The sequence below is a fragment of the Rhinolophus ferrumequinum genome, chromosome 7 (genome assembly GCF_004115265.2).
Source record: "Rhinolophus ferrumequinum isolate MPI-CBG mRhiFer1 chromosome 7, mRhiFer1_v1.p, whole genome shotgun sequence".
In the NCBI taxonomy this organism is placed as follows: domain Eukaryota; kingdom Metazoa; phylum Chordata; class Mammalia; order Chiroptera; family Rhinolophidae; genus Rhinolophus; species Rhinolophus ferrumequinum.
This window is the reverse complement of record NC_046290.1, coordinates 11,184,666-11,473,023: the sequence shown is the minus strand read 5'-3', so window position 1 is coordinate 11,473,023 and position 288,358 is coordinate 11,184,666. Positions and strand designations below refer to the sequence as shown.

General features: G+C 43.3%; 2 protein-coding genes across 2 annotated transcripts; both read left to right on the top strand.

Annotated features, from left to right (window-relative positions):
* Nucleotides 1–27,555: 27,555 nt before the first annotated feature.
* Nucleotides 27,556–28,077, top strand: LOC117024981 (60S ribosomal protein L23a-like). The gene has a single exon (XM_033110736.1). The coding sequence runs from the start codon at nucleotides 27,570–27,572 to the stop codon at nucleotides 28,038–28,040; it is 471 nt and encodes a 156-aa protein (XP_032966627.1). The 5' UTR covers nucleotides 27,556–27,569; the 3' UTR covers nucleotides 28,041–28,077.
* Nucleotides 28,078–70,880: 42,803 nt separating this feature from the next.
* On the top strand, nucleotides 70,881–273,754 carry MYO10 (myosin X). Its single transcript, XM_033110207.1, has 41 exons — nucleotides 70,881–71,430; nucleotides 115,103–115,201; nucleotides 160,749–160,907; nucleotides 174,899–175,086; nucleotides 185,498–185,632; nucleotides 187,077–187,201; nucleotides 187,692–187,705; nucleotides 187,825–187,909; nucleotides 188,489–188,592; nucleotides 195,034–195,163; nucleotides 196,258–196,376; nucleotides 197,325–197,471; nucleotides 197,667–197,767; nucleotides 197,889–197,955; nucleotides 198,471–198,563; nucleotides 199,001–199,069; nucleotides 199,257–199,339; nucleotides 201,505–201,613; nucleotides 203,922–204,002; nucleotides 238,216–238,340; nucleotides 238,434–238,548; nucleotides 244,994–245,100; nucleotides 245,970–246,203; nucleotides 246,545–246,590; nucleotides 247,332–248,198; nucleotides 249,067–249,190; nucleotides 251,870–252,113; nucleotides 254,845–254,940; nucleotides 257,306–257,399; nucleotides 258,129–258,184; nucleotides 259,956–260,098; nucleotides 260,366–260,560; nucleotides 261,792–261,949; nucleotides 264,082–264,205; nucleotides 264,753–265,050; nucleotides 266,055–266,262; nucleotides 267,035–267,171; nucleotides 268,064–268,184; nucleotides 268,578–269,030; nucleotides 270,728–270,919; nucleotides 272,314–273,754. Exons 1-41 carry the CDS (start codon nucleotides 71,410–71,412, stop codon nucleotides 272,413–272,415), a joined length of 6,168 nt encoding a protein of 2,055 aa, XP_032966098.1. The 5' UTR covers nucleotides 70,881–71,409; the 3' UTR covers nucleotides 272,416–273,754.
* The last annotated feature ends 14,604 nt before the right edge of the window (nucleotides 273,755–288,358 follow it).

Here is a 288,358-nt window from a genome sequence, read left to right as displayed (position 1 = left end):
GAGCCTCAAGCTTCTTGGGAAATGGGCATAATAATTAAAAGTTTTCTGTTGCAATCAGGAAGTATAGAAAAAAAAACAATCTCGAAAAACTGGGCATTAAAAAAATGTATGCCAAAAGACTGTATCTCACAGGACAATTTGGTCACTTAGCTGAACCCAAAGACAAGCTGAGAGAATTCAAATGAAAGTTGGAGGTGTCCGGGAGCCCAGCTGTCACCCTGCTATCCTTAAAGGGACTCCCATACACTGCACAGCTGGGGCTTTGGCCAGTAAGGAATCCGCTCCAGGAAAGTGTTCCCTGAGCGCCTCCAGCCACACCCACTACTCCACAGTGCTCTCTGTAAACCCCAAATGCCATCTTTTATTTGTGACAGTTTTTGTATATTTGAGAAACGCTTTTGCAATGCGGTTTAGAAAGAGGGAAGAAAACGACTTTGAGGAAGGAGCCCTCCTCTCTTCCTCCAGGATAGCAGATGCCTCTGGGACTTGACTCCTGGGCAAAGGATTCAAGATTTCCCTGTTGCAAAACACAGCAGAGAAGACTTAACTGCTGGCCCTTTGCAAATCGATACCATCTCTCTTCTAAAAGAATACTCGTGCATATCAGTTCTTGGTGTTGCCTTCTCCCAGATTGACGTTTTTCTTCATATAGAAGACATGAGGTTGGAATGCGAGGAGGAGACACACAAGCTCCGATTTTCTTCACAGTTGCTTCTTCCACTCAGAGTGGATGGAGTCTCATTCAAATCAAAGTGGCCCAGGAACCAGTTTAGCAAGTTTGGGGTTCTTCCCCCCCTTTGGGGATTCCCGGCTGCCCTAACTGATCTAAGAGGTCATCCTAGTCAAGGAGGTGAGGTGGGACGTTTACTGGATGAGTGGAGACTCCCAGGAACAGGCAGGGTTGCCTGGAGATTGGCAGAATCCCCTGGATGACCCTGAACGTCTTCAGTACATCTGTTACCCTTCTGCTTTTGTTACAGTAGCTTTCCTCCAGCTCAGTATGAAAACAGTCAGCTTGCAAAGTAAAATGTGACTTCATAACCAATACTCGAGTGAAAATGCACAGTTTTACTCCTTCCCCCACTGGATTTAGCTGGAGTTTTCTATTAAATTTTATTTAACTAAACCAAACTAACTGACTAATATACGAGTACTCAAAACTGCTCAGAAAAAGGGCATCATTTTAATATAGTAAAATGATCAATTTCTCTAGTTTTTTTCTTCTCACCGTTTCACCTAACTACTTTAGAATTGCAGATATAATGAAACTTTCTCTACAGTTGCATTTTTTTTTTTTGATTTCTTGGGACTATTGCTAGGTCACAATTGCTATAGAACTGAATATTTAAATATTTCATTTAAAACTTCATCTTAATAACCTGCTCAAGTGAATGAATTATTTCCTTTTGTCGTGGTATTTAAAGAGACCCACTCCAAAGTATTTAATATTACCAACATTATCAATATGATTCTGCACACTACCAACACTGTTCTGCTATTTAAAACATTCCCAGCATACAGAGAGGCATTTAATTTAAGGAGTTCATGTTCTTGATGGTTATTGACATGAAACTGGAATTCTGGAACCAAGAAGTTAAATTCTAGTCTTTGATGTAAGAGGCAAAGAGGTGGTTACTGAGACGTGCTGGAAAAGATGTCCAGCACTTTCTACATTAAAATCTTCTTTGAATGTTGCCAGAAGTGGTTTAGGTCATTGGTGGAACTGAGGAGATGGAGTTTTTTGCAACAGTGTTCCTCACGTCAGGAAATTCCAGAATGTTCTTTCAGAGCAGGAATCACCACCAATGTGAGAGATAAGCACCCGTTCCTGGTGGAGCTCCACCTGCCCTAAAGTGACCGCTGGCCAAAGAGAATATTCTAAGCAGCAGCTGTTCCCAGGTGTCTACTTGTCTAGTGTCCAAAACAGTAAGTTCTTCCTGCGATTAATGTTGAGGCTGAAGTCACAGGAAGGAAAGAGAGCTGACATCTGTAAACACTCCTTGAAATGTTCAGGTAAAGCTATTCCGAAGCCTTATCCTACATAAGCATAATGCAAACTCAGGTGTAGTTCCAAGGTTTTGCATAGATTTACCCAGATAACATTTTCTCTTTTTGAATGTATAGAAAAATTCCTCAGTAAAACCTGTTGTGTTTTTTTTAAAAAAAAAATCCTATTCTGCTTCTGCCACACAAATAAGAGAAAATATATCTAAGCAGTTCACAAGGAAACAAAGATAGAACCATTGAATTAAAATTCCTCTGAAACAAATATTTAGGTTACTTACACAAAGCTTTCCTATCTTTGTTTGTGTGGTCACAAAACAATGACAGAAGGGGTCCACAGAAGGATTATTGTAGCTGGGTCTCGTGAAGAATACAGCCAAATCACATCACTGCTTTATTTGGAAATCAAGAAGATGTCTGCCCAACAGTGTGTGTCATCTGGTTCTTAAGCTCTCCCTCCATCACTATCTTTATGTTCTTGTTTTGATTTCATCCGTACTCATTTGGTGCCAAGGCAAAACTCCATACTGTTCTGCAAAAGTCTGTGGGTAAGTCCCATTAGAGAGTCAAGCTCTGCCAGACTCTATTCAAAGGGCTTTACCTGTAGTATCAGGGTTAATCCTCCGTACAACCCAAGGAGATAAGCACTGGTAATGCCACCCCATTTTACAGATGAACAAACTGAGACAAATGGAGGTAAAGCACTTGGCACAAACTCTCAGGGGTGAACGTCACAGCCAAGCAAGCCACCCTCTGACCACCCTGTTTCACTGCCTTTCACTTGGGCAACATGACTAGAAAAGCACAACTGGGGAAAAAAAACTCTTCATATTTGATTTTTCAAATCTTTCAGATATTCCATCTTCATATATTCGATCTTAAACTTAGGAAAGTTTACTAAATCTTTATATTCTCTGAGCCATCCCAATGAGTCTCATCCCATCTCACCTATAGACTTGTCCTTTAGAAAAAAAAGTAAAGTTCCTGAGTTTACATTGGTAATCCCTCCCAGCTAAATAGATTTTTCAGCTCTGCACTTTGCCTTTGGTGCTCCACATAGGAGAATAAATCATTTATTTCACCCAAAAGTAGAATTCATTCATTCAGAGTTTACAAAATTCCAGAAATTAAAAGTATGTCAGGATAACTTGCACAACTTCCAATGTGTGTAAGGAAAAATGTAAGTTGTTTCTATTGTTGAGAAATCATCATCTTTCGTTAATAAACACAACCATTATATAGTAAAGGTTAAAAACCACACAGAACCTGGGGAAAAACACAAATAATCTCATTATTATTCACTTTGTCTTCAGATGGACATTGTACGGCAATGGTGTTTACAGGGTAAATTTTGCATCCTGGCAATAATATTAGCAGTGTTAGAGTCAAATATCAAATGGTGACAGGACTTTTCACATCCTAGAGAACAAGATTTCCAGCACTTTCTACATTAAAAGCTTCTTTGAAGGACAAGTGCTATTTCACGCAAATATATGAAGTTTAACATTCGCACCCCTTACGGCCAGTAACCACTAAACATAAAACAGAATTCTCATCTATGGCATTTTAGATCTGATAAATGTTGTTAGGCTTTCCCACACCATCAGAGCTGATTTGGTCCCAATAGTATTGTTGTAGAAGTTGCCACAAGAATGCAAAAGCTTTGAAACAAAACTTGGCACCCATATCAACAGCATGAACCTGCGGTGTGAGGTCACGCTATTGTCCACAGTGTTTACTTCAGCGAATAGGAATTTGTATTCTGCATTGTTCTTCCAGTGTCAACAAAACAGACGTTGGGAATTTTTTATTTATTTATTTTTTAATTGTTCAAAGAAACGAAGTTATTTAAATCCATCCACTAATTGGTAAGCTCCTTGAGGACAAGAACCATTTTTACGTCGCTATCCATCTTCGTATCCTTCACGGACTTAGACAGAAGCGTTAATTAAAAATGAGCAAACACACACTGACACATGTACATGCACACATACACAAACGTTGATAGTGGAAGCGATCACAGTGTACCTTAAATAGATACCTCTAACTACCGGGGAATGGAGCGGGGCTCACCTGAAGGAGAGAGAGAGCTCTCAGAAGACTGTCAGACTACTCCAGGCAAGTCCTACAGGAGCCCCGGGTTAGGAAAGCAGCTCTGGATTTGAAGCAGACACTCCAGCTGCAGAGCCACGTTGTTATCCTGCCTTAGCTTGGGCCACATGCCTAGAAAACCACAGTTAATGACAAAAAAGTCATCATGCTTCATTTTCAGATCTTTCAGAGACTCTATGTATTCAATTCTAAACCTGGATGAAAATTTATTAGACTTCTATTCTCTTCTGTGTCTCAGTGAGTAATTTGTCGTCCCATTTTGCCTGAACGTTTTCAATTTGGAAAAATAAAACAAACGAACATCAGTGATTTCCACATGAGCAGTCTTTTCCAGCTAAACTGCCCTAGGGAAATATTTAGAAGGTAGAATGGATGGGACAATTGGTTGATTGGAGGAAGGGTAGGAGAGAGAGAGCAAGAGAGAGATTTGGGATGATGACACCACCTATTTTGAGAAACTGGGTAGAGGACTGACTGAGACTTGGAATGCTAAAGAAGATTCTTTCCAAACAGCCTATTAGATTTGCCTTGAGTGTTGAGTTCAACTCTTCAATTGATGCCATTGATGTTATATTAAATCATAGTCTAGTTATTTCACTCCACATATTTCTGAAATGCTCCAAACAGCCCTGATCGAGCTAAAAAGCTTAGTGTGTTTACATGGAGAACTGAGACATGTTCTAACAACTCGGACTATCTCTTGCAGAGCTGTTTACTTGATATACCTGCCAACTGATATTGTGGATGGCCCAAATGGTCATCCTGCAGCGCTCAAGTCTGGTGATTTCTACAGAATCGCAAACCTTAATTCTAACAGGGTTGATTTCTAGAGTTTTAATTTCTAGGGTTGAATGTGAGATGAAAAACTATGTCATCGATATTAGCACATCTTTAATTTGAACGTCACAGAGCTTAGCTTTCACATGCAGTTGCAGAATTAGCTAACTAATGAACTACATGTTCAAGATGAAGCAGTAACCTAATCCCCGATAGAACTTACCCACTAGGAATTGAAATATGTCCTAACAACTCAAACTATCCCTTGCACAGCTATTTACTTGATATTACTACCCACTTCGAAATGGCTGCAGATAGGTCTACCTGATAACAAGTTCTGCCGAGAGTTCCTCTGGTTATAGAGATGCCAATACTTACACTTGTAAATGTTTACTAGAGCCAATTTGAGAAGTTCATATTTCAAATTCCACATCTTCACAGAACACAAAAAAAGTCTTCTTTTTCCCGTTTGAGTCATTCGCATTTCTTAGAATGTTACTGCTTCTTTCTACAGGCAAAGCTACCTATAGCTCTTTACCATGTAAAAAGGAAAATTGTACAGAGGGAAAGCATGTTTTCCCCATGAAGCTTGTATGTGTTCCATGCCTGGTAGGCCTGCCTCTGCCTCCTTCTCTAGTTGTCCAGGGGGCCCCCCAGGGCTGGAGATCTGCCCTCTCTGCCCATCACAGTCACCTCAGGATAGTTTCCTGGCTTAGGACTCATTGTGCGTCCTGAAGCTGATGTCTTTCATCAGTTCTGGAAAGTTCCCTGTTGTTGTTTCTTAAATATTGACTCCTCCCTCTCCTCCTTTGCATCTTCTTCTGGAGATTCTGTTACAGATAGCTTAGACTTTCCAACTCTACAGGCCACGTCGCTGTGTCCTTTACTTGTCTTTCTGTACTGCATTCTGGATTAATGCCACAAATGAATTTTTCAGCTCACAGATTCTCTCTTAAGCCCTGCTTAAGTAATGCTTTGATCTGCCGCTGAAGGCTTTTAACGACTTTAGTTTTAATTTCTAGAGTTTTATGTTGTTCTTCTTCAAACATTCCTGATCTTTCTGAGTATGGCTTTCTTTCTCATGTCTCCTGTTTATTTGCTTATTTTGGTCTTTAATCAGTTTAAACATACGCTAACGTCTCTTGCCAACTGTTCTATTGTCTAGAATTCTTGGCCATTTAACTCTGCTGTCGGTTTCATCTGCTGACATTTGTTCACGTGGAGTGCTCCCCTGTGGGATGTGGAATCTGGGATGGTGAGCTCATTTACAGGGAGGTTTGCCTGTGGGAATCCAGCGCTGTGGGTGGAAGGCATAGCCCTCCTCCAGAGTTACAGAAGCATTGGCCTCTCTCAGAGGTTCAAGGGGTATCACCAGCCTGAGACTGATTCTTATGTTAATTTCTTGGCTTTGGGAGCCCCTTGGCCAAACTAGTAGTATAAATTTAATCTCAAATCCATGTGACAGTCGGTCTGTGGTAACAATTCCTCAGGAGCTGCAGGACACTTTTATTGTGGTAAACTTGAGCATTCTAACCATTTTAAAGTGTACAGTTCACTAGCATTTAGTACATTCAAGGTGTTATGCCACTTGCTGGTTCTAGAATATTTTCATCACCCCAAAAGGAAACCCTGCACCCAGTAGGCAGCCACACCCCATTGCCCCCTCCTCCCAGCCCCTGGCAAACAATAACGTGCTTTCTAGGAGACTGAGCCCAGCCCAACACAGACAAAATCCCTTTGGCCATGGGAGGAATTTTCTCCAGGTTCTCGGATTTATATTGGGGTTTTGTTTCCATCTCCCCTCTTTTGCTGGCTCAAGGCCTCATCTGCTGTCCAAGCTGCTAGTATAAACTCTTTGGACCAAAATTCAACTTAGTATAAATACTGAATTCCAGGCTCTGACCGGATATCTGTGAATAACTCAGAGGAAAATCTCTACAGTCATAGAACTTACTTTTTAGAAGGAGGGAGGCAGAAAATAATCAGCCAATTATATCGTAAGTTAAAGGTGAAGCCTGAGGAATGCAGGGAGCAGTAGAAGGTGAGACAGTGAAATTGGGAACGGGAGAGAATGCACAAATCAAGGAGTTGGAAGGCCGCTGTCAGAATAATCTGGGCTTTTATTCTGAGAAAACGAAAAGACTCTGGAAGGTTTTGTGTGAAGAGTCTTTCATGCCATGACTTACATTTTAAGAGGATCGTTATGGCTGATGTGTGGAGATGAGGCTACAATGATGGACAGACAGTCTCAGAACTCTACTGCAACAATCCCGAGTGAAATGATGGTGGGTCGCACCCAGGCAGCAAGAGCAGTAGAGCAGTAGGAAGTGCTCTTTCGATTTATATTGAAAACTGAGCCCACAGGGTTTCCTGACAGATCGGTTTTATTATATGAGAGAGTCATCAGGATGGTGAAATAGGAAGAATGATGACCTTGCCCTCACCCCCACCCCCAAAGATGTCTGCATCCTAATCTCCAGAACCTGTGAATCTGTTGGGTTACATGGCAAGGGGAGATGAATGAAGGTCGTAGGTGGAATTAGGGTTGCTAATCAAATGACCTTAAAATAGGGAGGTTATCCTGGATTATCTGGGGGGGCCCAGTGTAATCATAAGGGTCCTTAAAAGAATAAGAGGGAGCAACAGAGAAAGAACCAAAGCAATGGCAGCTTGAGAAAGACTTAGCCTAAAGTTGCTGACTCTGAAGATAGAGGAAGGGGTCTTGAGCCCAGAATGCAGGCAGCCTCCAGAAGCTGGATAAAGCAAAGAAACAGGTTGTCTGTCTTCTAGACCTTCCAGAAGGAGCACAGCCCTGCTGACACCTGGATTGTAGCCCAATGAGACCCATGTTAGACTTCTAATCTAAAAAATGTAAGATAAGTTTGTGTTTGAAGCCACTCAGTTTTTAAAACAGTCCCCTGTTTCATTGCTAGGTTGCTACACTCTTCTCACCCCACCTTATCACCAAGCACAGCTACGGAATCAGCTCATGCGTTCACCAGGCTGCTTTTCAGTTCCTTCTATGATCTCGGCCCAGACAACTTTTGTCACTGTCTTGAGAGCTCAGTTACACACGTAAAAGGAAGTTGTGATATTTTGCCTGGTTTTCTAGGTATCAAACAGTGGGAAGATGTTCTAATTATCTAGCCCTCTATAGTGCTTATTAAAAATTCCCAGGCCTTATACCTTAATCAATAAATCAGAATTTCTGGATCAGGGCTTAACGCATCTCTATGTTTTTAAAGCTCTATGGGTTGTTACGAAGTAAAATCAGGGTCGTAAGCACTTAATTACTCACTGATTGACTAGTTGGAGGGAGAGAGAAAGCTGTCCTAGCTGGAACCTAAACTATGTGTAATGTTGGGATTGAGACCTACACAAGCACATCTGGTTACCCGGATGGGGCAGAACCACCGGATGTCTGTTTGCACAAGTGGCAAGGCTAAGGGGCCCCAGGGAGATAATACAATCTAAAGGAAGAAAGAACCAGGTACAAGATTAATTCCAAGTGGAGTTTGGTGTCTGTGACTCAGGCCTATGTGGGAGAACGATGGGAGTCAGACACACCAAGTTCAAATCCTCTGTGATCTTGGCTTTTACTTCGCTCTCTAAATCTCAGCTTCCTCACTAGTCGTACCTATCTCTTGGGGCTTCTGTAAATACTAAATGAGGCCAGGTTTCCTGAGTTATTCAAATAGCGCCTGGAGCAGCATATGCACTTAGCAAACATAAACTTTATAAATTAAAATGGAAATTGCCTTTTCATGAAAACCTCTGGCTCTCTGGTTGACTTTGGAGTAGACTACGAAAGTAGACTCAAAGAGGGATAGAGAGAGTCACTCCTGAATGGCCAAGCCCACCAGCTCTGCCTTCTAGGAGACCGGAGACAGGCGTGCCTGGCAGACACCTGGGTGATCCCCAGCAGAAAGGATTTGGGAGTCTAGTAGAGACCTCATTGCAGGAGCTAGGAAAGCAACATTCAAGGTTCACAAAGAACTCTTCCAACAGGTTTGCTTTGAATCCCAGTGTGGGTACCACCCTGACAAGCATAAGGATGAGTTTCAATCCTAAAATAAACAACATTTGAAAAGACTGCTCTTCCGGAGGAGATGAGCTCAGTCATTAGGGCCTACCTTGCTCTAAATTCAGTAGATTCTACAAATCCAGTGGTATGCTGGTAAACCAGCTCTCAAAAAAAAAAAAAAAAAATTAAAAATTAAGTCCTCTCTTGAGTGTTTGCCAAGTTCTACAGTGTAACTTCTTCTCCCACGGCTGATACCAGCACGACGGTAGTGATTGCAGAATTGGGATGAGATGGGTTCATCTGCCTGTCATGCTCCCAGCACACCTCTGCTTCATTCTTCAGACAATAGGACCTGTAAATGCCAGGTGTGGTGACAGATAGTCTGTGGTATTTAAGTGATTATGCTGTCCCTGGGAAAAGAACAACATTTTTATAACTACTTAGCTCATCTTTATCCTGAGACTGCCATGTATAGAATGTACACTCTCAGCCTGACAGAGACGTTTACTGCCCATGAGGGAAATATGGGAAATAATCTGCATATCTGCCTGTCTGCAGACTATTTGATGGTACTTTGTTCTTCTCCTTTATTGTGGCCTTTATGTCTTTGTGGGAAATAGAATATTTTTAAGGTACTGTTGGGAAAACGATTTACAATTCTATCAAGTTAAAGGACTATTGTGATATGGGGTTCCAGTTCTGGGAATTATACCTAAAACTCAAACTACATTAAAAAAAAAAAAAAAAAAAAAAAAAAAAAAAGAGTCGGTCAGGGGGCTCTTTACCAAGTTTTACCCAGAATAATGATTCATTAAAGTGACACTGACTGAAAATGTTGAAATTACGAAAAGCATCCATCAGCATGCATCAGAATCCCCTGTACAGCAGTTAAAACACAGATTTCTGGGCCCAACTCCCAGAGTTTTTGATTCAGTGGGTCTGACACCTACGAGTGTGCATTTCTAACAAGTTCCCAGGTGACACTGCTGTCTCTGATGGTCTGGGGACCATCTCAGAAAGAAGCACTGAAACCTTAGAATTGGTATTTCTCCTGAACTAGTTACTACTGATAGCTAGTATTTTTAGACTCATCGTGGGCCATCCATCAAAACAGAATAGAAGCTCCCTGTTACCCCAGGGAGCGATAATAGTAACACGTCATTGCTGTGCTGCACTTTCTTCAACTATCCCTCTGTGTTCATTAAACAGACTGCAATAAAAACTTTAGAATCTCTGCTTGGACTGAAACGCGACTTTCAGCAGGCTGGGAACACGAACATTCAGTTTTAAGTGAAATTTCTTTTAGGAGTTTCAAGGTTATGTTTGGTTCTTTGGCTCCATACTAGTAGCAATCATTCTATGTTCAGTCTCAGCCAACAGAGGAGGTACGCAACTTGCTTGAGACGGCACAGCAAATAGCAGAGGAACGGAGTTCTGCCTTCGCTCCCGCGCAAAGAACACGGTATGTGTACAAGTATGGAACTGTGATATTTTGCAGGGGAGGAAGGGAGGGGGACCTGGTGGCTGTCAACGGGAGTCTCTGTTGGGCCCCCACACGTCTGTATTATTTACGCACACTCTAAAATTCCCAGCTTCCCTTGTCTTAGGATGGAGTTGTTTCATGTACAAAGCTGGTTGGTGTCACAGCCTATGCCCAGGAGAGACTAAAACAAAAACCCCAAATGCTATTTTTAACAGTTGGCGTAAGCAGGATGTGAAGATCATTGTTCTAAAATCACACCTCCTACCAGAGAAAAATAATTTTAATTAAGGTTTTTCGTTTTTCGTTTTTTTTTCCTGTGTCGCTCACCGTACTCTTACCTCCTTTTCCAAATGGCGTGGAATCTTATTTCATCCTTAGTTTGTTTGTATTTTGTTTGTTTTTGAGTAACTATTTTTTTAAATAACCTTGAATTGAATTAAGATTCACCACTTGCTCTTTAATTCTACACATATTAGGCATAATTGTCAAGCAGGGTTTTCCTGTCAGGTTTCAAGGTCATTTTGCAAATACCAACCAGCTGTCCCCTCACTCCAATTTCCCTGTGTGATCACAACAGGGACAGGTCCGAGGTGGACCCAGGTTGGCGTAAGCAACCCACGGCACTGCCCGTATGTGTTATAAACCAGTCATTCTTGCCTTTAGCCTACAAGCGAGCTGGATGTCACAGGTTTGTTTTATTTGTGTGGTTGCATTGTTTTTATTTTTCTCCTGCTATTTTGATAGCTGTTACAGTGGTGATCAACAGGCATTTTAGAAATCACATGTGTTGGGCCGCATTAGGGGTGACTAACCCATGTGGGGGGACTTAGCCCAGCAGCTCAGTCCTCTGGTTTATGGGCTTCAGGTGGGCGATCCCTGGGGGTTAGGGGGGGTACTTCATGGAGGGGGCGGGACTTCAGGTCCTTATTTTATCCTCTGTTTAATGAGAGGCAGGTCCCCTTTGTAAAACATGGGTTATTTCTAGAACTTAGGATATAATAGCTAATATTGCTGAAAACTACTATTTATTCAGTTTCCCTAATGAGGCAATATGCCAAGCCCTCTGCCAGCAACCTTAGAAGGTACTACTATTTCACGTTAAATATAGTCTTGAGCCGCATAAGGACATTTTGGTCAACCACGGACCACATATACGACGATAGTTCCATAAGACTATAATGGAGCTGAAAAATTCCTATGGCCTAATAAAGTCACAAGTCATTACTTATGTGTTTGTGGTGATGCTGATATAAACAAACTTACTGCACTGCCAGTCATATAAAAGTACGGTGCACACAATTATGTGCAGTACATCATACTTGATAATGATAATGAACAATTATGTTACTGGTTTAATTATTTACTATACTTTTATCATTATTTGAGAGTGTACTCTTTCTACTTATAAATAAAAAATGTTGCTATAAAGCAGTGTGCCGAGTTACTCTGGCAGCAGCCTCATACATCCCGTGTTTGCTGTGTCCCTTCAGCACACCATTTTCTCTTGTCCTTGGTTTAATCTCGTGTCGTTTGTGCAGTAACGTGCTGCACAGGGTTATAGTCTGGAAGCAGGAGGTTATACCCTGTGGCCTAGGTGTGTAGTGGGCTATACCATCTAGGTTTGTGTCAGTGCCCTGAACGATGTCCGTACAATGACACAATCATCTAACGACGCATTTCTCAGAATACATCACTGTCATAAGGGGCTCATGACAGTACAGGAAACAATGGCTTAGAGAAGCTGGGTAACTTGCTATGGAAGCTCAGGGGCAGCAAGTTAGTTCTGTTTGTCTCCAAACAATAATAGCTAATGCTTATTGGCTCAGTCAGCTCGGGCCGCTATGACAAAACACCACAGACTGGGGGCTTAAACAACAGACATTTATTTCTCACTTCTGGAGACTAGGAAGTCCAAAATCAAACTGCCAGCTGGTTTAGTGTCTGATGAGATCCCTCTTCCTGGCTTGCAGCCTGCCACCTCCTCACTGTGTCCTCACGTGGTGAGAGGGAACAAAGCAAAACGAAAACTCTGTTCTCCCCTCCTCTTCTGCTAAGGCTACTAATGCCGTCGTGGGGGCCCCACCCTCATGAGCTCATCTCAAACTCATTGTCTCCCAAAGCCCCCCCCCACCCCCCCCCACCCCCCGCCTAATACCCCCCAGGAGGTCAGGGCTTCAGCACGTGAATTCTAGGGGCACACAAACATTCAAACTGTTTCTCTGAATCCCTCTATGTGTATTAATTCTGATGCTCCTCACAACAGCACCAGGAGCATATGATTGTCATCTCCATTGTACAGGTGAGGAGATAAAAGCCCAGAAATGTTAAGCAAGCCGCTCCAGGTCACACAGCTAGGTGAGTGCATGCAGAGCTGGGACACACGTCCAGGCAGCTGGCTCCAGAGCCCACAGCTAACCACTGAGTGCAGTGCTCTCATATGAAGAACAGGGTCTTCTGTGATACCATTGTGACTCCTCCCCAGGACTCGAGCTTCAGGGAAAAATCTGTGTCACAGACAAGAAAGACACAGTGAACTGGGAGCTGAAGACTTGGGTTCTAGTTCTAGGACTTTCTTTCTCTTCCTCTGTGACTGGGACACACCCCATAGCTCTCTCGGTCCTGCTTTCTTTATGAGATGAGGAAGTTATACATACCGCTAAGCTGGCTCTCAGTTTGAGCAGAGTCCTTCCAGTCAGCAAACCCGCCCTGAGGCACTAATTTCACCCCCCTGTCCCGCTTACTAGGATAATAAGGATCTAGCCGAAACCTCAGGACCTGCCGAGAGCTGAGTTGGCCCTTGATAAGGATTCTCTCAACAGAAACACACAGACACAGTTCCTTCTGTAAATAGGGGAGGCCCCTGAGGCCACCGGCTTCATGGTGACCATGCCATCACACAGGGCCCCACACTCAGAAAGATACCTCCCCGCGTGTAACGCTCCCCAATCATTGTCTTAACTTCTTAGTAAGTTTTGAATAAGGGGCCCTGCATTTTCGTTTTGCCCTGGGCGCTCCAATCCGTGTGGCTGGCCCCACCCCCACTCGCTACCCACTTGTTCTTCCAGTCCACAAATTCTGTTCTTTCTTAATGGTAATCATGCATAAAGCCTTTATTTTATAAAGAAAGTGGGACTCACAAGAGCTATGGGGTGTGTCCAAGTCACATAGGAAGATAGAGAAAGTAGTAGAATAGGGACCCAGGCCTCCAATTCCCTGTGTCTTTCTTGTCTTCACACAAATTTTTCCCCTGAAGCTGGAGTTCTGGATAGCCATCTTGGTGATGTCACCTGAAGCCATCCTTAATATGAAGGCACTGTGGCTCAGTGGTTGCATGTGGGCTCTAGAGAAATAAACAGATTTGTGTCCCAGCTCTGCACTCACCTAGCTGTGTGACCTGTGGCAGGTTACTTAACCTCTCTGTGTTTCCATCTCATTATTTGGACAATGAAGATGATAACAATATCTCCCTCATAGGGCTGTTATGAGGATCCTTCTAGCAAAATGGGAAATTTTAATCAACAATTATTATTTCTTGTGTATATAGAAGACATAGTTGACTCTCCATTTCTTCTGTTATGACCAAAAAAAAAAAAAAAGAGAACAAAAGGATATCAGAGGAGTGAATGTTCTGGTTTTCCTCAGAAAGAAGTTGATGAGATTTCAGGTCATTCGTTAGCTCAGGGAACAGGTAAGACACTAACTAAAGAAATTAGGGTAGAGAGCTATTTAAAGTTTGAAGACGCGAGCGAGGGATCATCAGGTCACATCTAAAAGTTCCAATTTCCAGTATCCCTTCAGGGTTACGAATCTTCTGGAAACACCACCAGAAAACGACAGTCAGGAAGAGTCCTCGCTTTAAGGGAAAAAACACGTCAAGTTTAAACTGAAGAGATTAATCGAAGATGGGATTGATGTGAGCGAAAGTATAATAATGAAGCAATAATGTAAGTGATACTTTAAGATCAAGACTGATGTACACCCGTGCTCCTTTCAAAGTGGCACGACACAGACGCTTAGAAGTAACTTTAACATCAAAGTAGGGGATCGCGGTGATGGTTGCATAACATTGTGAATGTACTTAATGCCACTGAATTGCACCCCGAAAATGGTTTAAATGGCAAAATTAAATAAGTAAGTAAATAAATAAATAAATAAAAATAAAGCCAAGTTTCCCTTGTCCGTTCATGAATCCACCCCCACAGCACATGGTCCCCACACGCAAACATCCGGCAAGCCCCAGGCAAGCTGGCCACACATATTCTAGTCCTGGTATAATGGTCAGTTATGCAATCATGAGTGAATCAAAAACAAATCAAGACGATATTAGAGATTCCACTTTGAAACAAACATTTCCTGCTACTCCTCTTCCAAATTTCTGCATGAAGTTTAACTGGAGGGTATCCAAGATTGCAAGATGAGGTGTTTCTAAAATGTTTATAGTTTACTATTATTTAGCAGTATCAGTCTGGAGTGTTCTCAGTACCGTGCACCCAAAGCAAAATAAAGGAATACGTAAGTAGTCTACTAAGTCCGACCAAACACTGCAGATGTCATCCAGTGTCCCAAATAAATCACCTCATTTTATTTGCTGTTTCATATAAAGTTGTTGTAAGTTTGAAACTTGGACATAACATTTGTGCTAATAAAATGCCATTTTAACAAATTTTTTAAAAGCCAAAGTAGGAGAAATTAGAGAGTAATTACTTGTCCCTACTATCCATTAAATAATGATTTATATAGCTAAAGAGAACTGTGTGTGCTGCAACCATTTTTAACCCCCTCAAGATAATTAATTGTACACCCCCCCAAACTTGAGGTACAACTGTTCCCCAAAGCTGCAGGAAAAGAAGGTGCAGGAGGTTAAGAAAACTGCAGGAGGAAAGAAGATGCCTCCTTGGGGTGGTTGATGCAGAAAAAGCAAGAGGGTGGACAGCAGCGCTGGGGTGCCCTCCAGCCATGGGAGCTTGGTGGAGTCGGGAACTCCATGAACTGATTCAAAAAATTGGGATAATAGTATGGTAAATTTAAAAACAAATGAGGAAGGAAGGGGCTTTTGGGCTTTTGTCTTTAATTTCCATATGGAAAGGAAAAAAGAAACTTCTCTCTCTCTCTCTCTCCCTCTCTCTCTCTCCCCCCTCCCTCTTTCCCTTCCTCCCTTCCTTTTCTTCCTTCCTTCTTCTGACTCCAAATTTCTTTTGGCCAAGAGGATAAAATGCATATACTTTGGATTCTTCCATTTCTCGGGGGGAATAAGAGATTCACTGAATAATGGAAGATAATTCATATGGTTCAATGTTTTTTTCATTGCTAGAGCTGTATGACTTGGAGTTATTCTATAAGCCAATGTTTGTCATTTGATTTTGAGGCTAGGTTGGAAAGAATAAAGAAAGGTTATCTAACATGGGGCACAGTGTTAGGGGAGAAGTCTTAGCCTAGAATCAATTCTTTAGAAAGAAACTCAATGCCTTGTCTTGCTTCTGAGGGAAGTATCAAACAGGGCACTTTCTGAAGGTGGTCGGGTCAGAGGGCGGAATCACCTCATCTCCTTGCTTTCAGGAGGAAACCCTGGGAAAGAGGAAGCGAGGAAGTCCGGGCCATGGGAACCATGGGGCATACCTATCTGATATTTCATAGATCCCACCCCTGCACCCCTCCCCAACTCAGGGAGGTGGTATCACAAGCCTGACTGTCAGGCCTACTCAGTTATCAGGAAAAGGAACGAAAAGCAGCAGGATACTGACCTACAGGGGAACAAATGTCAGCCTTCCTCTGCCCCTCCCCCACCCTGAGTTCTCTCCTCCCTCAGTTGAATTAGAAAGAAGGAAAACCGGTGTGACTCCCAAGTAGGAGTGAAAGTCAAATTCTAGGAAATTCTAGAGTAGCCTGCCTGGCTTTGTGTCCCAGCTCTGCACTCGCCTAGCTGTGTGACCTGGAGCAGGTTGCTTAACCTCTCTGTGCTTTCACCTCATCATCTGGTCAATGAAGATGATAACATCCCTCTCACAGAGCTGTTTAATACTCTTGATAAATAAGGTTAAGAAACCAAGGTGTTCAAGGACAATAGTTACCAAGATGGGTAACCCAAAGTGGGAATGGGAAGTGACTGCTAATGGGTACGAAGTTTCTCATGGGAGGGACGAAAATGTTCTCAAGTTGGATTGTGTTGATGGTTGCACAACCCTATGAATATACTAAAAAACATTAAAGTGTACATTTTAAATGGGAGAATTGTATGGTACGTGACTTATTTTAATATAAAGCCCTTAACAATTTTAATGACAAGAACAGTTCAGTTCTGCTAACTTAAACAAAAATATTAACTTTATACCTACATTAATTTTAGTTTGTTAACAAGTAACGAATCCTGGTGAGTGTCAGAAGATCATATCTAGGTCAATAGTCAGAAGAAACCCCTTCACCGAGCTTGGTATCTAACTTTAGCTAGAGCTAGACAAAATCATAGTTCCTATTATTAGAAACTGACAAAAAAGGAAAGTAAATAGAAACAAAGGAACCTGCTGACTGTCAAAAGCAACGCAAGTCTCTCATTGTCACTGAGGACATAAAAAAATGTACCCTCGGATGTAAAAAAAAAAAAATGTCTCTCTGGGATTACAACAAACCATGTGACTGACTCAAAGGACCTGCTAGTATCTTACTCCCCTCTGTTCCCCAGGCTCGTGCATTAAACAAGTTAATGGAGAGAAAACCCTGGACACAGACCAGACTGTGACTTCTTTAGCAGTGTGTTAGGTGCCTACATGTATTTCTCATGAACTCCACGATTTATTTTAACAGCCTCCTTTGCAGTCTAAAGCCTGCTCAGGGTTGAGGCGTTGTCACATACGAGGTCTGACAATGACGTTCACAAACATGTTGCTAACCTTTTTTGATGCCAGAGGGATTATTCATTATGAATTTGTACCAATTGGACAAAGAGTTAACCAAGTTTACTATTTGGAAGTGCTGAAAAGGCTGCGTGGAAAAGTTAGACGAAAACGACCTAAACTTTTCGCCAACAATTCATGGCTCTTGCCTCACGACAATGCACCAGCTCACAGGGCACTGTCTGTGAGGGAGTTTTTAGCCAGTAAACAAATATGTATTGGAACACCCTCCCTACTCACCTGATCTGGCCCCCGATGACTTCTTTCTTTACCCGAAGATAAGAGAAATATTGACAGGAGGACATTTTGATGACATTCAGGACATCAAGGGTAATTCAATGACAGCTCTGATGGTCATTCCAGATAAAGAGTTCCAAAATTGCTTTGAAGGGTGGACTAGGTGCTGGCATTGGTGCATAGCTTCCCAAGGGGAGTACTTTGAAGGTGACCGTAGTTGTATTCAGCAGTGAGGTATGCAGAACTTTTTCTAGGATGAGTTAGCAAACTTAATTGTCCGACCTCGTATATGCACACAGACACACACAAAGCATATCCCCCCACTGATATTTGAGAGACCACTAAATGTAATATACTGTTTCATTTAATGTTTTCTCAAAAGAAAAACTAAAGTCTACAAGTGCTTAAACACACTATTCCAGACAACTAATTTGGACAAGGCTATGTCTGGGGCATAATGTAATTTTCCTCGATATGTAGTGTTAGATCACTGTGGTTTTACCTTAACATTTTATGAATGTTCTGTAAAGAGTGCTCTCTTCGAATTACTTCCACGGAGACACTCAAGGCTGCCCTAGAGAGGCTTGTGCAGTGTGCCCCGTGATGACTTGGGGCCACAGGCTGCAGCAATTAAGAATTTCAGTTCAAATCCAAAACACTGTCTACAGCTCCTTTTTCAGGCTATTGATGACGTACCCTGCTATTAAGGGGGTCTTCTGGAAAAAGCCAAGGTCAATGTACCAGTCCTTTTCTTTCCCTTTAGTGTCAAGACTTAACAATTGCAGGAATTGGATGAGACTTCTAGACTTCCTATTTCATTTTTAGCTGTTAAATTCCTACAAGTAGCAATTGCAAAATCTGTAAGTGTCTCAGTATTGTTCTCATCAGAAATGAGGTAATTTAAGCACACTGCTGAAGACTGTCAGAGAATCTCTCTCTGCTATTCTACAAAGATATTCCACTACCTTGTTTTAAAAGTAAGCACCGGATTCAAGGCTATGATTTAAACTGCATTACTTTTCCCCCTAGAACATAACTACAGTCTCCAAATTAAGCATACCGGAAAGATCAATTAAGTTTGATTGATCCCTTGAGATTGGCTGATCAATAATTTTCACCCCACCTTGTTCGAGACTGGATTCTCTGATGTTGAAGAATTCTTTGAGAAGCAGTTGTGGATTTATTCTGGCATCCTTATTTTCTGTGACATATCAACCAAGTGCACTCAAACGTCTGAGCCATGGATGGGACAATGTGCCCCAGATTTACGGGCAAAATATTGTGGGGTCCCTCTTTCTGGGAAAGGGGTCTATAGTTTTCATCAGATTCTAAAAAGCATTGGTAAACCAAAACAGTTAGGAACGAGTTTAACTGAGAATATCAATGCTCACGCATAGCCAAGAGCAACATCTCTTCATGGAATTTCCTTTTGGACCGCACGACTCCAGACCAAAAAAAGGGGGGGAAAATGACGGTGGGCCAGACCACCATGTGTCTTGCTGGGCTGGAGCCTCCCTCAGGCCCCTCCAACAGCGGGGCAGAATTTCTCTGTTCAACGAGCTCGCTTGCTCTAAGTAACGAGAAATGCATAGCTCAGAAAAACGAAGGTCCTCGAGAGCGTGGCTTGATGAACAGATTTAGATATTATTTATGAGATATTATTTATGAGATATTATTCATTTTGTGGAGGGTGGATGCCCTTGGTAGAAAGCCACCAAAGAAAAGCCAGGAGTTAGAAGGTCTCTAGTTGTCTAGGACTGAGCTAAGTTTCAATTTCCATCAGTCCCTGCCTCAGATCCATTATCAACATATAGTGGAACTCACGCCCAGGGCTGTCGTTATCATGGACTGTCTCACACTGGCTTCCCACCCATAAGCCTTCAACCTTCATAGACGTCAAAGTCAATCTTGAAAGGGGAAAAATGCACCAAAAGGACTAGCCTAGAGACAGTACATGAAAGGCCGGACTCAGCATTGGAAATCAGGAAGGTAAGAAGGGTGGTAGTGATGGACTGAATGTTTGTGTCCCCCAAAATTCCTATGTTGAAACCCTAATCCCCAATGTGATGGTATTTGGGAGGGGGCCTTGGGCGGTAATTGGGTCATGAGGGTGGAGCTCTCACGATGGGATTAGTGCCCTTATAATAATAAGAGATATGAGAGGGCTTGCTTTTCTTTCCGCACCCCACCATGTGAGGACACTGCAGGAAGGCAGCCATCTGGGAACCAGGAAGAGGGCTCTCACCAGACCCCACATGCTGGCACCCTCACTTTGAAGTTCCCAGTCTGCAGAACTATGAGCAATAAATTTCTGTTGTTTAAGCTACCCAATCTATGGTGTTCTTTTACAGTAGTCTAAACTAAAACAGTGGTTTTAGAGAAGAATGGAAGTTTCCCTTTTAGCATCAGCTTCTAGAGTCCCAGACTCCAACATTAGATGAACTTCACATGTGGCTAGACTGAATCTGGGCATGTATTCCATTTACTGTCATTTAATTTCTCTAGGCCTTTTATTTCTTCAACAGGGAATAATATTTACTTCACAGAGTTGCTATAAAGGATTAAGTGTGACAATGTTCGCAAAGCTCTTAGCATACAACCTGGCACTTAGCAAGAGCTCACAAAGGCAAGCTATTAAAATTGCTTCCAGCCCATTCCATGAAAGTTAGATACCATTCTGTTCCTTGCTCCTGAATGGCTCCACCCATCCCACTTTCTACTGTCCTTTTTCCTATCTAACTTTGACTCACTTTTCAGACCTGGGCTTACATGTAACTTCCTTGGGAAAACTCTTCTAGAAACGCTAGTCCAGATTAGGTTGGTCTGGCACTGATCTCGATGGCCATGTAATACCTTGACATGTCACTTCTGCAGAACTATAAACAAAATTATTTGCTTACTGCAGTCTACCTTTCCTCTCCTCCATGAAAACAGACATTAAACCTTCTGAATTGTCTTCCCAGCAGTGAGCAGAATGTCTGGCATTTATATTCGCACAATAACTACTGGTTGCAGGAGTGACTGAATCAATCAATGAATAAATGCATCAATTCTTAGTGAGGAATTGGCAGTTGTGAAGCCTGTATCTTCCGATTGTTTTTCACGCCCCCTTTATATTCTCCTCCCAGTAGTATTCAGGGAATAACATTTTCCCATTCAGAACTAGAACGTCTATGCTGAACATACACCAAAAAGAATCATCACATTCAAATGAATATTTGTTTTTCTTAAGTTAGTCCAGTGTATTTTATCTTCTTTGTCCTTAAAACGGGTTTTGTGGACTGCTATCGACACAGGTGAGCAAAGGAGACCTTCCTGCCCTCAGCACAGGCTGTATCTCTGGGAGCCCCAGGGGGTCAGAGGTGCCCTGGAGTGTGCCTACAGGATGTTATGACCCCCCCACTCCCAAGCTTCTTCCAAGGTACAGATTACCACCACCACCACCCACCTCTGAGTTTGTCACATCTCAGTATGACCAAGTAATCATCTTAGTTTGTGAGGAGGGATGTTTCCCTGGGTCCAACTCCCAGGGCTGTAACCAGGTTAGGGAAATGGAAATGATCCAAAGCAACAAGTAAAAGCAGACCGAAGCTTCACTATACCATCAACACGAGGCCTGGACAAAACAGTGAGCAGATCCCTGCCGCTTTCCTTATGCTTACCTGTTCTTTTCCTTTCTAAGAATGTACTTACTTTTTTTCCTACATAAAAATGTAGAAATAACATGCTAAATGAATTACCCAGCTCCTTGCCCTTCCAGAAGTTGTCTGTATCTATGATATATGCACAAACCCACACAGAGAAATTATTGAAATCTTGCCAAATGGCAGTTGACAAACTTAGTCTATATAGGTACAATGAATAATGTAGATATAACAAAATCCACCTTGAGCTAGAACTCATTCAGGTGCACCATCAACATGAATAAAAGTAGACACAATTGTCTAGCGTCTTAGCAGCAAGCTAGAAATGTAAGCTTAATAAAGGCTTAAAACCCACTAAGTCTCAGGTTACTCATCTATAAAATGAGGACAATAATTTAATTAACAAAAGGCAAATTAGTCAATAGCTGATATAACAATTGTCTGTTATAATGATTGCCATCATCCTAGTCATCTTTAAAGATCTATAGCTCAAAGGACATGGCCCAAATGAGGAATTTGGCTTTTATTCATTCTACAGTATAGAATAAACTTGCAGCTGCCTTAAGTTTTCAACTAAATAAGCCACTGTCCGTTTTTAAGTTCCAAATGCTCAAGCTGATCACAGTCCCTAGTGAGGAAATATTTTAATTTAGATGATTGTGCAATATTTAGCAAAAAGACATGATATTTGTGGGGAGAGGTGGGTGTAGGATTCCCAGAACAACTCAACACGTCAACACTTCTGATAATGAAAATAGCCTCCCAAATTGTCAATGCCTTGTTCCAGCATAATTTTTGTTCTACAAATTTAGTTCTACAAATTCTACCAGATGGTATAAGTTGACACTAAGCTCCCAAAGACCACGTTTTTAAAGAATATTTTTGAATTCTCAGTGGAAGTCTTGGCCACTTGAGGCCTCTTCATTGACCTACACGGTTTTGGTTGACAGCAGCTAACAGGTGTTTACAGACTTCCGATCCAAACGGGGCTGAGTATTTCCTGGTGGGAGAGTGCTGCCCCATGCTCTAAGTTCTAGCAGGAGAAACAAACAAAGATTTCACTTTGAACTTTATGACCTCTGTGATGGTTAATTTTACGTGTCAACTGAACTGCGCCATGGGGTACCCAGATATTTGGGCAAACATTATTCTGAGTATTTCTATGAGGGTGATTTTTGGATCAGTTTAATACTTAAGTCAGTAGACTGAGTAAAGCAGATTGACCTCCTTAATGTGGGTGGGCCTCGTCCAATCCATGGAAGGCCTGCATGGAATGAATCACTGACACTCTCCCGAAGAAGAGGGAATTCCTCCTGCCTGACAGCCTTCGAACTGGGACATCAGTTTTTTTCCTGCCTTTGGATTAGAACTGAAACATTGGTTCTTCCTGGGCGTTGAGAGTTACTGGCATTTGGACTGGACCTACAGCATCAGTTCTCCTGGTTTGCAGGCCTTCAGACTCAGACTGGAATAACATTAGCTCTCCTCGGTCTCTAGCTTACCCACTAAAGATCTTGAGACTTGTTAGCCTCCATAATTATGTGAGTCAATTCCTTGTAAGATCTCTCTCTCTCTCTCTCTCTCTCTCTCTCTCTCTCCCACCCTCCCTCTCTCTCTCTCTCTCTCACACACACACACACACACACACAAACCCTACTGGTTCTGTTTCTCTGAAGAACCCTGACTAATATGACCTTATACCCTGCTTATCTTATGACCAGACAATTGCTCAAGCATGACATGTCAATTCTCTGAGTAGTCCATGCTACATCTCTCTCTCTATCTGCACGGGGTGCCCTCTCCCATCTTCCTGATCTGACAAACACATATTCACATTGCAAGACCCAGCCCAAGTGTAGACTCCTCCTGGATGCCTTCCACAAGTCCCTCACCCAGAATTCTGCTGCATTCTTATTTCTGTCAGGCATTGGGTAAGTTCCTCCGCTATGAAACTTACAATAGTTACATGTGTGGCTACCCTAAAACTCTGGGCCAGTAGTGTGCTGATAAATATTTATTGCAGAGTTCATCACTCAACACCCCTTTGTATTCCCAGAAGCTAGCACAGTGACGGAAAATGTGGATGCTCAAAACTTCTGGACTCTTCTCATTTATTATTAAAGTGGTCGTATTCGGGTTCAGTTTTTGATAGGTTCATGAGGTAGAAGATAAAATTGTCTTTGGAAAACTCTCTACTATCAGTACTCTTTCTCTTTCTTGAAGCTTTTACTCTTCCCAAGGCTCTTCCTGGCAATGAAACTGATTCAATAAACTAATTTATCAATGATAAAGCCAGGTGTTAACAGTTAAAAATATACATTAGTTTAAAAGAGAATGCCTATAACAGGGCAATGCTTAATCCAAATTCATAAAAACTCAGTAGTGGAACTTCATATTTATATCACTGAGGTAGAAACATGGAGCTCAAATGCATTTTTACCAGAGTACCTCAAGTCATACACACCAGCCATCCTCATGCTGTAATGACAGTCTAGTGCCTCCACTTTTCAAATCTAGAAACACAACCAGAACTATAAACCATATAGCAGCATAGAAGTTCTCCCAATGGACCTCTATCTACTTAACCAACTCGTTGGGTTAACCAACACTCTCAAATCCATCTGTAAAACAAATTGACTGAGACCCGCAACATTCTGAAAGCTTGAAGCTAGTAGGCTTCTCTCTGGTACAGCCACACATTTCAGATGCAACCATCTAGCTGTGTGTTTATCAAACTTAGCTACATTTGTCTTTTTTTAATCTGAATTTGACATGTTATTTTAACTGAAGGGCTTAATCTAATCAGTTAACTATTATGAAAACCAGTGAAACATGAATGTCAAAAGTGAGATTAGTTGTTTCTATGAAAACACAGTTGAATGCTATACAAAGATGGGATAAAAGTGAGAAAATAACAATTGCCATCAAATATGGGTAAAACAACCATAAATGACTACAAGAAGGAGTCACAAAATTATCGAAGGATTATGAACTTTGATTGTCTCAGAGGTATCTTTGAATCCTCCCTCCATTACAAGGAAACTGAAGTTAGAACTCATAGGTAGTAAGTATAGTAGGGAATAGTGTTTACCTCAGAAAGATGAACACTGCAATCAGTAGACTCAAACTCAAAAAACAAAGAAATGAACAAACAAAAATCCTCTGCCCTACATCAAAACATTGGGAAAAGATTGTATATGTATATGTTTTCAGTCAAAGAAATTGCATCACTTTTTAAATTGATTCCCTGCCTTAACCCACTTCTTTAATCAAACGAACAGCCTCTGGTCTCAGGTGACAGTTGTCAGTCACATTGGAAGAGAGGTTCCATAAATTCCTTAAACTTACCATTAACCTAATAGTTTTTATGAAAGTGGTTCTCCCAGTATCTGGATCTAATTTCTGTCCATTTCCTTCTCACCTTTCTTTCTCATATTCCCAACCTCCAAAAGGAAGAAAGGAGAGGGAGGGACTTTTTGATTACTCTATTCCTCTAAGGTGTGGCCAGGGCACACCTTAGACAAAGATGTTTCTAGAACTGAGGACCAAGGAAGAGGAAGTAACAGAACCAAATGGCTGAGAAAGACAAACTGGCTTGGCAGGACATGAGGAAGAGTATCAATGAAGAAGTTAAAAACAAATATACCCGGATACACTGACCAACATTGGATGCCAAGAAAGAAAACCATTTTTAAGTCTCACTTCCAGTTACCCCAGTTACCTCCCAGTCGTGAAGCATCAGATATAAATGGATCCTAAATTGACACCACAGCCTGTGTGCAAGCTCTCAAACTCTTCCTTTTACTCTCTTTCAGTCTGATTGATAAATTACCATAAATGTGGTACACCACAAATGTTCAAAAGTCACACAGCCCATTAATGCAATTAAGCATAAGAAAAGTCCATCAGGAGGGCCCTAAAAATGGAACTAAATGTAGAATGTTCTTGTCTGGGAAAAGGTGGATTTAGCAGCCGTAGCTTGCCCTCTTGGCTGGAGTAGAAGGAAGTAAACCAGTAGTAGCAGCTCTCCAGGGCTCCCCCTTGTTCTTAGCCATCCATCACATAGCTCACATCATCTTAGAGTTTCAGCAACGCTCCCAGGAGTCAGGTAGCATACACGATTAGCCCCACTTGTCCAAACTGAAGTTTTACAATTTTCCCAGCCTCAAATATCCAGGTCCCAAAATTGGAGCCCCGCGGAGCAATAGGAACCAGGACATTAAGCAAGAAGAGCCAGAGACCTGCCTCGGATCAGCAACCCCCAGACTCCAGCCCAGGATCAGGCTGGAAGACTTTCTGTCCCTCGTGTGTCTTCTTGATAAAAACAAAACAAAACAAAACATTTCCCCTGAAAGTAATTATCCTCCCTATTTCTTCATGTTGGTTATAGTCTTACATGATATTTAGTTCTGCAATTATTTATTTTTTATTGCTGAGTGGTAGCCATTGCATGAATATATCACAGTTCACCTATTCTTTTATGGATGAGCACCTAGACGGTCTCAAGTTTTGGGTTATGAATATGCTTATGTGTTTCACAGACACATATTTTCATATCTCCTGGGTAAATATCTAGGCTTGAAATTTTTGGTTGTAAGTAGGTGTATATTTAGTCGTAAAAGAAACTGTCAGATCTTTTCCCCAAGTGCTTGTACCATGCTACATTCCCTCCAACAATGTACAAGAGCTCCAGTTTCTCCATATTCTCACCGCAATACGCGGTATTGTCAGTCTTTTTAATTTTGGCCGTTGTGGTGGATGTGTAGTGGGATATGTGACTTTTAAAAGTATCCATTCAATATTTCACATGTGAACCTTCTTAATTACCTCAATTCATCTTAGTTCCAGGTTTTTGTAAATTTATTTCTGGAAGCACTGAGTATGGGGGAGAATGGTCCCTTTAGAAGATAAGCTCCATGAAGACAGGTATTTATGGACCTAGCACGTAATAGGGGCTTAATAAAGCTTGTTGAATAATATGAATGAGTCAGCCAATGGTTATGCATACCTAAACATACTCTGTGAGCACATCTGTGTAATCCCCTTCTAGACTTTTCCTTGCCAGCCTCCTTTCTTATCCTTTTTGGTCCACTAAACCCTTTGTTGCTCTGATATGTTTTTGTTACATCCAATAGTGTCTAGTATCTAGTGTAAAGACATTTTGTTGTTGTTAATGTCTAAACTGAAGTATCTAGGGAACCCTGGCAGACCCTTCATCTGCCAGGGTCTCGTCAGCTTTATGTGTAACAGGAAGAGGCAAGCGATTTTAAATTTCCCTAGCACTGAGGTATAGTAACTCTGATTCCTTCTTCATCCCATCTAAAGTCATGATTCCCAGAACAGCCTTGCTTGCTTTTTAATTTTTCTGTGAGGATATGCGCTAGGGATTTGCTAAGAGGTTTAACACAATGGGAAATTTATATCAGAAAATAAATACAATCAGGATACACATGGACAAAGGAACATTGGGGACATTTCTATCTAGCAAATAAGCTTAACTCCTTATGTTTTCCTTTTGAACTAAGGCCTTTCCTTCTTTGTCAAATTTCACAGTTGAACGAAGGATGCCATCTACTCAATATAAATGAAAATGACTTCATATCTTCTATTGAAATAATTAGACATTGTTATTCTGGTGAGAATTAATGGAATACTAATAAACTTGACTTTTAAATGTTCACAATGCTCCTACTTAGCCCCACAATTTGCTGCTTAATTCTAATGAGGACAAAGTTTACAAAGCCAATGGCCTTATAAGCAACATTCAATGTTTAGTCATCAGAAACCATCACAAGGGTTAAGTATAAAACACTTTAGGCTTCTAAGTTCAAAAAGTAACATGAAGAGAAGGGGTGGGTGATGGTTACAAACTGTGAGGAAAATGTAGGTTAATAAATGCCATACTCAAGTTATTTTACAAATATGTAAAACTGCTGCTTTTAAAGGCATTTTCTTTGCAAAGATGGCAACCTGTGTCCCTGGCAGTTGGTAACTGGATTACTGGAGCTGTGGTTTTCAATGAGAACTCTCCTGTCTGGACAAGCAGAGCAGAACCTATGGGGTAATAATGCTTATCTTTATCATCAGAGACTGTGGACTGTATGATAACAATGCCATGAAATGTATTAAAACTTGCTTTCTGGCCTAGAAAATGATCACTTTTGTAATTTTTATGAGTGATTAAGAAACATGGGGGTTCCTAATTCTTTATGTACCAATAGGTTTTGTTTATATCCATTAAACCAAGCTTATTAATTGGGTTCTCAAATCTTTTATAGCTTCACTAATTATTTTTGGTTGCTAGGTCAATAGTTGTTGAAAGTTTTAATTATTTTACTTGACTATACTTTACTTAAGCTTTAATTTAAAAAGTATTGAAAGCGAAAACCCTTTTCACGAAGATGGCACCGAAAGCGAAGAAGAAAGCCCCTGCCCCTCCCAAAGCCGAAGCCAAAGCGAAGGCTTTGAAGGCAAAGAAAGCAGTCCTAAAAGGCGTCCACAGCCACACAAAAAAGAAGATCCGGACGTCACCCACCTTCCGAAGGCCCAAGACACTGCGGCTCCGAAGGCAGCCTAAATATCCTCGGAAGAGCGCTCCCAGGAGAAACAAGCTTGACCACTCTGCCATCATCAAATTCCCCCTAACTACCGAGTCGGCCATGAAGAAGATAGAAGACAACAATACACTTGTGTTCATTGTGGACGTCAAGGCCAACAAGCACCAGATCAAACAGGCTGTGAAGAAGCTCTATGACATTGACGTCGCCAAGGTCAACACCCTGATCAGGCCTGATGGAGAGAAGAAGGCATATGTTCGACTGGCTCCTGACTACGATGCTTTGGATGTTGCCAACAAAATTGGGATCATCTAAACTGAGTCCAGCTGGCTAATTCTAAATACAAACTTTTTCACTGTAAAAAAAAATAAAATAAAATAAAAAAAAATAAAAAGTATTGAAAGCTTTTTTCGACAAATTATAGATACATTCATACAATCCCTAAATATCTATCTTTGGAAAGACAGCTAATTCTGTGCCCAAATTGGGCTTCCTCTCATTGGCTGAGAAGTAGTTGGCAGTCGTGGACTAGAGTCCCAGCCTGCCTTGAATCTAGGTGAAGCCATATAATTAGTGCTCACCAATGGGTTGTGAGCAGAAATGATATAAGCCTCTTCCTGCCCAAATTGGTAACAAGCGGTATGCCTTCTCCTCCTGCTCCTTCCCAACTTGCCAGCTTGATGGAGGTAGCACAGGGATCCTAGAAGCCCCATGAGAAAGATAGCAGAGCCACGAGATATAAGGAGTGCAGACCCCTGCATCATCTTTGAAAGAGAACTACCCACCAGGAACACCCATTTTGAACTTTATATGCATAAGAAATAAACTTCTATCATGATTGAGCCATTGTGCATTTTGGGGTTTGTTTGTTATGGCAGCTAACATAATGTTTTCTAAACATTACTCTTATTTTAAGCCAATATACATACTGTCCTTAATGGTATAAACTTAGTTTCTGATCCTAAAAGCAAACATTTCAGAACAACAACAAAAAGATGCCATCTGTTGATTACAAAAAGAAATTTTATATATATATATATAATTATGTATAATTATATATATAATTTATACACACACACACACACACACACAAGGTCTGATAATTAAGTTTGCAAACTTGTTTGCAACAATGTTGCTAACCTTTTTTGATATCAAAAGGATTATTTATTAGGAATTTGTACCAACTGGACAAACAGTTAACCAAGTTTACTATTTGGAAGTGCTGAAAAGGCTGCGTGAAAAAGTTAGACGACCTGAACTTTTCGCCAACAATTCATGGCTCTTGCATCACGACAATGCACTAGCTCACATGGCACTGTCTGTGAGGGAGTTTTTAGCCAGTAAACAAATAACTGTATTGGAACACCCTCCCTACCCACCTGATCCGGTTCCAATGACTTCTTTCTTTACCCGAAGATAAAGGAAATATTGAAAGGAAGACATTTTGATGACATTCAGGACATCGAGGGTAATGCAATGACAGCTCTGATGGCTATTTCAGAAAAAGAGTTCCAAAATTGCTTTGAAGGGTGGACTAAGTGCTGGCTTTGGTGTATAGCTTCCCAATGGGAGTACTTCGAAGGTGACCGTAGTGATATTCAGCAATGAGGTAGGTAGTACTTTTTCTGAGATGAGTTCGCAAACTTAATTGTCTGATCTTGAATCTTGTAAACTGCAATTAATATCTTTAGAAAGAGGGGGAAAGTTATCAATCCATAAAAAAGAAACCATTAGAAAATAAAAAAGAGATCTTAGACATTAAAAAATAAAGATTGGGGGAAAAATTCAGGGAATGCGTTGGAAGATAAAGTTGAAAAAATATTTCCAAATCAGATTAACAATTCTGAAACCACTATACATGTATAGCTGGAATTGAGCAATTAAATAAATGGATGGCAGATGGCAGATGGTGGGAGCCAGGTTTCTGTCTGTTGTAGTGGGAAGTTACAGACAAACAAAGGGAGAAGGCTAGAATAATCTATGTGCTACTGGATTAGAGTTGGAGACATCAGTATTAACTCATATTTAGCTTGATAGAAAGATGGATACACATAACAGTATTTATAAATGTGTGTATATACAAGAGTTAGTATACACACACATAGTTTCTTGTTCTGTTGGCTAAGGGCCACCTAGAAGCAATGACAATGCGGTAGCAACAGGCACACCTCACACCCAAGAATGATTTCTAGTACCATCCTTCAGTAGAAGATATCAGGGCCCTTAGAGAAATGGCTGATTCTGGGGCTGGTACAGGGATGAAACTGGAGCATCTTAGAATGCTAGAAAGTAGGAAGTGATTAAAAAAGGAACGCTATATGGGTATGTCAAAAGGACACTGTAGTCAACTGAAAGAGGTCCCAATGGCCAAAGATGAAACTTTAAGCAACAAAACAAAGTAGTATCGGATTATAATCCAAAGTATAAAATAAATATCCGTGAGTTTATACTGTTATAAGTAGATGATCGATAGATAGATAGACAGACAATAGTAGGCAAATCTCCCAGGTAGGATTCAAAATAATTTGTGTACATATTCAGCCCTTAAAAAGATGGAGGAGCATAACTACCCCTTAAGTTTAATGGCACATAATGACTTTCTTCCAGACTGTAGTATGCAAGAGAGTAACTTTTCTGTGTAGAAGTCATACATAAAAACCCCTCTGTCCTCCCTGTCTTGTCATTTATAGCTTTCTTGGACATGCTGCGGACAAACACTACTACAGCCAGGCCATGAAGGTTAATAGCAACGGTGATCAATCATATTGATTGTATGTACCCTTGATGCGATGTGATGAGAATGACACATTGACTCGGTGGTCTCCCCCACAAGAAACCAAAGCTCCAGCCTAATCATAAAAAAAAAAAAAGAAAGAAAAAAAAAATCAGCAAGATCCCAGTTGAGGGACATTCTACAAACTACTTAACCAGTACTCCTTGAAACTGTCAAGGACATCAAAACAAAAGAAGGAAAGTTTGAGAAGCCAAGAGACGCTTGAGGAGACATGACTGAATGTAATGTGATGTGTTCTGCATGGAATCCTGGTATAGAAAAGGACCAGTTGATAAAAGCTAAAGAAATGTGAATAAAGTATGTACTTTGCCTGACAATACTGTATCAATATTGGTTAATTAATTTTGACAAATGCCCCATACTAATATAAGATGTTATTGATAGAACAAACTGAGTATAGAATATATGTAAACTCACAGTACTATCTTCAAAACTACTTTGTAAATCTAAAATCATTTTAAAATTAAAAGTTTATTTATTAAAAAAATCCTAAAAGGTAGCACAAAAAGGGAGAAAAATTTTTTTAATTATTTGATGTTATTTAAAAATGAATATACTAAATTAAACAGAAGGAAAGTTCTCCTATTAGGTGTCTTACCCATGCTAAGATAAAATTTAACATTTCCAGTGTAATAAAACATACCGTCGCTATTTTAGAAATCTATAAAATTCTACAATATATTTAGACTTACAAGATTATGGAGAAATGACATACAAAATTTATGTTTTGTTTTTTTAAACTGGATCTATTTCACAGAGAAAGTATTGTAATAAGAGCCTAGGAAAATATAAGACAACACCGGACCCTCTGAGATAAGCTAGGTGAGCTGCATTAGACAAACTCAGGGCTTGCATTCCAGTTGGTGAGATCTTGGCTAAAACACTAGACCCCTCTGGGCCTTAAGGTTCTCCACCTAAATAATGAGTAAGATAATTCTGAACAATTCCTAAGGTCCCTTCACCTTCTGATTGCCCATCATTCCATCAAGTGTAATGTGGAGAACCAAGAAATACCTCGACCTACTGGGCAAACGATTTAGGTTAGAAAGTAGAAAGTAATCTACCAACAATAAGAGTTCACTAGCTTGAACGGGGCAGTTTTTAAGTGTCTTCAGTAACAATCTAGACATTTTACGACTTTTTATCTGAATGTTTTATCAGAAACAGAGAGTGTTGGCTGACTGCATACACTGTTGCGCCCTTTCTAAAAAATCAAAAAGGAAATAGCAGAATTTTAGAAGCTTTCCAAACAATACCAAAAAGCTTTCATTACTGAGCAGCATTTGGTATTAGTCTAAAAATATTTACCATTTTTCAGAATGCCTTAGGTCGTCAATAAAAAGAGAGGTGTCATATAGAGTCTGATCCCATTTTGATGTTTGACTGCTGACTGCTTTCATGCCACCGCACTGCCCCTTTTCTTTCTGTCCCACGGCTAGGCCAGCTGATAAGAAACCCCAGGTGTCCCCCTCCGACACCAGTGGGAAGTTCAAAGCACACAACAAGCTCAGTGACGCGTGTGGAAATCCTCACCTCTGGCTACCTCCTAATCATAGTCAAAGCCAAGCTGGTCTCATTTCCTTGCTCTCTCAAGTCAATTTTGGAGCTGCTGGGAGCTTGCCCTGCTCTCCCCAGAAAGCCTCACTATATGAGTCATGAAACTTGTCATATCCGCTTCGTGCTTGTGTGGTATCCTCAGTCTTAAAATCCAAACCAAATTTTGGGTCGCATTCATCATGCCTCCACAGCATGACCACAGGCGATGGAGGCTTTGCTCTCCCTTGTTTTCATGAAATGAACAGGAAAAACACATTTGCCAAGTGATTCCCAGTTAAAATACTGTGCCATCTGAGAAACCCTCTTGACGGGTCTGTGCCTAGAGGTAAAGCAGGATAGTAAGTCATGTCCTTTAGACAGATGAGACCCATCTACTTTGAACACCCATTTGGGGCTGGCATGGGTTTATTTACTTAGAACAAGAGTAAGATTGTAAGTCCATTTCTATCTGTTAATAAGCAAACGCTGGAAGGTCCTTAGAGGCGAATGGACAGCCTGTTAATCATGAAAGCTAGATTCAAGACAACCCGTCAGTCCTGAATGAAAACTTTGCAAGGGTCTGATCATTTGACAGAAATTCTGACAAAGAAAGGATTAGGCTAGGCTTTAACCCTCGCGATTTTTAAAATAGAAAAGAGCACAGCTGCGTGTTAAACCATCAGAGAGTGTACATTATTTAGCAACCCTTTTAGAACTGTTTGCAGTACAGGTGCAATAAATAAATGTTAATTTTATCTACCAGGACATTCCCATTTTGTGTACGTGTGTGTCATCTGACTCTTCCTTAAAAAGCGTAGCTTGAAAGCCTCAGTTAAGATGTCTCTGTCGAGGTAAAACTGGGGCAAAATACTTTTATTCTTGTCCATCCTGAGTAGGGTACTCTGTGAAGCAAAAGAGAGAATTTTCTCATTACTATTTCTAAGCTCCATAATGCTTCCATTTTCAGCTGGATTAAAAATAAAAGACATCATAATAGCCCCAACCAAGTATTTTTATCAGGGTAAGAGTAGTGAGTGACTGGGTTGGCTCCATGGGGATTATCGTATTATATTCATGGAAAACCACCAACGTAACCCAGGGGACAGTCAAGTTTGCCATTAAAAGTAATATATAGTTGTCTTGGGCTGAGGTCAGACTAAACTGGATAAGAAAGAAAAATGCTCTAAAAAAATAAAATAAAGAATGAAACGGAATACAATATTCCCCTTGTTGGCTTGTTCCTCAAACTGGGGCTGGTCCAATATGCACATCCTGCCGCTTCCTGCTGGCATATTCCGGGGTTGGAAATCAATTCGCTCTTTGTAGATATTAAGAAATTGTGGAGGCATTAAAAAGAGAAACACTGAATAGATCTAATGTAGTTGGAGACAAAGGTTTTAAGTGATTTGAAGGGAGAGGGCAAGAGGAAAACTGGTCAGGATCTAGGGAGACCCGTCTCCGATTGGAGGGAGGCGGGAACTTAAGGTCACTTGAGTTGGGAACTTGAGGTCACACAGTTCACCCAACAGCTCAGAGGTTACTCATGTTTCTACTACTGTTAATGTCTTACGGCACCAACCAAAATGCCAAGAGCAGATTTCACTTGGGACTTAATTTAAAAGCGACTTTCACAAAATACCTACAGGTGATGCAATGCTTCTTAAATGGTCCATTTTTAATTAGCCTTTGCGTGTATGTATGTGTAGTTTACTCATCCTGCCTACAGTGGTGGGAATAGACTTTTCCTTCACCTTTGAGGAAACACATGCTCCTTACACATCAATGCGAAGGTGCACATGTATTTTATGTCTAAGGTTCAAAATTGTTTTAATGATGACTTAACCTCGAGCCAGCTTTCACTGTTAAAGTTTTCATTCCATACTAGAGAATAAAACCGATAGGATGTTTTTCAAGCAAACGACCAAAGCATTATTTTGCTAATACAATAAACCTCAACTGTAAATCATGCCACACAGTAAGTAGGTCACTGAAAACTAAAATGATATCAGATGTAGTCTAGGATTTCAGTTCAGCAAGATTATCTTTTTGTAACTGCTGTAAAGAAAACAACAACGCTGTTTTTACTAAAAGCTTGGGGGAAAGTTAGAGTGTTTTTAAAGCTATATTACAAGGAGAAAATTCCTCTTCTCATGCCAGGTATTTTTACCTTCTTGCTTTAGTAAAATGATGTGCTGAATAGAATTTTATTGACTTTAAATGTGGTGGGTCCTGTGGTGCCACGGGGCCACAGTTAATGTGGATTTTCAATCAGGCCCTCATCTTGCCTTTCCTGGGCCGACTATACTACTGGGTAAGCAAATAATAAACGAGGGGAAATTACTCTTTATAGAATTCCAGCTAAAAAAGGAATGCTAGAATTAGAATAGGACCACTTTACAAGCCCAATGAGTGAACGGACTAGCCATGAATGGGCTGTGAACATCTCAAAAAGAGAGACGACCAGACAGTATGTGCCTCCTGATGGAAACGCACCACACTGCGGAGTGTTGGCCCACCCCACCCGCCCAAAAACAAAAACTGGACCTGAATCTGAATAAGCCTTTACATCTAAGTAGATATTTATAGGAAATATAAGGAATAGAGAAAAATGTCATAGGACACCATGGAGACACAAATCAGCAAAATCCATCTATGGAAAACTCTACGGGATAAACAACCCAGTTTCTTCAGCAAATTGATTACAAGGAATAAAAATAGAGAAAGAGCCATGGAGGGGGAACCTAACATAGATTAAGAGGCAGTTAAGAGACATGTACCCATTACAGCGTATGCTTTCGTTTGCACCCTCATTCATAGAAACCAACTATCAAAAAAGAAATGACATACATGAGACTATTGCTAATCAAGCAGCTACTTTATTACAGTTAAGCAACCATTGTTATTTCTTTTAGGGGTAATCATAATATTTTGGTTATAAAAAGAAAAAAAAAAGAAACTTTCAGAGACGCAGACTGAAACATTTACAGATTTTTTAAAAATCCATTTCAATTTGACAAATCAGGTCTTTTCTGGAATTATTTCCTCCAGGAATTTTCTCTGACTGCTCCTTCCCCCCTCTGCCTTCCCTTGAAATCCTCCTCCATTGTATCTCCGTGATACTTTGTACATCTCTCTAGCTTTGCACCTACATGCTGCATAATGATCTCTTTACGTGAGTGTCTCTACTGCTACACTGGCCCCATAATAAATCCTGCCCTAACTGACACGGTACCCCCAATGCCTGGCACGGCGTGAATCAATAAATGAGTGAATGCTGGACTGATTCATTAAAAGCAGTATTTTATTGTTCAGTTATACATGAGTTATAGCAGCCATGGAGGCTTTTTTTCCTTGTTTCATCTTTCTCGAGGTGTAATTGACAAATAAATTTGTAATGTACTTTACGTGTGCAACATGGGGATTTGATATAGCCGTTGTGTTTGAACCTCTCTGATCGATGCACACGCTCAAGGGTCTCTGATCTACAGGCTGCAGAACTACCCCACCAGCTTTCACCCTCACTGTTTCACACACGTCTTCCTCCAAAAAGGCAATGATTCATGATTATAATAGCTAACTTTCACAGCCCCGTTTCTACCCACCAGGCGTTGTTCTGAGCCCTTAACCTGTTTTAAATCATATTTTCACAACAACCTACAATGTAAGACCTATTTCGATCCTTCTCCTTATAGAGGTGAGAAACCCAGGGCAAAGTGACTTGGGCCAACGTCCAGGATTCATCCTCAGGAAGTCTGACTCCAGAACATCCTCGCTTGACCACACTCAACGGCATCCCTGAGGTGACTGGCTTCCTGCTGACCTCGTGCCCTGGGCGACATAGGAAACAGCACCTCTGGACCACGCAGCTCCAAGCACCTGACTCATAAGTTACCACTTTATCCCAGCCAGAAAATACTCAGACATAAATGCAGCCTTAGGAAGGGAAAGGCATCGCTATAGTATATCAGAATAACTTCAGACTTTCTTCAGGTGTTCAGTGAAAGCAATCAAGTTGCTTCCCACTTGAGTCCAGATATTTCGCACAGCTGGTGAAAGAGCGTCTTTGCTCAGGGGGAGATCAGAAGCGGTACTGACCCCAATCGTCAGACATCCGTCATCTGGGAACAAAAACAGCTTCCCGATCTAGCTCTCTCCTTTCCACCTCTTGCCCCCACACGGGTACGCCTCCTTGCTTGAAATAATATCACAGTTAATCAAAGTTACAAAAACACTGGACATGCCTCCCTTGCTTAAGGAATTTGGGGTTGGTCAAAACTATTGTTGAACAAAATATCCAAGATAGAGTGGAATAGAATTTACTTGACCCTTCCTTTTTTTTTTCTTTTCTCTTTTTTCCCCATGGAAGAAAGAGTCTAACTGACTCCAGGATTTTTGGCTCTGCCATTACTCAAGCCACAAATACTTCAGTTATCCAATGAGTCAGCGGCCTGCAACCGCACTTTAAATAAAGACCTTCTATCATTTCTATCATGATATTTTTCACATGTGTTTTACTCCCAGTTGTGTACCCTATAAATACTAAGCTGTTCAGATTTCTTTCCTCACTTCTTTCTGCAGAAATATGCCCAACAGTAATTTCAGGAGGACTGTTGCCTGTTCTCTACTAAGACCGAAACAACAAATGGCCTACTTAATTCCATTGGTAATTTCTTGCAGCCAATCCTAAAATCACTCTTTTTCTTTTACTGTCCTTTTTTTGCATTTTTTTATTGTGATGATACTATATACGTAAAATGTGCCGCTTTAGGCATTTTTAAGTATGTAGTTCAGTGATGTTAAATACATCCACACCGGGGTGCAACCATCACCACCATCCACCTTGAGAAGTTTTGTCATCTTCCCAAACTCAAACTCCTCATCCATCAAACACTAACTGCCCGTCCCTCTACCTGGCCCCAGCAATCACCTTTCTGTCCCTGTGAGTTTGTTCTTTGCTTTTTGGGTGGTTTCAATAAACATGACTATCATTATAAGGGCAATGAGTTACTACAGCAAGAAAGACTATATCTTTTTATATTTATTTTTCATTTTTCAACATTTAATTATTAAATTTGTAAATGACTGTTGGTTCTGCTTCTATTTCAGTCCACTTGCCTGCCAGACTGTTTTAGGTGCATTTTTGTGGTTCTTAATATAATCAAAGATTGGACAGGGAAAGGAAAGCGGCTCTACTTAAAAAAAAAAAAAAAGTGTGCTAGAGAAATAAGTTACACCACCGGCTTGCCAAAGGTTTGTAATTATGTGTATTTCAATGGCAGCTCTCTCCATGGACCCTGTTAGCCACGGATAATTAAGAATTTTCTAAATTTGCGGCAGTTGATTGATTTCCCATAAACAAGCTTTTACTCACTTATTCATCAAGTTTTTAAATAAATAACTGTTTCTCTTTCTCAGATGTCTCTCAGCTGACACCTCAGAAAACAGGCAACATGGTGAACTTCAGAAGGGAACAATCAGGATGAATTAAGTGAAGTCGAGAGCAGCGAGCAACCAGTAAAGCAACTTCTCAGCGCCGGAGGGCACATGGTGAGGCAGAAAAAGACTATTGTTCTGCGGTGAGAGCCAAGTGGGCAGGATGTGAAGTGGGCAGGATGAGCACAGAACTAGTTACAGAGGCAGGAGGCCTGGGTGCAGGTCCCGGAGCTCCAGCAGGAGGGTGAAGAAAGGGCTGAGTTTAACACGCGTGACTTTGGGCCTGACCATCCAATTCCTTAGGACTCATTTTTTGTTTGTTTGTTTTTGTTCTCATACAAATAGGGGAAAATAGAGACCGGAGAGTAAAACCTATCCCCATCCCAAACCCCTCAGCTCTGTAATAAAGTAGAAACAAACAAGGGCGACAGAGCCAGTGAAGAATGAAGACACAGCTCTTCAGGGAGTTTTCAAGAGTCTAATGAATGAAATACTTTTCATTATTGGTAGTGTCATGTTTTAGAAAACTCGCCTCACCCCCGGATCTGGTTGGAGTGATACTGCACAATTATATCGGCATATATGCAGTCCGTAGTAGAGTTGCTGTATTTGTTAATACCCCAGTGATACATCCTTGCAAATCTGACCAGTTGTACTAATAAATAAAAATTAAACCACATAGTTTAAATTTCTACTTTACACAGTTGACAATTTTTTTTAATTTAAGTATAGTTCACATACAATATTGCATTAGTTCCATGTGCACAATGTAGTGATTCATTTATATACCTTACAATATGATCACCACCTGTAACCATCTGTCACCAGACCACTGCTTTGGGGATATTACTCTCTGGATAGGCAGAAATAAAGAAAGGGGACTTTTGCCTCTGTGAAAGTCTCCTTGAGATAAAAAGTCAACCATTGATCATTCAATGGTCCCACAACCACTTTAATGACGTCCTGAGAACATTCCTGGTGGGGTAATTACAAAGGATTTTCTACCAGAACGTCTGCACTCCCCTTTCTACACACTAATTATCCTTCTAAAGAGTAGGGTTTGCCTGGAGGTCCCTCCATCTAGACCCCCAATCGCTTCCCTCTGAGGAAAGCATTCATCTTTTCCTTTCAGCCCAGGCCTCAATTATTTTGAATTGTATTGCCAGAGGCTCTTGACACGTCTAGAAACAACCAGATGTGACTTTATCCCTTGAAGGCCGAGAGTGGAGAGGTTTTACCCAGCTTGCAAAATCCGTTCCAGTGATAACCCAAAAAAGCCACTGGTCTTGAAAACTGATCAGACTCCAAAACGGTGTTATAGTAAACCTATCATCCAGGACCACCAAACATTTGCTGAAAGAACACAGAACCTTGAGGAAACAACTCACCAACCAAACCAACAGTCTAAAACAATGTGATGAGGAAGTGGACAAAGCCTAGAGCCCTGAATCTTTTTAGACAAAACAACCTTAAAGCTCAATTCAAATATTTTCATTTTCCTTACATGGACTGGACACAGCTAAGCTGTTTCTGTCTTCTAGAGGTGCTTTTCCCCCTCCCTTATCCTAACATCTAACTGTAACCTCAAAGAGAACACAACATCTTAAATCTCAAATGTTGTTTGTTCACTCCAGTTCTCTCTCCAGCTGAGAAGTTCATCATATGCCAGTTTAGTAGCTCTTCTTACAAGTCTCGTAGTACACATCATAATAGACACAAATGCACAGTACAGGTAGTGAGAACAGCACCCCAACGGCACAACTTCCTTTCTGCGACCTCCCTCAGTTCTTCAAGGACAGGGTGCACATTTGCCTTCCACGCGACAAAGCACACAGCAGCCTCGTATGGGTACTGTCCCTCAGGCTTTCCTGCTGGAGGCTGCGAGCCAGTGACCTGGGCTGACACCAAGCCCTTGTGGCACAGGGGTCACTGTCCATTATGAGAATAGAAGAGGTCGTGGCACAGGGGTGATAGTCCATTACGAGGAGAGAAGAGGTCATTTGTAAAGGAATTCAGCTCGGTTCAATGTCTTGCCCAGCCAGACATAATGAGTATCCCACTCGCCACACTGCCAATAATTGTTAAAATAGTTTAGTGACCAACAGGGCATTAACAGCTTTGGAAGCAAGGAGAAATATGTCCTTCTACCCTCCCAACTACCTGAAAGCACAGTTTTGTGACTTCTGGTTGGATAAGATGAGGCAAAGCCCGGTGGTTGTCTCCCACAGGCTGGATGCCCCCAAAGCCCCCAACCTGGGCTCAAGGCAGGGGACGTACTAAGAAGCACAAAGTTTAAACCTCTTAGATCTTAAGTTATTCCACTCACTTAAAGCTCTTTAATAGAGAAATAAAATACGTTAACTACCTTTAAAAGCTCTCTTCATACATATCCCAGGAAACACGATAGCCAACAACAAATATGCCTTCCCATATTTTTACATCGGATTTCTGCTCTTCGTTGTAAAATCTTGGAGGACAGAGACTAAGACTGATTAATCTACGTGGTCCCCAGCGTCCTGACAGAATCCTTTGCACACAGTTTGTTCTGAATTAAACTTCTTTAGTATTAAAAATACACACACACACACACACACACACACACACACACACGCCTTTTCCTTTTCTTTTTTATTTTGTTCTCATTTCCTCTTCCTTCAATTTCATAATTCTTTCCTATCTTTTTTCTTTCTTTCTTCCTCTTTGCTCACATCAATGCATCTCTTCCCTTTTCCTTCCAATTTTTATTTTACCAGGTGCCTGTCTCCCCACATTAACTCAGGCTTTCAGAATGAGTCTTACTAGTTGTGACAGAATTGGCAGGTGGTTATTGAAGAAATTATGAATGAATGAAATTGCCATTTGTTCGGAGAGTCTGGGTCTGTTCCTAAGACTCAACCCAGAAGAGCGAGAAGGGAAAGTAGTAAGTAGTAAAATGAGAGAAAACTGGAATTCTGTTGGGAGAGAAGACTGTACTTGCCCTCTATCCCATTCTTCTTGACTGACGGGAAAGAGAGGGGATTGGATGGTTGAAATAATTCACAAGTCATATCCAGCTGCAGGAAATGAGCAAACGCATCAGAAACATCCCTGAAAGAATAACGACAGAAAGAAAACACTCAAATGCCAAACAAAAGTTACCCGCTCTCCAGGAAAAACTCATTCATAAATCAGAACAAATTGGTGCTCGTCCACTTAACGGAACAGAAACAGCCTTCTGTGTGCAGTCTGGGCTGCAGAGGCCACAGGCACGTCTGTCCAACAAAAGCCAAGGGAGAGACTTCTGGGAAATGCCACAGATGAGAATAAAATCACTTCACATAGCCAAGAGGCCACTGTCCACCAGGTACCGCCTGTATAAACTCAACTGTCGGAACAGATGTCATAATTATAATAAGAAACACGAAGGCTTCACCGAGGCCGTGCGATTATATGCTGTCCAAGGAAGAACATCTATTTCCCTTCCTTTTAGATACCTCGTTTTAACTCAACTAACTGTAATTTCATCATCGCATCCAGTGCAGTTTCACATGTTGATGTCATCAAAGTGTCAGGGTATCAAGGGTGATTTCTGTCAGTCCCCTCTGTGTTTCAGCACCACACCCCAGATTAGTCATAAAGCTCCACCGAACACAAGTCTATGCAGAAGCTGACAGGCAAAATTCATTCCAGGAGGCTTGATTTCCTTCCCACCAACTGTTAGAGTCATTGTGGTTCAGCTGGCAGTAACATCGTTCCCTTCGTTCACATTTAAAGTGAGGCCCACGTTGTATGCTGTGAGCTTGAGGGGAAGGCAAGAGAGGGAAAAAGGAAGCCGGAAAGGAAAAAAGATCACATGTCACCGTGGCCTCTCTTTTGAATGAAGAAACAAATGAGAGAATAAATACCCAACATAAGGTCTTTTTTTGAAATTTATTAATATAAATATTATTCTTGGTAAAATAAAAAAATCAGTAACCGTGTTCGTTATCCCCCACCTTCCTTTCTCTCACACTCTCCTTCTCCTTCCCTCTCTCTCTTCCTTCCTTCCTTCCTTCCTTCCTTCCTTCCTTCCTTCCTTCCTTCCTTCCTTTCACATTTTACTCTTCTGTCATATCCAAAAGACTTTGGATCACGAGCTCCATGCAAGTCCTCAATGTTTTTCTTCCAGACAGAACATGAAATGAATTGCTGCTTTGAAAAAATAAAGTGAAAAATGTTTACACCAAACTCAAATCATGTCAGCTTCACAGGTTTTCAAATTATGACAATAACTTCCAAAAAACAAATTTTCATGGAAGTAAAACACTTTCATCCACCACATTTGTACTTCGGTTTACAATCTTTATTGCCCTTGTGTCCTAGAGTTTACTTTAGAGTAAATATTAAGAGAAAGTTAAATACTCTCCAGAATGAATCCCACTCTGTAGTTGGTGATTAATTCATACTTTCTAAAAACCAGGTCTCCAAAGAGAAACCAAAGGCATTAATCCCAAACTACTGTGGCTTTATTTTAAATAAAATTCCATTTTAGGCCAGATTAAGAACACTCATGGATCATTTTCCCTTCTCAAAATGTCAAATCACTTTATAGAGATGTATTAATTAAGCCTCATAAGTCCTCTTTTTGAAGACAAAAAAAAAAATCACACATGTTTACAGAAAGACAAAATTTTAGTTTTCTCTTGCTTTCCATTTTTGCTTCTAGTGGTAAAAGCGGAGGTGACAGGTAGCCCTGGAACTATGCAATGTGTGAGAAAGAGGTGGTAGATAAGACCACTGTTTTCTCTTACTGGGAAATAAGCCAGGCTGGCCCTTACCTTCTTGGTGCATGGAGAAGAATGATCCAGAAAGTTTCCCATGAAAACCACTCTGGCAGTGGGAGTCCCAGAGACACTGGACTCCCAGGCTGTGGCTCATCCCGTTGGGTTCCCTCCAGACTCTCTTCTTTCTTTAATTGCCCCAATCTCAGTCTGCATTTGGTAATTCAGGGCCTTTCTTGCCATGGTGATTCTGGCAGATTCTATATTTTCTTGTAACTGTTAAGTGCAAAGGCTTCCCACGTCCCCCAATTAAATGCAGTCGTATCCATGGCAGGGAGAGAGTAAATCTTTTAGAAAATACATCAGTTCTCTTATACTTTCTTTACCCTCTGTCCTACAGTAATCCCATGTATTCTCTCAATATTTTAAAGTCATTTGAAAAAATGCTCTAAAGGAGGGAGGGACGAATGGTGAATTGTTCAACAGGCACAAAGTTTCAGTTACACAGGATGAATATGTTCTAGAGAATACAACATAAAGCCTACAGTTAACAATACTGTACTATACACTTAAATGTGTTAAGAGGGCAGATTTCATGTTATCTGTTCTTACCTCAATTAAAAAAAAAAGAAATTTACATGAAATGACAAAAAAAAGTTTCCAACAACAACAAAAAATCTTCTAAAGAAGAGTTAATATGTTTAAATGCTTGGGAACCTTGGATAAAGGATCTAATAGAAACAAAGAGAAAGGCAAGCACATCCCACAAATTGTTTCAACGTCCATGCTGAGAGATTATGAGCAGGCAGAAAACAAAAGGCCCCTAGGAAGGGTTTAAGAGATAATTGTATCCCCATCTACAACTGCATCGTTGTTACAAAGGGTTCTTTAAATATTTTTGATGGGAATGAAATGAATTATGTCTGAGGAGAGCGGGGAGAAGGGCAGGATGTCAGGCCAATGAAAATGGTGACTTTCCTCGTCAGCTACGCATACCTGCCTCACCCCTTAAGGAGCTCTTTTTCTTTTTTTAAGATTTGGAGGTTAATTGTCCTTTGCATAATTTGTTTCCTACCTCAATATAATCTAGTTGAGAATTACTTGTGTTTTGATCACCCCCAAAATCCATGCATTATATTTTTAAAGGTATGAAAGTGGGATTTTCACATAATTTATGAAAAGACATTTCTATCTTCTGAAGTTTATAAATAGCTCTCCCCACTCATCAATCTTTGATCCAATCATTTAGACAAGCTTTTCTTCAGGACCAAATATGTGCCAGGCACTGTACTAAGGGCTGGATTTCCTCAGCACCACTGAATTACGTCGTGAACAGAATCCTTTCATGGAGACCTGGGCCGTGTGAAACCTACACTAGGAGTAAAATGCATTGGACACCAGCATGCGCTCGTGACTTCTCTGTGACATCAGCCCTGTGAGCAACATTTCGTGAGCTCTATCTTCTGCATTATATCATTGAATCCTCACAACATCCTACTCTGGGGAAAATGAGCATCTGTTACTCCGTGCTGCAAAAGAGGAAACACACTGAGCGGCTAAAGAATCCAGCTAAGGTCTGGGGCGAGGCTTTCCCGCTGCACTTCTGTGCGCAGCCACCCACCTCTTAGTGGGGAATAGTGGAGGAAGGCTGCATCCTAAACGTTTAGTCTTCCAATCCAACTCGAAGCACTTCCTTTAAAATGCTCAGATAATTTTAAATTTCTGGTTTTTAGCATTTTAAATCACACCACCATTGTGCACTAGGTTTTCCTGAGTTTTGTTGACATGTTTTGGTTTTTCATTTATTTCTTTAACCTGGAAAGGGAAACACAATTTAAAATGTATGCTCCTTTTTCCTTTTCTTCCTTTTCTTTTTTTCCTAAGATGCCAACAGCAGAACATATGTGCAGAAAACCCACGGGGCCGGAACATTGGAGGAGCCACCTTCCTGGTGATGCTCCCTCCCTCGCGTTAATCCAGGGTCAGCAAGCCTCTTCTCTAAAGAGCCAGTTCAGACCATTTTGGGTTTCTAGCTATCAGGTCTCTGCTACAACTATTCAGCTGTGGCCTTCTGGCTCAGACAAGCAGCCACAGACAATTCAAAAATGAGTGGCGTGGATATGTTCCAATAAGGGTATTTTTAAAACAGCCCCCAGGGCTGCTTTAATCCATCCTTCTGCCAACAGTTACTCCCTACAGGCTCTTCTTTAATGTCAAATTCTTAACCTGGGGTCCTTAGGCTTCAGGTTTCTCTAAATTCCCTGAAATCCTTTGCAAAATGTTGTTTATATGTCTTTTTGTTTGTATGGGCATTTTTCAGGGGGCAGGATCTATAGCTCTCTCTCATCAGATTCTCAAAGGTTCTATGACTCAAAAAAAAATTAAAGCTGAGGTGGCAAGGTGCCAATACTTGCGGCCGCCTGCAGAGCCACCTCTGTGGTGGACAAGGTCCCTCACCCCTGCTGTATCGTTACTTTTTCCTGTGAATTAGGAGCACCACTCACTCTCAACTATTACCCAGTCCTGAAAATATCTTGCAGAACTTTCCAGTCTCTGAGCTTTCTCAAATGCTTTCCGAGCTGTTGGATATGGACCTTCAACTTAGTTCAGTGCAATTCATGAACATCTATTTCTGAAACAGCTCCTTCCAGACGGGCTGCATGTCCTGGGGATGGAGGCTCAGATCGTACGTTGTGAGACAGACTAGTAAACATGCGATTACCAAGTCAGTGTGGCAGGGAGAGCAAAAGGTACCATCAGAACAGGAGGGTGCCTAACCCAGATCTGGGGGCATCAGGTGATGTTTCCAGAAGGGAGCCTAAAGAATGCATAGAAACCAAAATCTTTGAACTGGAAGTTGGTTGAACAAAGAGACAGAAGGTGGGTAGAAGAGAAGATGCCTGCAAATGTCTGTAGACAAAACACAGTTGAGTTTGTCAGAAAAATACAAAATGGGATGGGCAAAAGATTAGACCAGAGAAGTAAAAGGTTGGAGCACGAAGGATCTTGTCTACAGGTTAAGTAACTGTACTTTATTATAAAGACAACGAAAAGTCTGTGTGATCCTGTGTGATCAGTTCACCAGCAGCTTTCGCATAACTGGGAGCTGGTTAGACATGGGCAAAATCTGCGTTTTAACACAAACCTGGGCAAATCATATGCATACAGAAGGTGGAGAAGCTCTTGTTTATCCTGGGTAAACCCTTTTCCCCATTTCACCTGACCATCTCCTACTCACCCAGGTGTCCACATAGCCCTGGGGTAACAATCCCTCAGGGTGCTCGGTCAGCATCAGCATCCAGATTCCCAGCCTCTCCCCTGGACCTTGTCATTCAGTGGGTCTGAGTTGGAGTCCAGGAATCTTTATCCAGCAAATGTTCAAGGATGATTCTTACTATAAGAAAGTTTAGGGAAACATATTTCCTGATCCCCAACACAGCAAAGTTGATCACCTCTAGGTTCCCATGATACTTTATCCACTTGTATCACGTTAATGAGTTGTTCGGTAATTATTTGTTTACGTATCTGTTTTCCTTGGTAGACTCTTCCCTTCTGATCTGCTTTGGTGTTGCCAGTGATGGCACGGTGCTTTAAACTCTGTCAATGCTCAAGTGCATCCATGAACAACAATGACTGCCATGTGGCCCATTAATGTGAGTCCACTGGGCAGACCAAAGGTCACAGGACCGTAAAACGGAAAGCAGCTTCAGTTTCAAGGAGCGATTTATCAGTAGGATCTTGTTCTGGATTTTCAAATCAAGGTCAGGAGAATGGTCCTGTTACCAGTTCCAGCTGAAATTCTTCTTCATCCTACAACTGGACATCTCGTTTCCTCTTAACAGCTGATGGTTAGGCCAGCCACTGCACCCCGAAAACGTCTTCATTTCACTGGTCTTTCAAGTCATCCAACGACTGCATTTGACCATTTGTCCTTCTGTGACAGCAAATTCCTCTAGCTGCCCACAAGCTGCATGAAGTTATTTCCTTATATTTGTTCTAAATGTCCTTCTTAACCAGTTGGCCGCATTTAAGGGAATAATTTTAAAAGGAGAAATTAATTCAATTGTTATTTTGTTGTGGTGGAGGGAGGGGAGGAGAGGCCAGGGAATATAAATATTTTTAAAATCCCCTTCAGAATCTCTTATTTTGTTTCAAATTATATACGTATGAGTATATATTTTCTGGATATATAAATAATATGCATCTATTTTGCAAATTTTGGGGAGGGGGGAAATGTAAAGAATACAAATTCTACCAGCTAGAATGTTATGGTTATATTATCATCTACTAACAGGACTGGGTTTCAAATAGTCACATTAGCATTTTCTCTGATGTAAACGATTTTGTCATCTAAGCCCCCTGTAGCTGGAATCAAGCACAAGTCTGCAATGCTTTTCATGCCTGAAGGATTACTGCCTCCCAGGTGGAAAGTGATGTGAGGGACATGTGGAGCCAAAATTATCCGAGGCTCCAAGAGAAGGGGAAAGATGGGGACTCAACTCCATGAGGAATTCTGACTTTGGAAATGAGGCAGCTAGGAAGACTTGTCACTCGGACTCTGTCTGGGATTAAGGAGGAACCTGAAACAGCACTAGAACAGCATGAAAAATCCAGCTCTCCTCCCAAATGTCCTTGAGAACATTCTGTGTCAGTATTTCTTTGGAGCCTTTCCAACCATCTCCCTCATGAACAATTCTAACTCCCAACTCCTCAGGTCTCTGAAAGATATTGGGTTAGACAAGGGATAGTGTACTCTCTGTTTACTCTTTGCCAGGGAAGAAAGCTCACAAGGTGATGAGTCACGTGAATCAGTGCTTGAAGGAGCTGGTTTTGATTAGTAAGGTGAGATCCATTCCCTAAGGGACCCTAGGGAAAAAGGGCTTTCTCAGGACTGGGTGTGTTATGGGCTTCTTTCTTTTTCCTAAATGAGTGTGACTTTGTTCTTTTATTTTTTAAAGGCATACAGACATTACAAAACATTTCAGTGATGAAGAATAACACAATGATTAAAGTATAAAATCATCTAATACCCAACGCCTGGACGCTGTCTCCTGACTGAGTTTATGTTGAATATTTTGGACCAAGGTTCACTCCCCCCAGTTGGGGATGTGGCTCATGTTTGTGGAGCTTTCTGCAGGACGTGGCTTGACTCCGTAGTTTATCGGTGAGCCCTGGAAAAGGAGAAAGCCTGACAGATCCTTTGCTCCCTGCTGAACTCTGGAGTAGTAAGATACAGCACTCTCTCTTGTAACTTTCCCCTTATCTCTTCCCTGGACTTACCCCTGCAGACTCCTTCTCTTCTAGGTGGGGCGGCTTAATGAGCATCCTTAGAGGCTGAGCAAAACCACACCAGAATCTTCTGTTCCTCTTCTTGGCATCCAACCCCATTTTGAAGGTAATGGCATGAGGCCATCCTTCTTCCATTGTTTGGCTGTTGATGGTAATTTGGTGGGGTGGGGCTGGTATTTTATCCATTGGATAAATAAAATATCCATGGATATTTTATCCATTCCTTGAGGAAATAGCCAAGAGAGAGATTCTATGCTCTGAATTCGCTATGCCATCTTTTCTGAGACCAGGTGTTTAAGTCACCACTAGACTGGTGACTGTACTCTGCAATTCCAAGCAGAAGATTCTCTTTCTTTGATTCCTGTCATCAACAGCCACGGTCTCCCATGGGCACGGAGATAGTCATGAAGGAATGAAGTGTAAACTCCAGGAAGCGTCTTTCAGAATAAGGAGAAAGTTTAGGCAGTTGTATTCCCCCATGGAAAACGGGAGTCTTAATTCATACTGCATCCAGTCATATTTAATTGTTGTCTGTACTGAATAAGCACTTTCATCATCCATTGTAATTACTCATGGATTGGCCTATGTTGCTGTACTAAATTCTCTCTAAAGATAAGACTTTTAAAAAAATTCTCTCTCATCAAATATAGAAAGTTCTGGGAAAGGTTAAGTCTTCCAATAAGATTTAAAAAAAAAAAAGTACGACCCAATAATTTCCATCTATCCCAAGTATGGAAGAAGAAATGGAATAAACTTATGATTCCAGAAACTTAGTGTGAATATTCAAAGGCAACATGACTTGACACTGGTTCTAGGTAGTCTCCATAGTACCTTCCAAAATAGAACCATTCTAAGCGTTTCCTTAAAATCAGCTTCACTACTGATTAATTCTGCAAACAAACATTTATTTAGCAGCTACTATATAATAGGTTCTATGCCAGGCACTGGAAATGAAAAGATCAAAAAGACATGGCCTCTTAGAAAATCATAGTCTTTCCACAGAGGAAGCAGATATATAGCTAATTTCTAATCAGTGCAATACTGTAATATAATAGAGACATGCACAGATGCTGGAAGATACAAGAGGTTCTGGTTAAGTATGCACATCCTCACTTAAAAACTTATTTAGGGGATGTTGCTTGAACTGGTCTCAAAGTGTCAGGCAGAGAAGGAAGAAAGTAATCAAGGCAAAGGACCCAGCACGTTAAGGGCATGTAGGTGTCAAAGGGCCAGCCACTCAGTCCAGCACCATGAGATGCTCAATGTTACTGGGCTGTCAGGTCAACGTGTGATTGGAGGAGGAGGAGAGACAGAATTAGAATAGCCTGAAAGCAGTCTGTGAAGGTTTCGCTCACCAACCTAGAGGATCTGGAAGTCATCCTATCAAAAAGGAGAGGGAGCTGATGAGATCAAAGGTGCTTTTAAGACATTAATCCTTGTGGCAGCGATGAAAAGGGTTGAGGTGCAAAGATTTGTAGCTGAAGGATTGATCGTGAGGCTCTCACAGTTTTCCTGGCAACAGAAGATATAAATCTGAGCTAAGGTCATTGCAGTGGGGAATGAAGGATGAGACAGACTCAGGAGACATTTTGAGAATAGGATTTGGGGCTAATGGACACCTCAATGGAAACAAGGTTGAGTAAAGGAAGATTTCAAATTGTTTTCCTTGAAACACAGGTTAGAGGACCATGCCAACTAAGGAAAAGTTGAAGAAGGAATGTATTTGCAAGGGGTAGGGAATTATAGAGAAGAGATAATGAGCTCAGTTCTACAAAATACTGAGTTTGGGGTACTTGCTGTACAATTAGCTTTGGGAGCTTGATCTCGGGCTCAGGAGAGATGTGGCCTAGAGATTTGATTTAAGGAGTCCTCGTCAACACAAGTCAATAGTTGAAGCTATAGCTTTGGATGACATTATTGATTCATTTCAAAAACATTTTATCTATCGATTACATGCCAGCTGATCAGTTAGCAAGAGCATAAAAGAAGAAGGAAGAAATTATAAGGATAGAATTTCAGAATTTAAAGCATTGTATGTTAAACCTTAAGGAGCAATGAAATCAACTAAGCAGCTGGCTAAGAATTGCAACGCTCAAGGCCCAACCTCTGACCTCAGTGAGTCTGCCACTATTCACCAGCACCCCAGGTGATTGTGATGCAGGTGGTGCTCAAAGAAACATGATCTCAGAGACTGGCTGGAGGAGATAGAGCCAGTAAAAGAGACGGAGAAGGGATAAAGAGAAGAGGAAAACCGGATTGTGAGGTTCCTTCAAAATCTGGCCCTGACCCTTGAGCTATACAGTTGACCACGGGGTTTAAAACTACTGTGTATGGGAGTATACATGGGGCTCATTTTAGAACTCATGGTCCTCCCGTTTTGGCCCATTTGAGCCTCAGTTTACCTGTGGGCAAAGCCTTACTCATGCTCACCATTCTCGATGGCTTCTGCCTAGCCTCTTCTCCTACATGTTCTGACTGGTCACCTTCCTGTCTCCACCATTTGGATTCACTTCTAGTCTGAACTGTACATGTTCCCTTTACCCAACAGCTTTACCAACCAGTGGGCCAATAAAGAGCCCCCTTTTAGCCTCAGGACTTCCCACACCTGTGAACACAGGACTTCCCAACCCTCTAGGCTGCTTTTCCAGGCAACTATCAGAACTAGATATAGGAGAAAAACACAATCATGGAAGGGACTTGAGAAGCTATTTATCCAAATTTCCTACCCAGTGCAGGATTCCCTCTGGCAATATCCTTGACCAGTGATCATCCAGCCTCTTTGTGCCTACATCCAGTGGCACCGAGACAGCCTGTTCTAACGTTGAACAAGCTTTATTCTTGTCATGAGCCAAACCCTGTAACAATACCACTCACTGATCAAGTTCTGGCTGCAGTGTCCACACAGAGTGGGCCTCACCCAAATCTAGAAGCCAACCCTTATAGATGAAAGCCTCCATTGTGTTTTCTTTTTCAAGTTAAACATCCCTAACAGCTTTAACAACTCTGTATATGATACACTGTTGAGCCTCTTTGTTATTCTGATTGTTTCATCTGGAAACAAAAGAACCTTGCTTTATTTTCCTGTTGCAGCTTTAACAAATTACCACAAATTGAGTGGCTTAAAACAACGCAAATTTACCATCTTACACTTCTGGAGGTTAGAAGTGCAAAACGAATCTGGCAGGACTAAAGTCAAGGTGTGGACAGGGCTGGTTCCTTCCTTCCTCTTCAAAGTTCATCACTCATCTCCCTACATCTCTCTCTTATATAAGGACACTTGTGATTACATGTAAGGCCCCCCCAGATAATCCAGAATGATCTTCCCTTCTGGAAATCCTTAATGTAATCACAGATGCAAAGTTTCTTTTGCCATAAAATGTAACATTCACACATTCGGGGGATGTCTTTGGGGGCTGTTATTCAGCCTACCAGAGAAACGTCAATCAATGCATTCTAAGACTACATTAATTTTTTCCCATAAACCAAGCTTTGCCATCAACTAAAAGCCCCATGCAATTTTTCACATCAACAGCTATTGTGCCACGTCTAACCTGTGGCAGTAAGACTTGCTCTCTCATGCTGGGTCCAGGGGAGGAGTGTACTTACCTCCTCCTCTAGAGTGAGATGTAGTCATGAGACTTTCTTGGCCAATGTGACATGAGATGACCCATGTTACTTCTCTGGGAACTTTAAGAATGAATGAGAGATTTTTCTCTGACACCGTGATCAGCAGTGTTCAGATGATAACTTCTCCGTTAGCCTGGACCCCAGAGTGAGGAAACTGTAGTGCATAGCTCCCAGGTGACCCAGTGTGGATGTGTAAGGTAAAGGAGAAGTAAAACCTGTTGCTAAGTCACTGGAATTTGGAGGGATCATTGTTTCTACCCCCATGATCCCTGTAGGGGATAGGCTGTAATCTAGCCTATCCTGACTGATACAACTCTTTCTATAGATGAGTCTATTTTTAAAATCTAAACAGAGAATGTCTCATTTATTCCCCTTAAATTTCATCTTTTCGGTAGTGACCAAGTCTTTAAGGCTTTCACAATGTCTAACAATCTCGACCCAATATGGTATACAATGAACACTTGATCACTTTTAAGCCTACATGCATTTTGATTACTTTCTTTAATGTCACTTGGCTATCTTAGTTGATAGGAGCTTAAAAGCAGCATATCGTCAGAGCAACCTGGGAAATCACTATTTCTTTTAGTTTTCTCTCTCTCTCCCTCTCTCTCTCTCTCTCTCTCTCTCTCTCTCTCTCTCAAATAAGTTTTCCGTGGGAGGACAGAATCAGGATTTCCAAAAGGAATAAAACAAAACAAAACAAAACAAACCTTCAATGTCACTATTCCAAAATATTTAATGTTTTTTAGAGTACTTTTCAAAGAAAACAAACCTTTAAAATATGCTAAAGGAGAACATAACTATTATTTATGATTCTGATATTATTTCTGATATTTACTGGCTCATTTTATTTTTTATAAAATATTTATGTTAAAAAATCGAAAAGGATGAGGCGTGATAATTGAGTTTATTTTTATTTTATTGACCAGTTAATCAAAATAAAGTCTTCTTAAATATCCATAAGACCATCCAGCTGATATTTGGATGAGAAAAGTATATACATTTTATCTCTCATATCAATACCAATAATGTGGAGCCTATCATTATTTTCACTTATAATTCTTTAAATTTGTTTGCGTGACATGTTATAGTTACTGAAAAAGGAAGCGTGGCCCTCCCATTCATGGGTCTGTCTGTCTCTCTCTTCCTTTAAAACAGGATCTCTGTCACTCACTTGGATATGAGACTGCTAAGACACTATGTCGTGAAAGCCTGAGTCTGCAGTCTCTTTCATCTGTGTACTTATTTTCTGAAGTGCATTCCTTCACGAAATCATGGTCAGCTCCACCCCTCCTAAAATAACACCACGGCATTTCAAGGTGTACTTCATCCCTCCCCCACGACCCTAACTGCACATAAAACCACTGGTGTAGTGTCTGAGAATAGGGGGTTGTCAGGATTGGCTACATAATTTATGGGGCCCAGTGCAAAATGAAAATGCTTGACCCTTTGTTCAAAAAACAAGGAAAAAAGTGCCATTTAAAGCACGAAAATAAAAAGCTTTTTTCTTTCTTCTGTGTTCCCTCTCTTGACTTGTCATGGTGGGTATTTTTTTTTTAGTTGCTATTTACTGTCATTCTTAATAAAGGAAAAATTTAAAACTTTATAATTATTAGCAGGAATTTTACTATCCAACTTTATATTGTGCAACACCAGTTCTAAATGAAAATATTTATTTCAATTGTGTTTGACTCATGTGTGGAATCCCCGAAATTACACAATTCATATTTCATTGTTTATACATGTGTCATATATATGTATTTTATTCTTACAAGAACAGTGGGAATGCAGCACAAAACTCACTGAACCATTTTAATTTCCCTTTTTGCTGCACACACATTTCACCACCAGTCACCTTTGAATTAATAATGAGTCAGGGAGGATCGAAAGGAAAAGTAACTGACTGTGCATTGCACTATCTTTCCAGTTCCTTGTATATCATCACTTTCAGCATAAGTAGCTGATGAATACAGAGACGGAACATGAGTAAGAAAGGACGTGATGGGGTTCCTTGGTGGTTTGTGTTTCTTAAAACACCACTGCTTTCTTTCTGCTTTCAAAGCCAGTTTTGATTTGAACATAAGTGAGGCCACTTAGGGCAGTCAGCACTCGCCTCTCCCGTTTCACTCCATCACAGACCGACATGACCATCTTGTACTCACTCTGGGTCTCACTGAACTGCCTTGCATCCTGGGCCTGCCAGAATTCTGTGCTCACGGGGCATTTATGAACACTACATGCACATGGGGAGCAAGGAAGGGCTGAGGACACACATACTGTGCATCTCTCCTCTGCTCACATGCTCCATTGTCCCGTCGGACTTCACTTACAAAACACAAGTTCAACGATAAGATTCTTACGAATTTCAAGACTGTGGCAGCAGAGAATTAAACCAAGCGTGGGGGCTCTTCTGAGAGTGGGGCTCTGTGTGGTGGCACATGCCCAAGAAGCTGGCCTTGGTGCTATTATGTTGGAGCTCAGTGTATAACAGGTAGAATGTACACAGTGACTAGGGAGTTTGGCAGATCCTCTAAAAGCTAAACACAGAACTACCATATGATCCAGTAATTCCACTTCTGGGTTTATATCCAAAATAATTGAAATCAGGGACTCAAATCAATAACCTGTACACCAATATCCATTGCAACATGATTTACATTAGTCAAAAAGTAGAAACACTGATGAACGGATAAATAGGTGTGGCATATCCATACAATGAAATACTATTGAGCCATGAAAGGGAATGAAGTTCTAGCATACACTACAACATAGATGAAACATTGAAACCATTATCCTAAGTGAAATAAGCAAGTTACAAAAGGACAAATAATGTTAGATTCTATTGAAATGAAATATCCAAAATAGTCAAATTCATACAGACAGAAAGTAGAATAGAGGTTTCCAGGGATTGGGGGAGGAAGACACGGACTTAACACTCAACGGGTACCAAGTTACCGAGTTTCTGTTTGAGGGAAATAAACCACTCCTTCAAACAGATAATAGTGATGGCTGTACAGCATTGTGAATGCACTTAATGCCACTGAATTATACACTTAAAAATGGTTGCTATGGCAACTGTTATGTTATCTATATTTTAGCACAGTAAAAAAATCACTTTTTTTTAAAATGATAAGGAGCAAACAAAACAAACAATCCATTAAAAAATGGGCAGAGGAACTGAACATCTTTCCAAACAAGACATACAAGTCGCCAAAGGTACATGAAAACCTGCTAATATCACTAACGGTTAGGAAAATGCAAACTGAAACCACAGTGAAATATCACCTCATGCCTATCATCAAAAAGACAAGAGACAGCAAGTGTTGGCAAGAACGTGGAGAAAATGGAACGCTGGCACACTGCTGGTGGGATTGTAAACTGGTGCAGCCACCATGGAAAACAGTAGTGAGGGTCCTCCAAAAATTAAAAATACAACCACCATATGATCCAGAAATTCCACCTCTGGGTATTTAACTGAGGGAAATGAAAACACTATGGTGAAGAGATATCTGCACCCATGTGTTCACTGTAGTATTATTTATAATAGCTGGGACATGGAAACAAGTGGCCATCAACAGATGACTAGATAAAGCAGATATGGATTATGTACATAAATGGAATATTATTGGACCATGAGAAAAAAGAAAATCTTCCAGATGCTCAAGTCCCCTGTATAAAATGGCAAAGATTAATGCATACAGTTAGCCCTCCACATCCGTGAACTTCCAATTGGGGATCAAAAACAGTACAGGTAAGAGATCCGAGGAGGCAAGTAGATAAACACTGTGCTTACTTCCTTTGGTGAACACATTAAAATTACAACTAAATTATAGAAGAATCAACCTGGAGAACCAGCTGAAGTCTAGCTAAACAGAAGTCCTATAACTAAGGATATAAAAAAGAAGCCACTTCAAGACTGGTAGGAGGGGCAGAGACACGAAACAGGCGGGCCCTACACCTGTATGTGGCAGTTAAGAATTAGGAGGGATATCTCAGCCGCAGACATTCCCGCCGGAGGAACAAGAGACCCCAAACTCACACCAGGCTCCGCAGCACAAAGTACTGGTGCCGGGAATAGGAGCCCCCACAACATTCAGTAGTGAAAAACAGTGGGGATTCCGACCATCAAGTGGTTTGGAAAGCTGTGGGAAACCCAGCCATCCGTTTAAAGGGCCCGTGCACATAGTCACTCACTCTCAGGCACTCACCCTGAGCAGATGAATGGTGACTTGGGGGACGCTGGTGGCATACAGGGGCCGACTGAGGTGTGTGACTTCAGAGCAATGGCTGGAGGACAGTTGCCATTTTTCCTGTGTGGAGTCCTCCTCCAGTGCAGCCGGCAGGTGGCTGCCATCTTTCCTGTGTTGAGCCCGCCCACACACAGCCAAATCTGAACCTGATTGATCTGGTGAGCTCCACTGTTCCATCCTGCTGATTCACTGGGAACCATCCCTACCCAACTCCCCCAGTGCAGGAGGCCCTTTCTCTGCAAGAAGCCAGCCCCACCCATGTTGCACCCTTCTTTGAAAAACTACCAGAGTCCGTGGTCCCCAGGAGGGTGATAACTGGCCTCAGTGTGCTCTGAGACTTTTGCTCAGTAGCTCCAGGCTTAGCACTGGCACCAAACCAGAATCTACATTAACCTGGTGACCACAGCTATTCCCACTCTAGTGACTCCTTGAGATCTCGCCTCACCCAACTTGCTTATTACATGAGACTTTATCAATGGCTGAAGTTTAAGGGAGCTGGCAGATGGCAGCAGGCCTTGGGGTATCCTGGCTTTTTATGGCGTTACCCCAGGCCTGGTACTGGTGGCAGCTGTACTCAGTTAGCAGTGTGGCCTCTCCCACGCATGTCTAGGTTTAGCACAGGCAGGGAACAACCACAGATCACTTTATAGTTCCTACCAGGTAGCCCCCAGCTGGTCACAGGCAGTGGGCTACCTGGGCCTGCACCAGAGCCCTTCCCAAGAGGACCCAGAACCAACATACTGGGAATTTGGCTTCAGACCACAGCAGAGAACCATCCAATTAGCCCCACAAGTGGAACACACAAAGGGCACTCTCAATAGGCACCAGAGCCCCCTGGGGCAATTCCCACTCAGTGTGGTAAACCCCCGGCACAGCAGTCTATAAGCTATGGACATACCTAAAACCCAGAGCCCGTCAGCCTGAGGGTCAATCCCACCCACTGACATGCCAACAGCAGTCAAGGCTCAATTATAACAGAAAAGCACACACAACACACACAAGGACACTCCTGGAGCACCTAGTGCAGGTGACCAGGGAGACTGCACCAGGGCCACACAGGGCACCTAATACATAAGGCCACCTGGCCAAGACTGGGAGACATAGCAGATCTACCTAATACACAGAAACAAACACAGAGGCAGCCAAAATGAGGAAACAAAGAAATACGTCCCAAATGAAAGAACAGGAGAAAACTCCAGAAAAAGAACTAAATGAAATGGAGACAGCAACCTACCAGATACAGTTCAAAACAATGGTTATAAGGATGCTCAAGGAACTTAGTGAGAACTTCAACAAAGAAATAGCAAACATAAAGAAGGACACAGACACCATAAAAATGAACCAACAGCAATGAAGAATACAATAACTGAAATGAAGACTGCACTAGAAGGAATCACCAGCAGACTTGATGAAGTAGAGGATGGAATCAGCATCTTGGAAGACAAGGTAGCAGAAAACACCCATTCAGAACACCAAGCGGAAAAAAGAATCCAAAAAAAAAATGAGGAGAGTTTAAGAGACCTCTGGGACAACATCAACTGTAACAACATTTGCATCATAGGGGTACCAGAAGGAGAAGTGAGAAAGCAAGGAATTGAGAACCTATCTGAAGAAATAATGACTGAAAACTTTCCTAACCTGGCGAAGGAAATAGACATACAAGTGAGGAAGTGCAGAGAGTCCCAAACAAGATGAACCCAAACAGGCCCACACCAAGACACATCATAATTAAATTGTCAATGGTTAAAGACAAAGAGAGAATCCTAAAAGCAGCAAGGAAAGGCAACTAGTAACTTACAAGGGAGCCCCCATAAGATTGTCAGCTGATTTCTCAACAGAAACTTTGCAGGCCAGAGCGATTGGCACAAAATACTCAGCGATGAAAAACAAGGACCTACAACCAAAATGATTCTACCCAGGAAAGCTATCATTTAAAATCAAAGGACAGATAAGGAGCTTCCCAGACAAGGAGAAGCTAAAGGAGTTCATCACCACCAAACCAGTGTTACAAGGAATCGTAGAGGGACTTCTTTAAGACAGGAAAAAAAAAAAAAATCAAAATTATGAATAATAAAATAACAATAGCTACGCATCTATCAACAATTACTTTCAATGTAAGTGGAAAGTATGCTCCAATCAAAAGATATGAGGGCTGAATGAATAAGAAAACAAGTTGCTTACTTATGCTGCCTCACAGAGACTCACTTCAGATAGAAAGACACACACAGGCAGAAAGCAAAAAGATGGAAAAAGATTTTTCATGAAAATGGAAATTAAAAAAACTGGGGTAGCAATACTTATACCGGACAAAATAGACTTTAAAAGAAAGGCAATAACAAGAGATAAAGAAGGACCCAGTAATCCCACTTAGGGGATTCATCTGAAGATACCCAAAACGGTACTCAAGGGGATGTGTGCATCCATATGTTTATTGCAGCATTGTTTACAATGGCCAACATGTGGAGGCAGACTGGGTATTCATTGATGGATGCATGGATAAAGAGCAGGAATATTGCTCAGCCATGGAAGGGAATGGGTTCTCGTCATTTGCAGCGGCATGGATGGACCTGGAGGGTATTATGTTGAGTGGAGTGTCAGACAGAAAAAGGCAGATGCAATGTGATTTCACTTATATGTGGAATCTGGAAAACAAAACAGAAACAAGCTCATAGATATAGAGAACATTTTGATGGTTGCCAGATGGGAGGGCAGTTGTGGGTGAATGAAAAATGGGAAGAGATTAGGAAATATAAATTGGTTGTTACAAAGTAGTCATGAGGATGTAGGATACAGCATAAGGAATATAGTCAATAACATTGTAATAACTATGTATGGTGTCAGATGGGTACTAGATTTATTGGGGTGATAGATGGGCGGGAGGTTGGGGGTAGGATGAAAAAAGGTGAAGGGATTAAGAAGTGCAAATTGGTAATTACAAAATAGTCATGGGGACATAAAGCAAAGCCTAGGGAATATAGTCGATGATATGGTAATAAATACGTATAGTGCCAGGGGAGTATTAGACTAGTTAGGGGGATCACTTCGTAAATTATATAAATGTCTAACCACTATGCTGTACACCTGAAATTAATATAAAATAATATTTAATGTCAACTGTAATTGAAAAATTTAAAAAAGGGGAAAAAGGTGAAGGGGACTAAGAGGTCCAAATTTCCAGGTATAAAACAAGTAAGTCATGGGGATGTAACGTACAGCATGGGGAATATAGTCAATAATATTGTGATAGCATGGTACAGTGTCAGATGGTTGCTGGACTTATCATGGTGATCACTTCTATAAGTATATAAATGCTGAATAACTATGTTATACCCCTGAAACTAATATAATACTGTATGTCAGCTATATTTTTAATAAAAATCTAAAGAAGAAACAGTACAGGTATTTATTGAAAAAACTCTACGTGTAAGTGAACTACCCGCGCAGTTCAAATCTGTCTTGTTCAAGGGTCAGCTGTGTATATGTATATACAAAGGATTATAGAAAGTACCCGTTCTTTACCCTCCTGTCGTGTGGCTCACTGAGAGCTGTGGCTCCTGCCGCTGTCCAGCATCACGAGAGAGAGCCTTGTCCCACAAATGGCTAGCTTGGGAAAAGATCAAAAATCAAAATATGATCTACGCTTTCTACTGAATGCGTATAGCTTTCATGGCGTCATAAAGTCAAGAAATTGTAAGTCAAACCATCGTAAGCCTGGGACAGTCAGTACATAAGAATCACCTGGGAAACCTCCTTAAATGTATTTGTAAGAAGCTCCCCAGGTGTTGTTGCCAGATAAGAGACCAATATTGCACAGGACATACTCACGCTAAAATCTTATTCATTGTACAGCTGAGATTCAAATTTACTGGGTGTCTGATACCCTAATTTGCTGCATCTGACAACCGTACCCCTTGGTGATTCGAATACAGATGGACACTTATAACCTCCCAAGTTTTCCTATGATGCAGTGGTTCATAACGCCCTGAATGCCTTTTGACGAGTCGGTGTGAGATTGTTGACCGTGATGTTCCTAAAGGTCCAGAACATTCGAGGCACACTCCCTTGAAATAGTCCCCTCTCTGGCTTCCATAAGTTCTCGCAGGGCCTCTCCCTCCTCAGTGGCTTCTCTTCAGCTTTCTCAGGCCTGGATTCTGGTTTTGTGAGCTCAGAGCTTATGCAATTTGGAGGACTCTGTAAAAATAATACACAATTATAAGCACATTAGGTCAAAAGTAAGCATTATGTAGGATAAATAAAGAAATCACCACAGATTGCACGTTTTAAAAAGCTTGTTATTAATGAACCCTCATCTCTAATAGTACTTTTCTACATTTTGTTGGCTGCATCCTCCTTAATCACTTCTTCACATGACAAATCTTGTTTTGTAATAACATTTTCTGTAGAGAGAATAAGAATGATAACCCCATATTTCTCTAGCATGATGAATAGAAATTTGCTTTTTATTACTGAAGACTTTATACTTCACGAGGAATATATGGCAATGTCATGTACCTTGTTAGAATTGTTGGCAAGTTGGGCAGACTTCAGCCACATTTCTTTTACATGTGACCTGTCAGACTTCGAAGAACTTTCTGCAGACTTGCTTTGTTTATTTCAAACCCAGTTTTTCCTCTGCTTCTGGTGCTGGGCAGCAGAGGTCACGGTCATGTTTTCATAAGACCTCTGGTTTCACATCCCCAGCTTTCCTTCCCAGCAGAGTCAGCAATGTATAAGGCAGGAATATTCACTGAAGCAATTCCTGCACTTGGGCAGCTAGCATTCACTTGAAGACAAACAGAAAACATTCCCAAACACACACAATAGATATCCCAGTTGTAATAGCTAATTTTATGTCAACTTGGCTGCATCATGGTGCCCAAATTTTTGGTTAAACTTCATTCTCAATGTTTCTGTGAAAGTGGATCAGTTTAACATTAAAACTGGTAGACTTTGAGTAAAGTAGATTACCCTCCATAATGTGGGTGGGCCGCATCCAATCAGTTGAAGGTGTCAATAGAACAAAAAGACTGACCTTCCCTGAGCTGGAAGGAATTCTGCCAGCAGACTCCCTTTGGACTCAGACTGCAACTCTTCCCTGGGTGTCCAGTGTACCAGCACACCCTGCACATCTTGAACTGCCAAGCCTCTGCATCATGTGAGCCAATTCCTTAAAATCAATCTCTCTTAGTAGATACATAGATAATCTCCTGTTTGGTTCTGTTTCACGGATACAACAGTAAACTCCCCCTTATGCAGGCTTACACAAAGGCTCCCACTCACCCCAATGCTCCAGAATGGACATAAATGTGACAGAGTAGACTTGGAGTGGAAAGATACAGCAGTCCTAAGGTGAATTGATTACGATGAAAACATCTCATAAAAGATTTACAAAACCATAGGACCATAAGAATGCACCACTAAGGACCCTCCCAGGCTCTGGAAGTCACTGTACCAGGGACAGCCTTCCAGCTTAAGTTAGGTGAGCTCCGTGTTGAATTCACACCTTCTCCCACCTCCAAAGCTGAGGCTCTTTTCTTCGCCGAGGCTCTCCTTCCTCGTCAGCTCTCTCCTTCCTCGTCAGCTCACGCAGTATGCACTTAGCATATTTCATTGCCTCCCTTCTCAACAACCCAAAGCCGTCTCTCCAGCAGTGCCCCCCTCCCCTCTATCTATCCCCTTGTCCCTTCAACTGGGCCATTTCCAGTTGATTCCCACCAGCATCCAAACAGGGATGGTGTCTCCATCTCAAAATAAAACCTCTCTTCTGTCTTTACTTTCCTCTCCAGCTACCGCTCGGTTTTCTGTTTCCACGTATAACAAAATTCCCAGCAAGATGCCATCCCATCTTCTTTTTCCGCTGTCTCTTAAACCCATTCCAGTCAGCTTGGTAGAAAATAAGGACCTGGAGGGCCCAAGTGCCTTGGAGGCCCTGCAACAGCCCCAGACAGCTCACTTCTTTATTTTAATGAGAGAAAAAAGAGGCGTCTGTCTCACTGAAGCCCCGATTATTTGCGTCTTTGTTTCATTGTGTTCCTGTGTGGCTGGCCTTCATCAGCGGGAATCCTGTGGCTGCTGGGTTGAGAGTGAATTGTTACCCAGAAGGTTTGCCCTAAAAAGGCTCTACATACTGTATATGCATAAAACTATACTTTTCCTTGAGCTTTCCTGGGCCAATTGCTAGACTGCCATAACAAAACACCATAGATTGGATGACTTAACATAATTGTTATTTTCCCTCTCCATCCTGAGGCTTAAAGTCCAAGATCAAGGTTTCAGCAGCGTTGGTTTCTCCTGAGGCCTGTTTCCTGGCCTTGCGGATGGCGGCCGTCTAGCTGTGTCATCACGTGGCCTTTCCCCTGCGTGCACGCAATTCCTGCAGAACTCTTCAGACTTTGCCATTTGCATCACTCCCGGCACTGACTGAGATGCCAGTGCCAAGACCACAGGTAAGTTTGTTCCTTGCTGAGTACTGCATTCTGTTTTAATGTCTCTGTTTGTTCTGGGTCAGTGGTCAGAACAAGGGGGCTTGGAATGAGAAGATGGAGGCAGAAGGAGTCTAAAGAGAACTCTACGTCCTCAAGGAAAAGCAGCTGAAGAGGTGGTGAGATTGTTTCCCATCACGATAAGTGGCCAGGTCAGAAAGGAGAAAGCTGAGGGGGTAAAAGGGCTATCAAGTGTTCCAGCCCAGGTGAGTGCTGTCCCAGCCGTCAAAACCTAGGCACAACTGCCTTGCCAGGCAGGGGAGCTGGCTCAGCACGCTCCACCCCACCTCTAGGTGCAAGAAGCACGGACGGAATAAAACTTGTCCTATTTACTGTTTTTTTAAAAAAAGATGAGAACTAAAATTTTTGAGCACCCCCTACGTCTCAGGTGCCGCACTAAGTGCTTCGCCTGTCTTATTCAGTTCTTACAGTGCTGAGAAGTAGGTGGTAATTTCCCAGCTCCACACTAGACAAATTGCCAAGGATGAAGTTGTAGAGCTGTGAAGGCCAATGTTGAACCCACTTCTGTCTTACTCTGAAGTTCACCACCTGTCTAGGGGAGGACAGAAGAAAGAGCATAGGCTTGAAAGACATCATGGAGCTGTGTGCCCTGATCAACAGTGGGCAGACGGGCAACTGCTTGAATTCTGTGAATCTTGGTTTCCTCCTGCGTGAAACGCGGAGGCTGAAACCTCCCTTGCTGAGTCCACGTAAGCATTAAGTAACAGAATGCAAAGAAAGCCTTGAAAGCAGTGCCCAGCAGGACACTAGCTCTTGTTAACAGACCGTAGTCCTAGGGCTAGCAGCACAGCTGTTATCGTTAGGTTGGCCAGTGTTAACACGCAAGTATTTCAGTTAACAGTACTCTCCTTCCTTATCACCCTTCATTATCACTCTTTCATTTGTGCAACAGTGACAGACGTTCTTCTGGGTACTTGAGATAGAGCAAGAAATGGAACAGACAAACCCCCTGGTCTCAAGGAGCTGACATTCTAGTCGGGGAAGGCAGACAATGAGCACAGAAACACAGTGAACAATTCCATCAGGGATCATTTCTATGAACTATCCAGGAGAGGCAAATCCAGAGACAGAAAGCAGGTTAGTGGGTGCCAGAGGCTGGAGGTACGCAGGAATCTGAGTGACGGCTTCCTGGGTATGAGATTTCCTTTAGGGGTGATGAAAATTCTGGGGACAGAGCCCCACAGAGCAGATTCCAGGCTCTCGGCCTCACGTGGAAAGGTGCTGGCTCAGGTAGTAAATGGCCATCAGCTGTAACCAGTGAGCCATTGGCCACTAATATAACTGCCATGGTTATGCTAGCAGAGAATGGGGGCTAGCAAGAGGGTTGCAAACAGTGTGGCTGCTGCTTCCTGTGTCTCCAACCCAGCCTCCAGTGAGACTATAGTGGTGTGACTCCCCTACCTATGGCTCTGTGTGTGTTCCTTTTCGGCCTCACCATGTCCTGCGTTCTTATGTGGGGAGCAGGAGCAGAGACCCCGCAGGCCGCCCTGCACAACAAATGGCGCAGCGAGCAGGGTATGGTGCTGGCCAAAGCCCTCCGAAAAGTAATGGAGCAGTTTGTGGGTATGAACACTCAGTCCCAGGAAGACCAGGAGGAGCAGATGCTGGAGAGCTGGACCCCCGTGGAGGGGTGGAAAGACGTGGACGGTTCCCCAACCAGCATAGGCTGGAGAAAGCGAAGGTTGTTGCAGCCCTGTGGGCTGGGAAGTGCTTGCTGAGGCAGCCCGGATGCAGGACATATAGTCCCAGGAGGAAACGCTTGCTGAGTCCTCCGTGGGAGCTGAGGGTGAGGTCAAGGTTGTCCCTCACCCCCAGGACAGCCCTGGCAATGACTATGGACTATGGGGAATTGCCTTCCATCCCTAATTTAATAGAGCTCTTGACTGTTTACTTGGGAACATACTGCCATGTAGTGGAACTGGCGGATGTTTGCTTTTGTGTCTCCACCAGCCGCCATGGAGAATATGTGAGAAAGACTGGCTGAGGTAGCAAGCGCGGACTGCAGTTAGCATGGCTGAGTGCGGGATGCAGATTGTAGAGAAGCGGATGGCAGATTGTAGATCATGTGTCTCCTGTTTCCTGTGTCTCCAACCCAGCCGCCAGCGAGACTATAGTGGCATGACTCCCCTATCTGTGGCTTTGTTGGGGCTCCTTTTTGGCCTCACCATAACTTGCATTCTTGTGAGGGGAGCGGGACCAGAGACCCCGCAGGCTGCCCTGCAGGGCACCACTCTACCAAGACCAGGAGACATACTGGATCTACCTAGTATTGTGAGTTGCTGTTGTTCCAGCACGGTACCCTGAAAGGCCTGGAGAGAGTGGAAGTGCCCTGAGAGCCCTGGCTGAGTCCAGGAAGTCTGGCTGTGCCCAGAGAGAGTGGCAGTGCTCTGAGAGGTCCTGGCTGTGCCCAGAGAGAGTGGCAGTGCCCTGAGAGCCCTGGCTGTGCCCAGAGAGAGTGGCGGTGCCCTGAGAGCCCTGGCTGAGTCCAGGAAGTCGGGCTGTGCCCAGAGAGTGGCGGTGCCCTGAGAGGCCCTGGCTGTGCCCGGGGAGACTGGTGGTACCCTAAGAAGCCCAGGAAGTCTGGCTGTGTCCAGAAGGACTGGTGGTGCCCTGAGAAACCCGAGCTGTGCGCAGAGAGGCTGGCTATGTCTAGGATATTGCATTCACCTCCACGCTCCTTGCACAGGGCCCCTCACAGAAGACGCTTGTCGTGTAGATTGTGAGGCGAGACCCTGTAGGGGTAGAGTGTGGGGACAGAGTCCCAGAGAGCAGATTCCAGGTTCTCCGGCCTCACATGGAAAAGTGCTGGCTCAGGTAGTAAATGGCCGTCAGCTGTAACCAGTGAGCCATTGGCCACTAATATAACTGCCGTGGCTATGCTAGCAGAAAATGGGGGCTAGCAAGAGGGTTGCGAACAGTGTGGCTCCTGCTTCCTGTGTCTCCAACCCAGCATCCAGTGAGACTACAGTGGTGTAACTCCCCTACCTATGGCTCCGTAGGTGTTCCTTTTCAGCCTCACCATGTCCTGCGTTCTTATGTGGGGAGCGGGACCAGAGACCCCACAGGCCGCCCTGCACGACAAAAATATTCTGGAATTCGATAGATGGTTGCACAACTTTGTGAATGTGCTAAATGCCGCTGGACATACTGTGAATGGAACCCTGAGACATCCACCGTGTGAAGAAAGACACGTGGAGAGAGCGGCCCAGCTGCCCGGCTGCCCCTGCCGTGTGAGGACGACCCTGCCCGCTCACCAGCCACAGCTGAGCGCCCGTCGCCGGCAGCTGCCCAGGAGAGCCCAGTTGACATCAGCAACCATCAAGCTTGTGAGAAATGATAAGTCATTGTTGTCTGAAGCCACTTCATTTTCGGTGGCTTGTGCCACAGAAACAGATGACTAACACAAAGAGTGCGCTGCCACGCAGTGACCATAATTCCCTCAACCAGTCTCCTGCTGAGAGGCACAGATGCTCTGTCCAGCTTCCTAACTATTCTAAACAACTCTGTGCTGGATGTTCTTATATAAACAACTCTCCGCACTTATCTGATTTTTTTCCTAATACTCTCAGCAGCAGCACACTTGCATTTGATGGAAACGTTAGGGAAAAAAACATTCCAAACATATTCCTGACTCATTAAAGAAGCAAAAGCAACAGTGGTGATTTCAGGCCATTTCAGCTGGGGAAACAAGGCCTTGCCAGGTTGCTAAAGAGAATTTGCATTGAATCGATCCAGTGATGTATCTCAGGAATCCTAGGCCCCAAGTTTGTCACTTATCTGCCAGCCTTAGGCTGTCTTCTGTACTGTTCCTCAGGCTGTGCCATAGGGGGTGTGGGACCCTGGTATGTATAAATAATTTGATCAAAACATATTTCAAAATTCATGGGCCCATGTGAGGTGATTTCTCCATGAAGATTTAGAATAATGAGTCCTTCAGTATTTGTTTATTCCAATGAGTGTACATGGTTCTTAGGGCCCAGGCTTAAGACTTTCCATTCCTGTCCTGGCCACTCTCAGCATGTGGCTTGGAAGATATGGGGCAGCCATGAACGACAGATATCCATTCATCAAGATGACTGAATTATGATTATTCCATTAATAAATACAGAAAAGTTGGTAGAAGTTGATGAGAAGAGTAAAGAAGGTTTAGTTTAGGAGTATGAAGGATGAGAAGAACCTCACTAGGGAAACTCTAACAGATGGTTGAAAATATGGGGTGGGGACTTCTTAGAGCTTGAGTTATAAATTTAGGAATCATTTATGAGGAGATGGCAGCAGACGTGCTGAGAATTAATGGCAAGAATATGAGTGAAGAAGAGAACGCATGCTTTGGATTCACCATATTTTGGAGGAGGGATGGAGAGGAAGAGCCTATAGAAGTGACAGAGAAAGAGGTCAAATAGATGTGGACCCAACAAATGTAGTGTTATAAAAGCTAGGTAAGACTGGCTACATAACTTTGGGGGCCCAGTGCATAATGGAAAAGCAGGGGCCCTTGTTCAAAAATCAGTAAGAATTTTAAGACAATATAACAGTGTATGAAACCAAGCCTAGAGCCCCTTCTGAGCTTAGGGGCCAGTGTAGCTAACTCTACAGGTTGCAGTCTGTGAAGCTGGCCCCCGAAGCTAAGAAATTAGTTTCACAAGACGGACAATGTCAAGGAGGATGAAGTTTGAGAACAGGTTGTTGAATTTGATCACTTCAACGTCATAGCCATCTTTAAGAGAGTAGGGTGAAGGGCAAAAATCTCATCATAAGGTATTGAAACACTGATTGCTTGGGGATGAAGTGTAGACAGTGATAAGTTGGGGGTTTGAAGAGAGATGTCCCAATAGGTTAGGGAGCAAGTGGGTTAAGAAGCTGCCATTTGCAAGTAGAATAGACACATTTATTGGCTTGGATAACATGAGCAGAAAAGACTGAAGATGCTGGAAGGGGGAGGAATAAGAGAGGGCACAAGGTTTGGAACTGGTAAACATTATCAGCATTAACGACAGAGGTGAAGAGCTGGAAAGTCACCCTCGGAGTCACTGTCAGAGAAGAGTGGGAGCATGAAGACACAACAGAGAGAGAAGGGAGCTGTTGAACATAGTCCAATGGGGGCAGAATATATCATCACCAAGTATTTCCAGGATGTATACCATTTATTTATCACACTCAACAGGACTGGGACCAAGCACTTCACATAGAAATGGATTAGCTTCTGAAAACAACTCTCTGTGTTGGTGCAGGATCTCAATTTAGAAAGCATTTTCAGTTGTAGTTTGAAGCGATGGGGATTTAGTCAGATTCAACTGTCCACTGAGTGCTCTCTGAGGAGGTAAATTTCATCTAGCCCTAGCCCATCTTGTTTAGAAAAATGACTGCTAGCAAATCAGTTTTTTGAATGTCTTATCCCTGATTTATCTTTGTGTTTATTCTTTTGTACTCGTTTAATTCTACTACAATGTGTAGGATTTCAAGTCCTCTCCCCACCCCCAAATTTTATTTTTTCTATAGAAGTCTTTCACAATTATTTTCAGTTTCACATGAAAAAAATTCCTTTCAGGACTTTTGAATTTCCAGTTGTGAAAAGTAAAAGAAACATTTGTCTAAAAATTTACAGAACATTTAAATTTTCCCTTAATTTTCTTTTTGTTCAAAAAGGCCAACACAAGTGAATTTTTAAACATTCAAGACTATAAGTAACCGGAAAGGATGAAATGCTGTCTAATTAAGCATGAAAAACAGTGTTTTAGAGTTGTGTCAGTTATTAACTTCTAATTTGTGTGAAAGAACTTCCAGAACTTTCCCTTTCTGTAACTAGTAATTAAACCATTACTCTCATTGGAGCAATTAGAGGTGAGTATTTTATAAAAACAAAGGTAATGGAAAAGATTCTACACACTAAAATACATCCAGATTAGGAGCTGCTAAAAAGCAACAGAATAACAACAAAGGAATTCAATTTGAAATTACAAAAGGAAGTTAGGACAAGCCATTTCAACTAAAAACAAACACATGGTGGAAAACAAAAACAGAGGAAGATTGTATTACTTCACTCACATATATGCATACATAATTATTCCTTAAAGTGGCAAAATGGTCCCATCTATATTAAAATGTTTTGGTCGAGTGTGGATTAATTTATACAGCTACATAAGAGAACGTAACTTGAGCTTTTTTGGATGTTTTAATTCGAAAATACAACACTCCATTAATATGGTGTCTTTGAGAACTAAGTAGGATAATTGAGAAGGAATTTTGCCTCAGAGAATGTGCCCATTTTGGCATTACATTCTTGAGCCTCTAACTCACTTCATAGAGGGCAGGTTGTAACTGTTTTAGCCCAAACAGCTTTGACCAATGGGTAGCACAGATCCTTGAAAGGAAGCATTTAATTTTTAAAAAATGGTAATAACAGTGGAAATTCTTAGAAATCTATTGATTTAAAATACTTCCCTTCTCTGTCCAATTTTGTCAAAGCCCTTGTAAATTTAATACAGCCCTTTTAAACAACTGATTCAACCCCAAATACTTGAAAGTTAGATATCCTATTTAGAATGCTTAAAATAACATTGCTTTTTGCTATTTGCTATTTTGCTATTTGCACTTTGCTATTTGTTCGGCAAAGAGTCTTGTTGCTCAGTTTATCTTCACACCTTTTTGAGAATGTGCATTTACAAGGGAAATCTGATGAATTCTGACAACCTGAAGTGGTGATTCTCACAGTCAGAATCGCCTACTTGGGTGCTTACTAAAATGCAGATTCTTAGGCACCCAGCCCATTCCTGAGATTAGGAATCAGGTTTGGTTTTGTTTTTCTTTTTTAACAACCTAACAGAAGGTGAATCCCAGAGGATTTTGGTAAGGTGGTGTAAACTTTTTAAAGACTTATAACAATGCAGTAAAATTCAAACCTTTATGTATTGGATGTGGCTCACAATTCTTTATGTGAGTCATGTTGGGGGGGAAACTATTTACCCCATATTCTTACTCACCAAGGAAATGACTTTTTTGAGGCGTTTTAGGTTTACAGAAAAATTGAGGGGAAGGTGCCCATATATCCTCACTGCCACGTCTCCCCAATTTCCTTTATTATTAACATGTTGGATTAGTGTGATACATTTGTTACAATTGATGAGCCAGTATTGGAAGGTGTCTTGGCCAAGGCCACCCAACACAGTGGTGGCTGGGCTGATGCTGGGAACCAAGCCACACCCACACACTCATTAGAACACGCTGCCTGATAATTTCTCTTGAAAGATGTTCTGTGCAGATTAATACCATAATGACTATAATTGTTCTGTGCCCATATCTGAACACAGGTGGCAGCAGGACTCATTTGACTAAGCACTTTGGATGGTGCCTGAGTTGTTGGTATTTATCCTCGCTCCAGCTTTACTTTCCTTGCAGCCTGGTACACAATCTTTAATGGCTTATGTGTGTAAACCTGTGAAACAGGGCAATAGCATAGCACAATATTACTAATTTATACCTTGACTCTTTCCAAAGGGACGTGGGGTGAATACAGTGATATTAATACTGGAGAACTGTTCTGAGATGGCTTACAAATAAGCTTGGAATTCCACACAAGGATTACAGAAGGATGTTTCATTCATTCATTCATTCTCTGAGACAGACTGGAGATACAAATTTTAAAGCACAGTTTCCTTTTAAGAAACTCCCATTTTCCCAAGCAAAGATGAGTAGAACATGATATAGTTTCTTCAACAGTTTTAGGAATAAGCCACACCCAGTCGTTAGGTGGAGCTGGAATCAAGAGAGTGGCTTGGCTTCTCTGGGTAGGCTTCCCTTGGAAGATGTGACATTCCGACTTGAGTTTTAAAGGATGAGTAGCAGTTGGCAAATCCCCCAGAGAGAGCGTCTCAAACAATTTGTGGCGAAGAACCAGTCATTTCTGTTTCCAATCTGCCAGGTACCAATATGAGATCCCTCCTGTGCCAGGTATGACTCACCACGGAGTCTGACAACACCCAAACTGGTTTATATTCGGTTCAAAGAGTCCACCGGTCATGCGCTCGAATGTCGTGGCATTTTTTAAAAGTTTCTCTTTTAAAAAACCATTGCTCTCCATGTCTCTGTTACGGACAGGCTCCAGTTTGCAGACCACACAGGGCCAGGTGCCACCCTTTGAAGGCACCTGGGATCTTGTTAGAAACGCAGAGTGTCAGCTCTCGCCCCACAGAATTCCAATCTGCATTTTAACAAGATTCCCGAGTAATTCCAGTGCACGCTAAAGTTTGAGGAGCTGCCCTAGAGGAAACCAGGACTCAGTACCATGTGGGTTTGATCCCTCATGCATCTCACTTCCATTTGTCTGTTTCCTTTACGTCCCAGAAAAAGGTTACGTTTTTAAAAGGTGCAATTCGCCACGTCCTCTTCCAGTTTACAAAACTATTTTCCCCCGCTGCTATGAAAACGTCTGTTAACCTGACTGCAGGAAAGAAACTCAACACGGCAAGACAGCTTCCAGAAATTCTGATTAGCCTCCGTTCTCCGCTTTGATCTGGCCCAACAAGCCGGGGCAGCTCCGCGGACCCCGCTTCCTTCCCCGGGGTCGCTCATCTGCCGAGCTGCATTAATGAGATCCGTGTTGAGCGGGTTCCAGGGTCTGCTAAAGATCAAAGACACAAAAGAAACCCCCACCCTCTCTTCCCGGGTTACTATTTGGTCTCTATCACCAAAGGGAAGAGTCAACTCCCCCGCCCGCCCCTAGGTGGGGAGGCGGGGACAGGAGTGGGAGCCGCACCGGCCCCGCCTTCCCTGACCGCCGCGGAGCCTGCGGAAGCCTGGGGGGCAGAGCGGGCGGGGCCTGGGTGGTAGGTGGGGCGGGGCGCGCTGGCCGGGCGGGGCCGACCCTGCGGAAGCGCGGGATGGGGTTGGCGGAGGGCTGGGGAGAGGAGGTTGAGTAGGGTCCTGCTGAGTGGGCGGGGCTCAGCTCCTGGAGGGGCGGGGCGAGGCGAGGCGGGCTAGTGGGCGTGGCCGGGCGAGCGAGCGGGGCGGAGCCTGTGCTCCTGTCTGCAAGTCTCTAAGCCGCGGTGAGGCGCCTGAGACGCGGCGCCCAGATACTCACCGCGGCGGCGCTCGCGTGGGGAGAGCGACTCGGGGCTCGCTTTGTGGCCGCTGTTCCCCTGCCCGCGCCGAGCGCCTCTGGCCGGAGCGCAGAGAGAGGGGACGCACTCCCAAGCCCCCCGCCGCCCTCCCCCAGCCGGAGGGAAGAATGTGCCACCAGCTGTTCTCCGCTCGCTAGCGCTGCGCCCAGAAGTGAGGAACTTGGAGAAAGAGGAGACAAAGGCTGCGTTTGGGACGGATGAGTTAGAGACTTGGGTTTGGGCAAACAAAAGGTGCGAAAGACGAGAAGGGGATCAGGCGATGGCAGCGGAGGAGCCCCGAGGGCTCGAGTTCCTGGGAGTCGCGCCGTGACACGCATGGTTTCCCGGGACCTTCTGCTGGGTTGACTTCCGCGAGCTGGACGCCGGACTCGGGCAAGTTGGGGAGCGCACTGGAACAATGGACAACTTCTTCCCCGAGGTGAGTGCGCTCGCGGCCCCGTTGGGACTGCTTTGCGGGAACCCGGCGCGGGCTCCCTTCCTGGCGGGACCTGGCCTCGATGCCCGCAGGGCAAAGATCTGCCCACCGCGCTGCGCGCCCGCCTGGGACCTTCCCTAAGCCCCAGAGAACGAGACTTTCCGGGAGTCGCCAGAAATCACCCCCCCCAACACACACACACACACACACCTGGGGGAGCCTCCGGATGAGTAAGCCGAGGCACGTTTTGTTATGTCCCGCGCTTCCACTTTGCCCCGGGAGGTAGCAAAGTGAGCTTCCTTTTGCGTGGGTGGCTGGATCGCGGGTGTCCCTGCGGCGCTCCGGGCGAGGTGAGGCAGCGGGCGCCGGGGCCCGGCCAGGACATCTGCTTGCTCGACTGCCTGGGTGCAGGAAGCCCAATAAAATGTTCGACCGGGACGTGCCTTTCTCCAAGAAAGGTCTGGTATTTCCTTTACAAAACGTGCGGGCTTCCTGTGAGAGGGCTGCAAACACTTCCAGGGGAGACGGCTTAATGAAGTGTGAGCAGGGGGAGACGAGGGTTTAATCATTCCCGGTGTTCTCCGCTGGCCGGACCTTTGCAGTCTGCGTAGCTTCTGGTTCTCACCTAGAAGTGCTCTTTTAGGGTTTGAGATCATTCCAGAGGGTGAGATCAGAAGATCAAGTATTTGTGCTGTCTTTGGCAGATTTTAAATTTGAATGTAAAGAAAATCATTTAGAGCACACAGTGACTATTTAAAAAGATTAAACTGATGCCCCTTTTATGGTCATTGAGGGCAGGACACCGCAGTTACTTGAAACCCTTGACTTGAGAATCCTTTTTTTTTCTTTCTTTCTTTCTTTTCTTTTTTTTTTTAAATCTGGGATCGAGAGTTACTGTGGTTTCTTGGCTCCCTTTCCGTTCTTGGTTGTGTTTATTTAATAAATTCTGTTTAAGTTTGAGGTTTGAAGTGGCTCAGAGTAAACGTCGTTGACTTAAGGGAGGCTGATGTGCTTTTCATTGAAAGCCAGGGGGTGTTTTGGGAATCTAGGACAGTTTTGGAATCTTCCAGCAAATTACATTGGTGAGGGTTTGTATGCTAACTTGCTGTATCAGACTTAGTTGGGTATAATATTTCCAGTCGTTCTGGTTTCTGGATGCCCACTTAGACAACTATTTATAATGGCCACAGTTATAAATATATTTTTGTGTAACAGTAATATCCAGTTTTTTCAAAGTGGCGTCTCACATGTGGTGCCCACATTCACTGTGAGAGGTGGGCTGGAAAGAAATTAGTCATCCATTAATACATATTTTTACTTTTTATTTCTTAAAGAATGAGCTCTATAATAGTGAGACTGTAACATTTACTAATCCGTAGATATTTTTTCTCATTCCTGTAAGAAGGCACCAGAACTTTTTGAGGAATTGCAGCTTAACCAATGATGAAAGACCAGTGGGCTGGGTTTAATTGCCTTCATCTGTAAGAAAACCTAGGTTGGCTCTGCCTGCAGGACACTAAGTCTTAACTTTTTTTGGCTTTATTTTGTTTTTGTATTCTGGGCCCGGAAAGAAATATAATGAGACAGACTTTGTATTCGGGTTGTTAGGGTCCCAGTCCGCCTGAAGCCTGTCTGTAGACCACAGGAGGTCCGTGCCCTCCCCTTGGGGAGAACTCTGTCCCCTAGTGCAAGTGGGGGGAACTGCAGGATAACGTGGGACAGTCGCAACCTGCCCTCACTTCTCTGGTTGAAAAACTTTTTCCTTACATTATGCCTTGGTTCAGTATAAAGAGACCTTGGTGTTGGATTTTATTTCAGTGATTAGTAGAATATTGAAGTTAGCCGTTAGCGATCATCTGCTTCATCCCCTTCATTTCCTAGATGAAGTATCTTAACCCAAAGATGTTAAGTCGCTTGCCCAAGGTTGAAGAGCTTGTTAAGAGAATCCAGAATCTTTTTCCTCTGTTGCTGGTGATTTGAGTATTTGGGGGGCATTGTCATTTATTTAAAGGCATACTTTTTATCTTGGGATGTCTTTGTATTACAACATTAATTTCTCATCAGCCTTTAAAGTTCCGCTCCTAAGGTGGAGCCTGCAGGGCCAGTCAGGCTGCACAGTGCTGTATTATTCATTGGAGACAAACTCAACATAGATCCTGCCTCTATCTGTTGAGTGTCTTATAACAGAACATCCTTTTGTTGAACTGTCCACTGAAGGAAATCGTGTAATGTCATGTTAGAGTAGAAACTGTATGTGTGGAAGCAATGTGTTTCCCAGGACAGCCAAATCGTAGGGCTCCCTCGCTAAGTGGTGTCTTGTGCTTTGGTGACTTTTCCCGTTGTGAATTAGGCATAATGACTTGGTGCTTGTTGGACAACAATTTGAAGGTAATGCTAACGACAAAAAAATTTTGAACGAGATGTTGCATGTCTTCGCTTCGTGTATGAATGGCCAAATAATAGGGAAATGGGGGCCACCTGGGACTGGCAGCTAATGTTTAGAGTGTGACTAGGGTCTCTCGAACTGGATACCGTTGTCATTTGGGGCCGGTTTGTGTTTTGTTGCTGGGGGGCTGTCCTGTGCCTTATAGGATATTGAGCAGCATCCCTGGCCTCTACCGTGTTTCCCCGAAAATATGACCGGGCCGGACAATCAGCTCTAATGCGTCTTTTAGGGGAAAAGTTAATATAAGACCTGGTCTGATTTTACTGTAATATAAGACCGGGTATAATATAATACTGAGTCTCATATTAATTTTTGCTCCAAAAGATGTATTAGAGCTGATTGTCCGGCTAGGTCTTATTTTCGGGGAAAACAGGATACCCACTAGATGCTAGTAGCGCCCCCAGATTATGACAACTAAAATATCTGCAAACATTGCCAAATGAACCACGGGGAGCAAAATCACTCCCAGTTGAGCTAGATCCACGAAACAGTTGCCTTGTGGAATGAATTCCTGTGTGTGTTGTGGGCACAGCTTTCTTGCCTGCGACTGCCTGCTTTAAGTAGCATCAGATAGCTTCCTGCTGTCCAGGCCGGTGGGAAGCTTATGAGGCTTACTCTGTCAGCTGGTGGCTACTGACTTCAAAATGTACCCCGCCATTGGAGGAATTGAGCCCCCCACGCTCCCCAATGGAGTTTGTTTCTTCATGGCCTGCCTTAAATCTTTATGGCTTCTCTAGAAATCACGTGCACTTCCCTGAAAACTTGTTGTTTCAGCCTTTGGAGGAAATTTGTTATAAAGGTTGCTGCAGGCAAAAACTTAAGTTTTGCTGTATTTGTAACCAGAAACAATTAAAAACAAAAAAAAAGCAAACTGAAAAGGCTCAACCAGCAAAGTGTCAAGACCGCTGTGCAAATGTGTTGTTGAGATTTTGAAGTAGACACTATTTCTGTGTCTCAAGGCCAAGGACAGTGTGTAGAACACTGGAGGGGCAAGTCAGTACCTACTAGTTGAACATATGAATAAGCCCTACTTTTCGGTTTTCTCTATTAGGAATAGGTGTGGCATAATGGCTGTTCAAGCAAAAGATCTTTTGAGGATTATTAATGGGGCATATACAAATGCTTTGATTTTTCATCATAAATATGTAAAATGTACATAAATATGCTAGTCATAAATACAGATATAGAAAGCAGGTATTAATGTTTTAAGGGATAAATTGTTAAGTATAGCTGGAATGTTTTCCAATACTTCTTACAACCTGGTTCATTCTGGTTTGGAACAAACCGAACTTGAACGAGGTTAAGTGGAAACACCTTCCTCCTTTCCACTCATTTTGGGAAGGTATCTTGGTTTTGGTTGTTACCTGGAGTTGTTCAAATAGCTTTTTGAGCTGTAAAGAGTTATTGAGTCTATTTTCTCCCCTTTTCATAGTGTTCTGTTTTGTTTTAGAGCTTATTGATATTTCTTGGTAAAGAAAAACAAAAATAGGACCGTTATTTTCGGCAGCTCCTTCCCTCCTCCCAAATCATCTCTCTAGGGCAGAAGGGAAGCACTGAGGACTTGCTTGTCCCACGAAGTCCCGAAGCCCACCTGTTTGACAACTATAAAATAGAATCAGAACATCCGCTGGTGTCCCCTTTTCTCACAATGGCGTTTTAGTGCCTTGCCTTTTCTGCACACTCTGTACTGATTTCTATTGTCAAGTACTCCTTCTTTGGCCCCTGTCACATTGGGGACAGCAAAGCTCTGGGAGCAGCTGCGAGCAAGACAGTTGTTTTGAGCAGGGAGCCCTGATCTCCCTGGCCAGGCGGGGCCGCCTTCCCCCCAACCCCCCTTATCATGTGGCCTGCTGTTCTGCTCTGACCGCTCACAAAATCAGGCCCAAACCGGCGTGGGCAGGGCTGTCACTGTTAAGCAGAGTGGTGGAGGGAGTCAGCTGAGTGTTTGCTTGCCCAGTTCCCCTGGCTTTAAGTGGGGTCACCTGTAAAGACACGAGCCTTGAATGAGCTCTTCTGTTGAGATTAGTAGGAAATAGAGTACCTTCTTATTAATGAGCTTCAGGGTTTTGCATTCAGAGTAACTGCTGCGTAACTTCTTCATGTCATTCATTTGCAGGGAATATTCAAGAATGAGCAAACAGCGTTCTCCTTTAAGCTTGGCAATACTTCCCCCATGTCTAAAGGCCTCTAGGCAGAGTGAAAAGCATCTCATCCTTAAAGGTAGAGAAGATGTGGCCTCTGGGAGCCTGGCTGCACCCCTCCCACCTGTGGGATCTCGGCCAGGTTACCCGTCCTTCCTGGCCTTTATTTCTCTGTTCTGTAAGTGGCCATAATAGTGTTGACCTTGTGTAGTAATTAGGAGAATTCGAGATAAGATTTACAAAGCATTTGGCCCGCAGTGGGTGAGTAATAATAAGAAGTTATTTATAGTAACTTAGAAATTAAGAAAGAGTGGCCCTGGATGGTGACTGAAATCCCAGCACTCAGAGGTGCAGGAACATTGGGCCTCAGAGCTGTTCCCCGGTATCATTTCTCAGACTGAATTGCCTTGATTAATTTGCTCCCGTTCACCTGTACACTCCTCACAGATTTTGTATTTCCAGAATTCTATCTAAAGCATGTCCATATTGCTTATAAAATCAAGTTCACAATCCTTAGTCTGGCTTTCAAGGCCTTCTGATCTTGCAACCTTCTCTTTTTCATTTATTTTTTTAAGTGTGTTTTTCCAGGACCCATCAGCTCCAAGTCAAGTAGTTGTTTCAGTCTCATTGTGGAGGGCGCAGCTCACAGTGGCCCATGCGGGGATCGAACTGGCGACCTTATCGTGAAGAGCACCGTGCTCACCGGTTCCAAGGGAGCGAACCGGCCTCCCGTGACTTTCTTTATGCTTTGCCCCCACACGGATTCAACTCCAGAGGATCTGTTACTAGTCCTGCTGTGTACCTTTTTTGCCACCCTCCGTGCTGACGGGATAGCCTGCCTATCCAGCTCCTTTTTGAAACCACCCTTGGCAGGTCTAGTTCATAATGACCCCTCTATCCTCTGAACGTGGCTCTGTCTCTTTCCATCCTGGTCTTCTTAGGAATTTACCCCTGTTCGCTAGAGGCTTTACGTATCTTTTTATTTTCCCCCTTCTTAAATGAGTAAACAGACCCGTGAGAGGTTAAATATCCCATGTATAGGTTTTTATCACCTCGTTTGCACTGAGAGGTCCTTAAGGATGGGATTCTATCCTTGTATAGTTGTTATTTTCCCCCTCAAGTACAGATGTTTTGTTATGGCAGGAGGGGAGAAGCTCATAACTTTTTTCCATTGATTATGAAGCGTTTTACAGTTCTTTGAGGACAATAATACATGTGGCTAATGTTTGTTGAGTGCTTGCTATGTGCCATTCACGTTCTGAGCCCTTTACATTCCGTAACTCATTTAATCCGTTTAACAACCCTGTGAGTAAGGCTCCACAGAGAGGTTAAGTAAGTATCCCAGCATCACACAGCTAGAAAGTGACAGCCAGGATTTGAACCCGGATAGGCTGTCTCAGAACCTCTGTTCTTTTCACGGCCATGCTTTTCTTTCCTGTTGGTGTCATTAGTCTTACGCTTGCGTCATCATTTCCAGGCTCTTTGATAAAGTGCCGTGTACAATAGGCAGTTGGTATATGATTTTTGAGTTGAAAACTGTATGGGAGTTTGGAAAAACAAGTGGTCCACACCCCAGAAACATTGCAAACCCAGCAGGAAAACGTGAATCAGCTTTTGAACATGCACTAATTTTTATTTGGTTTGTTTTTTACTTAGGAAAGACAAACACCTTCTGTCTCCTTGTAAGATGTGGTTTCTCGTCCCAAACTCATGAGGACGGTAGAAAGATTTGTATAATAAGGCACTTAGAGAATTCAATTTTTGAGAAGAGTTTATTTTATTATAAGAAAGGGTTAGACTCTTTGCCCAATTCCAACGATTACTTATTGGAGTATTGCTCTTTGAGGTTTTCTGATGGAATCTTCTCTTTCGAGTAAAGATTTCTGGCTACTTTTCCCAGTTTCTCCGTATCAGTTGTGTTTTACTTGTTAGCTTATTAATGCTCGTGGAGCAATCACTGACAGCAGAGAGGAATATTTCTCAAAGAGAATTCCTTGAAGAAAACATTTTTTGGAAGATGTATCTGCCAGGTCGAACATAAGAAATTTGAGTCCCCAATTTCAAATCTAGCGTCTGTGTCACATAGCATCATATCATCTGACTCTGCCAGTTACAGGAAAAGGTGTTGGAGTTCTCGTGGCAAAGCCATGACACGTCTGTTGAAATACAGCCAGAGTGTGAGGGAATAGCATATGGGAGCTGTACATTTAATACCCCTGCCTTCACCCAAGCCTCAGTAGCTGCTTTCAGGATTAAAATTGCCTCCATATAAAAGCATTTGACATTGTGGTAATTTACAAAATGAGATATTTATATTAGGAAGGGTAGGCAAGGTTGAATTTTTGCACTTTGGGGTAGGCACGCTTATCTTTACTACCTGTCAGTGATTTAAGAGCTAAGATAAAATGAGATACAGGGGTGCTGGACTAGAAGGTAGCTTTTTCACGTATTCTCTTACCTAACATTGGGTCCCAACAGAATCCCATAATTCTTTTAAATGTCATTTTTTGAGGTCAGTTAATATCATGTGAGTAGTATTCATTGACCATGGAATATATTGTGGAGAGGTGCACTTATCTTGGGATAGTCTGTTCGTGAGAGCTACTTTGTGTGTTAAAACTCTGCTTAAAAGAAGTTTATCTAGTAGATTGCATGCTTGTGTGTAGCCTACTGTTAATATATTTTGGGGTTTTATTAGCTTCATAGATGTTACCGTGTATCCCCGAAAGTAAGACCTAGCCGGACAATCAGCTCTAATGCGTCTTTTGGAGCAAATATTAATGTAAGACCCGGTCTTATATTGTACTAAAATAAGACCGGGTCTTATATTAATTTTTGCTCCATAAGACGCATTAGAGCTGATTGTCCGGCTAGGTCTTATTTTCGGGGAAACACGATAAGTTATTAGGAATATGTTTAGAATTAGGAGTATTCTTGCTAAAAAAAAAAAAAAAGAGCTTTTGATAAGTATAGATTTGCTATATTTTCTGAGTCTTAAATCATTTTTTCTTAATCCCACAAAGAATATGCACTAAATTTAGAAATTTTAGAAAATGCTATAAGAAGACAAAAACTCCTTGAGTCCTATTCTTAATGTCATATGGTATATACTTTCTATACCTCTGTATGTATGTTGGTATCAGAGTACACTTGTGAAATATGTCATTTAAGAGTTGATTGAGAAAAGCTTTGAATGTCAAGAAACTTGCATGTGTACAGGCAGCCCCTGTCATTGTCAGGGCCAGGGATAAGAGTACAAATGCAGGCCCCATATCACTTATCTATATATTTAAAAGTTATAAATCAAGCTTACAAACTGGTAAATAAAGTGTCTTCTCCTAGACAGATATACCTTCATTAGGACACAATCGAAAAATGTTTAAAGCTATGGTTTTTATTTCTGCAAGTCAGACTGTCAATGATGAATGAAAATAATTATAGTTGCAGGTGCTGGACGTTCTGTTGATGGGCCAGTGGTGTTTGCATGAGTAAAAAACATGTTCTGTAATATTTTTCCATAAATGTATTTTTCTTGCCCATGTTTCAGCAGAATCACTAAGTATGGTTATAGTCAAGAGTTTCACAATAATTTGTTTTATTGACAGTAACGCCAAAGTAGAAAATCTTTCTTGAGTCGTGGTTCTTGGATTGCTTTTTTATTAGTTTCAGTTTGGAGAAGACCTGCTTCGTTAAGGCAGGACAGTAGTTATTGGCATTGTCAATTTTGTGAAGCAATATTTAGATTTAAAAAGGAATAGGATTGCATATGACAGATTATTGATGTTGCAGGATGTACCACATTTTGTAATTTCATTATCTAAGTCACTATTTTGTGTATTCTCATCATTTCCTAAGGCAGTCTCTGGCCCATCAAATATTTGTTAAATTGTTCTTCCAACTTTTCAGTGTTGTGTGTATTATAAAGAAACCTGAACACAGAAGATAATTCATGAAAAGTCTGTTATCAGATGAGTCTATACCTTAATGTATCTTGGTCCGAAAATAGTCTTTCTAAAAATACGTTTGGGGTTTATGTATGTGTATGAATCTTCCTTCCTAGTCACGTGTTTTTATTTCCTTAATCTGATTTTTAAATATTTTCTTGAAATACTGATTTTGCTTCACATTCGTTCCTTTTTGATTGATGAAATTTTGCTCTAATATTTTTTTAAAGTGAACTGGGCAAAATTGTTCTGCTTGGGGTTTGGGAAGCTTTTGCTAATATTATTAATAGTAAGCAATAGTTCATATCAAATAACTGATACTGCAGTTACAAAATTAGTAATATTTTTTACCCAAGACCATGATTCGCTCTTTATTTGAGGAACTTCTGTTTATTTGCTTTTTTTTTTTTCTTTGTCTTTGTCTTTGTGACGTACAAGGCACTCTGAAGCCTACCCAGCCCAAGGCAGGGATCCTAGGTGTCTGGATTTAAGAGTGGCCCTGCCTGCTCTTGGGCACATACCATCATTTATATGACCATTTTAGATTGTTTCTAGTTGTTTGCTTTTTAAAAAGACAGCACATGAACATTCTTGTACCTAGATCATCGCACACTTGTCTGATTATTTCTTGAGGATAACATATCCCGGGCATGGAGATGTTTGATCAAAGGGTTTTGCACATTTTTACTTAGATTATTTGGCAGCCAAAGTTTTATGAGAGGTGTCAGTGCAGCTTACAGCAGGCACAGCTGAGACACACTGTGGTGATGTACTTAGAGTAAGAGGGATTTCGCAAGTAACTTCTTGTTAGGCTCTTAATGACATGCATTGTTTCACGGAGGAGGCTAACACATAAAACTAGATTTCTGCATCCCCTGTTCGCTTCTTCTCTGAGCCAGAGTGGAGGAGAGAGGCATTCTGCTCAGTTAATTACAAGCACCGCTGTTGATTCACACCAGCCCCGAGAAAATCCCAGTGCAGTTGCTGATGTTCATTTAAGGCCAAAGCTCACACAGGGGACCTGGCTTGATGCTGCCTGGGGAGCCATTGGCCATTTGTTCAGGCTATTGTTTGTATGGATTTTTCTTTTAATTCTCATTCATTTGCACTGTAAGTATCCTTGGGAGTTAACCCTGGGCCACAACAGTTATGTGGTTCTGGTTCTAACTGTAGGGATTTCTGTGATCGTACAACACTGTTTTGTGTCTGTGTGTGTGTGTGTGTGTGTGTGTGAGAGAGAGAGAGAGAGAGAGAGAGAGAGAGAGAGAGAGAGAGAGAGAGACACTTTAAGGTGTATTATTTTTATTAATTGCTCCCAAAGAAAGCTTTCCATAAACTTTGAAATAGAAGTGTTGAGTGCTAGGTGCAAATGACACTACACCTTTTATAATGCATACTGTTATCGTTTAATACAGGTTTGCTTCTGTCTATTTCCGCCTACATTTCATTCTTTTAAGATGTGAGCTCAGGGCCAGGTGTATAGTCCCTCTGGTTGTGTCCCACCTCAGATTTTCAGATGTGGACAAGTGGCCCTCTTTCTAGGCCTTCTCATCCTCCTCACCGTTGACGTTTTCAGCCGTTGACATTTTCAATGTTTGTAATGAGGGCCTGTCCTGCGCATTGTAAGAGGTTTAGCAGTATCCTCGACCTCCAATCACTCGATGCCAGTAGCACTCACATCCCTCAGTTGTGATAACCAAAAATGTCTCCAGATGTCCCCAGGAAGGGGGCACACGCAAAGTGGCTCCAGCTGAGAATCCCTGTGCTGTGTCTGCACTTTTATAGCCACAGCTTAAATTTGGATCTCGCTAGTGCTTTTTTCCCCCTTCCTCATTTACACTGATTCCTAATTGCTTTTCATCTCTTTGGGTGATGGAGAGCACCCAGATATTAGTGTTGAAGTTTTAGTCTGTTGTTTATCATCCAAGTCATGTGTTAAGGTGTTCTGTCTGGTTAGAATATTCCCATCCAGCTGTACCCTCTGCCCTCTGGCTTTTGTTGGTGTTTTAACCTTCTGGTGTTTTACCTCTCATTTCCTAAGTTCCCTTTCAGATCCTCTCCCTGGAGCATTAGAGAAATACGAGCTGCCCTGTACGGAGTAATGAAGCTGACAGTTGTTCTCTGCTAGCAAAAAGAAGTCATGTTCTATCAAAGTTTTGAGAACACGTTGAGCTAAGTTGTATCTATTGCCCTCTCCCCATATATGGTGTACAGTTTTATTCTGGGATTTTTTTTTTTTTTCTTAAATGATAGACTCAGAAGTTGCCAAAATAGTACAGCGAGCTGCTGTGTACCTGTCACCCAACTTCCCCTGTGGTGACATCTTACATAACAGTAGTACACTATCAAAGCTAGGAAATTGACGTTGGTACAGTCTTACGTACCTCGTTTAGAGTTCACCAGTTTTTACATACACTTATTTGTATGCACATGTTGCAGTTCTAAGCAGTGTTATCACATGTATAGATTTGTGTAACCACCAGCGCGATCCAAACACAGAACTCTCCGTGCTTCGTCCAATCCCATGAGAAATACTTCCCCCCAGCCCCGAGTAACTACTAATCTGTTCTGTATAATTTTGTCATTTGTGAGTCGTATATAAATGAATCAGACAGTATGTAAACGTTCTGAGGTGGGCTTTTCCCCCTCAGTGCCCTTGAGACCTGCCCATGTTGTGTGGTGCATGGGTAGCTCCGTTTTACTCATTTACAACCTGTTGGCTGAGCTCCATTATCATTCTGAGACCAGCAAGTGTTTGCATAATAAATTACCCTGTTTTTGTCCCCGTGGCTGTTATGAGCTCCGATTCTCCTGGCCCTGCTTGTTTACTCCTTGCAGTAAGTTCAAGTGCTGTTATCAAGGAATGTTTCGATTTGTGACTCTGTCTCAAGTAATTGGAGGTAATTTTGGTCGGACCTGGTGTATTCGAACCCTTTCTCATCATCATAACAATGAGCAGATCCCTATCCCTGGTCTCTTTCCCGAGACAGAAACTTCGTGAAATAAAATTAGTTTTGCAGGGGTACTGCTGTCGGTGTCACAGCCCTAACATGTGACAGCCCCTGTGGACTAGCCCGGTGAGCAAATGGACGTTGGAACCCAGACTTTTTGGGACGCGAAACAAAAATGCAACAAGATAATCCTGTCATCCTTCAGTATCTCAGTAAAACTGAAAGGAGAGGGAATTTCTTTGGTGGAAGCCAAGACTTGGAAGGCCCTCGGAAGTGTCCTTACTCAGGTCCTGACTTGAGTTAGTCATGTGGTGGTGGCATTGGTGAGCGGGTCATCAAGTGAAGAGCATGACGAGAGAGGCCAGAGTGGGGAGCAGACAGCCCCCACCCGCTTGATCAGCTGGCGACTGGGCCGTCCATGTCCAGCTACCCCAGACCTGGGACAGTGCGTCTGAACCACACTCACACATTCTGTCCATTTCCGTGCTAGCCTACTGGGCTCTGTCTCCACCCAGAACCCCTGATCTTGCCCCCTTTTTCTTTTTATAATTAAAACCTGGGTGGAGAGTACGTCCCGTGTCCTAGGGAGACCCCTGTATCTACTGCTCACCACCGAGGTTGAATATCAAAGAATTTCTCCATGTACAAATTTCCTTTCTTTGTAAATTTCCTTTCCTTCCTGTTTTATATGAAAAATGTCTACTTGCTCCTTTTTTTTTCCGGCAGGCATGTGTATAGAGAATGACTGGTGTTTTAGCAGCAAGTAGGTGAGCTGTTCCTTTCTTTGTTGAAACTAGTTTATATATGAGGAAATCTAATATGTCATATATGTATGTACATAATGTGTGTGACATGCCTTTGAGTTGGTTCCGACTCCCGGCGACCCTGTGGATGAGTGACGTCCACCACGTCCCGTCCTCACAGCCCTGCTCAGCTCCTGCAGACTCCTGCCTGCCCGTGGCTTCTCTTATGGCGTCCTTCCACCTCATGTCTGGTCTTCCTCTTTTCCTGCTGCATGCTGTTTTCCCAGCATTACTGTCTTTTCCAAGGAATCCCGCCTTCTCACGATGTGCCCGAAGTAGGACCACTGCCGTTTTGTGTTTTTCCCTCTGGCGATGTTTCAGGCTTAATTGGCTCTAGGACCCACTTGTTCATCTTTCTGGGGGTCCCCAGGGTGTCTGTAGAATCTCCTCCAACACTGTATCTCAAATGAATCCCTTTTTTCCCCCCTACCAGCCTTCTTCACTGTTCTACTTCCGCGTCTGTACTTAGTAATTGGCAATACGAGGCAGTGGATGATCTTGGCCTTGGTGTCTAATGACACATCTCTGTACCCGATGACCTTTCCTAATTCTTCCATTGCTGCCCTTCTTACAGCTGTTGGTTTGGGAAATAAAGTATGTGTATTACCAAGGCCATGTTGCCGGAGGGTTTTTGTCCACATCTGGTAGAGGTATTGTTGGTTAGAAGGAGGAGAGTCTTCAGTAGGCAGTACTTCTGAACTGCTTACAGATTTCTCATGAAACAGCTACGTTACCAAGAGAAACATCCAAGAATCGCAGTGGTTCGTAAGGTCTGCAAAAAATTAATGCCAGAATTTATAGTCTGCACCTGACTTCATATCCTTAAAGTTGAGCTTGGCACCTGCTTTTGCAAGAATCCCTAGAGAATGAAACTCGTGAAATGCAGTACCTATGATTAACAAGGCGGTATCCTGATAACCCCATCACAAAGCAAAAATGTCTAAAAAGGGTGAGGGCGGGAGGGTGCTTCTACATTTTTCAGCTGTAACAATTTCTTTCTTGCCTTTGGGCAGATCTGGTAGGTTAGCTTTACTGTATTTTAGGTCCTAAAACTGTGTTTCACTTAAGGTCGCTTTGAAAAGGCCAGTGTGTCTTTTTCTATAAATATTTCGAAGATGGAATCTCCTGTTTTTCAAAGTAAGCATCAGAAGACAAAAACATCTGATAAAAGGAGCTTTTGGTTGTGAAATTAGGAGGAGTGCATTCTGCTGTGCATATTTTGGATAGTAAGCAAGTCAGGGACTGTTCGAATTTGTTGTGGAGGGTAATTTGTACATCTGTCTTTTCACTGTAGTTCTTTTCCAGTATTTTATCAACAAAAATTAAAACGTGTCATCAGTTCTGAGAGTAAAAGTGGAGAGCAAAACTCATTCTAGTTTGGCTGCCTTAGGCCCTGCTCTTCTGCGGATTGTATGCAGTGTTAAGAAAAACGTGCTTCTGGAGTGGAAAAATCTCAGGGAGTTCCCAGGGCTCTTAATGGGGATGTAACTTTATCTTTATTCGCCTGTTATCTTTGCAATATCAAGTAGATTCCTTTTACCCTGAGGCACAGAGAACTAGGTTACTTTACCAAAGATCTATCACTAAATGATGGGGCCAGAAATATAACTTCCGGTTGTATCCTTTGAGTCTCTTAAAATGCCCCTGGGCTGTTAAACCTCCACCAGATCCCTAAATGGGAATCTTTAGAGTTGACGTGTGCATGTGAAACAAGGAAATAGGATATCCTCAGAAGAATAAAAGGCCCTTGGAAGGGTTGTCTTCTGGGTTACTATAAAATGTTTGATGAAGTTGAATAGCTATTCCCTCAAGGAAAGCAGAATTTTTGGAAGCTTATTGGGAAAAAAAAAAAAAAAAGGTATATCCTGTTTTTATCACACCAAGCTTAGGACAAAATTACCTTTTAAAGAAAAAAATTATATTCTAGGAAGCGTTCTCTAACTCAAGTCAGTGGTTTATTTGTCCAAGGAGGAAATACGGTGTATACTTAGGATTTGACATAGTGGAGGATTTTGGTAACCCTCTGAATAAATGGAACTCTGAGGGTGGCTTAGCCAGTGTGGTATCTTTTCAGCCTCCATGCCGTCTGCACTTTCTTTTATCTGGTTTAACTTGTAAAAATTTATTGATCGTTTACCATGGGCTGGCACTGTGCTAAATTCTATACGTGGATTAATTTATTTCATCTCCCCAACAGTCTTAGGCAGTTGGTACCATTCTCATCTCCATTTTAACATATGATAATACAGAGTCTTAGAAATTAAGTAATTGGCCCAAGTGTGCACAGCTGGGAAGTGGTAGAAACAGGACTTGGACTCAAATATGTCCAGCTCTGTGGAACTCGAATTCAGTTGGAGGTGGTGGCAGTAGGTTGTGTAGAAAGATGTGTGCAGAGATCTTTGGGAATGTGTATTTGCTTCTCCTTAGAGAGCAGACCAAAGTCATGTGATAGAAGATCCCGGGAAGAATTACCCATTTTTGCCGGCGGCTGGAACAAGGAACTTCCCTATAAATAGACAAAACAAAAACAACAGTCCTAATTGTTTTTGTGATGGCAGCAACAGAACATTCATCCTGAGTGAGAGGCAAAGTAGGAGTTCTGTTTGGGGAGAAGATTCAAAGAACAGTTTCAGTGAAATATTTTATAGGCTTCTGGGGAGCATCTCTACTGAAGGCAAAGGTCACACCGAATTTCCTCAGTCATTTTTCTTGGCTTTTGTCTGTGTTCTGATAAAGCCCAGATGCCCATGAGGCGATGTTGTAAGAGGCTTGTTTGCACTGGAATCTCTGTGCAGTTTTGTGCATCTTGCCTGTCATCTGAAGAGCGGACAGCTTCAGTGTGCCTTGTGGTTATAAGTGGCCCCTGAGCTGTCGAGTCACAGATTTGGGCGTTTGGACTGTTCACATGTGCTTCAGCAGCGATGGATAATAGTGCTGTTTCATTCAACTTAAGGGATACATTTTTTGTAAATGAAGAATAATTTTTTTTTAGAGCAATTTTAGGTTTTCACAGCCAGGAGTGAAATTGTAAGAAACTACGTGGGAGATTGATCCTCCTTCAAGCGATGTGCGATTTTAAAAAGACAGTGGTTTACATTTAAATTAACTTTTCAAAGCTGTAGTTCAGTTAAGATGGTGATAATGGTAGTTGCTCATGTTTTTCATTCCTAATGAATACAGATTTTGTGGTTTGAAAAGAAAAGAACTAGTAGCATGGTTCTATCAGCAGACACATTCTCTGTCATAAAGTGTGCAGTCTGGATGTTGGTAAGGGCTGAGCGGATCTTTAGGGATGGGATTAAAATTGTTTTATGTCAAATAGTGGTTCTCCACTGGGGGCAGTTGCACCTCCCTGGGGATATTTAGCAATGTCCGGAGACGTTTTTGGTTGTTACCACCAATGTGGGGAGGGTACTACTGGCCTCTAGAGGGTGGAAGCCAGGGATGCTACGAAGCATCCAAAACTGCGCAGGAGAGCGCCCCACGACACAGATTGACTCAGCCCAAGTGCCAGTAGTGCCAAGACTGTTTCCTGTAGTTTGTTTGTTTATTTATTTGATTGGGGAACAGTGTGTTTCTCCAGGGCCCATCAGCTCCAAGTCGTGGTCCTTCAATCTAGTTGTGGAGGGCGCAACTCACTGGCCCTTATGGGAATTGAACCTGCAACCCTGTTGTTCAGAGCTCGCGCTCTAACCAACTGAGCCATCCGGCCGCCCCTGTGTATTTTTTAGAGGTATGTATGTGTGCATTTATGTATGATGCATTCATGTGATTTTTAAATTAATGTTAATATCCGAACTATATTTTATTGCTTAATTATATATTTAGAGCTATATTTGTATCTTAGTTATATTCCAAAATTGATTTCTGTAGCATTAGTAAAAAATAACATGCATTTATTATATATAAATGTGCGTAGTTCTATAGTGGGATATACTCGTGAAGTTATTTTTTCCAGGCCTGCTTCACAGGGAGCTTCCACTTATTCTAAAACAGCAAGGGGATGGACAACAGGACAAGTTCGGTCACAGAACACCAGGAAACTGACGTGTGTTTATGAGCCGGAAGAAAGTTGGGAGGGGCCAGCATTGCAGATCCGCGCTGTGCTCAGTGGACCTTTCCTGTCATTTGATTATTTGGTTAATTGCCAAGCACTCAGGTTACAGGTCCTGATAATGCAAGAGGCGAATTCTTAGACCAAGATAACTGAACCTTGATCAACAAAACCCCACACCTTTTCTTTTCCACTTCTCTCAATTTTGATGAGTGTGTGATTTTTTTTTCCTTCTTCTTCTTTCTGCTTAATTTTCACCTAGCATGTTGTTTTCTTGCAATCCACAGTAATGAATCACTGAAAGCTTGGTAAGGGCTGCTGAACCAGCAGGCAGAATTCTTATTTGCTGAAAATAAATGGAAGAATATTCTCATACCCTTACTATTCTCTCCAAATCTTCAGGCAGGAGGGAAATTAAGTTCGGTTCGTTTTAAAGTTCCTGGATTTAATCTGTGGCTTAGGGGTGAGTTTTCTTTTTTTTAAATTTCCGCTTTATTGAGGTGTAATTGACATATAAAATTGTAAGATCTTTAAAGTGTTTATGTTGTGATAGAGTGCATTCTTTCTGTGGTTCTTCTTGTCTTTTTCATTCCGTCTTCTAGCAGGAGGACAAAAAAAAACTTTTAATCTGATGTTCATTTGACTTTGTTGCTTTTTAACGTGGCAGATGCTAAAAATGAGACATCTTCCTAGTTGAACTTGAATGTCATGCATGCATGGTTTATTGATTGGGACTCATTTAAATAGACTCCTCAGGACTCCAAATGGGATATTTAGTTCGTTAGAATAAGAGTCTGTGCCACTATCTGTTGACACAAAATTAATTTAAGTGGATAATTGGTTGGGCATTAGCTGACCCTGATGTGGAATTGCGGTCTCTAGAGATGGTTCCTGATGGAAGTCTAGGCTTGATAAGTTGATAATGAGGCTGCAGTGATGACATTAAGTCCATTAAGTCCAAGCCTTGGACTTAATACTCGAGGCCGAGCCATTCAGCTTGTATGGGACACGCGCCAAGTACTTATTCACCAGCCTGGTTAATTCAGATTAATAAGAAACGCGAGTATGATGAACGATTTCTTTGCTTCAGAGATCACTGCTTGTTCAAGACCAATGCTGATGGAATTCAGCGTGATTCAGTTGTGCCCAGGGACCTGTGAGGGACCTGGCATGTGTGAGACTAAGGCTGTGCTCCAGTTGACGTACGGCTTCGAGTGGGATCCCTGCCCTGCCTTACTGAGACCATGATGTTATGGAGGGGACACCAGAGGACACTGAGGGGGTCCAGTTGATTAACCAATGAACCTTGAAAGGTCCCGTAGATTTATCCAGGCGCTATAAACCTCTAAAACGAACAACGATGATAGAGGACATCTGGGAGACACTTGGTGTCCTTTGCTGTGCTAAGCCCATTATCGACATCCTGTCACTGAATTCTCTGCATGTGAGGAACGATTGTGAACCCTGTACAGAGTGGATCAGCCTGTGGCTTGGAGAGTTCAGTCAAGTCACAGAGCTGGTAGATGGAATTCCAAGTCTCTCGTCTGACTTGAGTCTGTGTGTTCACTTCTCTTCTGAGTTGACAGCTCAAGAGCTTACCACAGCTCTCCCAGCCAGGTGGCTTGCCGGTCTGCAAGACTTTGGATTTATCAAATGTTTGGACCCGTCCAAGTTCTGTATGATCCCACACTAAACGATGATCATATCTCAAGGTCATTTTCATGGCTTGTGCACCCAGTTGAGGCTGTGTTTTGTCTAGGACACCCTCAAATATAGGACAGGTCTGGGACTAGAGATTCAGTATTTGCAAATAGGCGAAACAAAAATAGTGGATTCAGTGAAAAGAACACGTCTGCAGAATTAACAGTGACGTAGACAGGCCACATAGGCTTTCTCAGACATCACTGATCCCAGCAAGGTGATGGTCACGGGACATTTAGATTTCCTCTTCTGCCGGCCACTCTCTGATACCACAGGCTTACTGAGGATGGATATGAGGTTCTCTTATGAATGGACCCCGTGGGCTTCAAAGGGTATTCCAGCAGGAACTCGTGAAGGTCCTCGGGGAGGTGGTCCAAGGTTGGAACCACATAGCGTGTCTGCGTCGCCAGCAGGTGGGATCAGCGGAGTGCACTCTCTGGCGGTGAGCTCTCTCTGCCTGCCCGCGAGCGCTGGGATGTTAAGGTCTTCATCATTTGTTGGGATCAGACAGGTCTCGCTCATGTGCCTCTGCCTTTCCCGCCCTCCTTACTGCCTGCTTCCAGTGGGCAGCCTAGGCCAGCTGGTAGGGGTGTGTTGTTTCTTGCCTTGACTGAAATGCTATATAGGTTTTCAACACTGTGGTGCAGAGGGTACCTTGCACTATGGGGGTTATTTCTTCTGGTTATTTCTTCAGCAGCTGTGTCCTCATGCCCACCTCCACAGAGGACTAAGCTTAGCTTTGCCTGTTGTATTTGGAGCTGTGATTATTACCAGTCAACTTTAATACACACGCAAATATCTTGGTTCTAACCTGTTGTTCATGTTCTCACTCCAGATCTTGTGGTCCCCTGGCCTGCCCAAACCCCACAGCACACACCTGCCCCTGCTTTGGCCCCTGGCCACGCCCAAACTCCAATCACACACCTGCCCCTGCCTTGGCCCCTGGCCACGCCCAAACCCTACAACACACACCTGTCTCTACTTTGGCCCCTGGCCACGCCCAAACCACTCATCACACACACCCCCTGCTTTGGCCCCTGGCCACGCCCAAACCACTCATCACACACACCCCCTGCTTTGGCCCCTGGCCACGCCCAAAGCCTACATCACACACCTGTCTGTGCTTTGGCCCCTGGCCACGCCCAAACCACTCATCACACACCTGCCCCTGGTTTGGCCCCTTGCTTCTCTGAGATCTGCTCTTCCTGGCTTCCTCCGCAGTCTCTGACTTATTTCTGTCCCAGGACCTCGGTGATGACAGGTCTCATCGTCCTTTTTCAGCTGGCGTCTCCACTCTGCAGATGCAATTTTGCCAAAGACAGATCTGTAAAGAAGGAGCTTCTCCAATATCAGGGGTGGAACTTGAAATCAGTTATTCCGTCTTGAGTTTCAGACGGCCACGTGAGGCAATGCAGAAAGGCGCAGTTTGAAATGTTCACAGGCAGTTCATGGCACAAAGTTTTTAGTGCCTTTGAATTCTGATTATGTTTGTTTTATAACTGGGGAGAAAGCAGCAGTGTTTGATATTTGTGGTAGGATATCAATCACAAAAGATTGGAAGCACTGCGAGAAATGTAGTCTCCTTTTTGGTGAACCTTATGAAAAGCAAAGGGAAGACAGAATCAGTTCTTATTTTTTTGAGGAATAAACAGAATTTTCTTGTGTTCTAGTGTTCGGTTGGCAGCTGGCCAGGAAGCGTGCGTATAGCTCAGGAATCATCCCAAACCAAACTAATGGAAAAAGTCTGACTTGCTCGAGGCTGAAATTCAATATTAAGGTGGGACGTGTGTGTGTATGTGTGTGTGTGTGTGGTGGGGCAGGGTGGCGGGCGAAAGATGTTGGAAGCTTTAACCCCTGGCACCTATAAATAGAATACTTACTTAGGTGGCTACAATTCATGCTTTTAAAAAGGGTTTTCTTTATATTCTGCCATTTAGTCAGAATTAAGATTTGATTCAATATATTATGTCCGAGACTGGCCTAAAAACACGCACATTTCCCTTTTGATTTGAGCCAGGATTAATTAGGAGCACTGCTTGACAAGCCCATTGAATAATTGAAACACTTCCCTTCCAAAGCTTCCTCTGAATGGGGGCTTTATGTACAAAATAACACTTTTTAAAAAAACCTATATTGAGAACCAGACTCTGTGAGGCACTGGGTGAAAGGGTTGCAAATCCTGGGCACAGGGGCCAGCAGGTAAGGAAGATGAGTGCATGACCCAGGTCCTGGGCCATAGGGCCTGGTGGGGATGGTGGTTCACGGGAGCTCCCAGACCTGAGAGAAATAAGGCTCCGTGTTGCCAGGTCTTCTTGTTTTTAAAGAGAGGCCAGATACGTAGCTGTCTGTGACTTGTTCCAGTTTGTAAAGTGTTGATAAGTAATGCAGAATGCTTTGGTTGTTGCTGAGCTAGCCAAACAAAACTGGACGGGGGCTTGTACTCTCTAAATAGTGAAGAAGTAATGTCTCTTAATTTGGGAGCAAAGGACGGGAATGGAATGGCTTATATTTTCCTTTGGGTTAGTTTTAGTTTCCAAAAGATATTTACTGTATTGTGAAAGCGTTTTGAGAGGGTGGTATGTCGGTTAAATTCCTGCATTTTCGGGATGGATCCCCTTGTTATTCTGTCTTTTTGGGCCATTCCTTGTGTTTTACTTGGCTAATCCAAGGACAGAAGCTGGATACTCTTGTCTTTTGAAAGGGGAAAAAGTTTATTTTTCAATTTTCAAAGTTTTCTCTTTTTTTTTTTTGGCAGAGATGTGAGGTTTGGAGGGTGAGGTGCCATACTAAGATCTTACCGCATCCCTCGTTGTCACTTAGCATTCATTCAGCAGTGACTGAGGACCTCCGCCGTAGAGTGTGGTTTAGAGGGAACAGTTGTGGAAGCACACTGTCTGGGTTTGAATGCTGTCCTGGGGCTGCCGAGTGTGTGGTTTTGGACAAACTAGTCACCATTCAGTGCCTCACTCTCTTGCGTGTAAAATGGGTTTGGTTATAGCTGTTTTGTCTTAGCCTGCTTGCGCCACCATAACTAAATACCACAGACTGGCGGCTTAAATAACAAACATTTACTCTCTCACAGTTCAGGAGGCTGGAAGTCCAAGACCAAGGTGCTGGCTGATTGAGCGTCTGGTGAGGGTTCTCTTCCTGGCTTGCAGAGGGCTGCCGTGTGTTTGGGACCTCAGCATGGAGGGGAGAGTGTGCATGTGTGTGTGAGATCTCTGGTGTCTCTTCTTAGAAGGAACCTAAGGAGCCCTGTTGGGTCAGGGCTCCACCATCATGACCTAATTTAACCCCCAAATAAAACCCTGAGCTCATTGAACAGTTGTTCACCCTTCACACAGCCTGTGGCCACCACCAATTTGCTTTCTGTCTCTGGATTTACCTATTCTGGGTATCATTTAGAGTAAAATTTAAATGGCATCCTATAGTATGTGACCTTTTGTCTCGCTTTGTTCACGTAGCATGTTTTCAACTTCCATCCACTTGGTAGCATGTGTCAGCGCTTCATTCCTTTTTGTGACTGAATCATATTCCATTGCTGGCTATGATTTTATATAAATGTGTGTAAAACACGTTGTATAAAAATGTCTCTTTATTTACATATTTTGTATACATAATGCGTATATTTATTTATGCTGATTTCTGTCTGGCGAGCGCCCACATTTAGAGAGACTGGAATGGATGTATTTTTATTTGTGTTCTTGGAGTACAGTGTCATGGTAGCTTTCACACAGGTCCCACTTTCTACCTCCCTTTTCAGTTGGTGAAACTAATAAACTTATTTGAAATAAGGGTTTGAAATAAGGATAAACTGATTTGAAATAAGTTTATCCAAACCTTACACACCCCCACCTAAATATACCAGAGGTAAAAGCATCCTCAGGAAACCTAATTGTAATTTTATTCACAGGAGCTCAAGGCTGATCTTTTCATGGTCAGTTTAATTTGCTCACAGGTACAATTTAACACACATGATTACATGGTCTCATGTTGATTTCATCATTTGCCTTAAGTATGTGCCAGCTGATATAAATAATACAGACTTTCTAAGAGAACCTTCAGAGATGAATTTTTGCTTTAGTTTCGTTGAACTAAACTTCGGTTTGTTGCTCTTTTCGTAATAGAGGAGTAAAGATAAGATTTTTTTACATTACATGTTAAAGTAAAATTTAAAGCTCAGAAAAAGGAAGTCACATGGATACATGCTGTACGCATCTTCTTTTCCTTCTTAGTAGCGAAGATTAGGAAATGCCAAGGCATGAATTTGCCATTTTTCCCCCCTATAATAGTTACATTCAAAAACTCAGCTGTCAATATACTTTACTTGCCTTTTTCCACACTGAAGTTGTCTATTCTGTGGGTGGTTTTTTTTAAAGAGGGTGTAAATGCCTCCTTATGTAAATGTTGTAACACAAAAGGTCTTTTAATATTGTCCGCATAATCCTTTGGGATGTGGGACAGCACTGAGCCTTATTTAGAAATGGATGAAATTGTCCTGTGTTTTTACTTTTTCCAATAAATAGCTAAATGAAAATGCGGTCACTAATGATCAGTCATCCACAGACTGAGTGATCAGTGGCTGTTTCTTTGGTCCTCTCTGTAGCGTCTGATACTTTGTCCTTGGGTTCTCCCAGCCTGCGTTGTCCTTCCGGTGGCCACACCATTCTTTTTCTGTTACCTCTCTTGGCTCGTTCTCTGTCTCCCCTTTGTGAGCGTCCAGAGCAGGTGCCTTGAGATGACTTCTGTGTTGAATGCTGGCTCCACCATTTAATAAGTCAAGTTGCAACAAGGCAAGCAGACTGTTAGAAATCCTGATGATCTTCGGGACCCTTGAATGCACCTCCTTTCTTCTTTTCCACATTAGCAAAGGGGATTGAGAGGAGAAGGGGTAGACAGGAGATACCGCTGTGGGCAGCATCCTGGAGCCTCGTGGTTGTGGGAGGTGTCAGAAGCCGCCATGGCCAGAACCACCTGGGGAGTAAATGCTTTAAAACTGCCACTGCTCTGAAGGGAAGGGGCTCTCAGTGGGGACTATTTTGCCCCCTGGGGGCCATTTGGCACTGTTTGTAGATATCTTTGCTTGTTACAACTAAGGGAAGAGGTTCTTCAGTGAGTAGAGGCCAGGGAGGCTGCTAAAACTTCCCACAATGCCCAGGACGGCCCCCACAACAGGGAGTTGTCTGACCCCAAATGTCAGTGGTGCTGATGTTGAGAAAGCTGCTTTAGACCCTTCCTGAAGTAAAGGGTTCACATTCTTTTAGTCGTAGGAGCGACCTGCTGGCTCTTCATTCCAGTCTGTGCTGGTTGAGGTGTTGCAGGAGCACCATTCTGGATCCTACCCCTAGAAAGCACAGGGACCCTTGAAGCCTGCTGGTGGCCCCGGGGAGGGGGCAGCAGCTGTCCTGTCAGGCCGCGGGCTTTTTGGTGCCTGTTAACGGATACGGGCTGTGTGTGAGAGACACTTACCACTTTTGTGAAAATGACAAGTGTAAGAAATCTCTGTTGCTTCTCCCAGGGACTGCAGCTGAGCATGTGTCCGTCCTAATCTAGGGGTGTTTTTCTTCCTTTTTTTTTTTTTTTTTAATTTGCCCTGGAAGGTATGGAAAAGGAAATGGGACTCAACAATTGCTGGATTGTTCTGCGTCCTCAGATGTCACTTTGTTAACAAGCTACTCTTCAGTGCCCCCGGCTCTCACCCTGGACCCATGCATTGTCCCCGTGTGGGTCAGTGCACAGGACGATGTGTGTGTGAAGGCTCTGCTTGGGCAGTCAGTATCTGTGACATCGGGAGTTACATTTCTTAGTTCCTCCCCCCTTGCAGGGAGTTTATTCTTTAAAGCAAACGGGATCAGTTGGTGTCATTGGGTTCCTGAGAGCTGTAAAATGCATTTGAAAATGGGTGATGTCGAAGGTAAGACTGCCTTTTGCTTTGGCAACTCCTAAAGCAGAACTTCTCATTCTTGGGCACGTGTCAGTCGGTGGATCTGAAAGGGGTCCATTGCCCAGGCAGGCTGGGGGCTGTTCCTGAAGCCAGGGGAACGTTGGGTGTCTCAGAGGTGGCGCTGGTCGTGCGAGAGCTGCTGGCCTGCCAGTGGGAGGAGGTTCTTTTGTGCCCCTCTCCCTGTGCCCTCTTGCCCTCTCTCCTTTCAGAGCAGTGGCACTCTGGCTGCAAGCGTAGTAACAGTTTGGGAGAAAAGGGTTTCAGGTAAGGAAGGGAGAAGTCTGTCCTGAGCAGACAGCAGTAAGCTTTGCAGAATGGGACCAGACAAGTGTCTGAGGTGGAGTACACTAAATTCATTCTTGGAAGTGTTTCCTCGGAGAGTTTGGAAGCCTAGTAAGTGTGCTTTGGTTTGCTTAGAGACAGTCATACCCATCTCTAGAAAAAGGGGTTTAGACCCCTCTCCACAGCAGGCATGATTCATTACCTCATGTTATAGGGTCAGATGTGCGAGACTTGTCTCTTAGGTTGGTGCAAAAGAAATTGTGGTCTTGGCAAGTATTTTTGACCTTTCAAGTCGCAATTACTTTTGCACCAACCTAGAGGTTCTGGGCTAATAATACGACAGGCTCTAGGCTGTTCTCTCAGAGCTTGTATGTTCAGTGGTTGCGCCTGATAGTCGACTCAGCGTTCTCAGCCCAGCCTCTCTGTTGCAAATACTTCAGCTCAAGAAACAGATCCTCACTTCCATTTAAACACACAATTCCCCTTTGTATTTTTATCTGCACTTTTTGTGTCATTTATCTTTCTCTGCATTTTATTATGGCTATTTTCTGTATTTACTAGTTTTGTCTCTGATTAGATTAAACTCTTTGAGAGCAGACTGTCTTTTGTCCACTCTGAGGCTGTTGAGCAATGCTCTCTGCCAGGCGACTGGACTAATATTCCCTTATTTAACCCCTTAACTGCTCTGCTGATTAGAGCTCATTTGCGTTTTGTAAAAGAGGAAACTGTCTCAGGGGAAGCTAAGGGGAGAGGCAGAATTACATGGAATTATGAGGCTGGACTTGCCTGGGTGTAAATAATTTTATGGTCTATGACCTACACATTAATAAAACTGTTTTTTAAAAAGAAAGGAAAGAACAAAACCGGTTCCACAACCTGTTAGCTCTGGGATTTGGGGCAAGTTCTTACACTCTCTGTGCCTCACTTGTCACATCTGTGAAGTGGGGGCATAATTAGTTGCTCACTGACTAGGGTGGCATTAGAATTAAACAGGTTAGTGCATGTGAGATCTTGAGAACAGCGTTGGCACGCGGTTCATGTGTCTGCTGCTGTGGTTATTCTCTAGGGTTCTGCGGCTGTCGGGGGATGGGAGTCTGGGCTGCTGGATTCTGAAGCCCATGTCGTTGCCTTTGAATTCTGTGTCCTTCTTGGCCCTGAAACAGAGTCTTGTCAGCCAACAAGGGCTAAGTCAATATTTGTAGAGTGAATGAATGCATTTGGAATTTTGAGGGGTGGTGCTTCTCTAGGTAAAATGAATTTGCTAGAAGGTGGGAGCCTACCTTGGGATTCATGAAGGAAATAGAACACCAGGTCAGAGTTCTGGAAAATCCTCTTGCCTACGTCATCCTAGACTGAAAAAGCAAACAGCTTCTCAAATCAGTTGTTTTAAATGAACTCTCACCCATATGGAAAATACAGCTTCATGTTGGTCTGGCTCTAGAGGCTGCCAGGCAGCCAGGGCACGAGGGGCTGGGGCAGTGGTGGGAATTCCCAGTGCCCCTTCTGCAGTCTAGAAAGTTAGTCTGGCGGGCACCAGAGGTGGCACGGCGGGTCCGGGCAGTTAGGGATCTGTGCCTGGGTTCCAGGGGAAGTAGGGCCTGACTTCTCATTGTAGTGACTCTAGAAGAGGGTGAGTGTGGGTCGGTAATTTGAGGATATGATTCTTTTTTAGGGTGTAGCTATCACCTGTATTATTGGTTTTCACACACATGACCCACCCCACCCAGAATCTGTACTACCAGTTTTCTCACCTGTTTAAATGCTGTAGTGATAAGCTTAGGGAAGTGAGTTGGATACAGAATGTCAAGGTCATTGGCAATGAGGCAGGGCTGGGAAAAGACAAATGCGCTCTCCTGGCCAAGGATCCATCCAGATGGGTCACGTTCATGCTACAGTCCACCATGTTCTTCGGTCTTCGTAAGAAGTCCGTCTGTCCGTCCTTCCCGCACAGGGGGTCCTGGCCCACATCTAGCAGAGCGCTGGCGTCGCAGGCGTCATTTGTGTACTGATTGCTCTGTCAGAGGGCAGAGGTGCAGGAGCAGAGATGACTGAGTTGGGGGTGTGCTGTTGATGCCCAGACTAAAAGGTTGCACGGCTGTTGGTCTCAGAGCAGCAGGAGAGGCTCAGTGCACGTTGGGTGCAAATGAGCTCAGCCTGGCTGAGACCGGAGAAAAGTCCAGTCGAAACTGGACAGGGGAGACAGGTGCCAGAGAGTGCACGGTCCGTAGGCCGAGGGAGGGGTTTTTCCAAGTGGAAAAGGCTTGAAGGCAGGGATGTGGGTCTGCAAGGATCCCGCTGGCTTCTCGGTGGCGCATAGATTGAAGGACTGGGGTGAGGGCATTAGACCTGGGAAGGGGGTGAGAACAGATGGTCTGGCTGGGCCGTTGCCCTCGGAGGGCTCAGCCTCATGTCTTGACAAGTCAGTTTGCTGCTTCCTCTCCCAGTTCTGCACCTCCCTGATGGGTATTGGGGACTTTACAAGTCTTTCTGCAGTCAGTCTTTTCTTCAGATCCGGATGCTATATGCTCATGGATATGTCTTACTGCTGCTTAAGTCCATTTCACTTTCCAACTTATAGCTCATGGAAATCCCAATTAAAAATACATTTGCCTTAGATAGCTCTTGTTAGGTATGCGGGACTTCCCTCTTTCTCTGTCATCACATTGAAAATATCTGGTCATGGTTGGGAGGAGGAGAGGGCAGTTTTGGGGTGAAAGCACATACTTTGTGCTGCTTGATGTATAATTAATTGTCTGGTTCTGTCTAACTCTAAACGGCTAGTAACTCAGATAATGAGCTGACATGTGCAGTTAACAGTTCAAGAATTTATAAAACATGGCTGTTGAAATTGCTGTGACTTTCGTGTTATAGTAAACAGGTATATTTTTCTTCCTTCCTTTGGTAAAAAGTGTCAGAGGGCAATGTATATACCAGTGCTGATTCAGTCACCTCATACATGGAGCATGTAGAATTTACGTTCTTTGAGCAATTCTAATTTTTCACATTCTTTTATTACTTCCAAGGTAGAGAAAAGATAGTTCCTTTATCTCCCCAGGTGAATGTTGAATTAAGGTAGGTTAAGGTAGGACCGGTGCGATGCTGTGTAATTCATACATACCTTTTCTGGTTATCACTGGGGAAGTTCATATGTTCTGTAAAATGAGAAAAAGTAAACAGAAAGAAGACGTTGCATTCATGTCTTTGTACACACATCACCAGTCGTAGCTCACGAAATTACGTCTCTAGAGTCTAGAATTTCGTGGTCCGGCCAGAGGGCAATTAAAACATGGCTGTTCTGAAGTGAGATGTTCAGTGAATCTAAAATGCCCAGGAGACTGAGAATTAATTAGTATGGAAAAACAAAGGTGAAATTCTCGTTCAGACATTTCTTACATTGATTACCTGTGGAAGCGAGAATATTTTGCAATCTATTGGGTGAAATAACAGTACTCAAATTAATCTTACCTGCTTCTTTTTACTTTTTTTTTTTTAATGGCAGTGATAGCTAGAAAATTTAAAATCCCACGTGTGACTTGCATCAGTTGTGTTGGAAGCACTGGTCCAAAGATGCACTTACTTCCCCAGGAGGCCTCAGAGGGAGCTGGGAACCCCTGGACAGGGAGCACCTGGCGTTTTCCGCCTGGAGTCGTGAGCTGCTCGCGGTTGTTCTTGCTGCTGTTCCCCCAAGAGGAACACACTGCTTCCTTCATGACTTCGCCCACCTGCTCCAGGCCTCCGCTGCCTGCCAGCCGTGCTTCTTAGGAGAATTTTGTTTGTCTGCCAGTCTGTGATTGATGACAGCGAGAGGGCACTCATCCTTGTAGGTCATCTCTTTCTTCGAATAAAAGGAGTTCAAGGAGTTCTTGAGATTAGGAGGGTCTGCAGAGTTTTAGTGACACTCTTCAAGGGCTTAATAGCAATTGGTGGGTTGCCCACCATCGCTCTGAAGTGTGTGTTACCACCCAGGCAGTTTTTGTCCTTGCTGGTTTTCTAAGATCCATTTGCATTTTAAACCTTTCTGGGGGACTTCTGCGCTTTTCTGATAAGTGAGGGGTTTAGACCCATTTGGCTCTGCCCTTTCAAATGATGCTACACCTCGTTGCCCAGGCAGGATGTCGCCAGGGAGAGCCGTCACCATAGCCTGTAAATTGAGGCATTGGAGAGGAAAGGTTTCTCTGGATTTCCAGTGTCTGTTGACAAACCTCTGTGGCCTTTGTTGGGAGAACAAAGGAGTTTAGCTTGTAGGACATAAGAGGCCCTTCCAGTTTGCCTGGTGTTAGCAGGAGCAAGCGGCCCAGAGACATTCTGCGGAAGTCGGTGAGGAAGATTTATTGCCATTTGGAAGACTGAGTCATGGGCTTAAATGTGGATGTACGCAGGTATATCTAGCGATGTTGGTTTCACACACCTGTAGGGGCACTTTGCGTATGTCTTGGAGTAGGATATGATGCTATTTTATTGGAATCTCTCTGGTGATATTCAAGAGTCCCTAAATAATGCTAAGAAAGGACATTTTCTAACAAAGGATACCTTTTTAGGTGATGTTTGGCAACCTAGCTTTGTGAGAGGTACAGTTTTGTGGGAACTTCGAAAATAATTTTTAAATGACGTGTTTTAAAATGACTTTGAGTAAGTTCAAGACAAACACGTAGAGGGCAGTGATCATTAATTATTAGAGTAAATAATAACTGCAGGGGTGTATGCCAGCATTGTGTAGTAAATTACTCAGGAATGATGCGTTCCATTGACAGAATATATATGTTGGTAACTAATTTACTGACTTTGCTCCCTCCTTCTCTTCCTTCCTGGTCATGCTTGGACCTTAATGCCTTCCCCAGTAAAGCAACGGTTCAGATTCATGGTTTTAAAGTCAGTTCCCTTTGTTTAAACTGGTGTTTGCTTTGTACAGGGTTCCACGAAGGGCTCCAAGAGTTTCCTAGGAGTCAGACCAGGGCTGAGAGGCACTGAATTGGTCAGTGTCACCGATGGGGGTGGAGGTGGAGCCCTAGTTCTCCTCCCCAGCTGGGCCCAGATCTGTACCCCAAGTGCGCACATCCCGGGTGGTCCCTGGGCTCTGCCAAGGGTAAAGAGCGGCGGCGCTTTCGGTTCTGCTGTGAAGTCGGATGACAGCCTCCCTTCCAGTCGTTTCTATCCCGGGATAGTTTCCTGGACCTGTGCTCGGCCTGGCATCTGAGTTATGGCTTCTCTCTGTCTGTACTTCCTTTCCTTCCATGAGCCTGTGCAGGAGAGGAGGGCCCCAGTGTTTAGAGAGAAGCGGGTAGGCCAGGAGAATGGCTTAAGAGCAGGGGGCGCTCTTGCCAGGTCCTGCTTCATCCTCTATCCCACCCCATCCTGTAGGAGGAGTCCTTCTGTGGGAAGCATTCATCATTGTGGATTTTTACTGCAGGCATGCCGTTCCATCCAGGCAGGAGTCTGGCTTTTTACTGGGGTGGGGCTTTAATTGTGGCTGGAGTGGTTTAGGAAGCATGCAGTGGGTTGGGGGAGGACTGGACTCCACTCCTAGGAAACTTCCTTTGGTCTCTTGCTGGGAAAGCAGCTCCTTTGCTGGGTTGACCCTCTTGTTCTCACCGCTGACCCTTAGGTAGTGAGAGGCCTTCTGGGAACCAGAAAGGGGAGCAAAGGGCCTTCGTGTGGACCAAGGCCACTTTGGTCTAGACAGGGCTTCGCATCGAGGAGCAGGCGAGAAGCTGACAAGGAGCCAGGAGGCCCGGGAGGAACTTTCTTTCAGCTTCAGGACTCAGCTTCGTGTTACCTGCCCCTATGGGGCCCGGCCAGATTTGTTTGGCAGGGCCCAGACGTCAGCCCAGCAGGCTCAGCTTGTTCTCCTCATACACCCCAGCGGGGTCTTAACTGCAGGCCTGGCCCCTGCTTCTGCCCACCCATTGAGGCTACTCAAGGAGGTCTTGAGGAGTTCCAAGTTTTGAGTGACCGAGGGTCTTTTGAACTCGGATGGAATTAAAAGTTGATACTTCAAAATGCCTTGGCTGCTACTGTTTTGTTTCTTGTTTTTGTGAAAACCTAGTTAGAAAAAAGCATTGTAAAGCCATGTAATTTGACCCACGTTTTATTGGTAAGTGGGGAGACAATTTTAGTCCTTAGTGGTTTCTAGCACTTGGTGGGTTAGAGGCTGAGCCTTTTTTTTTTTTTTCCCTGGGACTGGACAAAGGTGAATGCCTTCATTGTTCAGTTGTTTGGAGCTGTTAATAGTTTATGGATGGTGATTAACTTGAGCCGGTAAGCCAATTTACAGTGTATCTTAGCCTCCACTGGTCCCTGGTTAATTTGCAGAAAATTGGACCTTTCAACTTGAGGTTTCCAGCTGCCCCCTTGGGGTCTGTCCTGTTCGTCCTTCAGAACCTGACCTTGTGAGGCCTGTTTGCTCCCTCAGCAGCCCCCGTGCAGGTATTCTGTGTGTATGCCCACAGTAGTCCTTGGGGACTCAGGTTTAGATGATCTATTTAAACTTCGTTCCGGTTGGACTGCGGGCTTCTGGTTTGTCTGTTATTAATCTTTGGACTGTGTCTGGCGTAGCATCTTTGTTGCTCAATCCGTCAGTGGCTACTTTTGCTCCCCATGGGAATTTCTGCTTATCTATTCACCTTTGTCTCATAGTTAGCGCATTTAATCCCCACAGTGAGCTGGAGGTAGGTAGTGTTTATTTCTCCTCCTCCATAGGTGAAGAAACTGAGGCCCACGCTGGTTAATTTGTCCCAGGCCACATGGTTCAGAGGCAGGAAAGCTAGGGTTCCCGTTCAGGCACTTTGACCCTGGATTGAGCCATCGTTAAAAAACCACTAGACTCCAGTCTGACCCTGAGAAAAACCCCAGACAATCCCCGACAGAGGGACATTCTATAGAATACCCGACCGTACTCCTCAAAACTGCCCCGGCCTTCAAACAAGGAAAGTTCTGACAGACTGTCACAGACTACAGAAGCCCCAAGGAGGCCTGGCAGTGAGCTACCGTGGCCTGGGTGGGAACCTGGGACAGAACAAGGAGATGAGGGGGAAACTGGTGACATCCAAATGAAGTGTGGAGTTCGTAGTAATGTACCCATGTGCCTTGGATGTGACATCTGTGCCTTTAGCGACATACGATGTTAACATTGGGGGAAGCTATGTGAGGGACGCACGGGGACGCTGTATTAGCTTTGCAACTTCTCTGTGAAATCTGAAACGATTATTAAAAATGTTCTTAAAACAACAATGGCAACAGCACCACAAACCTCCCCCGCTACACTCCGTGGCCTCTCTGGCTTGTCACACTCCAGGTGCCCGAGTGTCATCACTGTTGCCTGCCTGGTACTCACCCTCCGCTGTGAGGCCCGTGTCCTTGGAGCAGAGTCTCCTCTGACTACAGCCTGAGTTAGCGATGGACACATAACTAGGCACTGCTGTTGGACACACTGCCTTTTTAAAAGAAGTGCCCTCAGTTCCAAGGTCTCCGTGGAAACCAACAGGAGGTGAGAAATGAAAATTCATTTTGGTGCAGGAGAGATTATTTTTAAGTAAAAATCTTGATAGAGCTACCAAGTTGGATAAACACAGGCACTTGTGTCATTTACCATGTTTCCGTCCTCTGCTTTCAGCCCCTCCCCCATCACCATCCCGATGGGTGCGGTTTGTAAGTTATTTTTAAATACTTTGTAACTGGATGGTGGAGAGTACTTTGTAACTTTGTAACTCCGAAGGTGGGGTTGAGGTGGTTTGGAGAATGGCTGGGTTCAGGTGGTTCACTGAGGCCTGTGTGTCGGTAGTTTCTCTAGCAAGGCTTGCACAGGAAAGTTCAATTAAAGCAGTATGATGGCTGAAAGCCATCCTGGGTGTGACCCCGGGAGGTGCTGGCAGCAAGCCCCCAAATATAGATCCTGCCACATTATTTCAGAGCCCTGTGGCTTTGAAGCACCTTGGTAAGCCATATCACGTGCCCTCCTAGTGCTTGGACAACTGGCAAGCTAGATGACTCCTCGGTTTGCACAGAGGGGTCTCAGGTAGTACTTGTCCTGAACTACAGGATTTGCATCCACACCTTGTTGGGGAGCGTCCCGTGCGGTTTCTATGACCTCATCCTGAAGTCGGCAGTGGCCCGGCCTCTCTGTGAGCAGCACGGTTCTTGCAGATGCCACCCTGAGTTGACTGGGCATTGAGCCGATTGCTGAGGTAGGATTTGGGATTGAGAGTGAAGTAATTAATACTTAGCCCTCATCTCGTAGGTCGGGCCCTGCTCTAGGTGCTGGAGTTTCAATGGCAAGTCGGACTAACCACTTCTGCCTTCTCTAGTACAAGTGATGTAAGTCCCAGTGTAACATCCCTCAGCGTCAAAGCGCTGACGTAACTGTTGTGATGGTGTCCTAAGGAAAGTGCCCAAACACTACGTGGTTGTGGTCGTTTGCACTCCTGATGAGTGAATTGCTTTCTGGATTTCTTCTGAAAATCACGATATTCGGGTGACAAAAATAATAGCTGCTATTCCTTTGCTTGTATATCATAGAAGCTCAGCAGAAACAAGTGTGAACTGGAAAGGGACTTTCTTGGCATAGTTAATATGGGAGGTCAGGGATGAAGAGGGCCTTTGGGGTGACTGGATCCAGGGTGAATGAAGTCGCATATATGTCTGCTCGTTTTTCTGCGTCGTCGTTTATCTCTCCCTGTGATAGAGTTCACACGTAAAATTCACCCTCTTACAGTATACAATTAAGTGGTTTTTTCGTATATTCCCTAAATACTAGTATTCGTGTATCAGTATACCGATAATACTAATGTCTACGACTGGTTGTGCAGCCGTCACCACCATCTAATTCTAGGCCATGGTCATCACCCCGTCCCTGTTTCCTGTCACTCCCCAGTGACTGCCTACACCTCGCCCTGGGCAACCAGCAGTCTGCTTTCTGTCTATGGATTTAGCTTCTTGCTGTTTCCTATCAATGAAATCATACAACGTGTGGTCCTTTGGGACTGACTTCTTCCACTGAGCATAATGTCTTCAAGGCTCATCCGTGTCGTAACAGGGACCAGTTCTCCATGCTTTTTATCACTGAGTAATATTCCATTGTATGAACGTGCCACCTGTAAAAAATCTGTTCTTCAGTTGATGGACACGCGCGTTCTTTTCCCTTTGAGGCTGTTGTGAGTCACGCTGCTCTGAGCATTTGTGTGCAGGTTTTGGTGTGTGGACACATGTTCTCATTTCTCTTGGGCATATACCTAGGAGTGGAATTCCTGGGTCAGATGCTAACTCTATGTTTAACTTTCTGGGGAGCCGCCAGACTTTTCCACAGCAGCTGCACCATTTTCCATTCTCACCAGCAGGGTATGAGGGGTCTAATTTCACCACATTCTCACCAACACGTTGTCTGTCTTTCTGATTGGACTGGATTATCTTTTAAGCACCTTTCAATTCGGGAAGTGTGATTTTTATGAAAAACATTAACTGTTCTTGAAATTTAATAGAGCTCTGCAAAGGAAATAATTAGTATGTCTGCGACAGCTATGAGATGTTGCTGTCTTGTTTCCCACTGTGTTCGGGGGTCATCCATTTTAATGAAGTCAGTGACAAACTCCTGAGTAAATTTGTGTATTTTTTTCTATAAACAGATGGTAGCCAGAACACAGCCAGGGTTTCATTAAGATCCTCTTATCAGTTTTTGTTTATTTGTGAAGTTTTTTTGGGGGGAATATTCTTGTCAAGAATAGGAAAGGACAGTAAACTCTAGGAAATGAGAAGTAAAGGCCGTCTGGTCTTACAGTCCATGCAGAGTGCAAGCATCTTGCGCTGGTTTTTATTGCCCCTTCTGTTCTCTATCTCATACTGTTTCCACTTAAAGGAAGGCTGGAATGCGGACCTAAAACCAGCTCTTTTGTTCTGCGTCTCTTAGAGAGGGTTTCCCACTAGTTTTTGAGACTCCTTAGACTCGGAACAGTTTTAGTCCTTTTGGAAAACCGGCATGTCTTTTCCTCCTTTACCTACTTCTCTTTCTTGTACTACTGCCCCTTATGTGGCACGATTATTCCCTTTGAAAGAAAGAGACATGATATGGGAGGTTTTAGAATAGGCATAGTTTACCCCTAATATATTGTAAGCTCTGAAGAGCAGGAGCAATTTCCTGTACTGTTGAATCCTTTACAGCGCCCAGTACATAATACGGGCCTCAAAAGATATTTGTGGGAAGGGTGCGATTGTGGAGGAGTGGCCCAATGGATGGATGGATTTATGGGTAAAGTGACTTATACGTGATTGAATGAGTTCTAAGGGTGTTAGCTGATTCTTTAGGTCCATTTTTCTGTTTCCCTTTAAACACATGTGTTGGCTCTGTGATGGTTGGTTAACGAATAGACGGAATAATTTGATTATTATTCCTTGTCACATTCCTACCGTGTTTGGGATTGTCTCAGTAACTTGATATCTCATTTCTTTCAATATTAAATTGTTTCTGGGATTGTTTCTAGTCACTAGAGTGTAACTGAAAAGCTGTTTCAAGGAATTGTAAGGAAAGTAGGGACAATTGGAAGATAAAATCAGGACTGAATCAGTTGGCAAGTTGGATCCCTGTCACCACGGGAATAAACTCGTTACAGAATCACAAGTTCATAATTCAGGCGTCTTGCCCTTTAGCAGAGTTTGTGTTGGTTTTGATTTGGATCCGGAGTGGGAGATGCCAGTGAGGCTTTGCAAGATACAGAGTTTATTATCAGTGATACCTTGTTCCATTTTTTCCTCTTTTCCCTCCCTTTCCAACTTCCTGCTCTTCATGTAGTGTTCATGGTGTGCTCTGTGTGGAAGTGCCCTTCCTAGTAGTTGGTGGTGGTGACAGAGTCTGACCTTATGGACAGGACAATGGGAAAGAATGTGGGTGCCATGCGATCCTTCTCACTGGGTGTGCTGGAGTCTGGAACTGCCCGAAGACGGGGCATGGATTGTCTGTGAACTTGACGGTAATGAATGCAGACGTGTCTCAGTTGGCAACATGTTGTGTTTATGAGTTAGTTGTTTGGGACACTGCACGTCTCCCTGTGGCAGTAGTGGTACTAATGATCCCTGGGTCCATAGACAAGCCCAAGAAATGCCCCTGATGCTGGTGAAAGGGGCACGTAGCTAAAAGGCACAGGTATGTTGTGGCTGCAAATTAGCTGAATACATTTCTTATTTAAAAAGCGATACTGTTAAAGACTTGTATAGGGCCAGCCTGGGGAGTTCCCCAACACTCTGCCATAATCTTCTGGGAGTTGGGGCAGGGATGACTGAGTTCTCAAGCAGCAGAATGTCAGCACTGCACTTTCCTTTGGAACTGAATGGTGGCATTGTCTCTGGTGGGCACACCACTTGTTCTGGGGATTGCCTGTATAGAAAACTAGCACCATCGCTGTTCCACAACCAGCCGTAAGATGGCACCCACTTGGCACCCTCACACCACGTATTTCCAACATTATGGGCTGTATGCTCACAGTTTCTCTCTTGAGCCTCCCATTATTACTTTTTCCTCCTCAACAGTTGGTGCCGGCCTCGGCACCCAGTTAAGTTGTGCGTCCTTTGAGACCGAAGCCTGAAACCGCCCATACTCCATTCGGAGCCCAACAGCTGTGGGCGGACTTGAAACATTCCTCTTTGGGATCTGATACAGTTGTTCAGAAATGATTGCCAAGCTCAGGTCTAAAACCCTGCCATCTGGAGGTAAGGAACGAGTCAGGAGACCACTCAGCGTAGTGGGTCCACACTCTTTGCCTGCTGTGCTGCAAGGGAATAAAGGGACCACCCACTGCTGTTGGGATGCACCCCCACCCAGGGGTGGCCGTCTCTGCAGGGACAATCTTAGCTTCCACCTTTCCCTTTCATTTCTCAATCTCCTGGGTCTGTCCCCAGTCTTGTCCACGTTGCTTGTGTCATGCTGCATTTCTCATACTCGTGTTGTACGTGTAGTTCTCTCTTCATTCTTCTCTGCACCGTTTCCGAGCTTTTTGACAAGTTTTGTATGTTTGCAAGCACCTGGGATTGAAATAGCTCCTGAGGTGAAATAGCACAGAGGACAGGTTCTGTCGGTGCTGTCCCAATCATCTGCATAAAAGCATTAAAAGTCAGTTCTGATTAACATTAAAGTGCATTTAAATATTACAGAGCCAGTGGACAGAAAGGAGGAAAAGGAGAGTCCTTCCATCAAACCGTCTGCCTTTGAGACCATTTTCCTTATGTTTGGCAAATATTTTGAATCATATTGCAAAGGTCACTCCTTCCCTTCTGTATGCACTCCCTTCTTAATGTCACCGGAAATTAGATGTGCCCCAAGTATACTGTTTCCGGGCTGATCCCGCTTGGGGAGGTTGTGGAAATTCCTAGAATTTACAACGGAGTCTGCTTTCAATTAATTAGGTCTCAGACAATGAATGGTTTTGAAAACTCCTTTAGAACTTTGTATTACTCTAGATCAGTGCTTGTCAACTGGGACAGTACCCTCACCCACCCTCCCCAAAAATAATTATCTTGACCAAAATGTCAGTAGTGCAGAGTTTGAGAAAACCGGCATTAGAACTTTGAATGCTATAAAAGCCATGTGTCTTTTGAAGTAGATTTCAGTAACAAGGATTAGGAAAAAATAACATCTGTTAAGTTGAAAAGGTATTCCTACTTCAACAGGAACAAAAAAGATAATAAAGCTGGAGAGATTTCACTTATATGTGGAATTAAAAAAAAATAGAAAAACCAATTTATAGAGAATGGATTTGTGATTGCCAGACATAGGAGGTTGGGGAGTGGAAAAAATTGATGAAGGACGTCAAAGGGTACAAACTTCCAGTTATAAAATAAGTCACAGGGATGTGATGCATATGCAGCATAACAATTATGGTTAACAATACTTTTTTCCATACTTGAAAGTTGCTAAGAGAGTAGATCTTAAAAGTTCTTGTCACAAGAAAAATTATAGCTATGTGAGGTGACAGATGTTAACCAAACTTACTGTGGTTGTCATTTTGCAATATATACAAACATTGCATCATTATGTTGGACACCTGAGACTAATGTTATATGTCAAGTATATGTCCAAAAAAAGTAGAAAAAGTGCTATTGAAGTCTTTGGTACTACAATTTATTATCCCCATCCAGTTTCTGGAATTCAGTGTCATTCAGAAGGAAGACACCCCCCCTCCGTTCCCCCACGCTCCAACATTCCACAGGAGACATCTTCTGAGCCAGGTTGCTTCTTAAGTCACTGCAGGCAAAAAGAGGACAACTTTCTTTGGGCTATTGAATTCACTGTGGATTTAAATAGCCATTTTAATTTATCTTACCCATCACAAAATAAATCGATCTCTTTGTCTTTAAAAAAAGAAAACGGGCGGTGGGATGGCTCAGTTGGTTGGAACGCGAGCTCTTGGTGGCAGGGTTGCTGGTTTGATTCCTGCATGGGATGGTGGGCTGCACCCTCCGCGGCTGGATTGGGGACAGCGAGCTGCGGCTGGGCTGCTGGTGGGGCGGCTGGATGGCATGGTTGGTTGGAGCGCTGGCTCTTGGCAGCAGTGTTGCCCGTTCTGTTCCCGTGTGGGGCAGTGGACTGCACCCCCTGCAACTAGGATTGAGGACAGCGACTGGACTTGGTGCTGGGCTGCGCCCTCCATCACTGATTGAAGGACACTGACTTGACTTGGACCTGATGGGCCCTGGGGGGGTGCACTGTTCCCCAATATTCCCCAATAAGGAAAAAAAAATTAAAAAAAGAAAGAAAATGCTCCAAAAAAAAAAAAAAAAGGATCACATTTCAGGAACAAATTATGACTTTGTCATGTAGTTTGTACTGTGGTACTTAACAGAAGCCAAGTGACCAGTTATGGGACACAAGTAGGTGTGGTGCCCGGTTCTCGGCTGAGATTGAGTTCTGTGTTTTGCTGAAGAATGTTCTCTCTTCCATGGATCTGTAATTAGAACACACCACACAGCATGGTATTTAAAGCCCATCCTCATTATCTCTTTTTAGGGTTGTTTCCCTACCTTATTTTTAAACTTAATTTTTTCGGTCAGCGTTCAGGGAAATCATTTTTAAAACCAGAAAAACAGTTTTGCAAAGGGCAACAGGAGGATGAAATCTAGAATGGTGATTTTATCTTCTCTACGTTAAGGTAGGTAATAGTGAACTTCTTTGTATAAAGGGCCAGAAGGTAAATATTTTAGGCTTTGCGTAGCTACTTCTCATAGCCGTGGGTAGGCGGAAGGGGCCAGGTAAAATTCCTTCCCCAGGGAGGCCCTGCAAGTCCCAGGCAGTTGGCCGGGGTTTTATGATGAACAATTGTGTACCATGACACAATGACGCAATCTGCCGCACCTCATCTTTCGATCAGCGTGCGCAGGTCTCATGTATGGTGTTTTAGCCCCCTGGGCAGTGTTAGTGGAGAGCAGGGACTTCATGAATTCAATACTCCACTTGGAGTTTTAACATCGTCCTTACCTTTCATTGTCGTCATGGTTTTTTTATTCCTTTTCCTTTTTTTTTTTTGGTATGTTTCTTGATGCTTCCAGAAAAATGACTGTGTTTTTCCCATTATGGAATGATTAAGAGTGTTCATGTACAGTTGAGATGTGTATAGGCTGGGAAATTAATTTGTTTTTAAATGATTTGGAATTACCGAGGTATAATTATATACAATAAAATATACCCGTTCTAGGTGCTCGGTTGAATGAATTTGATGACATTTATACTTTGTGCAGCCGTCAGCACACCTGCATGAGAACAGTTCCATCATCCCCCAAAGTTCCTTTTTCCACATTCACTGTGTCCCTCTCAATCTTAACACCAGGCAACTGTTCATCTATTTTTCCGTGTCTATGGATTTGCCTCTTCAAAAAAATTCATATCGATGGAATCCTATAATATGTGCTCATGTGTGGCCTCTTGCACTTGGCATAATGCTTTTGGGATTCATCCTTGTTGGGGATTCTATCAGTGACCTGTGAACAATACTGTGGGACCCCTGAAACTAATGTTATATGTCAATTATATGTCCAAAAAAAGTGGGAAACATGCTATTGAAATCTTTGGTCTACACCTGAAACTAATAAAAAAAAGTTAAAAAAAAATCTTTGGTCTATAATTTATTATCTCCATCCAGTTTCAGGAATTCATTGCCATTCAGAAGGAAGACCCCCCCCCACCCCTGCACCCACCTTTCCCCACTCCCCAACAGTCCACGGGAGACATCTCACTGAAGTGTTAGTTCCATTGTATGGATTTATCGCATTGTGTCTCTGTACCATTTGATGGACATTTGAGTGATTTCTAGTACTTGGCTATGATGAGTGATTCTGCTATGAATAGTTGTGTGCAAGGTTTTAATTTTTTTTTTCTTTTGAGGAGGTAGACATCTATCTAGCAGTTGAATTGTTGGGACATATGGCAAGATTATGTTTTGCTTTTTAAGAAACTGCCAAACTGGTTTCCCATCTTTGTTTTACATCCCCACCACTTTCTCCACATTGTCACCAACGCTTGGTGTAGCCAGTCTTTTTTGTTATCGCTGGGAAATCATTGGTCCGCAGTGGGACATGGAACCCCTGTGACCCTCACTTTTAAAGAAGGGGTGGTATTATGTGCCTCCCTCTCTGACAGGATTGCTCTGAAGATCACAGGGGATGGAGCTTTATGTGCAAGTGCTTTTTATTCTAGAACTGTTACTGGTGATTATGCGCAGAATCGTGGGGGTTTTTTTGTTGTTGGTTTTTTTTTAGGATTTAAATTGAACACATATCCGTCTCAGAGACTGAGATGAAAATTCGCCCAAGTTTTAGTAAAACGTGTATGTAATGGTCAAATGTGTTCTACCTGCTTATAAAGACATATTTTACCCAAATGGTGAGCTTTCTCCGTACTGCCTGCATCGTACATTAAATTATCAGCCGTATTTAACAATGATGAATATAATGGATTACATGTGGTGGGCAAATTTTTCTTTCCCAGTCAAACTTGGATGGTCTGGTAAATGTCTGCTTGTGACTTCATTTGCAAATGCCTGTGGGTGGCCTCTTTTCTGCACCTAGGTGTCTGTGTTCTATTCCAGTGGAATGGAAGTAGGGAGTTTGGGGGCTCAGAGAAACAACCAAGAAGCAATCTATATAAAATATCCATTTCAATGATTTTAGTTTACAATTCTGAGTCTATAAAAATCGCCAGGTTAAACTTTTTCAAAGAACTGAGGGAGTTTTGAATGCGTTTCCCTTCCTACCCCTGGAAGCCAGCGCTGTGGGCTGTAGACTTGCTATCTGGGCTGGAATTCGCAAATCTTGCCTTATCAGCAGCTCTTCACACCTGCTGAGAAAGACCTTTGGACTATGGAAGTTGAACTGTGTGTTTGATCAGGTAAGAGTATGTCAACAAAGAGCTTTACATATAGTACTTTCAAATGAAAAGGTAGACAAAAACCACCACAAAACTCAGGTGAAAAAGAAGCTGTCTGCTGTGAAGCCTCTGGGCGTCTGGAGATTTATATTAATCCTGGTGACAATGTATATTAATTCAGTAATGTCCATAATAAAATCTTAGTTTAGACAGTTTTAATAAGTGGGAAGCATGTCCATGAAATCCTTTTTGATAGAAATAATACAGGTGATAGTCAAAGCAAACAGAATGCTTTGAACTCAGGATTCTGATGGAGTTCATGGTGAGCTATTATCTTATGGTTTTACTTCATGAGTAAAAGTTCTCACCTTGTATGACTGAAAATTTCCGTGAGAGAGAGAGAGAGAGAGAGAGAGAGATTGAAAGCTTTCAAATGCTGCAGTGTCTGACCTATGGATGAAAAAAGTAGTTGAGACCCTTAGAATTCTTTTTTTCTGGAGCATTACTGATAATGCGGTTTGGTATGGAATATGTGAGAGAGCCCGTCTTCTAGGAGGCCCGAAGTAAATGTTCGTTTTGGAAGGCTGTTTGCTAGTAAAGAATCACGACTGACAGGCAGTCAGTTCTCACTGTTTCTGGGTGTTACCAGTATCTCAGCCCCAAGGGGGAATCAGAGGGACGTGACCCATTCCTGTGGAGATGGGAGCTCACCCCGTTGGGTTCTGTGTGTTCTTTAAATAAGCAGACTTCAGGATTTATAGAGAAACACATGCTGTTCATTTCTGATGCTCTTTTCCATCTTGATCAAAGGATTTTAACCTTTCTTTGAAGGGATGATGGAAAGAAGGGTGGGGTTAACAACGTAAAAGTTCCCATAATAAGGAGAAATGGGGTGCCCGTGGGCAGAGCCTGGCCCAGGGGTTCCACAGGGGATGTTAAGAGAGTTGCAGAACTTGCGAGGGTAAGTGTGTGAGCCAGTCGCAGGGAACAGAAGCTGGTGCCGTTTCAACCTTAGGCCTCAGCCCCCGGGGTCTCCTTGGAAATGTTCGGAGAATCACATACACATGTGGCTCCCGCCTCTGGGTCCCCGTCCTTCCAGAGACGCCGGGTCTCGTTAGCTCGCCCCAAATGCTTTTCTCCAAGTCGAGGTTGACTGACTGGGGATCCTGAGTAACAGTGGTGACAGCTAACGTTTTAGGTCACGGCCGGTGTATTTTAAACAGGATCATTATTAGCACGGAGGGGAATGACTTTAAAATCAGATTTGTATACCTTCTTAAATTTTCCCTCCTAAAAAGTGAGAAAGGGCTAATGGCTGTGTGTGATCAGTGGCCACTGAAGGGCCACTTGTTGTTATATTTGATTGCCAACTCACCTATTAATGCATTTGACTTGTTTATGCATTACTTTTAAGGAGACACATAGAGGTAGTATGATGTGTGGAAAAAGCACGGGACTAGGAGGCCTGGCTCGGTCACTAACCGTGTGACATCAGGCAAGAATTTATGCTCTGAGCTTCCGTTTCCTCCTGGAGATATAATTCCCATCTTACCCAGGGTTAGTGTGACATGCAGTATCAGTGACCTCTTAGCACGTGACTGTGACACTTCGTGGCATTCTATTACTGGAAGCCACTATTTTTACAATTGATAAACGGAGTTTAAAGTATAGGTTGGTGCAAAAGTAATTGCAGTTTAAACGGTTAAAAATAATTGCAAAAACCGCAGTTACTTTGGCACCAACCTAATAGTATGAGGTGATGAGTTTATTTCCACGTTACTTACCCCTGCCAATTCTCTGTTACGAGAGCCGTAGTAGCCCCTTAAACCAGAAGTTGAACATAACCGATACATTGTCAGTATTTCACCTATCATTTCAAATCGAAACAGAAATGAAACAGACCAATGAAATGAGGTTGAAAGTTCTAGAAAAAGAAGTTCAATCTAAGTGCTGTTTTAAGTGATAGTTTTGGTATAATACTTCCCACTGTGTCATTTTTGTTGGAGTTGATAAAATTGTTGAATAGAGTAGAAATAACTTAATGAAGTACGAATGCGTGGGTATACATCAGATGTCATAAAATTGTACATTAAAGGTAATTCTTTATAATTTGAACGACCAGTGCATACCCAGTAATTTCTTCAAACTTTCATGTCACTCATCCTTGGAAACAAATGGCTTTCATGTTGGGCAATTAAAGGAAGAGGAAATTCAGCATTGAAAAGCTGAATATTGTGGTTATCATTTCATTGGTCCAGTGGGGAAATAAAAAATGGAAATGAGATCAATGCCCCCAAAATACGCCCGGGTGAAAACAATGCAGTCTGGAAGTTGCTATCTTTTAGGCTACAGTCCCAGACTTCGAAGTGCATTTTAGGTGCCTGGTGGAAGATCCTACCACGATTTATTTATACCAGTGGATTGGGTTTTGATATTTACTAAAATGTTAGCCGCTCTCTTGGAGACTCCAGTTGACACATGGATTTGGTACAAGTAGAAAGGCCGTGGAGTGTTCTAATGTTCTCCAGTGGCCAAGTGCAAAGGGCCTGGACCCAGGAATATGGGAGCCCACAGGTCCCAAAGAGTTCTCAACTTGGGGTGAAGCAGTGTAGTGACCTGGTTAGACTTGTGGTTTCTGGAGCCCCACGGCGTGGGGTCAAGTTCTCTCTCAGTCTCGTGATGCGGGGCAAGTTACTTTACCTGTAGGCCTCTACTTCACCATCTGTAAAATGGGAATGATAATAGTGCCTGCCTCAGTGGGTGTTTGTGAGTGAAACGAGATAATCCACAGAAGTCAGTTGCCTTTTAGTAACACAGGCTGCTGCTGTCTTCTTAGTCCCTTCCTTGCTCTGTCTAGTGGGACTCTCCCTCCGTCACATTTTTATACAGTAAAGGCTATGGATGATGCTTTCTGAAGAGTCATTCTTTGCATGTTTGCAAAGAACAATCTTCTTTTCAAAAAAACAGTTTTTTTGGTTTTTAAAGGAATATAGTAGTCATAGTGATTTTGAGGGTGGTGGTTTGCCACAAAATGCAATCCGAACTCATTGTTAAATCCTGTTTATTTTGTTTACAGGGAACACGGGTCTGGCTGAGAGAAAATGGCCAGCATTTTCCAAGTACTGTAAATTCCTGTGCAGGGGGTGTCGTCGTGTTCCGGACAGACTATGGTCAGGTGAGCACAATTCCCTTCGGCTTTGTGACATCCGTGTTCCGCTTCCTTAGGCAGTCTTACACAAGGCCACGTGTGCTCGCGCCTCCTACCCCCCACACCGTCAACATTTTTTCTAAGTGGCAAAACAAACTCCCAAAAGGCATGTGCAGTGCACACCTTGAGTGTGTGAGAGACGCAATGCAATTCTCCCAAAGGGAGCACAGAAGGCATCCCAGCCAATATGGGACAGAAGAACACTCCACTTGTCTGGTTCCCTTCTTGGTGATTTTGTCCAGGAATCAGAAGTATAGGATGCAAGCAATCTGAGAAAATGGTTCAGATATGTCGATAGTTGCCAATTGGTTTCATTACCACTTTCCCCGAAAATTCTTCACCTTTCGTTAAGTGTTGGAAACACCTGCCTGCCAGAGAGAATGTAGTATGGCAGCGTCTTGGTTTCCTGTGAGAACAAGATCCACGAAACCCCCTCACCTGAGTTTCCTTATCCACTTTGTTAACTGGCTGAAGAAGTTCCTTCTACATGTGGGAATTCCGCTGCTCCTGGTTCCCCATTCTTTAGTGTAAAACAGATGAACAGCCGTGTCACTGAAAAACAAATATGTGAATCCAGAAACGGGCTCATTGATTGTACAGTTGACCCTGGATTTGAACTGCGTGGGTCCACTTATACGTGGATTTTTTCCAACAAATATTGTAAATGTATTTTCTCTTCCTTATGATTTTCTTAATGTTTTCTTTTTTCTAGCTCACGTTATTGTAAGAATATAGTACGTAATACTTACAACATATAACATGTGTTAATTGACTGTTTATGTTATCAGTAAAGCTTCCGTTCAACAGTAAGATGTTAGTAGTTAAATTTTGGGGGGGTTTAAAGTTATTTCAGATTTTCAACTGTGTGTGTGTGTGGGAGGGTGTTAGTGCCCTGACCCCTCGTTGTTCAATGGTCAACTGTATTTGCACAATTTGTGAAAGGAGCCTGGTTTTTCCATTTTAGTAAGGAAACAATTTTAATGTTACCACAATCCCTCTTTCAGAGGCACATATCAAAGTTTAAGGCACCAAGAAATAAAATGGTGTCGTATACCAGTATTTAAAACTCATAGTTTCTGAATCCCATTTGCAAGTTGTGTTGAGAACAAAAGCTGAAAGGTCAGTGTTGTGTAGTTTGAGGCAGACAGGACACTTGGTTATCAAAACCTCTTAGCCGGGATGGTCCCCATGGGGTGGTGGTACCTTTGCCATTTCTTGGCTTAATACTCAGTGATGTCATTGGGCTATTTTTCAACTCCTCAGTTTCTTTTTCATCTGTGTCTTGAATGGCTCTTCAGTATTTATCTGGTGGTGAACATACAGATGTGTTTTGTAGACATAGATTTGAGGGGGTTAGGGAGAGGGTGGCAAAGAGATCACATGTGTGACAGCCAGCCACAGTGTGGTCACTACATTGATGCCTAATCTGGCTTCTTTCTCATCAGGTTCTCAGGTTGTGCTGAATGATCTATAAATGAACGACTGACTAAATGATTTGGCTGAACTTTAGGATCAGGCACTGCTTAAATGTTTATGTTCCCATGTAGACTTGGTCAGCATTTTTCTGTCTTGCCTTGATTCTACCAGTCTTCCTTTCTCACTTTCCTCATGAATTCAGTCCCTTTCAGGCCCCGCACATACATCTCAAGATGATACAAAAAAAGGAAAACAATACTTGAACAGTGTACCTGACTTGACATAACTCTGTTGCTAAAAGTATTGTAAAATAGATTTGTAAAGGAATTCTTTTCTTTTTTTGTTGACTTATCTTTTAATCAGTAAGATACTTTTTTAAAAAGTGTGGTAAAAAGCACGTAACATTAAATTTACCATCTTAACCATTTTTAAATGTGCAGTTCAGTAGTGTTAAGTGTATTCACCTTGTTGTGCAAGAGAGCTCTAGAACTTTTTCATCTTGTGGTCCTGAAGTTCTACACCCGCCAAACACTAAGTCCTCATCTCTCCTCCCACCAGCCCTCGTAGCCCTTTTCTACTTTCTGTCTCTGTGATTTTGACTACTCTGGATAGTTCATATGAGTGGAATTATATAGTGATTGCCATTTTTTGTGACTGGCTTATTTCACTTAACATACCGGTTTCCCCGAAAATAAGACCTAGCCGGACAGTCAGCCCTCAGGCATCTTTTGGAGCAAAAATTAATATAAGACCTGGTCTTATTTTACTATAATGTAAGACTGGGTATAAAATAATATAATATAATATAACATAACATAATATAATATAATAAATATAATATAATATAATTAATATAATAGATATTATAAGACCGGGTCTCAAGTTTTGCTCCAAAAGATGCATTAGAGCTGATTGTCTGGCTAGGTCTTATTTTCAGGGAAACACTGTAATGTCCTTGGTTTTCTATTCCAATCTAACTACACTGTACTTGGCAGAGGCTTCTAACATGGCAATTCCAGCCGCCCTTTAGTGCCACTGCTTGTGCCATGAGGACAGCAGCCTGTGTCATGTGAAGCCATTGCCGGCCTCAGTGGTTGGGCAGCTCTCGGTTAGTCGGCGGGGCGGGGGGGAGTGGTCAGTTCGGTAGTTCTGTTCACTCTTGACAGTATTTATGGATTGTGGGTCTCAAAAGAAGTAAGCCAGGGTAACCTGTACTTGGATGTGAAAACAGCTCTCAACGTTGACTTTTCATCTTCATTCAGTCATCAAATACTTGGTCTTATGTTGTCTGCTCTGTCATTCCCAAGTATAACAAGTATAATTAGCTTAGTGATTCGTGCTGGAATTGCAGGGTTTAAAATAGGAGAAAAGTGAGGCAAGATCGAAAGACTTGGGCTCCCGCAAGAACTGGCAGTGGCCAAAAGACTCTAGCTTCTTTCTCTCCTGACCTACTTCTTCCACTCACGTCACAAGTTCCCTGTGGAGCTTAGGGGTGTAGCACTAAGGATTAGGAGAAGTTCATTAACTGGTCCTGGCGCCCAGAACAGGAACACCTGCTTTTTAACTGGGCCAGGATCAACTCTTGACGGAATCAGGGTCAAAGATGGAGAACATGGCCTTGACCTAGTCAAGCCTATCTGTGGTAACTTTTCAAGGCATTGTTTCATTTCAACCCAATCTGGTGCGTTATTAAAGAGTGTTAAGAAATTGGTGTTTCTGGGGGGAGGGGAGAATGGGGAGTCACTGCTTAATGGGTGCAGAGTTTCAGTTTGGGAAGATGAAAAACTTCTGAAGATGGATGGCCATGACGGTCGCACAACAGTGTGAACGTATTTAATGCCACTGAACTGTGTGCTTAAAGATGGTTAAAATGGTAAATTGTATGTTTGTATGTATAGTTTACCCCACAAAAAAAGATGTTAGTGTTTGAGGTCAGATGGTCACTGGTAAAATCTGTCAAATGGGTATTTTTCTGTATCTTTAAAAACAATTTTGGTGAAACTTTTATATAGCCCAAATATGACTTCCTAAGGAACATAAAGAGCTTGAAAACCTATTAGGTTGGTGCAAAAGTAATTATGGTTTTTGCAGTTATTTATAACCTTTTAAATTGCACTTACTTTTGCATCAACCTAATATTTAATTACCCTTTGGTTTAGAGCAGTGCCCTCAGACTTGACTGTACTTGGACCAACCACCTGGGAGTCTTATTCAGATGCCAATTCTGATTGGCAGGTCTGGGGTGGGGCCTGAGGGTCTGCATTTCTCACTAGTTCCCTGGTGATGTTGAGGCTGCTGGTTCTTGGACCCCCATTTGAGTAGGGAGGATTTAGAAGGCATTCCTGAAAGCCCCCTTAGGGTCATGGTTACCTCCGGTGAAGACAGGGGAGTACTCTCAAACCTCGTACCTGTACTACTGTTTGGAAGAAGCGGAGACAAAGGTAAGGAGGAGGAGGGCTTTAGGTAAAGCTGGAAAATATTTCTTTGGCCTTTTGAAATTTCTTTTTTGGTGCCCTCCCTTCAAACAACCATTTTCACCTTGAACATGGCCAGGGGTGGTGCTGACTGCAGTGGAATAATCCTCAAGTGGATTAAAAAGCAGTTGTTAGTTTAGTGTTAGAAATCAAGCTGAGCTCTGAGTAACGAAAATCCTAAAACGGAGCCTCGGGGACCCTGGAAGGTGACAGTATGGTTTTTTGGGGGGGACAGCACGAAAGGGCATGTTTTCTTCATTCAGTCTCTGAGAATTTTGCACGTTCTCTCAGCTGTTCATTTTTTTCTTCTAGGGAGATAGTTTTAAAGTTCATTTAAAATTGCATTCCATGTGAAAATTGAAATTATTGTAGGTTGGTTCTAGGAATACTGAGGACCAACATATTCCCCTCTGACTCATAATTTATGTTACAGTCATCGGGAAGTATTTGCAGATGGAAAAAGACGTGTGCAAGTGACAGGCTAGCATGCTTTACTGAGAAATATGCATAGTTGTGGCCTCTGGAGGACCCAGCACATAGGCAGGTCAGCACCCGTCCTGAAATTTTGAAATTACTTATCGTCTTATTAACAAGTTTTGGACAGAGTTTCAGAAGAGCCAGTTTTAAAAGGTACCATGTTCTTCAAGGTGCAGATATGGCTAAAAGATCAACTCTTATCCAATGCTGTCTTGCAGCTTACGCTTTCTGTCTTTTCTAGAACATTTACAAGGCACATGGACCATCACTGGAGCATTTTTTAGGTGCATTGTAGAATTAGTGATAAATTCTAAAGTTGATTTCTCACTTTGAGAATGAACTATTATCTTCTGAAAAAGAACCTAATTTGATTGCTCTGAAATAGCTTAGAGAGATATCAATTTACCTAATTGTATTTTAAAGTGTGGTTATTTAACTTACCCCAGTAAACTTAATCAAGACTATTGCTGCATGCAGTGATTTTGTTGGGTTTTCTGTGTGCATTGTCTCTACATGGGGTCTTCTGAACTATTTTATGATGGAGGATTTAATTACCCCAGTCTACAAATACATGCCCTCCTCCTTTTATTTGCAGCAAGTATAATTAGACTTTGTTTTAAAAGTTATTTTTCTCATTTTATTAATCCACAAAAAGGCTATTAGATTGCCTGGTACTTTGAAGTCACCCCCAAGAAAGACTTGCTCGGGCCACACGGGAAACACAATCCTAATTATTTAGAATCACATCTCCCATTTAAAGCGCCTCTAACCTTTTTTGGTTTGACCTTCTGCTTTTGACTTGCTGGAATTAATATATGACAGGCCTAATTTTGTGAAACTTGATAATGGTTTAGTGTAGTGATTTTCATTGCTTTTTTTGTCACTTTCTGCCCTGGCCAGCTGCTTTTCTTTTGCTTTTTTTCCCTCTCAGCTTTGCCTGAATTGGTTCCTTTTTGTGCGTCTTGAATGTCATGTGGACGTGGGTAGCCTTCTGACCTCTCCACACCCTCCCTCTCCATACACCATATGTGTCCACTCCTGTGTCCCAGAGAAGCTTCATGCCCCAAGCTGTTGACTGCTGGAAAATTGACAGAGGGACAGTCCAGCATGTCTCTCTTCCGTTTCCGAGCTCTGAAGAACACCGTGACCCACCAATTGTCAGGAATTGAACAATAGAACTCAAAAATTTCAACTTTGAGGGGAACATATCGGATCTGACTGCCGAAGGGAAGTGGGGGATCCTGGGTATTTTGGCCGAGTGAAAAATGTCATCTGAGAGGAAGCTGCCTGCACACGGTGGTCTGAAAGCCCAGGAATTCCCATGATTTTCAGCAGCCACGGGAGCTGCATTCCAAGCTTCACATGCAAAGCCAGCTGTTGGCCGAGGCAGCTGCCCGGGGAGAGGTCTCACCCGCCACCTCCGACAGGAGACGAAGGGGGTGAGTGAGCAGCAGTTGGCGCTGCCCCCAAGTGGGGTTGCCAGCAGGAGGGGACCAGCTGGGGTCCGCAGAGCAGCTCACAAGCCAGGAAAGGGTCCCTGGGCTGTGACTGTTGGGGGCAAGGGGAGACTCCTAAATTGATGACGACAGAGGAAAAGGAGTTTGGAGGATAATAGTAATGTTGCAGAAGTAGTGTCATTAGGGTACTTTGACTCTCAGAGCCAAACTCTGGGACAACAGGACAGATTCTTTCTAGTCAACTCTCCTGGACACTTTTTAAAAGTATATTTAATCTCCATTCTGAACCTTTTATGTCTCCGTTTTTGTGTGTGAAGAAAAACATTTTCATATTAATGTATGTTAATGCATGTATTTGGGGAAGTTTTCCCCATTTTTTCTGAAAAGGAAAGAAACTTAAGAATATTTGTGTTTTGGTCCCCTGTAGCCTCTCAAGTCTCAGATATCCCATATACTGCAATTGCTGCTTCCAACCAAATTAACCTGTGTGGTGTGGTTGAACTATATGAATTGCCCTCTGTATAGGAGGAGTTGGATTCCACCTGAGAGCACGTTAATAGCCCTCTATTCTAATTTTGAATTTTAGCTTTGCCATATGTTTATGATTTAAAGATAGAATTTTACAGTAAAATTTCAAAAAACAATTGGTTTGGGGTCTGGCCTGGTGGCTCAGGTGGTTGGAGCTCAGTGCTCCCAATGCCAAAAGCTGCTGATTCGATTCCCACATGAGCTAGTGCCAGCTGGCTCAATTGGTTGGAGCGTGGGCTCTCAACCACAAGGTTGCCGGTTCGACTCCTTGACTCCCGCAAGGGATGGTGGGCTCTGCCCCCTGCAACTAGGATTGAACACAGCACCTGGAGCTGAGCTGCCGCTGAGCTCCCGGATGGCCCAGTTGGTTGGAGCGCGTCCTCTCAACCACAGGGTTGCCGGTTCCACTCCTGCAAGGGATGGTGGGCTGCGCCCCCTGTAACTAACAACAGCAACTGGACCTGAAGCTGAACATGCGCCCTCCACAACTAAGATTGAAAGGAAAACAACTTTACTTGGAAAAGTCCCGGAAGTACACACTGTTCTCCAGTAAAGTCCTGTTCCTCTTCCCCAATAAAAAAAAAAAAAAAAAAAAGTCTTTAAAAAACAAAAGCAAAAAAACAGACAAACGAAAAACAATTTGTTTGTTTGTTTTTTACAGTCCAGGTGAGAGGCAAAGCATATCCTTAAAACAATATACAGCATTGGCTTTTGACGTACCACTGCCATCTTTCATTCTGTTGTCGTTGTGTGTTTGTTAACAGCTGTGACATTTGTATTTCTTTTGGGGGTTTCAGTTTTTCTGTGGGGTTCTGAAAGATATGCTATGAGTGGTCTCTGCTGCAAATGTCCAAATTGAATTGAAAGAAAAATGAGAGAATATACAGTTTATTTTTTGAACTAGAGCTTGGAGTGAGTGTGTGTGTGTGTGTGTGTGTGTGTGTGTGTATTGTGGTAAATATAAATTACACAAAATTGACCATTTGAACCATTTTTAAGTGTATAATTCGGTGGCATTAATTATATTTGTAATGTTTGCAACCATCACCATTATCCATTTTCAAAACTTTTTCATCACCCCAAAGAGAAACTCTATAATTATTAAGTACTAACTCCCAATACAGTTTATTTTTAAACTGCTTTCCTCTTAGATGCCTTCTCTGTGCTGCTTTTAGAAATAAAAGCCCATCATAAATTCTGGTCTGTATCCTTTCTTAAGGAATAGACAACACCAGGAAAGGATCGCTTTGGAGCTAGCTCCAGATTCCTAGAAAGGAGAATTAGATGGTAACTTGGGTCTGCTGACCAGTGCTGAGCATTTGGCACCGGCTGTGTGATGTTTGTGTGGGGGTAGAAAGTACTGTTTCTGTGGAAGGTGGCTGCACAGCCATCCAAAAATTAAGGGGAAAGAGAAGCATGCTGGTGACAAGTGGCATTTTTTAAAAATCAGATGCACTTGGCTCCTTTTGTTGAAACTTTAGCGTGGGTCCATCTGTTACTCTTGGAATTCACTTCAATCAAAACAATGCAGCTCTATTAACGGGACAGGGTTGAGCTGGGAAACTTTTAAATTCTCTGCTGTTTTCCCACACTTTTCTGTTTCATCCTGGAAATGGCCATCTCTGAGATGGATCTGAAACACCAACCCATGGAGTTTCTTAGAATCAGAAGTCTGTACTCCAGAGACTGGACACCACTGGGGCTCCCAGTCTTACTTTGAAGACCAAGTAAAATGCACTTTGTCCAGCTTACTTGGTTTTGAGTGGGGAAAAAATATACTTTTATGCTCTGAAAACCACATGATGACTCTCTAGACCTCTTCCAAGTATTTGGCTTGGCACCTTATGGCTCAAAAATTGAAAGTCATGTGTTTCCATTAATTTTCACTCTGGGATGATGGGAAAAAAAGTTTGTTTATTAGTGTACTTAGCTCCAGAAAAAAAAGCATGTGTGTATTTGCAAATCATAGCTCTGGGTGGAATACTCACGTACTGTAACCTGGTAAGAGATTGTCGCTCAAGCAGTCTGGGCACTTGTCTTTCCCCCTTTTGGGAGCCTGGTTCCTGCAGAGATGTATGTGGCTCTCTCCCCACCTTCATTCAGGAGAGAATGCCCCGGTGAAGACCTTTCCAGAGAGGCTTTCTCGACCTCTCCATCTGAAAGAGCCACCAGCTTGACATTGTATCAGGTGTGTTTATTTAATTTTTTTCTCTCTCTCCTCACCAAGCTCTCTGAGAATGGGGCTTGTCATTGCTGTGTCCTTAGCATCTACGGTAGGAGCGGAGCCTGGCAGGTGGAGGCATTCCTTCAACACTGAAGGGCTGGATGCCACTTCATTTGTAATCAGCACGAAGCCAGACTAGTCATTAGAAAGCTGTGTGCTCTGTTGAGACTGTTCTATAATGTTTTAATAGAGAATGACAGGTCTTACCGGACCACAGATGACAGTAGGAAAAGCCACGTGTCATAGAGTCGTGGTGGGAGTTTCACTGTATTATTTCAGTCCTATCCGTATATAAACCCCCCATGGACCATAGGATAGAGTGAATAAAGGGCAATGAAGATAATCAGAGCCTTTTTCAAAGGAATTATTTCACTTGCTAAACTCCAACAATACTATATGAATTGCATTTTCATATGAAGGAGTGGGTGGATATTGAATTTGGTTCAGAATATTTTCCCAAAGTTTGACATTTTGAAACCTAAATACTTCAACACGTACACCGAAACAGGAAGCAGTTTTGCAGTGACAAACGCCATATGTTGGTGTTCTAAGGAAAGGGGGCTATATCAAGTGTTACAGACCTTAGCTTGCAAGGGTGCAACCATTTCTGTTCTGTTACCTGCCGTATTCCCAGCTCCTCTGAAAAATCCATTGGCAAGACCTCAAGAGACCCCTGTCCCTGGTTTCTGGGGTCTGTCTCCCAGTTTCCTTAAGTGAATCCAGCTTAGGTGGATTAGGAATCAGCTTAGTTGTGACCCTTTCCTTCCGAATGTAGCTTTTGCCTTCCAGCCCCAGCCCCCTCGGACTGAACAGCCCAGGCAGGTCACCTCCCTGCGTGGCCCTTGCACTGGGTGGGTAGGTGGATGGGGAGAGGAATGGATTACTATTAGTGGTGTTTACTGGCCCCTGCAAGGCTAGAGCTGGACACACACGCTGAACACACCACACACCACACACACACGCACACGCACACACGCAAGAGAGAGCAAATGGCCTGTCCTGGGTCATGATCTTTGACTTCCTGTCCTCCTTTGGGCCAACCTGTTGACTTCCTCCTTCTTCCCAACCCTTAGGCTTGGTCTGTTTATTTGGACTCAAGTCTGGCTCTGGCCTGCGTGTGCCTCCTATCTTTGGTTGACTTCTGGGTTCCAGGCTCCGCGTCTGGGTAGCTCAGCCGACTCGTGCCTGAATATACCATGTTTCCCTGAAAATGAGACCTAGCCGGGCAGTCAACTCTAATGCATCTTTTGGAGCAAAAATTTATATAAGACCCAGCCTTATTTTACTATAATATAAGACTGGGTCTTATATAATATAACACTATATTTTAATATAATATAATATAATAATAATATAATATAATACCAGGTCTTATATTAATTTTTGCTCTGAAAGATGCATTAGAGCTGATTGTCCGGCTAGGTCTTATTTTCAGGGAAACACGGTAATCAGACCCTTCCTGAAACCAGCGAGAATCCTGGTCCTGCAATGCTGGTGTACAGGCACGAAGAAAAGGGCTGACATTTTGCGCCATCAGACCCTATTGTTGTGTTCAGTTTTGTGGTTAGTTTAGCAAATTAAATTGCTCATATTTGAAGGTAAGCAGGATATTATCTTGCAGCCTTGGTACCCATGAATACGGAAAATAGATAATTAATACTGAATGCTAAGCTCAGGTTAAACCAAGACTTGATTTTTTTTTTTTTGAGGCTTTATTTAAGTATCATTTTGTGAAAAATGTATGTGTAGACCTTGTTTGGAAACAAAAACAATTCCAGAAATTATCTACAGGAATCAGATATGGTGTCATTTAAAGCTGAGTGTAATTTCAGTAGAAAAAGGAGAGGCAATTTGTTTAAACAAAGTCAGGCAGTTGTCGGTTTGTGACTGACTGAGTTGCCCTCCAATTCAAAAACACATTTATTGGCCTGTTACTTGCAACCAGTTTTCCCAGTGACTCAGCGACACATGTGGGGATTGGTTATCCAGTGCATCTACAGAGACCTATGCAGGTACCCTCAATGCATGACTGGGGATCTTGCGAAAGTTCTCGATTGCCTGATTCCAACTTTAAATATGTGTTTAGAGTTCCAACCCAGGATGCCATCATGGTGAGATTCGGGAATCACATTCTTCCATAATTGTCCTGTGAGGTGAGCGGTGAGCAGAGGGGTCACCCTGCTTCTAAGCCATGTCTTCCTCATTGGGGCTGGCAGTCAGGATGGGTCAAGGGAAAAGGATGTCATTCGCTGGGTTACCTCTCCCTACCAGGCACCATGCTGGTGTGTTCCATCTGTTTGTCCTGTTTAATCCTCATAGCAACCCTATAAGGAAGGCACGATTAGCCATATTTTAATGATACGGAAATGGAGCACCCATGAAATAGGTCCAAGAGTCCACACTTGGTCAGTGAGCAATGATAGAGCTGGGGTTTGGATCCAGAGTTGATCATCTTTCCACTTTATCACCTCCCTTTTCTTTCTTTTCTTTTCTTTTTTTTTTTTTGTATTGTCAGTCTTTAATTTTAGCCATTATACTGGGTGTGTACTGGTGATACATTGTCATTTTAATTTGCATTTCTTTAATGTCTAATGATGTTGAACATCTTTTCATGTAATTATTTGTATGTCCTTTTTTTTAATTCAAGTTTATTGGGATGACAATGGTTAGTAAAATTACATAGGTTTCAGGTGTACAATTCTGTGATACAACATCCATCTATCACATTGTATGTTCACCACCCAGAGTCGGTTCTCCTTCCATCACCATATATTGGATCCCGTTTATCCCCCTCCCCACTTACTTTCTGGTAACCACCAAACTTGTCTGTGTCTATCAGTTTTTGTTTCTTTGTTTGTCTTGTTCCTTTGTTACTTTCAGTTTTATATGCCACATAGCAGTGAAATCATGTGGTTCTTGACTTTGTCTGACTTATTTCGCTTAGCATAATAATCTCAAGACCCATCCATGTTGACGCAAATGGCACTATTTCGTCTTTTCTTATGGCAGAATAGTATCCCATCGTGTAATCACCTCACTTCTTAAGGAGGATGTGAAGCAGGACGGGGTGGGACTGGTGAAGGGGTTTGTTGACCATTTCACTTCTCAAGTCCCTGTTGCTCCCCATCCTGGCTGTTTCGCTTTCATTTCTTTTCTTTCTCTAGGCCCCAAGGGATTTAGCGTCTCTGTCGTCTTTCCTGTCATGTGCTTTCTCTTTGAAGTCAGTCTTCAAGATTGGTGGCTTCTCATGCCACCTTCCTACCCTCCTCCTCCTCTATGGAGGCTGTTTTCCTTTATTTTGTTTTTTTGCTCCAGGGGAATAAAAGGGTCAGCAAAAATCACATTTTTGTTGGTTTTTAATGTTTCATCATCTTATGTTCACGGTCTTCCTGCTGCTGCTTCTGACAGAGTCGTTCTCACGCTGGCCACATATTACAACTCACTGAACAGTGTTTACCAAGAGCATTGGCCCTGCCCCCAAACAATGAAATCCGAATCTCAGTTGGGACTCGGGCCAGGGTATGTTTTTTTAAAAACGTCTTGGGTGCCCTTTAGTGAGCAGCCAAGTTCAGAACTATTTCATAGACAGAATGAGCCTAATATCAAAATATTACCTTAAAAGTTGTTGAAAAAGCACAGCTTTCGAATACTGGGCTTAGAAACGTTACCTTGTTTTTCCCATCCAGCCCCTTTTCTGGATCTCTTCTCTTAGATGGTTCTGTGAAATGTCTCCTGTGCCCGTATTGTCTCTGTGACTGCAGGTCCCTCTGTCTGTCTGTTTGTCCATCCCTCTTTGTCTTCAGGGAATCGTACCTGCTCCTGAGCGTCCCATCTCTGCCTCTCGACTCCCACCCTCTCACGGTGGCTACTCTGTTGGAGTGGGGCATTCGGGTAAATGCCCGAAGCCCTAGTGCAGGGTTTCTCCATGTGCGATAATCATTGGGGCCCTTGTGGGAAATGCAGACTCAGATGTGGGGTCCACTTCTCTATGAATGTGGTCCTGGGATCGGTATTTTAACAAGGTTCCCAGATGAATCTGTTCACACTACAATTGGAGAACCGTGAACTCGGTGGATGTTTTGATCATTTGCTGTTTACTCCAAACGGGGGCTATTCTCTGTGCTGGGGAGGGGGCAGGGCTTCCTGACAACTCCACTCCTCCAGTCATGCACCTGCCCGACCTGGGCTGGACGAGATTCAGGGTGAAGAAGGGGTAGGTACTCCTAAGGGGCTGCCCACGTTGGAGAGGACGGGGGCCTGTGCCCAGCTGGTGCCAGTTGGTTACTTCCACTTGAGGCGTGTATAGTACTTAGAGTGGCAGTGACAGCATGAACGTCTGGCTTTTATTTCAAACTCTCTGACCGCGCTGCCATTTTAAAGGTGACAAACCTCTAAGAAATCAAACTAAATGGTTACTTCTGAGGAATGTTGATTGGGAAGGGAAGGCCAACAAACTCTAATAAGGCCATGGAAGCTGTAGACAAATTAAACCTCCGTTTTGAAGAAGACCGCTGTTATATTGAAGTTCCATATGTCATGAACACAGCGCTACCGAACCCAATAAAGTGCATGTGCTTATTCTGGGGTTTAACTAAAACAGCCGTAGCAAACCACAGCCCACACCCGCTGCCTGTGCTTGTAGCTCACCTACCAGCTAAGAATGGTTTTCACGTTTTGAAATGTTTGGGGAAATATCAAAAGAAGAGTATTTGATGACACATGAAAATGATAAGAAATTCAGATTTAATGAAGTTGTACTGGAACACAGCCACGTCCATTCATTGACTTGTCACCTAAGACTGCGTTCCAGCCACAGCACCGTGAGGAGATGGAAAGTCGAAAGTATTTACCATCTGGCCCTTTGCAGAAAAAGTTTGCAGACCCTGATCTAAAGGATCATTTTCCCCAATTACTTCTGATGAGATATTTGTGCTGCAGCAGACCTTCTAATGGTTCCCAGTCCTGGCTACCATTGGAATCCCTCGAACGGCTCCTAATGGAGAGTCCTGGGCCCCTACCTGGTACCCAGTAGTCCAGCCTCTCTGGAGGTGGGCCCAGGAATCTGTATTTGCAACCAGCCAGCAGGAGTCTTTGCTGTGATCCTGGCTAATAGAGCAGTTAGTCCAGCCCCATCATTTTGTCTCCCCTGTGAGGAGAAAAGCCTTGCCCAAGAGGATGAAGCTCCTTAGGACACACCCGTGTTTCCTGCTTCTTGTAGGGCAGTGGCTCTCAGAATTGAACAAGCATCAGAACCCTTTAGAAGGCTTGTTAAGCTTCTGAATCCCGGGCCTCAGTCCAGAGTATCTGATTCAGTGGCTCAGGTGGGACCTGAAAATTTGCATTTCTGTTCACAGGAGCTGCTGTAGAAGCCACACTTTGAGAATTAATTTGTGGGGCTTGGCAGGCTGTGTGTGTGTGTGTGTGTGTGTGTGTGTGTGTGTGAGAGAGAGAGAGAGAGAGAGAGAGAGAGAGAGAGAGAGACTCACACCGTCCGAGTACCTTTTGACCACAACAGCCATAGAGGAATTATTTTTTGAACAGTGTCCTGTCAGAAACAGGACATACTCTAGTGAGCTTCGTTTTAAATACTAACACCTGTTGATGGTTTAGTCTGTAACCGGGTTATTTTTTTTCTAGCTTAATGGAGAGCCACTCCCAGGCACAGCAAAAATAAGAAAAACCTGTGTTACGTGTTCATTCCATCTCAACATATTGCCAAGGAAGTAGTTCCCAAAGAGAACTGATTGTGCTTATACACTTTCAGAAGTTGTAAAAATTTTGACACCTCGTGCTTATTTTTAATATTGAAAGGTAGTTACATTGTTAACTTGCCATGTGCGGTGTAGGAAAATATGTAATCCTCTGTGGAGACAGAGCCCCAGAAAGCAGTTTCCAGGCTCTCGGCCTCACGTGGAAAGGTGCTGGCTCAGGTAGTACATGGCCATCAGCTGTAACCAGTTAGCCATTAGCCACTAATCTAACTGCCATGGATACGCTAGCAAGCGTGGATTGCGGCTAGCAAGTGTGGTTAACAAGTGGATGGCGGATTGCGGACAGTGTGGCTCCTGCTTCCTGTGTCTCCAGCCCAGCCGCCAGCGAGAATACAATGGTGTGACTCCCCTACCTATGGCTCCGTGGGTGTTCCTTTTGGCCTCACCATACCCTGCGTTCTTGTGCGGGGAGCGGGAGCTGAGTTCCTGCATTACATCCTCACTTTCTAAGTGAGATGCCAAAGCCAGAGAAAGAAAGGGAATGATTCTGTGCCTTTGGAAGCTGCTGCTCAGACTCCCAAGCTTTTGATAGTTAGCCTTAGATTAATATGTGCTTTTATCCCATTGTCCATGCCACCCTGGCATAGAGAGGATAGCCAGAAAAGGGGCCAGAAGTAGGGTAAGGCTAGTGGAGTGTGCAAGGTACAAAGTGTGAAGAAGCACTTATTCAGGGTCACATAGGTGCCGAAGCACCCCAGAATTGGCTCACCCTTAAACAGTGCCTGGTCATCTGCCTTATCCCTCGTCCTGGTCCTGGTCAGTACCTAGAAGTTTGATCAGCTCTCCCTAGGACAAGAGGTGGAACCATCTGTGGAACCAAACAGCCCGCTCCCCTCACTTTGATCGAATGACTCATTGAGATCTTAAAAATACTCCGAGAAACGACTCATTTTGAACAATCGTTTCTTTGGTAGTTGTTCCCAAATATCTGTCAATACATTTTATTGGGTTGGTGCAAAAGTAATTGCGGTTTAAAAGGTTAAAAGTAGTTGCAAAAACTGCAGTTACTTTTGCACCAACCTAATACTGACAATTGTCGCAGTAGGCCCTGCATGCAGTGTATAATAAAATGGTTTGGATTATTCACATGAGTTTTTGAGGGAAAAGAAAATGCCCCCCAGAGGGTTTCCTAGATGAAGGCTTTTTAGCAGGCTTGCGCAATTGCCCCTAAAACTATAACATTACATCTGTCAATTCAGCACATGGACTATATTAGAAGTTCCAAATGCAGTGATTTCGTTTCAGAGGTTCAAGTTGGCCTTTAGTCTAGCTGCTGTTTGGGTGTTCCAAATGGTTCTTGCAATTATTTTTGAATTAATTATCAATATTTCTAAGTCTTCCAGTGAGGGTAACGGAGTAGCTAACCCTGGAGAATTCAGCAAGTATTTTTGTCTTCTGGAATGATCTTCTGTTCTGAAATGTATCCATCTTCCTGCCGGGTCAGAGTTCACAGTGGCTTGCTCCAAGCATCTGCTTTCGCTCTTGCAAAGGGAGCTAATGACAGATGTTTACTGGGCAATGTGAAGACCTACTCACTTCTGGGACAATGGGCTGGAACATATGCTGTCCCCAGTTTCAGGAAGCTTTTGTAACAAAGGACTCAAAAGAGATCAGGCCTCCAGGGAATGTTGCCAGCAGGCCTTTGTAGGGGGCAAATCCTGTCCGATTAACCTAATTTCCTTCCTGGGGCAGTGATAAACCAGGGAGATTAAAATTGCACATCTTTCAAGTTTAGCATTCTTTTTTCTGATTCAAAAAATGTTCGTAATCAAAATTTGAAGATTGTCCATTGAAGAAGTTTATTGTGCTTTATTTTTTCCCCCTCTTCAACAGGATTTAAGTTGCCCTAGAAAACAGTACATGGGCCTCATAAACTTTCACTGGGAGTGGTATTGGTGACAGTAAATGTCAACCTCCAAGGCCCACACTCATTTTGGATGTTCCCTGTTTGAGACATTCTTTGCAGTGGTGTGATGATGCACATGCCAGGGAGAAAAGAGTGCCTGCCTGTTGAGGAAAATCATACTCGGAAGTATCCATTGTTGGCCTGTTGCTATCTTTGATGGAGATTTTAAAATAGTTTGCAGATGTTACTTTTAGCTAAAAGAGCAAAAGAGGCTGTAGCCACATTTTAGCAGCTAGGATATGATTAGTTAATAACTTTCCTAAGTTTGAGCCATGGTCTGAAATGAAAAGGAATATTTTTTTTTCTTTTAATTTAACAGCTGTATTTTAATACCATCCATGTCCCATACAGGTCACTCATGTTAAGTACACAACTCAGTGGCTTTTGTTAGCTTCACGGAGTTGAGCAATCATCACCACAATCAATTTTGGGACATTTTCATTACCCAAAAAAGAAGCCTTCTACCCCTTAGCTGTCATTCCGAAACCTGCCCCAACCCCCAGCCACAGGCAACTATTTTCTGTCTCTATGGATCTGCCTATTCTGCACATTTCATCTAAATGGAATCGTACACTGTAAAGTTTTGTGTCCGGCTTCTTACACTTAGCATATCGTCTTCAAGGTCCATCCAGGTTGTAGCATACATTAGTACTGCATTCCTTTTTATTGCTGAATAATATTCCCTTGCATAGATAGGCCACATTTTATTTAAAAGGAATAGTCATTTAAAGCTAAGTAGAAAAGAAAAATATAAAAGGTACAAAAACAGTGGTAAGTCATACACAGCCACTTTTTAAAGGTTTATGATGGGTCACAGTTAATATTTCTAAAAACAAGGGTGATGTTTTGATGTGTAGGCTCGAGAGCAGGAGATAAGAGTAGTGAGATAATTATTATATGCATTAAAAAGCAGTTGAGACTTTCTCTGAGGCCCTATTTCTAGTTATGGTCTCACATCTGGAAATGGGCACATTTATTTTGTAGTTCTGAGAAGATGGAAAGATCAAAGGCTTAGAAACTGAGTTCCCCAGAAGAAACCCAGGAAGTGGTCTATTTAGCCAGGAGCAGGCTACTGTGTTTCCCCGAAACTAAGACCTAGCTGGACCATCAGCTCTAATGCGTCTTTTGGAGCAAAAATTAATATGAGACCCTGTCTTATTTTACTATAATATAAGATTGGGTCTAATATAATACAATATGATATAATAATATAATATAACACCAAGTATTTTACTATAAGACCGGGTATAATACAATACCATACCATACCATACCGGTTCTTATTTTACTATTAAACTGGGTCTTATATAAGACCGGGTCCTGTATTAATGTTTGCTCCACAAGATGCATTAGAGCTGATGGTCCGACTAGGTCTTAGTTTCCGGGAAACATGGTCGGAGGTTAATTGAAGCAGATAGGATACTTGCATAGATAGTGCAGACCAGCTCTTCCCTCCCACTGGGAAGAATGGATGTCAGCTGGGGTAGGAGAGCTGGTAGCACAGGGAAGGGCCATCCTGACACGGAAGACCTCAAGGACAAGATGGGACCACAGCAGAGACGCTGGCTTACTTAGCCTTTGAGAATAAAATAGTTGGCCTCTCATCTGCCTGGGAAAACGGTAACGCCATAGATTTTAAAACTGAGGATTGTCAGGGATCATTTTCCTCCTGCCTCTTCTGTCTAAGGAGGTGAGAGAGTGTCATAAACATTTTCTTGTACAGGTGTGACTATATTATCATCCTGACTTCAAAGGGACAGACAGTAATCACTGCAAGTGGCCTGGACATTTGACAATGTTGTTGAAGTCTAGCAATTTTTAGAGAAGCTACAGGAGGTCTGCAATTAAGTTCACAAACTTGTTGCAATGATCTTGCTAATCTTTTTTGATATCAGAGGGATTATTCGTTATGAATTTGTACCAACTGGACAAACAGTTAACCAAGTTTACTATTTGGAAGTGCTGAAAAGGCTGCATGAAAAAGTTGGACGACATGACTTTTCACCAACAATTCATGGCTTTTGCATCAGGACAATGCACCGGCTCACAGGGCACTGTCTGTGAGGGAGTTTTTAGCCAGTTTTGGAACACCCTTCCTACTCACCTGATCTGGCCCCCAATGATTTCTTTCTTTACCTAAAGATAAAAGGAATATTGAAAGGAAGACGTTTTGATGACATTCAGGACATCAAGGGTAATACGACCACAGCTCTGATGGCCATTCTAGAAAAAGAGTTCCAAAATTGCTTTGAAGGTGGACTAGGCGCTGGGGTCAGTGCATAGCTTCCTAGGGGGAGTACTTCAAAGGTGACCATAGTGATATTCAGCAGCGAGGTGGGTAAGTAGCACTTTTTTCTAGGATGAGTTCACGAACTTAGTTGTCAGACCTCATGTGTAACTTTAAGAAATGAGCTATGATAACGAATTTTTCTAATGAAATTTTGAGATTCTCTAAGTGGTATCTCAAGTCATACGATTTCATTTCTAGTTCTATCCTCACTGGTCCACAGGGATCCCCAGGGGAGCAGCTTACTATTGTAACCCCTCAACTCCTCTGTGGCTGCCTGGCAACAGCTTTTGAAGAATTCCTGGAAGAAATTCCCAGGAGATTTACACAGGTCATTTTAGTTCCAGCATTTTGGGGGTATCTGCTAAACATGGGGAATGTTGGGGGGGAAAGGATATAGGGGATCATGTAGTTTTGTCATGTCATTTTACATGTGAGCGCACTTGGCCCCGAGTACTTTGATCAAGGTCACCTGAGAGAGAAAACGAACCTTGGGAGCAGAGGGCTTTTCATCAATGGATCAGGCCCCACTTGGTTCTGAAGGCCAGCGAGGCCAGGCCTGGAGAGTGGCACAGATGAACCGAAAGGCCGGATGGTCACCATTCTGTAATCCACCAGCTGGTGAGGGAATCACTACAGGAAATCACAACCGTTAAGAAATTCAATTAATGTCTCAAAGCCAGAGGCAAAGGAGTGAGTTAATTTTTTTAGTACCTGCCGCCCAACAAACCCTTGTGAATGAATGCATTTGGGATAACACTGAAAATAAGACCCTGACTGATGAATGACTTAATTTACATATGCATGGAGAGGAGAACTGTTTCTACGCTTCCACGATTCAGCCATTGTACAAAATCACTCATGGACGGCAATAAATGTCACGGCTGACTTAGAATCTGGACTTTTTGTTACTGTGTCTTTTTTTTTTTTTTTTAAACCAGTACCCTCACTGTATTGCCTTTTTAATGTGCCAACAGTTACATGCAGACTTGATTTTTATAGGGCTTGGTCACTACATCTGCAGCGGTGGCTGTCGGTAGTTGTCTCTCATTTCTCTTAACCTGTGGTTAGCAAATCGATTCTGATTTCCTCAGTTAAATTAACTAGTAAGATCATATGTGTGTATATGAACTGATACTTCTAGTTTTATTTAAGTTTACATTATTTGGTTAGATCTTCCGGGGGGACCCAGTTTGGCAAATAAAAGGGAAATCACGGTCACAGTTTTGCAAAGCTGAATCTCAAAAGGTCACTATGTGTGGAAGTGCTACAGAAGCCTGACATTGAATTCTCCGCAGTTCGAAAGATACTTTCATTTGATTGGTCTCATTTTGATCCCTGTAACAACCCTATCACCCAATTTGCCAATTTTTTAAATGTCATATATAAAGATCTATAGATTACCACTTCCCTGTGACATAGACAGAAGCAATTTCGGGGTCCATCAGTACTGGGACCTCACTTTCCTGTATTAAACAGATAGCTGGGGTGAGAGTCCTAAGGCCACCTCTCCAGAGAGGACACAAAACAAAAAACAAAAATCACCAGAACATAATGGCCACTTTTTCATTCTTTCCCTGAAAGGCTTGAGGTTCAGAACTGTAAAATTGACCGCAGTGTAGACTTGAAGTTAATTAGGCCGTCTATTGTTTCAGTTAAAAGGCATTTTACGTGGCAGGAAAAACCCAGAGTGAGTTATTGACGCCTCCCCGACCCCTCCATCTCCCGCCAGGGTTTTGGACAGTGAGCTTTCAGGTGTCAGGATGGCCTTGAGCTTGAGCGTACCTGTGTACGTGGCCTTCTCCTCATCTCCATCTCTCTGCCAATGTGCACTCCAGTTCTTAGGCTGCTTAACTGAGAATTCATTTTAGTTTGCTTTCTAAAACTCTTTTTTTAAAAGACGTGTAAGCCGCTGGAGGTTGGAGTATTGGATTTAATATGTCAAGCCAGTATAAGCAAGAAATAACTGAATGAATTGATGGTGCTTTATTGATAAAAAACATCTTTCCTACTATTGCTGGGCTTGGTAGAATGGACGGGTATGCTGAGAGGTATCAGTGGACACCAATTAATTTTTTACTCACCTGAAAGCATTCCTCTTTGTCTCATAGAAATGCCGGGTCTAAAATTGCCATTAGAATCAGATTTGCTGAATACATAGTTCAGATGTCCATCTTCTCAGTTATTTCGTGTGGAGAAAGTCTAAGCCATCTGGACTTTACGTGCTTTTATTATGCTGGCTCGAAAGACAGAGCACGACGCCTTTTGTTTTTAGGTTAAAGCAGATGTATGCAGCCTGCCATCTTAATTTCTTTTGTATGGGTTGGTATGAATGTTAGCTGCTTCGAAATGTTGGAAAGATTTCAAACCAAGTTGGGGAAGAACAAAATAAGTTGGGTTTTTTTTCCATAATCAAGTTTACTGATTCAAATATATTGTGAACAAGTGTTCTTTGAAATAAATACATTTATTTAACACCATTGAATGCTTCTCTAAATTTGTTAATTTTTTTTTTGGCCAGATGTTTAACTTATGTCTGAATCATGCAACTATGATTTGGTTTCAGCATATACAGGAAAAGAATGTCAGGTCCTGAAATATTTTTGTGTTAATGCAGTGTGGATAATGTTTTCTCCTCCCAACCTCAAACTCTGCAACAATCTCTAAGGTCAAATCAGGAGGATAAATTTAGAGATTGTTGCAGAGTTCGACCTTACCTTTTTTCTTTGCAAAATTGCGATTTTATAAGCGGGTACTTTACTTGGATGGCATAGATAAAAGAGTCTGTTGTTAAAAAAAAATTTAGTCATAACTGACTTTTATGTGAATCAGTTACACTTAAGATTATGCCTGGAAGCCACCTTTTGAATTTAGTTACCTGTGGAAAAATCATTATGTATATTTTTTAAAGGTGAGGGAGGGGATTAAATCTCCACTGTTGTCCAGCGGCAGATTAGGTTGGAGCGATCCGGTAAATGCACGTCGTGTGCAGATTCGGGGCCGAAGGTATTTTTCAGTTATCCAAACGGAAGCAGAAAAATGCTTTAAAAAGAATTAATTCAAAAAAAGAATTTAAGGGCTTCTTTTTTCTAATTGCTGTTATTTTAACCTTTCTGAGTAATATCCGTTTTCTAAATGCAGTTGAAAAAACTCGTATGCTCCTGAGGCATGCTGCTGCCCTGGGCAGTACTGACGGAGAGCCGGACTCTCTACCCTCTAGGACTTACACTAAGCAGCGTTATGAGTTATGTCAGCCCGGACCAGTAATACGTTGGTGGTGATGCTAACGTGGACACTGGCCTCTTGAGTCATCTGACAGACTAGACTGGTCCTTCTGTATGTAGCTGGTAGCTGTCAACTTCAGATATTTCACCAATGGCAGTAGTAGCTACCAGTGTTTTCCAAAGGTAACTGATGTTGGGAGAAACACGTGGGTGGGTTAAGTCAAGTTTGGGAAAGACGACGGTATTTTTCAGAAATTAAGAGCACCCCTTTAATCTTAATTTCTGCAGTAGAGAAATGTGTCTCATGCTTTACTTAATAATGCTTCCCAAACAGCAAGAGAAGCTATTCATAAAATGAACGCCCATTAACACACATTTGCCTTGGGAAATGCTGAGCCAAGCGATGCTTCCTTTTTTGTGGTTGCTCTTTCATTCGTGTTCTTATAATCAATGTTACTCAGCTAACACCAACATTGTCTTCTCTAGGATATGAGTCTGATACGAGTACCATTTGGGGTTTTACTGTTTTTAAATAACATAAAAAGTATGTATGATTATTGTGTGTCTCCCTTCCTGGACTTTGAGCTCCTTGAGAGTGGACACTATGTTTGTTTTGTTCCCTAGCACATCCCAGAATATTGCCATGGATGAAGGAACAGAGATGAATTGTGTCCTCTATATCCGTTTCAAATTGTGTCATACTGAAATGGATTTAGTTACAGTTGTGTTGAAGGCACAGGGAAGTGATTTTTCTTAAATGGCGTGAGAGGTGTATTGTAGGGGTTAATAACGACATCGGTAACAGAGAGCAGAGTCACAGCTATGACTCGGCCACCAACCGGGTAACTTTGGACAATTAAGTAGCGTTAATCCTCTGTTTTCTTATCTGTGAAATGGTGATGGTAATACTTTCAGGGTTGGTTTGAGGAATAGGAAGGGAGTGCATGAGAGTTTTAGGGATGTGCTCACATCATGTGTACAGAGCACCTGTCGGGTATTATGAGGCGTTATCCCAAAGGAAGGCCCTGCACAGTGATGATCTTCCCCGCCTTTTAATAACAGCTGGCTAATTAGGGACCTGTTTGTGGCCACCCAGCTTCTCTTCACCCTCTTTTAGCTACAGGCATATCTCTATTGTAGGTTCAGTTCCAGACCTCTATAATAAGGCTAGTATTGCAATAAAGCAAGCAGTTAATCTTTTTGCTGATAGAGAGTCTTGCCTTCAATTTGTGTAAAAAAAAAAAAAAAAAGGAACGTCTGTGAAGTTCAATAAAACAAGGTGTGCCTATACTCTTGACAACAAAAACCGAGATAATGAAGACATTGGGAAAATGATCAGTGAAAATCTGTGCTTTCTGATGACCAAAACCTAGGAGAATTGCTTTTTATGGTAATGGACTCTCTGAAGCCAGGTGTTAGTCTTTACACTTGGGTGTGGGAAGGGAGGAAGAAAAGGGACTTGGCAAGTCCATTCTAGAACATTCTGTCTCACACCCAGAAATGGCTATCACTCTTCAATGACTTCAACTTGTTTTTTCAATGTTGCGAAAAGCTTGGTGTGAAGGAAACAACATCCAAATTTCGTTTAGTTTTATGACACTTAAAGGTAGTAATGTTAGAGTTAGTCTTCCAATAGCTTGTCTTTCTGTTTGGCCTCATTTTAGTTTGAAAACAAAATCAGTAATACAACCCATGAAAACAGCCTGCATTTGATGTTCCTCAGTGCCTGGATGCTGTAGCTCGTTGGTTCCCAGGCCTTTGGATTTCTGCATCCAGAAATTCTAGACCAGCGGAGAATTACCCCATCTTTAATATTGTCAGGTGAAGGCATTTAATAACTATTAAGCCGTCATTTTAATTTTAAAGATAATTTTAACACATTGAAAGTGGGAAGGACATAATCTCAGCATAAAAGACAGCCTTTTTAATTGAAGAAATTAAGCTTTAGGAAAAATGTATTCCACTGTTGTATGTTTCTTGTTTGACTATTGAAAATTAGCAGCCATACTTAAGTATTTGGAAGTCCTTCCTACAGTTAATTGAACAGTAGGGATCTTTTACGTAAGAGCAGAAAATGCCCTCCCAACTCCAGGCTTATAATTCTTGGGCCTTGTCTCAGCAAGCTTTAGTTCTGTAGCAAGCACGTTAAATTATTCTCATTCATTTTGCTTAAAGATAAGATTTTTGATCAGCTAGTTATGGCTGCAGTTATAGGTTTCGGTAGGATAATTAAGATCGTCATAATTCAAAAAAGGAAATGGAATTCTTTTGAAATAAAATCTTACTGGAGGGTTTACAAATTGTAGACTATATAAGGAGGAGTGGGCAGAAACAAGCTCCTCCTTTTTTAACGATGGTTGCTGTGAAACTTTCAGAGTTGTGTACACCTTGGTTTAAACACCATTGACTGAGAATAATTTAGTCAATATAACGTGTGTTCCTAATGCTATAATTTTCACCTAGTTTCACAATTGGGTTGACATACTTTTAAAGACAAAAATGAGTATATAAGGTGAAACTTGGAATTAGTGGGTGAGAATACGTTAGGTTCTAGAATCCTGTTTATGCCGGTTTTATGTGCTGATATGCTGTAAGACCACTCATCCTTCGCTTTTCAAAAAACAACCATTCAGTTCTGGTAGATTAATTTGACTTGCAAAATGATACGTTTTCTTGTTTCATTTTTTAATATTCCTCTCTGCTTACCTTAAATACTTTCATAACTACACATTTTCCCTTTTTGATGGCAACTACAAAAAAAGAGAAGAGCCATTGACACAAATTGTTAGAGAAAGTGTAGTGGATAAATCTTAGAGCCATTGAATATCGTCTTTACTTTCAGGAATCATTGTTCTCTGCTCCACTTACCTCACTGAGGTGCTCTGAGAATGAAAAAAATTAAAGGTCTGTCTTAATATGTGATACGGATCTAATGGTAGCGAAATGTATTTTTCTTCTGTGAATTATGTAAAATACTTAGAGCCCAAATGATCAACCCTGAGTTGAAGGAGGAATTCATTATTCTAAGAAAAATACATGGACAAAGTGAGTTGGGACATATTTGTTTCCAGTAATATGATTTGAAAGAATCATTTTAAGGGTATACAGAAACAACTAACTGATGGAAACATGGAGCAGAGTTCTCCAGGTTTATTGAGGGGAGGCGAGAACAGGAAAAGTAAGTTGATGATTTTTGGACTAGTTCAGCCGCTGATTCGTTTGAGTTAGGACAACCCACTTTTCTTGTTTTGCCCTCTTTTCCCTCTCGGGTGCCAGTGCTCTTGTTTGTTGGATAAATTACAAAGTAATATGGGTTAATTATTTGAAGTTCTTATGTAACTATGTAATTATGATTTATTGCTGTCCTCACGTAACCTCCTAGCCTGACTTGTGCAAACGAGCTTTGATGTTATTAAGGAGCTTCAGAAGACCTAACAGCTTCTTGGTTAAGCATGAACGACCCATTCTCCATGACTGTGTTTCACTCCTTTAAAAAAAAAAAAATCTGTAATTTTACCCATCACTGTATATTTGATGGACTCTACTAGATCCCAAGTACTGAGCACAGATGCAGCTTTAAAACACTCTTCTGTTTTAACTTGAGTTTTAGCAAAGGGCGGGCAAGAGTGACTGTTTTGCTAAGTGAAATAAGTCAGACTGAGAAAGACAAATACCATGGGAGCTCACTTATATATGGAATCTAAAGAACAAAATAAACGAACAAACAAAACAGAAACAGACTCATAGATACAGTGAACACACTGATGGATGCCAGATGGGAGGGGGGTTGGGGAGTTGGGAGAAAAAAGGTGAAGGGATTAAGAATCACAAATTGGTAATTACGAAACAGTCATGGAGATATAGAGAACAGCACAGGGAATATAGTCAATAATGTTGCAACAACTACTATGTAACATATAGCGCCAGGTGGGTACTAGGCTAATTGGGGGATCACTGCATAAGTTACATAAATGTCTAACCACTGTGATGTACACCTGAACCTAATATAAAACAATATTGAATGTCAACTGTAACTGAAAAAAACATTTAAAAAAAAGAAAGATAAGGAAGTTCTAGGACCTTATGGAAACAAATGAAACGACCTATTTCGAAATGAGAAAGTGTCACATACACTGTTGGTGCACAAGCCTGCACTTCGGGCAATAGCCTGGTATATACTCTGACAGATGGACCTTTGGCTGCCAGCCCTGCCTGCCACATACGAACCTTGGGCAAGTTATTTAAGCTCTCTGGGCCTCAGTTTTCTCATTTATAAAATTGGGATTAGAGTAGCACCTTCCCAAAGGGCTGATTGCCAGACAGAACACAGGATTTGCCAGGTTATACAGAGGTCATAACTGTGTGTGCGTGTGTATTTAGGAATATATGTCTATCGTTATGCACACACACATGAGTTACAATAGTAATTGGAAGTAGGTCATTGCCACAGACATGTGAAAGGTGAGGATGGCTTGGAGAGCACATTTGAAGCTGAGCTTGTGGAAGGTTTTATGACGTGTGGGGGCTGGTGCTGAACTGGTCTCGCTGGGTGTGGTTTCGGCTGGCTGCCAGGACGGCTGTGAATGGCCTCGTGAATGTGTGTTCATGGGCCCAGAGTACAAGGGGAGTGAGACGAAACACGGCGCATGGAACCAGAATCCATAGCAGGATTTCCAAGGAAACAAGCCTTGGACAGTTTCACCATTGAGCCGATGGGCCAGCTGCCAGATGGGAGCACCTTATCTTGGCAGTAACAATACCCACACTTCCAGGTTTCTTAAACCTGTGCAGTGTAACCACCTGTCCAATGCTCACAACAGCCTCCTAGCTGGGGAGGGAGGTATTTTTACCGCCTTTGGACAGGTAAGGAATGTTCCGAGAAGTGAATGGACTGACTCACGTCAAGTCACACCACTGCAGCGATGGAACCGCTGTAAGGAGGTGATTTCCCCGGGGGAGCTGGTCTCCCTCTGCCTGCAGCCCCTGCAGCTTTATCATAGCACCTTTTGAGGCACTCTCAGGGTCTGTTTCTCCATCCGCCCTTCTCTTGCCTGGCTCTCGGGACCCTTTCTCATCTGTCTTTATTTCCTCAGCTTCTTGCACACGGTGGTGGGCATGGAGTTAATACATTTTGATCAAAAGAGTTTTGGCAAAAGGCAGGCGTGCAGGCTTAAACCCCCACCTCAGTCAGCACGTGCATCAGAAATTACACACTTATTTAAACTTCGGCAGGTGTGCAGACACGTTTTCGAAGCGTGCATATATACATGCAGAGAGTTTTCTATAAGGTGCTACGTTCTAAGGCCCTGCTTTATCCTGCCGCTTGATTTTCTGTTTATTATGTAATGCTAAGGCCCACTTCTGACAATCCTCCCCAAACATCAGTCTCATGGCTTCTAGGAGTCAGTCCTCTTGGTCTACTTATCAGATATTGTGCTAATCTCAGCTGGAAACGGGGCTGTGCCTGGGCGTGGGTTAATATGTGCCCAGCCGGTTAAACACTCTCCAGGCCTCCGACCCGCCTGACTTTGGAAGAATGAGGCCAGGACAAAAAGACCATGCGCTTGTTATTAGACACACTTACCAAAAAGCTTATTGCTGAAAAGCCGTTTGCAAGAAGAGTTGGCATAGGAGTCAGCTGCCATTGTTGCAAGTTCCAATAGAACTTGGCTTTGGGGAAGGAGAAGCTGAATTAGTTCTTAGTGTCTCAGACCACAATGCTGCTCCGTTTTGATGGTCTGTGGAGCTCATGAAACATAACCAACCTTTCTATCTCAGAGAAATTTGACAACTGAAAAAATTTCAAATGAACGTTCATCTTGAGCTCTGCTGTTTCATGCTTGCTCATGCGTAATTTAAAGACTGTTAAGTTCTCGGAGCCAAGTGTTGGTGTCAGTACAAAATAAAGCCATTTTAAGCCATTTTTCTAAAATCTGACAAATCTGTCAACTATTGAGTTTTAGCCTGATTAATAGAATTGTTTGTGTTGATAATAATTTGTCCTGACTTTTTGTACAGAAATATCGTCTCCATTTTAATAGGCGTAGCTCTGTCTACAAAATAATGACCCATAATATTTCAATTCTTCTAATACACAGCAAAAAGAACCCTTAAAACCGCATTCACTTGAGAAACGTGCAGTTTTTTCCTGAATAAGACTTTTTTCTGGGTCTGTCTTCAGGATTATGTAAGCAGCTTCTAAACATTTTAAATCACCTCTTTTTCAGTTTTGAAACAAAGATGGCTCTCTCTGTGTTGAATCCCTTCACTACTACCACACACACACACACACACACACACACACACACACACACCGCATTGGTTTTAACTTTATTTGTAGCAGCCAGATATTTTAAATAAGGGCTTACAGCTTATTTTTTGTTGTACCATGTTGGCAATTATTATACCTCCTCTGAAGACGTGTAAACACTTTATATATTTGATATGTTTACAATGTGTGAGTAGCAGCCCCTTGTTCCTTCAGTGGTGATTACTAGACCATAGTATTTTTCACAGGGGCTTCTAAGAGCAGAAAGAATCAAATGTGGCTAGTAAAACGTAAAGCACACAGTCTCTTAGGGCAGGTATGCTAAAGCTCTTCAGTGTTAATTTCTTTCTAATTGCTGTGTTAGAGTCTCTTAGTAGAGAACCTGTCCACGGCTTGTCAGAAGCTGCTGGATTGTGTTCATCCCATTTTCTTCTCATCTCCTTTCATACACAGGTCTGCCCGTCTTTCTCTTGGACTTCCTTCCTTTTCCATTGAACTTGGAATTAAAGCCCATAGCCTCTTATAACTAAACAAAGTGGTTTGCCAAAGTATAGGGCATGGGGGAACTGGAACCTGAACCCTGGTCTTATAGGCCGTGTTGAATGTGAGGGGTTTTGTTTGTTCATTTGTTTTGTTTTACTACCTAGGCCCTGAATTGCTACCAAATCTCTGAAATCTTCCTCCTCCTAGTTTTTCCCTGACTTGTACCGCTAAGTCACCCTGGCACATAAATCCTGAAAGCCTTCTTCCCTGCTATTCAGTTGGTTACTATCTTATAGATTCTGTCTTTGGATTCTGACAAGTGCCTGAATTCAGATCCACATCTGTTCGTGTTTTTTATAGACCATTTCCGGGATTCTTTCTCATCTAGTGACACTGGGATACGTAAGTACAACATCAGTAATAGGCCGTGGTCTTAGATGCTGTTCATTGGTTCCCATTTGTCACCGGCATCCTCTTTTTAGCTGATTGCAAAAACCCCAAACTTCTACCCAGTCAGACCCTTTGGGGGAGGGACCTCAGTGGCATCATTGCCCCCCAATTCTGCTGGTCATTCCGAGACACACTAAAGCTGGAGGACGGCCCCCACCATATCTGGTCTCAGCCTGGCCTCTGTTCGGTGTCTTACACTCTGACCCCAGGTCTCTTCCTCTGGTTCTGCACAACTGCTACCCGATTTTATTAGGTGTTCTGTGAAATTTCAGAAATCAATTCAAAAAGCAAGGTAATGATGCTGATTTTGTTTGTACGTCATAACGATGATCCTGCTGAAATGCGTTGTGGGGTGTCTCATGCTCAGATACAATGTGAGCATTGAACAGATGCCGTTTCTCTGAGCTTTCCTGGGGCACACCGCTACCCACCCACCCCGGGGGTTTACTGTACGAGTGGAGAAAAGTTACCGACTCGGTCTGCGTGCTTACCGGTATTTGTCTTCATGTTTTGAAGGAGGATTTTTTTTTTTTTTTAATAAAAACCCGTTCAACACGTCATTGATGCTATTTGGTGCTCTCACAGTTACTCATTTGGAGTAGCATAGCCTTTTTTTTTTTTTTTTTAAGATTTTATTGGGGAAGGGGAACCAAACTTTATTGGGGAACAGTGTGTATTTCCAGGACTTTATTAGGGAACAGTGTGTTTTTCCCAGGACCCGTCAGCTCCAAGTCAAGTTGTTGTCGTTCAGTCTTAGTTGTGAAGGGCGCAGCTCAGCTCCAAACCCATTTGCCATTTTCAGTCTAGTTACAGGGGGCGCAGCCCACCATCCCCTGCGGGAGTCGAACCGGCAGCCTTGTTAAGAGCACGCGCTCCAACCACCTGAGCCATCCAGCCGCCCCTCTGGCAGCTCAGCTCAAGTTGTTATCCTCAATCTAGTTGTGGAGGGCGCAGCTCACTGGCCCATGTGGGAATCGAACCCCCAACCATGTTGCTCAGAGCTCGTGCTCTAACCACCTGAGCCACCCAGCTGCCCGGAATAGGGTTCTTCGCCTGGGAGTTAGTTGGGAATTCTGTAATCCTTTGTGGAGTAACAAAAACAGTGAGAAAGTCTCTGAAAGTTCTGCTTTTGCCTCATTTCTGCCCAAATAAATGCTGTATTTGAGAGATTAGCTGTGTACTGTTCAATTCATGTAACATCTTATTCACAACCATCATAGAGAGAAACTGTCTATCAGGAGATAGTCATGAGGGAAGGACTATTGGCACATATTTCTGAAATAAAACTCAGTTAATCCCATTCAATGACTTTTGAGGGCTTATCTGTTAAGTGTGCATTAGTCATGTCTACACTAATAGATTAAAGAAAGATCTCTTTCCATAATAAAGAAAATACTTCCTGGGTGGATGGTTAGCTCAGTTGGTTAGAGCATGGTACTAATAACACCAAGGTTGCTGGTTCATTCCCCACATGGGCCACTGTGAGCTGCGCCCTCTTTTAAAAAAAAAAAAGAAAAAGGAAAAGGAAATACTTCCCACAGATTAAAGAAAATGTTGATCCCACCGTGTTTCCCTGAAAATAAGACCTAACCGGAAAATAAGCCCTAGCATGATTTTTCAGGATGACATCCCCTGAACATAAGCCCTACTGCATCTTTTGGAGCAAAAATTAATATAAGGCCTGGTCTCATTTTCCGGGAAACACAGTGTTTTCAGGTGCTTTGCAAGCAAAGAAATTGGATTTCTTTGCATGGCGCCTTCTTGCCATCTCCACATGGTAGTAAGAATGGAAAGTAGGAATCCAGACGGTTAGGGAGATTTGAAAGGAGGCCTTGGCCACCTGTCACCTGATGGCTGGGACCTTGCACGTAGAATGGAAAGGGGCGAGGATCGTCGTGGCTTCATGCCTAGGCAACACTGGGACAGCAGGAACCTGCACTAATTCGCACTTGTATGAAATCCCGGCCTGAATTAATAGAGCGGGTTTTCCTTTGCTAAAATGATTATTGCGTTGTTTGGCTATTGTTAATGACAAAAACATGTTGTTTTGAGATATTCCAGTCCCCCGAAATAATGGTTAATAAAGTGATTTCGAGCAGAGGCCTCCTGAGCCAGTGTTTGAATATGTAACAAACTCCCAGCCGAGGGAGCTCCCGCAGACTGCTTTTGCATAGGCCTGATGATCTTGATGTCAAGAAAAGCAGGTGATTCTGAACATTTATTCTGAGGCAAGGATTGTGCTAAGTGCTTTACGTGACTTAGCTCGCTCGCAGCAACCATGTGAGGCAGGCCGTCTTATTTCCCAGTTTCTAATTGTGGAAACTGAGGCATGGTGTGGGGAGGTGTGATTCCCACAGCCGTGCGGCCTTGATCAGAGGTGGCGAGGATGTGAGCTGGGGTTTCACCTGGTGTCGGTGGGATGCCAGACACTGATCCTGCGTCAGACACCACAGTGGCTTGTCACAGTGACTGTGTACATTGGACATGAAGCAAGTGACTCGGTGACTTCTCGTGACGTAGCCTTCTGCTTAACCCCAGGTGTAGCTCTGTGTACCTGTACCCACCTTTTTCAGCCACTCGGATATGCCGTACTTTATGCAACCCTGCTTCACTGAGATATAATTCCCACCCCCTGGAATTCACCCACTGAAAGTGTACAGTTCAGTGGTTTCTAATTTATCCACGGAGTTGTGCAGTCGTCACCACAATCAGTTTTAGAACACTTTTATCACCTCAGAAGGAAACCTCACACCTATTAGCCGTCAGTCCCATTTCCCCCTTCCCACGGCCCCCACCCCTGGCAACCACTGGTCTACTTTCTGTCTCTGGATTTGTTTATTCTGGATGTTTGATAGAAGTAGAATCATATAATGTGTGGCGTCTTTCACTTGGCATAATGCTTTCAGGGCTCCTCCATGTTGTTGCAGGTCCCAGTGTCTCACTCCTTTTTGGTACTGATAGTCCACGGTATAGGTTTATCCATTCATCTGTTTATGGACATTTGAGTGGTTGCCACTTTTTGGCTAATGGCAATAGTGCTACTATGAACTATTATGTCTTCCTTTTTCTTAGGTATATACCTGGGAGTGGAATTGCCGGGGCATATGGTAACTACGTTTACCCTTTGCAGGAAGTCCCAAACTGTTTTTCAAAGCAGCAAGCACCATTTTACGTTCTTTCCAGCAGGGTAGTCACTCACATATTCTTAACAGGAGCACATATAGCTGTCAAGAGATGAAGAGAGTAGAGAATTTAAAAAAAAATGTAAATATAGTGATTTCAAGTAATATGGATGTATTCATTTATTTCTAATGCACATCGTAAGGTCCCTGAGGGAATTGACTGCTCTGTTTTCAGATCTCCACGAGGTGGGAGGCTGTCACTTGGTACGTTCTCACCATCCAGTTCTTTACCAGCTTCCATCTGCCCATCTTGTGCACATGTGGGGTCATTGAGTGTCTGATTTCGGCCTTCTCCATTTTCTCTGCCCCTGGAAAGCAGCTAACGGTGGAGTGGCCTTGCTGGATGAAGAGAGCAGCGGAGGTGGAAGTGTTACAGTGAAAGCAGGAATGGGGAGTAGAGCTCAGTGTTGGGGTTCCATCCATACCCAAAGAGCTGTTCTATGATTGGAACGTTGACCACTTGGTGGGGAGTGAGAGCGTGTGGGGGTCCCTTTGTCTTTACGCCATGTTTCAATTCTATAACATTCTGAAATGGAAATTGGAAGAGAGGCAAGCTTATACGAGTATTGCCAGAAAGGAAGAATCTCCAGACTCCCCTTTTGGGAAAGCTTCGTGGAGTATGGGAAGCTGGGCAAAGAATGATATTGACTAAAACGAGGCCATGTTTATCCCTCACACTCTTTGCTCTGAAGATTAAGATTTCAGCCAGATTCCCACCAGTTTCCTGAACCTCAGGTACTTGGACCAGATTTCTTGCCGCAAGTATACAAGGCTTTTACAGCCTTTGCATTCAGACATTTATAGAGAATGATTCCTTATTAACACTTTCCGGGCAGAGAACAAACAAACAGTATTCTTCTTAGCCCCCTTATTTTACTCGTGTACTAGGAAAAATATCTCAGTACGTAGTAATAATTTTTCTTAGAAAATATGCTTTTGTAAAGAGATCTTTGTCATGTTCATTTAGTGACCTATATATAGATTTTTCAGTCTTGTCTCTTTCTGGCCTTCTGCCTCTTCCTGAGCCTTTCAGTAATTCAGGTAGCGTTTGCCTGACATTTCTAGAGATTTCCTTGGCAGTAGGGGTGGGGTTGGCACACAGGGAAAGTCTGAGAGCTCATCATTGCATGTTCCAAGCTGCTGTGCTTCGTTTCTGCCCCCTTCCTGTTATCTTCTGGATGGTGTGTTTTCTCCTAGTTCTTGTACTGTAAGTGTAAGCCAAGCTGCCCTCCTGCCTCCTTTGTAGATACTTGACCAAACTAGCAGCCAAAAATGACTTTTGGTTTCTGTCTGGAATCTGGAATCACTCCGATTCTATTTTTGTTCACTGGATTAATCATACCTTGCGTGATAACTCTTAATTCTTACTTGACACTTGGAAATTAGTAGCATGCAGAAAACATAGTGCTTGAAGCTAGGGCTCATAAAATTGATTTCGACTCTGTTTTAAACTCCAAGATGTATGCATATTTGGCTCAGATATGCCTTTTTCTTTTTACTTAAGAGCAGCCAAGGAATTACTGTCACATTACTCAGTTTTAGGCAGTTTCAAGGCAGCCAGTAAATGAAAACTGTTGATTGACAGCCCGGCCTTGGGAGTTACGTATTAGATGACAAATTCAAGGTGCTCGTTAGTGCTCTTAGCTCTGCAGATGGACAGCTGGTGCCGATCCCCTGAGCACACAGTTAGCAAGCCGCCACTGGTGCCAGACAGGTGACTCGGCACCTAGACCCAGAGGTTTCCGCGAGACACCGTCCAGGTCCTCCCAGATGGGTCTGGCACATGGCGGCAGCATGCCCCTGACTGCTGCTCTAGTCACAATGTGTGGTCTTTCCCTCCTTCCCACTGGCCCATCTGGAACCTTCGATCCACATCCCGCTGCCCCAGGAAATCAGCCACTTCCAAGCAGGAGGTAAAAGTTTTGCCACCTCCGGTTCCTAGGCAGAGATAATACAGAGATTACGGTTGTCCTGTGTGAAGTGACAGGACAGGTTCTGTCCAAGGTGCTGTGGGAGAGAACGGCACTCAGCTCAGGCTGGGAGCGGTGGCTGAGGCTTGGAAGAAGGGTGACCAGGAGGAGTGAAGGGCGGCCCCCAGGAGAGCTCCCCACAGTGTGGAACATAGGGTGGGGAGAAGAGAAGGCAAGAGACTCTCAGTGCTTCTGACACGGCAGGCACGCAGGCCGGAGTCAGCCTCGTGGGAGAAGCAGCAGGGCCCTCAGGAAAGACTTTGTAAGAAACCACCTTAAGGAGATTATTCTGGGTCCTGGGAGTGATTGGGAACAAACGGAGAGAATTCCAGTCAGGCAGGATCAGAGTACATGACTGATAACTGTAACTCCACGAACAGCAGAAATATTTGAGTTGCTTGTTCAGTACCAAGAACTGGGCTGAATCCTTTACACGAGTTTTCTTACGCCATTCTCCCTAGCACTCTATGAGGTGTTGGTGTTATTCCCGTCCTTATTTTATAGATGATGAAACCGAGGATGAGAGAGCAGAGTATGGAGTGCTCAGCCAAGGGGGGCCGAGTGGGGGTTCACACTTACCCAAGTCCATGCTGCTCAGACTTGAGCTGTGTCCCCTGCAAGATCCTAGTTGATTCCAGTTTGGGAAACACGAGCCAAAAAAACGCAGTTTTATCTCTGGAAAACGTCTTTCAATTCTTAAGTTATCAGTGCCAAGAAAACTTGTCATTAAAACTAGTAAAAAAAAATAAAATTTCTTTTTAATCATTAAAACTCAAAATTAACAAATGTTTCTTGGAGTCCCAGGTTGAGTATCATTGGATTCATGCCACGGACACTGGAGGCAGAGGCATTAATTAGGAAGGGGTTGTGGGGTCTGGATGGAAGATGTGAGGAGTGACCCGTGGCTGAGGCGGGAGGTGGGACGGGAGAGAAGCTGGATTCCAGGCGGTGTCCATCCTCCAGTCACCAGGACTGGGAACGTGGATGTGGTGGCCGGCGAAGGGGGTTCGTTTTAGGCTGATGCTGGTTTCTGACGTGGGCAGCTGGTACTGAAAGTGTCCTTCTCTGAGAAGGCGATAAAGAAGTAGGCACAGAGTGAAGAGATGTGGAAGTCTAGGTTTGGGTTTTTTTGTTTCTCTGTTGAGTGTTTTGTTGTCGTTGTTTTGAGATGCTTGTGAAACAGCAAAGTGGTTCAGAATGGGAGGCATGGAGGTTCTGTACCAGAGTTCAAGTTCATGTTCTAAGGGTCCAGGCTTGTGACTGGGAAGAAAGGCCCCTGAAAAGGGCCCTTAAAATTAGAACAAGGGCCAGGATATTAGGATGGGAGCGAAGAGCCTCAGAAGCAAGAGCTCGTCGACCAGTTGTTGAAGGACGTTTAGGCCAAGAATTGGGGTTCCTGGGCTTTCACCCCATCACTGCTTCTTGCTTTGTAGTTTCTCTGGGCTGCAGCTTAAAACAAGCAGATTAGAACAGAAACTGTTTTTGCTACTAATTCTTCATGACTTTTGGTGGGGAATTCTTATTTCATTTTGTTTTGTTTTTGTTTATTTGTTTTGTTTTTTTTGTGTGTGAAAGCAGTTCTACAATTAAAAAAATTTAATTGAACCAGTTGTATGTATGCAGATACGTTCATTGATAGCCATATTGATTGGACTGATTTCTCTTTGTAAGCCTAGAAATGTTGAACATTTTTAGAAAATGGGGAAAGAGTCCTAGAAAAGTATGAAAAAACAAAATTAAAAATGCCTATAAACATGCAACCCATTATTGGAGCTCTGATATATTCTCTTGCCATCTTTTGGCCTGTACGTCTTAAACTTTTTGTGTGTTGAGATCATTGTAGACCCACAAGCACATGTAAGCAGTGGTACAGAAAGATGCCATGTGCCCTTTACCCAGTTTTCCTCCATGACGGCATCTTACAGCATCACGACAGTGTTTCAGCACTGCTACAGTCGAGACCCAGGAGCGTCCTGCCCCACAAGGATCCCGCAGGTGGCCCTTTTACAGCCCTTCCGCCCCCACCCCACTCCCCCAGCCTCTGGCAAACACCAGTCTGTCTCCCATTCTCTATAACTTTGTTACTTCAGATATATCACATAAAGGGAACTGTACAGCATGGAATCTTCTGGGACTGGCTTTTTCAGCTTAGCTTGTTACAGGTAAAGCTCCTATGAATATTTACCTGCAAGGTTATGTCGAGTGAATGCCCAAGAGGACAGCTGCTGGTGTGTGTGTGTGTGCAGAATAGTTTTATTACAGATTTATTTTAATATTACTCTATAATGAAAAACCATTTATATATTGTGATCTTTTCCCTCACACTGAATTCTTCAACGTAGAAAGGCTGGCTGAAGGGGCATGGGTGTCATCTTTTTCTGGGTAGGCTTGGCCTGCGTGGTGGTATAAGCAACAAGAAAGCATTTTGAGACATATCCTCGCACAGCTAAAACAGCAAGGATGACGTTCCTTGTGCACATATTCCCCCAAAATTACACATACAATTTTCTTTAATGAATAAAAGTAATGTCGATTAGCACTTAAAAGAAATCTGTACATTCTTCAATAAAACCACAATTCCTAATGTTACGTATAATTCAGATTTTAGGTCTTAATTTCCTTTATTTGCAAAAACTCTAATATGTTCCTTAACCTGTGGGTGTGTGTATGTGTGTGTGGTGTGTGTGTGTGTGGTGTGCATGTGTGTGGCGTGTGTGTGGTATGTGTGTGGTGTGTGTGTGGTATGTGGTGTGTGTGTTGTGTATGTGCGGTGTGTGTCGTGTGTGTGGTATGTGTGGGTGGCGTGTGTGGTATGTGTGTGTAGCCTGTGTGTGTGTGGCATGGTGTGTATATGGTATGTGTGGTGGTGGTGGTGGTGTGTGTGTGTGTGGTATGTATGGTGTGTGTGTGGCATGGTGTGTGTATGGTATGCATGTGTGTGGTATGTGTGGGTGGCGTGTGTGGTATGTGTGTGTAGCCTGTGTGTGTGTGGTGTGTGTGTGTGTGTGGCATGGTGTGTATATGGTATGTGTGGTGGTGGTGGTGGTGTGTGTGTGTGTGGTATGTATGGTGTGTGTGTGGCATGGTGTGTGTATGGTATGCATGTGTGTGGTATGTGTGTGTGGCGTGTGTGTGGTGTGTGTGTGTAGCGTGTGTGTGATGTGTGTGTGTGTGTGTGTGTGTGTGTGTGTGTGTGTGAGAGAGCCTTTCCTCCCCACTACGCCGGCTCACTCTAACAGTTAGCTTTCCTCCCTGAAGTCCTGAGGGGGGTCAGGGCCGCTGTGTCATCCAGGCCTGCTGGGGGTGGGCAGGTGCCGGTGCTGGTGACTTAGCTGCCTTCGGTGCTGTTTGCCGTGTGGCACTGCTCAGCATCTCTACCGGAGGATGTGCTGGCCACAGATGAGCTTCTTGGGTGGTTCCGATTTCTCGGACTCTTAATCTCGTTGGTCTGTCTGCAGACTCTGCAGTGTCGTCAGAAAGATTCCTGCTCAGTGGTTAACATTTACTGTTCAGGGACTGAGCTGCCAGAACTTCCGTCCTTTGTGGCTTGTGCATATCATCACTGATGCTTTGGTGGTGCATTATTTGTGCACCTGAAAGCAGGAAGAAAGCCTCCGTTTTGGGAACAGCACTGCTAGGTTCTAGGTAGTGAGCACACCTAGAAGTGATTCAGACATTGCTTACCTGTGGGGTTTCTACAAAGTTGGTCTCCTCTCACTGTATTGCATTTCTGGTGCAATTTCTTCATAGGTAGAGAAGTGTCTGCCCCCACTTAGCTGCTTACATGGCCCTCAGTTCCTTCAGGCCAGGCGCCACTGCAGGGCACAGCGGCCCCCACACCCTGTCGCAGCCACACCACCCAGCAGATGCCTTGCCCTGCCTGGCCTCTGTATCTGCTCTTCCCTGGCTGTCCTCCAGCCCTCATGGTTAGTTCCCATTGTACCTTGGGAGTTTCCTGTGTTACAGCCCCCACCACATGGTTAGGATTGCCTGGGTTTTTTGTTTTGTTTTGTTTTTGTTTTTGTTTTCTGATTCCTCAGTGGATGGTAAGCTCTTTTTTATTCCCAGGGTCCACCTCACAGCGTGGCGCTAACGGCAGGGGGATCCAGAGAGAGTAAATGAAAAATAATGGCATAAATGAGAGATTAAACCCAGCATGCAGGGGAGGCCGTGCACTGTGTGTTCCCCACCCCCACCCCCCGTACCCCAGCTCTGGAGTTCAAAGAGCCAGGGGGCTCTTTCCCATGTACTCCATTAACGTACCCCACAATTCACAGCCAGTCAGTGGCAGAGCTGGAATTCAAAAGGCCGTCTTTGATCTCGTGTCCCCCTACGGTCTGATTCTGACATGCACGCTTTTCCATGATCCCAAGGAATTGAAGGTTAGCTGTGCTGTGTGCTGTCAGGCAGGTTTCCCAACTTCTCTGATCCTTTGTGACGTCACCCTTTAAAAAATGAGCAACAGAATTTCCTCCCCTGCTGAGCAACAAATGAGGTTAAATAATCAGTGTGCCTGGTGCTTGCAGCCAGCTCTCAGTAAGTACAGCTCCCTCTGCCCGGCCCGCTCCCTTATTTCGGTTCTGTACCCAAATGCCATGCATGCGGCTGCACTAGGCGTTGAAAACCTGGTGACAAGTTAAATGACTTAATCTCACTAACTAGCCTGAGTCTTTGAAAAAGAAAATATCAACCTTTGTTTTATCTATACTTCATAGTCGGTTATCTAACACACTCACCCAAGGGAGTTTAAAGGAGCAGAACATTTATTTATATAAAGATAATTTTAACATCCTGTGCCCTGATTATTAGGATGCCGAGTCTCTGACAAACGGGATCTGAAAGCACCAGTTTTTTCCCATGAGACGTGTCTAATTTTGTTTTTGATTAGATTCCAGTGGAACTTTCTAGTGGACTTTACATATTCGTGCCCCAAATATTTCTGTAGTCTCCTGAGGCGGCAGCCAGATAACAGGCCAAGACAGACTTTTCAGTTCAGTGGACGTGTGTAAGAGCGTAGCCTGAGTCGCCGAAGCCCGGCATGAGGAAGCTCAGGTTTCTTTCCATGACTGCTCATTGTAGCCACATGTCAGGAGCAAGCGTCTTAACCTTTAGTCACCGATCATACTTTCATTCATGAATTAATGAGTCCACAAACAAAAGAAAGAAGGAAAATACATTGAGAGCCATCTCCAGACAAAGTAGAATTCCAGGGAAGACCTACACAAGGCAGCGAGATTTGTGCAAAGGGATTGAAATGGAAGAACAAAGGGTTATGTCAAGTAGTTTTTCATCAGCACACAGGTCAGGATCCTCATAAAAAAGGGAGAACCAAATGTGCATCCCTCCCTGTTGCGCCCTCTCTTCTCCCGCACAGCTGGTGTTCTGGCCCTTACCTAAAGAGCCTGAGCTCCCCCATCTGTGCTGACTCTTATTTCCATATAGAATGTTCTGCGTTGTTCCTTGCGTTATGTCCCGCCTCCCAGGACCAGCTCCTTTCCTTGAGCTCTCCTTCGTTCCAATCCATATGACTTTTACCCACATTATTTTCTTTTGTTTTCACAGTAATGCTATGAGTTAGATATTAGTGTCATCATTCTTATTTTACAGATGGGGAAAAATCGTGGGCCAGACAAGTTACCTTGCTGATTGTCCCTGCGCTACTGGTTGCGTAGATCTAGGAGAAACGAGTCACCCAGATCTGACTCGAAGGGCCTGTTTTGGTCGTTAGCCCACTCTGCCTCTCCTTACATGTTATACCCATTGGGAGGCCAGGAGCACGTGTTTGGTCGTTCCTGGGTCTGTATCGTGGGCCAAGGCTGGGGAGCAAGGTCTCCATGCTTCCTGCCCTCACGGTTTTCAAACTGTGGTTTGTGACTTGTAATAGTGAGGTGTGAAATCAGTTTAGAGGGTCAGAGCCAGCATTTAAGAGAAATAGAATGGAAATATTGGGGTGCATCGAATATTATGATAAGTGTTTTATGAAGCTGATGAAATTGTGAGCAGTAGTTTTACAGTATGAAACATTTCTTACTGTAGGCCGTGGTCCAAAGAGTTGAAAGTTATTGACCAGAGGTTCCAGACTGGGGGTGAGATGGTTATAAGTAGAACAGATGAGATAAGTGACTACAAACTGTCATAGGAGCTATGAAGACAGCACATGTGACAGAATAAGGAGGAGGGTGGCACGGTGCCTTCTGAGAGGGTAACGTTTGGGCTGAGACCCCAAGGAAGAGAGTAGTAGGATGTCAGTGACCCAGACACAGGTGTGAGGACCCTGGGCCAGGTGGACAAAAGTAGAAATAGTATGGACCCTGTTGCCTGACCATAATCCAGTACAATTAGAAAATAATAACAAAAATGTAAGCAGACCCCAACGCCTAGTAGTAATCTTTCCCATTGGTGTCACCGTCGCCCTTAAGTTGGGTCAAAGGAGGAGGAATCAAAAACTAAATTCCGTAACGTTGTCATTCTGACCTTTGGTTACCTCTACTCTAGTCATCATTTTTAGCTCTTTGTTTCTAAAAGACTTGTTTCTATGTTTCGTGAAAGGTTTTGCTTGTAGGTGTTGGCTCACGCTCATCACTTTTTCTAGACTCTGTGTTGACACCCAGTTGGTTGGCATGTCAAGGGATTTCTAGACCAGGGTATTGCGTCCTTGGCACTTTTGCCATTCGGGCTGGACAAGTCTTTGACATTTAGCAGCATTCCTGGCCTTCTCCGACTTGATGTCAGTAGCACCCTCCCCGCTTCCCCCAGTTGTGAGAAATCTTCACAGATGTTGCCAAATGTTCCCTGGGGGACAACATTGAGAACCGCTCCAGAGAAAATTCCAGGCTAGCATGAGGTGACGTTACCCAGACTGAGAATATTCTCTATCCCATCCATTCATCAGGGGAGGACAAAGTAAGATTTCCTTTTCTTTCTCTTCAATTGAAAAAGTCAAGTATTATGACTGGGGGTGCCTGACAACGTGTAATAAAGGAAAATCTGTATGTATCACTCTAGGCTCTAGAAATTATTGCATAAGCTTGGTGGCGGTTTCCTTGCACTGTATGTCCTATCCTAAGGTTTGAAATAAAAGGGGATTGATAATGGCTCAGCTGTTTTTATCTAATTAATGGACTACATGTCTTTTCATTCTTCCCACAGAAGTGGACCCAGCCTTGGGCAAGCAAGCCTTCACTGAGTAGTTTTTCCAGTAGTGTTGATTGGTTTCCTGTGTTCTGCTTAATACAGCTCATCTTGTGACCAATGGCTTATATTTCTATAACAGGAGCTATTTGTTCTGAGGGCCCATTTTCTCTGAAATAATTCCCTCTTATGAATTGTGCACGTTTTGCTCCATTTCTTAACTGTACCACCTTTCTCTTAGTATGAGCTCCATTAAAGTTACTCGGTTTATTCTGAGTTGGGCTTTTAGGAATACATTTTGTTACCATATTTTGACTATTGTCTGTTCCTGAAAAGTTCCTATAAAAAGAATTCCATTCCTTCAACGTAGGATTTTCTTTTCCTCTGGTTTGGGAGGAATCTTGCACAACTAATACCTTGTTAGTCGTTAACACACAGGTATGACTTGAGTGTACAAAGGGCTCTTCTTGAAAATTCTTAAATAAGATTGTGGGTCTTACTAATCCTTTGACATCTTTGAAAATTCCATGAGGTGTTTGTCCAAACAGGATGCATTAACACCCTGGATGCAGGGGGCGGGTTCTGTTCCTTACTTAGGGTTTTTCCTTCCCACCAGTGAGGCTGTCCCCAAATACCGAATATAAAGTAACCCCTTTTGGTACTTAGTCCCCTTACCCGTTTCATATGTCTTCATAGCCATTCATCACCATTGGCAATGCTCTATATTTACTTGTATAGTTGGAGTTTTTCCCCTTCCCTTTATTGGAATGTGAACTGTCCCCAACGCTTAGACTACAACCAGTAAATATTTGGTTGAATGAATGGATTTTCTTAATTTATCAGACATTTCTTTCGTATCTTCAATGTACCAAATAGTTAAGATCTTTGTAAATATTAACCCATCTTTGAATGGATGGTGATCCTTACGTTTCCTTCACGAGTATGTGTTCTCTATCATTCCACTTTTCTTGGAAATAGTCGTTGTTTTGAGCAGCTGCAATTCTATATCTTGGCAGAATGTTTCTATCTTTTTTTTTTCCTGTTTGTAGCCTCTTGTTTATTAACTGTTATAGTCCATCATGATTCTGTCTCCTTGAGGTCATGAGAAAGATTGTTCTAGTTCTTTTGATTTCTCCTCTCCTGGCCTGGGTACAGGTCCACATTTCATACACAGTATGGTCCTGAAAATACATGAGCAAGTCCGATGTACGAAGGTGGGGAACTCTATTTACAATTCATAGCCGTTTTTTCCAGTGGCCATATGACCAGCTTTGAGCTGTTTACTTGGGATCACATATTGTCTTGCTGTTCCCAGTGCATTAAAAAAGACAACGAAATGTTTACATATGTAAATAAATACATATATATATGTATATGTACTTATATCACACACATATATATTAGTGTCTAAGTGTTGTACTGTGTGGAAGATTATTTGCAAACAGCAGAATCAACGTAAATACAGGCAACATTTTTAATATTCTAAATTATTTCTGTCCTCAAATTCTGGAAATCTCCGCTTTCTCAGACAATTAGTGCAAAAAGTTGTTTGTTTTCATGTTGGGAAGGATTTGCTGATGGTGAGTTTGCAGGGGTTGAGCAAGAGATAGCTGTGCTGGCTTTGCTGTCATGTCTTCGTTCCTACAGGAAAAATTCCCTGGGGAACTTAAGGAATGTGCCTGCCCCTTGTGTTGGCCGGAGCTTTGAGTGAGCAGCCCGAGGAGTGACCTTCCCCTGTGTGCTGGGAGTGGAGAGGTGACCCAGAGTACTTCTTTGCCCTCAGCTGGCCAGAATTACCCTGGGCCAGTCAAATTCTGCTTCTGCCCCTACTCTCACCGTCGCTTTTGTTGGAAGACCAACTACCCTGCCCAACTGCCGTATTTTTGGGAAACCTCCCTGGGTTGGCATCGTAGATATGTAGCAAGCTGGGGAAGGCAGAGTTCCAGCTGTTCGCTTCTGGGATTTTCCAGGACACCCTAGAACTACTTCTACTCTTAGCTTAAATCTCTCTGTTTGACTTTCTTCCATGGTGTTTGTGAGTTAAAATGAAAGCTTGGGTGTCTTAAGTGTTTGTACACTCTGGAATGTTTCTGTGCGTTATTCTGTACTTTGTTACCCTTGCTGTGGCATACTCCACCCTACATGCCCCAGCCTGTGGGTGCCCACGTGGCGGGGCTGGTCACCTCGCTGTGAGCCAGGGTTGCCGGGCCTGGTGCATCTCCTGGTGGGTGTGTATGCACAGGAAACGGCTGGGGAGAGAGGCTGGTCCTCCAAAGAGATGGCTGGGTGTCTGCCCTGGCCTTAAGCAGTTTCTCAGGACTGGTTTTGACCAACTCTTGTGGTTCATCTGGCAGAAATGCCACTGCTGAGTTTTAATTTTTCTCTAGAAAAATAAAACATGCTATTTTCCATGGCTTATGAAAACCATTGGATTGGTACTTTTGCTTTCCCTGGTGTGTCATTCTCTTTTTGCAATAACATACCATTTGTTGCCATGTAGGCAACTGGTCGATATTTAAAAATAGAATCCTCAGGATGGCCCAGTGGCTCAGGTGGTTGGAGCTCCCTGCTCCTAACTCCAAAGGGTGCTGGTTCGATTCCCACATGGGCCAGTGGGCTCTCAACCACAAGGTTGCCGGTTCAACAAATCGAGTCCCGCAAGGGATGGTGGGCTCCGCTCCCTGCAACTAAGATTGAACACGGAACCTTGACCTGAGCTGCCTTCTGGATGGCTCAGTTAGCTGGAGCGCGGGCTCTCAACCACAAGGTTGCCAGTTCGATTCCTCGAGTCCCGCGAGGGATGGTGGGCAGCGCCCCCTGCAACTTAATATTGAACATGGCACCTTGAGCTGAGCTGCCGCTGAGCTCCCAGATGGCTCAGTTGGTTGGAGCGGGTCCTCTCAACCACAGGGTTGCCAGTTCGATTCCTCAAGTTCCGCAAGGGATGGTGGACTGCGCCCCCTGCAACTAGCAATGACAGCTGGACCTGGAGCTGAGCTGTGCCCTCCACAACTAAGACTGAAAGGACAACAACTTGAAGCTGACTAGCACCCTCCACAACTAAGATTGGAAGGACAACAACTTGACTTGGAAAAAAGTCCTGGAAGTACACACTGTTTCCCAATAAAGTCCTGTTCCTCTTCCCCAATAAAAAACAACAAAACAAAACAAGAAAGTACTGCTTGCATTATTAAAAAAAAAAAAAAAATAGAATCCCCAATGAGAAAGTCCTGCAAATATTCCAGAATGTTGTTTGTTTGTGTACAGGCCCACGTGAGGGTGTGTGGATCTGAAGACTACCTATTTTTCATGTTACATAGGTTCTTGCTTTTTACATTTTAGTGTTTTGTGTTGAGGGCGAATATAATAAAAGTGTAAAATGAATAAATATGGAGGAGACGCTATAATTGAGTGACGTTGTTAGTTAGTACTACACAAGTTTGTACAGAAAGCTGGTCAAACTTTGGTCAACAAATGGAGCTGACTGGACATGGTTAATCCTAAACCAAATCAGTGGTGGTAGATAGAACGCTGAGTAGAGTTGAGAAATAAATGCAAATTCAGTAATCAGTGTCACAATATCAGAGTTGTCTCTTGTGCGTGCTACAGCATGCATGCCGCCTCGTCACGAGCGTTGGAATCTTAACAGGCTGTCAGGCAAAGAGACTAATTTGATTTTAAATTTGAGAGAGGATTTGTTTTGCCCAAAGTTCACATGAATGCTGTATATCCCAATTGTGCGAGGACAGTGTCCAAAGATGTTTTTTCCCAACATTACTGTGCCAATGTGTTCCAATCGTTGAACAAGTGTTTGGACATATGGTGAATTTATGATAACACTTAAATGGAGGAACGTTATTATGAAGCTTTAAAATATATGATCCCGTGTGAAACATTATGTAGTGGCACCGAATTACTTTCTAGAAGCTTGGTTAGCCAGTTTCTTTACTGATTTATATCAGTCGGCGCGATAGGCAGAGACGTGAATGGTAAATTTATAATTTCTGTGGTTCCCAAAGGATGGTGAGCACTTGAACTAATGTCTTTCAGGAATACCAAATAGCAATTGTCAAAATAATCGGTTCCCTTAAACAGAGGTAGGTGGCACCAAGAAAATGGAAAAAGTTCTCTGCCGTGTGTTTTTTATTGGCCAATTCAGGATCTTGCTGCTGAAATTGTACCGAGTTTGTATTGTAAGTCCAGGAAAGTTCTAGAAACTCTTCATTGCTGATAAGTAAACAATTGAATTTATTCCCACCCCATCAGGTATTCACATACAAGCAGAGCACAATTACACACCAGAAGGTGACCGCCATGCACCCCATGAATGAGGAGGACGTGGATGACATGGCCATGCTGACAGAACTGCATGGCGGCTCCATCATGCACAACTTACACCAGCGATACAGGAGAAATCAAATATACGTAAGTGCCACGCTGATGCCCTTCCGGATTCCCTCGTTTGAATTTTTTTTTTTTTTTTTTTGGGTTTTCAAATGATTGTCTTCAAAGAGTATTTCCTGCCTTTTGAGACTCTCTGGTTAATCTAAGTAAAACTATGTTTTCAGGTGTTTTGCCAAATTAGAGATTTGGCTCGATAAATCACGTTCTTCGTGTTTATCGCCTTGATTTTATTAGAGGAATTACTTAAAGTGAAGGGTAATTTGGCCTCTTTCTTGTTGTGAATGCGTTCTGTTTGTAAGTGTTCTGTTGTAATTAATACAGAAGCCGTGAGCAGTGATTTGACTTCCTCAATTAAGGGCTGGGGGAGTGTAGATTTGCAAACCAATGTTTCTGAGCTTAAGCTTTTTTCTCATTTTCTTGTTTTTTCCTCCTTTTATGGATTTTTTCCCTTTATTTCTGGTCCTGGAGCCCACCCAGGGGGCTATTTGGATTCAAGGGAACCCGTCCGTCTTCCTTGTTTGTGGGCTCTGTTTTGCATGGGGACATGGCATAACAAGCAGACGTTTTTCTCTCAACATTTATGAAACGTGACTGTTTCTATATTATAAAGTAATGTTTAAAGTCCACTCCTAAAATAACCAACCACTTTTTGACGTTCAAGTACTTATATTACATGATCTGTCAAGATGGATTGGCCTGCAGATTTAGTTCTTTTCGTCTGCCTGTTTGCAAGTCTTCACAGTAAACTGGGGCGACTGCTTATACGTGTTTATTTTTCATGTCAAGTTCAAATTCGTAGTTTTCAAAAAAACAACAACGTTTACTATTGCAAAACCCTTCATCTTTGAATAATTGTTCTTTCGGAGTTACACGTTGCCAGTACATTGGTGATTATCAGCCTTCATACAGCTCGAGGTGCTAACTGAAACTCAAGACCTGCCTAGTGTTAAGGTTCCTCCAATTTATCTACCTTAGAACGAAAGAAGAGTTGGGAAAGAGGAGGAATGAGAGCTTTGTGGGTTTAATGCTTAATTCTATTCATTTTTGTTAAGTATGTATATTTGCCTTCGTTTTACATTGTGAAAGTGTTATTTTTGGTCAAACAGATCGACCTAATGTTTGCCAAATGTTTCCAAACAGCCCTGTCTAGAGAAATTCAATCGTGTCGTAGTCCTCTGACTGGCTGAGTGTGCTTACATTAAGTCTTTAGATGTAAAATGTTTCCCATATGTTCTGTAGAAAAGGTAACGTTCATACATGTTTATGTACAAGGGGCTGTGTATTCTGTGCCATCCATGCGCTGGCAGAACGTGCATTTATTCCTCTCTTCCCATATCAGAAATCCTCTTGTAGGTGGCAGTGAGCTCCCTGCGTCTCATGGAATGCTCCACACCTGTGTTTTTACTATTAAGTATTTGACACTGTCTTGTAACTGTTTACATAGCACTGTCCTTCCTGGGTTTGTCGAGGACTTATTTTGTGTTTCTTGAGCCAAGGACACAGCCAGGTGCCTGGTAGTTGTGCAATAAATGTTTGTAAAATAAATGCCATGCATATTAGAAATAACCTGTTCTAGTGGAGAATAAAATGTGAGGCTAGATTTAAAAGTTTTGTCTTGGTGTTTGTCTCTTGTAGGTGTGTATTTCAGCACTCATATCCTTACACGCAAGTTCTTTTACATTTAATAGACAAGAAAATGCAAGTCAATTTGGAGGAAAACAAACAAACTATGGATTTAAAAGGCAGAGCCTTTTAAAAGATTTTTTCCCCCCCATTTCACGATGATGACATAAATCTGACAGCTAAATTGCCCAAGAAACCCTGTGAGTACAATCTTGTCCTTTTTTTTCTGAAATGAAGATCTCTTTCCTCCTCTTTGGGGAGAAAACCATAGGATTTTTGTACATCCAACTTGCAGTTTAATTCAGTGAATTTTGCCCTTATGTACCTTCCTTCAGAGACTTGCATAATTGTATTATTATCCATAATGCAGCCACCATGATTTTCTTCTTTTTTTTTTAAATTCTACTTTATTGGGGAAGGGGAACAGGACTTTATTGGGGAACAGTGTGTACTTCCAGGACTTTTTTCCAAGTCAAGTTGTTGTCCTTTCAATCTTAGCTGTGGAGGGCGCAGCTCAGCTCTAGGTCCAGTTGCCGCTGCTAGTTGCAGGGGGCCCAGCGCACCATCCATTGCGGGAGTCGAACCGGCAACCTTGTGGTTGAGAGCCTGTGCTCCAACCAACTGAGCCATCCAGGAGCTCAGCGGCAGCTCTGCTCAAGGTGCTGTGCCCAATCCTAGTTGCAGGGGGCGCTGTCCACCATGCCCTGGAGGAGCTGAACCGGCAATCTTGTGGTTGAGAGCCCACTGGCCCATGTGGGAATCGAACCGGCAGCCTTCGGAGTTAGGAGCACGGAGCTCCGACCTCCTGGGCCACTGGGCCGGCCCCACCATGATTTTCTTATTGCTGAAGCTGTTTGCAGTGGGTGCCAGTACCTGTCAGACTGTCCCCATCAAGATAAGGCCACCGCCTGTCAGAAAAACACAGCTTTGCCGCCTCTTATCCTGGCGCGGAGTGATGCCTGTATATTTTTAAAAAACAAACAGTGGTACAGGTGCTACGTTGGTTCCGCCTTTCTGCAGGCTCTAAGGGAGGTCCATTTCCCTCTCTTTCCTGGTGCTGGCATAGTTCAGTCATTTGCAGTTGTAGGACTGAGGTCCTCGTTTTCTCGCTGACTGTCAGCTGAGGCCTGTTCCAGCTTCTAGACGCCCCCTTCCTTCACCTTCAAAGCTAGCGATGGTGAAGAGATTCCCTCCGTGTTTCAAACCTCTCCTCCCTCATCTCTCTTTCTGACTGCAGCCAGGAAGGGTTCCAAGCTTTTAAGGGTTCATGTGATTAGACTGGGCCCACTATCTCAGAGTTTAATCACATCTTCAGAGTCCTTTGGCTGTGCAAAGGACTGTCACGTCGTCACATGTTCTGGAAGTAAGGCGTGGACATCTGGGGAGTGCAGGGTGCGTTTTTCTGCCTGCTGTGGCTGCCCTCCTTTGAGTCATGTTATTGAGAAGGAACTGTGGGTCTGTCCCCACTCTGGGTCTTGCATTTGTTGGCTTTCTGGTCCAAGTTGGCAGGGTACACAGGTCCCTGGTGAGCAGACCCATCTCCAGGTGGAGAGGTCCGTTATTTTGTGCTAAAAAGGACTGTTAACTATATTCTGTTTGGGGAATCCCCTTATTACCTGAGGACTTGACCAGACCCCAGTAAAATATTTTTTTCCAGCCTCTGAACTCCTACATTAAAATTGGGGTACAGAGCGATGAAGGGATAAAGCACTCAACAGACTAAACTTTAGTCTGTGTTCTAAAGCAGAAGAGCATTCCAGATGAGCAAGGAGGGTTCTTTGTGCCCCTATCAGACAGCCTTCCTGATAGCAGGCTTCCTTACAACACCTCTATGAAGAATTCTTGGCTGTTTACCACCACAGCCTGGGCTGGAAGATTCCATTAACGAGCCTTCAAGACACACAGAAAAATTCCAGCTTGTGAACATTTCAGGGAAATTACACAGTAGCACAAGCAGTGTTTTGATACACAGAATTGTGATTCATTTACGTCAAGACTACCTAATGAGAATTTTTTTCTTAAGACATAGATGCAATTAAAAGTGTTCATTACTCACCAGACTTGAACTACTCAACTTTTAGATATTAGGGTCTAGGAGGACTTAATAAAAATCTCTAATTCCTATCATTAAGACATTTCTGTTTTCATAAAACAATAAATGAAAACTAAACTCTGAGCACATGCTCTCAGGATGTATTCAGTAGCCATTTAACTCTTTAGGAGAGAACATTGACAGAGAGCCAACACTCTAATTCCCATTTATCAACCAGGAAACTGAATGGTTTGTCCAAGATCCCTACAAATGTATACACTGGTTTAAAGATATGTAAGAATAAATCATTTTTGCTTTTCTCCTCCAAGGTAGAATAATCTCGAAGATGTGTTGATTGATTCACATGGAGCAATTACTTTGGGCTCCCTACTGCCTGAAGTTCTAGGAGAAACGACAGTCAAGCAGAGAGGACTCCTATGTCCAAGGCATTTCCCTGTGGGGTTGAGAAGTAATCAGTTGTCAATCAGTCATAACAGAAGACAGGTCGTACAAATCAGACTAGAAGGTGAAGGCTAGAGGAATGATAAGAGATTGGTTAACAACCTTGCCAAGTGTGTTGAGAGACTTCAATTAAAAAAAAAAAAAAGTCATGTCCGAGCATCGCAGCTACCTCTGTAAGAGATTTGCAATTCAGGAGTCAAGAGAAACCATCACTTCAGGGCAAAAAAGAACTAGATACGTAGGGAAATATAATTCCTATGACACAACATTAACAGCAAAATGATCTGTCAACTTGAGCACTGCATACTTACCCCAAAGAAACTCTGGAATTAACATCTTCCAAAGTAGCTTTTATCAAAATAAAGTGTTTTGTTTGTATAAGACGCCCTCTTTCGTCATATGTCACATGCAATTTCAGAGTCATTTCCGGACACCCTCAACTTGTGTCCCTTTTCTCCACTCACCTCTTCTTGGACTCTGTAGTAATCATTTAATCTTTGTGTTAGTTTTTTAATTTATGATTTTTGAAAGGTCAGATGTCATAACCCCCATTCCTGACAGGGCTATTTTAAAATGACAAGTGACAGCTCTGGAAACTTTGTTAACCTTTGTGTCTGTCTCCCCATCTTACTCAGCTGATACCACCGAGTCTTTCTTGAGGAAGCTCCTGCCTGGCACTTGGCACCCTGTCCCTCTGGGCGTAGAGGCTGTACAGACTGTTAGCGTCAGAAGGTCTGTGTCACTCCAGCTTTGCCGCTGGTCCTGCTGGGCTCTGCCACCTGATCGGAGGCAGCTCTGCTCCTTCCGTAATCGCCTCGTGGGGGCCCCTGCCTGATGCCCTAAGGCTGAATTCTCTTCCTGGAACTCCAGGTTCTTCATGCCTAAGGCTCCACTTTGCCAGCTTTTCCCATCTTCTGATGACTGCCAGGTAGGAGCCCAGCCCAAACTTCCACCTGGAACCTCCTGCCACCGGAGGCTTGCCCCTGATTGTCTCACCCCTTGGAGACGGTCTGATAAGGGTGCTCTGTCTCTTCCCCACCACTGGTGAGACCTGGTAAGGACAACTACCCACATCTGTAAGCTCGTAAAGACTCACAGAGTGGCGAGGCAAGGTATGTGTCTGGTACAAAGAGACCGTAGGTGGGTGAGAAAGCCAGAGCTGGCCGTGAAAAGCCCTATGGAGCAGCTGGCAGTAATGACACTACAAAAGAGGGATAAGAGTTGGTTAAAAGGCAAGGCTAGTGAGACCACACATGAAGATGGAGGAATGAGAGTGACTCTGGTGTGTGGCCTCACTGAATTGGGGTGAGGTCCCTTTACTGACGGGCTCTGGTGTCTGTGGCGTCTGTGGCGGAGCTCTGAGCAGTGAGATGTAAAGGCAGGCTGGGGTCAGGACACCCTTACAGCAATGGTTCTCACCCAGGTGATGCTGGCCCCAGGGGCTATTTGGCAATAGCCAGAGGCATTTTTGGTTGTCATCGCCAGGGCAGAGAATGCTAATGGTGTCTGGTCGATGGAGACCAGGAATGCTGCTAATTGTTCCACAATACAAGGGACAGCCCGGCAACAGAGAACCACCTGGCCCAAGGTGTCAGAAGTAGACGTGCTGAGGTTGAGAAACCCTGCTTTATAGCTAGTCAGTGACATTTGGGCTCGGCGGCATGCAGACTACCCGTCTTTGTTAAAGGTTTTTTTTTTTTTTTTTTTTTAAAGATTTTTATTGGGGAAGGGGAACAGGACTTGATTGGGGAACAGTGTGTACTTCCAGGACTTTTTTCCAGGTCAAGTTGTTGTCCTTTCAGTCTTAGTTGTGGAGGGCGCAGCTCAGCTCCAGTTACTGTTGTTAGTTGCAGGGGGCGCAGCCCACCATCCCTTGCGGTAGTCGAACTGGCAACCTTGTGGTTGAGAGGACGCGCTCCAACCAACTGAGCCATCCAGGAGCTCAGTGGCAGCTCAGTTCAAGGTGCCGCGTTCGATCTTAGTTGCAGGGGGCGCTGCCCACCATCCCTTGCGGGACTCGAGGAGTTGAGCCGGCAACCTTGTGGTTGAGAGCCCACTGGCCCATGTGGGAATCGAACCGGCAGCCTTTGGAGTTAGGAGCATGGAGCTCCAACCACCTGAGCCACCGGGCCGGCCCTAAAGGTTTTTGAAGAGAGAATTTCCCTGAGAAAAATTTTGGAAGCGTTAATAGGGAAGTGATGTGAGGTCAGACGAGAGAGAGCAGAGTCTGTAATTCAAGGGTGCAGTAATTCAAGGGTGAAAAGACGAGGGGTTTAGAGCAGGGTACAGATGGTAGAGAGCGAGGAAAGAATGGATGGAGCAGTGGGGGAATAGGGGAAGGAGGACAGCTTTAATGACTCCCAGGCTTTTCCAGCCCAGATGGCCCCGAGAACATGGCGCTGACAGCCTTGGCAGCACCTCCAGGAGAGGAGAGTGGGAAAGACGCGTTGGGTTTTTGATGCCTGACATACTGTATTCTCTGGAGCCCGGATCATTTCAAATCGTTAGGTACGCAGGATCTAAACATGGTGTTGACAAGAGCAGATGAGGTTTCTGTTGCATGGAAGGAAAGCCCCGTGTCCAGAGTGGAGGCATTGGCAGGCAAGGCCTGTCGTGTGGCAGTTCTGTTTTCTGCCGCATGGAAGAGAAGCACATTCTCTCCGTGATAGGGCTGGTCGCGCTCTGGTTCGATGGCATGGAGGAGCCTTCTCTCCCAGCCTGGAAGGGAGGCTCAAAACCACATCAGGAAGAGAGCTGCAGGGAATGTCAGAGCTGGCCTGCAATTATGGTGTTGGAGATGGCTCCAGAGGAAGCCGTGCTCTGTTCCACCCAGCCCTTTGGTTAGTTTGTCGGGCTTGTTGAACAAACAGTGCAGGGATCAGAAGCAAACGAGCCCATTTTAAGAAGCGGGGGCCGTGTCTAAAGATAAATGCTCACGTCAGCACAAGAGATGCTTCACAGCTCTGGTATTTATAGGTGTTTCAAAAATACCCTCCTTTGGTGAGGTGGCATTCCAGGCCGAATCTGTAAATGTGTTTGATGTTATTCCTGAATTAACTTCGAAGCCAAGCATGTTGTTAGCATTTTTAAAATGCAGCCGCCAGTGAAAGACCTGTTGCTTGCAGGAGGCGACTTCTGTCATGGTTGCCTGTGGTATTGGAGCGGACGTACCGTGCCATGGAGTTGACTGTTGAGGACGTGCAAATCCAAATCTGCATTTCATTTCCTTGAGCTGGGTTTTCTCAAAGTAGACTTTTTTTTTGGTTTGTTTCCGTTCCTTGCCAAAGCTGGTGTCAAGTAACAGTGTGCCTCTCACGGATTCGGGGATGGCCTGAAGTTCGAAGGTTAGCAATCTTGGCTTGTGTCTCAACCCTGGGAACAGCTGAATTCAGTGTGGTTTGTCAAGGTTTTTTTTGTGTGTTTTTTTTTTCACATGAAATGAAGAACTGGTGTTGCCAAAAGATGATTGTAACCATCTGTCTGACTATAGATGTGTTTTTAAACTTTACCAACCATTTATGCTCCTGAGCACCCACTTCCACATCAGCACATGCCGAGGGCAGTTTTGTTTCTGTGATTTTTTTTTCTTTTCTTTCTTGCCTCCCTTTTGGGTCAGATCCCTTTTGACAAGGAGGGAATTTTAGTCAGAAATTCACTCATTCAACAGAAATGTCACTTCTGAATTTCAGAGCTTGACTTCAATAACAAGTTGCGGTATCTGTTGTGATCTAGTTTCTAGCCAACTTCCATGCTTCACGGGTTTTCTGAATTGTTGCAAATGTTTTTAATTGTGGTGGCAAAGGATTTTGTGACCGTGTTTCCCCAAAAATAAGACCTAGCCAGACAATCAGGTCTAATGCATCTTTTGGACCAAAAATTAATATAAGACCCAGTCTTATTTTACTATAAAACCAGGCATAATGTAATGTAATGTAATAATATAATATAATACCGGGTCTTATATTACTTTTTGCTCCAAAAGACGCATTAGAGCTGATTGTCCGGCTAGGTCTTAGTTCGGGGAAACACGGTATGTAGAAAGTAGTGGCCTAAAGCCTAGGATTCAGTTACAATGTGAATTTATTTAGTGGGTTAGTGGTCACGTCATGGGACCCCAGCATATCTACATCGATTCAGCCCTGCCCCTGTGTCAGGGTGGGTGCTAAGGCCCCAAGGATGCAAAATCAGCCTTGTTCACAGTAATTATTTCTTGAAAGATTGGAGAGATGAAGGGCCCTGCCCACCAGGACCTCCCAGTTTACTGGCAAAGGCAGACCCAATACAGCATTGACCGTAGCTCAGGGTGACAAGTGAATGTGATAAAAGTACTTATGAGGAACACAGAATGAGCCTCAGAAGGAGAAGATGACGAGAGGGTCAGAAGAATGACTCCCAGCCGAGGCATGAGTAGTGCCGAGTTTTAAAGCGTTCCTTGGGGAATTTCGTCAAGAGGAGGGTGGCTCCTTCCTGGCAGAAGACATGACGTCCTGTGACGGGATGCGTTTGTCCAACTGCAGGACATTGGAGATGCTGCAATGAAGGTTGCATGCAGCTGGCTGGCAAGGTGGTCAGGAGCAGGTGAGGAAGGGCTCTGCGTGCGAGTTAATGACCTTGAATATACTTGTAAAGGCTACAGGGAACAACTTTAAGCATGAGTTCTGGGAAAACGCACTCTGGCTGCAGGGGGATGAATCAGTGCAGGAGGCATCCAGTCGAGGAGGAGAGGTGACTGGCAAGCCATATAGGAAATGATGGCGTCCTGAACCAATCCTGGGAGTGTTTGGACTCCGAAGATACTGGAAGGTAGAATCTAAGTGTTTGATTGAGTTTGGGGGCAACTAGGCTGAATTGCCACGGGATGATTCCGATATTTCTGGATCAACCATTTGGGTAGACGGTGGTGCCATTTGTCATGATGGGATTGTGAGAAGAAACGTGTTTTGGAGCGCTCACCCTTGTCCACCTGGCGTTCAAGCTAAGGGGCATCCAAGTGAAGACACCCAGTGTACAGATCTGTGATTTAAAACTGGAGCTGCGTTCACGGTAAAGATTCCGGAAGTGATTCCTTGCCATATTTGGCCAAGATGATGGTAAGAGAAGGAAAGAGGACAGTGGTGGGTGGGAAATAAACCTGGCTAATGGTTCCACTTCTTAACAAGTTCTTCCCTTTAGGAAAGTATGCCGTGGAACCAACTTGATCAGTTTCCCTAGTGCGTTTCACATTACTTGGTCGACATCCAGCTTTTCAGGACCACATGATGCAAAGCAGTTGTGGCTTTATTTTCATTAACAAAAACACTAATCCCCTCCGATGTATGTAGCCCTTTCACCTACCGTGCTGCCCCGAAAATAAGACCAGGTCTTGTATTACGTTTTGCTCCAAAAGACGCATCAGGGCTTCTGTTCAGGGGATGTCCTCCTGAAAAATCATGCTAGGGCTTATTTTCCAGTCAGGTCTTATTTTCGGGGAAACAGTAGCAGTTGTGTGGCATAACAGAGGGTGTGTTGTTGTTAATGATGAGAATCTTGGGCCCAGACGGGCTAAGCAGTGTCCCAGGGAAGGGAGCTCCAGGCTGAGGATTTCCAGGTTTGTGACTTGGCTGACCCTTGCTGTCCAGATCATTTGTTCCTGTGTCGGAATAGCGACCTCCCAACAGTAGCACAGATCCCTCCATGTCTACAAGCAACTCAGCATCTGAGGCCACTGGGGCACTCTGTTTTCTTAGTTACGCTTGATTTTTCTTTTTTTCTTTTTCTTTTCTTTTTTCTTTTTCTTTTTTTTTAATGGAGAGTTAAGAGACTAGGTATTAGAAAACCTTGAATTGATAGATTTTGGGTTGAAGAAATACAGTGAGTTTCTTCCAACGTTTTTAAGCAGGAGGTGCAGCAGCTGTTCCAGATTATTAACATGGGCAAGGGAATGTATTATTTGGTGAGTTATGAGGAACTTTTCTGACTAGAGAAAAAAATTTTTTTATGTGCTTCAAAATAGAATGTACTTGCTATTTCTGAAAAGCCGTTACAACCACCAGGCTATTTATTCTTGTGGAATTTGGAATCCCATATGAGGAAACCAGTAAGTACCTGGTCCCACCTCATGTTTGAGAGTGGCGTGTGTCCAGAATCTTAACTGCATGGCGTTATCATGACCGTTTTTAGAGCGGTAATAATACCTTTTTATAGAGTGATAAATGGTCCAGGCATGCAACAAATGTCTCATAGCTCTTAGGATTTCTTACTGTATTTTATCTTGGCTTCGCTTGGTGCTTAATTTACAAGTGGGGCCTTCTCCTGCCCCCTCCATTCCCCAGTCACCATTTTTTAATTTACGTTACCTGTTGAACTTGCCTTATTATTCAATGCATCTGTTATTCGTTTAGTGACAAAATCATTCATGCAAACTGGTGTGTTGAAGGTAGTGGGGGAGGAAAAAAGATGTCTTTGGCCGTAATTATTTTTTTGCTGGACCGCTAAGATTTCACACTGTGTCTTTCTTTGAATAAACCATTAGGAACTATTGTTGCCATGTTATTTTACATTTCTGTTTTTGGGAGGTCCAAAGTGCTATTTGGTGTGTGCGTGGCCACAAGCAATAAAAACTCTATGACTACATGAAGACCCTTCAGAGTGCTGAAGGCCCCCCTTTTCTGTAACAGTTTTGAGAATAATTCATTAGGACTTGGGGTGTCCTATCACCTTTTTGCGAGCCAAAGTCTCTTCTCAGATATCCCTGTGGTTGATCCGATAGTTCGTGGGAGCTGTTGAGTTTTGAGCTGGAGAGTTAGTTCCATCTTCTGAAGGTCATCTGTCAAGTGTGGAGCTTGGGATGAGCGTGCAGGACTATGGGATGTCAATGAGGAAATGGAAATCTTTAGCAAGTGAGGCCAGGGCAGCCGAGATGGAGGGGAAGAGGATAGATTCTAGGTTTGTGGAAAGCAGAGCTTACAGGACATGGAGACACTGGCCACTGATGACAAGCCTGGACGGAGTCTGGCATGATTCCCGTTTTGTACATGGTGAGTGGTGAAGGGGTCGCCGCAGACCTGCAGCGTGACGCATCGACGTTACAACCCACGCTTACCAGCCTTCACCCTTTGCTCATCTGTCAGAGGACGCAGAACCGTCCCCACATCTCAAGGTCTTATTGGAGCCAATGAAGGCATGTGACAGTGTGACAGTGTGACTCCGAAGGTAGTATTGTCCTCTGTGCCCCATAATTCTGAAATACCAGGTAAAGTTGTTGTGGAAACATGTAGTCTTAATTGTCATTTCAGATCGGTGACAAGCCTTTTAAAGAAATGACTTAGGTCATTAGTGAGAAGGTGAAATTGTAAAACTTGTGCCTTCATGTTTTAAGAGCCTAATGTACCCGGGTGCTAAAGGGGCGTGTCTCACGATATAGAGACACTTCACTCTACTTGAGGCAAGGTTTCCGATCATCTTAAAAAGTAACAATAACAAATTGGGTTGTCTCTCTATACCAGCCAGACACACGTTTTACACATTGTTTCCTTTCTTCTTCTTTTTTTAAATAAGGGATTTCAGATTACTGTGTTTTGGCCCAAATTCAGTCTGGTTGTTTGCTATCCCTGTTGGTTCATGGGAGTCCATTTACTGAATTTACTGTCAGCCACAACGTACGTACTTATTATTTGAACTCTAATGAAGTTATTTCATCCCTGAAAATCTAAGTGCCTTCTCTCCTTTCCTAAATGGTCTATAATTTGTCACCAGAGCATTTTTGTTTCTCACTTTGGGTTAAAATATGAAGGTGTGTGTTCTAAACATTTGATGGAAGTGAAGGAACATGATGCTCGCTCCTTGTTCCTTCGGGTTGTGTGCACGTGTGTATCTGGCTTCTTTAAGTTGGTGTGATATTTTCAAGGTTCCTCTACGTTGTAGCATGTATCAGTACTTCACTTTGTTGTTGTTTTGCGGAGGAATATTCCATTGTATCCATATGCCCATCTCGTTTACCCCTCTATCTGATGATGGACATTTGGGCTCTTCCCACCGTGAGACTCTCATGAATAATAACGCTGCGATGTCTTTGTTGGAGTACCTGTTTTTAATTCTTTGGGCATATACCTAAGAGTGGAATCGTTGGGTCATACGGTAATATGTCTTTTATGTTTTTAACCTTTTTTGGTTCAGTATATTTCCAGTACTCATTACAGACCCCCTTCCATTTGAAAACAGTTACATGGAACATACGATACTTTGCCTGATGTGCCTGGCAGTCACTGTGAATATAAATGATGACAAATTGCTGTAATAGGGTGCAGATGCTCTCAGGATGTTTGGACTCTCTGTCTCGTGGTCCTGCTTTTCTTTTCCTCTGCTGCATTGCCAAGCCTTGCCAGTGAATGAGAGAAGAGGAGGCCCTGGAATGAGGTTGTCTGGGTTCACATCTCAACTGTACCACTTCCTGGCTTTGTGACCATACACCGAGTTGTCTCTCTGTGCCTCAGTTTTTCATCTGAAAAGCAGGGCTAGGAATACTTGGAACCTCCCAGGGTTATTGTGAGTGTTGAAGGGGCCAGGCCCTCTGTATTAGGCTGCTCGCGCGGCCATAGCAGAATATCACTGACTGGGTGGCTTAAAGGACAAGAATTAAGTTTTTCACAGTTCTGAAGGCTAGAAGTCCAAGATCAAGATACTCGGTAGGGTTGCTTCCTCCTGAGGCATCTCTCTTTGGCTTGCAGGTGGCCACTTGCTTGCCGTGTCCTCACATGGTCTTATCTGTGCGCACACATCCGTGGTGTCTCTCTGTGTGTCCACATTTCTTCTTACGAGAACACTGGTCAGATTGGATCAGGACCCATCCTAATGGTTAACTTCAATATCTTTGAAGGCCCTACCTCCAATCCAGAATAATCCTAATCTAAGGGACTGGGGATTTAGGGCTTCAACATGGGAATTGGGGGGGGGGTCACGGTTTAGCCCCCATGGTTTAGCACATTTCCTGAAGCCCCTTGCACAGCACATGCACCTAAAACCTGGCCAGTGGGTGGTGGTGGTTACAGGACTCTACTTCTGCCCCTCTGATTGGCTTCGTCAGCTGCGTCTGAGCCTGGGAACCAGATAACCAAACTTGGTTAGCATTTCTCACAGAAGTACGAGTGAATACTTATGTCCGTATGGAGGGGACATAGGGCATTCCACGTTCATAACTCAGTAGCCTCTGTTTCGCTGCTCTGAGGATTTTGCTTAATTTCTGGCCTGGCTTTTGTTCCAGAAGGGTAAACGTGTCAGTCAACCAAATTCCAGATAAGCGATGGGACACTTCAGGAGGCATTTGAGAGGACTGAATACCTAGTATTTTCAAAATGGTTAAATATGCATAACATAAACTTTACCATTTTGACTATTTTGAAATGTACAATTCAGGCATTAAATACATTCACAATGGTATGCAACTATAGCATGCCTCCAGAATGTTCTCACCGACCCAGACAGAAACCGTGTACGCGTTCAACAGTAACTCTCCTTCCTCCCTGCCCTTACCCCTCTGCTCTGCCTCTCTTGGTGTTTCTTGAATCCTGCCAGTTCATAATAAACACCTGCCAAGGACACGGTGACAGGGATTTGGGCCTGGCCTGCTTCAGCATCTTCTGTACCTTTCACTGTAAGCTGTCTTTGAAATGGCTTCCTTCCCTTGTAGGGAATGACAAGATCCTGTACCAAAAAGACACGGGAACCGTGTGTGCCGTGGGACACAAAAGCCATCTCCCCCCCTTAGCTTACACTCAGGTGGATTCTGTGTAAAGCTCAGGCTTCAGTGACATCCAGACTCTCTCTGTCCCTGTCCCAGCCTGGGTGGAGGTGCGAAGCTCTCGCCCAGGACACCCCCCCCCCCAGTGCCGTGTGTGACCCGCTGCCCCTGTGCTTGCAGACCTACATCGGCTCCATCATCGCCTCCGTGAACCCCTACAAGACCATCAGCGGCCTGTACGAGCGCACCGCCATGGAGCGCTACAGCAAGCGTCACCTGGGGGAGCTCCCCCCGCACATCTTTGCCATCGCCAATGAGTGCTACCGCTGTCTATGGAAGCGCCACGACAACCAGTGCATCCTCATCAGGTAACCGGTACCCACAAGGCTGGCGGAGGGCTGCCCTGGGGACCACTGCAGAGCCAGCATCCGAGCCCGCCTGCTGGCGGTGTCTCCACGAGCAGTGCCTTCCCAGCCAGCCAAGCTCCTGCATCTAGATTATTCTAGATGGAATCGCCCGCATTGAAGAATTTGTAATGATTTTTATTGGATGCTCCTGAAGCGTACATTTGAATTGGCTATAGAAAAGGGACTGCTAGGTATCTGCGTATGTTAAGGGAATGGTAAAAGGGAATGCTTATTTTATTTTTTTGGTGACAGAGAAGGGTCTTAACATACATATTTCAGTTCAGTCTTCTTTATTAAAATAAATGACCAGAAGCCCCACAATCAAACATGTATTACTAGGAACGGTCTGAAAAAGAAATAGAATCTAGTTTTCTTTAAAAATAGTTCTTAATTTTTATTAAGTAATTCAAATTGGCCTCATCCCCTATATTCTAGTGACGTCTTACTGGGTCTACTTATTAAATATTTATGTTGGGATCCCGGTCTCCTGACGATCAGAACACCCCTGGATGGTATCCAAGGCAGGCGTGCGCTGAATGTCACTCTCAGTGAGGTTTCCATGGAGTCGCCAGGCACTCCATTCGGGGGTCCTGCAGGCATTCTCTCACGGAGATGGCTGTCACTGAGAACCAAGAGCGTACTCGACAGAGCTGCTGGAGTGAAAGGAGATTTTGACGTCTGTTTTAGTTGACTTTCTAGTCCCAACTTGTGGCAAGATAATGATATTATTTCAAGAGGCAAGGGGTGTTTGGATTTGGGGAGGGTGGCAACTGAGTCTCCACCACCCCCTCCAGGTTTCCGATTCAATGGAAGTCAGGCCCAGGAGACAGATGGACAGCCATATGGCAGGTTTAAACCTCCAGCCAATCAGGTTTGCTGACATTGCAGCCCCCAAATTAGACCCACCTGGTCATAGGTACAGGCAAGTAACTGGTGGCCACAGTCACTGTGGGAAACGACTTCCTAGGTGAGCACCCCAGCCCTTCCCCGTGTCACCTGTCAGATAAGCCACTCCCGCTCCTGTGGGAGTGTGGAGGTGGGCAGGCATGCCAGAGGACACCCCTCATTGAAACCCCAGGGAAGGGAAATGGAGGCACCCCCAGCCAAGGATATTTGGGAGGTGCTCACACTGCCCTGTGTGGTAGCTGATTGGAGATGGGCAAGAAATGATGGCTAACCTGGTTTTGAAGTGTTGACTGTCATGGACTCGGTGCCAAGAACTTTCCAGGCACCAGCTCACGGAAACCTTCCAACAGCCCTTTGCTCTGTGTGATGTCTACAGGTGCCGTGCACAGAAACCTGCTGTCAGGGACTGTGTTCTGACCCGCTGTCTTAACCCATAACGCTCGGGGTCCTTGCTTTGTACTATGGCAAATCAGAATTACGTGAAGAAGAAAGACAGAGCAGTGCCTTTCTCATTCCTATTTCCCTGTCCCCCCCCCCTACCTCTCAGCCTACCTCTGTCTGCCTCTCTCTTTAAAGGGAGGGAAGCATCTGGGCTGGTACGTTCTCTTCTCTCTGTCACCTTAACGGTGCTAATGAGCTGGTCAGTGGAAACCACTCGAGGGACCGTCAATTTATTCAATTAAGTAAATGTGAGTGATTATAACTCACAGTTCATCAGAATGACGCTACTTGCTTAATATATAAACAGAGCCTTGAGAGTCACATTCCCGATAAAGTCACTTGCCTTATGACTAGAAGCACTATTTGTGGGTTCATTCAGATGATGTCACTAAAGTTGAAAAGTTAGAACTTAAGATCACTAGTTCAGCATGCAGAATCTAATTTAAAGAGATAAACGGAAAGAGAACTTAATCTATTTTAAGAAGATCGAATTGTTTTCTACGCTGAGGTGCCTAAATATTTGCCATTGATAATTGCTTGTGCGTATTATTATACTTTAAGTGGAAAGAATGAGAGCATGGCTAGTGTACCACTCGCTAGACAGAGCAGCTTAGGAAGAAAGTAAAAAAAATCAAATGAGGTCATGAATGTGTGTGCATGTACATGTGCGTGTGTGTAATAAAACGGAAAGGGGTTGGCATTTTCACGCCAAAGACTGTGGTCTTTAAAAGTCAGGTGGAGCGGCTGGGGAAGGGAGGGGGAGTGGATCCCAAACAGAAAGATCCCATTGTGTAATGCTGACGTGAAAAGAGTAACTGTATTTATCTAAATTAACTCAGGAAACAGAGTATTTAAGAATAGATGTCTCATTAAAATGTGTTTTGGTTTTTAATAGCTCTTTCCAGCAGTATTTTTTTTTTTTAGTGGGGGTGGGGGCTGTGGGAATTAAGAGAAAATTGATCATAAAAATAAAAATTGCAGGGTCCTGGAGCCCTATTTAGATTTCCTCAGGCAAGGTCTGCCCCCTGGTGGCTACAACGTGTTTTACTGCTTTGAAAACCTCTCATGCTGATGCATTTTAAATCAGAAAACAAGCCCGTTTGGAACCACACAGGACTTCCTAGATCAGTTTTTCTCTCATTTTATGAGCCCACATCTCTTGGCCAAGGTCCCCAGCTAGTTGGTGGCAATGCCACGTCTCCAGCCTTCTAGTCCAACCCTCTTTTGTTGGTCTCACTTTCAAGTTGTTACCTCTCTGAAGCTCTAGTTTTATTTTAACTTTCTGTGCACGTTTAAATGAATGCTTATGCTATTATAGTTTTTAAAATATAAATATGTAAGGTTAAAACTTCCTGGAATATTTTTTCTTCCATCTGACTTGGTCAGTATTTGATCTTGGTTAAGCTGGTGCATTTCGCATTGACTTCAGTTTTTCATACATTGTATTGGACAGACAGCGTTTAGTGGAGGATGGCCTTTTAGTACATACGATCTTTTAAACTATATAGGGCAGGTGAGGCCTCTGGCTAATTCACCTTTGCCCCGGACAGTGTCTGGTGGAAGACCAGTCTTCAACAGCCTGTCAATCAGAGGACGGATAGAGGGGCAACTATTGGTTTAGGACCTCTGCTTGCTTTGCACGTTTTGGTTTTCCAAAACTGGAGCTATTTCTTCCTAACTGTGTCTTCTGTACTCTGGAAGGATAATTGGGCGTTTGGTGTTTTTCTGTTTCTGGTGATATATTGGGAAATGATTGGACTGGAATAGTGAGCAGAACTCGCGTCCTGGATCAGAAAGCTACCAACCAGAATAAGGCATGGGCATGTCTTCTGCTCAGGTGATAGGGCAGGTTACCGTGCTAAGCTTTGGGGGTTAAAAACATTAAAAAGAATAAGGACCCAATCCCCGCCCTTTAGGAACTTCTGCTCTGATGGGAAGACACTGATATAAATAAGTGATTCCACTACAGCTTGCCGAATGGTAGCATAGAAATGTGTATGTGTATGGCTGCTCAGAGAAGGTGGTAGTAGACGATCAAGAAAGAACCAAGACAATATTTCATAGAGAAAGTGACATGTGATTATGAGTTCAAGAATAGGTAGGAAAGCCGCTGGCATGGGGAAGGGGGAGGACACAGGAAAACATAGATGTTTGGGAAAACAAGGATAAGTAAGAAATGGAAGGTATGCTCACAAGGCCACGGGATTTGCTGAGGCACATGAAGGAGCTGGAGAAAGACCATGGAAGGGAACTGACATTTATGGAGAAAGACTGATTGGTGTGTAATCCTCGGAGAAGCCCACGACGCATTTTCTATGGGGAAGCTGAGGCTCAGAGCTGTTGAGTGACTTGCCAAAGAGACTTGAGCTCTGAACAACAGACAGGAGTTGAACTTGAGTCTCCCTGGGTTCGCTTCAGGACGGGATCCGAATGCCTGGTACAGGGTTGCACCTTCAGGGCTTTGTCCTGCTCGCGAAGACCTTTGGGCTCAATTCTGTATGCAGTAGAGGAGTCTTCTGCAAGCAGCAGAGTGACTGATGTGTGCTTTGAGAAAATCATGTGAGTCGGGGATTTGACTCACAGTATGGAGGTCAGCAAGGGTATTCTGTAAAGGGCCAGGGAGTACATTCGTCAGGCTTTGTGGGTGAAACGGTCTCTGTAACAACCACTCAACTCAGCCCTTGGCGTGCGGACGTGCTCATGATGCGCAGACGACCCGCTGGGCTGAGTTCCAATAAAACTTTATTTACCAGAACAGGCAGCAGGGAAGATGTGGGGGCCCTAGTTTGCTGACACTTGCCCTGCACTGAGAGGCTGGCCTGGGGGTGGATAAGGGGCCCTGTTCACATTAGAGGCCCTCCTTCCTTTGTATCCTCTTCGCCACTGTCCTGGGGACGTTGCTCCATCTTTGAGTTTCCCTGTCCCTGATTCTTTGACCTCTTCCTTTCTCCTGGATCATTGGCGTTCTCGTTCAAAATTTCCAGTATGTCCCATCTTTTTCTTTAAAAAAAAAAAAAAAAAAAAAAGGCAGCTCTGGTTCCACGCCCCCCCTTACTTACCCGACGCAATCCCCACTGTCTCCACGATGCTCCATCACTCTGGATTTCTTCCTCGTCCTCTGGGCACCTCCTCCTCTTCTACCCAACCTGCCTTTCCTTCTCGGGTCTTCATGACCCCCAGACTTAAGTGCTCCCCCCCATTTCTCCTCTGAGTTCCACACGTACATCCCCGTTCCCCTCAGCTGTCACCACAGAGATGTCTCCTGGGCATTTCAGGGATGGCATGTCCTAAATTCATTCTGATTTTCTCCCAGAAATGGGCCCCTCCTCACGCTCCTCATTCTCAGCAAGTGGACTCTCCCTCTTCTGAGGTCCCAGGCCTGCCTGAGACCAACATGTCATTCTTGGATCTAGAAAGCATCTCCCCCCAAATTAAGGTAAAAGTACATGAAGTAAAGTGTAGTGATCTGACGTGTGCAGCTTGATGAGTCTTGACAGATGTGTACACCTGTGGACCCAGCTCATCGTGCTAGCAAGCTGCCCGGCCCTCTGGAGTCATTCCCCACGGTCCCTGTCACTTACCAGCCACCCTCGTGACCAGGGCCATTAGCTGTCCCTTCCTTTCTCCATCCACAGGCTGTCCTGAGGCTTCTCACCTCTCACCTCTGCTACCCTCTCTCTCATTACCCTTCTGCCCTCACATCTCATCTCCCCGCTTTCTCTCTTGCCTCCCTCTAACTTTTCTCCACGCTCCATACTCCATCCAGAGTGGTTCCTTAAAACCTTGAACCTGATCGTGCTGCCTTCCTGCTTAAAAATGGTCTTGGGACTTTCATTCTACCTACAAAAAATTCTCAAAACTTTTAATATGGCCCAAGGAACCCCTACATCAGTGCTTTGGGTTTGTTTTCTTTCCTTCATTTTCACTATGATCTTTGTAAAGCTTTTTTTAACAGTATAAGCTCATTTCAGTTCATCTGGCTGAACATGTTTTCTCCGAAGCCCTTGTTTGTGTTTGCAATCGTGTTGGCGCCAAGGGTTAGGACTGTAACTGCCCCGGGCTAATGAGAAAAATGTAGGACTGTATCTGTAAGTGATGTGTTTGCTCTGAGTGACGGTGAAATAACATCGTAATTGCTGCACGAGTTACTCTTTTACAGGGACTGGAGTAAGGCAGGAGGTGGAATAAATGAGTCACCACACTGCCCATGGTAGAATAGGAGAGCCAGGCTCCAGGGAGAAGCAGGAAGGCTGTCGCGGTGCAAAGAGCTCTTCAGTTTGAGTAAAACGACATCAGTCAGAGAGCTTCGTGAGTCTTGGTAACTTGGCTTTTATTGGTGGTGTGTTTTCTTTGTCTTTAACTCTTAAATTTATTTTGGCTTTATAGTTCTATAATTATGATAGAAGAAGTATATACCTAGTGTTATTTATATGTATAAATATATAAAAAATGTTATTATATATGCTACATATTATGTAGCATATATTATTTAATCCACCCAGCAGTTAATTCTGACACCATCTACCTGGAGATCACATCAAATCCCACAGGTTAAGGGCTCAGCCCTACAAACCTCCCCCTGCCCACCACCAACCCCCAGTTCAGATGCCAATCGCAAGCATATCCAAGTTGTCACCTGTGCTTGTAATCGACCAGCCATAGGTTGGCGGTTCCAGGCGCCCTCTCCTTGGGTTTCATTAATTTGCCAGAGCAGCTCACAGAACTCAGGGAAACACTTCGCTTTCCAGATTGCCGGAGAGAAGAGTTGGTAGGAGGAGGTGTGGGAAGGGGCTCGGAGCTTCCACGCCCTCGCCAGGCGGCCACTCTCCCAGCACCGCCACGTGTTCACCAACCCGGAAGCTCTCCCTCCGAACCCCCTCCCTTTGGGATTTTATGGAGACTTTATTACATAGGCACCACGGATTAAATTCTTGGCCGTCGGAGACTGAACGCAATCTCTAACCCTTCTACCCTCCCAGAGGGAGTGGGAGAAACTGAAAGTTCCAACCCACTAGTCAGCGGTTGGTGCCTCTTGCAACCAGCCCCCCAATCCTGGGGGCGGGGGGGGGGGTAGGCGAGGAACTTTCCAAAAGTCACCTCATTAATAGAAGAGACCTTCCTTGCTGTCATCACTAAGGAAATCCGAAGGTTTTTAGGAGCTCTGCCAAGACAAAGACCAAGAATATATTTCTTATTATTATATAAACCACAATATCACTCGTATGTAACCTGCAGCATATAATGTGTTAGAGGTATCATACATGTCATTATAATGATGCTTAATTTGAAAGTGTGGGGGGGCACATTGTGATTCATGATCTTCCCCCCCCCCACGCCCCTATTTAAAAGGACCAGTTCCATTCTTGACTGGAAAACAGTGGCCCCCTCATTCCCATGGGACCCCATTCCCGGGCTGGGTCTGTACAGGCTGCTTTTCCTTCTTCCAAGGCAGCCAGGGGTTTCCTCTTGCAGCGTCTCCCTCCTCTCCCCTTCGGTTTTCACCCAGTTAACTCCCATGCATGTCTTTATATTTCAGTCTAAATGTCGTTGTCCTGGAGCAATCTCTTCTTGAACCCTTACCACTATCTAAATTACCTCCTGAGATCTATATTTGACAGGATTAACCAGCTTTTGTGACTCTGTTTGATGCCTCTTTCTGCTGTGAGACCACAGACAAATGCCATTCCTGGGCATTTTGCTCACGACTTCGTGTAGCCTGATGCGTAGTAGGCACAGGATTATTTAGGGAGGGAGGGAATCCCTGCAGAGATGCTCTTTGTCCATGGCTTCAAAGGTCACATGGCTTTGACCCTCAATAAATTGTCTTTGTGGGGAATGTAAAGTCACAGGCGGCTGGGGGAGGAGGACAGGGTCAGATAAAAGCGTATGAGCTGCTACCTGGGTATCCACGTCTGGGGACGTGGCCTAGTTCTGCATTTTAACAACTTGTGAGTTACGTGTTTTTACTCTTGGCCTCGTTCGTGTTACATTTCCATGGCCCCAGATACAGTAGCTGCTACTTTTTATCTCCTGGTGCAGTCCTATCCGAATCACGTGAAACTGCCTTCAAGAGTGGTAGCTCCCACAGCTGGCTTCAGGGTAGAATCATCTAGAAAATTTTTAAAAATACTGATGACTGAGTTCTCCCCTTGCAGGCTCAGGTCAGGGACCTATTAGGTGGCTTTACCATGCAGCCGAGGCTGAGAACTACTGTTGCAGAGCATTGTGCAAATCTGAGTGTTATTTTTGTTTCAAGTTTTACTAATATATCAAAAAAGACGTACTTAAAGGACGTGCGTGAAGACAGGCTGCTCCAATGAGAAAAACTGTGTCTGAAGGGTCATACGGATCGAGGGCCATGACGGATTAATGACAGTGAGTCCTGCGTTTTCCTCTCCTCGACCCAGTCTTTGCTGTTGAGTTTGACCGGTGTCTTCTCCGAGACTGTATTTTTGTCATGTTATGCTGGCTCATTGCTATAAAACAGCCCCCACCTCTCAGGTGTAACACAGGCATGTGTATTTCTTGCTCATTTCGCAGCCCCACCTGGGAAGCCGAGAGACTTGACTCCACAGGTTACTTGTTTTGGAGGCGAGTCATCCGCAAGGTACCCAGATGGCACGCGTGGCAGATAGAGCTCCCAGGACCAAGAAGGGGCATTTTAGCCACCAGACGTGGACATGGCACGTGTCTGGCTCAGTTGTTCAACTGCTCTCTTGTTCAGTCGGCCACATGCAGTCCTTGTACTGTGGCTGTCCCACTATAAGGGAGGGTGAAGTGTCGTCTGCTTCTGTGTGCCTGAGGCTAAAGAGGTGGGATGGGGGACCCATGATGTTATTTCTGCCTCACATGTTTTAACCACAGAACTTATCCCTTTAAGTGTTGTTTGCTTTAACATAATTCAGTCAACAACTGCTAGGTAGATGTATATAATTTTTAAATATCAACGATTACTTGCATCTCTTCTTGCAATTTTATCTTAGTCTCTATGTTCCTCATTCAATGCATCCTTGCTGAATACCTCCTATGTGCCAGCCACTGTGCCAGGCAGCTGCCCGTTAGGCAATGGTGAATGCCACGCCTCTGCCGGGAAGATTCTGGTTACTGATAACAGAAAACCCAGCCAAAGTTGGCCTAACTTGCATAGGCCTTGATTATCTCAGACAACATGAGACAGGGCAATTTCAGATTTATGGATTCAGACACTCCCGCTGGATGTTTCTCTGCTTTTCTTGGCTCTCACTGTATGATCTCAAGATAGGTGTGGATTCCCAGGTATTTGTTGTCTGCAGGAAGGGGGTGCGTTTCTGCCTGTTTTCTTGTGTGCGTGCAAACCTCCCCAGGAGTCCTCAGCACACTTGACTTTAAGTCTCTGGATGAAAGCCTGACACCGGCCCACAGCCAACCCTGTCCCTTGCAAAGGGAATGGAATTACTGCCCTTGGCGCAGACTGATGGAGATTCCCCCTGGGCCTGGGTACCCTGCAGGGTACAGAAGGTGTCACTTCTGAGTCACTTTTTGTCCTTTATTACATGTGCTTAGAAAAGGGGATTTTTAAGTGCCAACGTTGCCGGTTCAATCCCCGCATGGGCCACTGTGAGCTGCGCCCTCCTTGAAAAAAAGGAGGGGGATTTTGCTGAAAACGTGGTGAATGATTAAATTCATCATGTTTTCAGAAAAATTCCTCTTTCATAGTAACTTTCCAGATCTTGGCACTCAATGAGGTCTTCTTTACAACCTGTATGGAACTCACCTGTTTATCTCACACGTTTAGTGATGATTAACTTGCTGCCTTGTGATATTGTTGGTATTGCTGTACGGTTCCTATGCCCTTGGTTTACTTTTCTTCTAAGTTCCCTGCCTTTTTTACTACCTCTGTTCTCCCCTAGTACCATGCACGCCGCCTTGCACAATACTGATTTTCTCCTTCCAAATCTCTCCCATCTTCATACCTTGCTCTCCATCACCAGCCCATTTGTACTTGTCCAGGACCTCCCATCACGCGCCTGGATTGGAACAACAGCTGTCTCCAGAGGGACCCCTCTCTCCTGGAGCATGACCTCCAGAGCTGTGTTCTTGCCAGGCGACCTTGAGGAGCCGTCTTTGCCTTCCATCTCCCCTGGCTGCCTCTGAACCATCAAACTCGGTCCGTTGGCCCTTGCTTCTCTTCCGCCTCTACTCTCAGTCCCACTGGCCTAACCAGCATCCCCCTCCCTTACTCAGCTTCCCAAGCTCCTCTGGCATTTGTGCTCTCGCTCACACTGTCATCTTACCCCCAGTCTTCCTTTTTGCCTGGCTAGTGTTTGCCAGTCCTGTAAGTTCCAGCTGTGCCTTCTTTCCTTCTCGCGTTGCCCACCTCCCCGTGTTGCTTTGTTGGCTTTTCCTTAGACGCCGCCACCAAAGCCACCAAAGCGGGGTCTCTGCAGGACTGTGGATTCAGACAGACCTGGTGTTACATTCTGACTCAGAAGCTGAGCTGCGGCCTCCTCCTCCTCACGGGACTGTCGTGCGAATAAGACGACTCAGTGACAGCCGCGTGCCCGCGGGTTCTTCCCTCGTCCCTCAGTATTTATGAACAATTGCATTTATGTGCACATGTACCTGCTTTTCGTTTCCCACGTCCTGCCGACATATTTCTTCATGTAACAAATTTTGCCTGCGTGCCTGCCTCCAGCCCGGCGCTGTTCGGGTACCTGGGATACTCCTCATGAGCAAAATGAAGGTCCCTGCTCTTGCTGACCTTTGTCGCATGAAGACACCATCCACCTGATTACCTTAACTTCCTAAAGGTAGTTCTGTGTACCAAGAAGGAGCATTCGTGACACCAGAAACACAGTGGCCAGCGGACAAAGGATTTCTACTTCCCTCAAACACAGCTCTTGAAACGGGCATTTTGAGCTCCCTTTTCCTCACCTTTTGACGGTTGTGTAGTGGATGCATTGCAGTGACCTTGGCCAAGCTGGGTTTTGTTTTGTTTTTTTAAATTATACTTAGAAGCACAAACATCTGCATTTTTGTCTTTCAGTGGTGAAAGCGGGGCAGGTAAAACCGAAAGCACTAAATTGATCCTCAAGTTTTTATCCGTCATCAGTCAACAGTCTTTGGAACTGTCTTTGAAGGAGAAGACATCCTGTGTTGAACAAGCCATTCTTGAAAGCAGGTATTTCTTTATCGTGTTTCTTATTTCCAACTAATTAAGATTCACTTTCCTCTCCGCATGGCTTATTTGAGGAAGAGTTAAAATTAGTGTTATTTTTCCTTGGCTTCTCTTTTACCATTAAGGAAAAGTCTTGACATGCATATAGCAATTTCTAGCAACACACTGACCCTGGGCCAGGTTTGAGTTGGCGAGGGAGTGGTTCTGAGGACCATTCTGCAGTCTCCTTCTACCCGAGAATCCTTGGCTAACTTTTTGGAGAATCGGCAGAAATTTCAGCCTCCAGCCACCGGTAACAGTGGGCTTAGCACGGAGATGGGCGAGGCTCTGTTCAGCCCTTTGGAAACACCATAAAGCAAACGGCATTTTTGTGGCCTCATGTGGCAGAGGATCAATGATGCGTTCGATGGCAGTGAGCCTCGGAACTTTGAAAGAGGGCTGTGTGGTCAGGTATCTGAAGTTTTATTTAAAATATGCAGTTAGTTGCTCAGTGTTTACCTCGTGCCTTATAAGAGTTTAGAACTGAAAAGAACTTTACAGATCCTACTGTGTGGAAATTAGTCCGGGACTGCAGTCTGATACCTATATCCTGCAGCCTGTTTTTGGTGGTGTTTTTGATGTGGGTTTTTTTTTTAATATGTATTATTCAAACTTTATTTTTTTAATTGTAATAAAATTGATAACTTGAAACATTTTTCAGTGCACAGCTTAGTGGCATTAAGTGCATTCACACTGTTGTGCGACTGTTTCCACCATTTATCTCCAGGATGTTTTCGTCTTCCTCCGGCAGCCTGTTTTTATAAATAAAATTGTATTGGGACACAGACACTCATTTGTTTACATATTTATAGCTGCTTCAAGCTTTAGCAGCAGATCTGAGTAGTTGCAACGGAGACACCCCCCACACACACACCCTATTGCCCACAAAGCCAAAAATGTTTATTATCTGTTCCTTTACAGAAAAAGTTTACTGACCTCTGATTTAGTCTGACAGCGTGGTAGAGTTGGAGAAGACCCAAAGAAGTTAAAAGAGCTGCTCCCAGGACGTACAACAAATGGATGGATTTTCCATGACTGGAACTTCTTCTGTTCCTAGAATTTAAATGGGGGCTTTTTCTGTGTGATCCCTGGCTCATGTACACAAACCCAAGCCAAGTTGCACAGGGACGAGCCACCACCGTGGTCTCCTCAACTCTGTCACCTCCTGTGCCCGCACAACCAGCTGTGCGACCGATCTCTCCTTCAGGGTGGATGGATGTGCACGATAAACCCATTGCACGAAGTGCTTTGGAAATCTGGCTCATCCTTAAAGAAACGTAATCACCCTAAGCCCTTTCGATTTCAGATTTTTCTTGCAATCGTATGTTTTGACATTTGTGAGGAACATTCTTGCCGTTTTTAGATCTACCCTGATTCACACTCGCCGCTGTCGTCACTTCTTTCACAGCCCCATCATGGAAGCTTTTGGCAACGCGAAGACAGTGTACAACAACAATTCCAGTCGCTTTGGGAAGTTTGTTCAGCTGAACATCTGTCGGAATGGGAATATTCAGGGCGGAAGAATTGTAGATTGTATCCTGTTTCGTTTAGTTTTTATCCGTAGTATTTGACTCAGTACGTAGACACTGTTCTCATCAGGACCTATGAAGAATACAAAACATTTCTGTCTGGTTCTACCTAGTTATTGCTCTCATCTTACTATGTTTTAGCAGTTCGTCATTCTATGAGCTAAAGAACTGTTTTTCTTTTGGAAAGCTCTGCTATCATGCCCCTAATCTGAAAAACTGGATTTATCATCAAAAACATCAGGTGTTTGTTGTTTGAAATCAGTTCTGTCAATTAGTTTGGTACCTCCTAGGGCACCACTGCGTGTCATGTTTGAAATTGGATTTAGGTGAAGTAGTCTGTCCTTTTGGGCTTATCTTTTAGTACCAGAAGTCTCAATGTCAAAGGAACAGGGAATTGTAATAATTTCTGTAACAAAGAATAGAAAATTAAAGACTAATTAAGCGGGTTATATCCTGGTTTTGTTCCTTGACTCACCATTGCTTTTCATGTGAAGATTTATTAGAAAAAGTAAGTAAACGTGATTTACTTCACATTTTCTTCCACAATAACAATTTTTGAAAATTATCGGTGTGTGTTAATTAAGCAGAGGAAACTCCTCTGATTAGAGATCTGATTTATGTCCACAGAACCGAGTAGTGAGGCAAAATCCGGGGGAAAGGAATTACCACATATTCTATGCACTACTTGCGGGGCGAGATCATGAGCAGAGAGGTGAGTGAATGGTACCACAGCCCAGAAATGCGTGTTAGCAAGCAACTCATTTTTCCTTTAAAAAACCACTAGGATATGAGAAGACATCTGCTTGGACTCTGTTGATTTTGCACCAATCAAAACAACATGTACAAAAGTACCAGAAAATGTTGAGTTCATTTGAGGGGCAAATAATGTAAAGGGAAAATCATCAATGGAGAAATCTTCAATTTTTGGTTTGGTTGGAATCTTCGTACTTTCCTGATTTAAAGGATACTTATTAAAATACTTACAATGTGTTACTACTTTTGGTTTTACTTTTAAACCACAACCGAATAAAGCTAATTTCTGAACATTTGATTTTTAAGAGAAAACAAGCAAAACAGGATCCTCATTGATTACTTTTTTCAGTAACATTGTCTACCATCCCATTTAGTTTAATTAAATTCTGTTTTCCCTGAATTAATTGAGAACTCTATAGGGGACTATTAGCACAGAATTATTTATGTACTTTATTTTAACGTCACAAAGTGAAAACTCAGATTCGTTTTTATCCTGGCCAGTCAAGTATTGATGTTGTTTTTCTTTTCATTTTTGTAGAAGAATTTTATTTATCTGTGCCAGAAAACTACCACTACTTGAATCAGTCTGGATGTGTAGAAGACAAGACAATCAATGATCAGGAATCCTTTAAGGAAGTTATTGTAAGTTACTTTCTTATTTTTCCTTATCTTGAGTGCCCCCCTCCCAAAAAAAAGTGTCTGGTTTCATTCTTTGTTTCGAAATGTTAAAAAAATAAAAACAGAAGTGATTACATTTGCACCACTGTGTGAGAACAGCATTTTAAATGTTCTTTCCCAATTTTATTATGGCTTCTTAGACTTCTCTGACAACTCAAACTTTCTCCATTCACTCTTTATTTATTACCCTCTTTGCTGAAAGATCATGTGTTAGAATAAGTATGAAAACTCATTCTTCTTTTGGATGAGTTGCGGAAAAGAAGACTTGTCTCAGGATGGTTTTTTTTTCCTACCTTGTTTTCTTTTTGCTTCTTTCTTGAAGCTGGAGCACACTGCTTTGTGACAGAAAGAAGGCTGTTGTTCATGGTGACAGACTCCTAATTATCCAAGTCGTGGTTTCACTGTGGTGACACCCGTGAGCGGGCTGGCCACTAGGGTGCAGTGGACATCAAGGCCTCCCTTTTCACACTGGTGCCTGGAGAAGGTACCCTGGTGGCTTTCCTCTGCTTTCCTGCTGGGGCATTACTTTCTGATTCAGAATTGTTCTTTTTGTTAGCTACAAGTTAACTTTTGGAGCTCGGCCTAGTTTCAGTCATTGTAGCTTTTATTTCTAGATTGAAATGATAGGTTTTGGCATTTGAAATTTGGTCTTATGAGGAAAGGATATATCGTCAGAAAGGAAGAAAAATGTATACATAACATTGACATAACCGATATACACAACGAACTTATAAGTATCCTGTTCATAGATCCTTAATATTTACTTTTCAGTTACTTTTTAGTGTTCACCCATCAGAAATGTTAATGACAACTAAGCTGAAGTTTATTGTAATCAGGAACATATAATTTTTGTTGTTATTTAACTTTCTGGAAGTTCTAAATAGTATAGTCAAAAAAGAAACAAAAATAAATGTGCAACTTGTCAGAAAGGAGGAAAAATACTGTTTTCTGTAAAAAATAATATCCTTTCCCCCTAAACCTACAAAATCATGATTGGGGAATGGCTTAAATAATTTTTTATATCCATAAAATAAGAACCATTTGCAGCAAGCAAAATACATGCTCAATTGTATTTAATAATATGGAAAAACTTGTTTGTTACCTAAATAAGGAAGCAGAACGAGGCATTGTAATCTTTCTATTTAAAAAATAAGGGGTGTGTGTGTGTGTGTGTGTGTGCGCGCACCCGCATATATATGTATGTGTGGCAGAAAAATATTGGAACAAAATATACCAAAAATGTTACCTCATGTGGCAGAATTCTAGAATCTTATACTTTATCATTCTCTCTGTTATATTTTTACAACAAATATGTCAACTTTGATGATTATCGTATGATTATATGCCTGTAGACGTAATTTCTATAACACAGGCATTTAACCGTAAGTGCCATTGTCAATACCACCCAGCCCATCTCTCTGCCTTATGTAGCATTCTATGACCAGGAGTGACACAGAAAGGGTTAAAAAGAAACACTAAACTCTTCTGACTAAAGTTGGTTTTATGTATGGAACGTGTATTTGAGCGCCTGTGGAGCCGGCAGGGAGCAAACCACATCATTTCTGCCTTCTGCTGAAGAAGTGACAAGGATGGACAGACTACGCTGTTGTTTTTTATGTAATGTGTCTCAATACATCCTTCCAACAGCAAATACAATTTCAATTTGTATCTTCATACTTCAATTCCATGAAGTTCCTTTTCCCAGAGGTCTGGGGATTGAAGGCAAAAGAGCAGCATTCTGTTGGGGCTAACGGACGGACATTTGTTTGCAGAATGGGTCAAAATGTTAATGGAGAGAAATTATTTCTATGAACATGTATGAACATGTCACCTCTGGTGGTCATTTCTAGCGACTGAAAAAACATTCTTTTTGTCAATTTTAATGTCAGCGTACTCTGGCAGTAGGACTTTTTAAGAATTTTGCTTATTTCATTGAGAATGTATGTGTTTTTAGAATCCATCATTGGCATCCACTGACGTCAATAAAAATAAGTACCTGTGAGGCATCCTGAACAGTTTCCGGGGGACAATGACAATATCCTAAATGTCATAGCCATTTTTTATGCAGCCTCCCAAGTTGCACTATTAATTCTGCAGTCAGAACGAAAAACTATTTCAAGTCAATAGTAACAACTGATTCATTCTGTTGCCTGCATTGACCTACCCGGATGGTGGCTGATGAAGTGTGTGTGTGAGGTGAGGTGAGTCTTGGAGCCATAATATCATTGTTCTCTTACTCCACAAATACTGAATGTTTACTGAATCCTGGCTGCAGACCAGGATTTCCTCACCATATCGGCCTTACTGGGCATACCCACGGGTTTTTAATGGTGTGAGCCCAGGTATATGGATGCATAAATTCATTCCTCGTGAGTCAGATTTTATGAAGCTTTCAAGCGCTGGCTTTGTACCTCAGTTTTGCCAAGTTTGGAAACATCAGTCTCTTTCAGTGTTGGAAAACATGAGAGTATAAGCAAATTTTGTTATAAAATAACATACTCTGGCCTAATATAACATAATATTTCACGATAAATTATTATCAGCTTACTTCCTTAGAGTGTGCTATGCCCAGGGTAGCCTCCCCTTCCAGCATTTCAGGAATGCAGGTTCTTCAAGGTTGATCTGCGGTCCCTTTGCTTCCTGGAATGGCTCCTTTCCGCTGCACTGCTGCCTTCTGAGACCCTGAGCAGATGTCCCTTTTGGCAGTAAACTACCCTAAATTCACCCCCTCACCTTTCTAGTGGGAGGAGCCTAGCTTCCTTTGGTCCTTATGGTTGGGACTGTATCACATACCGGGGGTGCCACAAAAATGTATACACGTGACTTGTATTCATCTTTTGTTATTTGTATATATTGAGTATTGCAATTTTGATACAGTTTTTTCCTTTCTTAAAATGTATATGCAGAAAAACTGTGTATACGTTTTTTTGGCACCCTCTGTATTTGTCACCACCCCACATGCATTTTCACAAACACTTTTCATGTGCTTAATATGGACTTTATTGAAAATATTTTGTATAACTTTGTGCCTGTTTTATAACTAAATTGCTGTTGAGTGCTTCTGAACTATATTGAGTATTTCCCATGTTTTGTTTTGTTTTTTCAGTCTTGAGCCATACTGTTGAGAAAAATCATTGTAATTGTAATCAGCCTTAAAGTGGCTACTTTTGCCACAAAGGTGGAGATTGCTACTAAGAGGATCATAAATAGGACAGTAAGAGGCAATGAGTGAATGGAGGGTCTGGCTAGCAGTCTTAGTGCCCACACCCACACCTAACTGGTTGCAGCCATTAAATTACCCCATGGTATGATTAATGAAATTACCAGTATCACTACAGTCTTAACTAATTAATTCACTTGGGGTTAGACTTGAAAGTGAAGAAGTCACAAATTTATTAATGTAGTAAACACGTTTTATTTGTTTGCTTTCAGATGTCCATATATAATCTTTGTAGGTATTCTCAAAACTTAACCAAGAATTTTTTCATGGGGCATCTTTGGGTATTTTTCATTTGACAGTTTGGGTATTTTTCATTTGACAGTTTGGGTATTTTTCATTTGACTATAAACTTATTTTTTTTTTAAATCGTTTCTTTTGATGTTGTATAAAGTCCACATTGATGACGTAAGCAGTGAAGATTTTCATTTGTGTTCACTCTAAGATAAGCTTAGAAAATTTTTATAAATTAGTATTGAATATGTCTTGTAGTATATGAGGAAAACTTGAATCATAAGAAGGGATGATACTAACTTTTGTATGGCACAACGCATAGGTGCTTTATAATTATTTTGCTGATGTCTGATTTGCTCCTTACCACTGTTTTAAAAATCTTTAGCAATATAAATTTTTCTGTAGTTCTTGGCCATATTTCTTTCCTTTTAGAATAAGTCAATTTAAATAATTATTTTTCCACGGGCCTTTTTCATTTATTAACACTTGACTAATAGTTCTTACTCTTTGCATCAGTTTCTGTTTGTACCCATGAAATGAGAGTCTTCTCACCCTTGATGACATAATTTATGGTCTTTTTATTTTTTGTAGTCAACTTTGAGACATAATGTGCATAAAGTAAAATGCTCCCATTTTAAAGTATACCATTTTGATGAATTTTGAATTTACGTACCCATGCATCCACAACTACAATCAAAATAAAGGACAGTTCTATACCTCAGAAGTTCTCTGCGCCCCTTCTCAGACAATCTCAGCCACCCCACCCCACCCCAAGCCCTAGGCGACCACCGATCTGCCTTCATTCACTATACATAGTATATAGATTTGACTTTTTAGAGTTTCATGTAAATGAAATTATACAGGCCATATTCTCCTGTGCCAAGCTTCTTGTCACCCATCCACATCACACACAACACAGTTCATTCCTCTTTGATGGTGTATGGTATTCCATTGACTAGACAGCAGTCTCTTTAGCCATTCACCCATTAATAGTCTGATTTGCTGTTGGAAAAACAGGTCAACATTAAAAGCCAGGATATAAGGTAATGAGCCTTCTGACACTAACATTGCAACTATTTTCGATTTTGTAAATTTTCTTCCCGGCCTGATTTTCTCCTAGTTACAAAAATATAATTTTTAGTTTTTACATAAAACATTCACAAGTAGCTGTTTCTGTATAATGTTTATAATTTCCTTTAAAAACTATGCACTATTCTAACAACCTTATTTACTATATTTGACTTGTCTAATTGTAGGATAGTTAGAATTTTTTTTTTCCTCTGAAAAAGATGACATTGTAGTGAATATTACATAAAACTTTCTTTTCTGTTGAAATTTTCCTTGGAACAAATTTTCAGCATTACAATACAATGGGGGATTACACAGGAGATTCTTTTTCTTTTCTTTTTTTTTTTTTTTTTTACTATCCTTGGAAAGTAATAGAGTTGGATGAATAATAAGTTCCTAGACTGTGGGCTTGTTGGGCCTGACTTTAAATCTTGGTTGTGCAACCCTGAGAAAGTTACTTAACCTCTCTGAACATTATAAGACTGTACATAAGTGGCCCAGCACAGTGCAGCCACACAATGTTATCTTCCAAAAAGATTATAGTAATTTATAGTACCAATGACCAGTCAACAATTTTAGATTTATCCTTCAGAAATTTTTTGCTAATTTAATTAAAGCAATCTCAGATTTTCTTTAATGTGTGTACGTTTCATTTCTAGCAGGGAGAAGGATTCTCTGTAGATTTACACTTCCTCCTATAAGAAAGGCCTGTTTTATTTTTGTGGCTCATGGATCTCCTAGTAGAATTCTTGCTCTTTCCCTTACAATTATTTCTTTTAATTCTGTTTCCCTGCCTATTGTTTTTGCCCTTTGTTTCAACTTTGTTTTTTTCCTTGTAAAGAAATTACACGTTTCACGTTTTAAAATCTCCAGTTGTTTCCTTTTGCAATTTCTATTGCTTCAGAGTGGTACGTGATTTCCTTCTTGCCAGTCTCCTATGGACTTTGTAGTGATTTGGGGTCCAGGTTCCCTTTGTGGGTCCTTTTCAGCAGTACTGTCAACAATTCTGCCCTCGGTTGTGTGTTGGGGAAAAGGGGTTCCTTTTTCCCTGACAAGAATATGGCTCCTAAATCACATTAGAAAATGAGTACACCTTAGATATGATTCTAAAGACGCCTGACTACAGTTATTTGGATACATATTGTTGGGATCAGCTCCTGTAGGGGCCTGCTTATTTTTTCCCAAAACAGCATTATGTTAACTTCCATTTACTATCCAGAGGCCAGGGCCGTAAAGATTCTTTGGGAAAATGAAAAGCGGACATGTGATGACTGTGTGGGGAAGACAGGTCTAGACGCATTCGTATGTTCCATCCATATCGATTATAAAAGGAGCAAAACGCTCTGCGGTCTATAAAGTTCCCGACAGACAATTTCCGTCCACCTTTTGGATCCCTGCTGCGTTTCACCGTGAAAACAAAGCCCCAGAGTTTACCCTGCAGGATGCTCATGAAGTCTTACCCCACCCCTAAATTTTCCTCCCTCCCAGTTTTTTATGTGTAAGAAAATAATAAATGTTCCATTATGCTTTGATATCTGTAGAAAAAAAGTATTTCTTTATCACCATCGTTACTGTGAGTCTCTTAGGTAATTCTTTTGTGGTGTAACTAGGAGGCTTATACGTTAGTCTGGTATTTACTCGTATTTTTATTTCCTCAATTGGGTTGTCTCTCAGCATTCTGCTGTTGTTTCTTAGTATCACGCTCTTTTATGTGTACCTGTGTAAGGCCTTTATCATGTAAAAGTGAGTGGTCATGCATCTATTTCTTGTTTCCTAGCCTTTTACAACAATATCTAATAATTTTACTGAGTGGTGAGCATTTTTCATTTTCTTTAGTGTGAAGAAAAATGACATAAAAAAAATTAAACGCGTGTATTTTCTTCCAGACGGCAATGGAAGTAATGCAGTTTAGCAAGGAAGAAGTTCGGGAGGTTCTGAGGTTGCTCGCTGGTATATTACATCTTGGGAACATAGAATTCATCACTGCTGGTGGGGCGCAGGTTTCCTTCAAAACGGGTAAGATTGCCCTTTCTTTCCTTGGCTTTTTCCTCATAGGAAATTTAGACCTAAAATATTTACTGTCTGGCCTTTTACACAGAGGGGTTTCTGATCCCTGGAATAGAGAGCTACAGAACTTTGTATCTGATGTGAACTGTTAATAAAGGGTAAAAATGTTTAAGACATTATTACAGAATGGGATGGGGAGCTGTGTTCTCGTTCTTACTAAAAAAGCAGGAAAGTGGGCCAGACTAGAGATACGAGGAACAAGGATGAGATGCAGGAAAAATATTCTGAGTCAGGAGGTAGTGTCACCGTAGCTTTTCATAGTTACTGAGTGGTGGCACAGTGTAATGGTTAAGACCGTTTTCAAGCCAGAATGCCTCATTTGTAGCCCAGTTCTGCCACAAACTGCTTCCTTGGATTATTTATCCCCTCAACTTGTGGTCTGTAAAGTACCTCAGCGATGTGGGTCGTATGTGTTGTTGATGTTTACCGCACTAGGAATTAAAACGGAGGCATTTAGAAAAATTAATTCCAAAATAACCATAATAAACCCATTGCATATTAAAATAAATATCATATTTTTATTTAAAAGACTGTTTCTAAAAGAAAATCAGTGAGGAATGACATTGTCTGACATTCTTACAAATTTCTTTGGTATCTAATGTAATGGAGGACAGCTAGATTCTCATATCTGCTTTTGCATTTGTTTTGTTGAGATACCTCATGTCATATAGCCACTGGAAAATACCATCTGTATACAGATTGAGGGTATGAGAGTAAAAAAGCAAATAACATCCTATTATTATTAAAAATAGTTACGATCTCGCAAACCTCTGACAGGGTGTTAGGGACCCCCTTACCTTTGGGGTGTCTGGACTACACTTGGTCCAAACACAGGGTTCTCTGTGATTAACCTAGAACTCGATGAAAGAGGGACTAACTTACTAATGAAATGTGTGCTCCATAAATTCTGCCTGAAAGATGTAGGAAATGTTCTCTGCTGTAATGTGTCACTGTGTGTGGTTAGCTTCCAGCCCGCTTGGGGTCCCACGGCCTGTCCCTTCTCGGGGCTGTGCTCTCACGTCTGCCTCGCTCTTCATTTCCAGCCTTGGGCAGGTCTGCAGAGTTACTTGGGCTGGACCCAGCGCAGCTCACGGACGCTCTGACCCAGAGATCAATGTTCCTCAGGGGGGAGGAGATCCTCACGCCGCTCAATGTCCAACAGGTACACGCATATTGCCAGCGAAGCTCGTTTTCAGATCCATGGCTGTGATTCAAGCAGGTATCAAAGCAGGCTTTGATTCAAGCGAACCGTTTCAGTGAGTTTGGTGCGTGATCAAAATAAAGGTATCCACATTGAGAGGAGGAGATAAAGTTGTCGGATTATTTTCTAAGACACAGTGTAGCTGAGTCTTTAAGAAGATGGGGTCTGCTGCAGACGGCCTGGTTTTGAGGCCTGACTCCACTTATCACTGTCTGTTCCTGGGAAATTTCTTCACTGTGCCTCAGTTTCCTCCTCTGTATGGCAAGGATAATTATCATACCTAATTGTACGATCTTGTAAGGATAATAAGAAAAAAAATCTATGCCAAGTGCTTAATGATTGGCACAGAATAAGAGCTAAGTAAACATTCACTATAATAATAATATTATCCATGAAAACAGTGCAGCAGTATGTTAGATTACTTACTTTTGCCTCTGCCACTGCCTGGAGCCAATTACATGCTCTACCCCATCTAATATGTTTCTTGATTGGGTAAGTGAGAAATGCTAACCATGTACCATGAAGAAAACGTTTATGTGCACAAAGTAACATATGAGAAGATGAAAATGAAAAGCCTCAGTCTTAATTACTGTTTAAACCTGATAACATCTGTAGCTGTATCTGTTGGGTCAGGTTCTTTCCTACAACGCAACATGTGAGGTTGACTTCTGGGCCTGATATTTAAAGGCATTCTTGGTAAATCTTACCGTAAAGTAAGTAAGCGAGCTCCAGTTGATCCTTTCTTTCAAGTCTGTGTTTTCCTAGATGGTACTGATTTATGTAACATCGGGTGCACAGCTACTATGCCTGTTTAGCGTTTGTGTCTCCCGTGCGGGATAGGGATGGACTCACCTGTCTGGGCTGTTTGGGGTCAACTGGAAACGGTGAGCACGTGTCCTCTCTCCTCAGGCAGTAGATAGCAGAGACTCCCTGGCCATGGCACTTTATGCACGCTGCTTCGAGTGGGTCATCAAGAAGATCAACAGCAGAATCAAAGGCAAAGATGACTTTAAGTCGATTGGCATTCTTGACATCTTTGGATTTGAAAATTTCGAGGTATGCTTCTGACGCGTGGGACGCGTGAATTCTTTTCTGCCCCCTTATTGGGTGATCTTAAATCTCTTGTTCACAGACATTGATATTTTTCTCTGAAGATTTTTGTTGTTGTTGTTTTTCTTCATCTTTATATATTAATAGTGAGAGCTTGATATATAATAGTAAAGATACTTGTTGAATGGTTTCTCCCCTTAGGTCAATCACTTCGAGCAGTTCAACATAAACTATGCAAATGAGAAACTTCAGGAGTATTTCAACAAGCATATTTTTTCTTTAGAACAACTAGAATATAGCAGGTAAGCGTTCATAGAATTCTATTTCAAAAAAAAAATTTTTTTTTTAATCAGCCACTAAATAAATTAGATAGTTTTACAACTGTGTGTTACTATAACCCAGCCGTTTTCCATCTTTCTACAGAGAAGGATTAGTGTGGGAAGATATTGACTGGATAGACAACGGAGAATGCCTGGACTTGATCGAGAAGGTAATATGTTGTTGAAGGGCTGGTTCATCTTTATGGGAACGAAATCGCTTGTGCGAACATGTCCATCTAAGATGCGAATGTTTAGAACACAGTGGGCCATTTAGAAACGTAAATGTCGGTGCGCAAGGTTGAAGTGAACTACTTGGCTGCTTCAAGATGATTGTCTCGCTGAACTCAGTAGTTTAGAATCAGCATTGTACAAATCGGCTTTCCCTGGATGTCAAGTCAGCCTGAAAAGCCTGGCCAGTACCAAGAGTAGATGGGCCGATTATAAAAGTTTTGTCCAAAAAAATTGCAGTAAGTTCAGTTTTTTTAAAAAAAATATTTATGGGGAATTTAAATTTACTGGATTCCCTGATAGTATTGCTCTAAATTATTTTCATCTAAGAAAGTACTGTGCCTTGTCTTTTTAACCACTTATTTGATAGAGAGGAGAGGGGAAAGGCGCTCTCAAATATTTTGAGGGATACATTCAGCTTTAAATTCATGCAACCTTTTCTTTTCCCCTCTTCTAGAAACTTGGCCTCCTAGCCCTTATCAATGAAGAAAGCCATTTTCCTCAAGCCACAGACAGCACCTTACTGGAGAAGTTACACAATCAACATGCTGTATGTCGAGACCTGCCAATTCTTAATTATGTCTGAATAGCAAATCTGTGCATTGAGATTACATACGAGATAGTTCAGGGCTGCTGGCCCCACTGGGACTCCCACATTAAAATTTTGTTTTCTCAACCCAGTGGAGCTCTTCTCTGATTGCTAGAACTAAATTAAAATAAGCCAAAGGGATAGATTTGGGGTTCCTTGTCAGAATATACTCATGTTTAGTTTATGAGGATAGCATTTAACATTTTTAGCCTGTTGTAATGACACAGACAAGAGGTCCGTGGTTTGATGAAGTACATCACATGCTGTGTACTGTAAACCTCTGATACATAGTGGGTTTCAAAATTGTTTTCACCATTGTAGTTAGTTTTCTCTGGAAATCGATGGAAATCCGTAAGTGAAGCGAGGCGTTTGTATGTGTTTTTTTGTTTTTTAATTAGAATAACCACTTTTACGTGAAGCCCAGAGTTGCCGTCAACAATTTTGGAGTGAAACACTATGCTGGAGAGGTAAGTGCTTAATTCAGGTTCTTGTTGATCTTGGCCCATTTGGTATTTAGAGAAATAGTCATTTCAGAAGGCAATCATAAAGTTATTGAAATGACATCACGGGACTAGCTTTTAAAGGAGATGCTGGTGACCTGAAATGATGCTTTCGATCAACTCTACCTTCTCTCGTTTCTTTTTTCAAAACCAGGTGCAATATGATGTCCGAGGCATCTTGGAGAAGAACAGAGACACCTTTAGAGATGACCTTCTCAACTTGCTGAGAGAAAGCCGGTATGTCGCTCTCCTCCCCGAGATATCTTCAGCAAGCCAAGTAATGTCTGTGCAGATGCATTTAATTCACAAACATAGAAAACATTAATAGGGAAACAACTTGATTTATTACCTTATTCCCTGGCCAACATGTCACCAATACAGGGACCAAGAGTTATAAAATAATGCTGGTAGTGGTGACTTCCATTTCGTAAGGTACCAGAAGAACAGCAAATCTGTGCGTTAGAAACCATTCTTAACCCTGCTATGCGGAGGAGAAAGCTGAGACTTGGAGCAGTTAAGTGACTTGCCCAAGATCCCACAACTGGTTTTGATCTGGTCTGCTTGGCCCAGGAACCGAAATCTTAACCACTGTGATCTCTGTTCTTCACAACAAGTGTAGAACTATTTGTTAAATTGATTTCAGCCTTGGGTTTATAGGACCCCTGTATCTCTCATTAGTGGGAAGGATGTCAAGAAAAATAAACAGGTATTAATTCAGCTAAAATTACAAATATTGCACATTCATTTGTCCATGAATTGTAAACTCCCTCCATTAAATCAATAGTTGATTAGTTTAGCTATTTGTATATATTAAACCAAGAGGCTTTGTGAGAGAGAAAAGGGGGGAAAATAACCCTGTGTTAGAGCTTTCGATACCTGTGTGAGACCCAGAGTGAACCTATAACAGAAACCAATTTGTAATTTCTAAGGACGGAAAGTAGCACCATTATTAAAAAGCGTACTACTTTCAGGAATGTCAGTGCCAGGTGGCCACCTTGTCATTTAGATAGCTGTGAGCTGCGGAGAAGGGAACCCATCTAAAGGGGCAGCTTAGAAGCTCAGGATTGGAAGTGGTGGATCTTTAAATGTGTTTTCACTCTCTTACCTGAAGATCCCCTATTTACAACATCGCCAGCTGTTTTTATGTTTAGATGAGTTTCCAGAACTGTAAAAATGGCAGTGTTTTAAAAACACCATAGCATGTTATGTATCAGAGCAGTTTCTTAGTTACTAGATACATTGAAATAAAAGCAATCTTGATGTTAAATAGGAGCATTTTGTTGTAGTGAAAAGATCACAGGCATGGAGATCAGCAGGCGTTGGTGCGTTTGTGTGGGGCGTCTCTGTCATAATGTAAAGTGGTTTTGTGATTGCGGTAAAGAACTTTCTGTTTCAGCCCCAGGTTTCTCTCTGCAGACCGAGGGGCTTGCACTGTTTGCTCACTCTGCTCTTTCACCTCTGACATCTGTGACATTTTAATGGAACCAAAGCTTTTGTACAAAGTGCTCAAAGCACTGTTGGCAGACTTCAAAGAGTGAGCGTGAAATAGCACCCTAGAACAAAACTGCAAAACGGCTGGGGCAAAGTGAGAAGTGACAGGGGAAGTACTGACCCTGCTGGGAGGTGTGGATGCCCAGATGTTGTCCCCACCTTTCCTGGTCTCAATGAAACCTCCGACACCCCACCCCCACCCCCAACTTGACAGCACATAACGTCTTCCCTGCAAGGAAGACAAAAAGAAGTTATTGAGAAGCCTTTTGTTTTACTAGGAGTGGCAACAAATTCTATAGAACTTGTTAGTAATGGGAGCAGCCACCAACATCAGCTTCTCCCATGTGCCAGGCACCATGCTCATCTTTTTGCCTACGGTTTCTCGTTTCATTCTCACCCCAGGATTACGAGATAAAGTAAAAAACGGCCCCCATTTTCCCGATGAAGACAAGCATCCCGCCCGAGTCACACAGCCAGGAACTGGTGGAGGCGGGATTTGAACCCCAGTGCCTCTCACTCCAGAGTTAGCTCCTTTCCATCTGTTAACTGGTTGGATTTTGCAACACTGAGCTGTGCAAAGCAAATAGCTCCCTTCCACAGGCAGGGAGATCAGGGCCGCAGTAGTTTGGGTGGTGCTCAGGAAAGCATGGCACTCCTAAGCGGCTTGTCCCTGGGTCACTTTCATCCCACTTCACTTCTGGAAGTCTCTAGTGCTTTGAAGGCAACCACATTTTTTTTTTCAATGCCTAAAGCTCTTTGGCAATGGTTGGCTTGAGATGTTTGGAAGCTGTTTTAGCTCTTCCAGGCCTCAGTGTGTTACTGTCAGTGGGAAAATGCATTATAATTACAGTAATCCAGCACCTAATAACTGGGTGTGTGTCCTCATGGCCCTCTGCTCTTTACTCTCACAGATTCGACTTCATCTATGACCTCTTTGAACATGTTTCCAGCCGCAATAACCAGGATACCTTGAAATGTGGAAGCAAACATCGGCGGCCCACGGTCAGCTCCCAGTTCAAGGTTAGTCAGTCTACGCTGCTGGCTTTGAGGGGTCGCGGTCGTCACCGTGACTTAAAACTTGAAAATAGGAATTAGGGACATGAGCTAGGTCTATGAGAGTGTTTTGTTTTTGTTTTTGTTTTCCATTTATATCATCCTTTTAAAACAGACTGCTTTAGGTAAAATATACTTTTTTTCTGAGTCAGATGAAAACATATAGGTCTTTTCTTGTTCACGATAAATCACTACTTAGTCTAAGCTTAGGACATAGCAGTTCTTCTTAAGAAGGACTGTTGGGCCATGTGGGATCACTCTGATTTATATTTAGATGATCATGTGACAATAGAGTATATTTCTTCCCATGTCTGGGTTTTCGTATTTTTCCTGGGTATGTTTACAGTATTGCAACTAGCAATAATAACCAAATGCATATTTACATTAGGTCAATCAGCTGCCTTGTCCAAATGTTCAGAATTCAGAAAAAATAAGGAACATTGTCATTTTCATTTTAAATGTGGAAGGATTTTATGTAGTTTCGAGGAGAACATGATGACCATTTCCCTAACTTAATCCTAATCTGAAGGGAAATGAGTCAACAGACACTTAGCAGTAAATGTGCTCTATGTATCATTTACTCACAGGTGGATGCGTTGGGCGGGGGTCTGTGTGAGGTCTGTTGTGCTGTGGGGCTGGGTAACGTGATCACATGAAGAGCAGGTTTGGCCCCAATAGGACGTGAGAATAATCGCTACCATTTGTTATACACTTATTATGTGCCCCTCATTGGATTAATCACTTTATATACGTTATCTTATTGATTCCCCCCATAATCGTGTAGGTACATGCTCTTGTCCCCATTTTATAGATGAGGTAACTGAGGTTTAGAAATCGGACACCCATTCAATCCCTCTGAAGACTGAAGCTAGGATTTGAATTAAACCTGGATCTGTCTGGTTCTAAAACCTATGTATGCTCTTAATCTTCCAGTGCAGTTTTCTTTTTTTTAGGACAGTACTGTCTGGGGTTGTCTCGGAAGGCTTTGTACATACTTGGGAATTAAACTGGACTAGGAATCAAGGAAATGGAAAAGAGTGTGTGTACCTTCCTGGTAGAGACAAGGGCAAGAGAAGGAAGTGAGACAGGAATCTGAGGCCTAGCCCTGGAAGATGTGAGTACATGGGAGCTCACTGACCAGACGCCTAGTATGAGGTTCACTTGGTACCAGAGCCACATGAAGTTGAAGGGCCAGGACATTTTGTCATCTGTGAAAAAAACCTACAGCTTTCTAAGCAGAGAAGTAACTAGTCGATGTAGTGAGGTAGACCACCCAGTTTCTTCAGCAAAATTATAAGAAGAAAAAAAGAGACAGATGGAGGAGGGGAAACCAATGGATTAAAAGAAACTTAAAAGGTGTATCAACCAACTACAAAATGTGAACCTTATTTCCATTCTGATTTCAAAGAACAAAGCATTTAAAAATTAGGACATTTGTGACAGTTGCGTGTTTTAATATGCAACTCGAGACAGTTGCACTTTTTAATATTAACGTTAAGGAATTGATGTTAAATCTTTTTAGGATGATGATACGGATATGGTCACCTATATATGTTTTGAAGTGATTATCCTTTAATAATACATATTGAAATATTGAGGGATGAAATAATAATGATGTCTGGGATTTTTCTTTTCTACAAGGGGTGGGGATAGTATGTCCTGAGACAGGCATCAGATGAAATAAGATTAGCCGTGAGCTGAAGCTGAGTAGTCATTACATGCTGGCTGCTTTGGTAAATGTTAAAAATTCTTCACAATAAAAAAAGAAAAAGCAGTATTACAGAAGATTGATCTGCCTGGTGATTTGAAGGTGAGAATGAGAGACTATGGCTCAACGACCTGTGAAGTATTGGTGTAGACTGTCATTTTGATGGAAATAATGAATTAGGGGGAAGAAGTCCAATGGGAAAGTGCTTACTTCTCAGGTTTTCTGTATGAAACATTGAAATATCCTCGAGTTGTTTTTTGCTGGTTAACAGAATGTTTTTGTTGTGATTGTTCTTTTGTTGTGTTTTTGTTTTTCTTGGTGGTACTATTTCAAGGAAATGACAGATGAGTTCTGTATACTGTATTGTGAAATAATTTCAGTGACAATGAATTGTAATATCTTTGCTTTATTTTATATTAGAATGACATCATTAAAAGTGAAAACTTATCATCCCTATGATTTATATTTCTTTTATTATTATTTCTGATAAGTGCCTAGGGTGCTGAGAAATTTAAAGAATGACATACTAAGAGACTAAATCAACATCTCCTTTTTTCTTTCTAATAGGACTCGCTGCATTCCTTAATGGCAACGCTAAGCTCCTCTAATCCTTTCTTTGTTCGCTGTGTCAAGCCAAACATGCAGAAGGTAAGATTGAGGACAGTTCTAGCTGAGACCACGTCTTTTAGGAGACCGCCTCCTGGGTGGTTACTCACAGATTTGGTTTCTCCAACGTCCTTTCATTTTAGATGGGTTGGCAGTGTATATGGCGTTATTATAACTTAACGTTACTAAATGGAAACATTCCTTTTGTCTCTTTGGGCCTGTTTGTTGGCTTTTGAATGATACCCTTACGCTTTAAAGAAATCCAGTTGAAAAGTTAACACTATGAAGCCTTCACTTTTTTTTAAGCACTTGGTGTGAAATTCTTGGGCAAGCTTCCATTTTCAAAGAAATTGTTGGTGTATTTTTTGTGGTTGGTATTTTGTTTGTTTTCTTTCGCTTCTTTTGTTAAATGTGATGAGTCTGTATTCTCGGTGGTAGTGCTGAATTTTTATGGACTTGAATGTGGTGGTCATAACTAATTTGAAAACTCCTGGAAGCTGGTCATCATGAGTTTTCAAGTCTAGGCTCCAGGATTTTAGCTTTTTTAATACCACATCCTGATCAGAAACAGTGTGAGTTTTAAAAGGAAAAGCTATTTAAACAAAGAAAACTTGATATTAGATACATATTCAGCCGCTGAGTCCAAAATGAAAATGGGCCACTTGCCTTACAGTGTTGTTAGAAAAGTTGAAATTATCTTGATTTGGCGAAGATCAGCTCTTAGTAAGCCCCCCTGAAGAGAGGAAAACCCCACAAGGCAGACATGTCAAGGACCCCTCATGTTGAAAAACTAGATGTTATCCTCACAAGGGCTAAAATAAGGAATCTGACCTGAACTGTTTCCCGTGAGACTTGTGTTATATTCTGATATCTTGGCTGAGTCTAGGTCTTTTTATATTGATTGCTAATTGTCTTTGACGTAATATGACAGTGATTCCTGATTTATAGTTTAAAGATGTTTATTTATGAGTACCACAATATTGAATTCTCTGTCTTCTAGGAAGGCACAACTGAACATTCTCTTTAATGAAGAATAACCTGTTCAGTTTGTTACCTTGCTGTGAGGTGTGATGATGACAGTTTGGTGCTTGTACGGTATTAAGTGGCCGAGTCTGGTCTCATATAGGAGATCTGTGATGACTTCATTTAATGTGCATCTGTTTTGGTAGTTAAAAAGTCACTCGTCTTTCCATTTTTGAAATTGATATTACAGTGTTTTAGGTTATCACAAAAATATGGCAACGTAAACAATACATAGTTTTTTTGACATAATGTGGGAAATTAATAGTTAAGACATAACCATATACCATGTCAGCTGGTTTGTATTCCATTTTATAACCCCAATGGGCCGTATTTATAAGGCAGTATAAACGGGCTTTGCGTTTGGGTCTCCAGTCACAGGAGCTGTCTAACTTCTGTCAGTGTTTCTTTTCTCTTTTTACAACAGAGATAATAACACCATATTTCATCCCAAACATGCATGTTTTTTCCCAACTTAAGGCCTTCCATACTGGGATGGAGTTACAGCTTTTGGTGAGCCGTAGCTTAAATGGGAGCGCTTTCTCTTTCTCAGCTGTGTGTCACGTAATCATACAGTGTTCCAGCCATTGCCATCAAAGGTTCAATGAAATGGGGGAGGGAACCTACGGTGCCAGCACTGTTACAAGGATAGAAATTTTAATCTGAAAAACTCGGCAACCATGTGTTTTTATTTTCTTTCTCAGATGGAGTGGCGTTTGGTTTTTCTCCTTCAAACTGGAATAGCTTTTGAAATTAGGCTGGCTTGAATCGAAAACTCTTTTTAGTAGCCTGAATAATAAAGAAATGACTGTCCTTTTGATGTTCACTTGTCCTTGCTGAGATTTGATTGTGCCTAATTGCCTGGGTTTTGCATTTTAAAACAATGGTGCAGCCCAACCTCATGTTTCCATTTGTGTTGGCTCAGAGCGCTTTTCCTCTCCCGACCTGGGGCAAACACTAACTCATAATATACCGAGAGATGGGCTGCAAAGACTTTGAAATGTCTCTGTAGCATTTGAAAGACACCCAACTAATAAAGGCACAGACACAAGAACTGACTTGTCTGAGACCTTAAGAGGGAGATGTGATTTTAAGTATGAAGATGCTCATTAGAATATGGAGATCTTAAACTATGACCCACTTAGCCTTCCACTGAACACACTGGCGTGTTACTGGTGACTGTGTTATATAATATGTATGTAAACAACCCTCATTTAGAGTTTCTTATGAATATTTTTTGCCCAAAGGTAGATGCTTCTGGAGATCTCACAGGGAAAATCGTGCTTTCTTTCAGCCCAGAGATGGGGAATGTATATTTCCAGTGTGGAAGGACGAGGCCGACTGGCCTCACCTCCTTCCCTTCTCAAGTCAGTAGTACATCAGGGGAGCTTGAGGCATGTATTCAAATATATGGATATGTAGGTGTTTGTGCATTATTCAGGAACAGAGATCATGGGTTGGCAGACTCGACAGGTGTTTTTTTCCTTCTGGCAATTCTGTGACCAGAAAGGGATAAATAAGAACAGTGGCTGTGAGGCCTGTGGCCTAGAGAACTGGCCTTAGCAAAAGCGCAGTGGCTGCCTTTGTGCTGTTAGGAGCAGATCCAGCACTCGCAAGACAAGACGCCCACCTGGCCCCCGTGGTGAGTGTGAAGGGGGCCCCCCGTGGTGAGTGTGAGGGCACACATGGCTCATGGGCCCCAGGCTTGCAGGACAGGCTGCTTCCCCTCCTCGGTGAGTGAGTGACAGAATGGCCACTTGGGCCTCAGGCATCTAGAAATCCTTGGAGGGAGGGTTACGGTGTTTTTGTTATTTGGGGTTTTTGTGTTTTGCTTTGAAAAGCAGATACAAGCAGGGACCATACTACTGAAATGCTGGAACAACTAGAGTGACGTGTGGACTTGGTTCTTTGTTATAGACAACTTGTAGCTAGCTAATCTTGGGTGGTTTCTGTAAAAGGTACTTCCCTGGCGTCATTGGGCAGTCCTTCTGGCTCTAAGTGATGAAGCGAATGAGAAAAGCATACCTCTTGATCCAGCTCTTTAGATGGCACTCAAGGATGTAATCCTCTACTCGGCTTAGAATTTTCAGTTTACCAAGGGCAGACTTCTCCATTAGACAATTTTTAGTTGATGATGTGGCCTATTAGCTTTTTCTCTCTTATATTTGCTTAGGCAACAGTAATTTCTGGCCCAAAGTGTCCTAACCAAGCCCAGGAGGTTTCTGTCTGAAAGGAAACCTACTTTGCCTTCTCAGAATTTCTCTGCAAGGGTGTTCCACAGCGTCTGAGGTCTCCCTTCCCTCCTTGCCTGTCACTTTAACAAAAAAGTTCTAGTCTGAAAAGACTGTCATTAGCATCCCTCAAAAAAACCCGGAGGAGGTGCTGGACAGAATTCAAGAAGGGAACAGACCGATAAATATCAGGGAAACCTTCCCAGCGTGAGAACTGGTTGTCTGTAGCTCCCCAATGAGGCAGGGCCCATTTCCTGCAGAAGCAATCAGGGCTGTCACTTGGAGCTTCACTGGCTGGCTCTCATTGTTCCTTCTGAACAGCACTCAGGTTCTAGAGGGAAACATCCTTGATTCCAGCAACGTCATCTCCAGACTTGTAACCTGACGTATATCCTCAAAGATTCTGTCAGGTCTTCTCCAAAAAGGCAGGACTTGAGTCACCTGGCACTCCCCCTGGTCTGGGGGCTGGGTTCCAGCAGAGGGGGCTGTGTGGAGTGAAGTTTATTTAAGAAAAGAGGGGACGGACGAGAGAGGAGACGGATGGCCTACACTGAGGGGAGGCTGGAGACTAGGCTGCAGAAGAGGGAAACTGTGAGGTCTGTGGGAGTGGACTGCAGTCATATTTGCTGGAAAATGGACTATCAAGCAGGAGAACAAAGCTGGAGGCATAAGCTTGGTCCTTGTCTTGAAACACTGTTTCTGCGTGACAGGAGGACGCATCTGCCATCTCACACGGAAACCGATGCTTTGCCCATCAGTGAATCCCCGTGACCTGTATCCCTCTCTTTCATGCCACTGTTTATATCAGACTAGGTCGCTTATTTGGACACCACCCGGGACGGCCCGCGACCACACATGAAGTGAGACCGCTGTGTAGGCCTTATGGAAACATGAGTCTTTTGTTTCCCAGAGGCATTATGATTTGATGACTGAACTAATGAATCGTGCACATTTAATCCTCAGGATTTGTATTTGTCATTTTAACAAAAGTGTGATCCAGGAGCTGCCTGCTGTTGGTTTTGTAGGTGTTTTTGTTGTTGTTGTTGTTGTTTTTTTTAATCTTAAACAGAGACTAAAAAGTTCTGGTGATAATGTGGCACTTGAACTACCTTGAATGGTTGTCCAGTTTTATCCTTCCTGTGTTGTTTTCTCTCTGTTTTTATTCATCTTATGTCTCATTAGCCTTACTGAACTTTATTCCAGCAACCTTTTACATTTCTTTTCAGGCTTTGGTTTCTCTTCCCTTATCCTTTTATGTGAATAAACTATTCCATAAATATAGAAGGCCTGGACCAGCTACCACTTTGCAGGCTGTGCCTGGTGCATCTTCGCACCCTGCCGTGTGGCTCAGTGTCCAGGCTGTTGTGTGCTCAGGAAATGTTGGGCCGAATTGTTCATAAAAGGATGTTGGAGAGATGCTCTTGGTATATGAGTGTGTAACTTTGCCGTAGATAAACTCTCATGTTCTGTGTTTAGTTCTTATTGCCACAGGTTCCGTTCTCGTTAATTTGTTTTATTTTTCGCATGTTTTTCGCTTCTGGGTTGTCTCTCATCTGTGTCGTTGGAAGTTACGCTGGGGATATTCCAATAGGTCAGTATTAGGTAATGTCCTTAATCTGAGCCAGTCTTTCTGTGTTAACACGTTGCTTCTCCCTGTCCACCTCTCGCAGCTGCCCCTTCTCGGATGTAGCCCCTAGGATTCAAGGCCCTTTTGGAACAGCCAAGCACAGCACCAGAGGCTCATTCACAAACGCTTCTTCAAGTTGGGGCCCGGGCTTCATACTCCTTCAGATATCTAAATGGGGGTCCCCCAGGGCATTTGTTACCTGCCACGATTGTGCAAAAAAGTCTGGATGTGTGAACCTGTCAAACAACAAGGGTTTAAACTGAAAGGTTAAACACTGGATTTTAGCATTTTGCTTGAACTTTCTGGAAGGTTACATTGTTCGGTTCAAGCATTGTCTATTACCGTATTTTATTGAATCTGAGACTTCCATGATTGTAAAATGCACGATTATTTACCTATCACTGTGGACGCAAAAGCTCTGCCTGCTGAATGAGGGCAGGATGCTGTCTTACGCTCAGCTCCTGGTTGTGGCTCTGCAAAAAGTAGGAAAGGGAGGTGCGAGACGGGGGATATTTCCCTTTCCCTTCTCAGGTTCTTTCGGCCAAATGATCGAATCAGCAGGAGGCAGATTGACAAGAGAAAATCAAATTGAATCTTGTGCTCACGGGAACCACACATGCAAGAGAGAGTCAGAGACTCCACGTGTGTGAGAGGTTCTGAGATAGAAAGCGGGTTGCGGTACCTGAGTTGTCCGGAGCTCAGGATGAGGTAAAGTGCCTTGGGGGCTTTGAAGGGTTCTTGAAGGGGGGTAAGAAGAGCAGAGGTTTAGTACATAGAAGTTGGCCCTGCTCTATAGATAGGTCTGAAGAAGTTATCTCTACTGATCTCTATGGGCAATGCCTCTAATTCAAGTTCTGCTAGATACGTAAAGGGAGGGACAGAAGTTTCTCGGGAGCCTGAAGCTAAAACTGCCTTCAGCTCAAAGTAATCCTCACACCCCTGAGGCACATCATGAGGTGGCTAGTTCTGAACCCCCACAGAGGTCTTTCCACCACCGCAAATATTTGTTTGACTAATAACACAGTTTACACTTTGCCACTCGGTTTCCAGGCCTTTCTGCAGATAAAATAACTTTCCAGTTTCAGGGATGCATTTGTAATGTAATATTTTGACTACATTTAAAGGAGGGCTGGATTCAGTGCGAATAATTCCAAAAGTGCCTAGACTTTGCTAAGATGGAATGAAAGGCTGTGACCAAATTCACACACATGCAGGTGTTGAAAAGTACATACGTCAGGATGGCTGATGGGATGTCAGCAAGTCATAGATGCGTTTGGGCAGGTCAAGATGGGAACATACTTGCAGTAAGAATTGATGAGATATGATCTGTTTATCCTCTTTAAATATGACACAGAAGAAGCGGCCTCTTCCTAAATAACCACCAGGCACAGAGAATTGACTCTTTTCTTATACCTAAAGGCAGCCTGTTGTGATTTTTTAAAAATTCCCCTCCACCCTCCAGATTTTTTTTTTTTTTTAAGCCCTTACTATTTATGGAAAGGTCTTTCTGGTACTGAAGGAGAAATCTGCATTTCTACATCTTACCTTCACTGATTTTCATCTGGTCATGTAAGAGTCAAGGGAAATGTCAGAAGAGTAGAGTGCAATGTCAGATACATATTCATTCCTAAGAGTGTGTCAGATACTTTTAAGCTCTTCATAAGTATACCTTGCCCTGCTCTAATAAACGGTCTCCTGAGCATAGCTTCATCTCCGATTTTCCCTGCAGACCTCAGCACATGATGGTACAGTATCTCAGGCTCTTGCTGGTGCAAAGGTTTTGTAGAGCCTTGCTGGCCTTAGTACTGTGACTTGGGGATTTTTTCTGTTCCTTCTTCTGCAACTGTTTTCCCATGGCCCCCCCGCCGTGCCCCCAGGCCCTGTCCCTCCATGCACTGTCGGGGTTACCTACCAAAACTGGTCATTCACTCGTGCTCCAGACTGAGGACATAGGTGGCTCTGCTCCATGCCCGCCAAGCACACGGGGTGTGAGGAGGTGCCCTGGGTCTAGCAGGTTACGATGCACTGCACTCCTGTGAGTGTGGGAAGGGCCCCCGCAGAGCCGCACAGGTGCAGGGGCCCATAAAGCAGTGGGATGAGATAGAAATAGATCAAAGGTGTGCGCCGGAGTTTCTGTCCGGCCTCTTGTCACTAAGCAGTTGGGTGGCCTTGGGATTGTTTTCCTTGTCTCTCAAGTGTATATAATGGCAGTGTCTGCTCAGCAGAGGAGTGTACGGATTCAGTGACGTGACGTGGGCATGCAGCAGCTGCACTTGACAGTGTGAAATAATTCATACTCGCGTTCTATGTTTGAATGTGGAGAATATGCTCTACAGTCTTAGAGCTCACTCACTTCAGCCTCACAGGTTTAACCCTCAATTTAAGCTGAATCACAGGAAAATCTTTCTAAGACCATTGCCAGATCTGTTCTTCTTCGGGTTTAGTTTTAAATCACATACGTTTGACAGATTGTTGTAATTAGCTTCTTTAAAAAAAACATTCCTTTAATCCTTGACATATGAGATGAACATTTTTATTTCAATTTAAAAAAATAGACTTTATTTTTTAGAACATTTTTAAGTTTACAGAAAATCTGAAGGTCTAATACTGAGTTCCTGTATTACTCTCCCCTTTAGCACGCATACACACACAGACACACACACGCTCACTCACTCTCTTTCCCCTATTATTAGTATCTTGCATCCGTGTGGTTCATTTGTTTTAATTAATGAATCAGTATTAGAGCACAAAGGTAACATTCAGCTTCCCTGTGTTGAATGGTTCTTTGGGTTTTGAGAAATGCACACCATCACATGTCAAATGCACAATGTTTATACTCTGTTCACAATGCGATTAATATTTTTTTCAAGTAATATTTTTATAAGAATAGGATAGTTTCTGATTGCCTGGCCAAAGAGGAAACATTGAGAATGAAGCTTTAGTGCACACAATAAAAAGTGAATGATAAGTGTCCAACTTCCTAGAAGAGACTTATTGAAAAAGTGGGGAGGGCACATGCGTCAGGAATATGTGATTACCAGCCCGTTTGTCTCCTCCCTCCATTCAGTTAGTCTGACAGCCTTTTGAGATGGTCCCAGTTCCTCTCCTTCCTAGAAAATGCCCCCTTGGCATTCCGGAACCTCCCATAATTCTCCTGCCTTTCTGTCCACCATTCATGTTGCCTGTGCTCCTGTAACTGGCAACAACGACAGGCAGTGCCTTTGACTTTTGAGAACATCCCATGTATGTATCTGACAACCTGTAAAAAGGAGCTTTACCTTTTCAGGAAATTTTAGTAAAGGAAGCATTAAAGCTACCATTCTTCTCCCTAAAGGAAACAATGCCACCAAACCCCTCAGTAGTCCCTTGAATCCTGTTTACCAAGTTGTCATGGCAACTGCTCAGTAGCGGTATGTAAAGACCAGGATAAATAGCCATAAATGAAGCTCTGCTCAAGTGAAGAGTGTTGTTCTCAGGGTGGACTTTCCGACGTCACAACTTGCTTGGTTTTGTCCCGGGCATTTTTATTTTATGTTTTTAATAATAATAAGTCATCTTTTCAAATCAAGAGTCTTTGGGTTTTCAAATGTCTTTGCACATTTGTTGGTGCATGGGAGGCGGTTGTTTTGCTCTCAAGTCAAAAGTATCTTCAGCTGCTATCCCGCCGGCCTCGCCAGGCTGGGCTTCCTTTCAGTAGAATCAGGAATGAATTAAGCAAGCAGAGCCCAGGACAACACATAAAAGACTGGGAACAGCAGCCAGCCGAAGAAAGCCCGTTTTTGTATCTGTGGGTTTCGGTGCTCCTAGTCCAGACTGCTAAAGATGCAGCCATTTGCACTGGACAAAAACTGAAGGGGGGACAAGAAACCCAAGGTAGGGGTTTTTCTCTTATTTACACTGCTTTAAAGTTATGTGTACCTTGCAATGATCGTGGTAGTGTAAAATTGTGCAGAGGAATGTTTTAAACCCCAGAGGGAACAGGTTTGGCGGTCTCTCTGAGCACCAGAAGTGTTTAGTTTCTAAGGGTAAGTGCTGGTTTTGATTGCATGTACTACAAGTTTGAACTACTAATGCTTTATAGAAATGAAGGCCATAACGCACTTACCAGATAAAGCATTGATCATGCAATGTTTTTGAGAAAGAATTCACCTCTTATAGGAAAAAGCATTTTGAATGTTAGATTGCAGAGGAAATCGTGAGTGGTGGTTTCTTTTGTTTGAATTTGTTATTCCAAACAATTTCTTTTTAAAAGTTGATACACTCTAGTCATGCAGCTTTTCCTTGCCTTGTGCTTTATATGACTCTTTAAAGAAATCTTTAGAATAACCATCTCTGTTTAAATTGCATTATAAACTGGTTTCTGCACAAGTAAGGGGAAGATACTGGAGCTGAGTGGTCACCTGTTGAATATTATGTGCTTGTTTCACACAAGCTCACACGCGCTGGAATTTTGCAATTGGCGTGGAGAAACCTGATAAAGCACATTTCGTTGAGATTCTTTTATTCCCCAAAGTGGATGTCCCCAAAGAAAAGAAAGAACATAATAAAGGGAGACTGAAATGCTAATCTCTTCCTCTACCAGACAAATGAATGTGTTCAATTTCTATTCAATTGCTAAAAGTGCCTTTTAAGGGAGTAACTGTTTTAAATGTGAAGGTGGTCTTTCATATTAAATTGAGTTACGTTTTAAAAGAAATGAATAATAATGTGTCTGCTCCTTAGCTAAATCGGCTTTCACTGAGGCTATTCCTAGTGCCAAGGAAAAAGTTAACGTTAGAATGCTTTATTTTTACCATCGGTTTTTAAAATCTTGAGGGTGATCAATCTGACATAAAGTTAATTACCATAAGAGAAAGGCAGAGCGTAAGTCATCTAGGAGAAAATAGCACATAGTTCTGCCTCTGTTTTCTTGCATTTCTGTGTTTATCGAATCCCCAGTTCCCTAATCCCATTGCTATTTGCAAGAAGGCTTGAGCAATGGAATAAATCCACTCTCTCTGGTGAGGACCTTCGCATGTTAAAGGGCACGCACGTTCAAGGAGACGGCGGTTAGGGACACCACTTCCTCCTGTGCTGCGTGCTTCCCACTTGGGAGGTGCCAACTGGCAAAATGAGGTGAACCTGTTCCCCCGTGCCCGCCGTGACGATCGCCGCGACCTCCTGGCTGCAGCCCTCCCTCCGGTTGTGCCTTTTTCCTTTGGCTGCCCCTGGGACTTGTGAATGGTGCCTGATTAGAATCCCAGCCCAGTTGGGCGGTCTTTTGCATACTGCGACTTGTTCTCTAGTATAAGTGGTGCCCCATTAGCATTTTCACAGGCAGCCCCCTTGACACCTTAGGGTGCGATTTCTCTGTGATTTTATTGTAGAACTCACCACAGCTCACCAAGCAGCTTTACAAAGGTCGGATTCCAAAAGCTGTGGTTCCCCTCGATGACTCTGGGACAAAGGGCTAGGGTTTGAGATTAGAGACCAGAGGGTACAACCAGGGTAGAGTGGAACTATGCTGGGGCTTAGAGTGCAACCCTCCCTGGGTCTTCTCATAGCCTCGGAGAAGGCGCTCCCCTGTCCTCCCCTCTGCCCAGCATTTCACTGTGTTGGCCTGTGACCCTGCGGGAGTTCCCCTGTTCCTTCCTCTGACCAGCTCTTTCCCTGATACTCAAAAATACTACTACGACAAATAGTGACAGTACTAAAAACACCACTGCAAGACTTACTGGGTTTTGCCTCCATCCCTCCCGAATCAAAAGGCAGTACTTATTGATTATAAAATATTTGGAAAATAGGCAAAATATCAAAAACCTTAAAATTACATTTAGCCATAATTTCACCACCCAGAGATAATCCTATTTACATTGTGTTGTATATGTGCTTTTTTCCCCTCTTTAAATTTGGGTCATGGTCTATCTTAATTTTTGTAACTTAACTTTTTTTAAACTTTATCCTCAGATGTTTCTGTGCTTTTTTTTCATGACACTAGAATTCTGCCAGTAACTATGCTTTAAGTCAAATTTCTATTATTGGATTATTTATTTGTTGTTGTAAATAGTGCTTCTATATTTTCCATGTGTATAAATATCTGCACATTCAAGACTGTTAAGGTAAATTCTCAGAAGTTTATTTGTTAAATCAGAGCATGCATTGTTATGACTTTGATGTATACATATACAGATGGCCAAACTGCTTTTCATTGAGACCAACAACAGACAGGAAAAATTTTTTGCAACATGTGCAACAGTGAATTTATAACCTTAATAAATAAAGAGCCTTAACAAATCAATAAGAAAATAACCAATGTTTTAGTAGGGAAATGAGTAAAGCACACGAATGAGAAATTTCAAAATGGTGAAATACAGATGGAAAATAACCTGACAACTTCAATGTATAATCAAAGAAACAAAACTTGAATCAGTGGGATAACTTTGCCATTGTGAAGACTGAATGAGTTGTTTGGTTTTGTGTTGCTTTTTAATAGGACTTCCCAGGGTCTGTGAATATTTGAAGAAACCACCATTAATGTATTCTGCTGCTGGGAGTTTAAATTTTCTCAGCTTTTCTGAGAGAGAATCTCATTCTGTCTGCTTGATGTTAACTTTTTCTTGCCTACCTGGGACCATATTCCATCAAATTTTTCTCTCTTGTGCTGTCAAGAGTTCCTTCTACCAGGATTCCATCTCCTTGCTTACACTCTCTTTGTATTAAGTATAGCTAAATGTTTTAATACAATATAATATATGGGGGGGTTGGGAGTGAATAAGACTCTCCTTTGAGCAGTCTTCTTTTCACTGCTAAACATTTCTAAACAGTGATGCTATGCCATCAGAACTGCCCTTGACACTTATGCTGAAAGCTTCCAGGTACAGTTTTCTCTGCGGGGCCCTCCTGATCCCCACCCCCCTCCTCCAGGCCTGTGACACAACCAGTCCCCGCCTCCTTCCGGCACCTCTCTGCCCAGCTTCCCTCCCTCCCTCTCCTGCTCGACTGGTTTCCTGGATGGAAGCATGGCCTCAGGTTCTTCCCTCACCTCCTCACCTGTCCCCTTCCTAAAGGAATGCTCACTTCTTCCGCTCCCAGCCTAGGTGAGTACCATTCCACTGTGTTCTTCCAGCCCCAAAGCCTCCTCTAAGCTTTGGCCTAATAGTCTAATTCTCTAGTTTATTTCTAGTTCTCTCAAGTTTTTCCTTTTGTGCTGGTCTACATCACTTGGCCAGCATTTCAAATGCAAATGTCTCCATAGTTAAATTTCACATTTTCCCCTCCGTCCTCCTTATTTGACCATTTTCTTACTGGTTAGGTCACAGAGTGTCTCAGCTGTGGCATCAATGTCATTTTGGACGGGACGATTCTTGGCTGTGGAGCACTGTCCTGTGCATTGTAGGATGTGTAGCAGCCTGATGCAAGTAACAGGCGTCCCCAATATCCAAACATGGCCAAACATGCCCCAGGGGACAAAATTGCCCTTTGTTGAAAATCACCGCGTTCAGGTGTCAGTACTGGTTATTTGTTGGTTTTTATCCTTATTTTTCTTTTGCTCTCAGTAAAAATGACATCTATGTACAATTTAATTTTTATTATAGCACTTGTATGGCTTTGAATCTTGTTTTGCTATCGAATATATGGTGAAAATAGAAAATTGCATAACATTTAACAGATATTTTGAGTCATTAAGTTAAACATTATTGTTTCCTGTTCTCTTAAGCAGTGTTAGAAATTTTTCATTGGGGTGGGGGTTGGGGCTGGGCGCCCTTACCGTCAGCGTCTGCCCTGCAGGGTTACGTAATTGCCCTGTGCTATCCACTTTCTCAAATGAATGGTTGTCCTAGTTTCAGCCACTCTGAAAGGGTAAAGCCACCCATTAATGTGTGCCAGACGCTTCATTTGTCAGTGTTTCACTTAAAAGGGAAGACTGTGTAGCTTTGGGATTATGCTGTGATAGGCTCCAAGTTTGCCTTTATGAAATGAGAGAAAAGTGTCCCTGTGAAAAATCCTGTAGCATCTCCCCCGTCCTCTGCTAGTTTAGCACAGTGAACTAGCAGACAAATATTGTAGAGACTATTCTGTGAAGCTTTTTAAAGTCTCTTTAGATATACAAGAAAATGAAGTTTGAATATGCATAGCAAATTTGGATCACTGACTTTTCGGCTTTGAGCTGATAAACCACGGACAAGCGTTTAAATATGAAATCTTTCAAGCATACCTTGTTATTGTTTTCAATGGGGCAGTTTAAGGTTATTACAATCCACAAGTATAGGACTAAGGCACATTTTGCTGACCCGAATAAATAAATCCCACAAAATTATTAGAGCCACAAATAAAGCATCTTTAATATGTTAATGGTGGCTTGAGAAAGGGCAGCTGGAAGGTTGGCCTGGCTCCTTTTCTTTTCAGCTTCTTCTTTGTTTGTTTGTTTCGGTATTAACTGAAACATTGGCCTGCATATTTGATTCATTGACTTCATTACATCAGTTCCAGCCAGGCTTGGACTATTCAGTTTATTTTGGACCACACAGTTGCAGCTCTTAGAGCCTTTTAATTGGAGGTGCCCTCGCAAGTTAGGGAAATGAGGTCCTGTGTGGAGGTGGACGGGCAGGTTGAACCTGGTCAGGAGGTCAGTCACTTGATTTGGATTTCCAGGATTCTGGCCACAGCCTGTAATTAGTCTTCAGGGCCAGGTACCCTATTTCCCCAAAAATAGACCTAGCCCGACCGTCAGCTCTAATGCGTTTTTTGGAGCAAAAATTAATATAAGACCGCTGGTGTCTTTTGGAGCAAAAATTAATATGAGACCCGGGCTTATATTAATTTTTGCTCCAAAAGACGCATTAGCGCTGACGGTCGGGCTAGGTGTATTTTGGGGGAAACACGGTATCAGGTGCAGGAAGGCTCAAGAAGCTGCAAAACTCCATGTAACTGGCCATCTCTAGACCAGCCATTACTTGTAACCTCCTTTCATCAGCAAACAGGCCACTTCTACTCAGGAGCTCCCGAGTCTGCTGCGGGCATTTCCTGGTTTACACAGACTTGGGGCTCTGCCAGTGTCGACCGAGTTAAAGCCTTACCCTTCTCAAGCTCTGTTAAAAAAAAAAGGACTACAATACAATTGCCACTTGTTCTCCATTGCTCACCTTGCCTGCTCATGGCATATCCACTCTCCTTGTTACAACATGTTGATTTAAAGTGTTTCAATGATTGAGAGGGCGGTTTGGGAATATTTGAAGGGCCTTTAGCAACTGGCCTGGGTGCACAGGCTTTTTTGTTCCTTGTTCAGGTCGTTTTGGTAAACATGCCTAAGACACAGAGTGTCCTCTGTTGGGTGCTGTGGGGACTGTGAAAGGCTAAGGACGCAGCCCAGAAGGGCACTGATGTGTGTAGGCATGAACGCATCGTCCTTGTGTGCTGAATGTTAGCAGTATTGGGTGGGCGCAGAAATCTAGGAAGGAGTGAGGAGATGACCGGATCATGTCTGACTCCTTCTGTTTCTGTCCATACATCACTGACCCGCCAGAACATTGATGGGCGTGGGGGGGGGGGGTGCACGCGGACACAGGGCAAGAATATTTTTGGAGTGTTCACCAACGTTTTAAACAACACTGATCCCAGGTGGCCTGGTCCCATGATTTTGTTGCCTCAATCACAGAATTTAAACTAATTCAACACTCATCCCGCCCAGCCCAGTGTTGCTGTAGCAGTCATTTAACTTGGACCTGTTTTTCTACATAGTCTGGGGCGAATGGTCTAAGGCTTTCATAGTTCTTAGAGAACCGGCTGAGTCTGTGGCTATTTGCTCGTGAATAAGCCAATGTGTGCTTTAGGCAACAAACATGTGGTTAACAGGATGATAAAAGCAGGTCTAGGTTAAAATGATGGACGAAGCTGTACTGCTAGGCGGTGTATCATGGTTGACTGGGTGAAGTTTTACAGGAAATGCTGTACTCGCCGCCTTTCACCAGTCACAGGTCTATCTATAGCTGGTCTATCGTTTAAGTACTGAGTTTTCGCATCCATAGCATGAGGACAGAACTCACCCATCTGTAGGGTGGTTTACAAGGATTAACTATGTATAAAACTCCTAGTTCCGACTCTGGCACACAGTGGCCACTGTTGGTCATGGAGGCTAATAAATAATAATTATCATATTTGTCATTTGGAAAAGAGGCAACGTTTGTGTCATGGTAGAGACCACTGATGCTAATTGTGTAGCTGTCCCAGCCCAAAAAAAAAAAAAGTTTGTTTCCTCTTATGGTTTGTGATTTGCACTTACTCACGGCAGACTGAACTCAGTACCACACCCTCAAATAGAATTTATGAAGGATGTAACGTTCATTTTAGGGTTCCTGTAGCGAAAGACAAGTTCATGGGAAAATTATTATCAGAACCCTGAGACTATGCCTTAAATCCAAGAACGGAGTATGTGGTAAATGTTAGATAAAGTCAATTGGGTCACTAAAGGATGTGGATGAAACATGGTATTCTAAGGGGAAAGAACCATATATGTGTGATACATATGTTTCCTGTTTTCCTGTGTCTTGGACTGGCGAGCGTGTTTGTTCTCTATATATACATCATTTTTGTTTTTTTTTTTACCATTTGCTTTGTCAGTTGCACTAGTCTTCAACTTAAAACTCTTCTGTCATACTAATTCTCAGGCATCCGTGTCATAAAGAAAAGTGGCAGGTTGCAGATGAACAGGCGGGGCACGTCGCACGTTGGCACCTTCCGCCACGGTGGGGGCAAAGCGGACAGGCGGATTGGAGCAGCGTGGCTCGCTCAGCTCAGAGGCCTGGCCTCACGGTCTGGCTGCTGGGATGCTGAGCGCCTGCCTGAAGGAGCCCTGTCGAGGTCCCGGGATGGGAATAACCTGGCCTTTGAGCATTGCGTGACCTCCCGTTTCCTAGCAACTCCCAAGGGCTCAGCGAATATGTTGTGTTCCTAATTTATACTTAACAGATATTGGCTGTGTCTCAGGCTGGCTAATTTCCCAGTATGACGCGCCTTCGTGGACAAGCAAGAGGGAGGAGTCCCAAGACGCTGCATTCACCAACACCTGCTTTCCACCAGGCTTTCGTTTTCCTTCTGGAAAGTAGTGTTCACCAAGGACTTGCCAATCCCAGGGCAGGCCTCATGGAACAGTTTTCAAATAAAATTATCCATTTGATTTTTTTCTGATATTCACAACTTATGGTCACGAATATTTGTAAATCAGCTGCATCTATTATCAAAGAGGTAGTTCTTTCCTTGGCTTTGTTTGTTTGTTTAAGCAAATGTGGGGTGGTCACTTCATCTCAGTTTCTTCCTGTACACATGGGGCAATGGGGTGGCATCGTTTCTCAAGTCCCTTCTGCTGTCAACTAACATGAATCCGGTGAACTCCTATTCTTTGTTTGTTTCTTTTTTTTTTTCTTTTTTTTTTTTTTTTTAATTTTATTGGGGACTATTGGGAAACAGTGTGTTTCTCCAGGGCCCATTAGCTCCAAGTCCAGTTGCCATTTTTTCAATCTTTAGTTGCAGGGAGCGCAGCCCACCATCCCATGTGGGACTCTAACTGGCAACCCTGTGGTTCAGGGCTAGCCATCTGGCCGCCCTTCCTACTCTTTCTAATAATTGACATCTCCGGGTTTGGGCTCAAATTTATCTGAGTGGCTATTTTTATTTCCACACTTTTCATATCTGTTCAAGCTCCTCTTTCCTAATTTTTGGCCTTTTACTTATTTGTCTGTGAGAACCATTGTTTTCCTCTGTATTCCAACTTAATTTTTCTTTTTAAACTAAGGGTGGTAAATGAGCTCCATCTTCCAGTGGATGGGAAGATTTTTGTCTCCCAGGTTCAAACACCTTAAAGAAAGAAACCACACGAGTTATCCTGATGGCATCTGTAAACTGATTTATGCTGCCAGGGAGGCATGTCTTAGTACTTATTGGAGTAGTAGTATGAAAATTATAACTGGCAAAGAATTCCAGATCTCAGTTTGCCACCTTTTCCTGGCTGTGGACATTGAAGAACGTTTGGACGTGCGTTTCTCTTATTTTCTTCCTCGTCCCCCTGCTTTTCATTTTCTACCTCAGCATCCTCATCCCTTGACATACCTTGGTGATTGTCTAAGTGACTCGGTGGTAAGTTCCACAGCGGTGCTAGCGTTTCAGTGGCTGACGTGAGCCTCCTTGCCAACATCTACAGAGAGAAACAGCTGCCCTCCTAATTTGTATTTCTCAGCATGATTTTTCAGAGCGAGTCTGAATAAAGGGGACTCTGACCTCTTCAGTGTGTGGGACAGAGAAACACAAATATAACAATGATGAAGAGAGCGAGACTGGGGTTTAGTTTAGCAAGGTAAACAGGGTTTAATTACGTTCATTAGATAAAATGGCAACAGATTTATCCCCAAGAGGGAGGCAGCTCTGTGAGGATTGCCAGATGGGGTTTATGCCAAGGGTTAGACCTTCTCTTGTCTTTACCTGGGCTTTTGGTTTGATTTGGAACTAATCTTCAGTCCCTTCCTCGTTTCTCCCTTTCTCCCTCCATCCCTTTCTGTCTCCCTTTCTCTGCCCCTGCCCCGTCTCTCAGGTGTTTTTTGAATCTTTCAACACATATTAATTGACTCTCAGGATTGATTTTTTTTAAAAGTATCTCTTGAACTACACCCTTATTTTAAATTTACATGACCTATTCAAAATGCAAATCTGTCTCCCCAACCCAGCTTCTCATCCTTCCATTGTTTTTCTTCTCTTGGCGTTGGCGGAAACTTGTTCCTTTTCACCACACAGACCTCTCCGTCCCTGAGTTTCTCTTGGTCTCCCTATGAACCCTTTTTGGAATTTCATTATTTTTTTGCCTCAGTTGGATTCATTGATGGGCCTTTAAAAAAAAATTTCTTTCTTTAGTTGGAACATAGCATACACATTTTTAAAAGTGCTAAAATATTTATGTGTCCAGCTTTGAGTGGACACAATGGTAGCCCAGACATAAAGCAATATCCTAGGTCAGGCAAGAAGCAGTGAGCCACTTGGTCGTGAACTTCCAGCTTCCGTACGATCCCTTGGCTCATTGACCTCTCCTCCCTCCAGGTAGCCAGCCTCACCTGCCCACGTTCCCTCTGTGTGTGGCGCAGATTCCGCGGTGTTACCAGACAGTCACTGGGAGATGTGCTTTGATTGGTTCTAGTGCACACTCGTGCCAGCCTTGGAGGAGGAGACCTCCCTGCTCTCCCCTCCCCACCCACCCATGCTTTCCCACACTCTTGAGCCTGACCTCAGCCTTCCTGCTCTGGCACTTGACCTCACCTTGTAATCCACCAAAGGACTGAGAACATCTGTCATTAGCCAATTCACCTGCCCTCCTCCACAGCATCCTGTTTCTCCTTCGCCTCCTCTGTCTGTCAGGTCCTGACTATATTTTGAGGGCTGTTTTCCTAAAACTACCCCATCTGAGGCCACCTGGCTATTTGGCTGTTTCAGGTGAGGCCACAGGCGAATGGATCTCACCATGGCCACAGAACCTGAGTCCAAGCATTCTGTCTTTGATTCTGACCTCTCTGACCTTGATTTGAACTTGACGACAACGCTGTGATGTCCATCTGGCTTTGACATAATATCCGTCAGCACATGTTGCTACTGCTGACCTCTGCTCCATTGTGGATTTGCCTTCCAGATATTTTTGAGACTTATAGTATTAACCACTGTCGAGTTTTAAGCTATACACCAACCTTGTGTTATCACCGTGGATCTTGATCTTTCTGAAGTCTAAGCCCATTCCTCACTGGCCCCCCCTCCTTCCCAGGGGCAGTCCTTCCCGTTCCTCCACAGGGTGTGTGTCTTCCATCGTATGCCACACACTCTTGTACCCCCTCAGTCTCCTTCTGGGCAGACTCTGAGTCCTCATCAACAAGACAGGGAATAACTTGGCCATCAGTGACTTATACAATTTATACACATAAGTATCACATTTAATAATAAGTATTTGCTTAAGAGGCTCCACAATGTTAGGGCTTTGCATCCATTTCTCTGTGACTCTTTTGGTCCTTCCTCCAGGTTGCAAAATGGCTGCCATAACGGCCACCATCGCATCCTCACAGAACAGCAATATCCAGTTCTTTTAACAGATAGTTTTTGAGTTCCTGTTGTGCCCCTGGGATGCATCTCTGGATAAAGCAAACAAAGAGTTTGTCCTCTTAGAGTAAACATTAATCCCTGAAAGGAATTCGGGCTGTGCCAAAAGGGGCTGTTCTTTTATTAAGAAGGAAAAAAAATTTCCCAGGAGCGCCTCAGGAGGTTTGCCTCACACTTCCCTGGTCCTAGGGCCAGACTGGGGCCTGTGGCTGAGGCTCCCTGCAAAGCAAGCTGGGAGAGTGAGTACCTGGCAGGGGTGAAGGGGTTCGCAGGGTTGGCTGGGAATGATCTCACTCCCAGGACATCTGCCCTGAGTACAGTGGGGGTTCCATTGCCAAGTGAGGGTTGATTGGCTCCCCTGGCAAATGAAACTCTCGATGAGGAGTGGAGAGGTTAAAAGTGGAAAGATGGAAATACAAAAATGTTTGGATTTTACCTTGTGTACGGTTTGAAGAACTTGTAACGGATGTGATACCCGATGTTCTGAATAGACGTTTTATGCCTTTTCTTCTCTATTGAGCCTGATTTGACATTTAACAATAGGAAGGAAAATAAGCCTAGTACTTTATGCAACGTTAATTAATAACGTTGTGATAACAGATTTGTGTCCGCACAAATATCAAGAAAGTTCTTATAAGCAGCCCTCACAATTGACATTGGTACCTCCTGTAACAGTGCTTCTAGAAATTATCTGTGGTGGAAGAGCTGTTCTTTTTTTATTATTTCCAGTTTGTTGGGGAGTGGCGCTTTTGAAAACAATACATAAAAATGATGCAAACATGTCAAATTGTTGCCAAGTTCCTCAGCGCTTTCTCCCACGGTTGGTATCCGTCACATCCAGGTCCAGCCCCTGTCACAGGCCGCACCAGGAGTCATGCCATTCTGCTTTTCCTACAAGGTGGGAGAGCACAGAATCTAGATACAGGTCCTGGTGATTACTAGTCACGTGACCTTGGGCAAGTGACTCAGGTTGTATCTGCTTCTCTTCCTCCATGTATACAATGGAATGATATTCCTGGCTTGCTCACTTGCCTTGATAGGGTTCTTTGAGATTTAATTAAGATAATGAGAGTCCTTGGTATGGAATAACCCATATTTAAAAATTTGCTACCATTTATTTGCTGTTTCACTTTTAATTCAGTATTGAGAATTACTTGCCAGCTCCATGTGAGCAATCCAGGGGTCTCCTTTTTGTAGGGTCACATTGTGGCAGAGGGTGTCCACAGGAAAGCCCCCACTATGCGTCATCCCCCAGAGGGGATGTGCAGGCGTGCAGACTGGGAACTTCCTGCAGTTTCCTGGCCATTCACAGGTGGGAGGGAGGCAGACTGGGGGCATCTGCATCCGGTGTGTGCAGGAGAGGAGGGAACGGAAGGAAACCCCGCGGTGTTGCAGTATTCTGCACACGGGGCCATCCCAAGGAAGAGAAGTCAGAGCTGCAGGTGCAAGGGTGGTCCTTAAAAGCAGGAAGCCGGACATGAATAAGAATGGAAGAAAGAAGCTTGCATTCTTCTAACTCAAGGAAGCATTCGACCAAAATGTTCAATACTGTGGTTTCTCAGGACATTGTGGGTTTTAGAAACCAGTGTGTGACGTGGGCACAACGATTCAAATGACTACATGGCCCACGGACACAGTTAAAGAGAATGTGCTTGAAGGGAACACTGGGGAGCTGTTCGGCAAAGCCTTTCCAAGAACTTACTCGCCAGTTTTGGCGGGGGAAGGATCAGAGAGTATGTGCCCCTATTTTGGCCTGTTCGGTCTCGCTTTCTTACAGATTCCTCCAGTAATGCTTTTTTTAATCCTTACCATAGGTGCTAAAGAAGCTGGGTTCAGTGGTTTGTTGAAAAGAAAAATACATATATATATATATGTGTGTGTGTGTATATATCTTTTGGGGTGCCTTTGAAAATATAAGCTTATTAGGAAAAATAAAATATATGTATTTTGTTTGAGAATCATGTCTTGATGGGACGTTCATGGAAATTCCTGTTTAGAGTCAGCCTCATGAAAACTATTTATGAGATCTCTTCTGTTCCACATTATTTGCTTGTTTTTCATCCTTGAATGATCCTGTTTTTAGTAAGAAGCAGTACATTTTATTTTAGTCTCTCTATAAGCTTTGTATTAAAAGTCTGACAGTTCATTTACATAAAACATGCTCCAAGCATCAAACATGCCAATAAAATTAGAATGTTAAGCCTTGCTGTTTTTTCGCTTTCTAAGTAGACCACAGGCTCAGCCTAATTTATTTATGGCAAAACTGTCTAGTGGAAATATTATGTGAGTCAGGTATGGGATTTCAATTTTGCAATAGCCACATTTAAAAATGTAGAAAGGAATTCGTTTTGTGAAGTTGGTTGTAATAATATATGTTAGCCCTACATAGCCAAAATGGTATCATTTCAACATAGTAAATTTCAAACTTGTTAATCATATATTTTACATTATTTTTTTCATACTGATTTTTTTGAAATCTGGTATATAAGTTACCTTTAGCACGCAATTCAGTTTGCACTAGTGCGTTCCCTGTTTGTCTGGGTTTCATTCTTTAATTCGGGTCAGTAAACTTTTTCAGTAGCTGGCAAGATAGTAAGTATTTTAAGCTTTGCCATTGTCGTGTAAAAGCAAACACAGACAATGCATGGCTGTGTTCCAAGAAAACTTGACAAAAACAGGTGGCAGACTGACGTGGCTCACAGTTGTAGTTTCCAAATTTGGCTCTAACTAAATTAATTAAATGTATTGTCTTATTTGTGTTTTAATTCTCAGAAGTTGATTTCTGTTTTGACTTCAAGTCCCACTACCAAGATAGCTATTGTGATGAATTTCATTCAAGAATATTCAGGAAAAATGTACTAGGAAACAACCTCCATTGTTAAATAATGAATACTTTGGAACTGCGGGAACTCTCCCGCCCCCTCTTCCTGAATGGCACCTTGCAGGACAGCCAGTGTAGCTAGTGGTTCCTCCCTCATTCTGCCTGGATTTGAATGTTGGCTCTGTCAGGCATAAGCTTTGTGACCCTCAATAAGTTAATTAACCTCTCTGTGCTTCAGGTTATACATCTGTGAAATGAGGTTGATGATAGACTTGCTAAAATGAAATCAAAGCCAGCATTGTAAAGCTAGCATACTGCCTGACACATAATCAGTACCGAAGTACATGTTACCTCCATGGAGGCTGCTGCCACAGCTGCTGCAGCTGCTATTACTAGTATTGTTACTCCTGGTAGTAATAGTACTGCTACTACTTAACTACTGTACCACCTCCATTGAGGTTGATAAATACAAGCCAATCCATGCCCCAGAACAGAAACACTCAGACTTGATAACCACCCACAGATGACCGATCATCGCAGCGACTCCCGTGGTGCAATTGGACTTGAACTTGTTAATGTTTAGAGGAGCTGAGCTACTGCACTCTGGGGAAGCTTTGGCAGCATCTGTAGGGATTCTGACGTCGGAAGTGGGTGCCGGTTGCTCCTCTGTGCTCTCTGCTGTGTGATGTGGCTCAGGTCACTCACATTCTTTGGACCTATTTAACGAAAACACTAGTAGCTGCCTTTCCTCCAGCACAGGATGATAGACGAGCACATGATACCCTGTATGGCAAGCACTTTGGAAGGTGCGAAGCGCTGAGCCGACGTTAGCTAATGGCATTTCCTGAATGGTTGCTCTCTTGGCCTTCTCTCACGTGTTTAATTTGGTCATCGTGGGCTGGTTTCATTGATAGGGTGGTAGAGGGAAGGATGAAGTGAGATCATAGAATGGAATTAGTCCCTGTTCAACAAGGAGGGACAGAGTGCTATTTTTATTTAAACTGTCGGTGTAAGACGTACCCTTGTATCGTAACCTATCCCTTTAGATTTCTATCATTTGGACTAGAAACATTATTAAGTGACCTTGTTATATAGAGTGACAGGTAAACTCCCAAACTTCCGTGGTCTAACACACTGGAACATAATAGAAAATCGGCAGAACTGAATCACTACAGTCTTCTCATTGTCAATAATTGATTTCTAACTGATGGATTAAAATGTCAAAGTAAAATTGGCACATACGTATGTAAACAGGGGGCTGAGAGAGTCCCCCAGTGTCATCTTTTCTGTGGAACAAAGCCTGTTTCGCACATAAGGTCATCACATGTCCTTAGAGGCAGAGGTTGGATGGAGACGGAAGATGTTACCTGTGTAGCTTCTTGGCGAGTGATGACCTTCCCATTGGCCGTACTCCTGACTGTTGGCCCCCAGAAGTGTAGGACTGTGTTTACTGCAAAACAAAGAGGATTCTTGAGGGACCAGGGGTGGAGGTGTTGACAGGAAACTCTGCTGGGGGACTCAGCCGTTCCACATTTTATTTCCTTTCATTCAGTAAAAGTTGAATAGAAAACAAAGAGTAAAACAACCCTAAGTGTTCATCAATTGGGAATATCTGGCTAAATACATTCTCATGATGATGTTCCGTGCAGCTGTGAAAAGAATGTGGGAGACCTTTGTGTCCTAACGGGGAACACTCTGAGATCCCATTGGTGAAAAGAGCAAAATGGGGTACATATTTTTATCTGCATTTTTTAAAACTGTCTGTGTGTGTGTGTGTGTGTGTGTGTGTGTGTGTGTGTGTACAGGTAAACGTGCACATACATGCACAACACGCACACAGTGTTCATACATGATTAGAATACGTCTGGAAGAATATGTCTGGAAGGAGACTACCTAGCAAGAGTGGTTTTCTCCAGGAGAGCTGTGGGATTTTCATTGTATGTATTCTCTGTATTTCTGATTAAAACAAAAAACCTTTGCAGGCATTATTCTTCCATTTAATGACAACTCAGTGGATACAAGAAGGCTTTACTTTTATCTCCCAATTCTTTTTTGTCCATCCTCATTAAAGTCTATATTGAAAAGTTACATCTTGCAAGTGAACTGTTTCCCATAGAAACTCATTCCAATTATGGCTTACAAGTGGGAAAAATAACTGGGTATTGAGCTGTGTTTGGGGCGTGTTCTCTAGAAACACCTTTTTGAGGACGGCTTGGACCTTGCATCTGGCATCCTTTTGAATGACAGTTAAGCCAGCATCAGAACTGAGATTTTCTGCTGCTGTCTGCATGAAAGTATTATAAATCAAAATCGTTGAATCGAATTCATTTCATTAAGGTTTCCTTGCAAAATTCTCACTCCAACAGTGAGAAACCTGGCTCCCACCATCCGCCATCCATTTAGTTAGTTGTGCAGTGGTGTCAGAATGCTTACCCCCGGCCCCCAGGGGAAACAGCTGTCAGCTACAGTACAGGGCTTATATGCAGCTGCTTTTAAGTCATGTAGACTCCATTTCCAAAGTTATTAAGTCAGCCCCTTCTCCCGTCCTCCCAACCCGCCAGTCCTTCAGGGAGGTTGTTGCATATATTTGTAATTCATTTAGATTCTTTTTGACAACCTGCATTGTTTTCTAGGATGATCCTCCAGGGTTCACTCTTGTGCTCTGAAGTTTGAAATGTGTCCTGTCATTACAGTAGCGTACAGAATAGTTTCAGCCACCTAAAATTTCCCTGTACTCTGCCTCTTCTTGATCCCTCCCTGCAAGCCCTTGGCTACCACTCATCTTTCTACTGTCTCTATAGCTTTGCCTTTTTCAGAATGTCATGTGATTGGAATCAAATAGTATATGCCCACTTCTTACACCTAGCACTGTGTATCTAAGGTTCTTCTACATCTTTGGGAGACTTGAGAGCTCGTTCTTTAAAAAAGAAAAAATCTGGATAACATTCCTTCGTAAGGATGGAGCACGGTTTCTTTGTCCACTCGCCATCTTGGTTGCTTCCACTGTGACGGTTATGAATAAGGCTTTTATAAGCACTCATGTGCATGTTTTTGCATGGATGTAAGTGTTCAGCTCAACTGGGCAAATACCTAAGAGTGTGATTGCTGGGTCACATGTTAAGACTGTGGCTTTGTATGAAACTGTCTCCCAAATTGGCTGTATTGTTTTGCACTCGGCCAGCTAAGAATGAGAGTTCCTGTTGCTCCCCATCCCTGCCAGCATTTGGTATTTTCAGTTTTCAGGTTTTACGCATTTCTAATAGGTGTGTAGTGGCATGTCACTGCTGTTTTAATTTGCAGTTTCTAGGGCAGCTAATATTGAGCCTCTTTCCATGCTTCTTGCCCACCCTTATACATTCTTTGGAGATTTGTCTGCTCAGATCTTTTGCCTATTTTTAAAAATTGGGTTGTTATTTTCATATTGTTGAGTTTTAAGTGTTTTGGTGTTTTGCGGGGGTTTTTTGTTTGTTTTTCGGTATTTTGAATACAGTCTTTCAGATAATGTATTTTTCAAATATTTTTCCAGTGTGTTGCTTGTCTTTTCATTGTGTTAACAGTGACTTTCCAAGAGGAGAAATTGTTCCTTTTAATGAAATCCAACTTACCAATTTTTTCCTTGCATGTACTGTGCTAATGATATTGTTTCTCAGTCATCCCCATACAAGTACGTTAGAACAGCTTTAAGCTGTCCCAGTTTTATTTATGTCATACAGTAGTATAAGTCTGTGTGTATCCATAATAATATGTTAGGTCCCGGGCTAGGCAATTGAATGAGAAATTCATAAAGTTCAGCTCCTCCCCTGAAAGGATTTGTGATCTGAGGGGGAGCTCACGGGCACATATACAAAAATACGTGACACGGGGAAGAACATGGTCAAGAGCACATCTGCTAGTACAACGTGTGCTAGTCGGAACCCAGGGCACCCAGGGAACCCAGCAGATGGCACCAGGTCGATGCATTGCGGACAGTTTACTGAAAAGGGAACATAGGAGAGATTCATGAAATGCAACAGTTAAAGACAACGGAGAACATTTCAGATGGAGAGGCGAGTTCAGCTGAGGTAAGACAGGAAGCAAAGGTTTTAGTCAAGAAACAGCGAGTCATCTATAGTTTGGTTTAAGTGTAGGGGTGTATTGGTGGGAAGGTCTATGGGGGCCGTCTTGTGGGGACCTGTGTTGTGCAATTGAAACCTTTGACTTAATTTGGCGTGGGCTGGAAATTTGTGAACAAGGGTATGACACGGCTAAAATTAGGCCTTAGAAAGATTTGGGGTGTGTGTTATTTATGTTCAGATTTTTCCTTTCCTGGTAAGTAGTTGGGGTTCATGTGGGTCTGAGGTGAGCACAGCAGCTTTCAGCTGCAAGAGAGCTGGGGTTTTCCTTGCTCGGGGTGGTAACTGTATTGGGCCAGGCGGGTGGGGTGAGAAGGCTGTTCCTGGAGAGGGAGAAATTTCCATACTCTGACCTCCAGGACTGACTCACAGCGTTTGCCAGGCATGTAACCCTGTGGCTTCCTGTTCCTCACCTGAGAGGGGATGGCTGCTTCTCTAGAGAAAATGCATGTCTGCCTCTTTTCTCCAAATGCGAAAGTTACAGCAAGTGGCAACAGCTGTGTGAAATGTTGCCCAGTCCAGGAGAGAAATGACTGATGTAAGTACAAGGAAACTCTGTCGCTAGTTTAGTTGTCTGTTGTTTGCTGTCTGTTCAAGGTCAGGAAAATTATTGCCGCGTTAGTAGCTGTGCTTTTGAAAACTGTTCAAAGCCTGATACATTTCTTAGCCATTATTTACTCGCTGCTTTTGGGAGTGTGATGTAACAGAGAAAGCAAATTAGGCCTGGCGTCTTCTTTGATTAATTTTTTTGTTAATTAGTAAGAGGTGAAGACAGGAACTCTGTCACGACTTTTTCAGTCAGGTTAGGTCTGGGAATGATATGTTATTAGTGGAACATAAACGACTTCTGGTAACTCTTCTGGAATCTTGGACTTCTTAAAGTTGAAGAAGGATTATCAAAGGTAGGGATTGGTTGGTTGGTTTGTGTCTAAATTTGAATTGGGGTAGAGGTATATCACAGAATGGTAATGGCAATACAATAGACCTAATGATTTCAGCCTTCTCGAAACAATCATGTAATAGTTCTTTTTACTAAAGAATCAACTTGTTTTCTATTTCTTAGGGTGAGGTGGACTGATCTTCCATAATATGCACTGTGTAATAAGTCCCTCAGTTGCAGATCTAATATGTATGTAAATAAAGTTTACAATATTTCACATGGAGAAAGTAGGTCAGGATCCATTTAAAAACATGAGAAAACTTAATTAATTTTAGAATGTTATACTACTCACTTCGAGATCCAGGTGGTGGGTTTTAAGTCTTACAAAGATACAAAGTTTAAAAAATGAGTTTATTCGGCTACTAAATTAGGGCACTAGGACAAGTGTCGGTGTAATCCTCAGATCCCACGTTTGGTTTCTGTGCTTGGAGCACCTGTGTTGCCAGTCCCGGGCTCGCTGCCATGTTTCTAAGCAGATTGGAGCCCCAGCACAAAGGCTGCACTTGTCGTGTCCAAGCGGGGACTAGGTTTGTTCTGGTGTGTCCTGGACAGTTAGTTACCTGTATGATTGCTCAGTCTCTGGGTGGTTCTTCATAAATACTTCGGGTTACAATAAGTACTGTTTACTTTTACCTCATCTCCAAGACATTGTGATCATTGGAGGGGGTTGCTTTTTAGATTTTGAATAAACTGTCTCCGACAAAGGGAGGGAAGGACCCATTCCAGAAATACATTGTCGCCTGTCACTGTTAAATGTGTTGTCACACGTGGGCTGCTTCCACAGGCTATGTGTGTCCCTGTGTCCACTGGTGTGTATCACATTTTCTTGAACACCCGCCCTTGGCAGGTACCCAGGGAGGAGGGAAGAGAGGCAAGTGGGCTTGCAACCACAGATGGGTCAAAGAACATTTTGAATTCTCTGTCAGTTTTCTGAGGCTGGGACGGACGGAAAGGGAGGGTGTCTGTCATCGGCCTTTCGTTGCATTAATGGGACCACAGCTCCCGGAGATGGGCTTGCTGAATTTACAATCTGACTTTCCAGAAGTGTTGCTCTCTGTTCACTAGTTATTTCCATATGCAGATATTTGGCCGAACTCAGTGTAGCGAATCAGTTTCGCATCCCCACTGCCATGGCCCTTAAAATTGTGATTTTTATATCCCTCGTATTTTGACCAAGACCCCTCCCCATGCTAAAATCAGAGGTGTCTCTGGGTTCCCAGAAGACAGAGGGCTACTGGGAACATTACAGTATAAGCACGTTTTCTGCCTGGATTCCAGCAAAATCTTTTCCCCAAGGAAGTTTCCAACTCATTCCTTTGAGAATTATATCCTAAGGAAAATATGCCACCTGTTTTATAACATCAGTAGGAAAACAAGGTTTGAAGCATACAAGTTGGATTCACATGCTACTTTACAGGAATGGAAAGCTCTTGGAGACTTAACTTTCCTAATTGTTTGATTTAGGCAAATATTAAACCTGGTTTGAACAGGTCATTGAGCCTTGCTCACGTCCAGTGTCCTCACCTACAAAATGGAATCACATTACACATCTAACCCACCCCATTGGGGTTTCTGTGGTCAGATGCTACATGAACTGAAGGATTGCTCTTTGTACCTCACACACAGAAACAAGAGTGTTTGGTTCATGCAAGGCTGCCAACCATGAATTTGCAATTTTGTGTATAATCAACAGCAGATCGTGGAAGGCTGAATAATAGAATTATTCTTTTTAAAAAATTACTAATGTTTTAACATAGTTTTATGGTAATTTTGGACTTTAAAAACAATTCATGTTTCTAAAAGGAATTGACATCTGTTGATTAATACCAATGAAGAGTCATTCAAAAATTAAGGCACTGTAAAAAAAAAAAACCTGGTTAGTGACAGTTATCACTGAGAATGAAATTGAACTTTGGGGTTCCTGGCAGCCAAGATAAAAGGGGGAATACAATGCATTTGCTACGCTGTTTTCTCGTTTATTCACTGCCTTTTCCGTTTATTTTATCTTTGGCACAAGATGGGGCATAAGTGAATTACCGGGAGTTACGTCATTGTCAGTTTATAAATTTATAATCAGGTAAAGCATGCCATTTCTTCTAGAGAGATTCATTTTTCCCCCTCAAACCAAGTTTTTCTTAAAAAATCGACCTCATTGATCCAGGTTAAGTGATACTGCAGAGCAGCGGATGATGGCAGAGTGAAAAAAAGAATCAGCCTGTGCCCACCCCACCTCCTTGCCTAGCTGGTCCTTCCCTCTCAGTGGAGTGACACGTAGTGTGGATTCTCTGCAGGACACAGAGGGTTTCCCCCTTGCCCTAGTGCTGATTTTCCCACCTACACCCAATTGGATGTATTGCAGATGTAGTGGAGCTTCATTAATATGTGTGACTTGCTGTCAGAGTAGAGAGAAGTACCTTCTCCCTAAAAGCCGACCCCCACCGAACCCCACGGGGCCTTGTGTCACAGCGCACCTCCCCACCCAGCCCTCTTCCTGGGTCCTCACTTGGTTTCTGTGTGATCTCTCAAGTAGGAAAAAGCATTAGAACTTCAAGGGTCCATAGATAATAAACGCACTCTATTTTCTTTAAATAAGCACAGCTTGAATGACCCCTTGCTGTAGACCGGTGACCATGTCTAAGTCTGCTGGCACACCTCTTATTTATTTATGAAATTATGGAAGGTGACGTAATGTGCTGGGTAATCACATTCATTAACGCAGAAATGAATTTCTTTTTGCCTTTTTGTTGCAAATCACCTCCCCTGCCCTGTTGCCCTTGCTTTAGATTTTAAGCTGCAGAAGGTAGGGCTTGCCCCTAATTGAGTTTTGTGGAGGGCTTAGCGTGCTCCATCAGGCATTTGTTTTGTCTAGGCATTCTGAAATCTTATTTTGTCAGGTTGTAGGGGGGAAAAGGTTTCTTTTCTTTTCTTTTTTTTTTTTTTTTGTAGAATTAAATTACCTGAAACTAAATATATTTAATCCTGTTTCCAGGATGCAAACTTTCTCTCTTATCCATCCCTTCTTTTCCATTTTAAATGCCTCCATGTCTGGCTTTTAAAATATTTCCTTGTTAAAAAAAAAAAGAAGAAGAAGGAAAAGAAAATCACAAAAAAGTAGCTTTATTGAGATATAACTCCCCTGCCGTCCAATTGACCCCTTTATAGTGTACAATTCAGTGGGTTTTTTGTGTTTATTCACAGATATGTACAGTCATCACCAGTCATTTTTAGAACATTATCATCACCTCAAAAAGAAACCCTAGTCCATTTTTGCTCTCCACTCCTCTCTAGTCCCCCCACCCCCCATCCCTCCCACCAGCTCTAACAACCACCGCTGTACTTTGTGTCTATAGATTTCCCTATTCTGGAGGTTCCCTATGAATTGAATCGGATAATATGTGGTCTTCGGAGACTGGCTGCTTTCACGAAGTATGATGTGTGTCCCTGTTGTAGTGTGTATCAGTGCTTTGTTCGTTTTTATGGCCAAGTAATATTGTATTGTATGGCTCTCCCAAAGTTCGTTTATCCGTCGATTATGGGCGTTTGGGTGGTTTCTTGCAAGTACCCTTACAGCAGCTTCTTGCCTGGTCTCCCTGTTCTCTTAGCCTGTCACCTCATTCCACACAGGACCTCTGGAATCCATCCTGTATCTGATTTTTTTACCTTGTAAAAAAGTAATATTTTTTGTACGTCTTCAAAGGTATATAGACATATAGAAATGGTCCATATTATATATGTGGGATTATTTCCTTCTAATGCAGCCTAATTTTTTTCTTTACCTTGTTTCTTAGCTGTCTCTCCTTCCCAACACATAGTAACGTCTTTCTGTGCTTTTCTGCACCTGCATACTTAGGCATATATAATCATGCACATATACATAAATAGAGGAGAGTTTTGTTTCTTGGTGGGGGTCATTGTACAAACATGAGGTTATTATACATACTTTTCTATATCTTGCTTTTTCACCTTGCGAGAGGCCTGAGAGTCAACGGGTGCATCTTTAATTTGGTCTTATTTTGAAATGGCTGTGTAACATTTCGTGATGTGCGCGGTATCAAAATATACCCATTTTCCAGTTTTGCCGTTGCCAACAAGGGGATTCTTCTGCGGCATAGGCCTCACCACGTTCGTCTCCCGCCCCGAGCTCTTATCTTGGAAACCGTGGCCATCAAGGAAGAGCTCTGTCCACCGGCAGGCTAGGCCGCTCCCTCCTCCCTCTCTTCTGCCTCAGACTGACTGCAGAACATGTCAGGTTCTTTCAGCCTCTTAGCTGTTCACGCTGTGTTCTCTGTGGAATGGCCCATCACTCCAGCATTCAGTAGGGCTTGTAAGAGCCCAGACTCTAGGTCAGGCCTGGGTTCAAATTCATGAGCCGCCCACACCCTTCTCAGTGTTTGTCTCTCTCCTGTGTTCCCAAAGAAGTTAATTTTAATCCTTAACACGGTTTTGGATTAGGCTTTCTACTATATAAGTAGTGACGTATGGCACTCGCCTAAATTTCAGGGTCCTTTGAAGCAACTTCTAGCCCCTCTGAGGCCATGCAGTGGATGGGGGCTTATGTGAAATCTCTGTACCATCCTGTCAATTTCGCTCTGAACCTCAGAAGGCTGTGGAAAGCAATATTATCTTCAAAAAATAAGCTATGGCAACAACAAAGAGATGACTGGTGGGAGGGACGTAGAAATGAATAGGCAGAGCACAGAGGGCTTTTAGGGCAGTGAAACTACTCTGTGTAACACTGTAGTGGTGGATCCACATCATTAGACCTTCGTCAAAACCTTGACTGTCCAAGAGCAAACCCTGATGTAAACTACGGACTTTGTGTGATCATGTGTCCATGTAGGTTTATCAGTTACAACAAATGTACCACTCTGGTGGGGAGTGTTGGGGAAAAAAATCGAGCCCACACCTTTTTTTTAATCCTCCCACAGAACCTTGTACATTGGGGTGTTTATTAATTTAATACTCAGAAAATGGATTACGACCCGACTCCTGTGACTATAATTGCCCAGGTTTATGGCTGTTACTCCCAAAATTTACCCTATTGTGGCCCTCAAAACTTCCCTGTTAATACACTGCAGGCAGTCTTTTGTGGGAGTGAACTCCTGTTCTGGAAAACGAGTTACTGGCGAAACCTGGAGTGCGTTAGCCAAGTTTTAAGGGCAGCGTGCCTTTAAGTTTGTGACTTGTCCAGCCTCCAGCTGTGTCATCTTTGAACATTAAGTTCCTCAGAAAAGGAAGTGGAAACTCCAGAGACAACCACCAGTGGAAATACAGGTTTCCCCCGGCATGATTGCAACGTGGGTTGCCCCTGGCGACAATCTGCCTATAGATCCCCCTTCCCCTGGTTAAATTTCTGTGAAGGGGCAGAAACACAATCGCAGTGGGCGCCTGGAAAGAGCGGCCACTCCTGGTGGCTCTCCCTCCCCTCCGTTGTCCCCTCCCTGGGCTGTATGAAATCCTACAACCACACCACACTAATTAGCCCGAGAATGGAAGGGGTTGTCATGGCGACCGAGCACTTTTTAAAGCACAGGAATGGTGTTCATTATTGTTCAGTGTCTTTAGCTGTGGCGAAAAGGTCAGTGTGGCAGTTGTTTTCCATATGAATTTTGGCCCCAGAGCCAAACTGAAGGTGGAATGTTCCTCGGAGAGACTGGAAGATGGTAAGTGCAGCTGAACTTTTGGGGTGGGGCGCCCCTTTAGTAATATTTTTTAGAATGTTTTAATAACTAGGGCCGAACTATGGGATTGTATGGACTTTGCTAAATAGAGATTGGCAGTCAAGTAGCAAGGAAAAACAGGATGGGTCAGGAATGGTGAAAGTTTGCAAGAGATTTAGAGTTTTTTTATTTAAAAAGTTTTACAGCATCAAATGATTACATATTAAATTAGTGGGTTTCTCTGGTGATGAGTTTAACGCAGTTGACTAAGTCTGATGCTTTGGCTATTCCGTGTTTGTTTTATGTTAGCTCTGTATTCGTCTTTGTAGATTGCTGCCGGCCAGATTATATTCCCAGATACATATAACAGAAGCATTTTAACCAACTACCTTACGAACAGTTGCTACTGTCCATTTGTTACTCCAAATATTAAGGTAGCAGAGTAACCAAGGGTAATTTTGTTTTTATACTTTTAAGCTCTCCCTACTTTTCTAAGGATATATAAAATAATCAAGACTGAAAACCTGGGAGCCACAGTTCTTGGAATATTTGCCCTACTTTATTGGCTCTACTCAGGTAGAATACTGCTGAGTAAGGACAATTTAACCAGTGTTTGTAGAAGAAATTATATGTAAGTCAGCTTCCTGAAGATGACGGCAACCAGTCCATCGAAAGCTGTAAGGAAGATAGGCAGAGCATTTCTTAAATTTACTTTTGCTAGTTTGGAAAGCGTGCAGAATAACATGGATTTCAGCCTAATTTTGTGTTAGTGACCAACTGCATTTTTATGGCTTGCAAATTGAAGCTACTCTCCATTTTTGGTACGTTTTAGCGATGTACTTATACGTATCCTAGGGCACTGTTTTTTCAGCCACTTTATACACAGTTGTGTAGGATAACAAAATAAAAATAAATACAAAGGAGTGGGTATTGAATTAAAAAACAAATCACTGCCCAAAGAGCCGTGAGTGGAAATGGCCTACTTTTGGGCTCTGCTCTGAAAGACTTATTGTCCTGTCAGCAATGGCAGTTTGTTTGGCAACTGAGTGGATAATACATTTCAGAATGTTAAGTCTTGGTTTGAATTCCTTGGTCCTTAATTTGCATGTGCTGGGATTAATTTATTTAGTGATCATGGTTTGGAGCACTCCATAAATGGGGTATTTGACTAGAAATGGAGAAAAGGAAAATTCTTCTTCTTGTCTCTTTTCCTCCACTGGCGAGCTCTCTTTCTCCACCCTTCCAATCCCCTCCCCCGGCCCTCCCTGGGTCACTGTATTCTTTAGCCAAAAACTGTCTTTACTTGCCTTGGAATTGAAGGGTAAAAAGAAAGTGATATTTTTGTGATATTTTAGATTCTTTGATGGTTCATTTATGGGATTTGTAAAACAATCAGAAATTTGACCATGCATATTAATATCAAGGCATTATTGGTATTTTTTGCGATAGAAGAATGGTGTTGCGGTTATACTTTTTTAAATGATACTGATATAATTTACAAATAAGGTGGTGTGATATCTGGGGCTTGTTTCCCAAAACTCCGAGGGAAGGGAAGTAGGCTTGTAGATGGGCAAGGTTGACGGGGTGATGGTTGTTGAAGCCAGGTGGTGGGTACATGGGGTGGGCTCATTTTTTTATTGTGTAGGTTTTTTTGTGTGTGTAGGTTCAGTGCGTGCACGCGTGCGTGTGTGCAGCATGGTGGTGGGGTGGCCTTGGTCACGTCTCTCCTTTCGGCGCCTTGCAGATGCCAGACCACTTTGACCAGGCGGTTGTGCTGAACCAGCTGCGCTACTCGGGAATGCTGGAGACGGTGAGGATCCGCAAAGCAGGGTATGCGGTCCGGAGACCCTTTCAGGACTTTTACAAAAGGCAAGACAGAAGGGCACCCATCCTCTTTCAGTGCAAAGGGATTGGGAAAAGGGAGTTAGAGCAGGAGGTGACGCGGGCGCCATTCTGTTGCAGGTATAACGTGCTGATGAGAAACGTGGCCCTGCCGGAGGACCTCAAGGGGAAGTGCTCGGCCCTGCTGCAGCTGTACGACACCTCCCACAGCGAGTGGCAGCTGGGGAAGACGAAGGTACAGTATGGGGCCGAGCTGTGAGACGTGTTCGCTGGGGTCCTGCTGACCAGTGTTTTTTAACACTGGAAAGATACTCGTGGGATCACGCCCACTGTAATCGTCTGTCCTCCAAACAGTTCATGTTTTACTTGGAGTCCTTGACTTTTCAGGGACTCTGTTTTCCTTGGGGGACACATTGAAACATCGGATCCTAAGGGTTTCCGTGTGCGTATTCATTCAGGCAGCCTCCAGATGTTTCCTGATGAGCAGTGTGGTGCCCGGGGAGTGCCAGGCAGCCGCCTGTGTCCAAGACGGTGGCTGGCTTCTTGCTGTGGCCTCACATGGTGGGGGCAGGGCGTGAGCTCTGGTCGCTCTTCCTTGTCTTGTAAAGGCACTGATCCTGCCTTGGGGCCCCAGCCTCACGACCTCATCTTAACCTAATTCTTAAGGTCCTGCCTCCAAACACCATCACTTTGGGGGGTAGGGCTTCAGCGTAAGGTTTTGGTGGGGACACAGCATTCAGTGCGTAACACTGACCGGTGTGAGGTCACTGACAAGTATTTAGGCATCACCTCAGGGCCACTCAGCAAGGGCGCATGTGTAATGGGCATACTCTTCTGCTCCTGAGGAATTTAAACTGACCGGGAGTTGAAGGTACAGACCTCCGATAGAGGAGAGCGGTTGTATTATCTGCTTCCACGCAACAAACTACCACAAACTCAGCAGCTTTAATAACACACGCTAATATCTCGCAGTATCTGTGGGTCAGGGGTCCCCTCTCTGGGTCTCTCAAGGCTACCGTCCGAGCTGTGGCCGAGGCTGCCTTCCCTTCTGGACCTCGGGGTCCTTTTCCAAAGCTCGTGTGGCACCAGCATCCAGTTCTTGCAGTTGTGCACTGAGGTTCCTGTTTGCTTGCTGGGTGCCCCATGAGACAGCTCTCAGCTCCTGGAGGCCCACCACCTGCCGCCTCTCCGCCCCTCGCCCCAGTTCCAAGCCATAGGACCCCCCTTCCTAACCCTCCCTCAACATGGCAGCTCACCTCGTCATGGCCAGCAGGAGAATCTCTTGCTCCAGTTTTCTAAAGTGGAGTCTTATGTAACATAACGTATTCACAGACGTAACATCTCCTCCTTTTTGCCATATTCTGTGGGCCAGAAGGAAGCCACAGGTTCCACCCACACTGGTCAGATTAAATGGGCGTAACTCACTGGGGGTCACCTGACGGTATGTCCTCACAGGTGTGGACATACCCCTTTCTTATTCAGGTAACTCATCCTTCAAGTCTCAACTTAGATATGTACTTTGACAGGAATCCTTTTGGACGTTCTTCAGTGCACCCCATCCCAAAAGCTCGCCCCAAAACTGGGTTAAGTTTCCTCCTCTGTCATCTCACATCATCCTGTTTGGGGCCCCCTTGTAACACTGAACATGCCGTCATTGCTTGTTGACTTCTCTACAGTTCCCCAGTGGAGAACAGAGAGTTCACTGTTCTACGCACTGCACATAGTAGGGACTCACTCAGTGGCACGGGATATCACAGGTTGAGTCACTCAAGGAAGACTTTCTAAAGAAGATGACTCAGGTGTAGCTTTTGGCAGTATAATGTAGTCTGCTCTGATTTTTTTTTTTTTTTAATCAGATATTGCGTTCTCTCTAAACCAGTAAGCTCCTCCTGTCTCACTGTTTTACACAGCAGAGGAGCATCCAAGGTCGTTTTGATTCACCCAGCGCTTAACAGTCTCTTCTGAGCTCTGAGAAACCAGTCCAACTTCACTTACATTATGGAAACCAGGCCCAAGCCAGGCTGGTACCGGGCGTAGCACAGAGGATACAGAGACACGAAGACATGAGCTTTGTCCTCAGTTTAGTGTGTCTTTGGGAGATAAGACATCCACGTACAACGGACGAATCGTCCAGTGTCATCTCTTTAAGGAATAAGGACACAGTTTCCCCAGGAGAGAGCTGGTCAGGGATCTATTCAAGAAGAGGAAATCTTTCAGGAAGAGTTAAACTGTAATTGGTAAACAGTTGGAAGTAGAAGTAGGGTGGGAGCTAATCAGTTCACAGAAACACTGGGAAGTAAATGTAAACATCAGAGTATTTGAATTATGTCTGCTAAATAACTCTGACCTTAACCGACCAACGTTCGCCTTAGTTATCCACTAGCGTGTGTTTTAGTCTGTATTGCCGCCAGAAGGTCTTTGCATTTAAGGCGTGAAGCTCTGATGAACATCTGGACCTTCCAGCACATAAAACATGGCACCAGGTCTTTTTAAACATGGCACCAGGTCTGAATTAGCTGGCTTAAATAATATTTAGTCCTTGGAAGGCAAGAATTCCTATCTGCTGAGGAAGCACTTCTGGAGAAGGTAGGAGGCCTGTCCAAGCCTCCATGGAACAGCCTGTGCAGGAGATTCTGGTCCATTTCCCCACTGAGGAGTTCAGGGTGACCCGGACGAGCAGCTGCTCCATCCTCTGTCTTCCTGGGTTTGCTTTTTCCTTCTGCCTTCTGATTCTGGCACGTTTCATTTTTCTGATCACCTGGACTCCGTTGCCAGACCTTTACCCTCTGTTCTATGGAAATAAAGTCTGCAAGAGGTATTTTTTATAAAGACATCTTTCTAGAATAATCCGTAGGCTCTTGAGCTATCTAAGGATGGAAAAAAGGCACATGAAATTGGACCTGTGAGCTCATATTAATAGTTCGTGTTGAGTCAAGTTCAGAGCAGCCCCTGAAGGGCACCGCTCTTCCCTAAGCCGAAGACAGCACCTCTGTTCACAGCAGCTGCGTCACGCTGACTCAATCTTGGCCCATGTCCTGGGAACATGGGGACGTGACAATGGCTCATCCCTGGACTGGGAGAACTGGCATCACTTTTCCGTGTGTCGTTGCATAAATTCAGAGTAGATGCCCGTAATGAAGCTGAGCCGGGTCTCTGAAAGCATTTCCAGTCTCTGAAAGCATTTCACTTCAGCCCTTCAGGTTAGTGCAGGAGAATCTGCATAAAGATGTGGAAGTAAATTTAATAGGCAGAGCAGAGAGCTATCTTTTTAATGGGCGTAAAAGTAAAGCAGGTATTTCTCTGAGTCTAATTCCTACAAAACGTTCTATAGTCTTCTGAGAAGGTGTAAGATGCTGTTGCTTCCTAAAGGTCTCCCTTTTATTCACGTAATAAATGTATCGCCCCTTAGAATCGACACTTTGTTTCATGTCACCACCAGGCTTCCCCGAGATTTGATTTCATTACTTTTTCTTTTAAACACTCACCAGAGCAAAATAATCTCAAAGAGAAGTTTGAATGCTTCTTTAAAGTCCAGTCTTGATGAAAACTGCTTCTAATCCATGGTTTTGATAACCAGATTCATATTTCTGCAAACTCTTTATCAGACAAACAAGCTTTATACTTACAGTGTCTTTTACATTACATTTTTCTCTTTTTGTGTGTGTGCTGAAGACAGTGTCTCATGTATCAACAGAGCACGTTAATTGCAATTAGAAGAAGAGGATTGTATGAAAAACTTATAGGAGAATTATTTGTGCTCGAGTTTTACAAATGCCTGGGCACCGAGAGCGGGAATAGGTAAGGCTATGAGTCAGATGTGGTAGGATTTTTGATTTGCTTTTTTTGCCCAAATGTCAAGAGGATAGACTCCGGGAAAATGTGACATCAAGAGAACATAATGCATCGTTATAGGCCAGAGCGACTCACGGGAGCATAAATTAAAACATCGTGGGTGACAGAGGGTGTCATTTAGGCCTCCCCCCAACCAAAATGCCCTCATGCTGACCGTTAATAGAAAAGCATAAAAATATTTGGCACTGGTATTTTTAGGAAATAATTCAAAGCTTCTTAATGCGTGTATTAAATCTTACATTGCATGATTAAAAGCTAGCTTGATTGAGGGAGGGTCAAAATTATTTTTTCAACAAGATTTTTTCATAAATTAGGAATTCTGATATGAAGTGCCACTTGGCAGACACCCTTATCTTATTTGACAAGCAGGGGATGAAGGAGCCTGTTCCCAGAAACAGGCCAGCCAACAGCTATAATCTATTTAGTCCCAATTGTAGTATTCTTGTGATGGCTGAACTGAGATACAGCTTAAGTGATTCAAGTCTAATTTCAAACTCAGTTTTCAGGATTACATTCTTAATGTCAGTTATTTTATGCGCATGAAAATTTTTGAAGCCAAGATGCTTTGATCATGATCACTTAATAGACTTAAAGAGAGTGTTTTTTATGTCATAACAAAGTAATATTTTGTACATTTTTAAAGTTTGTTTCCCTCCCTTCCCTTTCTTTCTCCCTTCATTCTTCTTTTTTTCTTTAATGTGGTGAGTATCTCTGTCTCTTGTTACATACACTTTAGGACTGGGGCTAGTCCGTGAACCATTTGTCCTGGCCTGTGATGAAATATGTATTCGTGAACTTTGATAGCAATACCACAGTCCTTTTATACCCACTGAATCGAATAATAACCCCAAAATAGGACTTTTATTTTATAAACCTTTTTTTTTCCTGCTAGTAATATATTTTTATTAGATATCTTAGTCTACGACAGATGGAAAGTTTTTTTAAAAAATGGTAGGCAATAAAAGCAAAATAAACCAAGTAGAACTACATCAAACTAAACAGCTTCTGCGCCGCAAAGGAAACTAACAAAATGAAAAGGCAACCTACTGAATGGGAGAAAATATTTACAAATAACATATCTCATAAAGGGTTAATAGCCAAAGTTAATCTCAAGGACTCATACAACTCAATAGCAAAAATACAATCTCATTAAAAATAGGCAGAAGATCTGAATAGACGGTTTTCCAAAGAAGACATAACATGGAAAGATGCTGAGCATCACTACGTATCATCAGGGAAATGCAAAAAAAAATCCCAATAAGGTAACCACCTCACACCAGTCAGAATGGCTATTACCAAAAAGACAAGAAATAACATGTTGGCAAGGATGTGGAGAAAAGGGAAAGCTCGTGCACTGCTGGTGGGAAGGTATATTGGTGCAGCCGCTATGGAAAACAATGTGGAGGTTCCTCAAAAAAATTAAAAACAGAACTACTATCTGATCCAGCAATTCTACTTCTGGCTATTTATCTGAAAAAAGAAAAAAAAAAAAAGAAGAAGAAACCACTAACTCGAAAAGACAGCTGCACTCGTGTGTTCACTGCAGCATAGTTTACGATAGCCAAGATAGGGAAACGACCTCTGTCCATCGCTGGATGTATGGATAAAGAAATTGTGATACACATACACTCACACACACTCGCACACACTGGAATATTGTTCAGCCATAAGAAAGAATGAAATCTTGCCATTTATCACAATGTGGATGGACCTTGAAGGCATTATGCTAAGTGAAATAAGAGAAGGACAAATACTGAGTGATTTCTTACGTGGAATATAAACCAAAGTGGGGAAAATCCCAAGCTCATAGATAAAGAGAGCAGATTGGTGGTTGCCAGAGGCAGGGGGTGGGGGATGGGCGAAATAGGTGAAAGTATTCAAAAGGTACAAACTTCTAGTATAAATAAGTCACAGGGATGGTATGTACAGCATGGCAACTATAGTTAACAATACTGTATTGCATATTTGAAAGCTGCTAAGAGAGTAGATCTTAAAAAGTTCCCATCACAAGAAAAAAAATTGTATCTATGGTGACAGATGTTAAGTAGACTTATTGTGGTGATCATTTTGCAATAAATACTGCGGCTCAGGGCAGACCACCCCAAAATATGCCACAGTAGCATATTATTTTGAATTAAAGTGTCTTGAGAAATAGCTGGTACTAAAAGAGACACTCTGACCCCCGTCTTTCCCCGCCTGAAAGCAGGAAATGAATCTCCCCTGTGAAAGTGTCCTCCCTATACTGGGGGACAGAAAGCAGTCTGATCGTGAGAGACGGGGAGTCAAAGCTGACAAAGCTGCGTTCACAAACTTTGTTACTTCATTAGTTTGCTGCTCCAAACACTAACCCCTTTGTTTTGTCTAATCTTCACGAATACTTGTTAACTGTGTCTAACACTGGTATATAAGCAGCCTGCTTTGGTCACTTCAGGGGCCCCATTTCGGTGAGACCTCCATATGTTTGTAATTAAATTTGTTTTCTTTTCCTCCTGTTAATCTGTCTTGTATCAATTTCATTTTTAGACCAGCCAAAAGAACTAAGAAGGGTATAGGCAAATTTTCCCTTCTCGACAATACAAATATCAAATCACTGTGTACAACTGAAACTAATACAATGTTATATGTTATGTATACCGCAGTGAAAAAAAAAGTAAATTCAACAGCCCTTCCCCGCAGGGAGGTGGAGAAGTATGGCATGGCTGTGTGTGTTTTGAGCAAACGAGAGAGAAAAATGCCTTCTCCCCAAAGATACCTCTGACTCAGAGAGGCCTGCCTTCTGCCAGCCATTTTCTTTGGTTTTGTTTGACGTGTCACTCCCTCCTGGGCAGGTCTTCCTTCGAGAATCCTTGGAGCAGAAACTGGAGAAGCGGCGGGAGGAGGAAGTTACGCGGGCGGCCATGGTGATCAGGGCCCACGTCTTAGGTTACTTGGCACGGTAAGGATCCTAGGCGGGGAAAAGCCATTGAGCTCTGCGAGGCCTTCCCTAGTGTGAAGCATCATCTGGGGGCAGCCCCGTGGTGGCTTTTTCTTAAAATAGACCTGGATGGAGGGTTAGGACGAGGCTAAGGAGAGTCCCAGGTCAGTGCTCTAACGAGCGATGCCAGGTGCCTCGTTATCTTGCCTGGGCAGAAAGAAGGAAAGGGGGCGCCTGACGTCTCAAATAGAACAGTAGTGTTAGGGGACTGTGCTGAGATATTTAAGTTGTGTACCTAGTTCATCTTCGTCCCATACTAAAGCCAGAGGCAGGCTGGGCTATGGACGTTGGTATTTTGTCTGTTGACATTGGGGTTATTTCATTGGGGCCACAGAAGCCCCCCTCTCCAGTGTTTGTCGAATGACGCAGCTTCTCTTCCTGTACATTTGGGTTCTGCCCATCTCTGCGGACCAGCATGCCACGTGAAACCCCACACCGTTACATTTTCTGCAGTACAAAGCTGTCCTGCTGTAACGAGATCTCCCCACCCCCCCCAGAAGAATAGGAAAATATATCAAATCTCTTTTGGTCCTGTTTACAACCCAGCTTCCTGCCAAAACATTTCCAAGTTAGCATTAGGGGTTAGGTATTTGTTTAGCCAAGATATGATAGGGTTCTTGCTTTAGTTTTGTTTGTTATTATTCTTTTGTTTTTCTTCTGTTTTTTGCCCAAAGGGGCCTCCTTTCGCTCCCCTCTCTATAAAGAGAGTCTTCCAAAGCTAGGTCCTGTTCTTTTGTCTTGCAACATTAACATAAACTCATTTGAAGAGCTCGAAGCCTCATTACCTCCACAGTTACTCTGTTGTGCTATGTTTTTGTTTTCATTTTCAGAAAGCAATACAGGAAGGTCCTTTATTGTGTGGTGATAATACAGAAGAATTACAGAGCATTCCTTCTGAGGAGGAGATTTCTGCACATGAAAAAAGCAGCCATAGTTTTCCAGAAGCAACTCAGAGGTCAGATTGCTCGGAAAGTGTACAGACAGCTGCTGGTGGAAAAACGGGAGGAGGAAGAAAAGAGGAGACGGGAGGAAGAAGAGAAGAGGAGACGGGAGGAAGAGGAAAGGTACAGCACCTCTCTCGAATGAAACAGAAGGACACTTTTTGAATTTTAGGCTAAGTATCCATCCTTACAGCAAGAATTCCCAGGGGTTGCTGCTAAGCCTACTGGTGGCTGAAATATAAAATTCCTTGGCAGCACCGAAGACCCAGTTCTGTGTGTATTTTTATTTTGTGCACAAAGTAGGTATATTCCCAAGAGAAGAGACCCCATCCTTCATGCTTTTGAAGTTGTCTTTAGCAAAGCTTTTTTTTTTTTTAAAAGTTAGCTCTCACTAAAAACTGGTTCTAGGATTTTTTTTTTCCATTGCATTTATTTTCATGGTCTTTTTTCTTTACCGTTTTTAGAGAAAGAGAGAGGGCACGAAGAGAAGCTGAGCTCCGCGCCCAACAGGTGAAAAATGCTGTCACTGTGGCATCTCGTTTGTCCGTTTCCTTCCCACTTCAAGCACTTTGACTCAGGAGGCAAAATTAAAATAAAGTAGAAAGATGCAGGAAGAAGAACATGAGAGGAGATATTTATGATGCATTTTTCTTTCTAACCCATTAAAATTGGGTGAAAAGGAGTGTCTTTAAGATTTTAGAGTGAATCGTGACAACCTAATTTCTCTACACCAATATAATGACTGGATTAGTTGGCTCGGGCTGCCATAACAAATTAACACAGCCTGGGTGGATAAAACAACAGAAACTGATATTCTCACAATTCCAGAGGCTAGAAGTCCATGATCACGTTGTCGGTCGGTTTGGTTTCTTCTGCAGCCTCCCTCCTTGGCTTGCAGGTGGCCACCTTCTTGCCGTGTCCTCACGTGGTCTTGTATCTGTGCACATACATCTCTGGTGTATATATATGTGTCCCAATCTGCTCTTCTTAGAAGGACCAGTCAGATTGGATTAGGGCCCCACCTCACAGCCTCACTGTAACTTAATCACCGCTTTAACGACTCTCCAAATACAGACACATTCTGAGGCACTGAGGGTTAGTTAAAGCTGCAACATGTCAGTCTGGGGGAAACACAATTGAGCCCCACACAACCACATCACGTGGTTTTTCCCTGCAAAGGAGGAGCGATGTTTGTGCCCGCCCTTGGTTGGTAGTGACAACTTCTAATGTCTTCCTTCCTCTTCCGTCCAGGAGGAAGCAGCACGGAAGCAGCAGGAACTGGAAGCCTTGCAGAAGAGGCAGAGGGAAGCCGAACTGAACCGGGAACTGGAGAAGCAGAAGGAAAACAAACAGGTAGAAGAGATCCTCCGTCTGGAAAAGGAAATCGAGGACCTGCAGCGCATGAAGGAGCGGCAGGAGCTCTCCTTGACCGAGGCTTCCCTGCAAAAGCTGCAGCAGCTGCGGGACGAGGAGCTCAAGAGGCTGGAGGACGAAGCGTGCCGCGCCGCCCACGAGTTCCTGGAGTCGCTCAACTTCGACGAGATCGACGAGTGCGTGCGCAACATCGAGCGCTCGCTGTCGGTGGGGAGCGAGTTTTCGGGGGAGCTGGGTGACCTGGCGGAGACCGCGTGCGGGGAGAAGCCCAGCTTCAACTTCAGCCAGCCCTACCCGGAGGAGGAGGTCGACGAGGGATTTGAGGCGGACGACGACGCCTTCAAGGATTCGCCCAACCCAAGCGAGCACGGCCACTCGGACCAGCGGACGAGTGGCATCCGGACGAGTGACGAGTCCTCGGAGGAGGACCCCTACATGAACGACACCGTGGTGCCCACCAGCCCCAGCGCCGACAGCACCGTGCTGCTGGCCCCGTCCGAGCAGGGCTCCTCCGGCGGGGACGCCACCTACTGCATGCCCCAGAACGCCGGGGGCCTGCCCTCCCCGGAGGGCGACTACGACTACGGCCAGGACGACTATGAGGATGGCGCCATCACCTCGGGCAGCAGCGTGACCTTCTCCAACTCCTACAGTAGCCAGTGGTCCCCAGACTACCGCTGCTCCGTGGGCACCTACAACAGCTCCGGGGCGTACCGGTTTAGCTCTGAAGGGGCGCAGTCCTCGGTGAGTAGCCCCCCCCCCGCCCCCCCGCCCACGCGGAGGTGGGCGTTGCTGCTCGCGGTCCGCACCCCTGTGGCGCCATCACTTGGATGAAGGCTCCTGCACACACCACATCGAGATTCCAAAAGTCAGGCTCTTAAAGATGACCTCAAACCCCTGGCTCTTCCCAAAAGCAATCAAAAGCAATCTCCTTAAAGAAACGGAACCTCAGTGTGTCTGTTGCAGGTTAAACACAAAGCCCAGAACTGCCATTTTGCCTGAAGCCTAAGAAAACTGGCGTTTTCAATGGAGACTTGGGCTCTGTCTGTTCGGGCTTTCCAGCCCGTTGGGAAATGAGACCCCGCCCGAACTGGAACTAGATAGACCTGCCAAGGGCGTTTTGGAGAACTTTCCTTACAGTAGCTTCAGAGTCCACACCGCAGGATGTTCTGTCTTGTCCGGGTTGGAAGGGCTTCACCCACTTTTGCCAGCTTCTGGATTTATCTATTGTTTACATTTATTTTTTTCCCTGTTGGCCCTGCGTTAAATACTGCCTTGACTTTCTAAGATTTGAAGATATTTTTAGCTTAGTAATTTAAAGGGAATTAACTTGCATAGTTTGAGTAAAAGTGCACCTTGAAGCAGCAGCGTTGTTTTTAGAATAGACATCCTTTGGGTTCAAGTATGTCTGGTGTTTTTGTGTATCTGCACAATGCACCATTTCCCCTTAAAAGCTGGTGCTCTGTAATTCTAAATTTTTTTGCAACCACTCCATTGTAATGAATGGGCGTGTTGCTTTGTCGGTTTTTATTTTTTCAGTGTCAATCGATGCGTGTTCCTTGCTTGTTCTCTGATTTTCTTGCTCACCATTGGCTGTCTCCTTCTTGTCCAGTTTGAAGACAGCGAAGAGGATTTTGACTCGAGGTTTGACACGGACGATGAACTTTGCTACCGGCGGGACTCTGTGTACAGCTGTGTCACCCTGCCTTACTTCCACAGTTTTCTATACATGAAAGGTATGACCTGCGACTGCCCTGTCCCCTGGGTTGGGGGTAGAGCAATAGAAAACTGAGATTTCATTTTCACTGAGGCCGATTGAGGGGCTTGGGAACATTACCCTACCGTGTGTTAGGTTCTCTAGATGCATGGAGGGTGCCATGGTGGTATGACATAGGTGACACGGTCATACCTGCAAGAACGTTGCCTTGACCCAGTTGGTGCAGTGTTAGGACAAAGAGTTTACAACCAGTGTCACCATTTTACAGTCCCTCTCTCCTCTCTGTTGCCTTCCACCCCGCCTACATCTTTTTCCTCTCTCACATTCACTTTTCCTCTCTCTGTCTTTCTCTCTCTCTCTCACACACACACACACACATACAACACAGGTGTGCTGCTCCTGGCGTCGGTGCAGTCTGTTATAATGGTCACCTGTACTTTCCCCTCCCGTGGGAGTGTTAGAGAACCTAGGACGTTGTGTATGTGGGGGAAGGTAAAGATCTGAGAGAGGGCCACACCTTGCTTAGACAGCTTAGGACGCCTCCTGTGATGATGAGAATCACAGCTGTACATCTTGCTTGCTGTTAAACTTTGAATGTACTGTATTGGGCATTCATCTTTGGGGACCTTGGCGCATACTTCTTTTGGAAAGTACTTACTTAGGACTTTGTACCGCATGCTTTATTCCTGTTCTTGATCACCTTTGACTTCTGAATCAGTGAGGGGTCATGCGAAACTATAATCATCAATTTTTTTGTAGGAGTTTTGACTTCCCTGTACTCTCACTCATATTTATAATCTATGGCATTGATTTATTACATAATTGTCTGATTAAAACAAGTAAGATTAGGAATAACACCTTAAGAAAATACATACTTTACATAAGATTAGTAAAGATACATTCAAAGCATTAAATTTCAAGATTAAAGTTTTAAAAGCTCAAGAAGGTAAGCAAATGAATTTTTGGCAAGCTCATCTCTTAAAAAGAGTTATTGTATAAATGCATCATGTAATCTTTAATAAAGTCTTAAAGTTGTGGAAAAAATTTCAGAGAAACCAATGAATGATGAAGAAAATCCAACCTCCAGATTATATTTGATGAGCATAAATGGGTTTTCACCAGCCTCATAGCCCACTAACGGTGTCTGTAGTTAGGGAATTAATAGCAGTAATCAAATTCTCTAAAAGATGAAATATCGAGAGAGCACCCAGAATTGGAGAGGGAAGGCTGGGAGCGAGTCCCATGAATAACATACGAGCACCAGAGTGAATGAACGGGTGGTGATGGCTGTGGTATACTCTGTGTCTCAGAAACAACTGGGAATGACCTTTATTGTTTAAAGACGATACGAGAGAATAATTTTGTATTACAGTTTCCTCTGGGCTGTTTGGGAAACCCAGATTAAAGTCACAAATCAAAAAGGAAAAAAAAATTTCTGCTAGTCCTTGACGTGTTTGCTGCTTGTTAGGAAACCAGCTCTGGAGCTTGGTGTGATGACAGACTTCTCGGCTAGATGAGCAGGCAGAGCTTTAGACACAAGAAAGGGCGATCAGTTTGTATAGTTCAGAGAAGCAAGGGCACTTTGCACACCACAAACAAATCAATGTAGTCATTGCTTTACTTGTTCCATGGTGAAGTTTAGATCTGTAGTCACTGAAGAAGTTAATCTGAGAAGGTCTTTTAAAATTTATTTCTAATCGGAAAAGAAAAAAAGTATTTTCTTTATACTTACTTTCAATATCCTTGTTTAAATGTCCCTTATTTTTATTCCTGGCTGATCAAAAAAATAACTTGTGGACATTTTATAATAAATTATTGAAGTAAATTTTGTTCTTTAGTGGATACATTAAAACAGATTTTTGAATGATGGTGGTAAGATGTCACTCTTGATTGTCCTTAAGGAATCTAGATAAAATTATCCTGCTAGAAGAGTATTAGAAATATATTTTATCTTGTAAAAGATAACATTTGAGTATCCTTGTCTCCTTGTTTAAGTTCTCTCAACTGAAAAAAAAAGTTTCCCACTAAAATGAATTACAGTTAACTTCTCATTTTTGTTAGGTTTAATCACCATTCAGTTCGGAGTCTTACTTTTTTTCATATTCTAAATCGTATACCTTATACGTATAAACCATTTTCAGATGATGCTTTTCTTTGAAAAGATGCAAAGAAAGTCGTATTTTATTTTCCTGTGTAAGTTAGTTTATTGTTAAACTGCAGAATCGCTGATAAGTCATGTTCCCCACATTGACCAAAGAAGGAATGTGTAAACTTTGACACCATTTTAAAGTAGTTTCCTCTGGGGTGTTGGAAAATGCACATACAGAAATGGCCCTTGAGTCACCGTGAGGTTAGTGTCCGTTCATTGCTTGTCCTTTCTGTTAACTCCTCACCAAGATTTCTCAGCTAAGTGAGCAGGTGCTGCTCTGGATATAAAGGACCGAGTTCTCCTATAATCCAGCCACGCTAGTGTAATGCCCGTCCAGCACCGCCCTTTCGTTCCCCCCCCCCCCCCGCGACACACACACACACACACACACACAGACCAGCAGTGCCATCTTCCTTCACTGAGGAATGTCTGAGGGCGGGTCACTGGGGGCAAAGTTAAGGATACGCTGAACCTTAAGACCCTCTACTGATGTTGTCATCTAGTTTGATTGACTTTTCTTAAACCCCTTCCTGCCCAATCTTGGAACAGGTGGCCTGATGAACTCCTGGAAACGCCGCTGGTGTGTCCTCAAGGACGAAACCTTCCTGTGGTTCCGCTCCAAGCAGGAGGCTCTGAAGCAAGGCTGGCTTCACAAGAAAGGCGGCGGCTCCTCCACGCTGTCCAGGAGAAACTGGAAGAAGCGCTGGTTCGTCCTCCGTCAGTCCAAGCTGATGTACTTTGAGAACGACAGCGAGGAGAAGCTCAAGGGCACCGTGGAAGTCCGGACGGCAAAGTACGTGGATGAACCCTGGATGTGGCCCAGGGCGCCGGTGTTCTGGGCGGCTTGATGCCTGCAAAGCTCGCTGCTGCGAGGTCTTTGAAGCAGGAGACTGTGGTGGGTGCCGAGTGAGTGCCAGTCCTTCACTTCAGTGGACTGAATCACAGTGGTACCTCGGTTTTCCAATGTCGCCGTTGATGAACATTTCGGTTTACGGACGCCGTAAATTTTATGGATCTGTGGTATCATTAGATAGTAAAATTCATGCTAGATTTGCAGTTTTAGGGGTTGATTTTAAAGGTCTGGAACGGATTAATCCATTTTGCAGTACTTCCTATGGGGAAACCGTGCCTCGGTTTTTGAACGTTTCAGAACTCGAACGGTGTTCCGGAACAGATTATGTTAGAAAACCAAGGTACCACTGTATTAGGAAACTGGGGAAACAACCTCGTCTCTGAGCAGTTCACCTTCTATGGTTCTGTTCAAACAGTTGGCTCTCGTTTGTAAGATGCCAATTGGACCTGCGACTAGGGAACGCGGAGGGTTGTGTGCAGAAATCATGGTGTGAGTGCTGGGTGATTAGTGGAGAATCTTTTTATCATCTCTGTCAGCATATCACTTTCAATTCTTCCACAGAATGCTACATTGGGAGCAGACGGCCAGACTGGAGGTGTTTGGTTTTTCTGCTTGTCTTTAATTGAAACATAATTGACATGTCACATTATATTAATTTCAGGTATACCACATAAAGATTTGGTAATTGTATGTATTGCAAAATGATCATCACAGTTACAAACTTTTTTCTTTTAATGAGAACTTTTAAGATCTATCTACTCTCTTAGCAACTTTCAAATATGCAATGCAATATTATTAACTCTAGTCACTGTGCTGTACGTTACATCCCTGTGACTTACTTATTTTATAATAATTTTTGCGCCTCTTGACCACTTTCGACCTTTTTTTTTTTTTTTGGGTACTTTCTGATCATCCTTCACCCATGAGGTATGAATCATTTGAAATGAATAATTTGTGCTCTCCCTGGGTTGGGTATATAGCCATTTTCGTTCCCATCAATGAGAGGAACAGAACTAGTCTTTGAACCCAAAATGACCCCTTTTTGTGCCACCCTCTTTTAGAAACAAACCATTTGAGGGCCTGTTATTTTTGTTAAAAATGAGGTAAGGTTTCCAGAAAATTGTTAGAGTTAGGGACAGCTGGGTAACTAGATACTAAGCATAAAACGTATTTTGGCTTAACCTGTTGTCAGACTCCCCTTCAAACTTCAGCAACCACATATACGAAGGGTGCAAAAAAAGTGTATACACATTTTAAGAAAGGAAAAAAACTATTGAAATTGTAATACTCAATATATACTGATGACAAAAGATGAATACGAGTCATGTGTATACATTTTTGGGGGCACCCCTGGTATTTAGAAAACTGGTAAAATAAGGTTTATAATTTAAATCAGTTGGCGATCTCTCTGGTCTCTTTTAATGTCCCTTTCACCTTTTCTTTCCCTTGCTATTTGTTAGTGAAGATGCTGCCTCATTTATCCTGTAGTTTCCAGACCCCCTCATCTCCAGGGAAGCTTTTTACAAAGGAAGTCCCTGGGCCCCACCCATAGAGATTCCCCGCCCCCGCCAGTGTTTTCTGAATGTTCCCCAGGACCCAGAAGCATAGCCACACGTCATAGTCTCACCCCCCGTTGTACATGCAAGGCTGCTGAGTTTGCAGGGGGCAAAGTGGCTGGTCCAGCATGACCTGGTCTGGCCAGTTTGACCTGGGGATTATCGTCCTGTTCCAGAGACGCCCCTGCCATTCGCTTGCCTGATCGATCCCCATTGCTCACCTCTCTCCAGCCACTCAGACGAGGCATCACAGAACACTCGATGAATTCTCGTCTTCTTGGTTTTTTTGTTTGATGTTTTATCTCATCTCAGTGATTCTGGCTATAAGCTTATATAATACTTATATTTCCTAACCAGTTAGACTGCTCAGTTTTGTAGATGTGAAGTGAATGTTTTACTGCGAACAGTTGTACCATGTCAGTTGTCAGAACAAGCTGGCTTTATCCCCAAGACCCTTCTTCATCAAATATAGTACGACCTCTGGGTCGATCTTAACATCTGCTTGTCATACCCGGATGTTGTTAACCTGGCCCACCGATTTGAAACCTCTGGGGTTGTTTAAAGAGTGCTGGGCTATGAGCAAGATGGTATTGAGATCCAAAGACAGGCCCAAATCCTGCTCTTTACCCCTAAGCCCCCCAAGGGAATAATGTACGTTACAGGTGTCAGCCTAGGCCGTAAACCATGATGGGAAGCTGTGATGAACTAGGGAAGAACTCGCACCAGATTAGTCCCTTTGTGGGGGTCCTTCCACTGAAGAGCAGTGAGAGGAGCCACGAGAAGGTGCAGGCTGGATGAGGGCTGCCGCCCTAAGCCTCCTGGGTCCTGGGGTGGGCCGGTGTGAGAAGAGAAGGGCCCCTCCCTGGTGAAGTCAAGGGAACCCCTGGCCATGCCAGCAGCCCCTCTCTCTCTGGAGCAGAGAGAAGCCTGGCTCCCCCTAGAGGACACAATGATCTTCATCATTTGCTTAAAAAAAAAAAAAAAGGCTGAATTAGGTATCTGATTTTTTTCAGTTACAGTTTCCAATGCAAGCATCAGTTTGGTGAAGCTGCTCTTCCCGCCCGTTGTTAATTCTGTGTTCCTGATTTGCATGTGGTGCTTTTGTTCCTTTGCAGAGAGATCATAGATAACACCAGCAAAGAGAACGGGATCGATATCATTATGGCCGATAGGACCTTCCACCTGATCGCCGAGTCCCCAGAAGACGCCAGGTGAGGCGCTGTGCTGTCGCCTTTCTCATAACTGCGTCCTCTCTCCTGCATGGCCTCAGAGTCACCCAGACCACTGTGCACTCCCCTGGCGCGGAGAAGATTGTAATTGGTTTCCAGTTGGGTTTTCTGTTAGAATGGCTGAAGGACTGTGAGTGGTGAGAGATTGATGTACTCTTGTCCCCTGGGGAATCTTTCCCTGGGCAGATGTGTCCACCTACAGCTACAGTGAAGGTTTTCCAGCTTCAAATGCCACCCGGCAGACCCCTTGTCACCCCTGCTCAGGATTTTATTATCACCAACAGCACGTGTAAACTGTAATGACACACAGCTGAAGGCCCCCTTCCGGGAGTTTCTGAGCTTTAAAAGGGGACAGCTTGTGTTTGCTGAATGAAGGAGTGAAAAGGCAGGAGTGTTGGCCACTGGCAGTTGAAACCAGTGAGTGCTCTGACTGTTGGTGGGTGTTTCAGGCCTTGATATGGAAGAGTGTAATAGGGATAGAAGAGAGAGTTACCACTTAGAGAACTTACTGTGTTTGGCCATGTTCTAAAATGCTTCCTGCTGCTTCCGTGCATCTATTGGGGGATGGAGGGAGTGTCTGTCAGCCACTCAGAGCAACGCCAGAGAGACTCTCCCCATTGATTAGGGGGACGTCCTTCAGCTTACGTTTTTACTTTTCACCCCAGAAAGCATTACAATGCTCGAGTGCGTTCTCAGGGCCTTTCGTTACCCCTGTCCTTTGAATATTTCTGAGTCGACACAGCACTATGCTAGCAGCATTAAGGGCAAAGAAAATAATTCTTCCCATGGGAACAACCTAAAACCCTGCTTAGATCCATAAATTAGGACACAAACTGGAAAAACAAGCAAACCTGGAATTACAGCGCCATCATTCTGTCTGGGACTCCTAGAGACCACGTGTGGGTTTTTTGTGGTCCAGGGAATGCCCACAGCTTTTCAGCTGAATTATAGGCCCAGAATCTGGCTGCTGTCCTCCCTGTTTTGTGCCATAATGAACCTGCTAAATATAACATTTGGAATATTTTAGGCAAGGACTTTTTCCCCTGACCAGTGGAATACGGTTTTAAAATTTCCTTTTCAGATTCCAAGTTATTCTTAATTCAGGAGGAAACAAATGTAAATTTCAGGGTGTCACCTGTACAGCAGATTTCATTTCTGTGTGTGTGTGATCGCCTGGGGCCTACATCTTGAATGGATACATTTTCCAGTATTTTATGGGGAAGCTCAAAACTCCCAAACCAAGCAACGATTGAAGTCTTGCCTTTGGGTTAACCAGAACTGGTGAAGCCAGTTCATGTTAGAAGATCCCACTGGTCTCCCCTCAGAGTCTATCTGCGTATTTCAAACTCTTGGTCACATTTTTGGCAGGAATCACAGGAGATAGATTTTAGTACTTTGCTATAAATAACTTACGTGACTTAACCTGTATCGATAGGTATTACTTTTTCACTTAAATGTCTCATTGTGTACCTGCCAAGTACTTTCTCCTCTGCCTAACTTAGTAGGAGTGTGTGTGTGTGTCTTATTAGTCGTCTACAGGAGAAGGATGTCCTGGCGTCTCTCTCACCTTTGGTACCTGTCACATTGTGTAGTTGCTAATAAATGTTGGCTGGCTGGGACAGATGGATGTTCACGGGCATGTTCCTACTAAAAGTTTCTAGTTACATCGTGACGTTTGTTCCATTTGACTTTTCTGGGGTTGACATGTTTTCCTTTATTATCTGATTCTGACGGAAGTGAGAAAACTCTTTCAAAATGAAGACAGAAGAGTTCTCTGGACAAAGTACTTTTCCACTTTCTACTTCAAGCAGCTGTTTTCTATTTCCAGCTTGCCTGTGGTTTTATTCACTTTAGTAGAAATCCAGTTGGGGATGAGTAGGGAAAATAGACATCAAGTGGCCATTCTGAGGTGGTATTCTTACATCATTGGCCTTCTTACCTTGGAATCAAAACTGAAAAGGCACTTGAATGTTCCCTAGGCTGAGAATAATACCTTCGGTATAAGGATCCTTCATGTAGGTAGAACTGAGGATTTCGTTTTCGCTGTCGATTTCTCAAGGAACTCATTTTCATTGTTAGATGTCTGTAGAGGTCTGTAGTGGGACCCGGAGGTCAAGATCTTCCCAGTGACCTCAAATTGCAACAGATGGTAGGTGAAGGTACTTTGGCTATTTATTGTAACTTGGCTCCCCCATACTAGGAAACCCACCTTTAACCCTAAGAGGTAGGCAAGTTAAAAAGCCAAGTTGCTCAGAGGAAGTGTCATTTTCTGTGTGGAGAAGGGACCCACTGTTTTGCACATCCAGAGGTTGGTCATTTGTTGAAAGTTGCTTTCTCCTTCCCACAGCCAGTGGTTCAGCGTGCTGAGTCAGGTCCACGCATCCACAGACCAGGAGATCCGGGAGATGCACGACGAGCAAGCAAACCCGCAAAATGCTGTGGTACGTGAGCGTGGAGGGGGCGTCATCCTGGAAGGCCAGGCAGCCGGGGATTTCTAGACAGTCCTCTTTTTCCTTAAACAAAAGTATAATAAAGAGAAAAACAGGAATATTTCAGTTAAAAGTCATGCAGTAAAATGGAATCAATTATAGAAGATTATAAGGAGTAACACATTCCCATTTTCCCACCTCAAACCCTTAAAAGAACAACAAAAAAAATTCCCATTTTTATGAAATCGTGGAAGCGCCCTACACGTCTCTTCAAAGGACTGAGTGAATTCTCAATTGTATTCTTTCGGTCTTTTCTCAATCCCAGACACATGCACAGATAAAGTTTAAAGTTTAGAAATAAAGTTTATTTCCTCGTCAGAACTTAACATGCAACAAAGTTTCTTGGCAGAAAAAGTAGAAAATTTAATGACAGATCCTGGTGTAAATCAGAACACTTGTATTATTGAAAGAAGTTTGAAAACACTCTTCACTGAAGGCATTTTAAGAAAAAGAAAGGTTAATTTATAATTTTTTTTAATGACGGAACAGTAGCCGTTGCCCTGTGTGTAGGCTGTCTACTCTCAACACAAAGGGGAATCTTTCTTAGAACATTATTTTGCAATGAACACAGACAGGAACCTTTTTGTTTGCTTCTTTAGAGGGTCGCGATCTGGGAACATTACGATAATGTGCACTGCATCCATGGTTCTCTCACTCGCTCTACTTTTTGCTCCATTCCAGGGCACTTTGGATGTGGGGCTGATTGATTCCGTGTGCGCCTCCGACAGCCCTGATAGGTGAGCCCAGATGTGACTGTTAACAAAAGTAGTTAGTTACCTGCATGTGCTCACAGCTCCCTCTGTGTCTGGGCCACTTTCCTCTTCACCGGGCTGTGAAATGGTTCTATCTAGGCTGCGTGTTCCCAGCCGGTCAACCCTAGCTCTCCAGAGTCTTCGTTCTTGGTACCCAGTTTTCCATCATTGGGAAGTCTTTCTTTTTGGAGTGCTGGGGGAGACAGTGGAAACCTAATTTAGACAATTAATGAACACACAGAAGACATTCTTCATTTGGAACAGGACAAACGTGGGATTCATACAGGAGACTACTGTTTCGGAAAATGGTATTCCAGCAAGGGTGTTGTGCCCCTTTCTAAACTTAATAATGAATTCAAAAAAGAATTTGATGGCAATTTATATGTAGAGTATTCATAAATTAAACTGCAGACGTTTTCCTTGGCATGTCTACCTTATCTGTGCCCTTAAGATAGAATGCTGTGGGTTTTGTTTTTTGAAGGCACATCTTCTTCCAAGATGGTCTTAGGACTTCTTGTACCCAGTGACTGACCTTTGTCTTTTCCTCTGTTTTTCTTTGCTGCTTGTGAATTCTGAGTAAGAATCAAATTGGCTCCTGCCTTTAGTAACTGCTTTAGCAAATGACTAGGAATGTATTCAAAGGGACGGCAAGACTAGTATCTACTAGGCAGCTTAGAGTTTAGGAGTCTCCATCACCCACTGGTGGTGATGGGTGTTCTGAACCACAGACCCTTTGTTTCTGGTAGTCACCCTGCACCGTCTTACCCCCGCAGCTCAGGAACCTGGAACACGGGTGTGTTACGTCAGTAATCAAAGCCCAGATGTTTGTTCTGACAGCCGGTCAGGTTCCTACCTCATCTCTGGCTGTCGTCTCCTAAATCCCTACACTCCAGCCCGCTGGGCATGTGATGACCCATGCTTCGAACTTTCCATCCCTGCTCAGGCTTTCCCTCTTCCTCAAGTGCCCACCTTTTCTGGCTTCCCCACGATAGTAACATCTTGCTTTTATTTTTAAGGACCGCCTACCTGTCTTTCCCTGTCTATTGCAGTCTGGTTAATCATCCTTTTCCCTGGAAAACTTAACTGCAATGAACATTAGAAATCTTGCAAGAAATGGTTCACAGTCACTAGCTTAAGTGGTTAGATAGAAGAATTAGTATGAGCAAGGGCCTGTGAGAAACTGAGGGCTTTACCAGACAAAAGAAGACGATGAGGGGAAAAGTAAATTTCCATGATTGTGTTATGGGAAATGGACCCTTGTTAGACTGTGTTGAAAACATGGGCCCAGGTGGCTTTTTGTACCGGGCATAATGAAGTGTATAAGATATTCCACTTACAGCTGTTTACTGACCATCTTTCTATTACTGGTGTCTGACATTTCATTACCGACCCACAGAAATATTATCCAAGGCAGTACCCAGAGGCAGAAAGAAATTGACTTTGGAGAGGCATCCAAACAGAATTTTCCTCCACGGTCACCTTATTTAGCCTTCCCGGAACCGAGTTTCATCTGGAAAGTTTTGCATGAAGAAATGTTTCCCCTTCAGAAATGTGTCGCTCCAAGTTTAAAGGTTAATGATGCATAAAATCCTGCAGAAATGAGCAAGGTTTCCCTTACTGTGAAATACAAATAGCACTGCCGTTTTTATCCCCATGACCCACACTCCCGGACAAATGCATCCGGCTTGGTTCAAACAGAGGTGATGCTGACAGTAGAGCTAAAGAGGCTTTGCTTCCTTCTCGCCCTGTCGCTCAGACCCAATTCATTTGTGATCATCACGGCCAACCGGGTGCTGCACTGTAACGCTGACACGCCGGAGGAGATGCACCACTGGATAACGCTGCTGCAGAGATCCAAAGGGGACACCAGGGTGGAGGGACAGGAATTCATTGTGAGAGGTGACTGCCACCAACGCTTTTCTTTGTTCATGGGATCCTGTTCTCATTTGCATAGATACCTGCAGCATTTCCCTTTTGAGCAGCTTTTCCAAGTAATGTTGACCCTCGAAGCTGCTAAAAATATTAAATAGGAAAGGATTGTCATGGTCATTTCTACCAAATTGGTAGGAATACGACCCATTTATAATAAGCGTTATGCAAATTGTTACCTGGTGTTGGGTGTTTCTTTGCCTCCTTTGCAGTTCACACTTTCGTCTTTCTCTCCAGGGTGGTTGCACAAAGAAGTCCAAAACAGCCCCAAGATGTCTTCCCTGAAACTGAAAAAGCGGTGGTTTGTGCTGACCCACAATTCCTTGGATTACTACAAGAGCTCGGAGAAGAATGCTCTGAAATTGGGCACCCTGGTTCTCAACAGCCTCTGCTCGGTTGTCCCTCCGGACGAGAAGATTTTCAAAGAGACAGGTAACCAGGGCGGTGTGCTCGGGACTAGCTGTGCCTGAAACATGGCGCATCAAACCAGAAGAGTTGTTCTGGGTTTGCTCAGAGCACAGGAATGAGATCCTTGCCTAGATTCCTGCACTTTTTTCCTCAAGAAGCAGCCCTTTTTCTGGTTGATGTATCTTCTGAGGCTGTCTGTGGTTAGCTGTCTGAGCATTAGGATTTAAACCACAGTGAAGTAGTCTGGCTTTATTGAGTTGCAGACAGAGTCTTCTAAGGACAATAAAATGTAAACAGACGAAGATTGTCCTATAGGAAGCTTTATTTGTGTATGCTTGTCTTTCGTCTCCTTTATCACTGCACCATGAGAGCCATAATGCAACCTAAAAGAGAAATTCTGTCAGTGAACGGAACTTAGTAAAATAAAAGGCAGTCATGTAAGCTCAAGTGTTTTTTTGTTTGTTTGTTTTTGTTTTTTTTCTTTTCACTATTATAAAAATGTTTCTAGGTGGTTTATTTTCACTTCTTTCTGTTGCTAGTTTTGATTTTGTGCTTTTTTAATGTAGCTACTCCATTCAAAAAATATTTGTGTGTTTTTAATATTGTCACTCCATTCCAAATTACAGCTTTTTTTGAACACATAGACTGCCTGATTAGTTAAGTGTGTTTCCTTTTTAAGGGAGAGTCTAAGAAAGGAATGGGGGCTCTAGAAGAGGGTAAACGGGGTCTAGCATATGGTGATGAAAGGAGAACTGACTGGGTGGTGAACACACAGTGTGATATATAGGTGAGGTATTACAGAATTGTACACCTGAAGTCTATGTAACTTGACTAACCATTGTCACCCCGATAAACTTTAATTTAAAAAAAAGAAAGGAACAGGAGAAACAGGAAGGGAGAAGGAAAGTCAGAAATCTGTGCGGAAGTTTTCACTCTTGTTACAGAACCTTGAAAGGAGCTTTAGTTTGGTTTTCTTCCAGAGTAAATGTTACAATGTATACATTTAATTCTGGGTTTATTGATTTAAGTTTGTCTTCCTCAACTGGAATCTGTTCGTGTCTTTTGAATGCCTCCCAGAGCAGGGCCGGGCACATGTACGGATTCAGCAAGTACTTATTGAACTAAATAACTGTTAAAGGGGCCGAGGTGCGAATGCCATAGGCTTCCAATGGTGCTGGCTTTCTGGGACTGCAGTGCAAGAACGTCACGTTGGTCACACGTTAACACTGACGTGTGTGCAATGCTGCTGTTGCAGGCTACTGGAACGTCACCGTGTACGGACGGAAGCACTGCTATCGGCTCTACACCAAGCTGCTCAACGAGGCCACCCGGTGGTCCAGCGCCATTCAAAATGTGACTGACACCAAGGCCCCGATCGACACCCCCACCCAGCAGCTGATTCAAGACATTAAGGTGAGGCGGATCCGAGCTCATCAGGGTGGTTCCCGGTAGCTCACAGACTCTCCCGCTCGGAACATCAAGACATCAGCATTAGCCAAGCTCCGTTTTTAGTCTGTAATCAAAACTAACTCTTGGTTCATTTTGTGTTTGCCTCTCCCTGCCTTGAGGAATCTGAATACAAGATTTTAAGTGAAATGTTACACTAAAAATATTTGGTCTCTAGGGAGGTGTTGGATGTTGCTGCTGAGGCAGACCCGGTTGTTGGGCTTTGTAGACAGAGGAACGATGGTCTGTGGTGTGGAGTTAGGGTTCCTGTCACAGGGACGTGGCGTGACCTGTGACTACACAGTTCCTAGACCGCACAAGTAGATGCACAAAAAGCTCAGATTGGTCTAGAAAACTTGGAATCTGTATCACATGCCTCCAGACTCGCAGAAGCTCTCCCAAGTCTCTGCACCAACGTTGACAGTGTTAAACTGAAACTTGCTGTTTGCAAAATGTGTTGCTCATATTTTGTGTGTTGAATGAGTGAACGCGCAATGAAATGCACGAGGATTGCTGCACTTATTTTCTGGGAATGGAAACAGAGACGTGGAATGTTCTGGTTGTCTTGCTCACCTAGCTGGTCCATCCCTGACGCAGGACCAGGTCTGGCAATTATTATCCCAGGTAGATTCCCAATACAAAGGGAAGAGCTGGAGCTGTGACAGCAAAGCTGCCAGAATGGTGGTGAGACACACGGATATTCACTGATGGACGTCAAAGGAAATTAGCTAATTGGGTCCAGGAAGCCAACTCTGCCTTTGCAAAGATGGGAGAGGGTCTTGTGTGTCAGTGGCGTGTAGTTTCCCTCCCAATTCAAAATGGTCTCTTGATGCCAAAGTGATATAGTTTTCAGGTATTTGGAGCTAAATTCCACTGAATCAGTTACTCTCTAAGTCTCTGAAAAGCTTTCCATGGAACCCAGGATGCTGATACGAATAATTGTATTTCTAGCCTCAAAAATACATTTTTTGAAGTTTTCTTTTGAGAAAGGAGTGAAAACACCCATCAGCCAAACTTTCTCTTCAAAACCATGTCTATTTTTGTATCCTCTAATTAATTTGAAATAAGATATCAAAGGAGTAGTAGAATTTTCCAAATATGAAACAGTGCTTTTTAAGAAACTAGACAAGTTGTCCTCAATGAGGCCGTACAAAATTTTTAAGTAATTAAAAAAGTTTTTTTTCTGGCTTTCAATCCAGTACTATTGAAAATGTTTCATAGAGGGAATGAAATTGCCAGGGTAGAATGATTCATTGCCTCTCCCCCAACTTTTCTGTTTATTTAAAGTTCTAAATTTAAATTAACTTTGGCTTTTTGTTTGCATCCCAAATTAACAGTTTAGGAGCATAAATACATGATGAATTTCTCTGAGAGGATCTTTTAAATTTCAAGAGTGAAAGAGATGGCAGACAGTGGAAGGGGACAGTCTCACTAATAACATACTAACATTTGTAGTTTTCAGGCACAGTGAGAACACAAAAGGCCAATTAAAGGACTAACAAAATGCATTTTTGAATGAATTATAGATAAAGGTACAAGGTTTGGCTAACTGATAGCTAGGTAATTAGCAAGAGAACATTGAAATCATTTCTTTAAGTAAATGTAATTTCAGGGAGAAAAGTTTTAAGTAACATGGGGAAATAATATGCACATGAAACGCAGAGAGTGAGGGCGACCGGGTGGCTCAGTGGGTTAGAGCGCGAGCTCTGAACAACAGAATTGCCAGTTCGATTCCCACATGGGCCAGTGAGCTGCGCCCTCCACCACTAGATTGAAGGACAACGACTTGGAGCTGATGGGCCCTGGAGAAACACACTCTCCCCCAATATTCCCTAATTTAAAAAAAAAAACAAAAAACTGCAAATTAAAAAAAAAAAACCACGGAGAATGATCTAAGAATAACTTGTACTTGCGATTTGTCAGATGCAGATTGTGGGTTTCCTCGTGCTGGAAATTATGAATACAGAATTCCCACTCCCATCTGGGCTTGCGGATGTTTTAGACTTTTGAAAACTAGTCACGCGTCGGAGAATACAGGTGCATGTGTGTTTTTCACGCTGCGTCTGCTGGCTTCCTTGAATGGCTCCTTTCTTTTCTAGGAGAACTGCCTGAACTCAGACGTGGTGGAGCAGATTTACAAGCGGAACCCCATCCTTCGCCACACCCACCACCCCCTCCACTCCCCGCTTCTGCCCCTGCCGTACGGAGACATAAACCTCAACTGTAAGCCCGGAATTCTCCTGACACTGCGGCTTTGTTTGCCCTGTTTGTTCTTTGGCTCTGGCATAATGGCATTTGTCTTAAACACTCTCTTAGTCATTATAGAGGGGTGGGGGGAGGTAAATTATACTCAGATTCGTGACTAAAGCAGGGGTTTCAAAATTTGGTTGTAGTGAGGTGAGGGTTATTGTACTAAAAGGAAAACGTGTCAAAGGGAGTCAGAAATGCCAGCACACCCAGGCACTCAAGGTAGCCTTCCTGTCCTAGAGAACCAGATCCTCAACAGTCTTGGATTCCAACTATGGAACCCATTTGGCAGCAGACTCGCTGTTTAGTAAGCGTTTTGTACACTAAAATAGTTCAGTCACGTAACCAAACAGTGGACCGTGCACACCTGTGTTTTGACAGCTCTGTCCAGCTGATTCCCAGGTGCAGGGCCCTGTGTCCTGATGTAGTCCGGTCTGTGCCCGCCGCCTCCTCGGTCTGCTGCTCAGAGGATACCTGCCCCGAGCTGCTCGTGTGACTTCCGTGTTGCTCTTGCTTTTCCTAGTGCTCAAGGACAAAGGCTACACCACCCTCCAGGATGAAGCCATCAAGATCTTCAATTCCCTGCAGCAACTGGAATCCATGTCCGACCCCATCCCCATAATCCAGGGCATCCTGCAGACCGGGCATGACCTGCGACCTCTGCGAGACGAGCTGTACTGCCAGCTCATCAAGCAGACCAACAAGGTGCCACATCCGGGCAGCGTGGGCAACCTGTACAGCTGGCAGATCCTGGCCTGCTTGAGCTGCACCTTCCTGCCGAGTCGGGGGATTCTCAAGTACCTCAAGTTCCACCTGAAAAGGTACAAGATGAGGATGGGTGCCATAGGAGCCCACTCACGTGTGCAATCTAAAACACAGACACGCCAGAGACAAACTCAGATACAAAGAGCGAACTGGTGCTCGCCAGGGGGGCAGGGGAGCTGGGGTGCGGGGAAGGGGGAAAGGACTCCGAAGTATAAGTGAGTCGTTCCACAGTAGTCACAGGGATGTGAAGTGCAGCGTATGGAATATAGTCAGTAACGTTGTGATAACTCTGTGTGGTGTCAGGTGGCTACTAGACTCATCGGGGTCACTTGGTAAGTTACAGAAATGTCTGCTCCCTGTGCTGTACACCTGAAACTAATATGGTATCGAATCTGCTGTAATTGAGAAAAGCAGTTTTAATTTTTTAGAAAGGAAAGGTACGAGATGGCCTGAGCAGTGCTGTTCACACGAGTGGTGTGTTGGATTGCGGTTCAGATAAAGAGGTTCTTGATTGGAGGACGCCCGGTGCGGGCCGAGGATTACCAGGTCCGACTCACTGGTCACGTGAGCGAGCTTACAGAATGAGTAGACACCCTTTTTCTCTCTTGCCACAGAAGGCTGTTTGAGGGACCAGGTCACTTGTTTCAGTGTAGTGTCTTAAAGTGTAGTACATTGGATACATTTAATTATCACTACCTTATGCAAATAGGAAAAAACCCCAAAGCTTAGAAATGTATTTGTTCCAGATCAAACAGGTAGAAATAACCTGATTCAGATTAACTGTGGAACAATTTTCATACGACAGTATGAGGCGTGACTCTTTCAAGTATAACAACACAGCCAAGGTGACCTGGCAGCAAAAGTCGCTCCCAGTCAAACATTGGCTCTTTGGAGTGTTTTTTGGTGTTTTAACTCAACCTGCACAGGCTGAACTGGGCCCTGCTGGGACGTGGCTGCTGTTTGCACCATGCACCACTAGGAGAGCCTGCCCACCTCGTCGAAGCAGCCCAGCTCCCAGCCATCCTCAATCTAGCAATTAACATTAGTGTTTGTCTCCTAGGATACGGGAACAGTTTCCAGGAACCGAGATGGAAAAATACGCCCTCTTCATTTATGAATCTCTTAAGAAAACCAAGTGCAGAGAGTTTGTGCCTTCCCGAGATGAAATAGAAGCTCTGATCCACAGGCAGGAAATGACGTCCATGGTGTACTGCCACGGCGGGGGCTCCTGCAAGATCACCATCACGTCCCACACCACCGCCGGGGAGGTGAGGGAGCGGCTGCCGTGTCACACGCTGTTTGATGCCCGCCTACCAGTGTGCTTAAGTCAGCACAGTTAGATTGGTTCTCATGCCCAGTAATGATTGGCACAGTCTAGCTGCTTAATCAACACAGAAGCAAATGTAACCTGCACCCAGCCACATGTATAAAGAGCTAAAGATATGTATTAAAGATGAGTAGAAACACCAAACCAAATTTATGCCAAAATATCTGAGGCATACTCCTGCTGATCTGAGAAGCAGCAGAGTGTCTAGTAGAGATTGCAGCCCTGAGCTCACCCACTATGACGTCACTTCTGCAACAAAGTGTTTCTATTTGCCACACGGATGTCTAGATTGTTGGGTCAGGTCAAAACCTGACATCATAAAACCAACTGGCTAAAAGTAGAGCAGTGAAACCCAAAAAGCTTCCCGTGTAGATGAAGCTTTGGTGGAAGTCACTGTTGTTGGCGTCATGAATTTATCAGATAAAACTCAGGGCTCCAGTTTTCATGCAAGTTTCCTACTAGTAGGGATTTGCCAGAAATCAGCCCACCATCTGCCCCAATGCCCTGTGTTCTTTTTGGCAAGGAAGAGAGAAAACTGATTTCAGGAGAACGAGGGGGAAATAGCACCGTTGAAATTCTAGGTGACCCCACACGACAGTTTTCGGAGGCTTCTGGAAGCTTCGCGTTTGCTGGCAGCTCCCTCTGGGCTCAGATGGAGGCACGTGCTAGAACCACAGCTTTGGGAGCTGAAGCCCCCGCGGTGTGTGTTGCAGGTGGTGGAGAAGCTGGTCAGAGGCCTGGCTATGGAGGACAGCAGGAACATGTTCGCCTTGTTTGAGTCCAATGGACACGCCGACAAAGCCATCGAAAGCCGAACCATCGTAGCCGACGTGTTAGCAAAGTTTGAAAAGTAGGTTCCTTCTCCTGGGAGGGCCAGCAGATTAAATAAAAGGGAAGTAAGAGCAGGAGTTGAGGATTTGAACCTGCAGTGTATTTTCCGCTTGAGTGTGCATTGGGATTCGTTTTATTTTACTTGCATTCAGCTTACTTAATGTTTCATCTCTCTCTGCTGGCTGTTTGTTTGTTTATTGGTTGGATTCCTTGATAAAGCCACAGTCACAAGTATGATTCAGTTTGTCATGGTTCCTTTACCTCTCAGTGCTCTGTTCCACTCATTACCTTGGGATTTCCTGATTCTTAGGTTTTCCCTTGTCCATTGGCTTTGAAACTGGGCTAGTAGATGCAAGTCAACTTAGAAGCTCTACAAACGGCATTTTATCTCTCTGGGCATTCTGTTATTCGTTACTCTCGTAGCCACCAAGTAGCACAAAAGACATTTCCCACTCATTATAAGCACAGCCTCCGTAATACTCACGTCAGTGTTTATACATATCATGGCAGTTTATTGGAGGGTTGGTAAAGGGAATTAAGAAACAGCCTTTGTTTCTTTTCTTTCTGTGGATTCAGCATACCGCTTAGCTAGTACTAACTAGACTGGGCTACTCGGAAAATACTCGTTAGCACAGTGTAATTGAAGGCTGCCTGTTTGTTGCGTTGAAGTGAGGCCAGGATGATAGGACGGTCCCCACCTCAGGTTAAGTAGAATTCGGGAGGAACTCCCATAAGCCTCGCTCTTGTTCTGTTTTCTCCCTCCATTCCCATCTCCAGCCACGCTGTTGTCTGAACATGGACACAGAATGTCTGCATCCTTAGAATAAACCAAACAAAGTCAACTCCCTATGGGTCACCTAAGGCCCATCTCTCATTTCGCTTTCTGAGCCTCTCTTGACTTCTCTCTGTAGGCTGGCTGCTACCTCAGAGGTGGGTGACCTGCCCTGGAAATTCTACTTCAAACTTTACTGCTTCCTGGACACCGACAATGTGCCAAAAGACAGCGTGGAGTTCGCCTTTATGTTTGAACAGGTAAAAGGAGCTTTCAGAAGCCGATTCCTTAATCAGAGCAGGAGTGTAACCCATTAATACCCCTCGTAGGTTAATTGTTGGTGCTTAGAAATTATGAGTGGCCGTAGAATTCCCAGCATGGCTGCTTTCATTCATTTCTGGGATGAAACGTTTTATGTGAAATCCTGTGCCAGGAACTGTTCTGATTGGACAGAGAGAGAGAGAATAAGGAATAAATATACATGTTAGATGGTCTCGGTGCTAGGAAGAAATTTGAGCAGCGAAGAGGGTGAAGGCACCATTTTTACGGAAGGTGACATTTGAGAGCAGTCCTGGTGGAGGAAGGGAGTGAGCCAGGAGGGCATTCTGTAGCACACTTGTCCGCCCCTAACGCTGTTGACCACCTCCTCCTAGGCGCATGAAGCCGTTATCCACGGCCACTACCCGGCCCCTGAAGAAAACCTCCAGGTTCTCGCAGCTCTGCGGCTCCAGTACCTGCAGGGCGACTATGCCTTGCACGCGGCCGTCCCGCCTCTCGAAGACGTTTACTCGCTGGAGAGACTCAAGGCCCGCATCAGCCAGTCGACCAAAAGCTTCACCCCGTGTGAGCGGCTGGAGAAGAGGCGGACGAGCTTCCTGGAGGGGACACTGAGGCGGAGCTTCCGGACCGGCTCTGTGGTTCGGCAGAAGGCAGAGGAAGAGCAGATGCTGGACATGTGGGTCAAAGAAGAAGTGTCCTCCGCTCGAGCCAGTATCATTGACAAGTGGAAGAAATTTCAGGGCATGAGCCAGGAGCAGGCCATGGCCAAGTACATGGCGTTGATCAAGGAGTGGCCTGGCTACGGGTCGACGCTCTTCGACGTGGAGGTGAGACGGGCGGGCGGGTGGCGTGGGAGAACGTAATCCGTGTGACCATGGCCAAGTTCATACGGAGGGAGGACGGGATGGGACACGGCTGCCTTACCACTTTTGTTAGAACCCCCCCAAATTTTACTCGTAACACACCCACCCACCAGGAGTTTTTTTTTTTCCCACCTTTATAGGAAATGCTTTCATAATATTAGAAGTGAGTCGAAAATGAAGATGTCAGCTTATTCTGAAAAAACTTCTACCCTTTCAAATACGGCAGCAATAGATCCAATAAAATGCTAGTAAAAATCTGCATTACCATTTTTTATAACTACACAACATTAGGAACTTTGGATGTACAGTTTCGGATTTCACAGTTTTATTTTTTCCCCGTGACTAGTCGCAGAATTTCTGTTTCACAATTGGAACTTAGCCATTAGCATCAAGCCAGTGTTGGTTCATACTTTTTTTTTTTTTTCCCAGTAGACCATTCATTGAAAGAAAAGCCTCCTAATGGTCTAGAACCAGGCGTGGCCACCTGCAACCGGAGGGCCAAACCCTGCCTGCCTCCTGTTTTGTAAATAAGGTTTTATTGGTACAAAGAGGTGCTCAGTTCTTTACATATTCTCTCTGGCTGCCTTTTTTTTTTTTTTTTTTTTTTTTTAAGGAGGGTACAGCTCACAGTGGCCCGTGTAGGGATCCAACCGGCAACCTTGGTGTTATCAGCACCATGCTCTAACCAACTGGGCAACCGGCCACCGACTTTAAAGTGGTAGAGCTGAGTCACTGCGGTCAAGACCACGGGGCCCACAAAGCCTAAAATACTTACTGTCTGTCCCTTAACAGATCAACGTACCAGCCCCAGATCTAGATGAGCTTCCATTTTTCTTATCACAATCATTAGCAAGTTATCTGATGACCTTTAAATGAGGCCCTATAGAAATCTAAATACTGATTATGTTTTCCAAGATCCCTTCACAGCTTTCTCCAGATGCTGCCTTTGGTTGCTCTGGTTGGTTGGTTGATTCAGTTACATTGGTATGATGCTTTGTCCGGGCACCTCTTCTCTGCATCACTAATGGACCCTCCTTTTTGTACTGGTTCAGATCAGCCGTAGGTTGCCGTCCTCTACATCGGGGCTCTTATTTTTGTTCACTGATTCGTGCAGGAAAGTCTGTCATTAAACCAGTGAGATCAACCCCTGCACGCAGCACGTCACTGCTGCTCCTTGTCAAGAGATGTGTTTTTCAGGAAGAGCCAAAACTGCTCAGCACAGGGATTTGGATAATTTTCCTCTGTGATCCTAGATTTTGTATTTGAGGGATAATCAAACAGACTTGGAGGCAGAACTGGAGCTGGAAGAGCCGACCTGGCTCAGGATGTCTGCTAGGGGTCATTGTTAAGTTCTTCGGCTGCAGCCATCGCCATGTAGTTATTACTAATTCAAATGACGCACAGAGTGGTGATGTCCAGAGGTAGAGGTGTGGGATTTACAGATTAGGTTTTTCCAGATGCAGGGTTGGCTGACCAGTCAGAAATCAATTAAGACAGCCAAAGAGGTACCATTTCCCACATTGCAGTTCCCCAACATAAACACGTATTGCACGTGTTCGGTATTGTGTGATGTGCTCGCCTCAGTGCCTGCCTTGTGTTTTCTGGGTGTTGTGTTTCTAATTGCTTCACGATCTAACCATCATGTTGCCTCTTGTCCACAGTGCAAGGAAGGCGGCTTTCCCCAGGAACTCTGGTTGGGCGTCAGCGCAGATGCCGTCTCTGTCTACAAGCGTGGGGAGGGGAGACCGTTAGAAGTCTTCCAGTATGAACACATCCTCTCTTTTGGGGCACCCCTGGCGAACACATACAAGATCGTGGTTGATGAGAGGGAGCTGCTTTTTGAAACCAGCGAGGTAAGAGGCAAACCATTTGTGGCTTTGTCAACACAGAAAAATGACACCCCATTTCCTGAGGCCTTTGACCCAGTAATTCTTTCTGAATACTTCGTGTGAATACATAAGAAGGTACAGTACGGTGGTCCCTCCCCCAGCTGGAGGTTCCTCGCAGGCCAAAATCTGATCATCCTGGATTTCTTCTCTATACCTTTGCAACAGAGAATTTTGGGGTTCCTTTGTATCAGGGGTCTTACCCATGGAGGGAAGGAAGAGAAAGAGAAATAATATAGATGTCTAAGAAAAAAATACATAGTTTGGCAATAAAGCCGTGTGAAGATGGGTGGATGATGACGGCAGCAAGACTCAGCTCTGCAGGGTCCGTGGAGCAGGAGCGACCAAGGGATGGGACCACCCTGGGCAGAGTGCATTCTGGCTCACAAAATCACAAGAAATACGCCTCTAAAAATGTATGCTATCCGCCCCAAAGCTTCAAATGTAACGATCATAATGATAGCTCAGGAAGCCTGTGGAGGTCCCTACAGAGGGAGCTGCTAGCAAGCAGAGGTGGGGAAGGGAAATCCATCCACGCTGCCCATTGGGCTGTAAAGTACTGGAGAGGAGGGGCTGAGACCATCAGACCTCAGGTGGGTGCAGAGGTGGAGAGGCTGACAGGAGGTGTACAGTGAGATGGAGAGAAGGGGGCCCCTGACTAGAGGGCCCCACACGCCAGGCTGCTGGGTTTGGTCGGCTCCAGTGGACAACAGGGAACTGCTCTGGGATCTTTGTGCGCGGGACAGAACAAGAGTGCGTTTGCAAGCAGTGATGTGGGGTGGGATTGGTGGGGAAGGGAGATCAGAGAGGTGGAAGCCGGTTATGTCTTAGCAGGGACCCAGCCGTGAGAAGGACGGTACAGTGAATGCATCCTCGGAAGGAGCTAACTCGAGATCGTAGCTGGCATGGAGCAGAACGGGGCATCTGCTCCTTTCTGTTCTGTCTTTAGCTGCATCATAAGGAGTTGACTAGAACCATATGATCCAGTCTTTAAAAGCTGTGATTGTGGGCGCTTTCACCCTTATTTTAAGTGGGGAAAGGAATCCCAGGCTCAGTGATTCCAACACACTTTCGTCTCATGGGGTGGGGTTTTGTTATTAAAGTTCCAAATCCACCAGTTTTACATCAAGCAAAATTGTCACTTTTGCATGCTCACCACTAGGTGGCGCCCACCATTTGGAAAAGCCACACTTCCCCTTCTCCCTGACTAGCAATCAGTAAAAGCAGGTGAACGTTTGGCTTCATGCAAAACTTGAGCCATGGGTTCGCACAGCAGGCTCGGAGGGCTTCTGGTTGTTAGGCTGGACCTGCTGACCCAGTGCAGACCACTAACCACCTGCTGATTCTGCTTCCCTGGGCAGGTGGTGGACGTGGCGAAGCTCATGAAAGCCTACATCAGCATGATTGTGAAGAAGCGCTACAGCACCTCCCGCTCCGTCAGCAGCCAGGGCAGCTCCAGGTGAAGACAGGAGTCCGTGTGACTTCACTATCTCACTGCGCCCCACTGTGGCCTCAGCTGGCTCCTGCGTGCCGAGCCCAAAGCAGAGCTGCCCAGACTCTCTCTGGAAGCCTCCTGAAACGGAGGGGTCTCTGAGGGACTTTTCACCCTGTCCACTTCAGTGATCATGTATTAAGCTGTCGACCTTAACCCAATTTCCAAAGCTTTACTACTCTTAGATGACACATGCCTTAAAAAAGAGAGAGGGGGAAAAAAAAAACCCATGCTGCCGCCAAAGCAGCCAGAAGTGCCTTAACTTGTGGAACCAACACTAATGGACCTTAAATGTGCTACTGAAGGGAAATGCTTCTCCCTCCCCTTTGATGGGGAGACTGACAAAGCTTGAGGGAAGTGGCATTTATCCGTCAATTATGCACTAACTTCCCAGCCTGATTTCCCAGCTTCAGGGAAAGTGAGGGAGTGGGGAGTGGGGACGGTGTATTTTAGTGGGAGTGCTGCTGGCAGCCTTCCTCGTGGACATGTATTAACTTTTTTCTTTGTTTCATCTTTTACGTATATGCTCGCCTGTGCATGCATGTGTTCACAAACTCATCACTTTAATCATTGTTTCATGAGCATTAAAAGCAAAGGGAAAAGGATGTGCAATGGTGTAAACAGTCTGTCTGTATATTTTAATAGTTCAGAGTTATAGTCTCCAATGATTACTTTATAAGGTGGTTTTATCAACAAACCGGAAGCCTGGATTTTTCTGTCTTTGCTGTATTTCGAAAGCCACGTTCTGACTCAGTTTTACGTGTAGCAGAGTCTGCATTCTGTGTCTGCTGTATTATAAACAGATATGCAGCCTACAGATACCTGTATTTATAAACCACTCTTAAACAGCTCGCGCCAAGGCTGTTTTTAGAACTATATGAAGTCATTTTGGAGTCTTTAGTTTCTAAAAGATTTAAGTTAAAAAGACTGTTTCTTTGAAGGTTAGCTTGTATCACTCTGGGTAGACGACAATATAACCATGTTGAGTATGGGTGAGAGAGGCTGCAGTCCGTGAGCAAATCTTTAAAGGACCCTGACATTAAATGCTGAGGCTTTAATAAAATGCACGAATTTTATGCCAAGTTTATAATGGTGGTCGGAAAAAGGGCACCTGTAAATAAATCAGCATTTATGACCAGAAGAAAAATGATCTGGTCTTGGACTTTTATTTTTATATGGAAGAGTTATAAAGACTTAGGCCAGCTAAGTCTGACCACAAAGGAGAAACAATTGCCTTATCCCTACGGACAGCCATGTGGAATCATTGTTTGTTGGCTCAAAAAAGTCTGACAATAAAAGATATTAGTTAACGTGCAGTGTATTTTCTTCATCGGGGCAGCTCTAAATACCACATGGGATCTTGTTTGGGTTTTTGTTGGTTTTTGGTTTTAATTCTTTTGGCTTCGGGGAGCTAAGCTTGTGTTTCATGCACTTAATCACCAGCCCTAAAAACAGACATGTAAACATCTCAGCTGCTATTGTATACACAAAGCGTGACTCCAAGAAAGCCGAGAAGGGAAAAGAGTTTAAAGAAATCACAGAAATCTAAAGACTTGACGTGTCTGTTTATGTCGAACAGTCTCCTTTTGCCTGGCCCCCAAATGTGCCTCATGGTGAAATCATGACCCTGCAACCTGCTTGCAGCTCTGCTCACTGGAGCAGAATATATTGTAGGCCAGCCACCGATTTACCCAAAGGACCAGCTCGGGCACGGGGGTCTCACCTGCAGAGTCCCCTCAGCCAGACACGGGGCGTGAGCACCACCAGTTACCCGGATGTCTCTTTCTCTTATCACCACATACCGCACCTCGGCCATGTCCAGGAACGGCCTCGCCCCAGGGACTGGGAAGTAACCTGAAGCCAGGTGCTGCCAAGCACCTGTGGCCTTGCGTGACAAGAAGGAAGGTGAGCTATGACTCGGATGTTTTGTTGTCTTTGTTTTCATTTCAGGCCCAGGGAAAGCCACTTCACCCCCAGGAAGTGGCTCAAGCAAGGCACTGTGGCAGCCCCAAAGCTGGGATCTCGGTCTCTACACATAGGCCTTTACATGCCAAGAGCTTCATTTTAACGTTTTTATTCAGAAGTAATGATAGATTCAGAGACAGTTACAGTAGAAGGTACGGGAGGTCTGTGTACCCTTCACCTGCTCTCCTCAATGGTAGCATCTTGTGTAACTGTAGAAAAGGGGCACAACTAAGACACGAGAGTTGAGCTTCCTCCATCCACGCAGTTATTTCACCAGATTTACACGCACTCATTTGCATGTCATGTGGCTAGCTCAGAACGTGCTCAGTGGAGTGATTTTTAATGTCTCTGCTTATTACAGAGAAAGGTGTCAATATGAAACATGGCATCGCTGCACACTTCAACAACCTAGTTGTATTTTCATATTTTAATTTTTAAGTCTTGGAAGCTCTGCTTCCAAGAGAATACACATAGGTGGGGTTTATTTTGCTTTTTTTTAATTCAAATAGTAAGTGTAGTTCCGTTTCCTCCCAGCCGTGGCTCCCTAGTTACCCAGTTTCCTTCCCCAAAAACAGCTATTTTTACCATTTTCTTGACTATCCTTCTTAAAAATATTTCAAGCATTGTATACTCACATGTATACTCCCTGTCCCCTTCCCTTTTAAAAAATACGTAAAAGCATGAATTCTCTTGCACCTTTTTATTTCCAAAATAATATTTTAGAAATGATTCCACATAATGCCTAAGGAATTGCGTCACTCTTTTTGTATGCAGTGTCCTAAACAGCTCTGGGGGAAAAGGACCATCTGTTTCCTCTCTAAATATAATTCAGAAATTTAAGCATGCAAACAACTTTTTTAATTTACAAAATTCTGTATTTATCATGCATTGGGATCTTATATGACAAATTCTAGAACTATTTCTGTGTTGGATCTAAAAATAAGTGATTTAAAGAATATAAATATTAATCCTCACCCATTAAAAGCTTATCTAATAGAGAGCAAACAAGTATACGTAAAACTAAATTTAACTAGTGCACTTATGCCGGTTCCATACAATTGAACAGAGAAGCATGCATGATATGCTGGAAAATACTGAGCCTGGGTTCTAGGTTTGGCGTTGCCATTTTCAAAATATACAATTTTAATCTTTTAGGTCAGGGTTCAGCCCAGGGGGAAGGCCCAATCTAGCCTTCCATCTGCTTTTGTAAAGTTTTATTGGAACAGATCTCTACCCATTGACGTGTGTGTTGTTTGTCTATAGGAGTATTTGTCCTACAGTGGCAGAGTTGACTAGTTATGACAGGGCCCCCTGCAAAGCTGAAAATATTTATTCTCTGCTATTTTATAGAAAGAATTTGTAGACCCCCTTTTTAGGTAATTATAGAAATAGAACCTTTCCTTTATAACCAAATGTTGGTTATAGTTAGAATTTTGGTTCCATGTGTTGTGCTAGGAATATAGTCCCCCGTTTTGAGATTGATGTTTTAAGTGGTTTGTATCCACTATGTTGAATGACCTCCCTGATTTCCATCCCTCCCTGCATCTCCTCATCAGCTGGGACTGGCTCAGCATCACTTCTCATTTCTACCCAGTTACTCAGCAAATTGACTAGAGGCTCTCCAGGAGAGAAACTCGATGTCTTCCCTCCACAAGCCCAAGAAATCCATAATCGGCACCTGCTTGAAACGTTGCAGGGACTTGGCTTAGCCAGAAATAGTGAACAAGTCACAGCCCCAAGTCTCAAGTTTATTATGGAGATCAGACAAATGCACGTGAAAATGCTAAATGACCACACAGGTGACACAGTGAGAGGTGAGTTTCAGAAAGTACTGTTATAGGTCCCCACAGCAGGTAAGTTGATGGAACTGGGATGGCCGGGGAGGACTCAAGGTGAAGGAGAGGTGAATCTTAAGTTGGCCTTGCAATGTGGCAGAGGGGAAGGAATTCCTGGAGGGCCAGGGAAGGAGCACAGGTATAGGTGTGGAGGTGGAGATGGCACGGAGCAGGTGTCAGGGCAAGGGTCAGAAGCCAAGCTACGGTGCCCTTGCCCTGGCCCCAAATACCATCTTCACTGGTCTCCAGGTTTCCACCATTGGCACCTCTCACCACCCCCTCAGCCGACAACCCCCACTTCCGTCCCCCATAAATGCTGTTCTCCACAGACCAGTGGCCCAGAGAGAGCTTTATACAACACAAATCCAAATGTATCCCACTCGTACTTGGAAACTCGCATAACTTTCTCACCAAAACAGAAATCTCGCCTACGGTTCCCCGTGTGTTCTGCCCCCGCCTGCCTCTAACCGTGTCCCGGGCCATTGGACCTCGCTCACACTGGAGCCGTAGCATCTCTGACTCAGCAGCACATCTCTCGGCCATGCTTTCATTTCATCCCCATTTTATCAGTCCCCCAAACAAACTATTCTGCCCAGCAGTGAGGAAGGTGACTACTGTTTCCTGATGAAACCCAAGGTCTGCACTCCAGACGAGAACCGTAATCGCCAGGAACCAGAGCTCTGGCAGTGGTGTGCTGGTGTTTATCACGGGCCGTCCAGGGGCAAACAGTCCTGCTTTGTAGTGTTTGCTGATTTTCATGGTGTCAGTGTCCCCACCATGGCTAATTTCAGGCTCCTAGGTGACATCACTGAATGTGGAATTGGAACACGATGCATGTTCAGCTCCAAAAGCTGGTAGGAGCTTGGCCCTGCACACCACGGAAAGCTCACAACAAATAATTTTGCAATTAAACACTGTCATCTTAGTCTAAAGAAAATTTCTTAAGTAAACAATCTTTGAAGTAAAAAAAAAAGACACAAAGTTTTCAGAAGTTTTGAGTGCAGGGAAAGTTATGTGGGAAAATTAAAGAGGTTTTCAAAGTATATAATCTGTTCCTATCTTCAGTTTCCCCAGGGACTTTTATTTTTCTCTTTCAAGTAATAATAAAATCATAGTTGATTAGCAGTTTGAGAGGCAAACAGGGTCTGCTACCCCTGAGGCATCCAGACATTTGGTTGGTGGGAACCAGTGCCAGATTACAGCTCTCATCGTTCCCTCATGACCTGCCAGAAAAGAAAACGAATAATGCCCATAACTGATCTCGTGGAATTGTTGTTCTCTATAAGTTTACTTAATGACTTGACATTGAAATTTAATAGTCCCCTTGATTAAGGATCAACACCAACCATTACATCATTTTACCATAATTTACAAAGCATTTCCTGATTTCCTACAGTTGGATGAAAAAACAAAACTATCTCAATGGAGTTTACAAAGGAAACATAAGAGCTGTCTCAGTTGAGTTGCTTAGAGCATAGTTGGAAGAACAAGATATAAACATATGAAACAAGTAGTTGATTATAACATAGCAGAAGTATATGAACCTTCTGCATATGTGTTCAAAGGGTGACCAGAAAGCAAGAGTGCAAGGAGGAGAGTTTTCAGAGGAGAATATCGAGCCCCAAAAAATGCAGATTTGTAATGTGTACTGTGACAACGTGCCAATAGATAAAAAAAATGGAGAAAATCCAGCAGGTAGAAATGAAGAGAATATGGATTTCTAAGTAATTCCTTCTTTCACTTTCACTGTGCTTTTCCTTTGCCCGTTGCTCTGATGCGGTCAGTGGCCTTAGTGACCATTTGCTCAGCACATATTATGTTTCAGGCTTGGGGCTGTCAGGTGTATTACCATCATTGTCTCATTGTATCCTCAAAGTAACCATGATGTAAGTGCTGGCAAACCAGTTTTTCTTTGAGGATATTGAGATTTAGAAAGCGGTTTACGTAACTGGCTATAATAGCTTTGCCGTATAACAAATCACTCCTAAATTCAGTGGCTAAAACCACAGTTGTTTACTTAGGTCACGATTCTATAGGCGATCAATTTGAGCTGCGCTCCGCTGGGCAGTCTTCCTGCACTCTCAACTCTGCAGTTCAGCTGCAGCCAGGTCACCTTTGTTGGTCTGGCCTTGGCTTTCTCTTGTGCCTAGGGCCTCAGATGAGCTGGCCGAGCTCTGTTCCACGTGGTCTCTCATCCTCGTTAGCCTGCCTTGGCTGGTTCACAGGGCATTTGGAAGCATCTCAAGAAAGCGAGTAGGGAGGGGCAAGGTCTCTTGAGGCTTAGGTTCAAAGCTGGCACATGGTGAATTCTGCCGTATTCTACTGGCCACAGCAAGACCCAGTACCAGGTAAGAGCCAAGAATTGGAGAAACAGACTCCATATCTTGATGGAAGTTGTGTAAAGTCACTGAACAAGAAATTGGAAATGTGGTTATTTTTGTAATCTACCACACTTGCTGAAAAATCACAAAGCTACAATGGATGCAGAATTCAAATCCAGGTTCCTCCGACTCTGAAATCTTGCACGTGTCACAAAGCTAGACTGAAATCCAAAGACTTTGTCTCTTTTTCTTTATATGGCTACATGCGACTAGTTTACCACTAGTTTCCGCCAGTATCCTCTAATTAGATGCATACTTTTAATGTAAACAGACACATATGCCCACCGCCCACCATATTATTCCCTTTTCCAAGAGTCTGCTCATACTCTTCTATTACATGAAATGACCTTTTTCGCTGTTCACATTCTCTTCAGCCATGACAACCTGGTTGAGATTTTAATTTCTCCAAAAAGCTGCCTGCTGGAAAGACTGCTAACCATCCCCTAGTAATATGTCCATTCTCTCCTTTGACCTTTTAGTAATAAAATTTCCCTAAGTTTTCTCTCACAGTGGTTGCTGAGCTCCAGAATACATTTCCCAGCCTCCTTGCAGCTGAGTGTGTGTGGTCATTTGAAAGCATGCTACAACTTCTTGATACACCTCTCCTAAGAAGGTGAAGACTACTTCCCGTGAATATGGGCCAGCCAGAGTGGCTGTGGTAGAAGTGATCCTGCATGGCTTACGAGACCAGGTTCTAACAGGTGACACCTCTCTGCCTGCTCTTTCCCTTGGGACACACACAGTAGCAGCTCTGAGCTGACATGAAAGAAATCTCACTCAACTGAAGCTGCCATGCTAAAAAGGCGATGTAAGGGGACCACAGAGAGACAGTCGAGCTCCAAGTGCTCCGTGGCCCTACTGTATGTCTTCTCAGCCTCAGCCAGGAGAGACGTCAGTGAGTCTTCAGAGTATTTCAGCCGCTGGCATTAAGCCACGCTTCGTGCAAAGCACACTCCCACCTTCTTAAGCATCACCCAAGTCTCATCTCCTAAGGCATCAGGTTCAGGCTGGAGGCCCAGATCTTGTCATGTGTATCAAGTCCTAGTGTGACTACAGCCCCTTGGGTATAGTTCCTGAAAGTATAGCGCATTGATTAACATTCTTCTTGATTGAAAGATCTGCGGACTTTCAATTGATAATCGTTGATAATGCCCCCATGAAGAGACAAGTGTTCTGTCCTCCACATACAGTAGTGGGACTGGCGTAAGAAAACTGCCGCATACACCGTCAGCAGAAGAGAGAAAATTAAAAGGACCATACCAGGTGTTGGTGAGGTTGTGGAACAAATGGCGTACCCTGTAATTTTTTTGTGGGGATACAAATTGGTACAACAACCTTGGAAAACTGGCAGTATCTACTAAACCTAAAATATAAATACCCTGTGATCCAGCAGTGCAATTCTCCTTGACTTAGATGTTCTGTCCCAATAAACCCATTGCAAGTTGAAAATGCATTCACTACACCTCACTTACCGAACACCTTGTCTTAACCTCACTTACCTTAAATGTTGTCAAAATACTGAACACTAGCCTACAATTGGGCAAAATCATCTTGCGGCTGCTCCCCAGCGTCATAAAAGAATTTCGTACTGCATATGGCTTGCTAGCCCAGGAAAAGATCAAAATTCAGAATCTGAAGAATCGTTTCTACTGAGTTCGTATCGCGTTCACACCACTGTAATGTCGAAAATTATAAGTTGAATTATCATAAGTCAGGGACCACCTGCTACTCTTGGGTACGTGTCAAACAGACATAAGTGCTTATACCCACCAAGAGATGGACAAGAATGGGTAAGCACCTTTATGCATATTGGCCAACAATAGGAAAACAACCCAAATGTTCATCAACAGCAGACTGGGTACATAAACTGCGGTAAATTCACACCATGGATTTTTCTCCAATTATGAAAAAAATGTACTATTGCCACACAACAGCATGGATAAATTTTTATAAACATAAGTGAAAACACCATTAAAAACACAAAAAGAAAACTGCTGTAGATGCTTTAATTCAAAATGGGGGCCAATAGGAGGTATGTAACAGTCACTAGTCCATGGCATTTATGGAAAAAGAAGGGAAACTCTTGTTATATCCAAGAACCCATGGTGAATGAGTCCCAGTTAGCAGAGCTGAGTTCTGACCATGGAACTGGCAACGTGTGCTCAGCTGGATTTCAGAAATGCATGAAAGGAAAATGTAAATAATTAGGGCCAGAGAACCAATTGTGGTGGCTTTATACATGTCCCAAATTCGTTGATAATGCCCCCATGAAAAGGTGGAGTCTAATTCTATCCAACAAACAGAATGTGACAGAAGGGATGCTGTGCGACTCCCCAAGGTAAGCCATAAAAGGGGACACGGCCTCTTTTGCTTGACTCTTAGGATACGTGCTTTTGGAGCCCTATAGCTACCATGCTGGAGAGACCATGTGGAGAAGCTATACAGAAAGATGCCTGAGGAACCCCAGTTGCGCCTGCCCCCCGCTGTTAAAGTCTTCTGGCATCAACCACTAGATATGCCAATGAGTGAGACTTCGAAAGATTTCAGCCCTCAGCCTGCAAGGTGCCTCAGCTGGTGCCAAGGGGACAGTGAAGCACTGTCCCCACTGAGGAGGTGCCAGCCCCTTCAGTCAGCCAAAAAGAGGAATAAAAGTATGAGACATGGGAAAGATTTGAAACTGTCATTATTTACAGCTGGTAGGATGACACATTCAGTTATCAGCTGATTGTGTTGGAATTTCTATTAGAATTAATGAGTGGATACGGCAAGATCACGAGTTAAAAGGTCAGTATATTAAAACCAACTGCAGTTGTTTATAGCAGCCGCAGCCAATTATAAGATTTCTTAAAGAACACCTTTTACAATGGGATCAAAAACACGTAATTGAAGATCTAAAGAAATAGTATATGCTCTGATGTCAAATCTCATGACATCTCCTTTATGCTACAGTCTGAACTAAGATGTACATTGATCTACCCAAGCATTAGAAATGAGGTGAAACAATGATACAAAACATCAGCTAATTATAAAAAAAATATGTGGGTGCTGGAAGGAACTGGGTTAATAACCCAATTTGTTTGTTAGATGAAGCTATGGACTTCTAACTTCTAATTCATGGCCTTTCCTCTTAAATGAGGCTTGAGTGTAAAACATAGTAAAAAAAATTTAACGTAGTAAAGACAGGAAATTTAACTTCTAAAATAGAACAAAATACCCCCCTTCACAACAAAGAGGCCTGTTTATTTGTTAGTCGAGAGCTTCTGCTTAAAATGTTTATTTTGTATTTTAAACCATCTGACCTTTGTTGTTTGGTAGAATCATGAATTTTTTAAAAGTAAATTTCTGCTGCTATTCACGCAGAGCCTGCCATCCGGAATCCTCCACGTGGGAAACACATCAAATGCAAATTGGTACCTGCCATTCAGTGCACCTCCCTCCCCCAATTCTGCACAAGTGACTCTGTCATTCAGGTCTCCGCTTAGATGTCGCCTCTCCAGAAAGGCCTTTCCTCACCACCAAATATAAAATAGTTGTATTTATTGCATCCCCATGTTTTAAATAGCACTTGCCACTAAACGATCTTTTCTGGTTGTTCAGTTGTCAGTTTCATGTTTTCCCCAATGAGAATGGAAGCCTCGTGACAGCAGAAAGTTTTTATATTTCCTACTGTCACTCTGTTAACTAGAACTGTGTCTGAACACGGCAGGTACTCAGTAATTGTTTCTTAAATTACTGAAGGAATAAATTGTGACTTTCAATTTGGGGGCCACCCCAGCTGAGATTCCTTGGAGAAGAAACAGCCTAAGGCTGAGAAGAGCTACTGGTGCTCTGGGAAGTGCAATTCCAGGGCTGCAAGGACAGGGGGTGAGGCAGGGGAGCATGGGAAGTGATGCCAAGTGATGTATTTGCATGCCAGCCACTGCTTCCTTGATGGGCCACTGTAGACCTGGCCAGTTGCTCAGCAGGGGCGTGTGTGTGTCCACGTGGGATGTCTCTGCACAGGCTGTAGAGGGAAACCTCGCCTCGGAGCAGTCATCCAGAGAGAGGAAAGAAAAGAAACGTCTCTTCCTGGCTTGGTTCTGTCTACTCTTCCCCGTTGGTTGAATTTCACTGTGTGGGGAGCCAGCTCCCTCACGTTTCCTTGCCGGCTGGTGTCTTTGAAAGCCGTGTAGGAAACCACATCCCGCACTATGGCAGGCTGAGTGATGGCCCCCCAAAACGTCCACATTTTAATCTCCAGGACCTGTGATGGATACCTGGCTGCCACAAGAGACTTCACAGATGGGATTAAATTGAGGATTGTGAGATTAGTGTGGGTTATTCACGTCGGTCCCCTATAATCACATAATTATAAGAGGGAGGTGGGAGAGCAGAGTCAGCAGTAGGAAATGTGAGGTTGGAGAGATGCAAAGAAGGGGCCACGAGCCAAGGCCTGCCAGCAGCCTCTGGAAGCTGGGAGAGGCATGGCTAGGATTCTACCTTGGAGCCCTCAGAAGAAAGCAGCCCTGCCGACACCTTGATATTAGCCCAGGGAGACTCAACTGCACACTTCTGACCTCTAGAATGGTAAGAAAATGAATTGATGTTTTAAACTACTGAGTTTGTGGTAACTTGTTCCAGAAACACTAGGAAACTAGCACATACACCCTCTATATGTGGTGTATATATATAGAGGGCAATATTTCCTCTAAACCTGTGGCGGGAGGATCCAGAGAACTCTGAGACACAGCCTGTCGGTCTCAAAGGATGGAAAAGCCCAAGGCTGCAGGGAGCCTGCTGTGCAGCAAACCGGGGAGAGCCCGGAGACAGGCGAGGCCAGAGAACCCGAGGAGGTCCGGAAGATGTGCGCAATGAGGGCCCGTATTTAAAATGACTGCTTACATTCCGGAGTCAAGGACAGAAGAATGTGTATGTGTTGATTGCATTAACGTTGCCTTTTTAGTATACACTTTGCTTTCAGCTGTTGTGAAGAATAACTGCCTAGCTCTGTAAAACATCCCTGGGCCCCTCAGAGAGGGTTTTATACATGTCACACAGTCTATGCTGTAAGTCAGACCATCACAAACCTCCCTTCAAATTGGGTAAAAGTCTATTCGGAGAGAAACAGTTTTATGTAGATTTGATGTCGAATTCTATAGAGAACGTGTGTTAGGGGACCTCAAGCTGCTTTTTAGCAAGCTCCTACATTTCAACGACCTCACACTGTTCAAGAGGATTTCTTGCTTACGCCACCGTTTGAGATGGGTGTAATGAGGAGAGCGTGGTGGTTGTGCTCTAGTGCCCGTCCTCTCTCCTGCCTTCACTGGCCTCCTCCCCGGGACTGGAATCTCTGGTCCATCACTAGGATCAGTCATTTACATGAGCGCTCAGCTCCTGCCTCACCGCTCCCTCTTCTCCACTTGTCTTGAAAAACCCCACCCATAGATAAACCCAACTCTCCAAATCTATTTGAGCAGCTGGAGAAACACACAACCATGCAACTCTCGCCTTAAGTCGATGACCACAGTCTTCGGAGGCCGGCTCTTCACATTCACTGTCCCATCCTTCCCTAGGAAATTCAGCCCCCCAAGGTAGCCTGTGCCCCAAGACCACTGTCTCAATACTCCTCTCTTTTAAACGTCCTGTAGCCATTCCTCCCATCCCTCACTTGTTCATTATGAAAATCCAAGCAGAAGCAGAGAACACTTGATCTTTCTATCGCATCTTCCAACTTATCCCATATATTCCTGTGGTCTGTTGTCATTTAGGTGCTAACTTTCTCTCCCCTGAGCTGAAGGTCTTTACATCCAACTTCCTACTTGAATAGGTATTAGGCGTATGAAGTATAGTCTGTCCAAAGGAGAATGCTTGACTTTTCCAAGTCTTCCCTATCTGACTCAGGTGTCAGGCAGCGTCTGTAATTCCTCGCTGTCCCAACACTCCACATCCGCGAATCTATTCGCAGTTGCTGTTGGCTCAACCTCCCAAATGCATTCCAAACCCAACCGTCTCCCGTCTCCCCCACGACCAGTATCTCTGTGACCAGTGCAGTTGCCCCTAACTGATTTCCTTGTTTCCCGGCTTGTCGCCTCAGTGACCAGAACAATCTTTGAAAGATGGAAATGGGATTAAGCCTCCTCTTGCACAAAACCCTTCGTTGGTTTATCACGACCCTTTAGAATAAAATTGACCTTCAGTTACTGTGGTCGTCCAGTGTCCCTGTCTGGTCCATAGAGGCATGCAGAAGACATTTCTTGTTGAATGAATGAATAGTCTCTCATGGAGCGGCCTTAGCTGGTCCTATGGCTTCCACTAAGATCGCTACATTTGGCCCAGTAGAAAGATCTGCCCCCTGAGTGTCTGTTCCAATTGACCACTGGACATGACCAACTGAACGAAATTTAACATCTTCTAAACTGATGTTATTTTTCTCCCCAAATTTGTCTCCAACTTTTCTCCTCTATTCCATATTTTAGTAATGGCACAAAAAATACAACCAATCTTTTAAGGGTTTGTGATAGTGGTTAATATAATGTGTCAACTCGGGTAGTCCCTGGCGCCCAGTTGTTTGGCCAAATACCAGTCTAGCTATAGCTGTGAGGGTATTTTTTTCAGATGTGATTAACATTTAAATCAACAGACTTACAGCAGATGACCCTCGATAATATGAGTGGGCCTCATCCAATCTGTTGAAGGCCTTAAGAGAAAAGACAAGTCCCCTAAAGAGGAAGGAATTCTGTCTCCAGACAGCCTTCAGACTCAAGACTGCAGCCTCAGCTCCTGCCAGAATTCCCAGCTTCCCAGCCGACCCTGCAGGTTTCGGACTTGCCTGTGCTCACATTGCGTGAGCCAATTCCTTAAATCCCTCTCGCTCTCCCTCCCGCCCCCACCTCTACACAAACACACACACACACACACACACACACACACACACACACACACAAACACACACCCTAGTGGTTCCATTTCTCTGGAGAACCCTAATATAGAGGCTATCGTTGATGGTCCCCTCTCCCTCACTTTCCAACATTCATTTAGTCACGAAAGCCCTACTGATGCATGTACAAAATGTCTCCTGAATCTACCCTTTTCTCTGTCTCCACCTCCCTATCTTGGTTTAGGCTCTTAGCATCTCTCATCTGGACTATTACAAACATCTGCTAACCAGTCTCTCTGCCTCATCTCCTTCGGGTCCATCTGCCACTCCACCACCAGGTTATGTTTTTGAGATAAGAATCTGATTATGTCACTTACCCCCCAAGTCTCCCTGTCACCTGTAGGATACAGCTCAAACTCTTCAGCATCACCTGAAAGCTCTTTATCAGCTAGCCCAAGTTATACTCCTAGCTCCATCTCTCTTACTCCTCTACAAACACCCAAAATTCTGCCTATATTTAAGTACTTATAGATCCCCAAATGTATCATGCTCATTTCCTACCTACATGCTTTTGCACATTTTGTTCTATTTGCTTGAAAGGCCTACAATTTGTCTTGAAAACATTCTGACCTACTCTTCAAACCCTAGCTCAGAGGTACTCTTCGTTCTGAAGCTGTCCCAGGATGGTTGGTCATAATTTTTAGAACATGATAAAGGTCTTTTCATAAATCTTGTCTTATTTTAGTGAAATTAATGTATGTGTATTTCCCGAAAGACAGAGGGCTCTTTGATGGCATGTCTTATACATAATTAGACCCCTACTTGTGATATTTTGTGTAGCTCATAATAGCCTCTCAAAATGTTTGCTGAGTCCATTTTTGTGTTAGATTTTAAGTCTTTCAAGGCAAAAACCATATTGTTGTTCATCTTTGTATCATTCATGGTACCTCTCATAGGATTTAGTATATAGTTGCCGCTCAATATAAAAAGACTGAATTAACGAGATAAGTTTATGTTCTTTAGAGAAAACGGAAATATTTCACTTCCTGTTGCTGCAGTGTTTCAGACATCAGTGTATTCCCATGATAAGTGGTGTCACAACAATTTTAAGTCAAGTAAGAGTCACGGAAAGGAGAAATTGCTGAAGGTCACGATCTAGGGGGAAAAGAAATTGAACGGAACTGTTTGAAAATAGTTTTAATAAGAAATTTCTCTATCTCCTGTTTTCTCACACAGTATTCTAGAAACATTTTTTTGGTGTTTTGAAAAATTTCAAACCCAAAGGAAAGTTCAAAGAACTGTACAATAACCACCCGGATACCTCTCACTTCGATTCACCAACATCTTGCCACACCCATTTCCTCTATTTATCTGTCTCTTTCTCTCTATATATACACACTTCCCTTTTGCTGAGAGCAGACGGCTGCTGTCATGACATTTCACCCCTAAATGTCGCATCTTGCCTCACTCAGGACAAGGGCATTCTCTTGCAGCACCATAATACCATCATCACACTCAAGAAAAGCAGTGTTAATTCAACCAAATCATCTAACATACAGTGTGAACTCAAATTTCCCTAATTTTCTCTCCAATTGTCCTTGATAGCTATTTTTTTGACCCAGCATCCAATCAAGTTTCACACGTTGATTTGGCTGTTACATCTCTTTATTCTCAAACTCTTCCTCTGTTCTTGATATCACATGATATAAAGATCCAGGCGGGTTGTCCTGCAGAACGTCCTCCATTCTGGATTCCTCTGTTTTGTCAGGATTTGATTCAGGTCAAATATTTCCAGCAAGTTTTATTATGTGCCTCCCGTGGCATCAGTTCAGGGGGCTCAGAAGGTCCGATTGTCCCACTACTGGTGATGCTGAGCATGGTGAGATGCAGATAGGTGGAGACTGAGTCTCTCCAATGCAGACACCCTTTATAATGCATAGTAACCTGTGAGATTGTGTGCACGCCCTCCAGCCGAGAGTCTTTTTCCCAGTGAGTCATATTCTTCATCAATGATCATTGCCTGAATCATTTATTACAATGAGAGTTACAAAATGGTACTTTTCTAAATCTGTGATTTAGTCTATATTTATTAGTTTATAGTCTTTTGCAAAGTAGAGCTTTTCCTCTCTCTTTTGAGGCTCACTATGGAGTCATGAATTCTTTTTAACTCAATGTGTTCTAATCATTTACCAGGATTATTCTTTTTGATCCTCAAAGGTTCCCAGAGTTGGTCAGTGGGATCCCTTTCAAGCTGGCTTCTGTGTCCTTTTGACATGGACTATTAATAGTCTTTGAACATGTCTTTGCTTTCTGGCACATAAGATGTTCCCAACTCAGACCTAGTGTCAGCCAATTCTCTAAGAAACCCTGGTTCTCTTTTATAGGAAATAGGAACCAATACCTGATCCCTAAGTAAGCTTATTGCCATGGAGTGTCATGGCGTCTAGGCTGTTCCAGTGGACAGAGCTAGAATATCGGATCATAATCTCATACTTACTGATGGCTCCAATTCACATCTTACCCCACAGGTTTCTTCTTCACCTCCCCCATTTCGCGTTCTGTTGCTCTTCACTGAAAACCCTCATTAGGTCCAAGAGCAAGAGATAAACACAAGCCACGATGATCTGTATTTGGGGTTTCTCACCTGATGTGGTTGGCAGAAAGAGGCAGAAGGAAAGACTCCTTGGCAGGCAGCTGGACTGGACCCCTGAGTAGCTGGCTGCCAGGCTTCTTGGAGTGAGCAAAGTTTTATACAGAAAGGAGAAGACTTCTCACAAGGGCGGGGAATTGTCCAACTGCACATTATTAAAATAGCCACCTCTGATCCCCATTCTGAGGAACCTACCTACCTATAGACTTTTCACATAAAATCAGCTG

What these genes read in the sequence shown, in the direction of transcription:
- LOC117024981 (XM_033110736.1), top strand. Translation starts at nt 27,570, where the DNA reads ATGGCACCGAAAGCGAAGAAGAAAGCCCCTGCCCCTCCCAAAGCCGAA.
- MYO10 (XM_033110207.1), top strand. Translation starts at nt 71,410, where the DNA reads ATGGACAACTTCTTCCCCGAG. An exon ending in AATCCTTTAAGGAAGTTATT is followed by an intron (nt 188,593 to 195,033) that starts GTAAGTTACTTT and finishes ATTTTCTTCCAG; the next exon opens with ACGGCAATGGAAGTAATGCA. An exon ending in GTGTTAGCAAAGTTTGAAAA is followed by an intron (nt 267,172 to 268,063) that starts GTAGGTTCCTTC and finishes TTCTCTCTGTAG; the next exon opens with GCTGGCTGCTACCTCAGAGG.